The following is a 288,358-nucleotide window of genomic DNA, read 5'->3' as shown; positions in this document are numbered from 1 at the left end:
CACAGAAGACTTGGATTTGTTTATTGTCTGGAAGGCAATGGCCAGAGGAGAGGAAAACACAATCTTTAGAGACACGTCAGGGATGACTGGTGTGCAGGGGTTAAGGTCACGTGTAAGTTAGATCTGGAAAAGAAGACTTTACATTTTGAATATAGGAGGAGGGAAGTAACTGGAGAAGGGAAGAGAAGTTTTAAAGTGTGAAGGGACGTTTCCAAGAGAGTTCTCATCAGTAGATCTTCCTGGTAAATAGGAGGTGATATTATTTCTTAAGTCTGAGGGTTAGGGATTCCTGCTTTGAGGAAAGTGGAAAATATTTGAAATAGGTACTATGGAGAATGTTATAGATGTTGAGAAGAAGTGAAAATAGGGAGAGAAAAAAGATAATAAACAGAAGACAGGGCAATATTAAGTTGTTTATCATGAACAGATTTAAAACTTGACCAACAATGAAAGTGATGTTAAAATGATTGATGATGAGATTTAAGATTTAAGGAGGCAAATAAGGTCAAGAATAAGTAAAAAATGCTAATAACAGAGAGTTTGAAGGGCATGAGATTTCTAAGAAGGCAAATAGTAGGTTCATTAAGGCTGGGAAAGTGGTAGAGCAAAGAGAATTTTTAAATTCTTAATCTTATTTGCATTTCCAACAAAATTGGAAATACTCTGTTTTGAAATATTCTCCTCCCTTGGCTTCCATAACATGAACTCTCTGTGTTGTTTCCTACTTCTCTGGAGTCCTGGTTTTGTTCAACAACTCTTATTCCTCTCTTCTTCCTCAGGGTTTTCTCTTCTTATCCTCTAAGGGTGATTTCATCCACTCCCATGGATTTAATTACTTTCTAAAGGCTGCCAACTTCCAAAAGTTACATTTCTGGTTCAGATTTTCTCATTAGTTTCAGCCTGTGCCCAGCTGCCTACATGTCCCACGGGCACTTAGCTGGACATTTCAAAAATAGAAAACATCATTTTTCCCTATCTCCTTGCCCTCCCTTTTCTCTAGTATTCCCTATTTTGGGGAATGGTACCAACACTCATTTGCTCCACTAGGAAACTCGACGTCATCCCTGACACTACTGTTTTCTTCAACCTATAGCCATCTGCACCACTTTACCACTCCCCCTTTCTATGTTGCCACTCTTCCGCTCCAGCTACCCTCATATTTTATCAGCTTACTCCATCAGGCTCCTACACTGCCTCACTACTTCTTTTTTTTTTTTTAAGATATTATTTATTTATTTGACAGAGAAAGACACAGTAAGAGAGAGAACACAAGCGGGAGGAAAGATTTTGTTCATTTATTTGAGAGAGAGAGAGATCACAAGTAGGCAGAGTCAGGCAGAGAGAAGGGGAAGCAGGCTCCCAGCCGAGCAGAGAGCCCCTGTGGGGCTCGATCCCAGGACCCTGAGATCATGACCTGAGCCTTAACCCCCTCAGGCTTAACCCACTGAGCCACCCAGGCGCCCCTGCCTCACTACTTCTAATGTTAATCCTCTACAATCTGTTTTCCTCCTTGTAGTCAACAGAGCTTGCAAAACGCAACTACTATGTCAATATATCCCACCCTGACACATAAACACTACTTAAAATCCTTCATTGAAAAAAAAGTCTTTCATTGACTTCCTTTTGCCCCAAAATAAATAATACAGGATAAAATTTACTGAGAACTTATTATATACTAGGCACTAGGATTCACACTATACATGTGAAAGAACAAATCCTTAGCATGATCTTTCAGGACTTTTATTATCTGGTCCTTGTGCAACTCTCCAGTCACATTTCTGTCTATACTTCCCTCTTCACCTGGGTCATTCCAACTCATCCTTCAGATAACAGCTTAGAGGTTACTACCTCCCGGAAGCTCTCTTTTCCTGGGTTCAACTTGTCTTATGGAATATGAACCTAGTACATTCCACAGTATTAACCTTCTCATTTGTCTATCTCCAACACTATCCTGTCTTATTAGTTACTGTACCTGCAATGTTTTTCACAGTACCTGTGACATAGTGGTTTTTCAATAAATATTTGTTGAATGAATGAATGAATCTAAGAGTTAAAACAATTCCAAGCATTAATAGATTTCAAAGGAGTGTCTTTATCTATGTGTGGCTCCACACCTTCCCTTATCTTTTTTCCATGTTAATGACCATTTCACTTAAAAAATAGATACCTAGGGGCGCCTGGGTGGCTCAGTGGGTTAAGCCGCTGCCTTCGGCTCAGGTCATGATCTCAGGGTCCTGAGATCGAGTCCCGCATCGGGCTCTCTGCTCAGCAGGGAGCCTGCTTCCTCCTCTCTCTGCCTGCCCCTCTGCCTACTTGTGATCTCTCTCTGTCAAATAAATAAATAAAATCTTAAAAAAAAATAGATACCTAATATTCAATTTTAAGTTTATGTTAGGAAGTTGTGGAATCTCCTACTATTATCTACAACTCTTCAGCGGAGTCCACGATACAAAAGAGCTTTGAATAAAAAATGTTTGAGAGGAAATATGGGTTCAACAGCTGTATTTCCTTTTTTTTAAAATTAAATTAAATTTATTTATTTATATTATTAGGTTCAGTTAGCCAGCATATAGTACGTCATTAGTTTTTGATGTAGTGTTCAACGACTCAGTAGTTGTGTATTAACACTCAGTGCTCATCACCACACATGCCCTCCTTAATACCCATCGTGAGGTTACCTCATCTCCCCACATCCCTCCCTTATGTAACCCTCATTTTGTTTCCTGAGTCCAGAATCTCTCATGATTTGACTCCCTCTCTGATTTCTTTCCAGTTTTCCCTCCCTTCCTCTGTGGTCCTTGGCACTATTCCTTATGTTCCACGTATGAATGAAACCATATAATAATTATGTTTCCCATTTGGGCGATTAAACAGTGCAGCTAAAGGGTCAAATTCAAGAATTAAGGCGTGAGTGAGATCTAGAATTGAGTTGAAGAGAAAATGGTAGCTAGAGGTGACTAAGCAAAAACATAACCCCGTGAAATCCATGGGGACATTGGGAGGCTCAGCGTATTTCCCAGACTCTATGAACAAGAGATTTGAGCCAATTTCATTTTAATCTCAAAACACAAAGTGTGCCCAGGTGACACTGAGTTGTGAAAGTCAAATGTGTGTCTAAGGTTATCTTTATCATTAATGTTATGACTGCAAACCATTCAGCATTGTCTTTACATGGAACAATAGAAGGGATGGGAAGGAAGGATTATCAGTAAATTTGGGTAAAGACAGTGTGTTTTTGAGAAGATTCAAAGAGAACTTTTTAGGGCATGTGATATGGTGAGTATTGGATATAATATTTAACTAATGAATCATTGAACATTATGTAAAATACTAATGATGTAGTATACCTTGGCTAATTTAATTTAAATTTTAAAAGAATATTTTAAAAAAAAAGAACTTTTGTGAATTAGATAGTTTTAAGTCCTTGTAGAGGTACTCTAAAGAAGGCATGCCCTATCCTTGAGAGAGTATAAATTTTGGTATTGTAGAATGTGTGGGATATCTGTTTTTTGCTTTCATTCCAACTAAATGTATATCTTTCCTCACTTCCCTTTTTTCATAACTTCATCTCTTTGTTTTTTTAGGTGTAGCATGCCTGGGCATTGTTGCAGTCATCATCTGGCATCCCATCCCATTAGACAGGAATGGTAGGAAGAGTTTATGAGAAGGCATGCAGACCTACATGATCCTGCCTGGAGACTAACACAGGAGATGAGTGAGGTTAAGTGGTTCTCATAATGTGGTCCCTAGTCAAGGAGAATTAACATCATTTGGGATATTTGCTAGAAATGTGAATTCTTGGGCCCCAATTAAGATCTACTAAATCAGAATCTCAGGGGTAGGGGAAGCCATCTGTGCTTTCATAAGCTCTTCAGGTGATCCTGCTACATGTGAAACTTTGAGAACCAGACTGGGCTGGGTTTTTGCCTTGAGTCATTTAGTAACCACAAGTGATAGGTGCTTAAGATTAATTTTCTGCTCTCCTCAAAGTACTTACTACTGAGATGTCTTTAGGAGTTAGATTCTTTAAGTAATGATGATGAAAAACATATTTGCAGAACACTGACTAGTAGCCTGAGAAAAGAGAATGGTTACTAATTAGGCTCTTTATGTGGAACACAGTTTAGTTCGTGAAACTCCAGAGAAACTTGAAGCAAAGCCTACCTCTCTGACTTTCACTTTGACTATCCCATGTCTTGAGTTCTGTCATTTTTCTAGTACAAGCTAGGAAAATCTTCCCACTTTCTTTTTACATTCATCACAATCACTTGCAACATAAATGAACATCAGTTTGCTATGAAGTGTCTGTTTCCTCTAAGCTGCAGAGCAGCTTTTCTCCTGGCATTCTTGTCTTCACATGACTAGAGAGGAAGAAATGTCTATGTGCATGCTCCTGGGCTTCCATTAAGCTTCCCTGTTGAGATATTGGGTACGAAGGACGGATGGATAACAAATGGTGATGGTTACTTTCAATCTGAGGGAAACCAAAAGGCATAAATTCAACAAATAGTAATCATTATCATTTTATGTGCTATGTAATGAGAAACGAAGAGGTGTATATAAATAGCTGAAAGTCAGTATGATAGGTGATATAATAAGGATGTGTATAAAATACAGAAAACTAGATGAAGAGCAATTAATGAGTGTCTGGTCCTTGGCATGCATGATGTTTTACATGCTATTAAGCTCTTCTAGTAAAATCCTACAATACACAATTTTACATTATTTTGCGTGTGTTTTTATTTATATCACATGAATGCTACATTGAAACATCCATATTTTAAGTAGATAAAATATAGGTTAATTGCATGTATGAAAAATTGTAATAAAGTGTAAGTATATATCTTCTTGCCTGTTACCTAAAACTGGAGTTAAGACTGAAGTCCTAAACAACCAGGACATAGTAATACTATTTTAGGAGAAAGAAATAAATTGTAACCAATATCCAAAGCATTATCTAATTCAGTATAGAAGTTTGGTTTCCCAGGAAAAAATATACAGTGGAAAAAAGACAGTCTCTTCAATAAATGGTGCTGGGAAAACTGGACAGCTATATGTAGAAGAATGAAACTCGACCATTCTCTTACACCATACACAAAGATAAATTCAAAATAGATAAAAGACTCAACGTGAGACAGGAATCCATCAGAATCCTAGAGGAGAACATAGACATAACCTCTTTGATATCAGCCATAGCAACTTCTTTAAAGATATGTCTCCAAAGGCAAAGGAAACAAAAGCGAAGATGAACTTTTGGGACTTCATCAAGAGCAAAAACTTCTGCACAGCAAAGGAAAGAGTCAACAAAACAAAGAGGCAACCCACGGAATGGGAGAAGATATTTGCAAATGACAGTACAGACAAAAGGTTGATATCCAGGATCTATAAAGAACTCCTCAAACTCAACACACACAAAACAATCATATTAAAAAATGGGCAGAAGATATGAACAGACACTTCTCCAAAGAAGACATACAAATGGCTATCAGACACATGAAAAAATGTTCATCATCACTAGCCATCAGGGAGATTCAAATTAAAACCACATTGAGATACCACCTTACACCAGTCCGTATGGCCAAAATTAGCAAGACAGGAAATGACATGTGTTGGAGAGGATGTGGAGAAAGGGGAACCCTCTTACACTGTTGGTGGGAATGCAAGCTGGTGCAGCCACTTTGGAAAACAGTGTGGAGATTCCTCAAGAAATTAAAAATAGAGCTTCCCTATGACCCTGCAATTGCACTCCTGGGTATTTACCCCAAAGATACAGATGTAGTGAAAAGAAGGGCCATCTGTACCCCAATGTTTATAGCAGCAATGGCCACGGTCGCCAAACTGTGAAAAGAACCAAGATGCCCTTCAACAGACGAATGGATAAGGAAGATGTGGTCCATATACACTATGGAGAATTATGCCTCCATCAGAAAGGATGAATACCCAACTTTTGTAGCAACATGGACAGGACTGGAAGAGATGATGCTGAGTAAAATAAGTCAAGCAGAGAGGGTCAATTATCATATGGTTTTACTTATTTGTGGAGCATAACAAATAGCATGGAGGACAAGGGGAGATGGAGAGGAGAAGGGAGTTGAGGGAAATTGGAAGGGGAGGTGAACCATGAGAGACTACGGACTCTGAAAAACAATCTGAGGGTTTTGAAGGGGCGGAGGTGGGAGGTTGGGGGAGCCAGGTGGTGGGTATTATGGAGGGCACGTATTGCATGGAGCACTGGGTGTGGTGCAAAAACAATGAATACTGTTACGCTAAAAAGAAAAGAAAACAAAACAAAAAGTATATACTAAATATTTACTAGCTTCCAATATATATGACTCATACACTTTAAAAATAAATAAAAAGGCATATAAATTGATGTTTTAAAAAAAAAAAGAAGTTTGGTTTCCCAGTACCTATATGTGTATACACATTGAGATTGTAGCCATCTTCAGAGAGGCCTTCCCAGACTTTCCTAAATAAAGTGGTCCCCTGCATCCCTTTGTTTCTGCAGAGCCCCTTGACACATCCTGCTCTTATTTTATTTATTACTTGTTCATGATCTCACTCTCCCACTGGAATATAACTTCCATGAGGATACATGCTGTCTCCTTCCTGTTCACCATGGTATACCAGCACTCAGACCAGTGTCTGGCTCCTAGAAGGAGCACAATAATTGAAGGAATGAATATACACATGACAAGACCAAAGTGGGACATGAAAAAATAAAGGTAGTTGTGTGATAAGGGATATTTTTTGATATAGAATTTCTTTCAATACTGGCTTAGTATTTCAATATTAAAAATATTTTTTGAAGTGAATCGTAATTTCAGGGAATATTCCAAAGGAAAGACCTGAGAGGTTGATTTCTATCTATATTATTCAGCTTGCAAACTCTAGTTCTCACCCCAGATTCCATCTTTTAGAGAGGAAGTTTGAGAAATCAAAGATCTTCCTTCATAGACTTCTATTTTCTTACATAGCCAGACAAGTCTCAGCATCATATCTTCTAGGAGTAGTTGAAGCTTGTCATGTACTTCAGTTAATACCCAATTTCTTGCTTTTCATGTTCCCTCTTTTATCTTCTTGTCTTCTACCATCACATTATCCTTGATTCATGCTGGTAGATGAGGGCTATTTTCGGAGTCCCATCTTACTTCAGAATTTAGTCGAAGTCCCTAAACAGACCCAACAGCACTCAACTTAAACTGCATTTTAATAAATGACACTAGTTACCACCTATTTTCTGTGCTTTAATATGACCAAATATTTCATACAGCAATGCTATGAAGTCAGTCTCCATGTTCATGATGAAATATTAAGCAATTATCCCAAACATCAGAGTGTGGATGGGAGATAAAGTTCCATGACTCCTGTGCGAGAGGGTACAGCTAGCCTCATGTAGGTGCTGCCTATGACATGAGGCACTCAGCATAATGCTCTCATCCGTGCATCTACCTTTCTAAAACACACTTAGCTCAAAAACCAAAAGTGACATTTATTTGACTCCCTTGCAGCTAGGGTTCTGGAAGTGAACATATTTTCACAATGAGATATACTTGTGGAAGGTGGAAGAGGAGCAGAGGTCATTCTGTACTATTGAGGCCTGAAGTTTTTAGCTGGATGCAGCATTTCAGTGTGTGGTACTCAGCTCAGTAAGAATGGGAAGCGATTGTTTTAGCAGTAGAGGCGACAACAGTATGAGCCTTCTGATACTATCTGATTTTCACCTGTGGTGGTGTGTCTTTGAAATCAGAAGTCTGATGGTGGTTTACAACTACTAGCACTAGCCTATGATTTTGTAGGTGCTTGATATCCTGTACAAAGTCTCATTGTGCTTGAAAACCCTGACTGCTACTATTCCTTTAGTGAAAAGCCTACTAGGGAGTCAATCAAATTCACTCTATATGGCCACTTGGGGCTCTTTTTCTTTTTTTTTTAAAGAGGAAATTAATTATAATCAGTGCTCAATAAATATTTATTGAATGCAATACTTGCCCAATACAAAGAAGTTTTATTGAAAAATGAAATTAGGTGTTCTACATTAAGCAACTTAGAGTATTTTAACGTCTCTAAATATTTCAGTATCTCAATATATAAGACAAGTATGAGAGATACAATAATGATCAAAACTTATTTCTTACCTCAAATAAAAGTGAAATAAGAGGTACTGTGCTTCATGCTCTCGTAAAGATACAAGTAAAGTACCATGAGATCAGATTTGCAATTATGTACTTCTCCTTTCCCTGGAAGATGATTAGACATCTTCATTCCCATGACTTTGGACTTGGCCATGGGATATTCTTTGGCCAATGGAATGTAAGAGAACCAGAGGTGTGCTGCCTCCAAGCAAAAGATGCAAGAGTCATTGTGAGTTTCTCTCAGCTCACTTGTTCTTTCTGTCAGCCAAAAGAGTAACCCATATTGGGTTGATCCTTTAGGCTGGGTCCCAGAATGAAGGGATACACAATATATATGCAATGAGGGTATGAAACTTTAAGCCCCTGAGATTTGGGGGTTGTTTGCTCTTGCATAGAAATAGGTTGATACCCATGGAAGACAGAAATTTCATTTTGTGGCAGATCTTGTGTAAGTATTCTGGGAGGGAGAGGTGCAATATAAGATTTACTCTGAGTTATAAGTAAGATTTAATGGACAGAGAAGGCAGAAGAAAAAAATATATATATTTGCATATATATATATATACTTTGCATATAAATATACATATATATGTATTAAGGTACAAATGTGGGAAAATTCAGGCAGTCTGGAGCATAGGGTAGAGAGTAACAAATAAGCTGATAGATCTATAAAATGTGATATGAAGAGCAGTAGAAGATAAAGTTGGGAAAATTTTTTCAACCATATTTAGAGGGACTTGAACCTCAGGGGTTTGGGAGTTCAACATTTCTTGAAGTAGACACTGAAGAGAGTCTCTGGAAGAGAGAGCAGTCAAGAGGATGTCTCTGGGTTTCAAGCACTGGGTGTGGTGCATAAATGAATGCTGGAACACTGAAAAGAAATACAACAAAATAAATTGGGGAAAAAAATTTAGAGGCTGAGGGGAAAGGGCAGCTTCAGAAGTAATATTTGAAGATAGAAGAGAGAGGAAATTTGGGATCAAAGGAGGGGCCTTGGAAAATTTTTTCTGAAATCAGGAAAGAAAAACAATAACAAATGTAAGTGAAGATAATGAAAAATTCAGAAGCACAGTGACTTCACACTAGATGCTCTAATCTCAGTGAAGGGAGGGAACAGTCTTGAACATGGTGGTGGAAGTGGGGTAAAACAACCTTGGGAGTGAGAACCATTGTCTCAGATGAGGAAACAGACCCAGGGTTCATATAACTTGCCATGAGGGTGGTGCAAAGCACATGGGCCAACAAGTAAAGTATCTAGAAAAATTCCTGGCACATGACTAATCGGTGCTCAGTAAATGTTTGACCCCTCTTTTATTTTTCATTATGTAACTTAACAGATTCCTGAATATGGACTCTTTTCAGTCCAGGGCCCACAGGGCAGCGACTGCTCTGCCAAAGTATTCCTTTTCCCTGACCCTCAGTTTTCATTGCATGGTCTTGCAGGCACTGTCCCATCCCAGAAAATCCCACCGTCCACTTCCGTGGTTCACAGGCTGGCATGCCCCCCATAAATCCCAATCTCAGAGTCTGTGATGTCACTTTTTGAGTCAATTTCATGTTTATTTCAATCTCAGCCCTTTTACATGCTTGTTGACTCACATGGTTTCTTAAATCCTATTTATAGAATTAGACATTTGAGAAGTGGCAAAATTGGTTTGCATGTAGACACTGAATCAAAGATTTACCTCAAACCCAACAAAATAAATGAAGCCAGAATGAGGCTCCTGCTTGGCATTTAGCAGGGATGGCACAGATTTCCCCAGCATAGCACATGGAGGAGCAAATGAACAGCATTCCCTGAAGTATTACCAGGAGCTCTAAGCTACGGAGTCGAGCCAAATCAGGCTGCTAACCCAGTGGAAAAACTTGGCGTGAATATACATATATATGTTACATGTCTACGTGAGCATATAATATCGTATCTATATATAGTCAGCTAAAGCTGGCAATGAAAACAAAAACTCTGTACTTTCTTGGCTTACTTAAACTGAGTAAAAATAGAGAACAATATGCAAGCCACTGCTAGTTAAAGGGTGTGTGCATTTCCCATGAAAGAATCTGTTAAGAATCTTGCAGTCTGACTGCCCCTTGGTTTGGAACTCAGAGGCCAGCTTCTCATCCTGTTCTGTATTAATTTAACAAGGTTGGCTTCCAGGAAGGCTTTTATACTTAGGCATGATTTAGGGCCAGGAGGAAAGAAGAATTTTCTCTAAGCTAGTCCAAATTAGATGATCACTTTAAGTGAAAAGCCCAATAAATGTAGGTGCTGGTGAGGTAGGGGCAGGGAGTCTGGGGTGAATGAATGCACACAAAGGGGTATGTACATTCATATGCATCAAATGTCTATACAGATATACAAGCACTGCTGTCCATTATGTCCATTTTTTGAGAATTCATAGAGCTTGGGGCACTGAACAAAAACTTCTGGTGATTATAAACTAAAATTATATATTAATTTACCATAATTTAACATTTGACATCTGTACTCTTTAAGAAATAATTTTCTCAACAAACATATATTGAACATCTGTTAGGTGCCAGTCACCATATTCCGTGCTAACATACAAATAAAGCAGGATTCCCATCTTTGTGGAGTTCACAATCCAGTGAGTAGGACAAATAAAAATCACTATTCTGCAGTGTTACTGAGTGCTATAATGGTGATACATACAAAGTCTTTTGCAGTCAGAGACAAAATGTTCTAGTTACTCTGCCATGGAATAAATTAGCCCAGGACTTAGTGGCTTGAAGCAACCTTTTTCATTTCTCACAGATTTGGTGGGTTAGGAATTTGGAAAGGGCACAGAAGAGATCGCATACTAATGGCTTGTGTGTGTTGCATAATGTTTGGGACCCCAACTGGGAAGGCGTGATGACTATGACTACTGACCAGAGAGCTCACATACACAGCCAGTTTTCCTCATGTGCGGCAGCCTCAGGCTCCAAGTGCAGGTGTCCCAGCAAACCAGGTGGAAGCCTTATCACTTCTCATGACCTGGCTTCATAAGACACGAATTTCACTTCTTCCACATACCCTCTCTGATGAAGCAGCTGCAAGTCCACCTAGTAGCAGGGGGAAGGAACATGGATCCTAACTCTGAATGAGAAGAATGTCAAGAAATTTGTAGCCATTTAAAAACTGCTGTGAAAAGACAGTGACTTACGAACTTGGGGAGTCAGGGAAGGCTTCACAGGAGAGCTGGTATTGAAAGAAGAATGGAAATTTGTTGGGAGACGTGGCGTGGGTGAGAAGTGATTCTTCAGAGGAAACAACATCTCTCAGGCTTACATATAGAGGGAACAAAGAAACAGAAGAGGACACAAGAAGGGTGACTATGAAGCGGATCAGGCATCAAAAGAAAATCAGTCTCATTGCTTTCAGACATCTTGAACACAACAACATGTCTGAGCCTCTAATGCAACTCAACAATTGTCCATCGATTCTGAATGCATGTACATTCATTTGGGAAAGCAGTGCACAGCAGAGGGGTTTAAAGTGTGGGTTGTGAAGAGACTCCTTTTTCTTTAGCAAACACAGAGTACTTACTTTTTACAGGTACAATACTAAGGACATGGCCATTTCAACACATTTAATCGTCACCACAACCCAACAAGGCAGCTATGCTTATTACCTCTCATTTCTAAATTAGGAAATTGAGTGCCAGAGAAGTTAAATAGTTTGCCCAAGAACATATAACTCACCAGTGGCCGACTGAGGATTCACAGCAGAGTGGACACCTTACCACTAAACAAGATCACCTCTCAGAGAGTTGGAGCAGAACAGTGGCTGAAATTGAAAGCCACACTGGGAGCTTGGATTTGGTCTGTATAGTAACTGGCAGCCACCTAAAGCAACTACAGTGACAATAAATGTGGTCTAAACTGTGTTCACATAGCTAGTTATTGGCTGAGCCAGATAAGAAAACAAGTATTTTGCTTCTTAGTTCAGCATTCTTTGCTCTTCCCCAAAGCTCTTGTGCCTGGAGAGATTATTTCATGGTTCAGCACCACTTCTCAATCTTTTCAATCATGATTTAAGAGCTTGGGCTCTTGAAGAAGCAGCAAGCAATGAGGGTAATTCATGCCTTGCCACTCAGGATTTATTTGCAAGGTTCTCTCCAGGTTAAGTCAAATCAGTTGATTTACCTACGAGGGTCATTTTAAGGCTAATCTAGAGTAATGCAAAGCATAGTTCATAGTTTGACTCTCAAAGATAAAATGCAATTTATAATTAGAAGCAGTTTAATTTCTCTATTAATTCAGCACTGTTTTTTACTGCCATGAGCTATGGCTTACCTAATATTTTGCTGCGTGGAGTGGTGCAATTTAAATATACATGCTGACATCAGGACAGACAGCATTAATGCAGGCAATATGTCTGAATGAAAATGCCATTATATTATTACAATGAAAAATGGCTATATCAGCAGAGTATTAGGGATGGAGCCCAAGTAAAAGAACATTAACCTTGCACTCAATTTCGGTCTCACATCTCTGACTCCCTCATATAGTTATTATAGAACCCAAGATGCATAATAGTTTAAAAAGTCAGGGGAGGCACACTATAATGGATACCTTAGAAAAATGGTAGGAGCAGTTGGCAGCTTAATTTCAGCCTTTGTGACAATGATTTAAAACGGACATTGTGCTAATCATTTTCTATAAAAAATTTAAACATTTTACTTTTGGGTGACTTTACATTTTCACTGAGATATATTAAAAGGTGCTGGGAATAATAAAAACAATGAAAACCATAGTGTCAAACCCCTGTCTCAAAAATGTCCACCAAGGGGGTGCCTGGTTGGCTCAGTGGGTTAAGCCTCTGCCTTAGTCTCGGGTTGGGATCTCAGGGTCCTGGGATTGAGCCCCCCATCGGGCTCTCTGCTCATCAGGGAGCCTGCTTTCCCCTCTCTCTCTCTGCCTCATCTCTGCCTACTTGTGATCTCTCTCTCTGTGTCAAATAAATTTAAAAAAATTTTTAAATCTTAAAAAAAAAAAATCCACCAAGGAAACTCAAGAAAAAGGACTGGATGAGTATAAGTTAATTTTGAAATTGAAGATGGTTGAAAAGAACAGACCAGTGTTCTGGAATTTGTGTCTGGAGTGTAGAAAGACACATCATGGAGAAAAGTCAGGCTTGTTTGGGCAGGAGGTATGCACTCACTGGACTGGAACTAATTGGGACCAAAGTTATGGGTCCTGATCTTACAAATCATCTCTCATGGGCTTAAGTGGACACACACACTACATATTTTTGGTGAGTTTTCTGAGTGGTTAGCCATCAAATAACCCTAAAAACTGTGGTTCCCTGAATGTATGTGTGTATGCATGTATTTCACTAAACATCTTTTTCGCCAATGAAATGATCCATAGAGTTTCCTTCCTTGACTCTATTCCCACCTCCAGCTGGCTGCAGAAATGGAGAAATCAAAGTATCCAGTACTGGTCTGTCAATCAGACCAGTAGCCTGCACAGGGGTTTCCTTTTTTTCCTTTTTTTTTTTTTTTCCTTTACTTTTTTCTTTAAATGCAGAGTGAGAAAGAGCTGAGAATACACATTTGTATGCCACAGGCCTTCTCTAGACTGTTATTTTAAAAGGGCATTCACACACACTGTACTCATCTTTTGAAAAAGCTAATGAGAATGTTTACTGACTCTTAAGCTGTAATTTCAAAGACACGGTGGTGGGAAAATTGATCTACAAGTATTAAAGTATTCTTAGTCTTGTGGCATGAAGGTGACAAGGAAAGATCACATATTCCCCTTGACTCAAATCTATTAAGTACTCAGTCTGGCCTATTACAGAGATTTGAATTTCTCTTTCAAAAGTCTTTCTTGCTGACAAAGCTAGGTGCCACTAACAATGGCATTTCAAAACTTCCACTTAGATGGGCTTAGAACAAATTTAAAAGAGAAGTTGAGTATTCCTTTTTATTTTTGGTTATCTTGGTAACCAAGAGTTGAAGAAGGGTCTATCACATGGCCAGGGCATCAAAATCACTGCTGCTCCCCGGTACTTACTCCCCAAGTTTTCATACATATTAAAACTTGGCTACTAACATGGTTATTCCCTGCTGAGGCCAAATTCAGGATGTTTGTAAAGAGATTATTATTCAATAGGCTGAGTTTTGGGAAGGAGTTTGTTTTACCTTGCGGACTGAATTGCTTATAAGAAAATGAGGCTATTTTTGGATCTCTTTTCATTCTATTAATATCAGCTCTGTTGAAGCTCTTTGATTCTTCCACTCTGTTGCTTAGAAACATTTTATTAAATATTGTCAGTGCTTCAGTCTGATCTGATTTAAAATGTTGCTTTTATCTGTCAATGTAGAATGAACTTTTGCTTTGCCATTTTTTCCAGCAATTGTATTCTGTTATTTATAGTTACTGTTTTATTGGCAGAAGAATGATAGACCAGGGTTAGCCAATATCTCTGGCATATCTATTTTAAGGGCATTGGTTGGGGGTTGGTCTGGAAAAAGTTTGTGATAGGCAAAAACAGTAATGATGGGGTATTCTTAATATTCTTCATCTCTGACCTTTAGAACCTAAGGGGAGACAGATGAGGTATTCAAAATTCCCATTTCAAAGTCCTTCCAACCACTCCTACTGGATTCAATTACCATCCTGGCCTGTCACCATCTACCTGAAATTGTACTGTTAGTGATTTTTTTTTATCTTGTTTAAAAAGTTATCAGGTTCAAACTTACTTGGAGGTTTGTTGAATAGCTGGATGGGCAGAAGACCTAGGAAAGGGTGCCTGCGTGGCCCAGTGGGTTAAAGCCTCTGCCTTCAGCTCAGGTCATGATCCCAGGGTCCGGGGATGGAGCCCCGCATCGGGCTCTCTGCTCTGAGGAGAGCCTGCTTCCTCCTCTCTCGGCCGCCTCCCTGTCTACTTGTGATCTCTGTCTGTCAAATAAATAAATAAAATCTTAAAAAACAAATAAGACCTAGGAGAAGCGGTGTATAAGATAGGAAGCTGGTGAAAGCAGGAGCATCAAGAATGAGGAGGAAAAACTGAAAGGTAAGGTGGAGAACTGACAAAACCAAGATTACATGTTTTGCCTCCCCTACCCCACATTTAATTTGGCCTGATTCCCTCAAACTGCTGCTTCATAAAAGGGTTAATTGAGCCAGTAACTCATGTTAAATCTGAACTGCTAGTCTAGGAAAACTCCAAATGCTGTCTTTAAAAGTAACACCCAGCTTATACCCTCTCAAAAATGAAACACTGTTTGTTATTTACAGATATATTTCAAATTAATATACTTATATTGTCTACCATTAGAAAGGATTTTAGGGGGCGCCTGGGTGGCTCAGTGGGTTAAGCATCTGCCTTGGGCTCAGGTCATAATCTTGGGGTCCTGGGATTGAGCCCTGCGTCTGGCTCCCTGCTCAGCAGCTCCCTGCTTCTTCTCCCTCTGCATTTCTCCCCATCTTGTACTCCCTCTCTCTCTCAAATAAATAAATAAAATCTTTTTTTTTTTTTTAAAGGATTTTAGGTGGTTTAGAATTGTTACCTTAACACTTGACACTTATTTAAAACCAAATGAAATAAAACTTCCCAAATAATTCCAACTAATATACACACATTTCATATTTATATAGTGATCCCTGTATTTCACACTCCCCATTAGGGAAAGGGCATTGTTACATAATACCATGGACTGACTGTTCTGATTCTAATACTGTGTGTAATATTTAATTCTTACTATGTCAGAATCTCTTAGTCTGTTGGCTGATTGTTTTCAACTTTAGAGCACTATGTGTATATATATATATATATATATATATATATATATATATATATATATATATTTAGAGCCCTCAATAATAGTTAGTAGCCAAGTCTAAAACTAATGTTTTATACTTAAAAAGTTCATTATTATAACATACACAGTAGGTCAGACTTCCTAAAAGGATCAAGTGGTATGGGTAAACTGATAATGCTTAAGGAAGAATACTTTGTCCATTCATGAAAAGATTTCTGAGAGCTGCTAAGGGGGCACAGACTGGAAAAAAAATTCAAATTAATTGTAATCTGACTATGTCAATATCACTTCTAAAAACAAATAGATCTCAAGCCATGATTCAGGCAACAAAAGCTAATAATAACTTATGTGGAACTACTATTTTTGCCCATATACATCTGGGTGGTTGAAGCAATCTGATTGTATGATTAGGCACAAGGCCAAGCTGTAAAAATACTATGCTCCAAAATAGTTATGTGGTAAACCATTAGAAATGTGTCTTAGCCTCTGAGAGAGGTGAATCAGTACTTTTTTTCCCCAGCCTGGTGAATCAGTACTTTTTTCCCCCTGATACTTGATGTTCACACTTCATTGACAAACAAACACACAAACAAACAAAAAAGCACGTTTTCTAGCCATAATACTAATAGCCATAATCATGATGGATAATATTACAGAACTCTAATATTCTGGGGAGCTCATGATGTTTGACGGTTGTATTTGCCCCCCTGATCTTTAAGAGAGCTGGGAAACACAAAGGTAATGTCAAGATATTTCTAGACAAAACGTGGGCCGTCTAAGTAGAAAGCTATTCATAAATAACAAATTTGTAGATACTTGGGACTTAAAAACCTGAGTGTCCCTGTTAAATGTTTCTCTTTGTATATGATAAGCCTCAACTTTAAAATTTCATAGTCAAAATGTATAGCATGTACTCTTAGTTTCTTTTCTTCTTCTTTATCTCTTCCCCCTCCCCCTCCACTTCCTTCTATTCTTCCTTCTTCTTCTTCTTCTGTTGTTGTTGTTTCAACTGATTGCCCTAAGATCTAGGAGTCTGAAAAGAATTGTTCTTTGATAACTTTAGTGAGGTACTGCTTATGTAGCCCAACATACTAAAGATAGATGGAGATTTCAAATTCCTTTGGGGCTTCTGGAAATTTCTTCCTCTCTAACTGCAACTGGGGCCATCAGAATGCTGGATCAGAAAAAAGAAAAAAATGTGTATGAATGTAATTTTCATAGACCCAAGATTCTATGGTTACAAAAACCATGAACTGATTTCAGGGATGAAAACACTAATAGGAATGCTATAGGTTTAGAGAATTCAAGTCTTTTCCATGCATATATAGTCAATTGATTTATGACAAAAAGGCCAAGAATATAAAACGGTGAAAAGGATAACCTATTTACTAAATGGTGCTAGGAAAACTGGACAGCCATATGCAAAAGAATGAAAGTGGATCTCTAGCTTATATCATATACAAAAATGAATTCAAAATGAATTAATGACTTGAACATAAGACCGAAAACCAGAAAACTCATAGACAAAAACATAAGGAGTAAACCCCTTGTTATCAGTTTTGGTAGTGATTTTTTTAAATTTGACACCAAAAGTAAAGGAAACAAAAGAAAGAATAAAGAATTGGGACTACATCAAATTAAAAAGCTTCTGTACTGCAAAGGAAACATCAGCAAAATGAAGACAACCAATGGAATGGAAGAAAGTATTTATAAATCATATCTCTGATAAGAGGTTAATATCCAAAACATGTAAAGAACTCATACAACTGAATTTTTAAAATCCACAAATAAGGGGCGCCTGGGTGGCTCAGTGGGTTAAAGCCTCTGCCTTTGGCTCAGGTCATGATCTCAGGGTCCTGGGATCCAGCCCCGCATCGGGCTCTCTGCTCCACAGGGATCCTGCTTCCCCACTCTCTCTCTCTCTCTGCCTGCCTCTCTGCCTACTTGTGATCTCTGTCTGTCAAATAAAATAAATAAAATCTTAAAAAAAAATCCACATATAATCCAGTTTAAAAATGGGCAGAGGGCCTGAATAGACATTTTTCCACAGGAGACATACAAGTGGCCAACAGGTACATGAAAAAATGCTCAACATCACTAATAGGGAAATGCAAATCAAAACTACATTGAGATATCAGCTCAATCAAGAGGTAACAAGTGTTGCCAAGAATGTGGAGAAAGGGAAACCATGTGCACTATTGGTGGGAATGTGAATTGGTGCCGCCACTATGGAAAACATCATGGAGGTTCCTCAAAAATTTAAAAATTGAACTACCATATGATTCAGCAATTCCACTACTGGGTATTTATCCACAGGAAACAAAATCACTATCTCAAAGAGATATATACACCCTCAAGTTCATTGCACTATTATTTGTAATAGCTAGGATATGGAAACAACTTCAGTGTTTACCAACATATAAGTGGATAAAGAAATGTGAGAAGTAGGTGGAGGGGAGAATGGCAGCAGAGTAGGAGGACCCTAGGCTTGTGTCATCTCATGAATAGACCATATAACTATCAAATCATCCTAAATACCCCAGAAACAGATCTGAAAACTGGCAGAACAAACTCCACAACTAACGGTAGAAAAGAAACCACATCAAAGAAGGTAGGAAATGCTGAGCCACCATTTGGGAGAGAAGTGGATTATGGCTGTTGTGGTGGTGAGGAAGCCGCAGTTACAGAGAAGGAAGAGAGACAGACTGATACACAGGGGAGAACCAGGGGAAAACAACTCCCCACAGCAATTGGCCTGGAAAGCGAGAGGGCCTCAGTTCTGTGAATTCTTAAAACTAGTGGGACTCAAAGCCTAAAGTTTTAAAGGTCAGCATCCTTGTCTCTAGGGGAGCTTGGAAGACATTGGGGCTGCTCTTGGAGAGAAGGAAGGGCAAATAACCCATGGACATACAGTGTGGAAACAGCAATCCAGAGAGTGCCTGGGGCACACAGTGTGGAGGTTATTTATTCATCTTGGAATGTGTTCCAGAAAAGCAGCATGCATGGAGAGACCCCCTCTGGGAACAAAGAAACTGGTAGGCAACAGTTCCCTGTCCTGCACCCCAGAATAAACAAAGGGCCACCTGTGGAAACCACTGCAGTGCTGACACTCATTACCTGACTTACTTACATTAAACCCTGCCCCTCTGTGCTCAGTTGGAACAGCCTTTCCCAGTCAGACTTACCTCAGTCCCAGTGTAGAGGGTCCCCTCCCCAGAAGACTGACCCAAACCCTCACCAACAAAACATCTCCTGACCTGGGAGTTTTGTGAGGCCACAGTTCTTGTGGCAACAGCAACAGGTTTCATTCCACAAGCAGACCAGAGAACACCTAGTTAAAACAAGCCATATTTAGGCCAGGGACCAAACACTGCCCACAACAGATGAAGAAAGCATCTAGTCTTTTGGCCTAAGGGATAAAACAGCCAGGGCACAGCACCAGAATATAGGCAGCCCTTGGAGACACTTCAGGGTGGCTTGGGAGTTCTGGAGAACAGAAAATACTTAACTGCAGGGCACTACAGGACCTCTTCTTAAAGCCATTCCTTCCAGAACAGGAGACATAGCTGACTTTCCTAACAGAGAAACAGGCAGAGACTAAGCCAAAATGAGAAGACAGAAGAATTTGTCCTGACTAAAAGAACAAGACAAGGCCATGGCCAGAAATCTAAGTGAAACAGATAGAAGAAACATGCCTGATGGAGAACTTAAAGCAATGATCATAAGGATACTCTCTGGACTTGAGAAGAGAGGAGAGAACATCAACGAGAGCCTTAATACAGAGATAAGGAATAACACAGCAGAGATAAGGGCCTCAATAAATGAAATGAGAAACACACTCGATGGAAGGAACAGCAGGCTGGAGGAAGCAGAGGGATGAATTAATGACCTACAAGAGGGAGTAATGCAAAATAATCATGCCGCACAAAAGACAGGAAAAAAGAATTTCACAAAATGAGAATAGACTTAGGGAACTCAGTGACCCCATCTAACATAATAACATATATATTATAAGAGTCCCAGAAGAAGAGCAAGAAAAGGGGCAGAGAATGTATTTGAAGAAATAATAGCTGAAAATTTCCCAAATCTGGGGAAGGACTCATACATAGATTAGGAGGCACAGAAAACCCTCAAGAAAATCAACAAAAGCACATCCACACTGAGCCATCTCATGCTTAAAAAAATGACAAAATATAGTGATAAGGGGAAAATATTGAAAGCACCCAAAGAAAAGAAGACAGTTATGTACAAAGGAAACCCTTTAAGTCTACCAGTGTATTTTTCAGCAGGAACTTTCCAACCCAGAAATGAGTGGCATGATAGATTCAAAGTATGACAGGGAAAAATATGTAGCCAAGAATACTCTATCCAGCAAAATTAACATTCAAAATAGAAGGAGAGATAAAGAGCTTCCCTGACAAACAAAAACTAAAGGAGTCTGTGACCACTAAGCCCTGCAAGAAATATTAAAGAAGACACTTTGAGTGGAAAGGAATGACAAAAAGTCACAGTATAAAACTAGAAAACACAAAAGCAGTAAAAATGAATATTTCTGTAAAAAAAATCCATCAAAGAACTCACAAAATAAAAGGATGTAAAATATGACACCGTGTACCCAAATTGTGGGGAGGAGAGGCATAAAGAATGGGTTCAAACTTAAAAGACCATCAACTTAATATAGATTGCAATATGCAGAAGATACTATATACAAACCAAATGATAATGACAAAACAAAAACCACTAATAAATGTACAAAGAATATAAAGAAAGAAATCCAAATATATCACTAAAGAAAGCCAACAAACCATGAAAGAGAGAAAGACAAGAAAGGATAAGAGAAATCTTCAGAAACAATCACAAACCCAGTAATCAAATGGCAATAAATGCTTATCTATCAATAATTACTTTGAATATAAATGGACTAAATATTCTAATCAAAAGCTATAGAGTGACAGAATAGATAAAACAAACAAACAAGAAGCCCCCCAAAACCAACCAAGATCCATTTATATGCTGCCTACAAAAGATTCATTTTAGACCCAAAAAAACTGAAGATTGAAAGTGGGGAGATGAGATACACAAAAGTAAATTCAGAATGGATTAAAGACCAAATGTGGGACCTGAAACCATAAAAATCCTAGAAGAGAGCACAGGCCATAACTTCTTCAACAGTGGCTATAGCAGCTTCTTTCTAGATGTCTCCTGAGGCTAGGGAAACAAAAGCAAAAATAGCTATTGGTATTACAGCAGAATAAAAAGCTTCTTAAAAAAAAAAAAACCCTCTACACAGTGAAGGAAACAATCAATAAAACTAAAAGACAACCTACAGAATGGGAGAAGACATTTGCAAATGACATATTCAATAAAGGGTTAGTATCCAAAATATATAAAGGACTTATAAAAACCAAACACCCCAAAAATGAATAATCCAATTAAAAATAGGCAGAAGACATGAATAGACATTTCTCCAAAGAAGGCATACAGATGGCTAACAGGCACATGAAAAGATGCTCATCATCACTTACCATAAGGGAAATACAAATGACAACTACAATGAGATATCACCTCATACCTGTCAGAATGTCTAAAATCAATGGCCCCCAAACCAACAGGTGTTGGTGAGAATGTGGAGGAAGGGGAACACTCTTGCATTGTTGGTAGGAATGTGCAATCTGGTACAGCCACTCTTGAAAGCAATATGGAGGTTCCTCAAAAAGTTAAAAAAAAATAGGGGCACCTGGCTGGCTCAGTTGGTTAAGCATCTGACTCTTGATTTCAGCTCAGGTCATGATTTCAAGGTTGTAAGATTGAGACGCATACCCGGCTCTGTGCGGGGTGTGGAGCCTGCTTAATTTTCTCTCTCTTCCTCTTCCTCTGCCTGCCACTACCTTAAAAAAAAAGTTCAAAATGGAACTACTCTATGACCCAGCCATTGCTCTACTAAGTATTTACCCAAAGAATACAAAACACTAATTCAAAGGGATACATGCACCCTTCTGCTTACAGCAGCATTATTTACAATAGCCAAGATATAGAAACAGCCCAAGGGTCCACTGACAGATGAATGGATAAAGATTTGGTGTATATATATATACAATGGAATATTTACTCAGCCATAAAAAAGAATGAAATCTTGCCATTGACAGCGACATGGATGGAGCTAGAAAGCTTTATGCTAATTGAAATAAGTCAGAAAAAGAGAAGTATCATATGACTTCACTCATACATGGAATTTTAGGAACAAAACAAACAAGTGAAGGGAGGCAGTGAGAGAGAGGAAGTCAAACTAAGAAACAGGCTCTTAACTATAGAGTTACCATCAGTAACCAAACTGATGGTTACCAGAGGATGGGTGAAATAGGTGATGGGGATTAAGGAGTGCACTTGTTGTGATGAGCACCAGGTGACTAAAATAAAAACTTTAAAAAAGAGCAAGAGAGATTTGACACAGAAGGCATTGAGGCAGAAATTGGAGATGCACCAGAAGCCAAGGAATGCCAGTAACCACCAGAAGCTGAAAGGTATAAGGAACATATTCTCCCCCAGAAGTTCCAGAGGAGCCTGGCCCCTGCTGACCCCTTGATTTTGATCCAGTGAAACTGATTCCACTTTTGGCTTTCAGAACTGTGAAAGAACAGACACTGGTTTGTATGCATTTTTAAACATTTTGTGTACAAATTGTTACGTGGATATTTGTTTTATTTCTACTGAGTTTATATTTGGATTGGAATTACTGGCCATGTGGTAAGTGTAGAAACTGCTGGACTGTTTTGCAGTTGATTTCAGACTTCTGGTCTCTAGAGCTTTGAAATAAAATAATAAAGTTCTGTTGTTTTAAACCACCAGAAAATAGAATGCTTCCCCCGCAAAAAGGGGAAAAAATGTGAGAAGTAGAATATTATTCAGTCATAATAAGAAAGAAGGAAACCCTGCCATTTGTGACACCATGGATAAACCTTGAGGGCATTATGCTAAACAAAATAAATGAGACAGAGATATATATAGAGAGAGAATCTATTTTTAAAACTGTAGAAATAAAGAACAGATTGGTGGTTGCCAGAGTTGGGGGATCTAAGCGCGAAAGAAGAGGAAAGGTACAAACCTCCAGTTACAAGAGAAGTAAGTCCTGGAGGAGTAATTTACAGTGTAGTGTCTGTAGGTAGCAATACTTTATTAGGTATTTTGAAAGTGTGCCTATAGAGTGTTTTTTTGTGCAGCAATCGATAAGCAGAACAAGGCACTACCCCAGACTGGGAATAGACATTGCATCTCGTACCACCACGATCACATGGACTAGCATAAGCGGTATGACCAAACCTCTGCCATTGCTGGCCCTGGAGGAAGCAAGGCTGGCGAGTCCATGACCCCTGCTTCCACAGGCCACCGTCTTCCTAATGGACCTCTAAATATGCTATGTCTTCTTTGCGAAGCCATGTTCTCTCTGCAAGGGAAACTGGTAGAGTATTGGGCTTTTTAAGCTTCTAGAGTGAGAGCTGCCTCTATCTCGAGGGTAAGGATTCCTCAAACACAAGAAGGGGGTTTAGGTAGTGGCGGAAGACCCCACAGCATGCGCTGTCAACCAGAGTGGAGATGGGCAGATTGAGCTGGACTCTGCCAAGAGCACAGACTCTGTGCCGCTGAAGAGTGGTGAGAGGAAAAGAGGTGCTGTGCTCTACTGAAAGCCTGCCTTTAGGGTTGTTACACCACACAATTTCATCTGAATCCTGGGACTTTTAGTATTGAATTTCCTCGTTTTGCTGATTTCCTAAATCCCATCATTACTGTGACCAAAGTCCTCCAGGGGTATCCCATCTCAAATTAGAATCACAGATCTTTAAGTTGCCATCCAGGGCCTGGGAGATTTGCCTCTTCCTCCCTGTCTTACGTCCTGGGGCTCCCTGTCACTAGCCCACACTGGATCCTTGCTGCTCCTGGGACACACCGAGCGCTCTTCTCTCTCGGCATTTTGTACTCATTCCTCCCCCCTACCTAGAATTTCCTTGTTCAGGTACCCACTTTGGCTTGCTCTCTCTAAATTTCCTCAGGGTTTTTCTTCAATATTACCCTATAATTGAGGCCTTCACATAAAGACCGCTACATACAGACTAGGGCCCTGTCCTCACCGACCACACTTCGTTTTCTCTTTACCCTGCATTGTTGTTTTTGCCTTAGCAAAAATAAATAAATGTCATACAATATTTTTGCCTTGTCCACTGCTGCACTTCTAACACCTAGAATAGTTCCTAGCATATACATTAGCAGGCATTTAATAACACTTGTCAGGTGAATAATTATTGTTCTTCTGATCATCACCATTATTCTGTGGTATCGTATTTGATTTAGGTATATTGATATCTATTCTTTATATTGATTTAAAAGAATGTGAATAGAGGAGAATGGAGAACAGTAGAGCCCACAAACAGGCCAGGGTGTCCTTGATCACCTGGCTGTGGTAGTGTTTGTGTATGACCCAGTGAGTTGATAACTTGGGTGGTAAGTTATAGGTGTCTTGCATCTGTTAACTTGCTGGTAAAGATAGGTGTCCAGTTAGTTGCTTTAGACACATGAGCATGAATTTTTCAAGGTTTTCCTATTGCCGTGAGATGGCAAATGCACAGATTTATTAAATTGACAGGCTAAAAGTACCATGTGCATTGACATGAAGATCCAAAGAACTCAGCTGTGTTGGCAGTATTTACCTTCCCCAAACCTCAGACATCAGCCATCCCTAATCGAGTAAGAAAATTCCCAGAGGCACGACAAATGGAAATGAAAATTGCATTCGTGGGTAAATACTTTCATGAATCTGCGATGGTCTGGTTTAAACAAACTCTAGACAGTCTAATTTATTGGGATGCTTTTATCAAGCGAGTGTAAAGGGAACATCACAGCAGATAGGGCCAGTAGTTCTTTGGGCTGTAGAACTTGTATTTCTATTCGAAACCACACCATAATGATTAGTCATTCATGATAGAAATCAATGATTCTACTTTTCTGACAGGATTTGTTCACTGTTCCCAGGAACTGCCTTCTCTCTTCTCTCAAGAGGGCATTTAGGACTTGAAGCTCTTTCTCTTGGCTTGTTTATTGTGTACTGCTCATTGCAGAGTGGCTGCAGTATCCTGTGCCAGTTTGGCATCGTGAGGAGGGTTCGTGCTCACATTCTCCCAAGAATCAGTGCTAGCTCTCTGGTGACTTTGAATTCCCTTCCAAACGTTGGTTGTGGCTGAAGAGGCCAAGAACTTTATTCTAATCAGTCAGAGCTAGTTTCTATGGCTACAAAAGGCCCCTGAAAGAGTGACAGAAAATAAGGGCAGATTGTTCTCAATTTCTGAATTCATTGATATAAAGTGTTAAGAAAATCCACCCTCTTAATCCATTTTCAAGTTGATTATTCTCTCTCTCTCTCTCTCTCTCTCTCCCTCCCAACTCCCTTTCACTCTCTCTCTCTCCTGCCCTTGAGATCATGGCAGATACCACTGGTTGTCACCCAACTTTATCTGTATTGTCTTCCTTTTTACTAGAGCCCTGATTTTGCTCACCCCTCTTAATAGTTGTGGATTTCAGTGGGAGGTTGGCCCTATCAACAGGGTATGTGTTTTGGTTGCTATAAGCCGGTGACGGATTTAAGGATGGGCATTTCACTCCATGCCAGAAATGAGATGTGTGTGACAGAAAGTCTGCTGGGTGCACGGATGAGATAGATTTTCCTTCCTTAAAACAAAGCGAACTAACAGGAATAAGAAGAAGTAAGGCTTTTTAATTTTCTGTTTCCAAATGGCAAGTACGAACAGACCATACCTGCAGTTGCTTTTGCTACTTGGATAATCATGAGGGAACCCAGTTGAAGGACTAAGGAGAAAATGGGACTGTTGAAGCCTGGAGAAATCTTAGTACTCAATTATGCTGATGATTTAGTCAATCTGGGAAACTCTCCAGCGTTCTTGTTATGTGAGATTTAAAAAAAAAAAAAAAAAAAAATCCTAACGTTGTTTAAATCATTTGGAGTTGGGTTTTCTCCTAGAGCAGCCAAAAGCATCCTAACGGAGCCATTTCACTTCTGGTTGTTTGCTCAACATGTCTTTAGAATTATCCTCTCTTCGTTGGTTTGGGGCCTTTTGAATAACAATAACACTTCCCAGGAATTAATTAGTTAAGATACTAAATGTGATGGGTTTCTATTTTCAACAGAAGACAAAGTATTGATTCTATTTTTTAAAAAATATTTTTAAATGTATTTATCAGATAGGGATCACAAGTAGGCAGAGAGGGAAGGGGAAGCAGGCTCCCCGCTGAGCAGATGCAGGGCTCCATCCCAGGACCCTGGGATCATGAACTGAGCCAAAGGCAGAGACTTTAACTCACTGAGCCACCCAGGCACCCCTTGATTCTATTTTTAAGTGTTAGAAAAATCAGTGTTATTTGTATTTTATTTTCAATACACAAAAATGCCTCGCATATTCTCATATCATAGCAGGTTCTTAAAGTTCTGCTGTGTGAGGGAGTCTTTCTTACTGGTGGGAGAGATTGCATTATGTGAATGGAGATTGGTTCTTGAATGCCCCACAAAAGATTTATGCTCAAATAAAGCAGCCAGAAGGAAGGTAGCAAGCACAAAGCAGTTTATTAAGGACAGTACACTCTCAGGAGTAGAAGCAGGCAGGCCCAGGGGCGGCAACTGCCCTGAGGTTACAGGGGTCTTTTCTTTTTATGTGAGCCAAATCTTGGGTCATGGACAGGGGTGGTCTCTAATGGAGGCTGCGTCTAATCATTTGGAAGACTCTTCCCAAAGGACGGACCCTGCAAGTTTTGTACTGGAACTGTCATGGCAGCCTTTCCCCAGGGGAGTGGGAGCTCAAATCACAATACAAAAGCATTATAATGAGTCTAGGGGTTACCTTGGGGGCAGAGGCAGAGGAGGCAGAAGAGGAGAGGATATGCTCTGTACCTGTGCCTCTTGGTCTTTTAGCCCCCCTGGGTCTTGGAAGTCACAAAATCAGGATATTGTGCCTCAGGGCTTCTAATATGTCTCTTGTTTATCATTGCTTTTGCCCAAGCTCATGTCTAACTAACTGCCTACTCAGTCCAAGGACAAGAAGATATTTAATAATTCCAAATGTACTGAGAGAAAACATTTCTGTCACATTGCATGTCTATATACTCATCTATGTGAATTTTGAGGTACTAAAAGGACTTTAAAAAATCACATTAATAATTACAATTGTTTCAAATGTTCCATTTTCTTTATGTTCTCCCCGCTATTTCTGCTAATGGCACTATAATTCTCTTAGTCATCCAGGCTTAAAATCTCCAATTTATTTTTGGCTCCCCCTACTCTCTTACTCCAGAAACAGTCTGTTGTCAAGCCCTCAATCATGTCATTTTAGAAATACTCTTACATCCCTTCCATTTGCTCTACTCTCACTGCCACTAACTTAGTTCATCAAAAGTCTTCTGAACTGCTTTGCAGAGAGTTTCCATGTTCTCTGCAGTCTTCTTTCTTTTTTCTTAAATTTTATTTATTTATTTAGAGAGAAAGTGGGCGAACAGGGGGAAGGGTAGAGAAAGAGGGAGAGAGAGAATCTCCAGCAGACTCCACACTCAATGCAGAGACGGATGTGGGGCTCGATCCTACCACCCTGAGATCATGACCTGAGCCAAAATCCAAAGCCAGAGGCTCACCCGATTGGGCCACCCAGGTGTCCCTCCATTTTTCTTTCGAAAACAGAGATCTGTCATGCTTACTTTCTCCTTAGTGTGTCCACATTGATCAAGGATAAAGCCTGATCTCTACATGCTGACATACAAGGCCCAAATAGCAGCTCCATCCGACTGACCTCTCAGCCTTCCTTGTCACCATTGTCCTCTTCACATTCTATGTTCTAGTCCAAGACAAGGTCCTTTATTGTCCTTTGTTGACTTGACCCCTCATCTCACATTGAGTTTCTTATCTTCATCTGTTCAAATCCTAACTACCAGTCACAGGTTATCTGAAATTACCATTTTCTTTACAAAGATCTCTTGATTTCTCCCAGTCAAAACTATTGTGCTCTTCATCCCTTTGATTTCACTGGGATTTTATCTATTAATGAAGGCATTTATTACTTTTCAACCATCTATTATAATTATTTACTATATATCGTCCTTTTAAAAAAGGACATAAGAGGGGCGCCTGGGTGGCTCAGTGGGTTAAAGCCTCTGCCGTCGGCTCGGGTCATGATCCCAGGGTCCTGGGATCGAGCCCCGCATCGGGCTCTCTGCTCTGTGGGGGGTCTGCTTCCTCCTCTCTCTCTGCCTGCCTCTCTGCCTACTTGTGATCTCTGCCTGTCAAATAAATAATAAAATCTTTAAAAAAAAAAAAAAAAGGACATAAGATATATAGTAAATAAGTTCTTGAGGACAGGAATCAGATCTTGAGGACAGGAACCAAAAAAGTTCTTGAGGACAGGAACCAGATCTTGTTCATTTTTGTGTTCATCTTGGAGACTGGTATTTCCTTGATTGTAACAAACACCCAATAAATAGAGTTGAGTTACTAAAGAGTGACCAGCTTTTTGTTCAATCCTTTTCTTATCACCATCTGATCAATGAAAATGTAATAAAATTTTGGAAAAAAGGGAAATTATTTGGTTCAGACGGTCAGTAATGGACCTCATGAGGGAAAATTCTTTAAGAGCAATGAATTCAGAATTATATCAACTACAAAGAGGATAGATAACTTAGTTTTTCACTTCAGAAATACTCTTAATCTGGAAGAGAGTTTGAATAACAATATGCTTCAGCATTATTCTCCAAATTTGTAATAGTTTTTGATCTTCCATCTGAAGATTATTATTTGCATTTTACAAAAAGATGGTTGTTTTGTTTTACTGGAAAACACCACTTTTCAATGAGTCAAGAGTCATATGCAACAATATCAAGATGAAGGATACTTTTATTAAAAAAAAAAAAAAATGCCTAGTTCTTCCCAAGGCAGACGTTCCTGCTTATCAAGTTTAGTGTACTGCATTTCACTTGTAAGTATCGTGATGAGATGCATAATTACCTCGTTAAAAATTAACACAAGGGAGATTCTGTTGAACTTCTGGAATCTCTAATCTGCTGGCCTGAAGAAAAACAATGCAATACATACCCATGCATAGGGGAATTCTGAGAAATATTTAGGATTACTCTCCACATTTTCTCACCCTTAATTTTTTCTTGCTGTTTAGCTTAAATTTAATACACAGTGTAAAACAGAAGTAGACCTAGATGTTATTAGATCAGAGAAACTGTAGGGTAAATGCGCCCCATTCATTTCCAATATTGCTTATTGGCTAAGAAGATAATGTAACCCAACTCCACAGTAGGATTTGTTCTGACTCAGTTAGTTTAAGGACAGATTACAAAGTAAGCACTTGATAATTGGTAAAATTGAATTCCTTAGTACTTAGCAAGAACAATTAAGATTTTATTTGTACAATAGTCTCATAAAAGTAAAAAACACCTGGGCCCACCTTCAATCCATAGCTGGATCTGACAGTTCCTTCACCAAGTGGTGATAAAGAGGTCAAATGGAGCTCAGAGAAACACAGCAAATAAGGAGAGAGACGTGACTTACAAAGAGGGTTCAAAAGGATTTTTACTCTGCCGTTAAATAGTACCTAGGGTCCAGCCTCTCATGACTCTGCAAATGCCAGAAAAGAGGATTTACAGTGAGGTTGGGCAGAGCAAGGTTACATAAGAAGGCAGCAGCTGAGCCACCCTGCCAGATGCCAGGTCAGTGGAGCACTCCGGGATCCCAGAACGTTCTCACATTCATGCAACAGCGATTATGGAAGTAGGCCGTTCAGGGGAGCATGAAGAGCGGCCTCAGATGGACTCGAGCAGAGACAAGTTTGGAATCTGGCTCTGAATTCCGCCTTCGCCACTGCCTCTAGAATGTTATTGAACTTCAGGATGGAGGGTGGTATTAGAAGCAGGACAAAGAACTGGCTTATTTTGTTATGAGTGTGTTTCTGTCTGGATGGGCATCAGAGAGGATCTGAGAGGGGATAGGTAGATTTTCATGGTTGCAGCTATCAGTCCTTCTGTTGCAAGATCACATGTGTACTGAACTGTGACGTGGTTCTGCCATTCTAAGACCTATCCTTTTCATGATCTGTATTTACTGTTTCTGAGAATGGCCAGAATGGCTCACATCATTGTTGACACTTCTTTTTCTTCCTTGCTTGCCTCTGGTGGCCAATAGGATGCTGGTGCTGGGTTGTACGTACACCTGTGTAGGCACGTGAACACATGCGCAGGGGTGATGGGGGAAGTGGGGCACATTGGTACATAAGCAGTTTATCACTTAAGGAAGCAGTTCAGGCTTAATCGCCCAAGGCCTCTAAGACAAGTTTGCTCAGTGTCCCAGAGAACAAAGATGAATAATGATGATAATATTCTGAAGGCGGTAACTTGTTCAGGGTGTGGGTCAGTGGAAGGTAGGCTTAGGAAGGGGAGAATGAGAATGAGTTTGAGAGGTCTGGGGGTCAGAACAGTAAGGCAGAGTCAGGAGAGCGGACATAAATTGAGCCTAATCAGTTATGAAGTTTGGAAAGAGGTGGAATTAAGGAAATATGCAGCTTATCTTTCAAAGGCCTTTGTAAAATATGGAGGAAAAGTTAACCCCCTGAAGGTAATTCACGTTTGGACATTTTTGTGTCTCAGCGAAGACATTTGGTGACCAAGAATGGGTGGAGGAGCCAGAGATAATTAAGGTGGAGATATGAGTAAATGCCAGTATGTCTTGGAGTGTATTCAGAAGTTGCCGGTGTAAATTTGAGCACCAGGTTACTGAGAAGCAACTGACTAATTTCAAGACAGGAGGAAAACGAAAGTGTTCATTACCCACAGGGGCTGAGGCCAGGCTGGGTAACTGGTCCAACCTGGCAGATAAAAAGACCAAGATGCAGGGGCAAAGAAAGATAAGGGGAAACTGGGTTTCTTTGGGAAAAGAGGAGGAAGGAGGGAAACAGTGGTGAGTCCTCGAGAAAATGAAGCAGCAGCAAGCTGCAGAAGGCCTCTGTCTCCCAACGAGTGGTCAACAGTGGCTCTTCACGTAGACACTGGCTTTCGTGTAAGCGAAATGCATGCGGGCAACACCAGGATGTTCAGGCTTACGATTTCGGAGTCAATATATGTATCAGTTGGTATATTATGCCGTTTGTGTTTCTCTCTGCTGTCTTCTTTATCTTGAAATAATCCCCTCACCTAATGCACCTGATTTTTTTTGCTCCTACAATGAGGTCCATGCGCAGCGCTGCCCTGTTTGTGCCTTGAGAGCAAATTGGGGAAGACAAACACCTTACCATTTAGGAAAGGAAAATTTAAACTTGTCAGCTGTTTGGGGATTATTTTTCTGTCAGAGCTAGTCTGCCTGGGTAAAGATTTTTTTTTTTTAAGATTTTTATTTATTTGTCAGAGAGAGAGAGTACACACAAGCAGGGAGAGAGGCAGGCAGAGAGAAAGGAGGAAGCAGGCTCCCAGCTAAGCAAGGAGCCCGATGCAGGACTCGATCCCAGGACCCCAGGATCATGACCTGAGCGGAAGGTAGCAGCTTAACCAACTGAGCCACTCAGGCATCCCATGTCTGGGTAAAGACTTAAGGAGGAGGTAGCACGAGCTCCAGGAACTGGATTCTCTAGAATTTTCTTTTGTTTCATTTTTTGGTTTTTGTTTTTGTTTTTGTTTTTTAGGGAAAAGAAACCTAGAACAAAACGAGGGCAATCTGTACAAGCAATGTATTAACCTTTTGGGATGCATGGACCATCCTGGCCAATCTCTGCACCGCAGAAAGGACAGGATTTGCTTCTGCTCCATCTTCCAGTGACTATAAAGTTCTTGCAGAGAACATGACATGTGATAACATAGAAGTAATTTCAATGTCACAATTCATTTCTCTTGGATTTGCTGCAGATTTTTAATTGGAGAAAATTGTCTTACCATGACACCACTGGAGAGGACTTTTAAGCAGCCCTTTTAAATAGTAGGTTAAAGTGTGAAAGAAGAGAACACGGGAAGAAATTTACAGCTTTAAGCTATATGCTGTTCACAAAAAAAGAAATCTACCCAGAAAAACCATCCTGAGATCACGGGAATCTGTACAGGTATGGTTTTAGGCTCAAAGAGATTCTTCAAAATGTACTTTTTACCCTTTATTGGCCCCTGTAAATGAGGACATTTAATCCAATCCTAATAAATCTTAATTAGCTAGAAGACATAGGAGTTTTTATTTAACACTTACTAAAGGCCAGTAATCCTTAAGGTTCTGCAGGAAGAACTGTGACAATATGGCAATTTGGGTGTGATTCCTGTTTGGAGAGAGTTCACAGGCTGAAGACTCTAGTATGGTCTTGGAAAAATTACTTTTTTGTTTTTTTAGAATGCAGGATCATCTATTAAGCTAATTTGCCTGTAAGATTGAGGAAGGTTATTACGGAGGGAGGACCAAAGAAAAATCCTAAGGGTTTTTACCCTGCTTTATCTAACTACTCTGACCAAAAAAAAAAGACAGGAAATGTTACATCCCACTGTTGATAAATGACTAGAAACAACTCTGTAAGACTGTGAAATCCAGCATGTGCTGAGAAAACAGAGCAAAACTTAGGTAGAACAGTATAAAATTGAGCATTATAGTTAGAGTGTGGTGTGCAAATTTTGTGTTTAATCTTGGGGTTTGAGTGGAAAATACAGAATAGTAGTGTTACTGATCTGGCAATTGTAAAGAACATTTTTTAACGTGATTGAAATAAAACATCCTAATTAATATATCACATTCAAAACAAACAAGTATTTCAAAGATGCTTCAGTGTTGCTACTCAGCTGAAAGTCTGCCACTTTCACTGGTAATTTCTTAGAAATGACTTAACTCGATTTTTTATAACAGGACACTGCTGATCAGCTTAGAACAAAATGCTTTAAGCACTGAGGTTCGTGTCATTGAGGAGGGAAGAAGGATTAAAACTGAAGAGATTTTGGCCATTCCCACTGGTGTAGGGTGGTATCTCAGTGTGGTTTTGATCTGAATCTCCCTGATGGCTAGGGATGATGAACATTTTTTCATGTGTCTGATAGCCATTTGTATGTCTTCTTTGAAGAAGTGTCTGTTCATGTCTTCTGCCCATTTTTTGACATGATTATCAGTTAGAATGGCCAAAATTAACAAGACAGTAAACAACATGTGTTGGAGAGGATGTGGAGGAAGGGGAGCCATCTTACTCTGTTGGTGGGAATGCAAGTATGTGCAACCGCTTTGGAAAACAGTGTGGAGATTCCTTAAGAAATTAAATAGAGAGCTACCCTATGACCCTGCAATTGCATTACTGGGTATTTACCCCAAAGATACAGATGTGAAAAGAAGGACCATCTATACCCCAGTGTTCATAGCAGCAAATGGCCACAGTTGCCAAACTGTGGAAAAAACCAAGATGCCCTTCAGTGGACGAATGGTTAAAGAAGATATGGTCCATATATACAATGGAGTATTATGCCTCCATCAGAAATGATGAATACCCAATTTTTGTATCAACATGGACAGGACTGGAAGAGATTATGCTGAGTGAAGTAAGTCAAGCAGAGAGAGTAAATTATATGGTTTTGCTTATTTGTGGAATGTAAGGAATAACACGGAGGACATGAGGAGATGAAAGGAGAAGTGAGTTGGGGGAAACTGGAGGGGGAGATGAACCATGAGAGACTGTGGACTCTGAGAAACAAACTGAGGGTTTTATAGGGGAGGGGTATGGGAGATTAGGTGAGCTGGTGGTGGGTATTAAGGAGGGCACGTATTGCATGGAGCACTGGGTGTGGTGCATAAACAATGAATTCTGGAACACTGAAAAGAAGTTTAAAAAAAAATAAAATTTTTTGGGCGCCTGGGTGGCTCAGTGGGTTAAGCCGCTGCCTTCGGCTCAGGTCATGATCTCAGGGTCCTGGGATCGAGTCCCGCATCGGGCTCTCTGCTCAGCAGGGAGCCTGCTTCCTTCTCTCTCTCTCTCTCTCTCTCTCTCTCTCTTTCTCTCTGCCTACTTGTGATCTCTCTCTGTCAAATAAATTTAAAAAAAAATCTTTAAAAAAAAAATAAATAAAATAAAATTTTTTAAAACTGAAGATTTTTTTTTGGACTAGATATTACATGAGTATGATTTTCCACGATTTTAATGACTGATTTGTATTAAGCTAGTGCATATACTGTTTGCCAGATTTTAAAAATTCACTGATCATCTGGGCATGGCTTGTCCTAGGGAATAGTATGAAATTTTTATATTTCTCATACTTATTTTATTTTTAGTTTTCTTGTACTTCCCTTAGGCAACTCCTCTCATATTTCTGTGAGGTCAGCATTCAGCTTTTTGGCTGCTCTGGACCTCTGTCTAGGTCTGTCCTTCTGAAAGTCTCCTTGGACTCAACATTCTTCTCCTATATCCTTTAAACACGTCTCACCCCCAGGTGCTCAGATCTCAGCTGGTTGTTAGGTAGAGTCATAGGATTAAACCAGTTCCTTCTCTGTATTCATGATGCCTGACAGAGGCTAAAAGTGATTACAAGCCTAGGGTATTTGTGTAGTAAGAGAAAACGTTACTCTGAAGGAATGAGTTTTTCATGGTGCCATTTCAGTGGCTTTGAATGAGGATCTTTTAAAGACTCAAGTGACCCTGCTTAGGAATCTGTCTCCTGCACATTCCCTCAGGCTGGGTAGGTAGAGGATCTTTTTCCTCGACAGTGTGGCCAATTGTCTTGATTTCAATACTTGAATGGTGACTGTCATTACTAGGGTTTTACTAAGGCCCTTGATGCTTATGGTAACATCAGAATCGATATCTCATTATGGCCTAGGTTCTGGGCTTTGAAATTCTACGTCCTCTCTTACCTAAGAGAGACGAATACAAGGCTATCAAGACCACCAGTATCACAGAGGTGGTTTGAATCTTCACTCATGATTTTCTACCACCCTTAGTTTTAGAATTTCTGGAGTACTAGACACTTTAGATACTGGAGTGACTACTTTTTCTTCCCTTGAGACTTGCAAAGACATGTAAAAATCATGCCTTTGTTCTATGTTTGCTATCTTTTGGCTACAGGAACAGCTTAGGGTATGAATGGGATGTCCGAGAGTTCCCCCACCAACACACTGTGACCTGTTGCTACTCAGACCCCTGCTTCTCAAGAGTTTTCTAGAATTTCAATATATGTGGCTGTCCTTCCTTTGTGTTTCAGAAACCAACTCTCTGTCTTCACCGTGTGAATCCTTCAAAAGGGACAGGAAACCAGATATCAAGAAACTGATAAATTTAAACATATTTCTATGGAAAAACACACTTAATACAGTTGGTTCCCCAGGCACAGTTTAGTTATCTGAGTTTACTGATTTACAGTAAATGTATTCTGGGGTGGGATGGGGGTAGATGTAGTTGTAAGAGAGCCACACAGGGGATCCCTGTGGTGATGGAATGGTTCCATATCTTGATTATGGTGGTAGATACACAAAATACACACATGCAGATGTGTGCATGTAAACCTGGGAAAATCTGATTAAGACTGGTAATTGTGTCAGTTGATATCCTGATCGTGATAGTGTACTATAATTTTGTGAAATGTTACCATTGTAGGGCCCTGGTAAAGGGTACATGCGATCTCTCCGTATTCATTCTTACAACTGCAAATGAACCCACAATGATCTCAAAACAAAGTCTAATTAAAATGTGTTTGCTATTCTAGCGTCAGAGTATTTAGGAAGATAAAATTCATATGTGCAACACAGAAGCAAACACACATGTTCACAAACAGTAGCAAGGTTCATCCTACCATTGTAGGTACATACACAGTTTTGCTACCAGTTGGAGACAATTTTGTGTTTAGGTAAAGGATTGAATCTAAATTTGGTGTCATAAGGCATAGCTATCTTCTTTAGATTTCATACAAAGAAGACAATCATGACTATCTTATAATTTTCCTATCCTGGTGAATGTACATGTTTAATAAAGAAGAAAAATAATTGAAAGTTCATAATTCTATATTTGTATTGATTTTTATATTGAAGTGTCAAAAAAATTATAAGGATAATGTTTAAAAAGGCAATCCAAATCCATATGTAAGGACTTGGAGGAAATCAGCTGCATGCTTTATGCTTTCCTACATTGCATTGTTTTACACTGTTCATGCTGTCCTGGTCCATTCAGGCTACTAAACAAAAATACCTTAGACTGGGTGGCATAAACAACAAGGGATTTTGTTTTGTTTTGTTTTTTTATGTCCTGGAAGCTGGAAGTCCAAGATCAAGGCAGTGGAAGATTCAGTGTCTGGTGGGAGCCTGCTTCCTGGTTCATAGACACTGACCTCTTGCTGTGTCCTCATATGGCAGAAGAGGTGAGGGAGTTGTGTGGGGTCTTTTTTAATAAGGGCACTAATCCCATTGATGAGGGCTTCATCTTTCATGACCTAATCCCCTACCAAAGGCCCCACCTCCAAATAACATCACATTGGGGATTAGGATTTCAACATAGAATTTTAGGTGGACATGAACGTGTGGTCTGTATGTAAGCAGAGCATAATAATGTCTTATTCTTGTGCTACAGCAGAAAGCCTTCCATTTTTAGCTTCAGATAAAGCATTTATAGATCATCTAGCTGTTCTGCTTTTTTAATCATACGTAAAGGTCTCTTGACTCAAAATAATTGGGAATAAGATATTTGATTACTGAGAATTAGTGAGCTTGTTTGAAACACAGCAATTTCCAATTTCAAAGGACTCACAGAATGTACAATATATTTAACCCAATCACATAAAACCCATTGTGGAATGAAAGGTAACAAAATAGTTAACATGATACAATAGTACATATATATTTAGAATTGGTGGATTAAATTTTTTCCACTATCTGGCAGGGTTTCAGAAATTTATTAATTACAGTAATTACTGTGATGACCAAAAAATAAGGAATGTTACATTCTGCACACTAAAAAATTTAATGATCACAAATGGTCTACATTGCTGGTCATTCCCCCCCTATAAATAGGATGTATCTAAATCATCTGCAATTTCTAAGGTCTTAACACTTTCAAATTTCTTTAGTTGAAGACATTTCTACAAAGATGCCAACTCATAATTTTTGTAATGTTTGTTTTAAAATAATTTCAAACATAACCAGCATTAAAATTTATTTCTTTTAGGGGCGCCTGGGTGGCTCAGTGGGTTGAAGCCTTTGCCTTCAGCTCAGGTCATGATCCCGGGGTCCAGGGAGCGAGTCCCAAATCGGGCTTTCTGCTCAGCCGGGGGCCTGCTTCCTCCTCTCTCTCTGCCTGCCTCTCTGCCTACAGCTGAGGTATTGCTAGAGGGGATGAGAGTGGGAAACATCACCGACAGTAGGGGCGTTCAGTACAGCCAGGACAGAGAGTTGTACCTCTTTCTTCAAACACACTTGTCATTTCTTTCCTTGATGGTTTGAATTAGGAAGCTTCTTACAGCTTTGGGACAATTTTATTCACCCCACCATTGGCCTAGTTGGAAGAGCATGCAGCCCCAGCAGACATGAGAGGCAATCAGACTTCAAACCAGAGGCACCGACCACCTCAGGGGTCTCCAGTACACATCAGCTTCCTATGAATCATGAAAAATTTCAGAAAATAGGTGTTGTACAGCATTTTCACTGCACAAAATGTCCCCTAATGCTGTTAGAGTTCTAGGTGCAGGTGATTTTTCTGCATAATTCACTGGGACACCTAATCCATAATGAACTTTAAAACATGAGTAATTGTAAGGAAACCCACTCCACTGGTAGTGAGAAATTTTTTTGAAAAATTCATATGGTTTTATCAATCTTTGTATTTTTACCTTACTCATTAGTTATTTAATATCTTAGCAAAATTGTTTTTTTACCCTGGGTATCTTCATTTTACCTAATAGTGTAAATGCAATTGGGGACAGCTCTAATCCAATTGGTTTTAAAATACCTCAATATGCCACCTAACACATAAATATACTTCTCTCAGTAGTCAGTTCTAATAGCCTTTCAAAAGTATACTAATAGACTGAGGCAATTAATCTGCTGCTTGGTACACTTCTTCCTTCTGGCTGCTAACCATCCTTTATTTAGTGAGCTGTCACCTTAGGACATCTCGGGCTGGGAGGGGGGAGCGCCTGATTCACCGGACTTCGGCCTCTACTACCCACTGGCAGAAGCCATTCACTCAGAAGGGTGTTAGCCACATGGCACATTAATGTAGTAGCTTTAGGGCGCCCCACATTTTTGTAATCCTTTTACATGAATACATTTACAATTTTAGTTTTGTGTTGACAGTAAAAAGGCAATTTTATTGTAGCAAGACTAACTCACACTTTCAGCTCCAGGTAGCTCAAGGACCAGTGTGGTACCACTTTAATTTGACTCATCACTTAAAACCCAGCCACAGTGGAATATGCTACTGCAGGAGAAAATGAGCTCCCCATTTATCAGAGACTTTCAAACCATGCTGAATGACTACCTGTAGGCACACTGTAAAAAAGATAAGCGAATCAGGTAACTTCACATTTATTTTCCCACTCAGTGACTATATGCTTATTTGAAAACCACTCCAATTCACATTAATCTTTATCTAGCTCCCTTGATTAAGGTCCATAGCACTCCAAAACCTGCAAAAAATTGAGCAACTCTTTGCTCCAGGTCTGAAAATATGCACCAAAGTTACCTGGTTAGCACAAAACTTTCCTATTTTCTCTTTCGTAATGACACAATCATTGTTAATTCTTCCCTTAATGCCAGCATAATTCTCTTAGACTGTTTTTTTGCTTGGGAGAACCTCGGAATGGTTAGTTATATGCATAGTTTATTGGATAACTCAGTTATTTTGTTTGCCTCTTCAGTCTGCTGTAAATTACTTTCTGCCCTTTTTGTCTTGCTTTCCCGTTTGGTAGTGCCCTTTTTCTTGTTTTCTTTATATGTTATATCTTCTCTTATCTGAGAGGAACTCCACTTTTGAAGCTTAGGGATTGTCACAAGGAACCTACTTAGCATGTTCTTGGATTTGACCTGGATTTGGTTGTTGTCTAGGTGGTGTCTAGGCAGATCTATTACTCATACCTTCTGTGGAATGTTGAGTATATGAGTTTACTGGCCTTTCTGATTCTCTACAGAATGCTTGATGTTACATGTTAAAAATGATTTCTTGATAAAGATAAAAAGGCACCGCTACAAAGTTTGTTAAGATGGAGTTGAAGTCTCTGAATTTGGATAAATTTTGCAGTTTTACATATAAATTATTCCATTTTTCCTTTTTTTTTTCCTCTCCAGATATGTCATGGATGCAAAAGGTAGAGAAAAGAACTGGTGACAGATGTCCTACCACTGGAAAGAGTAAATCAGGCCACAATCAAATGTCCTTCAGGTGGGACATGACACATAATCCACACACCTGCGCAAATCCTTTATTAAAGCAACAATCAAAATACAGGATGGAACACATGGTTTTTGTTTTGCTACTATAACATCAACTTAAAAGTCATTTGTTTATATCTTTAAATTATTTTTAAAAAGTGAACATTCATAGTTCACGAAATCAACAGTTTGACATTTTGCTCAGATAAAGTTTTTCATCTTATTTTCCAATTTTAAAAAAGGACATCCAGAACTAGAGCTATAGCAAGCCAAAACCTAAGTGCAAGCAAGCATCTTCTTCGACCCTAACTCACTGTAAGCAGCTCTATGGTGTCTGACAGATACATCTGAAGGTTTTCATTACTGGTTAAATAAAATCAATTTATGCCAGAATATTCTTAGAGCTATTTGTTTTCTATTTTTACATTCCCTAACAGCTTCGGTTTTGATTGTGGTATTCTAAGTATCAGCCCCCTTAAAATTGGTATCTCTAAAATCTCATTATCCCCCTCAGATGATTCTTTCTGTGTAACAGACACACACTCAGTCCTTTGGAAAACATACTAAGCAAGTTTCTTTTGATTTTTTTCCCCCCACCATTGATTTGTTGAATCCAAACCTGGCTAATCACTGTAGAAACCCTAAAAAAAAAGTCATTAGGAAAATGAACTTTGTTATCTACTGAGGGATTTTTAACTGAATAGGTGAATGTCACAATGTCTAGTTTCTTGAAGGTATCAGGTGCTCAAAATATGTGTGTGAATATACAATGAAATTTGGTAGGCTGAAAGAGTACCAGTAAATTAATTTAAAAAGAAAGACTAGAAACAGGGATTATAATCTTAAGGGAATGCCAAAAGGATCTGTGAAGATAGGTGCAGAATAGTCACTGAGTGACTGTGCTGATTATAAAATAGAGTATCTGAAAGATAAGTTAAATCTCCCATTTTCTTCCCAAATGAAACACTGAGAGGAAATCCCCTGTTAACAGAACCATAGGGGCCGCCATTAAGAGTTTTATAGCACAGATACAACACTGTATTTCAATCTGCGAATAAAAGTTGTCGATTTGCCTTTCTAAAACCGTGTCTCCAGTGGCTGGGATGGGTGTTTCTATAGTTAGGCTGATTTGTGTTTGCTGCACTACACTGAGAGGGTGCCTGTTCACAACATGCAAATACTCTTTGTGCCTTACATTTTCTTCATGTGCTGAAGAGCTGAGCAGATCCTAGATCACCGACAAATAACAATCCAAGCATTAGACTTCAAACATGTCATCAGTCCATTAAATAATTTACACAGCCATAGTTCAATTCAGTTTTTTTTGTCAAATTGTTTTCTTATCTCACCTTTGCCCTTCAAAGGGAAACGTAAACAACACAGACTTCTACAGTTAAAAATGAAACAAACAATACAAAAGGTAAGGGGAGGATGGAGATTCCAGAATCCCTTGTGGGATGTCAGGCCTTTTAACCTCACTTTTGAAAAAAAAGGAATGTTCAAAAGCATCTGAGACAAATCCTTCCAGATGTAATGGCACAATAATGGTTGGGATGAGTGAGAACATTCAGATATTTTTAGAGCAATTTCTATACGTTATATGTCACATTTGGTTCCTAGAGATTTTAGTCAAGTATTAATATTTCTTTTTGCCGAGTATGATATACAAAAAGATGAGAACAGTAGATGTGCCCTAAATATATGAAAATATAATATATAAAACAAAACCATTATAAATTACATAGATTTTTCAGTATAAAATTTTTTTTTTCCATTTAGAATAAATACCGTCCAAGTTTACAGGTCATCTAAGTGAATTAAATATGCACATGTATCTGAATCATTTTCAGAATTTCAAGAAAAAAAGTTGTTAGAGTTATGACTCAGAAACCAGAAACTGTGTGATATTGAGAATGACTACATAAGACCCAAAGGACATGGCTTGGGATTTAGTGTTAAGGTTTTAAAACTGCCCAAATGAGCCTGATGCGCATGCGTGCACACAAGCACACACACCTACAGCCATACTTCTATGCATTTCTATGAAGCTGAACAGTTTATCTTTGAAAAATCAGCTGAAAGTCACGAGGTCTTTCTGCATTTTATATTCTAGAAGGAGAGCCTTTCTCTCATAAAGAAGCTGTAAGATGGATAGGAAGAGCGCAGAATTTCAGGAAGGAGCAATCTCCATTGTAAACCAACCTCCTTTTAGGTTGGCCATTATTGTGTCAAGAGCTTCTTGATGCCTCAGAAGGGAAAAGTTTGGAAAATCTGTATTATCATCTTCCCAGTCTTAAGAAGCTAAAACCAATCTGGAACATTCTTTGGTCACACATTTCTGCTCCTGCTTCATAAAAATATCTGCTGATTTTACATTTTTAATTCCTAATCAATGTCTAGATCGTACTGATGCCTTCCCCTGTAATTTCCATGTGGAAATCTGCACATGGGTTTAAATGGAATGAGAACTGAACAGAATGGGGAAAAGTTCACATAATATCACAAAGTGAGCTTAAATCTCTGTTCTTGTTTTGGACACCTAGATCCATACTAACAATCTGCTGACCTCCATGACAAGTGGATAATGTTTGTATTCTGAGAGGTGGAGATAAAGCTGGTTTGCAACACGAATACATAAAACCCTAGCCAGAGAGCCCATCAGGAGTCATGGTTTCTCCTGACTGCTGAACTACTAGTTGCTTTCCATGATCACCCAAGACACTTCTAACTGGATGCCAGCGGTTCTTTCCTGGCCAAGTGATGTCTGACCAAACTCCAGGTCTTGTCAGATTGCCTTCCACATGAGTTATCTATGAATGAAGAAGCCACCCCTAAAGCCAAACCCACCGTCCTCTGGCTCCAGAGCCAGACACATTTCTTGTAAAATCAGGACCACAAAAGCAACCAATCTCCTGTCTCTGTGTTTGCTCCCAATGTTGTTTGTCTCTTGAGTACAGGCCATTCCATCTTGGCATATTACAAACTTTCTAGAAAGCAGTAAATGTCGGAGCTAGAAGGGATCTTGTGAATCATCAAGCACAACACCCCTATTCTGCAGAAGAGAAAGACTAAACCCTGGAGAGGGGAAGGGAGTTGTCCAAGGTCACTCATCCAGATAGCGACAGAGTGAGGACTAAACATCTGGGTCTGCTCTCAGTACCAGCGAGGCCTGTGTAACCTCCAGTGTCATGACCCCATCACTTGATGTGGCCATGACCTTTAAAACTTTAAGGTTCTAAGTGAAAATGAAATACCACTCATTCTCACCATGATTAAATTTCAACTATGAAAGTGATCCTAATGATGGTTTGGGAGAGAACAGCCATAACTTGCTTAAAATGCTATGATTATTTGAAATTGATCCTCTTTGAGTAAGTCCTGCAGCATAAACAATGTGAGCTGAACCCCAGAGTAGAAAGTAAAAATCTGTTAAGTACCTGGAAAGAGAAAAGCATGATGATATTTATTTGGTTCTGTGAGAGTGAGACCATTTAGATGGTGCTCAGAGTACATCTAGTCTCTCTCCTCTGACAAAAGGAAACTGAGACCCACACCTGCCCAAAGTCAGGCAGTTGGTTATTGGCACGGTCAGGTAAGGTGTTGGCCTTTACATAGACCGACTTTTTCTTCTTTCCGTCATCATTCAGTCTCACGTACAACTGCTTTCTTGTAAGACTAAAAAATAATTCCACAATCTCGCATGAAATTGGATGACACAGCTACACCATTTTTCTAACCTTTCACGCTCCCCTTCAAGACTAATGAGTTAGCTCTGTGGTTCACAAAAGTGTGGTCCACAAAAGGACCTGGTTACACGGCCTCACAGATCTTTCTTTTGCTGCCCCAGATCCAGTGTTTGAGTTACCCAAAGGCATATGTCCCTGCAAGCCCTCCGGGGAAGCCAAAACTCTACAACCTGCAGGGATTCATCAAATGCCTCTGTCCTTGGAAGCAATACATTTTCCAAACAAAGAATCTGTTTTTCTTTGTAGGATGATGTTATGTAACCATAAAAAGAGCAGTTTTCATGGGTAATATGGGTATATTCAACCTTTTACCATCTCCCTCCATACTTCAGTTGAGCTCACCAAAAGGCTCTCAGAACTGGACAGGTAAACACATTTTTATTTGGCCATTAAAGTGCTATTCCTGGACAAAGGTTTTCTCAGTTTCACAATAGCAGCTTCACTGGAAACCAAAAAAAAAAAAAAAGTGATGTGTGAAAGTGGGCTTGGGAAGTGACAAAAATAATGAGCCTAGTAACTATGGAACATTACAACTTGACTTATAGATATCAGCCCTGCTACTAGAGTGACTGATACCAAAGTCTGTGAGGTACATGTTCAAGGGGAAAATAAGGACAAAGTGGCCAAGAGGACTAAACCGGAAAGAGCAATTAGTATTTCTATATCGACTACTCCATTATAAAGGAATAATGATAGGAATAAAAACTGAGAAGAAAGTGCAACAAACCCATGTACGTGCATTTGCTATTGTAGCAGACCTATATTTTTTTTTTTTTAAAGGAAAAGCAATGCAGTGTGCATTGGACAGGGCTCTTGAGCTCAGAATATCTTATAGTAATATTCTCTTTGCCAAAAGGGCATCACCCATTAAGGTATTTGGCAGAGAAGAGCCTCTAAAATTCGTATCAGGTGGACAGACGCCTTCTGTCCAGTATTATCGATTCTGCACCCTGATGTTTCTCGCATCCTTTTCTACTGGGGAAATTCCAGTCACATCATACCTGCACTCAGGAGTTTCCCCTTTGAAAATGGCATCACTCCTACCTAAGGGATGAGAGTCTCCTGGTAAGGCTTAGCGGCAAGTGCGTACTACATCTGCACTACAAGGAGCAGCCCCTGATTTTCTTGATATGCATAGCTTTTCGTAGTTGATATTAGACATGGCTTTCATAAATAATGCAGGTGTTTTTGTCATGTGCCACCACTGGCTCTGCAGTTTCCAGGTGGGCTGGTGGCAGGACTCGATCTAATACCTCAACAGGCGTTGGTTCTTCAGATGTTAGCTCCGTGGAGGTTATATCCGTAGAAGGCTCTGCAGTTTCTGGGGAATGTTCAGCAGACGGTTCTGTCTCCTCTTCATCTTTGACTTCAAACTGTACACCATCTGGGTCACCCACGGGATCTTTTTTGGACTGCGGGTGCACAGACACCTTGATGGCAATTTGCTGGGGCTGCTCATGCAGCGACGAGGCGTCCGAGTCCGCGGTGGGCGAGTCACTTCTCTTCAGGGAGTTGGGGATCGTGTAAACCTCATCCCTGTCAGAGGCCTCCTGGCCTTCTGGAGTATGCCGCACAAAATTCTGCCCCTGCTCCTCCAGCCCAACCACTTCCATGATTTCCTCCATGATAGTCCTACAGTTCATAATGAGGGGAGGCAGAGGCACACTCCTGGCAAGCTCTTCAATGTAGCGGGCAAACTCCATGGTTTTGAACTGGGTGACTTTGGCAAGCTCTAGAGTTTTGGCTGAGGTGATGATGGGGATCCGCTTGGCAATCTCAAATGCCTTTTGCAACTTCTCGGCGCCTTCTGTCCTAAAGAACTCGTTGATAGCTTTCTCGGTCTTCTTCAGGTGGCTGCTCATCATGCAGAGGCGGGTGATGTTCAGGATCATGACGACAGTGAAGGCCACGAGGCAGACAACCATGTAGTAGACGCCCATGTCTCCAGAGGTAAAGATGACTCTCAGGGTCACCGTGTTGTTCACAGTGCCATGGACGTTAGAAGCAACACACGTGTATTTACCTCGGTCCGAAAAAGACACCTTGGTGATGTTCAGGAGGCCGCTGTCGTGCATCTGCCATTTTCCTGCTGGAAGGGAAGAGTGGAGAATTCAACCAAGGACATACAGGTCCCACCAAAGTGTCTATGAACTCTCACGTTACTAAAAACAACTCTTGCTATGACCACTGCTGCTGCTTCTACTACTACAAATGATAATGACAATGGACCTTTACCATGCACCAGACAGTGACGTATACTAACTCATTTCATCTTTACAACAACTCCAATGAGGCAGGTATGAATCCTGGCTCCCCTTCTCAGAATGAAAAAACGAAGGCGGTGTTAGGTTAAACCACCTTCCCCAGGTCACCAAGTTTGGAAGGAGCAGAGCTAGCTGAAGAACTCAAGTTCAAAAGGCTATATCCTTAATCCCGAAACTATACTATGTAATGCCACGGCTTTGTGAAAAATAGGAAAAATAAACCATCTGGAAAATCTTGTGCTGTTAAAGAATGCTGTAAATGTAGCATCTGGTTTTCTAACCTGCCTGTGAGCATGGCTCTGCTGGATATAAGTTCACTGGGGAGTTTACTGCATCTCAGAATATAAGGTATTTTAGGATCAACATAAAATCTGCAGTAAGTTAATTAAATTGTAATTGTTTACCTGGGCTTCTCATATTTGAGGTTGGAGTTATCCTTGTATGACCTCAGTTAACTAAAATTTAACATATCCTTAATTTTGAGAATTTACAAGGACTTGTTTATAGTACTTAAAAGCTACAAGCTAACAATGTGAACACTCAGAGGCTGGGCATGAATTACTATCAATTTGTTTTAGCCTTGCAAATTATAGACCCATCAAGTTGAAAAGAAGCCTCACATAATGGGGAATGCTTGTTGGTAAGTGCAATTCTTATTTCCTTCTATGGCCTGGAAAGGATCTAGTGTTGCCCTGGCAATGAAGCTCTCTGAATCAGGAGAAACTCTTTAGTTGGGACTGACTCTTAGTTTGCCTGTGCACCCACATGTCAGAAGACCCCCGGGAAACATGACACAACGTTTGGCTGCCAGGTCTTGGGTCTGATGCTTTCTGAAATCCTACGAGCTCCCTATACTGTCCTACAGAGAAAGGAAGGTCCAGATCAAGTCCCTGGGAGTTCTGAGGAGCAGGCAGGCAGGTAGTTCTCCATAAAAGCACTCCAGTTCCCTAAGCCAACTGGAGGAACCTCTCCTGAGAGATGAGGTAAGTTAACATCAGTTTCCCTTTTAAGCATCTATTCTTGACCTGCATTGTTTTCTTGTTTCTTCCCCTTCTGGTGGTGACTTTTCATTTTTTTTAGAAGTCTGGTATTTCCCCAAAGCAACAAGCAACATGTTCATGTTCCCTTCCCCACCCTACTTTAAATTTGTGAGCACCTAAGTGACTATGGAAAGAGGCAACAGAGGGCCTTCTTTTTTCCAGCATCTTCTGGTCCAAGGAACATTCTTCAGAAAGCTAGGCAGAGCAGCAAGGTGCCTTCTGAGGGCCTGCAGTTCCTCCTCCTTGCTAGCCATGCTGGATCTGGCAGGGCGCCTCTCGTTTTATGCTGTCCCATTACTTCGCTTTCTGAAAGAACATCTGTGCAGAGTGGTTCCTGGTGTCCCTGAGTAACCCTTTTCTAACAATTCAGCCAGTGTATTTTCCCCAAGAATAGAAAACACTGGTTTGGAAAATCTAGTGAATTTTCAGTTTCTTGTGACTGTGTCTTAACAGACAAACCTAAGCACCCAGTCTACGAAACCTCTCATTTAGATGGGGCTGGGGCAAGCCTTCTACCCTCTTTGTTCCCTGAACTTGGATTTTGATAGTTCAGCTGCAGATCTATTCAAATATGGAAATGATCTGAGGCAAGGGAAATTATCCACTGACTTTCTTAAAATTTACATGTTTCACGGAAGTGGACGACAGCAGGCATAGGAAAAAAGCTCTAGATGACTGAAAGCTTATTGGGGATATGTAAGGTATTTGGTTCTAGAGATTTACAGACTATACTCAATAGTAGTTTCTCAAATTTACCTTCCTTCTTTTGTTGGAAAATGTAACAGAGAAAGCACGGAAGAGGGCAAGGTGAGGTGATTTGTATGGGGAATGGTGAGGGCCAAATTGTTACCTCCTAACCACCCATGGCCACTCCTTTTATGGAGGAATTACCTCCAAAATAATTGGAACCTGGGCTGTAGGAGAAGAAATGCAAACAAGAACACTAAACTGAGAAGGCAGGCATCCGATGGCACTACAAACAGCTTTATTTTCATACCTACATAATAACTAGTTCAGTGATAACTGTATTCTAATTATTATGGGTCACAAAGCAGGTCTTTGGTAGCCCCCCCCCACACACACACACACTTCCAAAGACTACAGTGTCAGAAAAGCTAAGATACCAACCTCAAAGGTGATATATATCTGTATCTTTTTTTTTTTTTTTAAAGGCTGATCCTAAGACTACAGATTTCCTCTCAGTCTAAGCCTGACCTTTGATTAGTACAAAATAAAGCTTTCTGCATGTTCTACTACCATTTGGAGCCCTGAAAAATAGGAAGATGGCATAAACTGCACACTGAGGGTATCTCACACACAAAGAATCTCCATATGGAACACAGCAGCTGGGATCATCTTGAGAGCATTTTCTCTGCCGCACACTGCCATTCACCTCTGTCTATAAATACCCTGCCCTGAGACTCGTTCTGGAAGGGTCCTGACTTTGGCTTTAACTTTAAAGAAACAAAAATAACCCACAATGACTGTCTCAGGAAACCATCAGGGCTATACATGGAGTGGAGATACAGTGCCGTTCTCATGTATTTAAGATGGTAATTGAGTGGGAATGTCAAACTTATGTGTTGGAATTTTCATTAAGCTGCATCACTTCACAAATAAAACCCTAAAATGTCAGCAGCCGATGCCAAGTCCGTTCTACATGCAATGACTTTAGAGGAAAGAAAGAGGCGGTTGTTTAACCACGACTTTCTGAATATATTACCAAAGATGATGTGCAAAATGTTTCTCTAACGCCCTTGACAGTGGTTCACTTATTCACGTCCTGAACCTCGCTCAGATGGTGGCTCATCTTTCAGAAAGCTCTTCCCCCACCTCCTCTCCACCAGCTGTGGTCCTGTAAGGGGACCCTCACCTGAAGGCTTCATGATAAAATACTGCCACACACAGTAGGAGGGGGATGCCGGAGTCTCCTCTACTGGAGACCAGAGTTTGCCCAGGAATCTGTCACAGTCTCCCCAAGAAACTCCAGACACCAAAACCACACGTGAAAATCTCCCACGTGCGAACAGAAGTAGTGTGTGGACAATCCCTCCTTTGCAAAGAGAAAAGCTAACAGATATTTCTTAGCTGTCAATGCAGTGTGTATTACATGGCACAAAAAAAAAAAAGAAAAAAGAAAAAAGAAAAGAAAAAAGAAAAGGCTGACATTTTTAGAAGGGCAGTGATCTTTTTAAAATCTTGTTCATGCCTTTAGTCAACAAATATTACTGAGTAAATTGCATTTGCACTGGGTTCTATGCTAGACTGTGCAAATACGAAGATGAGTAAGATCCCTGACGAGAAAATCATCCAGCCCAAGAAGGGACACAGACAGCTACAAACAACTGTGGATCACTTGGCAGAGACACTGGCCCAGGGGAGTGGGGCTGAGCACCAGCTTCTTAGAAAGGTATGGGGTGAGGGCAGGCTGGGGGATGCAGACAGGAAGGGGATGCCACGAGTGTATGAGCAAAAGAGGGAAGCCAGACACTGCTCCTCCAGCTGACGGACAAACACCAAGAGAAGGGGTAGGGTGGAGACAGGGATAAGAGGAATGCAGAGTCAATTATCCCAGTGCTTAAGAGCTTCCTATTTATCCTGTGGGAGAACAGGAACCCCTTGCCCTGCAGGACATCCCCCTGACAAGCCAGCCTTATTTCATTTCTTCGAGCTGCCACAGGACCTTCCCACATGCTTTTCTCTCTGCCTGGAAAGCTCTCTTCCCTCCTCACTCCAAGCCCTTACCTCACACATTCTTAGCCCAGTTTAGATAGCACCTCACCTCTCATTGCACTCCCTGAGAAAGCCTTCTCTGACCTCTGATTAAACCAGTCAAGAAAATCAGAAAAGTCCAGAAGCAGATGCTGATAAGCATGGGAATTTTAAAAAATAAGGAAGATATTTTAAATCAGCAGGGAAAAAAATTTCAGGATAATTGACTATTCATTTAAAAGAAAATAAAGTTATACTCCTATTTTGTGTGATACATAAAAATAAAGTTCTAAGTATTCTGAAGATCTAAATGTAAATTGAAAGTATAAAATTAATAGAGCATTTAAGAACATTTTTACAAACTGGGGATAGGAGGGCCTTTTAAAGCATCACGAGAATCCCAGAAATACTAAAGGAAAACACTGATGGACTGGATTTCTCTGCAATTAAAAGTTTTTACACTACAGGGGCGCCTGGGTGGCTCAGTGGGTTGGGCCGCTGCCTTCGGCTCGGGTCATGATTTCAGGGTCCTGGGATCGAGTCCCGCATCGGGCTCTCTGCTCAGCAGGGAGCCTGCTTCCCTCTTTCTCTCTCCGCCTGCCTCTCCATCTATTTGTGATCTCTGTCAGATAAATAATAATAATAAAAAAAAAGTTTTTACACTACGGAATATGTCATACTAAATAAAATTAAATGCAAATGACAGGGAGAAAATGCTAATATTTGACAATGCTTAATATTTGACAATGCTTCATCAGTATAGAACATAAAGAACTCCTATAAATCAAGATAAATAACCCAAAAGAAAAAAATGGGGAAAACATATGGATAGGTCACAGAAAAAATATAGTGTCTAAATATAAAAATCACTAATGATTACATTACAGAGAAAACTGAAAGAGATCAAAGTAATTTTTTAAAAGGTAACATTTTAAGCTTTCAGAATGCCAGGAAAAGTGGGGAGGCACTGATTAGACATGATGTTGAGAGAATGGGGAAAAGGGACGCTCACACACACTGCAGGCAGGAGTTGGCAAAACTTTTGGAAGGTTGATATGGAGGCATCTGGAGAAATTCAGAATGAATATAATCTGTGACCCACTTTTAGATTTCCTGAAATTCTTCAAATCAGACAAGCCTTAACTTGACTGGAAAAATATTAATGAATATAAGAAAACTGAGGTAACGAAAAAAAAAAATCTCCTTTTCAAGATAGTTTTTCTCCCAGGGACATAGCTCCAGAACTTTCTTCCCCTGCCAACATCCCCTGGGATAAACCATAATAACCTTGGTCCCAAGCCAGGAGGGTGGCTGACCCGGTACCACTATGCTCACTGTGGGGCATACACACATGCAGGGGGGAGGCCGCTCCACAAAGTACAATGTCATGTCACTAGGACAGCGTCAGGCAGACTGTCCAGTAATGAGAAGCAAGGCAATATGGCGTCATATGGCTGCAGTCAAATATGGCATCATATGTCAAACCTGTCACAGTGACTGTGCCTCGGTGTCCAGCCACTGTATGGCCCCAGATCAGAGCTATGGTTCATGCAACTTCTGACCTAATTCATGCTGTAGAGAAATGAGCAGCGTCCTTATACCTTCTAGAACTAAAGAACTACAAAGAAAGTGAGAGCACAACCTACAAAGATACTGTAATTATAGCTTCCTTCAAACACCATGTCCACTGCAATCCAACACTTCCCCAGCTTTTCCTGAGGACCATGGAGCATCAGACATCAACAATTATGCCCAAATACTAAGCTCTTAGAATCTCCTGCAGATTACTCATTAGATAAGGATTTCTTCTTCTTTGGTGATAGCTTTCTGGGAATGTGGAAACAAGCTTATGTATAGTTTATCTGTTAAGTGGTTTGAAAAGATTAAAGCTCTATTCACAATCCCATTTGGACGAAGGCTCTGGAGCCTTACATGCCCATGCTTTTTAGAGGGGGTTCAATTGGCCAAAATAAGTAGGTTACTTTCTTGAAACCAGCTGGGCGCCTGGGTGGCTCAGTGGGTTAAGCCACTGCCTTCGGCTCAGGTCATGATCTTAGGGTCCTGGGATCGAGCCCCACATTGGGCTCTCTGGTCAGCAGGGAGCCTGCTTCCTCCTCTCTCTCTGCCTGCCTCTGCTTACTTGTGATCTCTGTCTGTCAAATAAATAAATAAAATCTTTAAAAAAAAAATCTGTAAAACATTTTTATGTGGTAAGATTTCCAAGAAATGTCTATGCTGACATAAATGGAGTACAAGGTTCACTCGAATGAGAAACATGTTGAATTGACACTCTTCAAATAAAACTAAAATGCACATGTGGGTAGTGCCTATAAACGTGGCACTTCTTGTCCAATATGTGAAATACAGACCGCTGATGACAAAGGACTCACATCTTTTTACAAAACATAATTGAGGGTGGTTGAGGTATGGACATTGCGGGGGGTATGTGCTGTGGTGAGTGCTGTGAAATGTGTAAGCCTGATGATTCACAGGCCTGTACCCCTGGGGCTAATAATACATTATATGTTAATAAAAATAATTTTTTAAAAGCCTAATTGAAAACAAATTTAGCACTGCATGGTTGCACCTGTTATAAGGCTTCTGCAGGAGATGACTGCTCCTTGAAGCCACTGCCAAGACTCTGGTTATAAACACTGCAGGCTGCGAGAGCTCTTGTACCTCTCCCTGCCCCCGCTCCCACTCCCCAATCCTCCCAAGAGACCTCTTCAGAGTGTACTAGGGCAGTTCTAACAAGCTATTTCCTATTTCACGTGGAGCAAAGGTGGCCTGGAATAATACCGGCTTCGCTCAGTTTTCAGCGCCGAAGGTGTTGGGGGAGAGGCCACGCTGTTCAGAGCCCGCAGTTATGCTCTGCTTAAAGGTATAAATAATATCTGACGAGGACCTACTGTCTTTGCATTTCCTGGCTAAGGAAACAACTGACCCTCTAGCTAATTTGATCCGGTGATCTTAATTTTTTTAAAAAAGTGCCAAGCATGTAATTCCATGGAGACGAACAACAGTCTTTTCTGAGAAGAGCTACAGGTGGTTTTCCAAGACAAGAGCACCCTACACTGGGTTCACATAAATAACTTCCATTTGGGGACTCTCAGCTGTCATCCTTATCTGAGATGGGTCTGGAAGGGTCTTTTCACAGCTGAGAGTAGAGCACTCTGAATTCATATTCTAAAGAGAGCACACCTCATTAAAGAATAACTATCGATGGTGGTTATCAGGTTGGCCCTTGAAATGGCTCAGTGAACCAAAATAACTTTAAATTAAACCACTTTTGTGGGAAAATACTTAATGGGTTCAAACAACTGACCTGAAGATCTACTTTGGAACGATTCTTTAGTTAGCTGAGAACTGCTTGCTTCTTTGGGTTAGATCAGGGTTTCTCAGCTTTGACGCCATGACGTTTTGTGCCCAGTAATTCTATCCTTTGCATTATAGGATGCTTAGCAGCGTTGCTCCCTTCTGCCCACCAGATGCCAGCAGTATCATCTCCCCCTTCCTCCTTCTCCTCCCCCAAGTTACCACAACCGAAGAGTATCTCCAGACTTTGCCAAATGGCTGCTGGGTGGAAAACAGGCCCCTACTGAGAACCACTGGTTTTGGCAAATGTGAAGTTTATCTTGTGCATGATATGCTTAGTAATCTGCACATATATGGCCTTCTCAGAGATAGAAGCATTACTGGTTATCAATGGGCCCTTTGTACCCAAGAGTGATGTTGGGGCAAGGGGAAGCCTCTGAGGGAGAAGAGGGTTCCAGACCTGCTAACCTCGCAGTCACAACCTTGTTTTGAAATTTCCAATAACTTTAAAGGGACATAAAATTTTTTGTATCAATTAAACGCTTTTAAGGTTGAGAAACTGAGCTAGAGAATAAGAAATCACCCAGAAAATTATTTCCTGTCTTTTCAAAAACACACTGGACTATGAAACATAGATTTAAGCCCTTGGAATCTATTACTGTGACAACACAGGACAGTATTACCAATAACAGTGAGAGCAGCTGCCATGGACAGCTTGGTGTGCTCCAGGTAACTATCCAAAACATTTCATATACAATAGTTTATTCAAGACTCTCAGCCCCACCTGCTAATAAAAAAGGATTGCCTCTATTTTACAGATACAAAAACTGATGCTCAGGGAAGTTGAGGCACTTGCTCAAAGACTCTTGTGTGATTCTTCTGAATTCCCCACAATATATTCATAATTACATCAATCTTGTTTTAAGCCTTTGATAAGTTGATTTTTTCATCTTAAATACTGAATCTACTAAAAGAAGAATTCAGCATATTTTCAGGATTTAATGAGCTAGCTACTTCATGCCAATCTTGGAGGCAAAGAATAATTTACCTTCCAGGTGGAAATGGACCTCCTTCTACATATAGTAAGCAGGGAGGTCGAAGCTATGGTCTGCAAACTGGCCTGGCACAGCTTACTGTCCCTTGCAGAAATAGCTAATAAGCGTTTCATAGTCTATTCAAAATACCTGAAAAGTGGAGATAAAAAACAATGGAGTGACAAGAAATGCAAAACTTGTAACCATGAATTCCAGTTGTGACACCTGTGAACTCTAAGCAGTTCAGCTCAGTTTACTCTGTGCATGTTTACTTTCAAAGATTGTTCTATTGTTCTTCAATATTTTTGGTGAAAGAACGCAGCAAGGCTATGGAGACAAACCCACAGCAAGTCTCAAACCTACCTTGAATTTCAAACGTAATCACTAACAAGCCAGACGTGTTTACCAAGGCCTATACCAGCTGACTTTCTTGAAGTGCTTGCTATTTATCATCTGATAAAGATGCTAATGTGCATTTACATGGCTTAAAATCAGAGCAAGAAAGCACGGAAAAATACACTGGCTAATTCCTACCTGAAATAACTGGGTCTTTTCTCATAATACTTTCTGACAACTATCTATTTCTACTCACCTCCAGCAGAAGGAAATTTGAAAACAGTGCAGTCTGTGGCCATTTGTGGTTATGCATGTTACTCGAATTCTGAGTTATTTCTGTAATGTGGTTGGTGGACCACCCCCAACATGTCCTTCGGTGAACTACCAAAGGAAGAAGAAAATAAAGTCCTCCTCCAGAAATAGATTACACGTTAGCCTCTCCTGATCCTGCAGACTTTAAGTCACAAGCACCAGTGAACCAAGGCAAAGCAGCTGCCGCTCCTACAGGAAATAGCCCCATTCTTTCTAGGACTGGCAGTGCTGGCATGAATAACAGCGATCTCACTTCTCCAGCATAACCAAGAAATGACATTCCTCCTTTCCATGCTAATGGTGGTGTGTTCCTGGATTCTGACGATGGGTGTGTGCACGCACAGGTCGTGTGTACACGAGGTAGCATGCATCCTAACCCATCTGTGATTGTGATGGGGGTGATCACCGTGCACTTTCCATCCAGGAAGACTTCTCGCACTCACCCCATCTGGGCTCAATGCTCTTCAATGGTTTTCGCCTACCAAGACCTAAAGGGTGAGCAGATACTGGCTGGGCAGAGGAGAATACACACACACTTGGCCACACACTGGTTGTGTAATATCCTGTTTACCTGGTTCCTCATCTCTATGCATAAAGATTAGTAACATCTACCCATCACATGTGTTGTAAGGATTAGAAATAGTATCTGAAACTTGGTATGGGGGCTTATTCAATGGTAGGGATTATTAATGAAAATTGCATTAATTTTGTTAGTTTGGTTTAACAGTAGTCCATTGTATCTAGGTAATGTTCTGGAATATTAGCATCATTTTTCATACTACATTCAATTACCTATTTGTTGAGTTATAAGGGAAACACTGCTCTATTTAAACTTCTAGACTAAGCCTGAAAACTGAAATTTTTGTCCATAGTCATAATATGGGCATTTTCCCCATCAGAAATTGAATTAAAGACTTATGGGTCCTCTAATAGGCCATTTGAGCACTAAAATTCGAATACTTCATGATGAGGACTCATTTCTGCTTTCTTGTATCTTGCTTGGTTAGGTGTAGTCATTTCTGTATTACCCTGTGTTACTGATGTTCCAACTATCACTATGCATCGTAACACAAAAGCTGAGTTGGAACATCAAGTACTAGTATAATGAGTTCTTTTTAAAAATCAGCAGCGCATCTTCCTTACGAGATTCAAAAACAGCTAACTGGCTTATCAGCAATACTGCCGGCTGCACAGTGACGCAAGCACTGGCTTCTGACGGAGCAGGTGTCTGCGCCAAAGGCTTTTGGTGGCTACCCCTGCTTCCAGGGTCTGGGACAGGCTGTTACCATAGGGTCGCCTGAGCACCCACAAAACAAAGGGCAATTAAGCCATGTGGGGCTTCCCTCTAGGCCAGCTTCCCAGGACACAGGTAGAGAAGGCAAGGTGCACCATGTGCTTGCCGGACTGAGTCAACAGCTATAAGGACCTTTTCAATGGAGGCAACAGGAGATCTCTTTGAAGGAGAAAGGTACTACTTCAGGAATGCCCTCAAAATACTGCGCCTGAAATTCAGGCCCAGCGCTCAAAAGTTCCCACAGTTGTCTTCCCCTCTAAGACTCAGGGGCTCGGGGCCCCAGCCCCAGCTCCTGGGTACCCGGCATAACCTGTGCTTCCACGTCCATGTGAAAGGCAGATGCAGGTCTGGAGTCCTTGCTCCCTCACTTCAGTTACCTTGTTATTCCTCACAGTGGCCCAGCTTGCGGAGAGATCTGATGAGGTACAGGGACTGGAGAGTGTGTATGTTACCACGGTTACTGCCCCCTCACAAGTGTGATATCACTTCCTTTTGACTTGGGAGTCTAGGAGGAAGGAACGGGAGGAATGGAAACCACCTGTGGGCTAAGGGGTGGTGGTGTCTCATCTTCTCATCATCAGTAGTGAAGGTTCTAGTCAAAGCCACTTAGTAACAGTAGGACCTTGGGAAATGTGGGTAAAAGAGGGATTTGGATTACACTGTCTCCAAGTGTAATCCAAATTTTTAACCCATAATTTTACTTGGTGGGCAAAGAGTTCTGCTCTCCTAGGTTAAACCAATAGATACACACGTGATATATAACATTAAGAGAAGAAGCTTTGTCATACTATACATCCTTGGATGGCTAACCAAAAGCAATGTAATGAGAGCACTATAAGGAAACCCCACGTCCCAGGGAGCTGGACTGCTAGTGGCCTCAGCCACATGTAATTGTAAGAAAACGCCATGCACTCAGCTCCCAAGAAGACATAAGACATTAGCTTCTACTATTTTTCAGAGTACAGAAGATGAAATGAGGGACAGAGATTAAGAGTGTAGGTTTTCTTGCAGCAGAAACTCTCTGGGGATTACTCATTGGTCAAAGGGTGTGGAATGGGAAGTACAATATGAATGAAAGGTGACAGAAACTAGTAAGCTGCTACTTCAGGAACAAGGGTCGTTTTACTCCCCCACCCTCAGCCCCCTACTGCACACAGGAAATGCTTGAGAAAGCACATTAACTCCTTCAGATCAATTAAAGCAGGCTTGGGTTTTCAGACAAGTACCTCTCCCATCTCAGTCAAGAAATGTACAAATTCACAATGTCCCAACCAATCCTCTCTCTGGCTGGAGACTTTCCTGAAGCAAGCTTGGTGCTTAGGTAGGTGATTCACATTTCTTGGCCAGAAAGGCACTCATTAAAAACCAAACACTCCCCTATTGCCACATGTTATTTCTTGCTCTTGAATCCTCCCTCTGTCTTGGCCTCAGCTGCAAGAGACAATCTAGAAACTTCAGCCAGGTCTTGGGGAGCACAGAGCCATCTCCAGTCAGCGGCTGACAACTCTGCACAGAGACTTCTTTTAAGAAGTGTGGTCCTTAAATCCACAGTCAATGAATTAAACTGACGCTTAACCATAAACTGCTATACTGAATACCAGAGCCAGCCCCATGAAACGAAATAAAACTCCCTTATAAGTGGAACGTATACTAATGGGAAATCCACTTTACATTCGCCCCTGTAACATTCTGTATGCATTATACTATAAAATTCCAAGAAGCCTTTTAAGAGACTTTTATGTTTGCCCTTTGTCTTCTGAGTGGCAGAGTGAAGACTATGAATTAATTACTGCTTTGAATCCTTAAGGATATATATTTCTCTCTCTTGCCTTAGCAAAGAAGACAGAACGAGGTCTTTAAAGGACTTGAGTAAGAGCAACTAACATTCTCCGTGTGGCTTCCAGCGCCTGTTTCTATTCGACGACATCTGACACAACGTGAAAGCCTACCTCCTCCTTGCTCCTTCCCCTCGTCGTCCTGCAGCAGCTTGCCAACGGAATTATACCACTTGAATTGTGGATCAGGGATGCCATAAACACTACAGTTAATCAAGGCACTGTTCCCCTCCTTGACTATGATATGGTCAGTTCTGGCAATGATGACAGGCACAGAGCCCGAGACCACGTCAGTGCCATTTAAAGTGCTATTAGTCACACTCTTAGCAGTCGCGAGAGTGGATACTAGGATTAAAAAGGGCACAGTAGGTAGAAAGCACACAGGCAGATGGTTCTTCAATCGATCCATCTTCTTTGCTTGCTCTATAAGGCAACAGAGATGGTTTGCCGATGGGAATCTTCTATGGGACAGCACGCTGTTCAGAGCAGGCCGTGGCACAAACCTGTCCTGGATCCATAGAGCTGGTTCCTGATTAAGAACCTGTTTAAAAAACAAACAAACAAACAAAAACCCACACACATAAATACTAGCATTCAAACGTTAATACTTTATTTATAAAATGTTAGAAACCCAGGTAAAATATACACTTCTATCATTTTCAAACACACAAACGAGAAGATGTTCCGAATGTTAAGGTATTTTTTTTCCACAGAAATCGTCAGAGTGTAATTTTGTTATGTTTGCTATTGAAACATATGGCTCTTAGTAGGAACAAATATAGGCTTTGTATGTTAAATTTGTATCACATGACTTCTGAGAGTTCCCAAACCAACTCAGGCTTCCTTCATTTAGCACGCTAAGGTCTCCTTCCGCCCTGTCACCTGCTGCTACTGCGGATGACCTGACTGTTCACCTGGGGTCCTTCTTCCCCTCTTCTCTTTCCTTCTAGCTGATTTCAGTGGCCCCAGCTTGGGTGCTGCCAGCATTTGCGAGGGCTCTCCTCACTCCCCATTACGGCTTCTACATATGGCTTCCCCCTTTCCAGGCAACTGCTCATGCTCCTTTGAGCTTCAGCCCATCTAGCTCCCTCTGTTCCATGTTAACTGCCATCTATCTACCAACCCGTGATCACTCACTGAATTCCCTGGTTTCGGTCTTCATCTGTCTCCCGGAGGCAGGGGAAAATCAGTAGAAGTGGGGTGACGTTGTGGTGGCTACACTTCTTACGTCCAAAGGTCTAACCTTCACTTACATCTCTATCTTCCATTTCATCCACGAATCATGTAGCCACACCCTGGACCTTTCATCTCTCCACACTCTAAGTTCCAAAGTGCCAAGTAGTTCTGAAGTTCTACCATCTTTAGCTGCACCCGCCCATTCTTCCAGATCTCTGCCTCCCCTCACTGAACTTGCCAGCCCTTCCATTTTCCTCAGTCTCGATCTCCACTCCCCATCCCAACCTGCATGCTCCACTTCTGTCTCAGCCTAGACCCAATCACATGGACCACAGTCCCCAATATCCTCACCCCATCCTTCCGCCACAACTACTGTGCCAGGATACAACTGTGATCAAGCTGATCACTTGTCATCCCGGCGCCTGTACCCAGGAGGCTGGAGCACCTCCTGGAAAGAATCACACTACCACCTCATTACTACCAAACTAAAAGAACCACTTCAACCCCCGCCAGGCCCTCAGTGATATCTGGTAATCTCTGTATCAGTGCTGAGTCCATTCGGTATCCTTTTCCCAAGATGCCCATAGACTCCTTAAGCTTTTGAATCAAGCACCTTAGCCCAGTGGTATCCTTCCCTTTCTCAAAAGACGGCTTTCTCCTATTAGGTTGTGCAGGCACGAATTCCTACTGTGCCACCTTTTGGAAAGGTGGCATCTTATCCTCACTCCCTCCTCCCCCTCCCCTGCCACTCACTCCTCAAAGAACTACATTCCGCATTTTGCCTGCTCTTTACTTCAAACAGCTCTTGCTCAAGTCACCAGTCACTGCACGTTGCCAAGCTTTCAGTCTTTCTCTTGCCGGAGCTCTGTGGCAATTGCCACTCTTACGAACAAAGTTCCTTCCCTGGCTTCCACACTCCATTCCTCTTAACCCCTCTCATTATTCTTCACTGGTTCCTCTTCCTCTTTCCAGTCCTTACAAGGCAGTTAACACCCAGAGTTTCATCACTGGCCCTCTTCTCTTTTTACCCTCAGCTATTACCCAAGTTCCATTTTCATGCCTTTATTTAATAAGTCTCAAATCCCTGTCCTCAGTCCTGACTCCTTCCTGAATTTCTGACAGGTGTTACCAGCTGTAACACGGAGCACGGAGCAGCTTTAGGAGGATGTTTTGCAGGTAACTCAAAATTAACACTCCCAAGCCAAACTCATCTGCTAACTATGCTACATTTCCCACATCCCTTCTATCAGTTCAGGGCACCATCATTAGCTCAGGTATGCATGGACAGAATCCTCAATTCCACTGTGACCCTGGGTCTCTCAGAATGTAGCTACAGGTTGCTGATCCCATCTCTTAAGTGTTGCTTGGCTTGTTCCATCTCTTGTGTCCTCTTTCTGAGACTCAGGTTAGCCCCCCTCTCTTCTCCTTACCAGAAATGGTGTGGCTGCCTTCTAGATAATCTGCCTGCCTTTGGTCTTACCCCGGTTCCCAATCCGATCCCTATAACCATTCTGCGACACAAATTCTATGGTGTCATTTTTTAACTTAGCAACCTTCAGTATTTCTGCATTGTCTACGTTATAGAATCTGAATGCCTTACCCTTTTTATTACTGTATTATATTATTTTTTTTAATAGTTACTGCACATGAACTCTTAGGCAGGCGTTATTACAGGTCCTGGAGATAGAAGAGTAGATAAGACATATCTCTCCTGTTCTGTGGATATTATATTCTCATGGGGAAAAACAGACAATAAATAAATATCAGGTAAACAAGAATTTCGGCTAATGATGCACACTTCGGAAAACACACCACAGGGTACTCAAATGCTAAGTCAGGCAATCAGGGAGAACTTCCCTGAGGAGGTGGCCCCTGGGCTACAGCTGCTTCAGGAATCAGCCATACCTAGATCTGGGAGAAGAGCATTCCAGGAATTACAAAAGCAAATGGAACACTATAGGATGGTCAGAGGAGTAGAAAGGTCCAGATCACCTAGGACTTTGTAGGACAGAGTAAGGAGTTTGGATTTACCTAACATTCACTGGAAAATTTTAAGCAAAGGAGTGACGGGATATGATTTCTTTTTTAAAATCAACTTTACGGGTGCCTGGGTGGCTCAGTAGGTTAAAGCCTCTGCCTTCTGCTCAGGTCATGGTCTCAGGGTCCTGGGATTGAGTCCTGCATCGGGTTCTCTCCTGGGCAGAGTCTGCTTCCCCCCGCCTCTCTGCCTGCCTCTCTGCCTACTTGTGATCTCTGTCTGTCAAATAAACAAATAAAATCTTAAAAAAATAAAAATAAAAATAAAATAAAATCAACTTTACTATGGTATAATTGACAAACAATGAAATCTGCCCATTTTAGGTAAACATTGTAGTGGATATTGACAAATGTATATAACTATGTAACTACCACAATAAACAAAATATGGAATGTTTCCACCATCTCCAGAAGTTCCCTTGTGCCTCATGTTTACACTGATCCATTCCGGTATTTGCTGTGTGTATCTGTATGGCATGAGGTAAGGACTGAGGTTCCGTTTTCCCCCATATGGGTATCCGGTTAGTTCAGCACCATTTCTAAAAAAGACTATCATTTTTTCAATGGATTATCTTGTCTTCTTCTCATAAACAGTGAGTCCACTTCTAAACTCTATTCTGTTCCACTAATGTTTACGTCTCTCCTTGGGTGTGTACCACACGAACCGCTCTGTCTGCCTCATTCATCTTGGTATGTGCCATGTCTCAAGTCCTCCCGGACAACAAGTTACTGAATAAATGACTCTCTCTCCAAAGGCAGAAATAATTATGCCGATTCTGTAGACAATGAAACTGAGGAGATAAATAAATCAGGGGTGATAAATTAGCTTCAGACCATACATTTCTTCAGTGGGAAAGACAAAGAGTTTTCTTCGTTCTGCAGACTTCCACACTCCCCCATGCACTCAAGTGCCTTCCTGCCCCAGGAAAGCCAACGCATTTCTCCACCAGCAGGAATCGTGGTTTATGGGAGATAGCACAGGCTGCTGCAGCATGACACATACCCTGTTATGACTTTGTAAATGCTTTCTCTACTTGGCTAACTCGTGGTTTCCTTTGAACAGGGAAGTTGTAAAGCTGACCGATTCAGTACAGGATGGTAGTTAAGAGCATGGCCTCAGGTTGTAGATAGACTGGGCCAGGATCCTGGATCTAACCACCCTCACTGGCTGTGTGTTTTTGGCCAAGAACTCACCGAGTACAGGACAATTCTAAGGATTCATGTACATACCGTACTTACATAACCCTTAGCTTGATAGACAAGAATTGTCAGCATAATGTATAAAGCATGCTTTGCTGAAATTACGCTTCTCAAGTTGATTTTTATTATAACATTTAGAAGACCTACCTTGTTTTTGGTTTTAAGACCTTACTGACTGCCCTCCCACCACCTGGAAATAATTACAAGGGATTTTCTGCACTGGGTCCTTTTGCAGGGCCTCCAGTCTGAAAATACACTAGCTGCCCCTCTGGACAGACACTGCAGTGAGCATCCTGGGGACAGTATCTGGGGTCACTGCTGACTCCCTGATGCCTATACCAGACCCAATGCCTAACTAAAGAGCTTGGAGGAGAATGAGAGACTAGACAAAGTACGAGGTAGGTTCCAGTAAGTGTGTGTAATAAATATACTATACCATTTCTTTTTTCACAATGAGGGAGAATGCAACCAACGGAAGATCAAACTGGGTTTTAAAATGCAGAACTCTAAAACTGTTTTCAAGCAAAGGCTGGCCACTTTGGTTTTCTAATTCAAACACCTTGTGCTAGCAAGAATAAAGAGAATGGGACACTGCTGTTCTATTATATTTTAATAATGCCAGTAGGAACTTTGGGCTAGAAACACAGCAACTATTCCAAAACTATAACTAGCTCCCTTAGAGACCTTCACAGGTACAGAGGCAGAGACTGTGATCTTAATGCAGGGATTTCAGTTAGCACACTCTTTCCTCCCTCCGCCATCTCACTCCCATCCTTTCCTATTTCGAAAAGTTATCAAAGTACAGAAATCACAATGGGTAATTTGTAAGTTGTTTGTGTCAATGCATTTTTGCTCAAAAACTCTGTGAACATTTATTTTCTAAAATAAAGCATTTAACTGGTTAACACTAATGAATTAAAGCGACGGATTTCATACCATGCCCTTTTAGGTTTGTTTGTCTGTTTGTTTGTTTGAAGTATGGTTTGTGTGCTGGCCACACTGCTAGGGTCTGGGGCAGGCAGTTGGGTGTGGGAGTGCTACAAAGCTCACTAAGCCACAGGCTAGTCCACTTATAATCTATCAGGGAGAGAGATACAGCTAATTCCAGTACATTCTCCAGGTGCAATGAGCTTAGCAGTGAGTATGCAGAAGGAGCACTGGCTGGTCTGGGTGATGCTTGGAGATGTTTGTTGACTGCCTACCCAGCACCCAATCCCGGTGTCACCCTTCCCTTCCCACGGCCCCATTGTTCACAACCATCCCAGTCCTTCTAATCTTCCAATGAGCCTGCAGCTTGTACCGAACTTGTGACACTCCTCCCTGGCACATGATCTTGCATTTTTCTTAGCTTTGTGTTGAAGAAACTTCTTTTCACAATTACAAGCAGAGCCCCTTGATGGCAGAAACGCTGCGCAAAAAGCTCTGTAGAAATTTCTGAGTACTGGGCACCGAAGTAATGTTTACACACTTGCTATATGAAGCCACGCTTATGTGGGATCCAATGGCAACTGGAATAAATTCACAATGTATTGCCAGAAAAGCATATAGACATCATGTCACTTTGGGCACTGGGGAAATATTCTACAAATGTACTTTGTGCAGCCCGTCAGATGTTACAGACAGCATCCTGAAAAGTTCGGTTAATAACACTGTAACATTGTGGAAGACTTTTTAGCTACCAATGACTAAACCATGAGCACTATAATCCAGCAGTTTTAAAATGCAGTCCTTCAAAATACAAGAACAAAGGCCACAGATTCCAAAACCAGGGTTTAACAAAAGCTACAATGGACAAATTGTTAAGCTTCATGTGTTTGCTCATGGCCTTTGGGAAAACTTTCATAGAGTATTTTCTATAAATAAAACAAGAGAGAAAATATTTAGCAGACATCAAATGTCCTTTCTTTACTCAGCCGCTTCCCTATTTCCCAATGATTGTATTTTATCTTAAAAACACGTAATAAAATGCTTTGCTGGATCTTATTTTTGTTCCTTCACCTATAATAAAACATGACTGCTGGCCATGTATTTCTGGAGTTGGGAGGAAAGGGCCCCTTGTTTAAGGGTGTTTGGACTAAATGAATATACATTGTTGTTTTTTTCTTGGCACAGTTCATGCTGCCATTTCCCCATCAACTATGATGAGTAATTTTCTAGTTACATAACTAGATTTTGTCACAACATCTTCTGAGAGTGACCACTATTTTCATTTGTGCATAAATGATGCCACAGACACAAAGGCTGCCTTTTAGTTTAGAACACATTCTTGATAGGTTTCTCCTCATGCAGCAAGGAGAAGACATCTCAAGTTCATGGGCAATGAAGACAGACACTGAAATACTCTAATCATAAACACTAACTTTTTTTTTTAAGATTTTATTTAGTTATTTGACAGAATAGAGAGCACAAGTAAGCAGAGCAGCAGGCAGAGGGAGAGAGAGAAGCAGGCTCTCCGCTGAACAGGAAGCCCGATGTGGGGCTCGATCCCAGGACCCTGGAACCATGGCCTGAGCCGAAGGCAGGCGCCCAAACAACCGAGCCACGTAGGCGCCCCTAAACACTAACTTTTTAAAACTGGCAGGCAACTGAGGCCATTTTTGTTATGGCCCTAATGTGGACTCCCCTAATTTCTTTTAAGATCAACATATACAGAGTTTTTAGGTAGCTAACGTGGTGTCTGAATATGAACAATGGGAATCCAAAGTCCAAAAACCTTGCAGAACAAGAATATTCCTGTAGCAATTACTACAGTCCAGAATCAAATTATGTAAGTGCTAAGTATAGTAAGTTTTATCTGAATGGGTCCAGTTACGTTGCAGAAAGATTCCTACTGTCTTTGTTTCTTTCCTACAGATGTTCTAGAATCTGTATGTGTAGAGTTCTTAATGCCTCTAATAACACAAAGGTAACTGCTCACTTAGATGGCAATTGGGATCATTACATGAAAGAATGGAAAAACATTGTTTTTAGGTTATTTTTCGAAGTACCCAGATAGGTCAGTTCAATCCGAATCACGACACATTAACGGAGGAATTTTTCCGTGCCTGGCATACTGCCAGGGATGAGGAGTATAAAGGTAAGACACAGTCCTTACCCTCATTCATCTGCAAATCTAGTAGGTGGAGAAAGAAAAGTAAGGCAACAACTAAAAACAATGTGAAAACTGTTCCATCAGAAAGAGGTCAAAGATCCGCTGAGGGTACAGGAGAGGAGACCCAAGCGGTCTGGAAGGACCAGGGAGAACATTCTATAAGAAGTGGCCCTTTAGTTTAGTTATAAAGGAGTTCACCAAATAGACCAAGGGAGTGAAGCTGACCCCAAAGGAGGAAGAGCATATTGAAGAAAATGCTGATTAGAGGGAACCTTGCACATTTAGGGAGCTGCACAGAATTAGGCACCACTTTGCGGTAAGAAGAGAGGAGGAGGAGGAGGAAGGCTGTGGTAGGCCGGTCCACGTAACGGAGGGACTGGTGTGTAATACCAAGGATGGGGAGCACTCACAGGTTCTGGAAGGGGGAGGTGACATGGCCAGCTTCGTGTTTAGAAAGATCACCTTGCTCAGAGTGTGGCTGACACAGAGGAAGGAAGGAAGGAAACAAAGAACGGGGGCACGGACTAACAGCAGTGGGGAAGCCAAGACGTGGGCAGATCCAAAAGAGGTAGAGGAATTAGACTGTGCAGGCCTTAATGAGTGCCTGACTATACAGCAGGTGACATGAACTCCGGACTTCTGGAGCAGCAGTGCCCATGCTCATACCAACAGCCGTCTGAGAAAAGGAGTGTTTCATTCTCTAAGAACCAATGCCTGGCACGGTGGGCGGAATACACATGAACACATGAGTTAGGAATTTCCACTGACAATTCCCTGGGGCTGCACTGCCCAGTTGCGGCTACACTTGGATGAAGGCCCGAATGCCGGCCGTGTGGCTGAGCAGAGCCCATGGTGGCTCCTGCCGTCCCACCGACCTCTCCCCCTGGCTTCACACTCTCCTTGCTCTACAAGTCCCGGCCGATGAAGGTTTGTGAGGACAAGCGGCCTCCGCGACACTTACATTTATGAACTGGGAGCTATATGGCAGCATCTCATGGGAAGAAGCAGGACTGTCTTAAGAAAGTAGGCAGACCCTGTGAGGCCTCGTGGCATTCTGGACAGCCCCTCTGTCTGTTAACTGCATGGTATTGGCATAATTCATAGCTACTTAATGGGTAAAACAAAATATATACCCTGATTGGCAGGACTGCTGTTGATGGCCACCAGACGAGCTCCTCTAAGCTCATCCAACAATTTAGGAGCTACAACAAAAGGTCTCAATTCTACTTTACCAACTGCACTAATGTTCAGGCCTCTACAGAAGTCTAGGTTTTTTTGTTTTTGTTTTTTTTCAATACATGAAAGGCACAGACTCTTCAAAAACGGATGTTTTTAAATCACTGTTTTTCAAACCTGAAAAGGAACTCTAAGCCCAGAGATACCATCTTTGTAATACTTTATTTTTGGTGGTGCATCATATTAAGAAATCATCCTTGGATCTTCACCACAATTTTCCCACACAGTATGTTTTTCTGATTAAAAGTAAGGCTGATATAAAATAAAGCTCCCAGAAGTGTAATCTTCTAAAAAGGAGGAAGATAAAAAGGATTATAGTAAAGGTTTTCCTCTGCAGGTACAATTATCATTAGGCAAGATAAAAACAGGTCTATCATACATTATCTGTTCACCTAACTAGAATATTCGATCTGGAAAAACTCACATGTGTTTTCATAAAGGTTTTCCTTTATGCAAGATGAGAACGGGAGGCCCACAGAAGATGAGCAGTTTCCCAGCATCACACAGTTTAGTGGCTTGGAAGTAGGATAAAAAGCTCAAACCTAGACTGGGCCTGAATTGCATTACAATCTCTTGGTTTCACAAAGGCCATTTCTGAGTTGTCCCAGCAGCTGAAACATGCGTTGACAGCTGTTCTAATCTTGGGTCTATCCGTGGAAGAGTTTACTGATGTTTCCGTGTGTATTCAGCGTCTTCGAATTCTCATTCTAAATAAAGAGGCTAAAATAGTTCCGGGCCCCATTAATGCAAATCCTTAACAGATCCGAGGGATGCTTCCTCCGGAATCTGATGGTCAAGGGAATAAACCAAACCTGGGAAATGAATACAAATGGGATAGATGCACTAGTGGATGGTCCCAGCTCAACACCCAAAACACATTACAGTGTAGATAAAGGGGTTACGATGCTGTGGCAGTGTTCTTCTTGAATCTCTGACACCACTGTGTATCAGATTCTCTACACCTATAAAACCTAAAGCCTGTCCAGAAGCACCTCTGTTTGTCTTTCTCTTCCTGTCCCTCTTATAAGATATTTTTTCTGGTGTCTCCTCCCTTTAAAAAATAATTGTTTCCTTTCAAAATATTTTCCCTACTCACTCGGAGTGGGTGCCTAGTACCATTATTTATGTCACCTGCTAATCTATCACACTACTTCTGCCAACTTTCAGTTCTTTTTTTCATTTCAGCTCAAGCCCGTTCATTTCCTCAGAAGTTCTGGATGTGCTCTGTATAAAAGCCCCTGTATCCAGAGTGAAGCCAGGCAGGGCTGATGGGCATCTGGAAGGCTGAACACATCAATGAGCAAGAACTCTTCTCCAGCCTAGAAAAATGGCCAGAAGATCCCCTGGTATCAGGGAGATGTTTTATTGAGGTGCTGACCCCTAGCTGCCTGCCAGCAGATCCAGGCTGGCCAGCTCTCTGCCCAGACAGAGGAGGAAGAGCATGTCCGCCGTGCAGCACAGGAGACTGCTCTATAAATCAGAAGCCGTATTCTTAACTTGCTTTCCTAAATAGAATATATAGCCTGAGGCAATTGCCAACAATTACATTTTCTTATGGATCTGGTATACTTTGTAAACTCCTCAGGTCTTCATAGTAAAAGTGCCTTTCTCAGTTTCCCCATCTGACTGGATACAGACGGCTTCCCAACCCGCCAGATGTAATGCACTTGTGGACGGTTTTCCATCGATGTGATATTATGAGGGGGGTTGACTGTTTAGTGCTAGGACAGCCCGTGATAAATTTTTTTTTTTTAAGATTTTATTTATTTATTTGACAGAGATGACAAGCAGGCAGAGAGGCAGGCCTGGGGCAGGGGGGTGGGGGTGGGGGGCGGGAAGCAGGCTCCCTGCTGAGCAGAGAGCCCGATATGGGGCTTGATCCCAGGACCCTGGGATCATGACCTAAGCCAAAGACAGAGGCTTTAACCCACTGAGCCACACAGGCACCCCAGGACAGCCCGTGATAAAGGTATTTCATTGATCATGAGTATGAAGGACAGTAGTAATAGAACCCAAACAAGACACAGAGTACTGTCTAAGAGGACTACATCCAGTGTTCCAAGGGATAGCCAGTGTGAAAAGGAACTTGGTACAGGACTCCCTATAGCCAGAGAACTGAGATCATAATATAGCAAAACGTTGGAATTAGGTTCCTAGGATAAAAAATGGGATGGGCCCTGAGGTTAAAGTCAAGGACAGAAATTTTGGGGTGAGTTGGAAAAAGGGTACCAGTTTAGCATTTCAGGATTAAAACCTAAAAACTCCTTTCCTCAGTTTTGCCATTTACTAGTTAGTAGATGACCTCTGGGAATCAGCTGATCCCTCTGAGCTATAGACCGATCTCTTGGGCCCCTTCTTATCTACCATTCTGTGACCACCAGGAGTGTGGTCAAGGGATGGAATGGTGAGTGCTAAATAAGAAGAGGGAAAGAGGAGGGAGTTCTTTATGTACAATGAAGATCCTATTGCCAGAAATTCAATTAGGGCCAAGAACTGTGGTTGCCAAGCCATTTGTGACTTGGTGATGACCCAGGAACCAGCTTGTGCATCACACAGCACACAGTAACTCGTTCTCCATAGGGAAGGAAACCTCTTGAGTATTATTCACATCCTAAGCATTATAATGAAAAAGAAAACCTGCTCAAGCTCCCAAGGCCTTTGGACCCTCCATCCACACCCTCCAGACACTCTCACCACACTGCCGAGGTTAATGAGCTCAGATTCCTGCAAGGCTGTACCACTGAGGGGCTGGTCGAGGCCAACCACAGTCCCCCACTGGGGGCTTAAGATCGTCATTTCACTACAGAGAGGTCTTGGGTCTGCTCTGGCCATTTGGGGGTATAATTTTTATCACGAAATTCCACTGACAAAATATGGTTGGTGTTGAAATATTTACTGACTGTCCTAGGAACCAAGCATTCGTTACTTTTTTTTTTTTCCCTTTTTTAATGACTAGTAACAATCTATGCATGGGGAAGCTTCAAAGAAAATGAAAATAAAACACAAACACTTTAAATTATTACAAGGTACATTTCCAGGGGTTCTTCTTTCAAGGGTAAAGGCCAGAGAAGGCCTGCCCACGGCCCTACGATATTTGGCCCCCAGCAGCCTCGCAATCTTCATTTCTGACCTCTCTACCCTTCCCTCACTCCCTGCCAACCACACGGGGCCCTGCTAATCCTGGAATGTGCCAGATACACTGGAACGCTCGCACTTAACTATTCCTTCCGTCTGAAGTCAGTCCCCAAGATGCCTGCAGGCTCACTTCCTACATTTCCTTTCTCATAGGTCACCTCATCAGCAAGGCCCTCCCTGGTCATCTTACAAAAAATTGTGTGTTCCAACCCCCAACAGTCCTTGTCCCCTTTACCCTGCCTTTTCCTTCATACTGTGAACTACCCTGTCCCTACTAAGATGTGAGCTCCTGGATGGACGGACTTCTGCTGCGGACATTGTTCGCTGTCGTATCCTCGTGTGTAGAAACTCGCTGTGCTTATTGCAAGGGCTTGGATATCTGCTGAGTGAATTTATACTGGTTCTATCTCCTCTCAGTTTACTAACTCACAAGGCATTGACATTTGCCCTACATTTTCTGCAAAGTCTACCCATTTCTTAGAAATTCTAGGTAACTGGCTCTAGTCCTTACCATGAAACTAACCTTAAAATATAAACCAAGATTTCTTTAAAGGTCAGTCTTCAGAAACACATCTTTCCTTACAGAGAGCCCTGAGAGGCTGAGGGCTCCCAACGGGGCCCGGGAGCAGAGGCTGAGGGAGTAGGTCTGTCAGAGGACTTGGGGCAGCTGTCTGCCAAGAGAATGTATCTGGGGACTATTTTCTATGCCTGAAATATACATTCCTTTCATTGTTGAAAAGAAAAGCAACCGCCTACTTAATTTATACATCAAATGTTGAAACCATCCCTTAAACTCCTTATCTTTCTGCTTGTTTGATTAAGGCCATTCAAATTCACGGTAGGAAGTGGATTACCCAGGGTTTCTTCTTTCAGCAGAGTCAAGTTTCATCTATTTGTAAAAATATGCTCGATAACTGAAGAGGGTAGTTAGAAAAGCCTTTCCTCCTTCTTTCTTTACCAGCTTATTATCACAAAGTGGAATTACATAATGAATATTTATCTGAATCCCATATGCCGAGTGTTTTTCATAGACACTAGGACCTGGATCTTAGTGGAAAGCAGATCAGAAGAGATCCTGTAACTCAAACCCTATCTGACTTGTTATTAAGAGCTCAATAACAATGGCCCTTATGCTTACCTAGCACTTATGGTTTATAAAACACTCCCATGGATGGTACCCCGTTGGAGTCTCACACTACCCTAGGACACAGGCAGGCCCTTGTGGTTCTTTCTGTCCACACTGACAGTGAAAGCAGCAGAGGCCCAGCCGCCAGCCCAAGAGGAGAAGCACCTCACAGAATCTCATCTACACTCACCCCGGGGCTAAGTCATGCACAGTGATCACCAAGTGAATACCAGAGCTTGGCCAAACTCTCTGAGCGTCATGAGCACCTAAAGCTGTCAGAATCGTTACATAAAATTGCTTATTTTGGGGACGCCTGGGTGGCTCAGTTGGTTAAGCGGCTGCCTTCGGCTCAGGTCATGATCCCAGCGTCCTGGCATCGAGTCCCACATCGGGCTCCTTGCTTGGCAGGGAGCCTGTTTCTCCCTCTGCCTCTGCTGCCACTCTGCCTGCCTGTGCTCGCTTGCTCTCTCTCTCTGGCAAATAAATAAATAAAATCTTTTAAAAAATTGCTTTTGAAATATTGTTATTATTTTTAAAAATTATTTTAAAATTTTGGACATAAAATCAATTATCTTTCAAAATTTGGTTGAAAGCAAATCTTAATCATAATCTTCTAGCTTGACTTTAGCGCATACCCTAAGATCAACCTTTCCCCCAAATTAAGCGTTTTTTCCATGCGACAATATGGGAAATTACCTTAACTAAACAAAAAACCAGAAGAAAGTTGAAAACATGGATTCAGTGATTGCCACCCGTAATTTTAAAGGAAGCTTTGCTATCCTCTCAGCGTTGATGGAACAGGCCCTACGTACACTTGCCAGATGTTCTTAATGATGTCTCACCTGCGCAGTCAAATTCAGCTAAGTGATAAAAATCCAGGAGCCAGTTATATCCGTTAAGCTGAACTCAAAGTACTTATGAGGCCACTATTATGTTTAGTACCAACTGTTGTGAGCTGAAAAAAAGAAATTGTGAGATCAGTTCTTTACTCTAATGGTGTCTGGAATCTTGGTGATAACCAGATACCAAGCAGTATATAAGTAAGCACTAAACTGGGCAAATACCACAGAAATTCAGAGGAGGGCCAGATGGAAAGGTCACAGAATGTTCCCTGGGGTTGGTCAAATCCTGAAGGATGAATAAAGGAGACAGGATAATTTTCTCAGCAGGAATAATGGCTTACTTTAGACAAACAGAATAGAAATAAACACGGCATGCCACTTAAAAATAAAAATCTAGGGGCACCTGGGTGGCTCGGTGGATTAAAGCCTCTGCCTTCAGCTCAGGTCATGATCCCGGGGTCCTGGGATAGAGCCCCGCGTCGGGCTCTCTGCTGAGCAGGGAGCCTGCTTCCCCCCTCTCTCTGCCTGTCTCTCTCACTACTTGTGATCTCTGTCAAATAAATAAATAAAATCTTTTTAAAAAAATCTTTAAAAAAATTAATAAAAAAAAAAATCTAATCTAAAAATCTAACCTAATGTTAGAATAGGTTTTTGCGAGGCTCGTGCAATGGGTCTGATGTGCATCCTCATCTCAAGAACTCTGGGATACCAGAGTATTCCTCCAGCAATTCTAATTAATAAGGGGGCTTAAGGGTTACTTAGGAGAACTGATAAAGAGGATTCTGGGATGATGATCCATCACTTAGAATGTAAAACTAACACACCAGTTAAAGAAGGGGAGACAGCCATAGCACAGAGGTAGAGATGAGACGCCCTAGGAAGGCAGGAGGGAAGCAAAAGTCCACTGTATGTCCTGGGTCCAGGTGCACAGGAATAAATGCTCTGCCCTCGGTGAAGCAAAGTACTAGTGATATGCAACTATTTTCTAGAAATTATTTCAAGTTCCTCAAAAGTGTCTTAAGAAGGAAAAAACCAAGTTACCTTTGGGAAGTCTAATGAGCAAGACTCACTCAGACGCCAGATAATCCTGCGTTGTTGAAACCCTGAAGGAATAAAACCTTCCCTCCAGCCTGGGACTGACAACAAGAATGGCACAAAGGTGGGTGGGGAGAAAGCAAGAGCAGAAGCCCAGGTGTGATTACTAAGGGCAACGCAGCCCAGCACCTGTCTTTGGTAACAAAGCAGAAATTTACAAAGTGAAGTTCGCACTAGCAGCTGAGGAGCAAGGTATCTCAGGGGTTACTAGATGTTCAAACCATCCCGTGGCTATCCTGGGGTGTAAAGGCCCAGAACAAAGTCCTGGATGAAGCTTGGAGCCAAATACTAATGCAGTCTTTACTCAAATACCTCCCCCCGCTGAAGACCAAGGAAAGTGGGTTTTGTATCTTTGAGAAAACATAGTGCGTACACGTACATCCACTTATTTCCTTACAGGAGAGCGTGGCCACTGGGAAGAAAGGAATTAACTGGCCAACTTGGAATAGTTCCCACTTTCACAAATACAGAGTTCTTGCTATTTCCAAAAGAGTACAGAAAGATACAGACCCTGGAACAGATGCATCCCCTCTTGTCTAGGAGAGGTACCGCTTTAATAAACCGATGAAAATGAAGTGAAATTAGTCCCAGCCAGGGCTCTCCAGGGCTAAACTGGGTGGGACCTGTCAATGAGTAATTCTGGAGCACTTTATTCCAACCCATTTATTTCCTTAAGGAGTAGAGCCTTCCTGGCACCATGAGCCAACTCAAATCCTCAATGGAAGGAAAGATTTTGAATTATATTTAAATATCTGCTCAGCAAACTTCCTCTTTTCCACGGATTACAAAGAGTCAACTTCAGCCCAGCCTCTAAGACAGTTATCTTCCAATGCAGAATTAGGGAAGTCTACCCCGTATCACTATCATTTCAGCCTCACTAGCATCCCCAAATACTTCTGCCCAGAAGCTGAAGAACCATCAGAGATCAATTCCTTTTTTCTCTCTTCCATGTTTCCCTTACAAAGTATGTGCCCGGCAAGGAAATTCTGATTTCCTCCTCCACACACAGCTGTGAGTTTGGGCTTCCTGCTCCTCTGCTGCTTCAGGTCCCTCTGGTTAAGCTTCTGCAGCAGAAGTCAGTGTCTCTGGTCCTGCAAAGTGTTGTGCTCTGCAGAACCCTAGAGAGAGGGCACCTTCCACATTCTGCAGGACCTGACACACAAAATCCGATTACATGCGAGTCACTTCCAATGTCTCCTCCTTTCCTTCCCTGCCCACACGGCCACACGGCCACACGTCTCTTGTTGGGCCCAGCTTTATGTGCTCATCATCTCTGATGGGCACCCCTCTACTAGACTCCTTCCTCACTGCCCAGCCCCTAGTCTTGCCTGTCTCCAATCCACAGACCAGGCTGTGGCCAAAGTCAGCAGACTCCGAAAGATCTGACTCAGCACATATTCCACATCTTTGTCAGTAGTATAAAGCTAAAGTCCTTGGCAGGACATACCTGATCCTTCATGCTCTGACTCCTATTGATCTCTGTATTCTCATCTCTGGAACATCCCTGGCCTCTCTTCTTTCCTGACTTCCTCGCATGTGTCCGGCTGGCCATGCTGCCCTTCATTTCCTTACACATCCGGCAAACCCCTACTTGCCTTTTAAGTCTCGGTTCAAAAGCCCTCCAGGATTCCCCCAGGTAGCCCTGGACTCTCCTCCTCTCGCTGTTTTTTTTTTTTTTTTTTAAGATTTTATTTATTTATTTGACAGAGAGAGATCACAAGTAGGCAGAGAGGCAGGCAGAGAGAGAGGAAGGGAAGCAGGCCCGCTGCTGAGCAGAGAGCCCGATGCGGGACTCGATCCCAGGACCCTGAGATCATGACCTGAGCCGAAAACAGCGGCTTAACCCACTGAGCCACCCAGGCGCCCCTCTCGCTGTCCTTTATCCATACCTTCATTTTTCCTCCTGCCATTATTTTTGTGCATATCTGCCCCACCATGACGCTCTGAGATCATCAGTATTTGTTGAATGGATCAACGAGTTAATTAATGAACGGATGAGAGAAACTTACCTGAAGATACAGCTTTGGAGACACTGGTGTACGGGCTAGTAATACAGTCATGAGGAAAAAGAAATTGCCCAGAAAGAACACAGTAGACCACAGGATGAGAAGACCAAGGTTAGAACTCAGAGAAAACAGAGAGAAACCTTCTCTCTGAGAAAGAGCAATAAAAAAAGAAAAGAAAAGAAGCATGGAGAGAACTAGGGGGCACATACCCCAGTAGACCAAGGCAGAGGAGATTCAAGAAAAAGAAATGGTGTGCACTGAGCTAGTCCTTTAGTGGTGAACAATAATGATTACATCCTTTTATAAGGACATTTAGGTAAAAATCTTATAAAGTTTACAGATGGGAGCTAGACAATATAGATACACAGTTTTGTTTTTATTAAGATGATTCTCAGTCAAGTCTGTTTCCAGTTTCAGATTTTGCCAACCCAAGTCATCCTTTACCATGCTGTCAAAAAAGTGTTTTTCTCTTACCAATTTTTTCTAACATATAGTTTAGCTTCAGTTCAGAGCCACTCTTGTAACACTAAGGTAGATTTCTTCAGGTGAGGTTTTCCAGACACAGAGATGGCAACTCGACCAACTACAAGTTTTTCTAGGACAGAAATTAAGCCCTTATATTGAAGAGTCAACAAATATGTTTGGAAAGAATGACTGAATTTCTTACAGAAGTTAGGTCATCTAGAATCATAGCTTTCATCCATACCCTGGCAAATACGGAGCCTATAGTGAAGATTGCTAATTGATTTTGGCCATTTCCCAGCTGAGCCTGTACAAGCCCACAAACACCCCACAAGCTACAGCAACCGGTCAGAGCTGGCCCAGGTGACATTACCTCATCTCAAGTGAACTGCACTAGAGAAAGCTCACTAGATTTGAGCTCTCATGGCTCCCTGGTTATGTCTGCGCGGTATACAGTCAGCAGAGCAGCTGTGTGCTAAGAGGACAATGGGCAGAAACAAAGGAATCAAAATGTGACTTGGCCCTTCTGCTTTATTTTCTATGACCTTCTTCTACAAATTGTGAAAAAGAGTCTCTTAAGCTATTAATTTCACAGATGTATATAAATGCCATTTCAGATCAATTCGGAGAACTGAATTATATATCATGCGGGTTCTAGATTTCTGTCACTGACCACTTCTGGCTGGACACCCTTTGTCAAAAAGCTGTATGAAACTTGGAGTTTAGCCATATATTGCTTTTTTAGGAAGATAAGTCTGGCAGCAGTCTGTTCCTCCCATGTTCCTGTTTAAAAATGCTTAGCTGGTTTCCCACTGCTTCTCTACATGTGACAAGATAAAATCCAAACTCCTTTGCATGGCACCATCACAATGAAAGGATCATTGCATTCCTCTTCTCCTGCCTCTGCTCAATATTCCATCACACCAAGTCTTTCTTTGCATAATGGTTGTATTAGCTTTCTATTGCTCCTTTCTATGACACTAAGTCGTAAACTTAGTGACTTCAACATACAAATGTATCATCTTTCAGTTATGTGGGTTAAAAGTTCAAAGGGGATCTCACCAGGCTAATCGAGAACTGGCAGTGCCGTGTTCCTTCCGGATGCTCCAGAACAGCATCTGTCTCCCTGCCTTTGCCAGCTTCTAGAGGCTGCCTACATTCTTGAGTCGTGGCCCCCTCCCATCTTCAAAGTCAGCAACGGCCAGTCAAAATCTATTTCACATGGCCTCACTCTGACACTGACTTCGGCTTTCCTGCTTCACCTATCCAGACTCTCATGATTACATTCGGCCCATGGAATGATCCAGATAATCTCTCCATTTCCAAATCTTCAACTTAATCACATCTGCAAGGTCGCAGAGTGGACATCTTTGCGGGGGGCATTATTCTACCTACCATAGTAGTGTTCCTTCTGCCTGGACAGTTAGAAGGCTTCTACCCAAATTCCTAAGGCAATCCTTAAGATCCTATGGAAATACCACCGTTTTCACAGGGCCACCCTCTTCCTCCAACCCAAGGGGCTCATTTCTCGTCTCCTTAGTCCCATGTACAAATACCTCTCCTGGAGCACATACCTTGCACTATAGTTTACTTGTCCTCAAGTATGTCTGTCTGACTAGATTCTGAGTCACTAAGTCTTATTCATTTCTGCAGCCCCTGGGGCCTAACTATTAAACACTGTGGGGAAGAAAAATGAAGGTGATTATTTTAATAAGTGAAGACCTCAGGTAGAGGCAGAGGCAACATAGTAAATTCACAGGGCTTCTGTTTTGAGTATAGCTTAGAAACTAGTTCCGACAGCTCTTAACTGGGTCTTAACACATTATCAGTCAAACTCCTGAATTCCTTAACCATTCCAGGGACGTATTATAGCAAACTTAAACCATTCACATCTAAGGATATTTTCTTTTTCTTTTCTTTAAGACATTTCTAACTTTGGGACGCCTGGGTGGCTCAGTTGGTTAAGCAGCTGCCTTCAGCTCAGGTCATGATCCCAGGGTCCTGGGGTCGAGTCCCACATCGGGCTCCTTGCTCGGCCGGGAGCCTGCTTCTCCCTCTGCCTCTGCTGCCACTCTGCCTGCCTGTGCTCGCTTGCGCGTGCTCTCTCTCCCCCTCTCTTTCTGGCAAATAAATAATCTTTAAAAGGAAAAAAAAAAAAAAGACGTTTCTAACTTTAATGTAAGTCACCATGGATCAAAACATTTCAGTTTTAAGTGTCCTCCTGGGCATGGCTGGAAAAGGGCAAGCGGCACCCCAAGTGCTCGTTTAGGTGAGCGAAGTGATACTCTCTGAATGATTTCTGAATTCCCAAAGATGATGCCCATCTAACACATCTGACTGTACTACGTTGGAGGTTAAAAGCCACTTTGCCACAATATTTATTTGGTATTTCAGTATCTATAAGTTTTTCATTTAAAAAAATAGAACAAAAAGTACAAAATTAAACAAAATTTAAATAGCCTTATCTACTCAACTATTCAAATGACAAGTCAAATGAGAGGTTGAATAAATTATGGCCATGTGAATGCTGAAAGATCTATTTTTAAAGGCCAATAGTTTGCTATGAATATCTCATGTCACTGATACCACCATACAGTACAGAAATCTGAAGATACAGAAATAAGACGAAAAATTATTTGCCTAGCAGCTGAGCTGAAAGAACCCAAGAGGCACCAAAAAAGAAGAAATGATCACCTATTTCCTAATTTGAATACAAAGTCTACTTTGCTATTTTTTCTTCATCAGCAAGAGTAAAAGCCCTCTTCGATCTAAATCCTGTCAGTTTGGGTCATTTTAGTTTAGGAAACCCCATTCTTTTGCGGAATTCCTGAAGCAATAAACGACGTTTAAACATGCCTTTTGTTCAATTTCACTGCTTTTCCTAATCTTGAAAAAAATGAGATTTTTTAGATCCAAAAAGGGGCCTACTGATCCGTATTAAAGCTCACATTGACAAAGAGGGACGCTGAAGCTTTGCTGCTTCCTCTAGGTCAGGAAGAAGCCAAGGCTAAGGGGGAGACATCACTGCCTGCTCCTTGGGAACACAGCCTGAGAACACAAGACTTGCTCTACGGATCAGCTATTCATGGATGCCATGCTTCAAGGCCAACTTTCAACTTGGCGCATTTTTACAGAGAAGGGATGTGCAATTTCTCAGTGCTGGTGTTAGGTGTTTTTTCCTAACTTCTAAACTGTTCTGTGACTGTATTTAGAAGTACATTTAGGGGCCATGAACACCACCAACCAACCAACTGGGCTAACATGGAGGACTTCAGGCCTAAGTTGTAGAAATACTAATCAGGTTGTTGCTATTGCTGTTGTCCGGACATTTCAAACCTTCCCTGTTCTTAAATCTTGGTGATGTATAGGGTAAGCATAAAGCTCACTGGGGAAATCACACAGAGGATCTGGAATTAGAGCGGGAGCCATCTCAGACCAGAACAAACATTAAAGGCTATTCACAAACCAACAAAAAGTCAACGCACCTCCAAAGTCTATTAAGGTCTGTCAAGAATGCAAACAAGTTTTGTAATAAGCTTAATAAATAAAACAACTGAACCTACTAAGTGGTACTTACGGGAACAGACTTAAGGATATAGCCTGAGAGGTAGAACAGGTTCCCACTAGAACAAGGATTGTTTACCTTGCTGGGATTAAATCCAATAATCCTAAAAGTGGTAATGGTACTAAATGTTTCAGGAAGAACCAACAGTAGAAACCCCAGTGGGATCTACAAACTTCATTTTTCTGTAAAAGTGAAACGCCAGTAAAACCACATCGTTCCAACATTCTCCCTTCTCAATATAAATCTTCTTCCATCTTACATTTCATCCTGAACAATTTTACTATGTTCACCATAGTAGCAACTGAAAAAAAAATGTGTTTCATCTAGAAGCAAAAGTGAGAAACCTTTACAAAAAACACTGAGCTTCTCCAAAGCTAGATTTCCAAGTTCTTAATATAAGCTAACACAAAATAAAGACTGCTACAGTAACCAAACTTTTCTGCTAACAAGTATCCTTAAAAACAATGACAATTCAACCATAATAGATTATTTTCTACAGTGAGCAGATAATGAACCTACATACTTTTTCTTCTTCTTCTTTTTGTTTTTTGCTAGCTTGGTTCATAAATCTTGCAACTTGCAAGCTCAAGGGTTTTTTTGGAGGCAAAGACAAGTTAATAGTCGAGCTTAAAATAAATCGGCTTTGCAATTACTTTTTTTTTTAAGCTGATGAAGCACGTTTCCCCATTCCACGCCATGAAGCAATGCGATGTTAACTTGCTATGGAGTCAAATGCGACAAACTCCGAGAGCTCCAGTCGCGAGGCGGCGGCTTGCTGCACCCACAGCTTCCCGCACTCCTGCAGCATCAGGACGCAGCACTCTCCAGGCTGGGCGCAAAACCCGAACTCGGGGCCTCCGGGCCACGGGACAGTATACCCTACCCTCGTCCCGGGGAAACTGAGGCACGGTGACCCGAGCGATCTGGAGTCCGGCGAAAGCCACCGCCGCTGCTTGGCTTCCCTTGCCCCCCGGAGGTTTGGGAGGCTCCTCGGCAGCACACGGTAGACACCGCGCTCTTCGCCGTAGAAAGATTATGGCACTAGCCTGAGAGGTGGCTGTCTCCAGCCCACCGCCCCCCGGGTCCCACCCCGCACGGATCTCGAAGCATCCTACGACCCGCAGGAGCTCGCGACTGGGACCTCGCGGCGCCTCCTGCACGATGCCTCCCCCCTGGGCTCCGCCAGCCCAAGCGCCCGAAAGTTCCTCGGCCCCAGCGGCCGCAGCGACCTGGCCACCCACCCCGAGCCGGGCTCCCTGCCACCCTCACCCCCCCGCCCCTGCTGTCCGGGCGCCCCTGCTAACCTGACGCCGCCGCGCCACTCAGGTGGCCGCCTTGCGCCCCTCGCCATGGCCAGTCTGCGAGCTGTCGCCGCTCCACGCCCCGCGCCCGATGCCCGGGAGCGCCTACTGCGGGCAAGCTGAGTCCGCCCGCGCCGGGCAGCGATGCGGGCTGCGCCGCGGGTGGCGGGGAGTGCGGAGCTCCCCACCTACAGCAGCCGGAGCCGGCCGGTGCCGAGCATGCCCAGTGCGACTCTCAGGGCGGCGCGGAGGCGCGTGGCCGCGCGGGGTGTCGCCGCCGGGTTTTCGCAGCAACCACCGGCGCGGGGCGGAGCGGGCGGCGCCGGGCGGACCTGGGAGAGCCGCGGGGTCCGCCCGCGGGGGTGGGGGGCGGGCTGAGCGTGCCCGGGAGTCCCTCCTTCGCCGGCGCTGGCTCGGCGGCTGGCCTGGGTCTCCCGGGATCTGCTCCAGCGCGCCCAGGGTGTCCCTGGGGCCGAGGGCTCGTTTCCGACGCTGCGGTGCTTGGGCAGCGTGACTGATAATTGTCGGGGAGCAGGGCGCTCCCCAGGCTTCCAGCGCTACTCTCCTGAGCGTCGCGTCGCAGTGTCGTTCCTGGGTTACCCTCCTGGGACACGGGAGAAGACGAGCGTCCAGCCTCCGGACGTGCCTACTCCACGGCCACCTGGGAGGCCACCTGGCCATCAAAAGCTTCGCAGGCCTTTCCGGGTGACTGTGCTGTCACTTCCAAAGACCACACAGAAGCGGCTGCGAGAAAGTACAGCAGGATGTTCCCCGGTGGCTTCTGAGTAGTGGGGTTCCACGGGATTTTTAATTTTCTTCTTTTTTTGATTATTTACTGTTTCTAAGTATTCTGTAACGGACAGTCCCGTGCTTTTGAAGTAAGACGTGTTATTCTAAAATTATTTTTTAAAAACGCCCGCAGAACTTCGGCAGCACCATTCCGCGCTGTAAGCACACCACCACCACCCTCCCCCCCCCCTTTTTTTTTTAGACTTGGGGAAGACAATTTCTGGGGCTGGGACCAGACTCCTCCTCCCCGGCTCTTTTCGGGCCGCCCCTTGGCCACGCCCCCAATCTGACCCTTACGCTCCAGTACCGCCCCCTTCTCTTGGTTGCTGAGAAAACGCGGAAGGGTGGACTTTCCACACGGACGTTCCCGGTGGCTCCTGTGCCAGACTGGGCATGTTCCGCCGCCGGGTCAGGGACCGCTGACAAGGAGAGAGAGGCATCTTTAAGCAACTCCCCGTCTCTCTCCTCCTTCTCTCCGTCCTTGGCAAACTGAACTAAGTAGCACCTCCGACCCCCTGCCCGGAGCTCGGACCTGCAAAGTGGGTCAGGATTCGACTGAGCATGCTCCGGACAGTGCCAGAATGCCGCACGCGGCGTTCTGCCCAAGGTTGATGGGGCTGCGCTCGCTCGTCACGACATCGAAGGTCAGGAGGCCGGTGGAAGCAGGGCCCTGGAGGTGCGCTATAGCTTCGACACGTGGACAGGTCACCCCTAGCCAGGCCCGCGTTGAGGGGCTGGGTGCGTGGGATCTGGCTTACAGGCGATTCAAAGCCTGATTTTTCCCGCAGAGATTAAAATTAGGAATACTGGTTTAGCATTGGCTTTATGGCATCTTCAATAATTACGAACTTTTCAGCCCCTCTTTCTTTAAAGAAACCGACATCCTTTTTAAAGTATTCTTTACATTCGCACTAGAACCCTGAATTTTCACTTCTTCACATTTGCACTAGAACCCTAAATTTTCTCTTGTTTTATCAAAGATTAAATGTCGTCACTTTCAAATAATACCACAGCGTCATACTACTTTTTTTTTCCTTCCAACAATTCTGTGTTCACTGCGACTCCTGTCCACCTTTTTTCAAATTTTCAGAGAATGAGCAGAATGCTCTCCTGCTGGCTTAAATAGGCTTGAGGAGGGTGTGGGAAACTTGCTTTTAATGCTCTGTCACAGAAGAGAAGACTGAAGTGGAGAAGGATTACAGGGAAGAGATTTTACAGGTTTGAGGTGAATAAACTCAAAAGCCCAGAAAGAGCCTTGCAGTGAGCCCAGGCAGGTTAGTGGGATAGGTGTCTGTTTTCTGTCTGAGGAGGAAAATGGTCAGATGGGTCAGCTGCTCAGTGAGGTTTGGTGTGATAGTGGGAGACACCCTCAGTAAGGGTTGGCTTCATTTCAACCTCTCCCTCTCATCCCTCCCTGTTTCAACTTCAGCATGATTGGAGACACCGTTGTTAGTGGACGGTCACTCCTGGGAAGAGCTTAAGTTTTTCCCCCTAGACTCTAATTTGTGCTGGATCACCCTCATCCCTCAGCTTTGAGACCCCCCCAGTGCTGAGCAATGCTCTTGTTCTGTGTAGACATCTACACCACAAAGAGTCTGGCTGGGGAAGAGGTGGGTAAGGCGTCTCTCTAATAGTTCATACTGCCATTCCTTCCCCACTGAAGCTTCCTGGTCCCCAGTCTTCTGTAACCTAAACCTTTCTTAGTTTTCCTATCTTTCTGATGGTTCCTCCAGGTTCTTTTCCTTTTCACCACCCCATCTTAAGTGTTCTGTCCTGTGGCCTCTTCCCTTCTGCTTTCCCTTCTACTCTTCTAATTCGATGACTGACAGTACCAAGGTGGTGTTCAGTTGGTGTGTACACATAAATAAGGTCATGCAAGCTGTTAATTGCCACAGTTCTTTCTGGTCAATCAGGTACCTATTCTCTTTGGTCAGTATCTATGCCTGACCATTGGTCTGTACTGGCTATTAATATTTTGAGTATCTTTGCCCCAAAGATACATTTGAGTATCTTTGCCCCAAATGTTATATTCTGTCCAAATCTCCCTGGGTTTGGACTCTTATATGTGGTCTACCAATATCTTAATGGCTGTGACCCTCAGGAAACTTGAGCTCCGTATGTCCCACACAACTCAAGAGCAACTCAAGAGTCACTCTCCTGCTTATGTGTCCTAACTTGTTCCTGGTACCCGCATCTTCTCAACTCTGCACACCACAAGTAAAGATATTATCCTCGATTCTACATCTGTCTTTCCTCTGTCATCCAGCTAGCCACTGGGAACTGCCCACCCTACATTTAGGCATCTCCGCATATGGACCATCCACCTGCACTACCCTCTCAGGCCCATTATCCCTTCCAAATGAGTCCTCTCTCTCCCCATGTTTCCTCCAATCCAGTCTCCATGCCTCCTCAGACTTCTCTTTCTGAGCAAATTATATTTTAGTATATTTGCTAAGCCCTTAGTGCATGGATTCATAGTGCCTTCAGGATAAAGTCCAAGTTTGAAGCATGAACTGGCCCCTGTCTCCCTCTCCAGATTAATCTTCAGCCAGTGTCTCCTAATGGCCCATATTCTAGCCAACCCGAACTACTTGCTCTGCAAATTCATGCCTTTAGTTCCTTTAGTTCTTTTGTTTCTTCTTTGCCCTTGTTCACCCCTTGGCAACTGTTAAGCCTTCAATGTCCAGGTCAGGCTTGGTGCCCTGCGACCTCCTCAAGATGACTTCCTTGGGAATACTTCACCTATATACCATATACTTTGTCTTCATTTTGACACCTAACCTTGTTTTTTTTTTCAACTCCTCCATTACATTGTAGGCCATATGACAACAAGGGCTTGCCCCAGTCATCTTTGTGTCTTTGCTTTTCAGTTTTCAGTAACATTTTACTTAATAAATGAATGATCGACCTTTGTACCCATACAATATTTCAAGTTCATTCATTTTTTAAATTCCTCTTGAGTATTATAAATAGAATGCAAAGAAAAAGTACCAGAACAAAAGTCATATCACATACAACCTGCTGAATAGTTGTGCTTTTTTTTTTTAAGATTTTATTTATTCATTTGACAGAGAGAGAGAGAGAGATCACAAGTGGGTAGAGGGAGGAGGAAGCAGGCTCCCCGCTGAGCAGAGAGCCCGATGTAGGGCTCCATCCCAGGACCCCAGGATCATGACCCAAGCGGAAGGCAGAGGCTTCAACCAACTGAGCCACCCAGGTGCCCCAGCTTTTTTGAATAATATAAGCAAGATCTCGGACTTGATCTTAAACGCAGTAAATTTTCTTCAGTTTCAGAAATCCGGGAAGTGTGTTGTGAGCCAGTCTTTTGTCCTTGTATTATCTGTCTGTAATTGCACAAAGTTCAACATTGTATTGGTAATTAATCCAAAAATTCCATTATTCTTTATCACTGTGGTTTTTTTCCCCCATGGGGTTGTTATTATCCTCTAATTATATAGTTAGTCCTTAGAATAGATTTTATTTTTTGTGTGTTAAAGGTATGGCACCTCTGGAAAGCAGATTAACCCTTTAGGAATGAACATACTCTTTAGAGTTCTTCCAGCTCCCCTTGTCTGCTCAGAGCACCTAGAGTTAACTGTGGAGGGAACTTAATTAACTACCTGCTTTGGAAGCTACACCTCCCCACCCGCAGGGTGGGGAATGTCTTCCAGACCTCCTGGATAGAATGGTCTCGGGGGCAGCAATTTTAACAAGCTCTCAAGGGGATTTCACACACTGTATTTGAGAAACATAGCTCTACCTCATACAGATAAAAGGGAAAATAGTAACTGTTAGTCTAGAACTTCAAGTAGCCCCAGTAATTCTTTTTCGTTGTCAGAGAGATATATGTGAGTGGAAAGGGTATCATTGGTCCCTTTCAGAAAAGTATCATTCATGTTTGTGCTTATTAAATAGCCTTGACTTATTTTATAATCTGGAGAATATGGAAGAGCCCATAGTAAGGGAGCTTCTTTCTCTGTGTTGAAACACAGGGATTTTTATTCAGTAACCATGTAGACCCCATGTTATTCACCAGCACCTTTCTTCAATTGAGCCTCCTTTGACAAAGGGTGGGTGGGGCAGTGGAAGTTCTGACCTTACCCCTTTGCTGCAAGAGGACAGTAAGAGGTCTATGACTCTACATTTGTCTTTTTCGTTGTTCCTGGGAGTCTGAAAAGACACAATTAGGACAGGGCCCGGGGGAGGAATGAAAGAAAACAAATACTTCTCTCCACAATCTTGTGATTTGCTGGCCAAGGAGAGTGAAGCATCTTGAGAAGTATGAATCACTATTAGAAAAATACTCCCTTCCTCATTATAGGTTTAGACTGAACATTTGTGTTGGTCCTTTGGAGGTGTGTGTGCACGTGTGTGTGGTCTAACCAGTTAGCCAGTAGCAACAATCAGGAGAGCAGATGGTGTGCCTGCAACTCACAAGGGGCAGAAGCTCCAGCTCAAAGGGTCACGCCCTTCCTGGCCCTCCCTGGGGGACGGCACCAAAGCCCTACCGTCCTGGACACTTTGCCAGCCTGGAACATTAATGGTCATTGCAGCCAAGCCTCCCAACGTCAGGACTTCCGTGCACACAATGAGTCACATAGGGATGAATCCAGGAATCTTTTCCCGTGTGTAGGGGCTTTCTGAATGGCGAACGGTATTTGTACAGAAAGGTTAGAAGAGGGGATCCCTTAAGCAAGGTGTGAAAAGGGCCCTGGAAAGACTGGCTGGGGAGATTGGGTGAGTTCTGCAGGGAACCCTCTGTAAAAACTTGACTTCACAGGTGCTTCTCTCTTGGATTCTGGAAAAGTTATATTTTGCACATAGCTGGAAGTTTTTAGTTTATAATTTCCTTGGGAAGGAGAGAAGGCCAGACATCCACTTTCCCACCATAGAGTGGCAGAGGACACTGTAGAGGGACCCAAGTAATCAAATCACTGTTCAACTAGTGGGAAAGCGAACATCCGAAGGAAGCCAACATATTCTCCAGGAGTCTCCCAAGGGCATTCCTTTGTTCCCAGCACTTGACAAGGAGGTCACGGTTCCAAGGTCAGAATGCTACTCAGGCCCGAGGCGCTCTCCAGCCCAGGTGAGCATCTGCCTCATCGCTGTGACCTTAGGCGGAATAGCCTGGTACATCCGCACAACGAGAAACCCAAAATAAACTCGGAAAGGTGAATTGCCCATTTCGGTGCCGTTGATTTTCATGCCTCTCTTTAGTAAGTATACTAGAATTGGAAGGGAGGGAAGGAAAGTCTACGTTCTTTTTAGCTTATAGTTAAATGTAACACCAGAAAATGCCAAGGACCAGCCTTGACTGAAGGGAGAAACTGGAGGTGGGGGTGGGGATGAGAAAGAAACACAAAGAAAGGGACGGGGAGGGTCACAGCCAAAGCTAAGATGTTTATTTGTTTACAGCAGTTTTATGATTCAATACACTCACGTGCATTATGATACAATACACTCACGTGGGAGTTCCTTTGATCATTGCATAGATGATTCAGTGGAACAATCTACCGGTAGGTAAGTAACAGTTTTCTCATTCAGTGCTATTACACTACGTGGCCTCAGATCAACTAGCTTCAGGGCTAACATGCTGTGTGGTTTACGGGCTTCTGCAAGTTGTGTTATGGCAGCGCTTTAGGGCTGAACAGTGGTGGGTAAGGCTGCTCTTTCCACTGGCCCTAACACTGCAAGGACCCTGTCAGCTTGCTGCCTGGTCTCCACGCCCCCCGCCCCCCACACCTTCTTTATTTTTTATATGAAGCTCATGGAGGCCAGATTGGAGCTGCCAGAGGGATGGGAACCCCACTGGAATGCAGACTGGCAAAGGACACGCAAACAGGACAAAAGTTAGGGTGACAGCAATCGAATAAAGGAAGTAAGGCCATTTGAGTGCAATGAATTTTGTATATTATCAAATGCTTGTTTGCCAAGTTCGGATGGCTTGAGCAATGGCCCAGTAAGTTGTATCGGCATAGGCAGTGGATACCTGGCAAGGCAACAAGTGCTATCATGGCTAGATAAAGCGTTTTGGGTCCACTCTTAACTTTCTGACCCTCCAGCAATTCCCACGCCTGCACTGTGAGGGTCTTCCGTTGCCCCCAAGTTGGGATCACTGCTTGGCAGGTTGCTCTCACATGAAGTGGCTTTTGTGGAGGAACAGGCTTTAGGGCCGTAATCCTCAGCCTCCAGAATGGTGGGATGAGGTGTATGGGATGAATCCAGAAGTTCCTCTGGAGTGTGAGCAATTGCAGGTGTGTACCAGGCGCTCAGGGAGTCACATGGGTCCGTCAGCGTTCCTAGGAAAAATACACAGAAATTAAAACAGGACCAGGACCAGACCACTGATATTTTTTAAAGGGTCCTTCCACTGCACTTTGGCATAATATTTTCTGGGCGCAGACCACAGTCAGCTGCAGGGGAACCATCAGCACAGAGATTTAAACAGTTTAAAGTATATAAAGCTTGATTAAGACAAGAATGTGAGGAGGTTTCAAAGAACTTTCATATGCTAAATTAAACCTACAAGATACTAGAGAACTTGAGGCCTTGCCATTGTCAGGTTAAGGTTGTTTTTCCCCTCTAGCAAGGTGTTAACAAAGATGGGTGATTCCTGCAGGAATGTCACACAGGTCCCACCCAGGAGTGGGCGGTGCCGGGAGGTTGCTGCTCGTCAGCTTCCCCCGCTGTCCTCAGTTTGTCTTCTATTTCCTCATCATATCCCCCAAAACAGTTTTTTTTTTATAAAGATTTTATTTATTTATTTGACAGACAGAGACCACAAGCAGGCAGAGAGGCAGGAAGAGAGAGGAAGAAGCAGGCTCCCTGCTGAGCAGAGAGCCTGATGCGGGGCTCAATCCCAGGACCCTGGGATCATGACCTGAACCGAAGGCAGAGGCTTTAACCCACTGAGCCACCCAGGCGCCCCCCGCAAAACAGTTTTGACCCTTAAATCTTTAAGGTTGTTGAAGGTGGAAGGTCTCATCTTTTGTAACTTATTACTGCTGAATGGGGGCTCAAGAGTTGTCCCTACCTACCGAGGTCAACATTGATCAGCTGGGGAATGTGTAGGGGGGTTAGGAAAGGTGGAGGCAGCTGAATCTAACGCTGTAAACACATGAACTTCTCCCTGAGCAGAAAGGATCATCTGTTAGCTGGAAGTTTTGGCAGTGACCGTGTTATGCCCGAGTTTTCGCATCCGAGAGACCACCAAGGAGCCAAGCACCGATGCAATCGCACAAGGGTTAATTTGACAAGCTTAAGCTTGGGCCCAAGTATACCGACACAGCGGAGTAGGGACTTGGACCGCGAGCCAGGTTACAGTCAGAGGTTTTAAAGGCAGAGTAGGGGTGGACTCGGCCCTGGGTGAGGACAAAGGAAGGGGATTATGGATGATATAAGTCTCTAAGGAATTTTGGAAGCAAGGTCTCCAGGACCTTGAGGGGCCAGCTGTTGTCTGAGGAAAAGGTTATTCATTACCAATAATGAAAATCTTCTTGTGAGACCCTTTAGATGTATATACTTGGGAATGATTCTTGACACTATCTTGGAGGTTTAGAGATAAAGTTTCCTAAAGTAATTGTTAAAGTAGACTTAACAGGATTCTGGTCGGACCTGTCGGGGTAGGGGGTTGGTCAAGCTAGGATTGTCCTTAGCAAAATCTCAAGGTGAGGGCAGTTAAGTCCCCAGGGGAGAGCCACTCTGTTTCAAGGGCTTGTCAATAGGTGAGGAATTTTAATGATTTTCTTCTCCCTCTGTTTCCCACATCAGCTAAACTTGAGATGGGATGGCCTTAATTTTCTTGGCCTCCACATTTCCCCCTTAACAATTTTGACCCTTAAATCTTTAAGGTTGTTGAAGGTGGAAGGTCTCATCTTCTGTAACTTCTTTCTGCTGAGTAGGGGCGTGAAGTTTTCCCTACCTACTTGGGTCAACATTGATCAGTTAAGGAATATGTAGGGGAGTTATGAAAGATGGAGGCAGCTGAATCCAGGGGTTAAAATCAATCATTAATGGAGAGAGAGAGACTGTTTAAAGTGCTAACCTGAGTAGGTCAGAACCCAAGAAATATTTTGTGATAATCTGGAACATCAAGATGGCTGCACTTATGTCAGGGCTAGACTCAGGGTGGGTACAGCCTTGTTTTTCTTAGCCTCCACATTTCCCCCTCGCAGGGGAACCTAAGGAAGGACCCAATCATGCGTCCAAGCTGGCCTCCGTAACAAAGTCCAGTGGTTGGTATTGCTGTCTGAGTACCATGAGTTGAACTGTACTGACTCTGTCTAATGCAGGGCCAAAAGGTAAAGAGAAGAAGGGGGATAATGAGGGTTACTTTCCATTCCCCATACTGGTGTAAGAAGAGGGCATAGTATAAGTAACATTAGTGGGGTACGTGAGAATGGTGGAGTCTTAGCTTTAGGGGATTGTCTTTGTCGTACTAACTTTTCCATTCTGGACCAAAGTCCTTGAGAATAACATGCAGGTCAGCTGGCCAGATGTAGGTGTAGTGGACCCAGGGAGTCGACCTTGAGAGCAGTGGGAGTGGTCAGGATCACGATGTAGGGTCCCTTCCAGTGAAGCTCCAAGTTTTCCACTTGGTAGCAGCGCATCCAAACCAAGTCCCCGGGTTGGTAAGGATGTGGTTCCAGCTCAGTCTCCATCTCAGTGTGGGCAGTTAGGATCCCTGTGTGGGCTAGACAGACTGTAATGCCTGCAGTGACTGGAGTACAAACTGATCAGTCATTTCTGTTATAGCAACCTCTTGTAATCAAGGGTGGGGGGATCTCCCAAACATTATTTCAAATGGGGTCCCCTTATTTAAGTAGGGTGTACATCGCGCCCTGAAGAGGGCAAAGGGAAGGAGATCTACCCACCCACCTCCAGTCTCCAGAATTAACTTTGTCAAGGTCTCTTCAAGAGTCCGATTCATTCTTTCTATTTGCCCCGAGCTCCAAGGCCGGTAGGCACAATGTAGTTTCCAATTAGTGCCTATGGCTTTGGCCAATACCTGTGAGACTGAACTCACAAACGCAGGGCCATTGTCTGACCCCATCGCAAGAGGTAACCCAAACCTCTAGTAGCTTTTTGGTTACCATTCCTCCCATCTCATGTTCGGCAGAAAAAGCCTTTACCCAGCCTGAAAAGGTATCTACAAAAACTAACATATACTTGTGCCCGTATTTTCCCAGTTTCATCTCTGTAAAATCTATTTCCCAATAAATTCCTGGTTCCTTTCTCTTTTCCCTCTTTCCATTCTGGTTTCTCCCGCATTTACCACCTCACATTGAGTACATCTGTCAACCACATCCTGAGCCGTACGCCCTAATTTAGAAACCTGGAACTGTTTGACCATAAGCTCTTTAAGTTTGTATGTCCCCAAATGAGTATCTGATGTATCTGGCTTACTAATTTCTTCCTAGTCTTCAAGGGGGAATTATTTCCTGTTCTAGTCTTAGCCCAATCCCCTTCATAGGGGATCCTAATTTAGTCCATTTCTGTAAATATATCTGCATCTTTGACCAGGAGGCCATGGCAGCAATTATGTGGAGGCTAGGGGGAACCCAGCCACTACTAGATCTAGTTTCTTGCTAAGATAGGCTACTGGCCTTTGCCAAGGCCCCAGAGTCTGAGTCAAAACTCCTTTAGCCACCCCTGCCTTTACATCCACATACAAGTGGAAGGGCTTGGTAATGTCTGGGATGGCCAGTGCTAGGGCACTCAATAAGGCTGTTTGTCTAGGGCTGACTGACTGACAAAGGCAAGATCGTTTACACGAGTTATCGAGTAACTTCTCTGAAGTTTACCTCAAGTTATCTAGCTTAGGTAAACAAACATTTAAGGACAACCAAATCTAGAATTTAACACCCATAAAGGCGTGTTATTAAAACTAATTTTTCTCTCTAAAATAACCGTCATTTCCAGAGATAGCCAAATCAGGACTAATTTATTTGAAAAACAAGTTCAGTTTTAACAAACTTGGTCTAATTATTTACATAAGCTCAGCAAGAACAGTGCATTATCATACAGATCTTTCTTAATCTGCTTTGATGGAAATTTATGAGGAATCTCTAGGTTGAACTTTCAGTATCCTCTGCAGGCCAGAAGCCACGTCCAGTGGTTGCCATCAGACATGCCTGAGATACCTGCAGACTTGGGTAAACTCCTCCTCCTGAGGTCCCCAACGTATCCTGAGGCTCTTGCACCTGCCAGTAAGTGGCATCCTTTACTCACCTGGTGAGGCTGCTGGGGAATCTGTAAGTAAGGTATCAGGCCAACGGTTCCATAAATGATTCCAGGTTTCATAAAGTCAACCTTAGTTCCTTTACGCTGTCTGGTCATATCTGAGTCTAAGCATGTTTCTCAAATATGACATTCCAGTCAAAACCTTGGTAAAATAACCAATGTTTCCTATGGTGTCCTGTTACAAGGAGAACAGATTCTTATTGGACTTATGCAAATGACTGGGATTTCCATGGAAGAAGGAATACTTACTGAGACATTTTGTGTTTCAGAGGGTTCAGGTAAAGAAGTTGAATGCTTTGATTTGTTTACAAATGAATATTTTTACATTTCTGTAAGTCACAGATTAAGAAAAAGTTTCCTTACTATGAAAGAGCAGAGAACCAGCAATATTTCAAACAAGGGTCATAACACTATAAGTCATCTTTTTAATTTATTTAGTCCCATGCTACTAGTTCTTGTTCAGTTTGAATGCAGCTTTAGTTAGTTTTGGAAATTCTTACCCATTTCAGTTTTGATCTTAAAGATATTGAATACCGGTGTTGTCCTGAAAGTCCCTTATATGAATCTCCCTGAAGATAAAACTCGTTTTACAAGAGAATTAGAACAATTATAAATGATGAAAACTCAGGATGGACATAGCTCCAGATCTGATGAGAGTTTACAACAGAGCTGGCAAGGAAATCAGGTTATTCCTGTGACACATAACACTTCAACAGCCAGAAGATCCAGTAATGATGACCTTGTATTAACACACTAAAACTTTAGGAATCGGATACTATCTTTACAATAGTTACAGCATTTATCCAAATGTAATCTAAGGCTTATCATTTGTTAAACAGTACTTCAGGAATAACTTAGCATACCAAAGAAAAAGGCCTAATGAATTAAAGAGAATTCATTTATAATTTAAATCTTGGGGAGTTTGTTAAAACCTTAGGAAGTTATGACACATGCCTGCATAGCATTACAGATGATTACAAAAATTTATTTTTTTTAACCAAGGTGACAAAAATTTGAAAGGCAAATACATAGGATTCTATAGTTGTTAGCAAAATGTAACTCCCTTAATATTGAGAAGGTTTAACCAAGTAATGAAGACAGGATAAAAGACAAAACATAGAAACTGGTTTTCTGAGCAGACAAAAGAAGAAAAAAAAAAAAAAGATAAACTTTGTTCACCATTTTCTTAACCAGAGCAGATTAACAATTCAAGAAAACTTGTCTTTTGAAAAGAGAATTTTCAAAAGTGTACTTTTATAGTGTATACAGCATATATGTACAGCATATACACACACACACACACACACACATATACATATATGGTACATATGTACATGTGTACATATATATGTGTATATATAATTTATATATCTATATATATACATACACACACATATATACATATCTATCTATCTATATATATATATACACATACACATATATGTACCTTTATATAGTGTACCTATAAAGCGTACCTTTATAATCCATTCATTTCTATCTTAGTCCGTCCTGACCACACCTAAAATTCCTTTCCAAAGATTTCCCATCAAAAACCTTCTACAAGTTTCCTGGGCATTCTGATTTTGTCCCAAGCCATTTCTTTACTGACAACCCTCTCATTTAGGACAAATTATCTTCTTATAACTTCAACAAAAATATATTCCCATTTCTCATATCTTTCTTACATATCTCCTACTTTTCCACATACAGAGTTGTTTCCCTTATTTCCATCGGTCTTAGTTACAGTTAGCAGAAATTTGCAAATTTCTTAGAAACTCCTTAGTCTCCAGTGACGACTAAGTATTAACCAATTATGAACTGTTATACCAGAATTCTTCAGTTGGCAAACTTGTGAATCAGTTAAGCACAAAACATGTTTACCAACAGATTTAAATATCCATAGTTTCTTTGCAGTAAGAAGTAAAAACACAAATTTATGTTTAGTTAACAGTGATTTAGCACTTTATCCCATTGGGAAAGACCTAGATGTCCAGCAAATTTAATTCCATTTATCATGCAAGCAAAACTTTAAAGTTTCAGATTACCAAAGACTTTGAAAGCTATTTTAACAATTAGCCATCAAAATTTCAGAGACAGTTAACTGTCAGTTTAGTCATCTTTTTGCTAACAAATTACAACAGAGATAATATGAGCTTATTTGACCTTCAGCAAACCTCGATAGAGTAAGTTTTACATTTAGTGCTGATTAATTTTAAAGACATGTCTATCTTAATTAAACCAACAATTCAAATACTTAATTCAAATACTGATTTGTTCTGAGGTGGAAAGCCCAAAATGGCCACCTTACTGAGATGAGGAGCCACCAAGGATGACTTGGCACTTCTCACCAAGTCACTTCCACATGGCTTTAAGAACTACCACGAGACCCCTGAGCCAATCAGCTGTGAGAAATGGAGAAAAATCCCTAGTTTGCCTATAAATACCTGTCCCAGCAAAAGTCGGTTGCTCAGACTTTGGGAAGGATCCCGCTGAGCCCGCTGGCGTTAATAAAGCTGCGTTCTCCCAGCTCTCCACATGCCGCTTGAGTTTCTCGGTCACCTCAGAACTTCTACAACTTTTGGTTCCCTGACCAGGAAACCCAACCACACTGGCCCATTGTGCCACCAGTGTGGATCTGGAGATGGGCCACGGAGGGCAACGGAGTACCTACCCTACGGTTTAGGCGTGCCCTGCTGATTTCAGTGGACCCAAGGCTGGGTTCTCCTGGACAGCCACGGCTTGCCTCCGTCCTGCTGGACCAACAATAGGAGACTGGCGAGAACTGACTGGAACCACCCCTCGAACCAGGTAAGCCCCAGGGCCACTGTCCGAGTCAGACCCATCTATCAGAATGGAAGGGGAGAGTGATCACCTCCCATTAGCCAGGGATAACCAGAGGAGGGTGTCCAACCTGTTTAAATCTGAGGAACGCTTGAATGTATGAGTGTGTCTGTATGGCTCCACTGCTTCAGCTATGGAGTCTGAGTGGGCTGCACCCTGAGTCTTGCAGAGTGTCATATGGCATAGTGGTCATCTACTCTACGGAGTAGCCTGGTCCAGGGCTTATACGGATAGACCTTAGCTAAGACTCCTAAGTTCCCACAAGGAACACGAGCAGGACAGCACCTGAGTGCTGTACCCGACCCTTTGTTTGCGACACCTTTCACAATGGGTGGGAAACCCAGCAAACCCACTGTCTTAGCTTGTATGCTTAAAAACTTCAGGAAAAAGGTGTCTGGGTAGCTCAGTGGGTTAAAGCCTCTGCCTTCAGCTCAGGTCATGGTCCCAGGGTCCTGGGATCGAGCCCCACATTGGGTGCTCTGCTTGGTGGGGAGCCTGCTTCCTCCTCTCTCTCTGCCTGCCTCTCTGCCTACTTGTGATCTTTGTCTGTCCAAATAAATAAGTAAAATATTTAAAGAAAAAACAAAGAAAAGAAAAAACTTCAGGAAAGGCTTTAGTGCTGACTACAGGGTACATATGACCCCAGGAAAACTGAGAACCCTATGTGAGCTGGAGTGGCCCACTTTTGATGATGGCTGGCCTTCAGAAGAAAACTTAGACCTCCCCACTGTCCAACAAATTTATTGTGTAGTCACGGGAGACCCAGGACATCCAGACAAGTTCCCATATATCAGTTCCTGGTTAGAGATACCCAGGACCCTCCCCTCATGGGTACAGTTCTGTGTCAATGGCAAGAGACAGTGCGGGATTCTCATCGCACAACCGACCAAAGGCATCTGAAATAAGGCTATACATCAAGGGGACCCAGATGACAAACTCCCACCATCCTATGGGCCTCCGGTCCTCTCAACTGCCTCAGCCCTCCCAACTGCACTCAAAGTGGGACCCAACACACCACCACCTTCCATTTCACCACCAGACATACCTTCTCTGCCTTCACCCACTCCTACACCATCAGTCGTCCCACTGATGCCTCTGGTTTCACCAACAGCAACAATTTACCCACCATCTCTGACTCCCCAAGATGCCAGTAACCCCTCAACCAGCACCAGCCTCCCTGCCAGCTGTTCCTAATGGGGACCTCTCCCCAGACTCCTTACTGACTGTCCCTGACAGGGACCCCTCCCCAGAACACGAGCCATGGAACATCACTCATCACCTCCTCATGTGAGAAATCCTTGCTTACCAGATGCCCCTCCCAGAAACCCGAGATCCTGACATAATTGGAGTAGATGACACCCAACCAGGCAGGCCCATTATCTACTACCAGCCCTTCACAACCACCGACCTCCTGAACTGGAAGTATCACACTCCCACCTATTTGGAAAAATCATGGGCAATGATCAACCTTATGGAATCCACCTTCCAGACCACCGACCAGCCTGGGAAGACTGCCAACAGCTCCTTTGCACCTTGTTCAACACAGAGGAAAGAGGAAGAATTCTCCAGGAGATGCATAAATGTCTCAAAGATATGGCACAAGTCGGCACCTTAAACCCAGAGGGAGGGGCCCAAGAGTCTGCCCTGGAAAACCGACCTGGCTGGGGCTTCAACATAGAGGAAGGCCGGAATGCCATCAAGCACTACCAAGACGCTATCCTGTGGGGCCTCTGTCAAGGAGCCAAAAGGCCTACTAACATCAAAAATGGCTGATGTGACTCAGGACTCAGGACAGAGAAGAGAAACCCGGTATTTATTATGAGTGGCTCTGAGAGGCTTTCTGCATATATACTCCACTTGATCCAGAGGCACCAGAGAACCAACAAATGGTAAATGCAGCGTTCATGGCTCAGTCAGTCCCTGACATCCAACTCAAACTCCAAAAACTTGACGGTTTTGCCGGGATGAACATCACTCAACTACTAGAAATAGCAAACAAGGTGTACTGCAACCTAGACACCATAGCCAAATGAAAGGGTGAAAAGAAAATGAAACAGAAAGTCACTCTGCTAGCTGCAGCCCTCCAACAAGGCTCCAACTACATGGAACAACAGGACAATCAGAGGCATGACCTCAGCAGCACAGAGCCCTCAAAAAGGGTCAATGTGCATATTGCAAGGAAATGGGACACTGGAAAAATGAATGCCTGAATCGGAAGCCCAGGTCATTCAAGCCCTCCACTCAACCTGAGACTCAGGCAAACCAAGATCCTGACTTCATTGGGCTAACAAATATAGATTCAGACTGACAGAGACCAGGCTCAATGATGTTAGGTCCCCGGGAGCCCATGTTGATATGAGCATTGGGGGCCAAAAGATCACTTTCATGGTCGACACTGGAACAGAGCACTCAGTAGTGACTACTGGAAGTGGCAGCCCTAAAAGGACGAACCATAACCATCATGGGGGCCATGGGGGATTGGGCCACAGGTTAACCCTTCTGTCAATCTTGGACCTGTAAACTGGGAGGACATGTAGTCTCCCATGAATTCCTATATGTCCCAGACAGCCCACTACCGCTATTGGGAAGAGACTTACTTTCAAAATTAGAGGCATAGTTTTCTTTCAACCCATCAGGACAGGCCACCATGAATCTAAGCCCCACCGAGCCTGGGATAATCATGTCCTTAAACACACCCCAAGATGAGGAATGGAGACTATTTGAACAAGACAATCCTGAAGTCAACCTTGAAGCTTTCCGGACTGCAGTCCCCAATGTGTGGGCAGAAGATAACCCACCCGGGCTCACCATCTGGCAAGCCCCAGTTATTACAGAACTAAAAATTGGAACTCAACCTCACTGGCAGAGATAATATCCAATCTCTGTAGGAAGCTCAGTTGGGCATACAGACTCATCTGGAGCGACTGAAAGAGGCAGACATCCTAATTGAGTGCCAATCCCCCTGGAACACCCCACTGCTCCCAGTCAAAAAACCTAATGGTGACTACCAACCCATCCAGGACTTGTGTGCTCTGAATCAAGTTACTCAAACCCTACACCCAGTAGTGCCCAGCCCCTACCCCCTTTTAAGCCAGATCCCACTGGACGCTGCCTGGTTCACCTGCCTCGACTTAAAGGACACCTTTTTCTGCATCTACTTGACCCAGTAAGTCAGCCCCTTTTTGCTTTTGAATGGACAGACACTGACACAGGGCACCAAACGGAACTCATTTGGACCTGGCTCCCACAAGGATTTAAAAACTCACCAACAATATTCAGTGAAGCCCTAGCCTCTGACCTAGCTGACATTCCCTAGGACCAGACTGGAGGCATGGTCCTCCAGTACGTCAATAACCTCCTCATTGCCAGCTCAACTGCAGAGACCTGCCACTAAGCAACACTCGACCTCCTACAACACTTGTCAAAAAGAGGATATCGAGTTTCTTGGAAGAAAGCTCAACTATGCAGAAAAGAAGTCATGTATTTGGGGTTCATAATAACTCAAGGAAAGTGAGCCCTCAGCATAGAATGGAAGGCTAGCCTTCCACAGTCCACTACTAGATGGGCCCTACACAAGTTCCTAGGAGCTGCAGGATTCTGCTGGATCTGGGTACCAGGGTTCTCAGTCATAGCCAGGCCCCTATACAATCTATACAAGCGGGACCCGAGACACAACCTTTACAGTGTAAAGACATACAAGAAAAAGTCTTTAGGGAACTTAAGGACCTACTTGTAAAGGCTCCAGCCCTGGGCCTCTCGACACTGGAAAACCTTTCTGCCTGTATGTCCATGAAAAGGATAAAACAGCCTTAAGGCTTCTAACTCAGCCCTTAGGCCCCTGGGGAAAGCCCATCGCATAACTGTCCAAGAAATTAGATCCCAGCACTTCTGGATGGCCCCCTTGCCTGCGAGCCCTGGCAGCCACCATACTCCTTATCAAAGAAGCTGACAAGCTCACTCTTGGACAGCAACTAACCATAAAGGTTCCCCACTCAGTAGTAATTCTAATGAATAGCCAAGGTCAAAAATGGATATCAAATGCAAGCCTCGCTCAGTATCAAGGACTACTCCTGGAAAATTCCCGCATTACCTTGAAGACTGACAGGCTCTCAACCCAGCCACATACCTTCCAATGGCAGAAGGAGAACCAGAACATAACTGCCTGGAAATCATTACTGAAGTGTATGCCACCCGTCCGGACCTCAAGGACTCCCCTTTAACAAATGTTGACCTCACCCTATACACTGATGGCAACACTTTCGTGAGTAATGGTTCAAGGAAAGCAGGTTATGCCGTCACCAAGACCCCAGGGGTCCTGGAAGCTAAAGCCCTTCCTACAGGATGGTCTGCTCCAAGGGCTGAACTCTGGGCCTTAATACAGGTGCTAAAGTTATCGAGGGACAAATAGGTCAACATATACACCAACTCAAGATATGCCTTCACCGCCTTACACGTACATGGGGCAATTTACGAAGAAAGGGGTTTCCTGACATCAGAAGGGAAGACCACCAAAAGTAAAAAGGAAATCCTTCAGTTATTAGAGGTGGTAAGGGTGCCCTGGAGTCTAGCTTCATTCATTGTCGGGGACACCAGAAAGGGGATAAAGAACCTGCGACCAGGAACCACCTAGCTGATCAGGCAGCCGGAGAAGCTGCACAGAATGGGCAACCTGCCATCATAGCCCCCGTCACTCCCTCCCTACAAAATCCCAAGTACACAGCTGCTGAGGATAGCTGGGCCAAGACCGAAGGAACAATCCGACATCCGCAGGGATGGTGGATCCTCCCCAACGAGCGACTGTTTCTTCCCGCAGCCCTCGCCCCTCATGCAGTCGCAGAACAACATTCAACCTCACACCTGGGAAAAACAGGACTTGAAAAACTTCTGGCAAAACACTTCTACATCGCCAGACTCGCACCTCTGTGTAAGTTGGTCACAGATTGTTGTGTCACTTGTGCTAAACATAACCCAAAAACAACCCGCCCTACCAACCCCCGCCCCCAGGGTACAATACATAGGGGCAACACCCTTTGAAGATTTAGAGATAGATTTTACCGAGATGACCCCTCACCAAGGTATCAAATACCTTTTGGTCTTAGTCTGCACCTTCTCAGGATAGGCTGAAGCATTTTCCACCTGAACTGAGTGAGCCAAAGAGGTCACCAGGGTACTACTCCAGGAAATTGTTCCCCGATATGGGATCCTGCTCAACATTCACAGTGACAACGGCCCTGCTTTCATTTCTGAAGTTTTACGAGGACTAACTTCGGCCCTTAACATCTCCTGGAAACTCCATATGGCCTATCAACTCAGACAGAGTTCAGGGAAAGTAGAGTGCATGAACCGTACCCTAAAGGAAACCCTATCCAAATTACATGCTGAAACCTCTCTGGGGTGGACAGAGTTACTCCCCTTAGCACTCCTCCGCTCCTGCTGTACTCCACAAAAACATGGGTTTTCTTCATTTGAAGTGCTTTATGGCAGACCACCTCCCCTATTAATTCCCACCCCAGGCAATCTCAGTGTCCTAGGAGATGTACACCTCCAGAGTCAACTAAAATCCCTAGGACAAGTCTTCACAAAGCTACATGCCCACCTATTAGAGCCCCCATATCTCTAGGAACTCCTGTCCATTCCTTCTGCCCTGGGGATGAGGTCTGGATAAAAGATTGGAAACATGAACCTCTGCGTCTAACCTGGGCTGGTCCACAAACAGTAACCCCTGCACCCAACCTGGACCGGTCCACAAACAGTAATCCTTATAACCCCTACCGCTCTCAAGGTCTCTGACATCACACCATGGATCCAACACTCGAGACTGAAAAAGACAAACCTGGGCCAAGCTACCTGCACCCCACATCCATCACCATCAAACCCTCTGAAGTTCACTTTAAAGAAGGGCCCCTAAACTCTAAAATACATCTTCTTCTTCCTTGACCCAGCTGGGGCCTCCTACTAGGGCTATTAAGTTTCTCCTGCCTTTTCCTGCTGAGGACCTCCACCAAATGTAACTGCATGAAAGGCTCTGGAAGGTCTCGATACTTTCAATCCTTTACCTAATGCCTCTGGCCTGTTACCAGGGGAAAACTCTGACTACTTGCAACTCCTCCCATGTTCCCGGCCAGACTTTCTGGATGGCAACCTTGACACAGACCTCTCGGTTCCCCTGTACAAATATCCAAAATCGGGTCCAGTATGTTGGACCTATCTAGCCCAGGCTGGTTCTTCGGATGGAGGCTGCGTTCAAGCTCTTGCTCTCCGAGAGCAGGGTATGACTCAACTAAAGGATCTAGCCAGCCAAACTTCAGTACCCCAGCCTCATTACCGAGGAATCAACCTAACCTCACTTCAACAACTCACTCGACTTCCAGACACCCAGGGACTCACGAGACAACTCATCAGCATCAGCTATCAAATATGGTTAAATTTTTCTCAGGATCCCAGCAATAAAACCTGTTGGGTCTGTCTCCCCCTCACCCAGTTGGCTGTATTCAGGATTCCAGTTCTGCCCAGCTGGCCACTACCAAATGTCACCAACTCTTCCGTAACCATCGGACCTCTAAGTAATCTTATTCCCCTGGCTCTGGCACCCAATCTTACTTGCTTCCGCCCCTAGGCCTTGCTCAACCCCCAGAAGACCATTGCCTTAACTTTACAGCCCCCCTTCCCTACTGTGTTCCCCCCAACATCTTTCTCTCCTGCGAGGACAACCTTCTCTTTAGGTGCTGTGACAAAGATGACACCAGCTGTGGATGCATACTTATATTTTTGTCACCCTCAGCCTAGCTGTACTCTGACCCCCAACTCCAGTTCCGGGTCTCTTCCTACCACCAGAGCCAACGAGCAGTTGCCTTACCTATCCTCCAGGGCATTGGTATCTTTGCTGGGGTAGCCACTGGCGCCTCAGGTCTTGGAACTTTTATTAACTTTTATTATAAGCTTTCACAGGAACTCAACGATGACATGGAAGGAATCGCGGACTCCTTGACATCCTTACAGATGCAACTCACCACCTTACCCGCGGTTGCCCTACAGAACCGACAAGCTCTAGATCTCCTCACTGCCGAGAAAGGGGGGACATGCCTTTTCCTGCAAGAAAAATGCTGCTACTATGTCAACAAGTCTGGGATTTTTGCGTCCAAGTTTCAAGAGCTTTGTGACCGCATTCAATGGCACAGAGAAGAACCCACCACCTGGGGATTTAACCCTCAGGCGTGGACGTCGTGGTTACTTCCCCTCACGGTCCCCTTCCTAACCCTATTCCTCTCAATAAACCTAGGCCCCTGCATCCTCACTGGCCTTGTTCGCTTTATCAGGGAAACTCTCCCAATACACGAACGCCTGCAACCTCGCCCTCTGAGGATATCGCCCCCAGATATAAATGATGATCTTTAGGGAATCCCTATCGATCATCAAGAGGGGGGACATGAGGCAGAAAGCCCCAAATGGGCACCTCACTGAGATGAGAAGCCACCAAGGATGACTTGGCACTTCTCCACCAAGTCACTTCCATATAGCTTTAAGAGCTACCGCAAGACCCCTGAGCCAATCAGCTGTGAGAAATGGCGAAAAATCCCTAGTTTGCCTATAAATACCTGTCCCAGCAAAGGCCATGCGCTCAGACTTTGGGAAGGACCCTGCTGAGCCTGCAGGTGGTAATAAAGCTGCATTCTCCCAGCTCTCCGCAAGCCGCTTGAATTTCTCAGTTGCCTCAGAATTTCTGCAACAGTTCCACCTGGGCCCACCCCATTTTCAATTTTTACCTGAGACACAGGTGGAGAAATCTGGAGTGGGTGGTGCTAAGTCCAGGGGGTGCTCTTCTTGCTCCTTGACAGTGAAGAGGGGAAGAGCCCTGGTGCAGGAGGAACCAAGGATGGTCTAGAGGCCAGTTGTGCAGGCTGCACCCTAGTTGGTGCATAAACAGAAGGGGGGAACAGAAGAGAATGTGCTGCCAGAAGGCAGAGAAAGGTTTCCTGGTTTCAGAGCTCATCAGCTCCGACAGAGGAGTACGCACCATGTTTTCCCCCCAACACGGGGGAGGGGTTAGGCAGTCTGCGTGGGGCCAGAGAAGACAGGGAATTTCCCTGAAACAAAGGGAGTTTTGGCAGCTGCTTGGGAATATTCCTTAAAGTCTCAATCCTGAGGAAGACGAACAACAGTCGGCTTCAGTTATAGCCATCTGAATCACAGGAGTGCGCTGACTGGATGATAAGATGGGCTTGGAAGGTTCCTGGGTGGCTCAGTGGGTTAAGCCACTGCCTTCGGCTCAAGTCATGATCTTAGGGTCCTGGGATCGAGTCCCGCATCGGGCTCTCTACTCAGCAGGGAGCCTGCTTCCCTCTCTCTCTCCCTCTCTGTCTACTTGTGATCTCTCTCTGTCAAATAAATAAATAAAATCTTTAAAAAAAAAAAAAAAAGATGGGCTCGGAAAGGCACTTCTTTAAAATATTTTTAGTAGAAGACTTTTTCCTTAACCCAGTTCCAGAAAGGGGTTATAAAAAGCCCAAGACCTTTTCCAATTCATGGACCAGATCAAGGCAATCACATACACAGTTCTACAAAGAAAAAGTATCAACAAGAGCCTTGGTAAGACCATGTACCGAGTCATCATCTTTAAGCTGTTCTCCTATCTTTTCCCAGGTAGGAAGATTAACTGTGTCCTCCTCAGGAAACCAGGGGCAAACTTCTTGGACAAATTTAAGAAATCTTTCTGTTTGAGCATCACTAACTTTTGTCCCATGGGCCTTTAAAATAGATTTAAGCACTTGTACAGAAAGTACCCAATTCTTAGAATTTAACTGTCCCATAATTTCTTACTTCCAAGGCACAAGTGCTTCTTCATGTACCAATTCCAAATGCCAATACCTCCTTACCCCAAAGGAGTTCCTCACCTGCTGTGGCATAGGCGAACCCCGAGTGCTCAGGTCCCTGTTCCGGCACCACCTGCCAAGGACCAGTCTTGACTGAATGGAGAAATAAGAGTTCAGGGGTGAGAATGAAAAAGAAAGAAACACAAAAAATGGGACCAGGAGGGTCACAGCTAATGCTAAGACGTTTATTTGTCTACAGCAGTTTTATATGATTCAAGTACAATACTCTCACGTGGGAGTTCCTTTGATCATTGCATAGATAATTCAATGGAACAATCTACCGATAGGTAAGTAACAGTTTTCTCATTCAGTGCTATTACACTACGTGGCCTCAGATTAACTAGCTTCAGGGATAACCTGCTGTGTGGTTTACATGCTTTTGCAAGCTGTGGTTATGGCAGCACTTCAGGGCTGAACCGTGGTGGGTAGGGCTGCTCTCTCCACTGGTCCTAAGACTGCAAGGACCCTGTCAGCTTGCTGTCTGGTCACCAGAAGGAAACTGTGTGGGCTCGGGCTTCTGTGAGTGCAGAGGCTGGGAAGGAGCCCCACTGTGAGGCTGGGGCAGGGAAGGCAGAGGATGGGGGTGCTGACGGGGGAGCACAAGCTCTTTGGGGGGCTTAGGGGGTTTACAGAAGCAAGAATGGGGAGAATGAGATGCTGGCCCAATAGTAGGTAGAAATCACTGGTTTTCATCTGGTAGGATTTGAAGGACACTGGAAGGCTGAGAAGCCCCTCATTATATGCAGATCTGGTTTTCTTTCTTGCGGCCTTCCCCTCTGCTAGGTCAGGTTTCCATAAAGCTGGGGTCCAAAGCCCAGGCTCTCCCCTAAGAGGCCTCCTAGTGGGGAGCATGAGCACTCTGGACATCTACAAGTGAACTGTCACCACGGGTGAGGGCTGAAACTGAAATTTACTTTTGATGATGTTACAGTGGTGGTTGGAGCCAAACCTAGGAATGAAGTCTTCTAACAGATTGAAACTCTTTGCATAAGACAGTTCTGTAGGCTATCCTTCAGTGTGATCCCTGCCCTCCCTCTCCCAAACGATAAATGCAGTTTCTACATGTAATTATGGGAGCCGTGGTGTTTGGTTCATTCTCCACCAGAGATGAGTGTACTTACAGATCATTGTTTTCACTTAGGGATGGTGTGGGGGTTATGATGTGACTGTGATTATCTGGCTAAGGGAATAGGATCTCCCCATGTGTACTACACCTGCTTTTCAGGCATGTACAAGCTTCACAGCTTCTCTTCAGTAGTCTTTTCAACCTACTCTACTATAGTTGCTGGCATATAAGAGATGCCAATAAATTTTGTTCAATTACATGCTGGATATTGGTGTTAGAACTACACATTGGGGTATCTTGGAGGCGGGCATTTTAAAATACAAACACTGTCCGTCGCTTAGCTGGCTTGAAATGCCATTCAGACGTTGGCCTTAGTCTGTGTGACATTGATTCTGCTTTTCTTTCTGATGAAGTGTTCCAGATCTGTTACCTGCATGTTTCTCCCTGGATTAGCCGGCACAAAGGCAAAGCTGCTAAATTGTGGATCAGTGTAAGGCTGAAAGCATGACACATTTTAAAGAAGGTTCCTAAGAAATAGTGCCTATTTTTTCCAGCATCATAGTTTATGGGTTCTCTCTTGTGATTTCAGCTATTATTGTATGTAATAGCATTTCTGCTATTAGTTTCAACAAGTCTTCCTTTTTGCTTTTGTTGGAATTTTTAAAGGTGGCTTAATTTTGAAAAGAACCATCCCTAAAACTTGAGGAATTCTGTGATTATATTTATGAACTAAATGGGCTTTTCCTTAAACTGAGCAGAAATTACGATTCGGTGCTCACAAGTATAGAATAAAGGGTGAGATGGCCCAGAAGTACAGCTAAGAATCATTAATAAGCGGGGCACCTGGGTGGCTCAGTGGGTTAAGCCGCTGCCTTCAGCTCAGGTCATGATCCCAGGGTCCTGGGATCGAGTCCCGCATCGGGCTCTCTGCTGAGCGGAGAGCCTGCTTTCCTCTCTCTCTCTCTCTCTCTGCCTGCCTCTCTGCCTACTTGTGATCTCTGTCTGTCAAATAAATAAATAAAATCTTAAAAAAAAAAAAGAATCATTAATAAGCATAATGGCATTGGCTTGCAGTGATCGGGAGAAACAGTGGAGTATAAAAGGATTCTGCATGTCTGTCTTGATGTGATTGATTTCAGTGATTTATAATTCTGTATGTGTGCTTTGGCCTGTACGACTAATTATTGAAAATAGACTAAGCTGGAAAGGAGAGTACCCAGCCCGTCTCCAGGAATCTTCTACTGTTCCATGAATATTACATTTAATTATGTTAAAAGTCCACTATTGCTTATTGCTCATAAGAGACACAGTAGGTAATGAGTTCACTCAGAGCAGAACGACCTGTCATCCCTTAGCCCTTTATAGCCTATAATTCATCTGGCACTAGGTCCCCATTGCTTAAGGGTACCTGAAGAGCAGGAGAACCAAAGAGATTTCTGAAAGATGGTAGCATTACAAAAGAGCCCCCAAAATAGGCATCCATAGGAAAATCATACTCCTTCCCCCTGCCTTGTGCTTTTTATAGCTTGAAGTTCAGCATTTTGAAGTCACTGTGTACTTTTTTTGGAATGAGGATGCTTTTCTTATAAAGGTCTTAATCTGGGGTGCCTGGGTGGCTCAGTCGTTAGGTGTCTGCCTTCAGCTCAGGTCATGATTCCTGAGTCTTGGGATCGAGCCCTGTATCAGGCTCCCTGCTCAGAGGGGAGCCTGCTTCCCCCTCTCCCACCCTCCCACCCCTGCTTGTTTTCTCTCTCTCACTGTCTCTCTGTCAAATAAATAAATAAAATCTTTAAAAATAAATAAATAAAAGGTCTTAATCTGGATTTCTGTCTCTTTTCTCTTTGCTCGTATTTACCCTTACACTATTTTTCTTGAGAGTGTTATTTGCCACCTTTCGTAATATTATGGGAAGACTCATGAGAAAACTAATGGGGAAATAAGGAACCGCAGCCATTATGGGAAGAATCTGAGAGACTCCTCGGATGCCAGCCAGGCTGCAGCCCTCCAGATCCCATTCCCGGCGCCTGATGTCCAGGACACTTCCCAAAGAACACGTGCTTAAATGATTAGATCGATTGATTTCTTATAAGATTTGGGCTCAGGCATAGGTTTCCTTTAAATAGTAGTTGTTGTCTAAACTAAAATATTAAAAATGTGATATGACAGGCAAATCAGGAGCACAGAAGTTACACAATTCAAGGATCACTGGCTTTTTGATGCCAGCATTTAGTACAAAAACGCACCTTTTTCAGTTTGTGAGATCTGCTTACCAATGCATTTAAATTGTTAGGAAACCACACTGAGAGAGTAGTATTGGCAGCATCAGGGAGGCTGCTGTGTTACCAGATCCCTTCTTGGGGTTCCTTTGCTTAACCCTCCCAGCTTCCCCCAAAGCCCCACCTGCCCCTGTCTCCACCAGGGTCTCACTTGCTGTAGGAGAAGGTCACCGTCTCAGTGGCCCTCTCGTCAGGCGATGCTTAGGGGCTGAAGTCCAAACACAGCGTTCTGGGGCTCTCCTGGGAACTTGGGGTACCCTGGATCAGGAGTGTTGTGCTCCAGCAAAGGAAACAGTCAAGAAAACAAAGAGGCAACCCACGGAATGGGAGAAGATATTTGCAAATGACAGTACAGACAAAAGGTTGATATCCAGGATCTATAATGAACTCCTCAAACTCAACACACACAAAACAGACAATCATATCAAAAAATGGGCAGAAGATATGGACAGACACTTCTCCAATCAAGACATACAAATGGCTATCAGACACATGAAAAAATCACTAGCCATCAGGAAGATTCAAATTAAAACTATATTGAGATATCACCTTACACCAGTTAGAATGGCCAAAATTAGCAAGACAGGAAACAATATGTGTTGGAGAGGATGTGGAGAAAGGGGAACCCTCTTATACTGTAGGTGGGAATGCAAGTTGGTGCAGCCTCTTTGGAGAACAGTGTGGAGATTCCTCAAGAAATTAAAAATAGAGCTTCTCTATGACCCTGCCATTGCACTCCTGGGTATTTACCCCAAAGATACAGATGTTGTGAAAAGAAGGGCCATCTGTACCCCAATATTTATAGCAGCAATGGCCACGGTCACCAAACTGTGGAAAGAACCAAGATGCCCTTCAACAGAGGAATGGATAAGGAAGATGTGGTCCATATACACTATGGAGTATTATGCCTCCATCAGAAAGGACGAATACCCAACTTTTGTATCAACATGGATGGGACTGGAAGAGATTATGCTGAGTGAAACAAGTCAAGCAGAGAGAGTCAAGTATCATATGGTTTCACTTATTTGTGGAGCATAACAAATAGCATGGAGGACAAGGGGTGTTAGAGAGGAGAAGGGAGTTGGGGGAAATTGGAAGGGGAGGTGAACCATGAGAGACTATGGACTCTGAAAAACAATCTGAGGGTTTTGAAGAGTAGGGGGGGGTGGGAGGTTGGGGTACCAGGTGGTGGGTATTATAGAGGGCACGGATTGCATGGAGCGCTGGGTGTGGTGAAAAAATAATGAATACTGTTATGCTGAAAATAAATAAAAGAAAAAAAAATACGCTTTAAAAAAAAAAAAAGAAAGAAAGGAGTGTTGTGCTCTGCTTCACGCTCCAGCTCTTCCTTGGCCCCTGTCTTTTGTCATTGGGGTCGAGGATGATGAAAGAATGTAGTTCGGAATCTTTTGCCGCTGCCGTTCACGACCCCGCCCCCATCTCCCAGTGCCTTGTGGTGGCACCAGCTGGAAGCCGGGCGTTGGGGCTGAAATGACTCTCCTGGTGCTCTTATCATCGCTGCTTCACCAGCCGTATAGGCAGACGACTTGCGAGTTTTTAGTGCTGAGGCAGTGTTACGCCTGACCCAGTCCCAGTGAAGGTATCTGGCAACCCTGCGGATCACCCCGCGGATTTGCTCAGAGCTCCTCAAATGCCACTAGGACTCTCAGAGCCACAGCTCCATCTGGAGTTGTGGTTGGAGCTGTGAGTTCATTAGGTCTAGAGGTGGGGCTCTGGAGTGAGAGGAAACGGGAATTGAAGTAGGGGGTATGTACATCTTCACTTCATACTCTTTGTCATTGGAATGCAACTTTTTTAATGCAATGGTTATCTTTAATATCTGTAAATTCATATTGGTAGTTTCAGAGTGAGAGATTGTTTTTGGTTTGTTGCATTAACTGTCAAGTTGGATCATCCTAAACATTAAGGGGACGTGGCCCACCAGCACACCTGTGAGGGTGTGGTAAATTGAGTAATGTTTTATGAGTTTTAGTATGATTGGCTTTTAATGTAATCACAATAAATTAGCCATATAATTCATGAGTTTTAGAATGAACTAGATGTAATATTTTGGATCAGTGAAACTAATATTGCAATAAGAGGGAAAATCAGATCTAATGCATACATTTCAATTTATAAGAAAATAAATATGCCAGATTTGTCTGCAATTCAGGAACATTGCATAATTTATAGTGACAGTTCATTTACAAAAGAGCTAGAGTGCCTTTTTTTGTGTCAGCTATAAAACAAATTGGAGAGTGACTCTTATCCCATGAGTTATTTATAGCAGAAGATTAATAAAACCATTAAGCATGATGAATGAATTTTCAGTGACAGGCCTACAGCAAGAAAAAGTATCAGCAACAATAAAAAATATAATGAATTTTACATTTTTAATCAGTCTACAGAGTTTTCTTAAACATCAAATGAAGTGATTTTATTTTTATCTGGTACAACATTAAAACTGTTTTATTCGGCAGGCGTTGCTTGCCCGCCCAAACCATGGCCTGAGGATAGAGGCCATGGTTCATGTTCTTGCACACTCTGCATCCAGGCTATTATCCTACACATAGTAGGTGTTTGCTCAATGTCTGTTGAATAAAATATAACCTAAATGGTGATTTATGCTGTTGTCAAGTAAACTAGTCTATATTGGGAAAGGAGGAATATGGAAAATCGGCAGTGACTTAACTTTGAATAGTTGCTTGCCTTAAAAAAAGAAAAGAATGATTATTTGGTTAGAAGCAAGTTGGTATTTGGGGAGGTGGGTTCTCATGTCGAGCTGGGTTCTAAAATTAGTATATAGTAAAACTTAATCTAGAAAATCCCTTCCAGCGTGTGATGTGATGAGCCCTGGGTATTATATGCAACTAATAAATTATTGAACACTATATCTGAAACTAATGATGTACTCTATGTTAGCTAATTGAATTTAAATAAGAAAAAATCCCTTCCGTTAATAAAATTTAACACACCTGTTTGAGTATATAACTATTTCCAAAGCAAGAGATGAAAGGAAATTCTCTATGTAAATATCTGGGCATCAGATCCATCTGTTTTGAAGATACCTATCAAATTCCCAGGTGAATGGAGCCTACGAGTGGACGTGGCTTGCCCACAGAGTTGGCTACATTCTAGCTTAATATTAAATCTCTATAACTGTAATGCCTAAGAAATGCATGATACTGTGATGATTAAATGTAACAAGTAGTCATATATTCTGTATCTGGTAGGGATCGGATACAGAAGTCAGAGTCTCCACTGCCTTTTGTTCTATAAATAGGGGTTTTGTGATGTGGAGGGACACTAGGCGTCTGTGGCAGTTCTTTGATTCAGTCAAATTACGTGAGAGTTGCTGTGACTCCATGCTGTGGCCACGTTGGGGAGGGGTTGGGATCCTGTCTGAACCAGGAGAGGTTTGGATCCAGTCTGGACTGTTCAATGAAGGCTTGTTTGGTTGATTACTGGTCTCTCAGATCACAATATGCTACAGCATGCCAGGAAAACCAAGACATCATTTATGTTTGGAATTTGATTTCACCTTGTTCTGGTTTTTGGAGGAGTCTGTCCAGTGTTTTCAGATGGTCCCAAGAGCACTGATAACTAGCCATATTGTTGATCAAAACGGAATGATGGAGAGCCTGGGGTTCATGAGCTCCATAAATCTTTGTGCTCTTCTCATTTAATTACACTTAGTATTTCCAGCCCAGAGTGGAATGTAATGGAGCCCTTTCCAACAGGCTTGGTATTCGATGGGGGCAAAGTAGCTGGACCTCCACAGACTGAGCGACTCGGGGGTCAGGGTCTTCTATGTGCTGCCTCTCCTGCCAGCATCCTCTGGCCAGCCTGCCATGAAAGCTACTTTCCTCCCTGCCGTGTAGCCTACCTTGCGAGTTCTGCTTCATTTACAAACTATGTGTACGGATCCTTCCTTCGAGTGCTTTGCGATCTGGTGTGTGATTCTGCTGACTGTATATGGTACTTGCCTGTTGCTGAGCGGCTCTGTACACAGCATCACGTCATTACTGAGGTGGCAGGAGCCCTACTGTCTTAGCCCGAAGCACAAGCTCAAAACCCACTGGAGTGCGTGCTGCTGGGATTGCCATGGGCAGATGAGTCATTTACGTGAGGGAGGACCTTAAAAGGGGAGCAAAATTGGATAGATCCTGTGTGTGGGCTAAGGACTGAGTTCTGTCCTCCCCAGATTCGTATGTTGAAACCCTAATCCCCAACGTGATGGCATTAGAAGTGGGTTAGAAAGAAGTTAGGTCTTAAGGGGAGGGTCCTGCTGGGATTAGTGCCTTTTTCACAAGAGACACAAGATCGTTCTCCCGGCCATGGGAGGACACAACCAGAAGTCAGCCTTCTGCAGCCAGGAAGAAACTCTTACCAGATCCTGACCGTGCTGGCACTCTGATCTTAGATTTCTAGCTGTCAGACTGTGAGCAATAAATATCTGTTGTTTAAATCGCCTAGCCTATCGTATTTTGTTATAGTAGCCAGAGCTAAGACTGTGTGTTTCCAGAAAACATTTGTCTAGAACATACTGTTATCCTTCAGGGTAATAGTCTTTCGCTGACACATGTCTCCTTATATGGAAGAATCAGCTTTCAGCAGGACAAATGAGTAACAGTTTCAGAGGCGGCCGACATTAGTGTCCCGTTAGTTAATGCAGTGTGATGCTAGCGTGAGGGCCTGAGAAGTTTTCTTTTTTGTATGGAGGCAGTTAAATGCCTCTTTGGGAGAGAGTTGGTGTGTTGCCATGCAGTCTGAACATGGTATGCATGGGACTGGGTTTGGAATGCAATTTGTACTGTATGTACCTTTTTTGAAGAAATGGTTCTGGTTTTTTTGTTTATTTTGAGACTCTTAAAGATAAATCAAAGCATCTCTTTCAGGAAAGGTCTATGGCCATTTGCTTTCAGTGAAATTCTTAGATTCTGTTTTTTTCTTTTAAATTTTCTAAAAAAATCAGTTTGTTACCAGTTTTAAAAGTTGTCAGTCACTTTTCATCCCTGCCTCTTTTCTGGAAGTGAAGTTCTCTGTGTAAAAAAATTTACAAGGAGTTGTAGTGCTTGAATGCTTATTTTGCTAGGAAAAAAAATAACGATTCACTCAATTCATTTTTAGTTCTCCTATTTTTTTGTATTCCTTGTTCTTCTATTACATATTTGGCTCTTATGGTTTTTTCTGTCTCCTTTAGAAGTTCTATCACCTTTAGAGTATATACAAGCACAGGTTAGTAACACACACAAAACATTTTCCACAAAGTGAGTTTTCCTGCATGAGGAGTTTATTGTGTTACCGAGCCTGTTAGAGGGAAATGTAATCAGCAGATAATAAGAATGAGAAATGGGGACATTCCCTCCCCTTCTCTCTGCCATTTCCACTGATCAATTTACCTTTGTTTATCTCCTACGTGTAAGAGGTAACATGATAGCTAATAAAACTTACTTTGGAGTTTGAAAGCACACGTCATTCTCGTAGCACAGATGGGCATATGTTTCCATTGGGTGTCTAGGAAGACCTGACAATTTCATAAAAATAGACTTTATGGAATAGGTAGCTACCCTGACTATTTCAGATCATAGAGTTTATAATGTACCTGTTGGCCAGACCTTTTTAATTTTTTTAAGATTTTATTTATTTAACTGACAGAGAGAGAGAGAGAGAAATGACAAGTAGGCAGAGAGAGAGGGGGAAGCAGGCTCCCCACTGAGCAGAGAGCCCGATGCGGGACTCGATTCCAGGACCCTGAGATCATGACCTCAGCCGAAGACAGAGGCTCAACCCACTGAGCCACCCAGATGCCCCCAGATGTTCTTGTTTTAAATCACCTCAAGTCCTTTTCAGAAATGGGGATGTCAATTAATGGAATAAGTCACCGAATAAGCAGAGAGATATGAACAGTTTTTTGTCTTGTTTTGTTCTGTTTTTCAGAATCGGCACAGTACTGCCACCAAAGCCGGAGAGTCATAGATGTGTGGATCAGGGTCAGGAGCATTCTGGATCATTTTTCAGGTTGGCCCTCAGAGCTGAAAGCCCAGTTCTGCTATGCAAGGCAGTCTGTCTGCCAACAGATATGGCATTAGAGCAAGAACAAGAAGAGTAACTCGAGGAGCACAGTGCGAGCACCTTGCGTGGGGCCGATGTTGCAAACGAGCGGATGGTTGCTAGAGCAGGGGCACCGCCCGCCCTCCCCATGACGGGACCCCAGAGAGGAGTCTCATTTGGCCTCTTGCTGTTTCACGGGCCTCCACCAACAGCCACACTTCAAGTTGGCAAAAGAAGATTTACCCAGAGTCTTTGGATGTATACAGCCTCTGCAAAAACAGTTTGCCCTCGATCTGCAATTCCCATAGACTGCTACATCTGGACACTCCTACTGGATTTCGCTGTATCTATTTGTACGTGTACAAAACTGAGTCAAGGTCATGAATTCTGGTTGGTGTGTGTGGTTAGTTTGCTCTAGGGTTGCTGTAACGAAGGACCACACATCTAGTGCTTAAACAGAAACTAGGGTCATAGTTCTGGAGGCGAGCAGTCCGAGATCAAGGTGTTGGCAAGCCATGCTCCCTCTGAAGGCCTTAGGGAGGGGTCCGTTCCAGCGCCCTCTCCTGGCTTCTGGGAGCTCACTGGCTTGTGGCAGCCTCACCTCAGTCTTCACATGGTGTTCTCCCTGGGTGTGTGTCTGTGTCCAAATGTCTCTTTTTTATAAGGACACTGGTCATATTGTGGCCATGCTACTCCCTTGTGACCTTGTCTTAAGTAATTACATCTGCAACCACCCAGTTTCCAAATAAGGTCACATTCTGAGGTCGCTGAAGTTAGGACTTCAACATATGAATTTGGGGGTGGGGGGACACAGTTTGGCCCATAACAGTGCAGCTGGCATGAAGAAAATCAGCTTATGGAGGGTTAGCACCGGTAGGATCCTAGAAGATTAACTAGTAGCTAGAACCCTCTTAGGAGATTAGTGGCCAGTAAAGAGCACATGATTTTGAAAAGTTAAGTTAGATGAAGTGTCTTCCCAATGTTGTATAATAATAAAAGCTCTTTTATATTTTCTCATATTTCTCTCCCAACCCAAAAGGCCCTCCTTTTTCTGAATCTCTGCCATCATCCCAGCACCAGCTCGCCCTATCGCTGTCGGGAAGTCGTCCTTAGCTGTGCCCGCTGGCACACTGCCAGCTCTGCCTTGTCACCTGCACCCCCAGCCTTCCCTGACTTGGTCCTGTCTGTCGCCTGACTTTTCTTAGCTGACCTTTTTTATTTTTATTTTTTTTAAGATTTTATTTATTTATTTGACAGAGAGAGACACAGGGAGAGAGGGAACACAAGCAGGGGGAGTGGGAGAGGAAGAAGCAGGCTTCCCACCAAGCAGGGAGCCCGATGCGAGGTTCCATCCCAGGACCCTGGGGTCATGACCCAAGCTGAAGTCAGATGCTCAATGACTGAGACACCCAGGCGCCCCTCTTAGCTGGCACTTGAAATGGATATACTGTCTTGTGTTTTTATCATTCCATGCGTTTTGGGTGCCTGGCATTTGTAGATTGAACATTGTCTGGTTCTATAAGTAGAAGGAACTCAGATACCTAGGCCCATGGCGCTTTTCAGAGAAACGAATTGTAATCACCTGAATTTTGAAGTGCAGCGTTGTGAATGTGTGCGAGCCTGGCTGTGGTGTGAGGTGGTAATCAGTAACTGAGTTAGGGAGCGCCCCGTGGACCATCCCTTACTCAGAAGCCACGGTAGCTGCCCTGTTGCACTTTAATAATGATGACCTTTTGAATGGAACGTACGTGCAGTCATACACTCGGGAATTTCAGAAGGTTCCCAGAAGTATAAGATTCTATTGGTCTTGTCTCTGTAATATGGTTATAAGCTCCTTGAAGAACCTTCTCTTTTCCATCTTAGTACCCAACAAACTTTCTGGCTGAAGGCATGCTTATTAACTTATTACATTATTTAGTGAAGCCAGAAGTTGCCGTAATGTAAATAAGGTAAAGAAAGAATCATTCTTTTCAATAAAGCAGAATGTGTTATCTTACTTTGCTAGACTCAATATATATTTTAAGAGTAAACGTATATTTACCATGATTATCTGATGGGATTTGCCATAGTAATTTTGAATATATGTGAAATATACTTTAAATGTAGAATGAATGAAAACCTTAAACATTTTTTAAAAAATTAAGTGAAACAGGAGTATGCAATATAAAATTATACAGATTCACATAGGAAGACAGAATATATTAAATATCTTAATGGGAAATCAATGCTTAAGTATATCATTTCTCCTCACTATAATTTAGAATGGTGTAGACATTGTGCTTTGTGTCTAGTGTGCGGAAATGTCTTGAAGATGAATTCACTTAATACCTATATGTATTATCTTGTGTTCTTGAAGTTAATTGAATGAACAAATTTAATCAACCTTAGCCATGAAGTTACAGGACATAGTATGATTAAGTATTTGTATTCCTAAGTCCTGCTACATATGAGGTACATTTGAATTTTTGTAATGATACTCCTTAGATTCAAAAGTTTACTGTAATCCTTGGGCAAGGTTTTTAAGAAATCATCATGAGGTAAGCCTGCCACCTACTGGTCAAGATTTATCACTTCATTTTACATTTCAATAAATTTGGCTTTTTCATTACAGCATTGGAATGTAATACAATATGAAGCAATTCTACACACTGACTTGAGATTTCGTAGGTTGTCAAGTTATTGAAGCCTGTATATCCTGACAGTTGTCACCCCCACAAAGCTCTCATGTTGATTCTTCCCTCTTGATGACTACTGATAAAGCTACAGCGGTGTATTTCTGAGTCTCTGATATAGCCCAAGTTCGATTCTGGCTTCTTTCTCTTGAGCCATAGTGTGTCAAGGATCTAGCTGTAGGTGAGAGGTCCCTAAATGTTGATAGACCTCCTGCAGAATTGCACTCTTCTGCCCCTTCTTTTTCTGATCACTTTTGCACAAATATACTGGTAACATTTCTGTGTCGCCTTGTGGGACCCCAGCCTGCAGCTGGCCCCATTCATCTGGCTGGCCCTGAGGCCAGATGAAACTCAGTTTTATCCAGAAACTCAGTTTCCTCGTTTGTAAGATAGGGCAAATAATTCTGTTTCCTGTCGTTTTGAGCATTCAATTGGATAATGCATGAAGAGTATTTAGCTTCATTACTATTATTCATTAACCTGATAAGATTTTACTGTATGTCTATTATCAGTAGTTAGGAGACTCACCAAGATTTAACACTATGACTTTTCACCTCAGCTATATTGTCATATCCATGCTTTTATCCTTGTTTTCTTCCCTTTTGTACTTTGAAGACCCCCTTCATTGGCAGATGGACTTTGCAACCTCAGGGACCAGAAATTGAGCGCATCACTGTTACCACGACAGAAATCATCCGGAGGCTGGAGAGAAATGCCCCTGTGGGTCCTCCAAACATTTCAAGATTCTCTAGCTTTACTTGTATGTTAATTAGTCTCCACTCATTAACCCTAACTCTGTGTTTGCTGGAAGGAGGGAATAAATCATTATGACTACTTCAGTAAAAAAGAGCAAGTGAGGTAATTAGTTCAATAAATGTTAATTAAGTACTAACCATAGGCACTACTAGGAGAGGTACAGGGTACAGAAGATCAGGAAGAGCCTCCATTCGGAAGCAGTTTACAAAAATTTCTTGGCCTTTTAATCCCAGTCCACATTTGGATTTCCCAAGGATTTCTTTTTTTTTTTAACCTTTTTAGGTCTTGTAGTCTTCAGGTGCCTGAAGTTTCTCAATAGAGTTGACATTTGTATCTTCTAGATGGGTCTTTGGCTGTCCTGCATAAACAGTGCTCACAGTGTAAACTAAGCGCTTGGCAATCACATTGATCTTTTTTAAAAAATTAACATATAATGTATTATTTGCTCCAGAGGTACAGGTCTGTGAATCATCAGGCTTATACTTTTCACAGGACTCACCATAGCACATACCCTCCCCAGTGTCCATAACCCAGCCTCCCTATCCTTACCCTTCCCACCCCCCAGCAACCTTTAGTTTGTTTCCTGAGATTATGAGTCTCTTATGGTTTTTCTCCCTCCTAATCCCATCTTGTTTCATTTTTTCCCTCCCTACTTCCCATGACCCCCTGCCTGTTTCTCAAATTCTTCATATCAGAAAGATCATATGATAATTAGCTTTCACTGATTGACTTACTTTGCTTAGCATAATATCCTCTAATTCCAACCACATCATTGCAAATGGCAAGATTTCAATTTTTTGATGGCTGCATAGTATTCTATTGTATATATATACACACCACATCTTCTTTATCCATTCATCTGTTGATGGACATCCAGGTTCTTTCCATAGTTTGGCTATTGTGGACATTGCTGCTGTAAACATTTGGGTGCACATGCCCCTTCAGATCACTACATTTGTATCTTTAGGGTAAATACTCAGTAATGCAATTGTTGGGTATCTCTATTGCATCTCTAATTGCAATTGCATCTCTAATGCAATCGTAGGGTAGCTCTATTTTCAACTTTTTGAGGAACCTCCATACTGTTTTCCAGGGTGTCTTCACCAGCTCGCATTCCCACCAACAGTGTAGGAGGGTTCCCCTTTCTCCACACCCTTGTCAACATCTGTGATTTCCTGACTTGTTAATTTTAGCCATTCTGACTGGTATGAGGTGGTATCTCACTGTGGTTTTGATGTGTATTTTCCTGATGCTGAGTGATGTGGAGCAATTTTCATGTGTCTGTTGTCCATCTGGATGTCTTCTTTGCAGAAATGTATGCTCATGTCTCCTGCCCAATTCTTGATTAGATTATTTGTTCTTTGGGTGTTGAGTTTGGTAAGTTCTCTATAGATTTTGGATACTCGCCCTTTATCTGATATGTCATTTGCAAATTTTGTCTGCCATTCTTTTGGTTGACTTCTGGTTGTGTTGAGTGTTTCCTTTGCTGTGCAAAAGCTTTTGATCTTGATGAAATCCCAATAGTTCATTTTTGCCCTTGCTTCCCTTTCCTTTGGCAATGTTTCTAGGAAGAAGTTGCTGTGGCTAAGGTCAAAGAGGCTGCCGCCTGTGTTCTCCTCAAGGATTTGGATGGATTCCTGTCTCACATTGAGGTCTTTCATCCATTTTGAGTCTCTTTTTGTGTGTGGTATAAGGATATGGTCCAGTTTCATTCTTCTGCATGCGGCTGTCCAATTTCCCCAACATTGTTTGTTGAAGAGACTGTCTTTTTTCCATTGGACATTCTTTCCTGCTTTGTGGAAAATTAGTTGACCATAGAGTGGAGGATCCATTTCTGGGTACTCTATTCTGTTCCATTGATCTATGTGTCTGTTTTTGTGCTGTCTTGATGATGACAGCTTTGTAATAGAGCTTGAAGTCTGAAATTGTGATGCTACCAACTTTGGCTTTCTTTTTCAACATTCCTCTAGCTATTCAGGGTCTTCTCCTGTTTCATATAAATTTCAGGATTATTTTTTCCATTTGTTTGAAAAAAGATGTATGGTATTTTAATAGGGATTGCATTAAATGTGTAGATTGCTTTGGGTAGCATAGACATTTTCTCAATATTTATTCTTCCAGTCCATGAGCATGGAACATTTTTCCATTTCTTTGTGTCTTCCTCAGTTTCTTTCATGAATACTTTATAGGTTTCTGAGTACAGATTCTTTGCTTCTTTGGTTAGGTGTATTCTTAGGTATCTTATGGTTTTGGATGCAATTGTAAATGGGATCAACTCCTAATTTCTCTCTCTTCTGTCTTGCTGTTGGTGTATACAGATGCAACTGATTTCTGTGCATTGATTTTACATGCTAATACATTACTGAACTGGTGTATGAGTTCTAGGAGTTTTGGAGTGGAAGCTTTTGGGTTTTCCACATAAAGTATCATATATCTGCAAAGAGTAAGACTTTGACTTCTTCTGTGCCGATTTGGATGTCTTTTATTTCTTTCTCTCTGATTGCTGAGGCTAGGACTTCTAGTACTATGTTAAATAGCAGTGTGATAGTGGACATCCCTGACATGTTCCTCACCTTAGGGGAAAAACTCTCAGTTTTTCCCCATTGAGAATGATATTCGCTGTGGGTTTTTCATAGATGGCTTTGATGATACCGAGGTATGTAGCCTCTGTCCCTACACTGTGAAGAGTTTTCATCAAGAATGGATGCTGTACTTTGTCAAATGCTTTTTCAGAATCTATTGAGAGTATCATATGATTCTTGTTCTTTCTTTTATTAATGTACTGTATCACATTGATTGATTTGTGGATGTTGAACCAAACTTGCAGCCCAGGAATAAATCCCACTTGGTCATGGTGAATAATCCTTTTAACGTACTGTTGGATCCTATTGGCTAGTTATTTTGGTGAGGATTTTTGCATCTGTGTTCATCAAGGATATTGGTCTGTAATTCTCCTTTTTGATGGGGTCTTTGTCTGGTTTTGGGATCAAGGTGATGCTGGCCTCATAAAATGAGTTTGGAAGTCTTCCTTCCATTTCTATTTTTTGGAACAGTTTCAGGAGAATAGGTATTAATTCTTCTTTAAATATTTGGTAGAATTCCCCTGTCTGGAAGCTGTCTTGCCCTGGGCTCTTGTTTCTTGGGAGATTTTTTTTTTTTAAGATTTTTATCTATTCATTTGACAGACAGATCACAAGTAGGCAGAGAGGCAGGCAGAGAGAGAGAGAGGAGGAAGCAGGCTCCCCACTGAGTAGAGAGCCCAATGCAGGGCTTTATCCCAGGACCCTGGGATCATGACCTGAGCTGAAGACAGAGGCTTTAACCCACTGAGCCACCCAGGTGCCCCTCTTGGGAGATTTTTGATGACTGCTTCAATCTCCTTACTGGTGGGTCATATCAGGTTATCTGTTTCTTCCTGGTTTAGTTGTAGTAGTTTATATGTTTCTAGGAATGCATCCATTTCTTCCAGATTGTCAAATTTGCTGCTGTATAGTTGCTCATAATATGTTCTTATAATTGTTTGTATTTCTTTGGTGCTGGTTGTGATCTCTCCTCTTTCATTCATGATTTTATTAATTTGGGTCCTTTCTCTTTTCCTTTTGATAAGTCTAGCCAGAGGTTTATCAATCTTATTAATTCTTCAAAGAACCAACTCCTAGTTTTGTTGATGTGTTCTACTGTTCTTTTGGTTTCTATTTCATTGTTTTATGCTCTGATCTTCATTATTTCTCTTCTCTTGCTGGGTTTAGACTTTCTTTGCTGTTCTTTCTCCAGCTCCTTTAGGTGTAGGGTTAGGTTGTGTACTTGAGACCTTTCTGGTTTCTTGAGAAAGGCTTGTATCACTATATACTTTCCTCTCAGGACCACCTTTGCTGTGCCCCAAAGATTTTGAACAGTTGTGTTTTCATTCTCATTTGTTTCCTGAATTTTTAAAATTCTTCTTTAATTTCCTGGTTGACCCATTTATTCTTTAGTAGGGTGTTTTTTAGCCTCCATGTATTTGAGTTCTTTCCAACTTTCCTGTTGTGGTTGAGTTCTAGTTTCAAAGCACTGTGGTCTGAAAATATGCAGGGAATAGTTCCAATCTTTAGATTCCAGTTGAGACCTGATTTGTGACCCAGAATGTGATCTATTCTCGAGGATGTTCCATGTGCACTAAGAGAAGAACGTGTATTCTGTTGCTTTGGGATAGAATGTTCTAATATATCTGTTATGTCCATCTGGTCCAGTGTGTCATTTAAAGCCTTTATTTCCTTGTTGATCTTTTGCTTAGATGATCTGTCCATTTCAGTGAGGAGGAGTTGTAAAGTCCCCTGCTATTATTGTATTATCATCAATGTGTTTCTTTGATTTTGTTATTAATTGGTTTATATAGTTGGCTGCTCCCATGTTAGGGGCATAGATATTTAAAATTGTTAGATCTTCTTGTTGGACAAACCCTTTAAGTATGATATAGTGTCCTTCCTCATCTCTTATTATAGTCTTTGGCTTAAAATCTAATTTATCTGATAAAAGGATTGCCACCCCAGCTTTCTTTTGATGTCCATTAGCATGGTAAATTGTTTTCCACCCCCTCACTTTAAATCTGGAGGTGTCTTTGGGCCTAAATTGAGTTTCTTTCAGACAGCATACTGATGGGTCTTGTTTTTCTTTTCTTTTCTTTTCTTTTCTTTTCTTTTCTTTTTTTAAGATTTTATTTATTTATTTGAGAGAGAGACAGTGAGAGAGAACATGAGCGAGGAGAACGTCAGAGGGAGAAGCAGACTCCCCATGGAGCTGGGAGCCTGATGTGGGACTCGATCCTGGGACTCCAGGATCATGACCTGAGCTGAAGGCAGTCGTCCAACCAACTGAGCCACCCAGGCGCCCTGGGTCTTGTTTTTCTTAATCCATTCTGATACCCTGTGTGTTTTGATTGGGGCATATAGCCCATTTACATTCAGGGTAAGTATTGAAAGATATTGGGCGCCTGGGTGGCTCAGTGGGTTAAGCCGCTGCCTTTGGCTCAGGTCATGATCTCAGGGTCCTGGGATCTAGTCCCGCGTCGGGCTCTCTGCTCAGCAGGGAGCCTGCTTCCCTCTCTCTCTCTCTGCCTGCCTCTCCATCTACTTGTGATTTCTCTCTGTCAAATAAATAAATAAAATCTTTAAAAAAAAAAAAAAAGTATTGAAAGATATTAATTTAGTGCCATTGTATTGCCTGTAAGGTGACTGTTACTGTATATTGTCTCTGTTCCTTTCTGGTCTACTACTTTTAGGCTCTCTCTTTGCTTAGAGGACCCCTTTCAATATTTCCTGTAAGGCTGGTTTGATGCTTGCAAATTCTTTTAGTTTTTGTTTGTCCTGAAAGCTTCTTATCTCTCCTTCTATCTTCAATGACAGCCTAGTTGGATATAGTATTCTTGGCTGTATATTTGTCTCGTTTGTGTGCTCTGAATATATAATGCCAGTCCTTTCTGGCCTGCCATGTCTCTATAGATAAATCTGCTGTCAATCTATTATTTCTACCATTGTATGTTATAGACCTCTTGTCCTGAGCTGCTTTCAGGATTTTCTCTTTGTCACTAAGACTTGTAAGTCTTACTATTAAATGACAGGGTGTGGACCTATTTTTATCGATTTTGAGGGGAATTCTCTGTGCCTCCTGGATTTTGATGCTTGTTTTCTTTGCCAAATTAGGGAAATTCTCTGTTATAATTTGCTCCAATATACCTTCTGCCTCTCTCTTTCTTCTTATTCTGGACCCAATTACTCTACTATTGTTTCATCTTACAGTATCACTTATCTCTCAAATTCTTCCCTCATGGTCCAGTAGTTGTTTGTTTATCTTTTGCTCAGCTTCTTTATTCTCCACCATTTGGTCTTCTATATCACTAATTCTCTCTTCTCCCTCATTTATCCTAGCAGTAAGAGCCTCCATTTTTTATTGCAACTCATTAATAGCTTTTTTTATTTCAACTTGGATAGATTTCAGTTCTTTTATTTCTCCAGAAAGAGATTTTATTTCTCCCGAAAGGAATTCTCTAATATCTTCCATGCCTTTTTTGAGCCCAGCTAGCACCTTGATAATCATCATTCTGAACTCTAGTTCTGACATATATTACCAATATCTGTATTGATTAGATCCCTAGTCGTTGGTACTGCCTCCTATTCTTTTTTTTTTTTTTTTTTTGTGGTCAGTTTTTCCGCTTTGTCATTTTATTGAGATAAGAATATATGAATGAGAGAGTAAAATACTAAAAGGGCGGCGAAGACCCCAGAAAAATATATGCTAACCAAATCAGAGGAGACCTGAAAGTGGTGGAAGAGGAAAGGGGGGAAAAATAGAAAATTAAAAACTAAAAAATAAAAAATAAAAATATATATTAGAATGGTGAATAGAACAGAGTCACCCACTTGATTTTGGGTGTATTCTGTTCTCTTAGAAGAAACTACCTCCCAAAAATTTAAAGAAAGAAAAACTTATATATCTACAACAATAAGGGTAAACATGATGAAGGGATGGAATATGACTGTAAAGATGAAAATTTAAAAAGATTCTAAAAAGGGGGGGTGCTTGGGTGGCTCAGTGAGTTAAAGCCTCTGCCTTTGGCTCAGGTCATGATCTCAGGGTCCTGGGAGCAAGCCCTGCATGGGGATCTCTGCTCAGCAGGGATCCTGCTTCCCCTCACCACCTCTGCCTGCCTCTCTGTCTACTTGTGATCTCTGTCTGTCAAAAAAATAAATAAAATCTTAAAAAAAAAAATTCTAAAAAAGGAACTGATATGTTGGTTGGAAAAAGAAAAAAAGAGGAGAGAATGTGATCAGGCTGGATCTAGACTTAGGGTCTATTTTGATCTATTAGAAAAAATTATATCCCAAAATTTTAAAGAAAAAAAACTATATGTATTCAAAAAATAAGGTTAAATACAATGAAGGGATAAAATATGACTATAACAATGAAAATTTTAAAAGATGTATTGATAAGACAAAACAGTTTAAAAAAATTAAAGGAGGAAAGAGGAAAAGAATAATAAAAGAATAAAATTAAAAATATTTAACTTTGCAAGACTAAATGATCATGGGGAAAAGGCCACGAATTCTATGTGGTGCTTTTCCCTAGCTCTGGAGTTCTGCAGTTCTCATTGATTGATGAACTTGGTCTTGGCTGGATGTTTTGCTGATTTTGGGGGGGGGGGTCCCTGTTGCAGTGATTCTCAAAAGTATTTGCCCGAGGCTGAATTGCAGCTCCTTTGCCAGGGGCCAGAGTAAATAATCTGCTTGGGTTTGCTCTTGGTAACTTTTGTTCCCTGAATGCTTTCCAAAGAGCTCTGGTGGATGAGAATGAAAACGGCAGCCTACCAATGTTTGGCCAGGAGTAGCTGAGAGCTTGGGGCCCCACTCCTCAGTGTGCCCTCAGAGAAAAGCAGTCAATCCCTCACATCTCCCTGGTCTCTGGCCACATTCCAAGCTCACCCAGCCTGTGACCAAGCATTTCTATCTCTGGCGCATGGCCCCATTTGGATTCTCCAAACCCAGCTGATTGCTGCCATGTGCTCCTGTGCTGCTCCTCCTGGAGGAGGAAGGAGGGGGTCTTTCCAGATCTGCCATTTGTGGGGCCCCTGCTTGAAGAGCAGTGATCCAACCTTGCCTCAGATCGCAGTTTAATGTAACCCTGAGCTGAGAGCCCCTATCTTGGCTCGGTCTCTCTAGCCAGCTTCTCTGATCCAATACCTGGCAGCTCTGCCACACTCAGACATCCCTGGTCTTTCTGTGACCCCATGGGTCCTGAGACCACACTGTTCCCGTGAGGGCTCCACCTCGGCTTAGCCTCTGGGGCGACGTCCCTCAGAGGAGCAGACTTGTTTTGTTTTTGTGCTCTGCTGCTCCACCGTTTGCTGTGAGCCAGCCCTTCCACCCATGGTCTCTCTCCCCATCGCTTTGGATTCACTTCTCCGCACATCTTACTTTCCCAAAAGTGGTTGATTTTCTGTTCCAAGAATTGCTGCTCTTCTCTACTTGTATCTTCTGTTGAGTTTGTAGGTGTTCAGAATGGTTTGATAACTATCTAGCTGAACTCCTGGGACCTAATGCTAATTCAGTTTCCTACTCTTCTGCCATCTTGTTTCTTCTCCCATAATTTATGCTTTTAAAAACATATTTATTTATTTTAGAGAGAGGAAGCATGCAGGGAGGAGGAGCAGAGGGAGAGAGAGAGAGAGAGAAAATCTCCAGCAGACCCCCTGCTGAGCACAGAGCTTGAGACCCACACCAGAGTTGATCTCATGACCCTGAAATCATGACCTGAGCCGAAATCAAGAGTTGGATGCTTAACCGACTAAGACACCCAGGCACCCCTTAATTAATGTGTTAATGGTAACATCTTTTTATTTATTTATTTGTTTGTTTGTTTTAAAAAATATTTTATTTATTTGACAGAGATTGCACAAGTAGGCAGAGAGGCAGGCAGAGAGAGAGAGAGAGAGAGGGAGGGAGGAGGAAGCAGGCTCCCTGCCTAGCAGAAAGCCCGATGCGGGACTCAATCCCAGGACCCTGAGATCATGACCTGAGCCGAAGACAGAGGCTTAATCCACTGAGCCACCCAGGTAGCCCCATGGTAACATCTTTTTAAAAAAGCTTAATTGAGATGTAATTCACATGCCATAAAATTTATCCATTTTAAGTGGATCCAGTGCCAACACATATTTATTGAGCATGCTATCTGCCCCACAGTGATACACTCTTAGGATACAGCCATGGAGAAAATGGGCATAACTTCTGTCCTCACAGAGATTATGGTGTGGGAAGAGAAGAGGACAGGCAAACATCAACTAAGCACTGCACAAATATTACTTACTATTTTGATGAGTGCTACAAAGGCAATGAGGTAGGGTGCTCTATGAGTCACTAGCAGAATGCCCTAATCTTATCTTGGGAGTCAGGGCAGTGTTCTCTCAGAAAATATAATTTAAGCTGAGCCTATAGGAGGAATAGGAATTAGGCAAGTGACGGAAGTAGGGCCAAGTGGGGCACTAGAGGGAAGGTTGTTATGACCAGACTGCTAGGCTGTTTCATTCTTTCATGAACAGATGCGGTGATGAGGATCTTTAAAATACTTCCTTATGGTAAATTCTTAGAACTAAAATTGCTAGGTCAGAGTGTATGCAGTTTTGCCCTGTCTTCTTCCCATCTCTCCTTCTTTCTTTCTCTCTTAAAGTTTTCCATATATTATTTTGCTGGAAGGGTGGAAGTTTAGGTGTCTAGGGAATTCCAGGACCCGTGTTATTTTGGTGCTACCTTCCAAGATGGTGTTCCAATGGGGCTCACGGAGTCTTGGAAAACATGACCCTGTGGCAGGTCTGTGAACTGAGGGTAGCAGATGGTTGAAATGTCACAAGCCTGGAGAGTCTCAAATGATCTGAACTTTCAAAGTAGTTTCCAATATGTCTGAGGTGTAGCAAGAAAGGTTTTTATTTTCTCTTTATGTAGTTTCTTCCTTACACATAAAATTATTAAAAGCTTCATTAAGTTCTAATTTTGATTGCCTTTTCAATGATTACAACTTTGTTGTAGTATCTGGATAATGTAGCTATTTCAATAGTAAGTGTTACTGAAATTAAGACCATATTTCAAGTTAGTAATTAAATTTTCAATTTCAGTTATGCATTCCAAATAAAAGAAGACACAAAACAGTTTGCAAAATTAGTGAAATAAAATGGGAATAAAAAAAATCTGAAAGCACGAATAGGAAAGAAAAGCAAATTAGACAAGTCAGGCTAATAAGATTAATAAATGAGCTACATATTCAAATCATGTGAGGTTAGCAATCCTCTAATACTTATTTCACCTTAAATTCATTAAGTAGCCTCCAGGGAGCCTGGGTGGCTCAGTGGGTTAAAGCCTCTGCCTTCGACTCAGGTCATGATCCCAGGGTCCTGGGGTCAAACCCTGCTTCAGGGTCTCTGCTCAATGGGGAGTCTGCTTCCTCCTCTTTCTCTCTGCCTGCCTCTCTGTCTACTTGTGATCTCTGTCTGTCATATAAATAAATAAATATTTAAAAAATTCATTAAGTATCCTTTTTGCATTCAATTTCTATTGTGAAATTATTTTGCTTCTCTCTTTCCTTAGGTATCTCCATGAATTTCCCCTTACTTTATTCATGTACTCCACTTCAGTGCTGTATTGTTGGGGAGTTCTTTCTTGAATGTCTTAATCAAAAGAGAATGTCTTGTGTCCAGACTACTAAGTAAACTCCAAGCTTCTACCATTGCTCCATTCCCATTCATTTTCCATGCTGGGTTCAGAGTGACCTTTTGAAAACCAAGGACAGCTGTTCTTCTGATTAAACCCCCCAGTGGCTTCTCATTTCCATCAGAATTATTGAAACTCAAGACTCTACCTAGTCTGCTCCCCTCACCCTCCCATCTCTCTGACTTTTTTAGAGCTTTATTTATTTGAGAGAGAGAGAGAGAGAGAATGAGTGGGGGCTGGTGGGGGCAAAGGGGAAAGGAGAGAGAATCCCAAGAAGACTCCCCGCTGAGCATGGAGTCTGATGGAGGGCTCAATCCCAGGACCCTGAGATCATGCCCTGAGCCAAAACCAAGAGTTGGCCACCCAACCAAATGAGCCACCCAGGGATCCCCTCTCTGACTTTTTATCTTCTACCACTTACCTGTTATTATGGGCTGGATTGTGTTCTGCTAAAATTCATGTATTGATGTCCCAATCCCGCGTACCTCAGAATAAGACTGTATTTGGAGTTAGAGGGAATCACGTTAAAATGAGGTCATAAGATAGACTCTGATCCAATATGACTGGTGTGACAGATGTCCTTATACGAAGAAGAAATTAGGACACAGCCACATACAGATTCCCATTCAGTTTTCCCTCCCTTCCCCTATGATCGTCTGTGCTATTTCTTTGGTTTCACATAGGAGTGAAACCCTATGACAATTTTCTTTCTGATAGACTCATTTTGCTCAGCATAATATCCAGTTCCATCCAGGTTGATGTAATGGTAAGTATACATGCTTTCAGATGGCTGAGTAATATTCCATTGTATTTATGCATGCATCTGTCCATGCACACCTGGGCTCTTTCCATAGTTTGGTTATAGTGGATATTGCTGCAGTGAACACTGGGGTGCAGGTACCTCTACTTTTCACTCAATCTGTATCTTTGGGGTAAATACCCAGTAGTGCAGTTGCTAGGTTGTAGGATACCTCTATTTTTACCTTCTTGAAGAAACTTGATACCATTTTTTTTTTAAAGATTTTATTTATTTATTTGACATCTCGAGAGATCACAAGTCGGCGGAGAGTCAGGCAGAGAGAGAGAGAGAGAAGCAGGCTCCCACTGAGCAAAGAGCCCGATGCGGGGCTCGATCCCAGGACACTGAGATCATGACCTGAGCCGAAGGCAGCGGCTTAATCCACTGAGCCACACAGGCGCCCCTTGATACCATTTTACAGACTGGTTGTATGAGCTTGCATTCTTACCAGCAGTGGAAGAGGGTTCCCCTTCCTATGCATCCTCAAAAACATTTGTTATTCCATGAGTTGTTAATTTTAGCCATTCTAACTGGTATCAAGTGGTATCTCTTGGTTTTGATTTGTATTTCCCTGATGGCTAATGATGTTGAGCACTCCTTCATGTGTCTGTTAGTCACTTCTATATGGTCTACAGGGAATACTTGCCCAGGTTTTCACCCATGTCTTGAGCTAGGGTTAGGCTTAAGGCCCAGGAGCATAGAAGGTGTGATCTGCTGATGTGAGGAGAATGTCACAGATGACAGATTTGAGGGCTACAGATAGGGAGAGTATTAGGCTCAGAGTTTGTGTTCAGTATGATAACAAACATATACCTAAAAAGGGATTTGCAGATTATTTCAATCAGAATTCTACTCTGAATCCTTTCTGGAGCTCCAAATGTCACAGTTTAGTCCTGGGTGGCAGGCTAAGTCCTCCAGTATGTCTCAGGTGTTCCTAATCTGGAGACTGTGGGTGCCAGGCCTGTGGGAACAGAAGCCTGAAAATCCAAAGTAGGCTAAGGGTTAGGGTATAGGGAGACATGGCAGGATGAATCTATCGGCACTGAGGCAAACTTCCCGGGGATGGGGGGTGGTGCTGAGTTGAGGGTGTGTGTAGGCTGTTTCAGGCTCTGGGTTTGTGTCCAGGAGGCTGCTGAATGTGATGGTGGCCTCAGGTGGGCATGCAGATTTCTCCTGCTCTGACACCTTTGCAGAGTTCCAAAAACCATAGCTTCCTTCTGGGTGGCAGATGCAGTCCTGCAGTATGGCTCAGGTTCCCAATGTGGAGGCCTCGGGTGCCAGCCGGACGGAAGCCAGAAAACCCACACTAGGTGAGTGTTAGGGCATAGGGGCATGGCAGGTTCAATCTGCCTCCACTGATGAGAGTTCCCTGGTGTGTGTGTGGGGGGGGTGCTGAGTTGAGGGCATGGGTCAGGCTGAGTGTCAGGGTCAAGGTTTGTGTCCACTGGGGCTGTCTCTTGTGGTGGCGGCCTCATGTGAGCATGGCAGATTTCTCCTGCACTGAGTGTTTTGTGAAACTCCAAATGGCACAGTTTTTTTCTGGGTGGCAGGTGAGGGTCCTCTGGTGTGGGTCGGGTTTCTCTGGTAGGACCTGCGAGCCAGGCCTCTAGAGACAGAAGCCTGAAAACCTAACCTAGGGTTAGGGTTAGGGCTTAGGGGCAAGACAGACCCAATCTGCTGGCACTGAGGCGAGCCCTCCAGGTGGCTGAGTTGAGGTCATCAGTCAGGGTCTGGGTTTGTGTCCAAAGGTGGCGCCTCAGGTGGTGGTGGCCTCAGGGGGGCATGGCAGATTTCTCATGCTCTGATAGTTTTGTGGAGCTCCAAATGGCACAATTTCCTTCTGGGTGGCATGTGGACTCCTCTGATATGGCTCCGGTGTCCCAACCGCTAGGCTTGTGGACCGAAATCCAACCTAAGGGGAGCATTAGGGCCTAGGGATATGGCAGGTCTGACCGACCAGTGCTGAGATGAGCGCCCGGGGGGGGGGGCTGATTTGATGGCATGGGTCAGGCTGACTGTCAGGTTCCAGGTTTGTGTCCAGGGGGCTGCTTCAGTTGTGCTTGTTCTCAGGTGGGCATGGCAGATTTCTGCTGATCTGAATGTTTTACGGAGATCCAAATGGCATGGTTTCCTTCTGTGTAGCAAGTGGAGTCCTCTGGTATGGCTTTGGTGTCCATTAGGGCCTAGGGGACAGGCCTCTGGGAACAGAAGCCTGAAAACAAAACCTTTGATTAGAGTCAGGGTTAGGGGCATGGCAGGCCCAATCTGCCAATGCTGAGAGGAGCACCCCAGGGAGCTGAGTTGAGGGCATGGGTTAAGCTGAGTGTAAGCCTCCGTGTTTGTGGGGGCAGAGGGCGCGGGGGGGGGGGGCAGGGCGCGCCATTGTGGGTGTGGCCTCAGGTGGGCATGGCAGATGTCTCCTGCTCTGAGTGTTTTGTCAGAGCTCCAAAGGGCACAGGTTCCTTCTAGGTGGCAGGCGGAGTCCTTTGGTATGGCTCAGATGTCTCCCAAAGCTAGGGCCTAGGTGTATGCTGGGCGATACTGCCAGTGCTGAGGGGAGAGCCCTGGGGGACTGAGTTGAGGGTGTGAGTCAGCATGACTATCAGGCTTGGCGTGTATGTCCGTGGCGGCAACCTCTGGTGGGGGTGGCCTCAGGTTGGCATGGCAGATTTCTCCTGCACTGAGTGTTTTGCAAAGCTGAGAATAGCACGGTATCCTTCTGCATGGCAATTGGACTCCTCTGATATGTCTCTGGTATCCCCAACCACCAGGGCCTGGGGCCAGGCCTCTGGGGACAGAACATGAAAACCCAACCTAGGGTTAGAGTTAGGGCCCAGGGACATGGAAGGCCTGATCTGCCGTCTCTCAGATCAGCACTGTGGGGGGCTGAGTTGATGGCATGGGTCAGGCTGTGTCATTTCTGCGTTTGTGTCCATGGCAGCTGTCTCAGGTGGGGTTGGATGCAGGTGGGCGTGGAAGATTTCTCCTTCTCTGTTTTGTATAGCTCCAAAAGGCATGCCTTCCTTGAGGGTTGCAGATGAAGTCCTCTGGTATAGCTCTGGTGTCCATGAGCTGTAAGTTCTGGGGACCTGGCCTCTGGGGACAGAAGCCTGAAAACCCAACCTAGGGGTAGGGTTAGGGCCTAGGGATATGGCAGGTGCAATCTACTGGTGCTGAGCCAGCAACCGGGAAGCTGAGTTGAGGGCGTTGGTCAGGCTGTCAGGTCCTCGGTTTGCGCAAAGTTGAGGGTGGGGATCAGGCGGCATGTCAAACTCTGCATTTTTGGCCAGGGCAGCCGCCGATACTCAGCATGGCCTCAGGGTGGCATGCAGGTTTCTCCCATTCTGAGGGTTCTACGCAGTTCCAAACTGCACAGTTTCCTCTGGGTGGCAGGTGGGGACATGCCGTGTGTCTCATGGGTCCCCAATCTGGACAGCCTTGGGGCCAGGACTCTGGGGATAGAAGCCTGATAACCCAACTTAGGGTAAAGATTAGGGCCTAAGGGCATGTCAGGCCCGATCTGCCGGCACTTCGGTGGATCCTTTGGGGGCTGAGTTGAGGTTGGGTTCAGGCGGCTTGGCAAACTCTGTGTTTTAGGCCAGGAGGGCCACAGAATTGGGTGATAGCATCAGGGGGCATGCAGTTTTCTCCTGCTCTGATGGTTCTGTGCAATTCCAAACGTCATGGTTTCCTCAAGGATGGCAGGCAGGGTTCTGGTTTATGACTTAAGGTTCCCCAATCTAGGAGACTTGGGGACCAGGCCTCTGGGTCAGATGCCTGATAACCCAACTGAGTGTTAGGGTTAGGGCCTAGGGCCATGGCAGGCCCAATCTGAGAGTGGGGATCAGGTGGTACATGAGACTACAGGTTTGTGGCAAGGGTGGCCACTGAAACTGGGGGTGGCCTCAGGGGGCATTCAGATTTCACCCGATCTGAGGGTTCTGCACACCTCTAAATGGCAAGGTCTCCTCCTGGGTGGCAGGTGGAGTCCTGGAGTGTGTTTTAGGCATCCCCTATCTAAATGGCCTTGGGGCCAGGCCTCTAAGGATGGAAGCCTGAATACCAAACCTAGGGTTAGGGTTAGGGTTAGGACCTAGAATCATGGCAGGCCCAATCTCATGGCACAAAGGCAGGATCCACCAGTTTTTCAGTGGAAAATCCACGGTTTTGCACAGCTCCAAATGCATGGTTTCTTTCTGGGTGGTAGGTTGACTTCTGAGGTTTGTCTTAGGCATCCCCAATCTGGAGGGCTTGGGGGCCAGGTCTCTGGTGACAGAAGCCTGATAACCCAAACTAGGGTTAGGGAGTAGGGGCATGGGAGGTCTGATCTATGTGCACTGATACTCAGAGCAAGAGAAAACTATATGCCCTGCTGAGGCCACACTCAACTTCAGAGGTCTCTGTGGCCATAATCCCAGAGTCAGATGTGGCCTCAGACCCATGCCATCAACTTAGCCCCCAGTGGAACCTGGCTTTGCACTGGCATATCAGGCCTGCCATGCCCATGAGATCTAACCCAAACTCTAGGTTAGGTTTCCAGGCTTCCATCCCCAGAGTCTTGGCCCTCAAGCCTTCTAGACTGGGGATACCTAAGACACACCCCAGGAGTTGCCCTACCACCTAGGACAAAATCATGCCATTTGGAGCTATGGAAACCCTTCAGAGTGGGAGAAATCTGCATGTCGCCCTGAGACCACCCCCAAACTCAGCAGCCTCCCTGTCCAAAACCTGGAGTGTGACAGGCCCTTAGACCCACACCCTCAGCTCAGCCCCTTGTGGAGCCTGGCTTTGTGCCAGCAGATCAGGCCTGCCATGCCTGTGGGACCTAACCCAAATCCTAGGTTGAGTTTTCAGGCTTCCATCCTCAGAGTCCTGTCCCCAAGGCCGTCCAGATAGGGGACCCCTGAGACACACTCCAGGAGTCCGCCTGTCACCCAAGAGGAAACCGTGCAGTTTGGTGCTGACAACACCCTCAGAGCGAAAGAAACCTGCATGTTGCCCTGAGAACACACCCAAATTCAGCAGTCCCCCTGGCCCAAATCCCAGAGTCTGAAACGCCAACAGAACAGCACCCTCAACTCAGCCCCTCAGAGAGCCCGCCTCAGCATGCATGCATCGGGCCTCCCATGCCCCTAGGCCCTAACCCTAACCCTAGGTTGGGTTATCAGGTTTCTGTTGCCAGAGGCCTGGCCCCCAAGCCCTCCAGATTGGGGACACCTAAGACATATCCCAGGAGTTGGCCTGCCACCCAGGAAGAAACCATGCTATTTGGAGTTGTGCAAAACCTGCAGAGCGGGAGAAACCTGCATGTCGCCCTGAGACTATCCCCAAATTCAGCTGACCCCCATCTAACAACCCAGAGTCTGATAGGCCCCCTGACCCATGCTGTCAAATCAGCCCCCTAGGAACCCACCTGAGCAGGCACATATGTTGCCATCCATGCCCCTAGGCCCTAACCCTAATCCTAACCCTAGATTTGGTTATCAAGCTCCTGACCCCAGAAGCCTGTCCACCAAGTCCTCCAGTTTTGGGTCCCCAGAGATGCACATCAGGAGTTTGCCTGCCACATATGAGGAAACCATGCAGTTTGGGGCTGCACAGAACTATCAGAACGGGAGAAACATGCATGCCCCCCATAGCCCACCCTTATGTTTGACACACCCCTGGCCACAAACCTGGAGTCTGATGCACTGCCTGACCCCCCACCCTCAATTCAACTCCGCAGGGAGCCTGCCTCAGTGCCTGCTGATCGGGCCTGCCACGCCCCTGGGCCCTAACTCAAACCCTAGGTTGGGTTTCAAGGCTTCCGTTCCCATAAGCTTAGCCCCCAAGCCTTCCAGATTGAGGTCCCCGGAGATACACCCCAGGACTCTGCCTGCCTTGTGCAGCTCCAAACGGGTGACAACCATGCAGTTTGGAGCTGCACAGAACCCTGAGAGGGGGAGAAACCTGCATTCCTGCCTGATGCCATCCCTACATTCCGCGGCCCACATGGCCAAAATCCCTGACCTGACGCACTGCCTGACACCTTTCCTCAACTCAGTCCCCTAGGAGACCATCTCAGGGCTGGCAGATTGGGTCTGCCATGCCTCCACTCCCAACCCTAAACTTAGGCCGGGATTCCAGACTTCCATCTCCATAGGCCTGGCCCTCAAGCCCTCCAGAATGAGGAACCCTGAGGCACCCCTCAGGACTCCACCTGCCATGCCGGTAGAAACTATGCAGTTTGGGGCTGCAGGGAACCCTCAGAGCAGGAGATAACTTTATGGGCCCCTGAGGCCACCACTGCCCTCAGTAACCCCTGTGGCCACAAACCCGGGGTCTGATGGGTCCCCAACACCCGTCCTCAACACAGCACCCCAAGGAGCACGCCTCATCACCAGCAGATCGAGCCTACAATGGCCCTAGGCCCTAACACTAACCCTAAGCTGGGTTTTCAGTCTTCTGATCCAGAGGCCTTGAACCCAGGCTCAGCAGTTTGGGGACCCCTGAGACATACCCCAGGACTCTGCCTGCCTCCCAGGAGGAAACTGTGCTGTTTGGAGCTGGGCAGAACCCTCAGTGTGTGAGAAAATTTCAGGCCCTCCTGAGTCCACCCCCACCTTTGGCAGCCCCCCTGGCTACAAACCCAGAGTGTGATGGGCCCCCTAAACCATGCTGTCAACTCATGCTCCAGGGGTTCCCGCCTCTGTGCCGTCAGATCGGGCCTGACATGTCTCTTGGTCCTAACCCTAACCCTAGGTTGGTTATTTAGGCTTCCATCCTCAGAGGCCTGGCACAAAAGCTCTCTAGATTGGGGACCCCTGACACACACACCAGGACTCCATCTGCCACACAGGAGGAAACCGTGCTGTTTGGAGCCGCACAGAACCCTCAGAAAAATCGGCATGCCTCCTGAGGCCACCCCCAGGTTCGGTGGCCCCCCTGGCCACAAACCCAGAGTCTGACATGCTGCCTGAAGCCCAGCCTCAACTCAGACCCATGAGGGGTCCACTTCAGCGCTGGCGGATCGGGCCTGCCACACCCCTAGGCCCATGAACATGGCAGGCCTGATCTGCCAGTGCAAAGCCAGGTTCCACTGGGGGCTGAGTTGAGGGCACAGGTCTGGGGGCCTGTCAGACTCTGGGTTTGTGAACACGGGGTCCTCCAAACGTGGAGGTGTCCTCTGGGAGGCATGTAGTTTTCTCCTGCTCTGAGGGTCTGTGCAGCTCCAAACGGCATGGCAGGCGGAGTCCTGTAGTGTGTCTCAGGTTTCCACAATCTGGAGGACTTGGGGCCAGGCCTTGGGGATGTAAGCCTTGAAACCTAACCCTAGGGTTAGGTCCTAGGAGTATAGCAGGCCCAATCTTCCAGCGCTGAGTCTTGCTCCCTGGGGGGCTGAGTTGAGGACATGGATCAGGCAGCTTGTCAGACTCTGGGTTTGTGGCCACGGGGGTCAACAAAGGGAGGGATTGCCTCAGGAGGGCATGCAATTTTCTCCCTCTCTGAGGGTTCTGTGCAGCTCCAAACGGAATGGTTTTCACCTGCGTGGCAGGCAGAGTGCTGGGGTGTGTCTCAGGGGTCCCCAATATGGCAGGATTGGTGGCCAGGCCTATGTGGATGGAAGTCTGGAAACCCACCTTATGTTAGGGTTAGAGCCTACGTGCGTGACAGGCCCGATCTGCAGACCCTGAGGCGGCCTCCCTGGGGACTGAGTTGAGGGTGGAGTAAGGTGACAAATCAGAACCCAGGTTTTTGGCCAGGGGAATACAGAGTTTGGGGGTAACATCAGGTGGACACTCAGGTTTCTCCTGTTCTCAGGGTTTTGTGCAGCTCCAAACTGCACGGTTTCCATTTGAGTGGCCGCCGGAGTCCTGGGGTATGTCTCAGGGGTCCCCAATCTAGAAGGCTTAGGGGCCAGGTCTATGGGGATGGAAGCCTGGGAACACAACCTAGGGTTAGGGTTAGGAACTAGGGACATGACAGGCCCAATCTTCTGGTGCTGAGGTGGGCTCCCCGTGGGGCTAGGTTGAGGGCTGGTGTCAGGCGGCTTGATCTTCCAGCATTGATGCGGGATCCCTGGGGGGTTGAGTTGTGTGTGGGGGTCAGGTGGCACATCATAATCTGGCTTTGTGGCCAGGGGGCCGCTGAAAGTGGAGGTGGCCTCAGGAAGGCACGCAGGTCTCTCCTATTCTGAGGGTTTTGTGCAGCAAGAAATGACATGGTTTCCTCCTGGGTGGCAAACAGACTCCTGGGGTGTGTCTCTGGTGTCCCCAGTCTGGAGGGCTTGGAGGAGAAACTCCTGTGGATGGAAGCCTGAAAACCCAGCCTAGGGTTATGGTTAGGTCCTAGGGTCATGGCCTGCCTGATTTGCCAGTACTGACGTGGGCACCCCATGGGGCTGTGTAGAGGGAGGGAACTGGTCACACGTGCACTTGATGTTCAGTTTGCTTTCTTGCAGGGTTTGGGCCTCGACCTCTCAAGACCTCGGGCCAGGCCAGGCAACACCCCTGAAGGCCCGTGCTGCTGGAAGCAAGTTCTCCAGGGGTTTCCAGCCAATTCTCACAAGAAATTGATATAGATTTGGGCAGAAAGCTCATGAGAATTCGCTGAAATTAATTAATTAATTAATTAATTAATTAAAAATAAAAATGAATTGGCTGGTGTTTTGCAGGGTTTGGGGCCATGTGCCCACCCAGGGTTTGGAGTGCTATCTCGCTAGGTTCCTATTGTGACTGTCTGGGATCATGGGCCGGGCCTACATGGCTCCCCTGATGGCCCCTCCATGAGGTGAACTCCTGGGGGTAGAGTTGAGGGTGGGGGTCAGGCTGAGTGTCAGGCTCTGGGTTTGTGTCCGGGGAGGGGGGAGGGGGGCACCGCCCGTAGGGGTGCCTCAGGGTGTCACACAGGTTTCTCCTGCTCTGATGGTTTTCTGCAGCTCCAAAATGCATGGTTTCCTCCTGGGTGGCAGGCGGAGTTTTAGGTTGTGGCTCAGTGGTCCCCAATCTGGAGGGCTTGAGGGCAAGGTCTCTGGGGACAGAATTCTGAAACTCCAACCTAGGGTTAGAGTTAGGGCCTATTGGCCTGGCAGGCCCGATCTGCAGCGCTGGGGTGGGCTCCCCAGGGGGCTGAGTAGAGGGAAGCAGTGGCTGTCATTCTGAGGTGATTCAGGCTACACATGTGCCTTCGGTTCAGAGCGCTTTCTCACAGGATTCAGGCTGTGACCACTCGTGACAACGGGCCATGCCTGGGTGGCTCTCCTGAGACACCCTGTTGCCAGAAATGCTTTTGCTAGGGATTTCCTCTTTTGCCTGGCCCACGGTTCTGGGCAGTCGCAACATGATCCTACTTAGAAAGCACTCCAAACCCCAAATATGCTCTCGGCCTGAAGTCGCAGAAGGCCATGGTGTTTGGAGCTGTGCAGAACCCTCACAGTGGGAGAAACCTGCATTTCCCTCTGAGGCCACCCCCTTCTTCGGTGGCCCCCTGAACACAAATCAGCAACGTGACACTCAGCTTGACCCCTGCCATCAACTCAGCCCCCCAAGGAGCTTGCCTCAGCACTAGCACTTTGGGCCTTCCATGCCCTTAGGCCCTAAAACTAACCCCAGCTTGTGTGTTCATGCTTCCATCCCTAGAGGTCTGGCACCCCAAAGCTCTGGAGTAGGGACCCCTGAGACACAGCACAGGCTTTTGCTAGCCACCTAGGAGGAAACCGTGGCATTTGGAACTCCACAAGGGATTCAGACCCGGAGTAATGTGCATGCCTCCTGAGGCAACCCCCACTTCCTGAGGCCTCCTGGACATAATCCCAGAGCCTGAAATTCTGCCTGACCCAAGCCCTTAACTCAGCCCCCTTTGTGCTCCCATCAGCACCTGCAAAATGGGCATGCCATGCCTGCAATCCTTAACTCTAATTGTATGTTTGTTTTTCTGGGTTCAGTCCCCTGAGCGGTGACCCCCAAGCCCTTCAGATTGAGGACACATGAGCCATCTCCCAGGAGATATGCCTTCCACCGAGATGGAAACCATCACATTTGGAACTCTACAAAGGATTAAGAGCAGGAGACATCTGAATGCCCACCTATGGCCACCCCCACACTCAGTGACCCCCTGGACACAAACCTGGACCTTCAGCCTGACCCATACCGTCAACTCTGCCCCCTCGGAAGCTCACCTCAGTGGCAGCAGATCAGTCCCAATGTCCCTAGGGCCTACCCTGTAACCCTAGTTTGGGTTTCCTGGCTTCTGTGCCTGAGGCCTGGCACCCAAGCCCTCTTCTGAAATGATTCCAAAAAGTAGAACTGGAAGGAAAACTTCCAAACCCTTTGGATGAGGCCAACATAACCTTGATCCCAAAACCAAAGACCCCACCCAAAAAGGAGAATTACAGACCATTATCCCTCATGAATATGGATGAAAAAATTCTCACCGACCTACAGCCAATAGGACCCAACAGTCCACTAAAAGGATGATTCACTGCAACCAAATCAAATTTATTCCTGGGCTGCAAGGTGGCTCAACAACCACAAATCAATCCATAGAATACACTACCTTAATAGAAGAAAGAACAGGAACCATAAGATCATCTCAATGAATGCAGAAAAAGCATTTGACAAATGAAGACATCCTTTCTTGGTCAAAATTCTTCACTGTGGAGGGATAGAGGGTACCTCCACATCATAAAGGCCATCTGTGGGAAACCCACAGAGAATATCATTCCCAATGGAGAAAAACTGAGAACTTTTCCCTTCAGGTCAAGAACACGACAGGGATGCCCATTCTCATCACTATTGTTCAACATAGTACTAGAATTCCTAGCCTTGACCATTAGACAACAAAAAGAAATTAAAGGCATCTGAATTGGCAAAGAAGAAGTCAAACTCTCACCCTTTGCAGACAGTAGAATACTTTCTGTGGAAAATCCAAAAGACTCCACCCCAAAACTTCTAGAACTCATCCAAGAATTCCATAAAGTGGCAGGATATAAAATAGACACAGAGAGATCAGTTGCATTTGTCTACAGCAACAATGTGACAGAAGAAAGAGAAATTAAGGAGTCCATCCCATGTATAATTGCACCCAAAACCATAAGTTACTTAGGATCTCATCTAACCAAAGAAGCAAAGGATCTGTCCTCAGAAAACTATAGAGTAGCCATGAAAGAAATAGAGGAAGACACAAGGAAATGGGAAAATGTTCCATGCTCATGGATTGGAAGAACAAATATTGTGGAAATGTCTATGTTACCTAGAACAATCCACAGATTCAATGCAATCCCTATCAAAGTACCATCCACATTTTTCACAGAACTGGAAAAAATAATCCCCAAATTTGTATGGGAACAGAAAAGACCCCAAATAGCCAAAGAGAAGTTGAAAAAAAAACCCCAAACCCGAAGCTAGTAACCACCCAATTGCAGACTTCACGCTCTATTACAAAGCTGTAATCATCAAGACAGTATGGTACTTTCACAAAAGCAGACACATAGATCAATGGAACAGAATAGAAAAACCAGAAATGGACCCTAACTCTAGGGTCAACTAATTCTTCCTCAAAGAATATCCAATGGGGGAAAAAAGTTCTCTTTGACAAATGGTGCTGGAAACACAGGATGACCACATGCAGAAGAATAAAACTGGACCATTTCCTTATACCATAAACAAAAAATAGACTACATGGATGAAAGACCTCAATGGGATAGAGGAATTTATCCAAATCCTTGAGAACAGAGGCAGCAACCTCTTGACCTCAGCCAGAACAACTTCTTGCTAGACATGTCTCCAAAGGTGAGGGAAATAAAAGCAAAAATGAACTGCTGAAATTTTATCAAGATAGAAAGCTTTTACACAGCAAAGGAGACAGTCAACAAAGCTGAAAGACAATGAAAAGAATGAGAGAAGATATTTTCAAGTGACATATCAGATAAAGGGCTAGTATCCAAAATCTAGAAAGAACTCAACACCCATAGAACAAATAATGCAAGAGATAGGCCAAACCACGAACAGACATTTCTCCAAAGAAGGCATCCAAATGGCCAACAGACACATAAAAAATGCTCAATATCCCTCAACATTAGGGAAATACAAATCAAAACCATAATGAGATAGCACCTTATACCAGTCAGAATGGCTAAAATGAACACGTCAGGAAATAACAGGTACTGGCAAGGATGTGGAGAAAGGGAAACCCTTTTAAACTGTCGGTGGGAATGCAAGCTGGTGCAGCCATCCTGGAAAACAGGAGGTTCCTCAAGAAGTTGAAAATAGAGCTACCCTACAACCCTGCCATTGTACTACTAGGTATTTACCCCAAGGATACAAATGGAGTGATCTGAAGGGACACTTGCAACCCAATGTCTATAGTAGCAATGCCCACAAGAGCCAAAGTATGCAAAGAGCCCAGAAGTCCATCGACAGATGAATAGATAGGACAATGAACTGAATATGACACAGCCATCAAAAAATGAAATTCTGACATTTGCAATGACATGGATGGAATGAGAAGGTATGATGCTAAGCGAAATACGTCAATCAGAGAAGGACATGTCGGAGAAGGATAATTACCATTGTCCTTCTCTGTTGGCTTATTTAATGGATGATATATAGAATTTAAGAAACAAGACAGAAGATCATAGGGGAAGAGAGGAAAAAAGGGAACAAGATGAAGCCAGAGAGGGAGACAAAACATGAGACACTTAAACCCAGGAAACACACTGAGGATTTCTGAAGGGGAGTGGGGTTAGGGAACGGGGTGGTTGGGTGATGGGCATGGGGAGGGTATGTACTGTGGTGAGCACTGTATGTTGTGTAAAACAGAAGGATCACAAATGTACCACTGGAACAAATAACACATTATGTGATCATAATAAAAAAGAAGTGGAGGTAAAACATTTGGAAAGCAAATGTAAACTAAGTAACATAAATAAATAAATAATTTCAGCGATAAGACAGTAAGCAAGCAAGCAAACAAGCAACTAAGAGACCTGGAGTCACCACACTCCAATTTCAAGCTAGATTACAAAGCTGCTGTCATCAAAACAGCATGGTACTTCCATAAAAACAGACACACAGGTCAATGGAATACAACGGAAAGCTCAGAAACTGATAATCATAGTACTCTTGGCAAAGCTTATTCATTCATCTATTAAAGGTATATTTAAACTTAGCTCTGATAGAATTATTAGCTCTGAATGGGAATTAATAATATTGATGTCCTGTTCTAACAGCTGCTTTCAATAAATGCATTTCCTTAAACATGCTGTTTTAGATAAATACATATTATAAAAGAAGGATGATTTAGAATCCACACCTTTAAGAAAAAGTAAATGCACTTTAATAAACCTACCACGGTAAAGGAAACATAGATATCCATCATCACAACTGAGAACATTACAAAAGAAGACCATCAGCCATATTCTGGTGTCTGATGGAAGAATAGAATGGTACTTACGTAGTTCTGCCCAAATGTTCAACCTGTTGAAAGCTATCGATCCAGCTACTCCTTTACAAAAACACAAATGACAGAGAAAAGTCCTAACAAAGAGTATGAAGACGTCATCAATAAAGTCCACACTGCATATATTCTGACAGGAAAAATATTTTCCTGTCAGAATAAACAGTAAGACAAAGCAAGCAAGCAAGCAAGCAAGCAAGAAAGAAAGAAAGAAAGAGAAAGAAATGAAGGAAGGAAGGAAAGGAAGGAACCTCAGAAACTACTCCACACATGTATGGTCTTAACTTCGACACAGCAGCAGAAAATATACAATGGGGAAAGACTATCTCTTCAGTGAACAGCACTGGGAACACTGGACACTAAATGCAGAAGACTGTGACTGGATCACTTTCTTACACCGCACATACAAATTATGAATGGATGAATGATTTGAACATAAGAATTGAATCCATAAACCTCCAAGAAGAAAATACAGGTAGTGAGTTTCTCGATAGCGGTTTTGGTGAGGGGTATTTTACATCAGACACCAAAAGCAAAGGCAACAGAAACAAAAATAAACAAATGGAAAGCCACTGAACTGAAATTTCTGCATGACAAAAGAAACCATCAAACGCTTAAAAAGCCGACCTCCCCAATGAGAAAAAATATCTGCACATCATATGTGTGAGAGGAAGTTAATATTCAAAATACACAAAACACTTCTTCAAATCCAAACAAAAACTGAATAAAAACTCAGGAGAATATATGAATATATCCTTTCCAAAGATGGCATACAGGTGGCCAACAGACACAGAAAGAGTTGTTCAACATCACTAACTGTTGCAGGGAAACAGAAGTCAAAACCGCCATCAGCTATCACCTCACAATGGTTGGAACGCTATTTGTCTCAGATACAGACACCAGGTGTGGTCAAGGGTGTGTAGCCAAGGGGACCCTAAGCACTGTTGGCAGGAATGGAAATTGGTGCAGCCACTGTGACAAACACTATGCAGGTTCCAGAAAATATGAATACAACTACCACATGACCCAGTCACTATTCTACTGAGTATTTCTTTGGAGCACACAAAAACACTGCCTACAAAAGAGAGATGCACTCCCACGTTCATGGCAGCATTATTCACAATAACCAGATGTGGAATCATCAACCTTGGGAGACTTATGCTAAGCCACTCAGACACAGAAAGACAAACACCAGACGTTCTCATGGACTTTCCATATGGAATCTACAAAGTACTGAATGCATACATACTGAGAACAGATTGGTTGGTTGCCAGATTCAGGGAAGGGGGGGAAAGATGTGAAGGTGGTCCAAGGTGCCATGTTTGAGTGATAAAATCCACAAGTCATGGAATGCTCTGCGCAGCATGGAGGTGAAAGCAAACCCTGCAGGATGGGTACAGTCTCGTCTGCTATTTGAAAGTACAGTGCTCCTAGGAAACCTTTCACAGCAGAAATGGTGTAAACTGAAAAGGAAATGACCATTCATTTCCACAGAAATATGAGTGAGCATAGTCACACCAAAAGTTCCTTCTCTTTGGCCCTTCTTAGGCCTCAGGACACACATTCTAATGGATGCCCAGAATACATGGAGATAAAGCACAGCAGATGCTCACAGACACAATTCAAAGCGCTGGTGGCTGGATGTGAAGAGCAGGGCCCAGGAAGGAGCTGACTGGGGTGCACGCCGCCTCTGTAGTGGTTCCCCACAAAACAGATGTTGACTGCGATGTCCACTTTTTGACTTTTTCCCAAGAGGGAAATCCTCTTCAGGTCCCTTCCTGCTACTGGAGCTGGGTTATAATGTAGATTTTTCAAAAAAGCCAAGTGTCTTACCATGAACCTTGAGAAAAGTGGGGGAGACATGTACTTGAAAGCTGCTGAGGGGGTAGAAGTTCAAAGATCTCCCAGACACAAACATCAGCAGGGTCACAGTGAAAAGCACCTTCCTCAGCAGGTAGAACTCGGAACACCTCCTACCCCAGAAACCTCCTCCTTCACCTCGCTCAGGACAACCCACAAGAATTGGGAGTTACCTCAATTCTCCTTTCTCCCATTCCCAATATCGAACCCATTGGCAAATCCTGTGAGCTCCATCTTCACTAGGTACCCAGAATAGCACTAAACCCTCCTTCCAAGGCCACCTGTCTGGTCTACCCCAGAGCCCATCTCTTGCCTGAGTTTCTGGAAAAGCTTCATCATTGACCTCCCTTGCCCACCCTCAATGCTGTGTCATCTGTTTTCAGGACTGTGGCCAGGATGGCCGAGTGAAACAGGGTCCCATGGAGTCGTGGCCCTGCAATGGCTTTCTGTCACCCTACTGTCACCTCCCTGAGGTCATGTCCTAAGCAGTCTCCCGTGGCTGCAAGGCCTTCTTGCTGCTCCTGGACATATCTGGTATGCTCCTGCCCCAGAGCCTTTGCATATGTTTTCCCTTCTGTTTAGAAGGCCTTGGTGAGACATCACGCACCTTCTTTAGAACTTGACTCAAGCATCACCTTCCTAGTGAAGTCCCACCTGGCCCCTAGGTGAAGAGCAAACACCACTGCCACCTCCCCTTCAGCACCCCAGCCCTGTCTCCTACTTTCTATTTCCAGAGCAGTTATCCCAGTCACCAGGCAATCTCGACAAGGGCAAAACGGAGAACTACTCAGATGGTTTCACCACAGACTCCCTCCGGTTTCCCAGACAAGAGCCCTGGGGGAAGAGGTGACCAGAACACTTGCACAGCCAGGATGCCTGGGACAATGGGTCCAACCACGACACCCTGAAGACCATCAGGAAAACGACCCCTAAGAGAAGTCCACTCGATATGAAACCTGAAACCAGACACCTTCCTCGATTCCAGGTGAGCACACACACGTCCTCCCCTTGCCTGATGTGCTCATCAGAGAAAGCTGAGCAGAGAAGCATCCCAGGGTCCAAATCTCCCTGTGGCCAACAGAGCGATGCCTGGGAAACAGACACCTCTCCTCCCTGCACCAGCCACCTGGGACTGGCGTCTGGCAGCCTCCTGGGATGTGTTAGAACGGAGCACCTGTTCCTCTTTCCTGGGACATTCTCACAAACGAGGCATGCTTTTCAGGAAGGAACCTGCAGCAGCAGCAGCAGCTGCAGGCCGCCCAGGTTCTGTCTCAGTCTCGCTCGTCAGGCCCATGTGGAACGAGAGCTTCAGGGAGACTGCTGTGCTGTGTGCTCTTGGCACCTAACGGCAGGAGCTGAGATTTCAGTTCCAAATGAAAACTGGCCTCTTTCCCCCAGCACAGGAAAGGGAGGATTTCTCAGGGGTGTGGCTCTGGAAGAAGAGCTTCTGCTAGCTGAATTCACAGGCACCAGGCAGAGGACACCTGCGGTGCCTCATCTGAGGAAGCACGGGGCACACTGGGCAAGAATCCATAATGTTGCCTGTGGGCTGCTTCCCACCAAGCCCCCTGCTGGGACGAGGCCTAGAGAACCCAACAGGAAGCAAGTTTCATATCACGTCTGCAGCAGGAGGGCTGGCTGGGGAGCAGAGCCCTGTCCCTGGAGCAAGCTGGCCTGCCCATCAAGAGCCATGGCCCCCGCCGCAGCCTCACAATCTCGCAGCTCTCTGACCTGACTCCCCTGCCAGGCTCACAACTGCAGACATGCTGACTCGTAAGACCCAGAGACTGCTTTCCACCCCAGCTCAATGCTGCTCACAGAGATGCAAACTCCAACCTCAGAAACATGTTCATCATTAGCTCCGGAATTCCCTGGGTTGTCTACACTGGCTCACCCAGGTGTCCCTTCCAGATCATTCCTCCAGTGCCCTAGGGTTTTAAGCCACTCTCAAGCTGCCCTTCAAAAGGCAGGAATGAGTCCGTTTAGGCAGACCAGCCAAAGGACTCTGTGTGCGGGAAACCCAGACAATATCCTCCCCGAACACCAACACTTCCAAGTCCAACTTCAAACCTTCAGTCACTGGGCACGGAGCACCACATCAGCATGAACACTGCTCTTTCAAATCTCTTGTCTCCCACTCCTTCAAATCAGAAACCAAGCTCCAGTCACCGCTCTATTTTCCCCTCAGAGAAGTAAGGAAAAGGATAGAATAAAACAGTACATGTGCACAGCACACTTCTATCCAAATAGAATTCCTTGTTCTTTCTCATATGGCCAGCGCGACATCGCCCATACTAATCAAAAGCACCACAAGTTCAGTCGTCATACATATCCTTGACCTTATGTTTTTCCTTTTGGTATTTGGGTCTCGAAGTCAATGTCTCAACTGGTTTCGTAAAATAACAAGAATAATAATGACATGGTCACATAAAGGTCCTTGATCTCCATAACGAGACAACATGGCTCTGGTCCTGAAAAGCATGAAGACACAACCTCTTCCCATGACCCAAACCCAGCACCCTCAGGGATCCTGACACACTTCACGGGTGATGAGTTCCTGCGCTCCATGGAGTTGTCCAAGTGCAAGGATACAGGCATCCTCCAGGGTTCGTTCTGTTTTCTTCATAAATCCCCCAGTCCAAGTCGTAAGTGATTCACCAGTCAGGTTTCAGAGCCCAGGATGGGCCAACAGGTGAGCCTCACCCCCACGCCCAATAACTCACCTTTCCACTATTGGAGGCAGTGCTGAGCTCTAGTGCAACAGATGCTGAAAGAGGGGCAGTGTAGCTTGCCGCCAAAGGCAGCAGTGCTGAGCTGCAGTGGGTGAGACACTTTAAGACGTCCCACTGGTGCTTCCTGACAACGGATGCAGTGGAGAGATACAGTGCAAGGCGTGGGAAGGAGAGGCAGTGCAGATTTCCACCACTGGAGGCAGTGTTGAGTTGCAGTCTGAAAGACAGCGGAAGACCAGTGTGACTTAAACCAGTGGTGGCTGTTGCAAGCTGTCTTGCAAGAGACTAGAAGACCTGGCAGTTCAGGTTTGCGCCACTGGAGGGAGTGGTGAGCTGCAGAGGGAGAATCTCTGGAAGACATGGCAATGCTGCTTGCCACCACTGGAGGCAGTGGCGAGCTACAGTGTGAAAGACGCTAGAAGATGAGTCTGTGCAGCCTGTCGGCACTGAGGGCAGCGGTGAGTTGCTGGGTGCGAGGTACTGAAAGGCGACCCGCGGCAGGTTGTTTCTCCAGGAGGCAGTGGTGAGCTTAATAGCCTCTGTTGCGCCAGGCTAAGGAGCGATGGTAACAACCCCTAGAGCCATCCACCAACTAAGCATTGTGCTCCGTGTTCCCAGGTTTGGTGGTAATGTGCTGTCAGGTTGGGGTAGGAGGGCCTCCAGGTGAGGGTCTGGAGTCAGGGGGAAACCAGACTTGACTCGTGTTGCACTTGGAACTGATAAGCTGTATTTTTTGGAAGAGTATTTTCGCTTCTCCAGAAAGGACAATGGCATTGGTCAACTTTAGAATGAAGGTAATTACTACTTAAGAAACAAGTATGTGTCTCCCCTTCTCCCAGGAACTGGAGCAGGTGTGCAGGCTTTAGGTCGGAGATGTCTGCTTATCCCCACCTGACAACACTTCTCCACTCTGGCTCCATGAGACCTGAAGCTTTGAACATCAGTGTCTGAGTCAGCCATGCATCTTGTCACAGGACATCAGCATTCAGAGACATCAGCGGGTATATTGGAGGCAATGTCACGTCCATGTCAGGATGGGAGGTAAAACTTCTCTTTCACCCCAAACCTCCTGGGCTTTTCTCTTGTCTCCAGTGGAGCCACAAAGTCACACTGGAGCAGCTGTCAGTAGTCTAGAGTGGGTGCCAGAGTTCCTGAGTTTCCCTGCAAGGAGCACCTGGCAGGGGATCCTATTTTCTCTGTTCCTTTCTGCCTTACAAAGTTATATGGAACATCTCTTTCCTAGGCAATCATTTGGATTTGAAAGGGAAGGTGAGATTGACTTGGTGTGTGTGGGGTTTTTTTTTTGTTTTGTTTTGTTTTGTTTTTGACACAGAGAGAGATCACAAGTAGGCAGAGAGACAGGGAGAGAGGAGGAAGCAGGCTCCCTGCTGAGCAGAGAGCCCGAAGAGGGGCTCGATCCCAGGACCCCGAGATCATGACCTGAGCCCAAGGCAGAGGCTTAACCCACTGAGCCCCAGGCGCCCCTCAGTGTGTGTTTTTAACATAGAATGCGTTCCTTCATCTAACCGTGTTTATTCCCCTGGGCCTAGGTTGTGGTGGAGTGGCCAGCATCTAGAGTTAATGTGACTGTTGTGGTCAGATAGAGAATTGGATGATGACTCGTCATTTGTCAAAGGTGATGTTTCCTAATTGATTAATCTTTTCATCCAAAGAATTACAATGAGGGCAGAGGGAAAATGCAAAATGATTCCAAGGAGCCTTTGATGATTTAAAAGTGAAGCTTGCCTTTCTCGTTTCACTAAATGGATCATCTAGATAGTGGGACATTGCCACATTTTCTCTGTAGTTTCATTGGTGGTAAAGTCAGAAGGAGAGTCTTTGGGATTCTCCTGGATAGAAACATGCTGGTGGCTTCAAGGGGCTTGGCATCAGGAACACTGCGTGGATTTCTGTACCTTCTTGCCTGACGCTGGACGAGTCCCAGGTTTTCCATTTCCTTCTTAGGAAATTGCTGACAGGCAATGTTGTGCTTAAAGCGGAACCCTCCTGCACTGTGGGTGGCATGCGGGCTGTTGCAGCCACTCTGGAACAGAGTGTGGTGGTTCCTCCAAAAGCTAAGAATTGAACAACATTAGGATCCAGCAGTTGCCCTCCTAGGTATTTACCCAAAGGACACATAAATGCACATTCAATGGGGGTACAAACACTGTGATGTTTGTAGCAGCATTATCAACAATAGCGAAACTGTGGAGAGATTCCCAGTGTCTGTTCACTGATGAATGGATAAATAAGATGTGGGAGGTATATATACACTGGAATAGGACCCAGTTTCGCAAAGAATGAATTCTTACCATCTGCAAGGATGCAGATGCATCCAAAGTGGATTAAGCTAAGCAAAATCTGTAAGGAAAGACAAATACCCACGGACTTCACTCCTCTGGCATTTCAGAAAAAACATGGTTGAACACAGTGTGGGGAGGAAGCTAGGCAAATGAGGAAACAGACTCTACCTCAGAGCCCAAACCGAGGGGTGCTGGAGGGCAGGTACATTGGGGGGAAGGGGTAAATGGGTGGTGGCTATTAGGGAGGGCACTTGTTGTGATGAGCACCTGCTGTTGTGTGCAGGTGAGAATCACGAAATCCTATCCCCAAAGCAAAGGAATTAACACTGCATGGAAACTAACTGGAATTTAAGTCAATGAAGAAAAGAAAAAGATGTTCTGCTTCATGAAGAGTGAGGTAAAAATGGAGTGATTTTCACTCTCTTATTCTGTAGATGATAGCTTTCAAACACGCTGTGGTAGGATACGCTGGTTTCTGATTGCGTAAGGAGTCCTAGGAAAGCTGCAATGAAAGATTCAGATCTCAGAGCATGTTCAAGTTCCATGGCTATGTTACTTACAGTTTGCCCAGGTAGAAAGCTAAGTGGAGAGAAATACGACAGAAGAGGAAAGTAGGTGTTAACCACTCATGAGGTAGTCCTCTCTCTTTCTCATGAAAGCCTTGGGCCAGTGTAATTTTGGAAGAAGGAGTGGGGGAGGATCCTGGAGCTTTGCAGCAGACAGGGGAGTTCCAAGTCTGGGTAGAGCTGACAGGGGTCCCAGAGGAGAGTGGAGTGCATTCTGCAAGAAGTTGTGGGCAGGTCTGGCTCCAAGGCTGGCTGGGTGTCCCTGTGTGACAGTTGTGACAGGTCAGGATGGTGAACAGGTTCCTGGCTAAGGACAGGTGAGCACAGATGGAAAGCTGGCGAAGCACCTTTTTCTGTGGCACCAGCCTTACCCAACACACACAGCCTCATCGTCTGTCCCTCCAATTCAGACTTCATGTTGCCAAGCCGAGACATTGGTTTGTGCATCATTCTTTGCGTATGGGTAAAGTTTTGAAAGTTAGATGGTGGAAATTACAGGTCATCAGAACATCTGTTCCTCTTTTATTTCCTGCTCTTCTTCCGGTCAGTGAAATGGATCAGACCTGCTAGTGGAAGGGATAACCTGTATGTTTTTCATTCCTGTTCTCATTAAACATTGGGGAAACTGTCTTCTGAAATAGTCAAAGAATCCTTTGTGGGGGTTCATGTTTTTCTCTTCCATGAACCACTTTCTGATATTTGAAATTATTTTTGAGGTGTGGCTGGGTGGCTTAGTCATTCAACATCTGCTTTCAGCTCAGGTCATGATCCCAGGGTCCTTGGATTAAGTCATGCATTGGGGGTCCCAGCTCAGCGGGAACCCTGCTTCTCCCTCTCCCACTTCCCCTGCTTGTATACCCTCACTTGCCGTGTCTCTCTCTGTCAAATATAAACAAAATCTTTTTTAAAAAAGAAATTATTTTTAAAGTAAATAACAGGGTGTCATGCCCTTTGTGAGGGGGAGAATTGAGGAGGAGTGTAGGAGCCTGGGGAATGGCTCACTGTGCTCCCAATGGAACATAAGCCCCTGTTAGCTTTCCTTGGGAGCAAGGGTCGAGGGAGGGGGGTTGCTGCTCACCTGGTGGCCCATCCTGGGCTCTGAAACCTGACTGTTGAATCACTTGGACTGGGGAATTTATGAAGAAAACAGAACGAACCCTGGAGGGTGCCTGTATACTTTGCACTTGGACAACTCCATGGAGCACAGGAACTCATCACCCATGAAGTATGTCAGGATCCCTGAGGGTGTGGGCTTTGCTTCCTGAGAAGAGGTTGTGTCTTCATCCTTATCTGAACCAGAGCCATGTTGTCTCGTTATGGAGACCCAGACCTTTACATGACCACGTCATTATTATTCTTGTTATTTTAAGAAACCAGTTGAGTCATTGACTTCGAGACCCAAATACCAAAAGGAAAAACATAAGGTCAAGTGTATATACGAGGACTGAACTTGTGGTTCCTTTCATTAGTATGGGCGATGTCGGGCTGGCCATATGAGAAGGAACAAGGAATTCTATTTGGATAGAAGTGTGCTGTGCACATGTACTGTTTTATTCTATCCTTTTCCTTACTTCTCTGAGGGGAAAATAGAGCGGTGACTGGAGCTTGGTTTCTGATTTGAAGGAGTGGGAGACAAGAGATTTGAAAGAGCAGTGTTCATGCTGATGTGGTGCTCCGTGCCCAGTGACTGAAGGTTTGAAGTTGGACTTGGAAGTGTTGGTGTTCGGGGAGGATATTGTCTGGGTTTCCCGCACACAGAGTCCTTTGGCTGGTCTGCCTAAACGGACTCGTTCCTGCCTTTTGAAGGGCAGCTTGAGAGTGGCTTAAAACCCTAGGGCACTGGAGGAATGATCTGGAAGGGACACCTGGGTGAGCCAGTGTAGACAACCCAGGGAATTCCGGAGCTAATGATGAACATGTTTCTGAGGTTGGAGTTTGCATCTCTGTGAGCAGCATTGAGCTGGGGTGGAAAGCAGTCTCTGGGTCTTACGAGTCAGCATGTCTGCAGTTGTGAGCCTGGCAGGGGAGTCAGGTCAGAGAGCTGCGAGATTGTGAGGCTGCGGCGGGGGCCATGGCTCTTGATGGGCAGGCCAGCTTGCTCCAGGGACAGGGCTCTGCTCCCCAGCCAGCCCTCCTGCTGCAGACGTGATATGAAACTTGCTTCCTGTTGGGTTCTCTAGGCCTCGTCCCAGCAGGGGGCTTGGTGGGAAGCAGCCCACAGGCAACATTATGGATTCTTGCCCAGTGTGCCCCGTGCTTCCTCAGATGAGGCACCGCAGGTGTCCTCTGCCTGGTGCCTGTGAATTCAGCTAGCAGAAGCTCTTCTTCCAGAGCCACACCCCTGAGAAATCCTCCCTTTCCTGTGCTGGGGGAAAGAGGCCAGTTTTCATTTGGAACTGAAATCTCAGCTCCTGCCGTTAGGTGCCAAGAGCACACAGCACAGCAGTCTCCCTGAAGCTCTCGTTCCACATGGGCCTGACGAGCGAGACTGAGACGGAACCTGGGCGGCCTGCAGCTGCTGCTGCTGCTGCAGGTTCCTTCCTGAAAAGCATGCCTCGTTTGTGAGAATGTCCCAGGAAAGAGGAACAGGTGCTCCGTTCTAACACATCCCAGGAGGCTGCCAGACGCCAGTCCCAGGTGGCTGGTGCAGGGAGGAGAGGTGTCTGTTTCCCAGGCATCGCTCTGTTGGCCACAGGGAGATTTGGACCCTGGGATGCTTCTCTGCTCAGCTTTCTCTGATGAGCACATCAGGCAAGGGGAGGACGTGTGTGTGCTCACCTGGAATCGAGGAAGGTGTCTGGTTTCAGGTTTCATATCGAGTGGACTTCTCTTAGGGGTCGTTTTCCTGATGGTCTTCAGGGTGTCGTGGTTGGACCCATTGTCCCAGGCATCCTGGCTGTGCAAGTGTTCTGGTCACCTCTTCCCCCAGGGCTCTTGTCTGGGAAACCGGAGGGAGTCTGTGGTGAAACCATCTGAGTAGTTCTCCGTTTTGCCCTTGTCGAGATTGCCCTGTGACTGGGATAACTGCTCTGGAAATAGAAAGTAGGAGACAGGGCTGGGGTGCTGAAGGGGAGGTGGCAGTGGTGTTTGCTCTTCACCTAGGGGCCAGGTGGGACTTCACTAGGAAGGTGATGCTTGAGTCAAGTTCTAAAGAAGGTGCGTGATGTCTCACCAAGGCCTTCTAAACAGAAGGGAAAACATATGCAAAGGCTCTGGGGCAGGAGCATACCAGATATGTCCAGGAGCAGCAAGAAGGCCTTGCAGCCACGGGAGACTGCTTAGGACATGACCTCAGGGAGGTGACAGTAGGGTGACAGAAAGCCATTGCAGGGCCATGACTCCATGGGACCCTGTTTCACTCGGCCATCCTGGCCACAGTCCTGAAAACAGATGACACAGCCTTGAGGGTGGGCAAGGGAGGTCAATGATGAAGCTTTTCCAGAAACTCAGGCAAGAGATGGGCTCTGGGGTAGACCAGACAGGTGGCCTTGGAAGGAGGGTTTAGTGCTATTCTGGGTACCTAGTGAAGATGGAGCTCACAGGATTTGCCAGTGGGTTCGATATTGGGAATGGGAGAAAGGAGAATTGAGGTAACTCCCAATTCTTGTGGGTTGTCCTGAGCGAGGTGAAGGAGGAGGTTTCTGGGGTAGGAGGTGTTCCGAGTTCTACCTGCTGAGGAAGGTGCTTTTCACTGTGACCCTGCTGATGTTTGTGTCGGGGAGATCTTTGAACTTCTACCCCCTCAGCAGCTTTCAAGTACATGTCTCCCCCACTTATCTCAAGGTTCATGGTAAGACACTTGACTTTTTGGAAAGATCTACATTATAACCCAGCTCCAGTAGCAGGAAGAGACCTGAAGAGGATTCCCCTCTTGGGAAAAAGTCAAAAAATGGACATCGCAGTCAACATCTGTTTTGTGGGGAACCACTACAGAGGCGGCATGCACCCCAGTCAGCTCCTTCCTGGGCCCTGCTCTTCACATCCAGCCACCAGCGCTTTGAATTGTGTCTGTGAGCATCTGCTGTGCTTTATCTCCATGCATTCTGGGCATCCATTAGAATGTGTGTCCTGAGGCCTAAGAAAGACCAAAGAGAAGGAACTTTTGGTGTCTGAGTATGCTCACTCATTTTTCTGTGGAAATGAACGGTCATTCCCTTGTCAGTTTATACCATTTCTGCTGTGAAAGGTTTCCTAGGAGCACTGTACTTTCAAATAGCAGGCGAGACTGTACCCATCCTGCAGGGTTTGCTTTCACCTCCATGCTGCACATGACTTGTGGATTTTATCACTCAAACATGGCACCTTGGACCACATTCACATCTTTCCCCCCTTCCCTGAATCTGACAACCACCAATCTATTCTCAGTATGTATGCATTCAGTACTTTGTAGATTCCATATAGAAAGTCCATGAGAACGTCTGGTGTTTGTCTTTCTGTGTCTGAGTGACTTAGCATAAGTCTCCCAAGGTCAATGTTTCCACGTCTGGTTATTGTGAATAATGCCGCCATGAATATGGGAGTGCATCTCTCTTTTGTAGGCAGTGTTTTTGTGTGCTCCAGAGAAATACTCAGTAGAACAGTGACTGGGTCATGTGGTAGTTGTATTCATATTTTCTGGAACCTGCATAGTGTTTGTCACAGTGGCTGCACCAAATTCCATTCCCGCCAACAGTGCTTAGGGTCCCTTGGCTACACACCCTTGACCACACCTGGTGTCTGTATCTGAGAAAATTAGCGTTTCAACCATTGTGAGGTGATAGCTGATGGCAGTTTTTACTTCCGTTTCCCTGACGACAGTTAGTGATGTTGAACAATTTTTTCTGTGTTGTTGGCCACCTGTTTGCCATCTGCGGAAAGTATCTACTCACATATTCTCTCCAGTTTTTGTTCCATCCAGTTTTGTTCAGGTTCCTCATGCACATCCTGACAGCCCATTACCACCAAACCTGGGGACATGGGGCACAGTGCTCACCACTGTCCTCAGTGCCAACAGGCCTCACTGATTCATCTTCCAACACCTTCGCACCACAGGTCTCATGCTCAGTGCCACATTATGATTCATAGGTCAATGGTGGTCTTTTATTTTCAGGTTAAGTGGGGGAAAAAAAATGGAAGGAAGGAATAACTCTGGTTCTTTTGGCAACCTCCCTTCCTCGTGTTTCCCTCAGCTCCCAGTTTGCTGTAAACACAGTTTATAGCTACAGCCAGCTGTCTCGTAAATTCTTGGGGGCTTCTGTCTCCTGTGGGTTGCTGGGCAGCATAGGAGGTGAACTCCCTGGCCACCAGCAGGCCTGCCTCTCCATGCATCCAATGCGCTCTGACAACCTAACAGAGGAGCTTTCAGAGAGATGATTCCATCTGCCTGGTCCACAGGAAAAACTGAGTGGAAAAATATCTGCCAGCTTATTCTAGATGTGGAAAAACGTTTTCCCCATATCACATAATTAGCACCCTCCACACTCCAAGTGATCAGCTTCCAGGAAAGAGAGTTCTTTTTTTTTTTTTTTTAAAGATTTTATTTATTTATTTGTCAGAGAGAGAGCGAGCAAGAGCGAGCACAGGCAGACAGAGTGGAAGGCAGAGTCAGAGGGAGAGGCAGGCTCCCTGCGGAGCAAGGAGCCCAATGCGGGACTCGATCCCAGGACGCTGGGATCATGACCTGAGCCGAAGGCAGCTGCTTAACCAACTGAGCCACCCAGGCGTCCCCAGGAAAGATAGTTCTGATTCATGAAACTTCCCTGGAGTTATAACTAGAGTTCTCTCCATCTCTTTTAAAAGGGTATCTGTCCTGTACATTACGCTTAACTATTCGTAAAGCAGTTTCACAAACATGATCTCACCTGGCTTTTCCTAAAGGATTCTACAGCGAGACTTGCTCACCAGACTTCCCTAACGTACCGCAGCACTTCTAGGAGGGAGGTGCGGGGTGTACTGGTCAAATCCTGAGGTTTGGGTAGTGATGGAGTCAGGCCTGGCCAGCCCTCCTCCCACCTGGCTGGGTTAACCACTCACTCTGTGCTTCATGAGCTACTCTTCAGGCGATAGAGGGTATCAGAGGTGGACGAAGGGCCGGGTGGGTGGGGGAGGGGGCTAGACACCAGGATATTGGTCCTGAACCCATCACCTCTTCACAGCACTGCTTTTCTGCATGAGAGAGAGGCCAGCTTCAAGGTGAAGACTGAAAGTTCCCCCCCCACACTTACCAGTGATGTATGTACTTTGGGACCTCGTGTTTCACACATGTGCATGGATTCATTTGTCAAAATTTTATCAAGTGGACAGAGGAGGAGGAGGAAGAAAAAAAAAAGAGGAAAATCAGTGTTGTTACTGCTATTTCACAGGTAAGGAACGTGGGACACAGAAAGGTTTGGTGATGTTTCCCTGGGCAGCACCCACAGCTAGGGAATATCTCCATCTGAATTCAGATTAAGCCCATCTGATTCCCAAAGTCCACAGCCTTGAATACATAATGAGTTTATTTTTTCCTTCTTTTCCTTTAAAATATAAGAATCCACTGTCACAAGCACATTTGATCTTTTAAAGCAAGAACTGGGAAGAAAGCTGGCAGAAACATTGTCCACCTGCAGGATATGTGGTTTAAAAAAAAAAAAAAGATTTATTCGTAGAAATTGCATGACACTGACCATGGGTTCACATGATTTAGGGGTCTGTACGTAGAAAGCAAATGGGCTCAGATTCCCGACACTGATACCCTTATTCTCAGTTTTGTAAACCAGGATGGAGATTTCTAATGTCTGCTCATAACTAATTTCAGGGTAATGCTAGCTGCTGTAACACACTGTGTCAGGGCCCTTTGGCACCTTTGGCACCCAGTGATCCCTTTGGCAGTTTATGTCCCATTCATGCAGAGTCCTGTCCAGGGGTCTGGAGCCACAGGGGGTGTTCCTTGATGATGCTGTGATTCAGTGGCCCAAGTCCTTCCGTCTGTTACTCCTCCAAGCTCTCCGATTTAGTCTACACCAACCCAATCCAATCCAAGGCACATCTGGTTCTGACTAGGGCGACTGACACCTTTGCAGGTTGGGGATCCTGCTGATCAGAGCTGAAATGATGGGGGGGACAACTGACTGATGATCAGTAGATGACTTCATTTCTTACAATCACTTCTTTTATACCTTGCACAAGATCTGATTACAAACAGGATATAGATTTATATGCAGGGCGTGGGCCACGTGTGAGATGTGATTTACCTGCAGGCAATCAAGTGCGACAAGTGAAACACAACGATTATCTCTTAGCTTTAAATGACAATATTTTTTAGCTTTAAATGACAAGAACAAGTTAAGAATTCTCCACACTTATCAGATCCACCCAAAGGAGGACCTGAAAACACTCCAGGGATCCTCCCATGTTTAATCCGGGCGTCGGCCCAGGAAGACTCTAACCCTCCATCTCCTGGCATTTTCTCACAGGATTCGACAGGACCCCAGTCACATTGGCTAGGATCTGGGTTGTGTTCCAACAGTCGACCATATAACGTACCTTCCAAACTGAGGCACTTTTGAGTGAAAGGGGGCCTTATTAAGAATTAGGGTAAGTGGATTTGCAATGATGTTGATGGAACTAGAGGGTATTAGGCTAAGCAAAATAAGTCAATTATTAGAGAAAGTCAATTATCATAGGATCTCTCTGATATGAGGAATTTGAGAGGGGGGTTGTGGGGGGGGAAGGGGGGAAAATAAATCAAGATGGGATTGGGAGGGAGACAAACTATAAGAGATTCTTAATCTCATGAAACAAAATGAGGGTTGCTGGGGCATTGGGGGTTGGGATAGGGTGTCAGGGTTATGGACATTGGGGAGGGTATGTGCTATGGTGAGTGCTGTGAAGTGTGTAAGCCTGATGATTCACAGACCTGTACCCCTGGGGCAAATAATACATTATATGTTAATTAAAAAATAAAAAGCACAAAGTTCACACACACACACAAAAGAATTAGGGAAAGCAGGGTGCCTGAGTGGCTCAGTTGTTTAAGCATCTGTCTTTGACTCAGGTCATGATCCCAGGGTGATGAGGGAGCAGGAGGCTGGCTGAAGACAAAGCAAAAGCTGGCACCTTGCACCCCCCCTCCATCCGCTCCCCCTCAGTAATATGTGTAGCATTCCTCAGGCACCCCAAACCTTATCAATAGCACAAATTTCCAGAGGCAAATAACTGAGTTCCTCAAACCCTAATGTCACCTTCCCCACCATAAACAAAACTGAAGGAGGCTGAGGTAGACGGGAATGTAAATATAGTTAAATCTCTTCTGAACCTGAATCTCACTAACAAAGACGATTGATTGTGACATCCCACCAAAAATCTCCCAACTATCTTGATGTTAATAGCTGGCCTAAAGACAACATTGATCAAGCCGCAAGGGCAAGGCCTCCAGTAGGCTTCTGATATCTTGGCACCTTGTAGGTCCTCTTTAGCATATAAAAGCTCCGTTGAAACCTCCCTTTCGGTCACCTTCTTCCAACTGCAAGGTACATAACCTGCCATCCTTCACAACCTGGGGCAGCAGCTCTTCCTGCCCACAGGTCCTGTCCCCGTGCTTTAATAAACCACCATTTTGCACCAAAGATGTCTCAAGAATTCTTTCTTGGTCATTGGCTCTGGACCTCAGCCCACCGAACTTCACCTAGGTTCTAGAACTTCGTCATGGGGATCTAATCCTACATCAGGCGTCCTGCTCAACGGAGAGTCTGCTTCTCCCTTTTCCCCTGCTCCTGCTCAATCTCTCTAATACATAAAATCTTAAAAATATATCTTAGGGCAAGGGACCGTCAGGGGAATCATGCAGACTTGGCCCATAATCCCATGAGGTCTTGGCCTGAACCTCATAAAATCTCTTTCCAAACGCCGAGATAGCAGCACCCGATTCGAGGGACAACACGGGCTAATTCTCACGAGCTTTTCTACCCAAATCGATATCGTTTGGGTATAAAGTCTTGTGAGAATTGACCAGAAACCTCTGGTGAACTCACTTCTGACAGCAGGGGCCCTCAGGGGAATCGTGCTGGCCAGGCCGGCAATCCTGTGAGGTCTCAATGGGGTGGCCTCAGGGGGGCATTGGTGTCTCTCCTGCTCTGAGGGTTTTTCTGCAGCTGTAAATGGCTTAGTTTCTTCTGGGGAGCAGGCGGAGTCTTGTTCTGTGGCTCAGGGATACCCAATTTGGAGGGCTTGGAGGCCAGGCCTCGGGGGATGGAAGCCTGAAAACCCGACCTAGGGTTAGGGTTAGGGCCATGGGGCATGGCAGGCCCGATCTACTGGCCCAGAGGAGAGCTCTCTGGGGCAGGGCGGGGTTCGGGTGGGGTGGGTTAAGGGTGTGGGTCAGGCTGAGTGACAGGCTGTGGGTTTGTGCCCAGGGGGCCGCTGAATATGGGGGTGGCCTCTGGGGGGCATGCAAGTTTCTCCCGCTCTGAGGTTTTTGTGCAGCTCCAAATTGCAGTTTCTTCTGGGGAGCAGGCAGTGTCCTGTGGTGTGTCTTGGGTGTCCCCAATCTGGATGGCACAGGGGCCAAGCCTCTGGGAATGGAAACATGAAAATCCAACCTAGGATTACAGTTAAGGCCTAGGGGCAAGATAGGCCTGATCTGCTGGTATTACAAGATAGCGCCTGGCTCACTGCCAGCAAAATACGCTGCAAGTAAACAATGAATGTTCTGGTGAAGCCCGCCTAAAGGAGGACATAGTTATTGGCTGTTATAAATTTAATCAGCATAGTAACAGGACTCTCATTGGCTCTCCCCATTGCTTGGCCCCTTATTGGCCACCCTGCCGCATATAAGCTAAGGAAGTTGACGAAATAAACGGATGAAGCATTAACACCATACCAGGCTTCTTGTCATCCTTGCGGGTCGAGGGCGACAGGGCACGGGACAAGTTGAGTATCAGGCTGTGGGTTTGTTTCCAGGGGGCCACCAAACATTGGGATGAAATGTCGGGATGGCCTCAGAGGGTATGCAGATTTCTCCCACTCTACGGGTTTTGTACAGCTCCAAATGGCGTGGATTCCTTCTGGGGGGCCATCAGAGTTCTGTGGTGTGGCTCAGGGTGTGGAGGCTGAGAAAAATTAAGGCCATCCCACCTCAGGTTTAGCCTTAGCATAAGTACAGCCATCTCAGCTCCGGCAGCCATCTCAGACCCCTGTGCCCAAGGGCTGAACTTCCCCTACTTTACTTTAGTTCTAAAGAACCCCCACCCTGCTTTAGTAACAGAAACCCATAAATACCCCTGCCTTAACTAAGCTCGGGGTCCAAGTCCCTACTCCACTGTGTCCGGTTATACTTAGGCCCAGGCTTAAGTTTGTTAAATAAACCCTTGTGTGATTGCATCGGTGTTGGCTCCTTGGTGGTCTCTCCGAGACGAAAACTCAGATACAAGGGAATCCAGTGAGTTCTTGGCCTCAGTCTCACAAGATCTCCTTCCAAACCCCAACTGCATGTGGCCTGAATCACCAGACAATGTAGGCCAATTCTCACCAGCTTTCTACCCAAATCAACGTCTATTTGGGTAGAAAGCTGGTGAGAATTGGCTGGAATCCTCCGGTGAACTCACTTTAGATGGGGGTGGGCGGCGGGGAGCCTTCAAGGGAATCGCACAGGCTTGGTCCATAATTCCACCAGGTCTTGGCCCAAACCTTGAGAGAACTCATTCCAAACGCTGAGCACACAAGGCCCAAATTGCCAGACAATGTGAACCAGTTCTCACTGAACCAATTCTCACCAACTTTCTACCCAAATTGACACAAGGCTCCTGAGAATTGGCTGGAATCCTCCGACCAACTCTCTTCCAATGGCGGGGTCACTCAGGGGAATCCTGCAGGCTCCGGCCATAATCACGCCATGTCTCAGCCCAAACCTCAAGGGAACTCGTTCCAAACTCCACAAGGCCTGAACTGCCAGAAAACAAGGGCCAATTCTCAGAAGCTTTCTATCCAAATCGATATTTGGGCAGAAAGTTGTGAGAACTGGCGGTCGCCCTATAGTAATTTGGGCCACAGGTTTGGGGCGCTTTGTTGCGAGGTTCAGGCCACGTCCACAAGGGACCACTGGTGGGGCCCAGGCGGCTCCCCTGGGGGTCCCCACCATTGGAAAAGAGTTTGCCAGGGTGTCCGGCCTATTCTCATGAGCCTTAAGCCCAAAAAGATACCATGAGAATTGGCCAGCGTTCTGAGGCGATTCCGACTGCGCACGCGCACTACTACTAAAGCCAGTAGTAGGATGCAGTCCCTTTCTAGTTTGCGGGCGCACCAATTCTCACGAGATTTCTGCCTATTGTTTTGTACAGAACACTCGTGAGAATTGGCTGGAAACCGCAGGTGAACTTGCTTCCCACGGCCCTGGCTCTCAGGGTAGCCACCTGGGCCCAGGCTCTGGTCCTGCGCAGTCTCCGCCACACCTTGCGAGAACGTGCTCCATGTGACTGCCATGATTTTCCGAAGGTCCCGCTTGTGATTTTTAAGCATAGTGATTTTGGTCTATTTGACCTTCTCAACATGTGCTAGGCATACCTGTCATGGTCTTCCAAATTCCTAAGATATATCCTAAATGGTAACCAAATTATTGGTATCATAAACGACAAAAATTTTACAAATTTAACAGTTTAGTTGAGGTACTGATACCTGCCCACATATTCTAGAACATTTCTTCATTCTCCGTTACTACAAAAGCAAACAATATGTAGAATAAATAAACATTCACCCTGGAAATGGAGAAAACAAGCTTTATTATAATGATTTGAGATTTTGTGCATGGTGAAGATATACACACGAATCTTGTTTCTCCTAGGTTTTAAGACAGAATTAATTTAAAGTTTTATTGTAGACTAAAGCATCCAAAATACTGTGGTACGTATGCAGCTACGAACATACAAACACTTTGATGCACAGCGTTCATTCTTTTCTTTAAATAGGCAGTCAGCATTTCGATTCATAAAAGAACAAATGAGATATCAGTATCAATGCCAGAGAGTGCAAGACTTAGTGTTCTATACACAAAACGTATGCAACAGACCTAGAAAGATGGAATGTACAAAATTAAAAAAAAAAAAAACCGAAGCAAAAACCCTTAATACTCATACATAGGACTGAAAGGCAATAGAATTGAGAATGATATAAAGAATTCTATTACAAGAATACACTCTGTTGATGACAGAACATTCCTATGTCATAAAGCAAAAGCATTGAGTTTAAGGCTGTGTTGCTTTCGAAAGTTAATGGACGTGCTGTACATTCATTGGGACAACATAGCTGATTTATTAATCTATTTTAGAATATGAATAGCTCTCATACATTCTCCACAAACAGACCGCACAATCACTGCCACACAGTTCATCTTCAGAACGTTTTAAGATTAACATCATGATTTGTAGCTTACTGTCATTTAAAACAAAACAAAACAAAAATCATTTATTTATATCAAACAAATCTTTAATGGGCACTTAGTTTTCTTTATGGCAATACTAGATTCCTAGTTATCAAAAATATTAAAATAATTGTAAAGTTTAAAACCCTGCAACATTGACAGAATGCAACAGTATTACGACGTTCAACTTTAAGCAAATTAGATGATGTTTGCAGCAAAGAGCTTCAATTTTATCCTACCTGGAAAGGTCCTCTTTTTAGATTATTAAACTAAAAATACTCCTCCCTCTTCAGAAGCTGGTGAATGGGGGGGGGGGGTACTTAATGTACAAAAAGGTATTTCCCGTTTGAAGTAATCTGCACAGTACCTAATGTTTGTTTACTATTTCCTCCAATTCCTCAGTAGGTATTACCAAAGCATTTACGTGAATCCTTCCCTGGGAAGGATCCAGAGACACTTGCTTCTGTACTACTATTCCAGTTAACTCCAAGTAAGGACATACCCTGTATATTTGGTTGTAGAAGCAAGTGTCTTCTAGTTGCATGACCTGTAGTATTCCTTTGTCTCGAATCTAGTCAAAGAATAAATGAAAATAAGGAAACTCAGGGACTTGTTTTGTTACTGGAGACAAAAGTTTGATCGAAATACTAAGTACCATTAAATCAATGGGGAACAGTCAAAAAGGCTTTTTATTCACGTGTTTTCTGGATGGTCAAGTGACTACATCTCCAGAGCCCCCGCAGGGGAGGTCTGTATCGGGCAGGAATGCAGTCACTGACCTTTACATTCTCGAACTGGCAATCTTTTGCCGTTAAGTGCCCAGGGGACATCTGAATGGGTAGTTTTTCAGTGCTACTTATCATGAATGTATGACAGGTTCTGCACACTTGACAAAGAGAAAACAAACAATAATGATAGCTCAGGGAAAAAAGTCACTTGTTTTAAAATCCTTCTCAGTTTACCAGAAACCCTTTTCCATAGAATGTTGACAAAATTTCATTTAAATCTTGTCTATTTGTATCTTATCAGCAGCACTTCCCTCCACCCAGTATGCTTACTAAGGAATACAGTAAATGCTCCTATGTATCCAAATGTGAAATGTTATCTATACTTTAACATACACAATTACATATTTTTGGGGGGGAAAAAGTCAGTGTTTCTTGCAGTGCCCATCACAAATGTTTTAGCAACAGATGATGGAAAAGGTCTGAATCAAAGTATCTAGTCTTGCATTCCAGTTTGTGTCAATATCGACAGATTAAAAAAAACAATTAGTCTTGTTTCAATCTATTATTGAGATAGCCAACCTGTTCTGGTATGATGGCTAGTTAATTTCTAAATTCACAAATACAATTTCAATGCTGTGAAAACAAACAAACAAACAAACAAACAAACATCTTTTTTAAAGTAAACTAGTCTTAAGACCAACAACCTGTGACAGAATCTAAATAAGAAGCCATTTTTACTTGTGAAAATAAACCAAAATTAATTGAACCAATATAAAAAGTTTTAAACAGTCTAGGAGCTATCAAGAGTCTAGCTTATCTTGAATGCAGAATGTTAATAAGTGGCAAAAGGAAATTCCTCCCTAGAGTGGAAGCTCCAAATGGGCAGGGATTTCTGTTGGTTTCATCCATCTCTGTTTCCCCAGTGCCCAGAAGGGTGCCCAGCACCTAGGAAGCACTCAGTAAATACAAAATGCTTTGTTTCAATTCAAAGACTTAGTTTGCTGATGTTAGGAAACAGTATCTTAGTTTAATAGTCTAAAAATGTTATTGAATTTTGTAATTTTGTCATAGTCTCAAATATTTTGAAAGCTCTAACTAAAAAAAAAAAAAAAAAAAAAAAGTAAACCTAAATGTAAATCTTCCTGAAAAATTTTCTTTCAGAGGTTGATTTGGGCATAATAAATTTGATAGACAACTGGAAGTAGCTAGTTTTCCCTTCTAACTTTAAAAAAGTCCTATATAAGAGAAAGACTGAATTATAAATTAATAAGCAATAAACATCACATCATTATACATATGGGAAATGTTTTTCTTATAGTACAGTTCTAAGGTGCTTTCAGTGAAAAAGATCCCAAAGTCATTTCGAAAATGCCAAACATGACATCCTATTTGGTAGAACTGAGTAGAAAATTAAACAGAGGAAACAGACCACATCTTATGTTACAGTATCAGTGACAGATTAACAACTGACTAAATTCTTCACATCTCTCCAAACGCATGTATACTTAAATGTAACTCAATTCATCGTTTCTTTTTCTTTAGACCTGTTTTTGTTTTGTTTTTGAAAGCACAGAAGGCTGTTTTCTGGCTATAAAAGTTAGCCGGTATCATCATTACTGGAAAATGGTGAAAATTAAACCTGTTTTCAGGCTTACTCTAGGAGGACGGCTTTCAATTGCACAGTAAAGGAATGTGCTGGACAATGCTTCTGTCTTTCAGAGTGCTGCCTATTTCAATACACCAAAGATTCAGCCATATATATATATATACATATATATATATATATATATGTGTGTGTGTGTGTCTGTGTGTGTATGTATTTATGTGTGTGTGTATATATATATATATGTGTGTGTGTATATATATATATATATATATATGATACATTCTACCTTACCCTAATCATGTATACATAGTCCTTTAATGCCTCTACTATTCATTAGACAATGATAAATAACCATAACATGCCCTTACCTGTAATGCTCTTGGGATAACACAACTTTGGTAACACTTGCTTTCTAAGGGGAAACCATTAATCATTCACATGCCTTTGGTCGACACCAACAGTCCTCCAAAGGGCTACTTATGGCTCTCTGTCCTAGGATACTGGTGTCCTACTACATGTGCTGACATTTTGCAGGAGGTAAAGCTTTCGCTTTCAGGAAGTGGAAGAGGAGAGACACGTGAGAACATTGGCACATAAAACGTGGCTAATTTTTTCTTGATTACATTCTAGTGCATTAGTCTGGAGTTGAGGGAGCTGTTTGCTTACTAAAAGGTAGCATTTGCTATTGTAATATGCTTTTCAAAGCATTGGGAATTTCAGGTTTCCCTGAAAATGGACTTTGTTTTTTAATACAAGGTGAGTGGGAGAAAAAGGTGAAAATAACACACAAAAAGGATCTTGGATCTAACCCAAAAAGGATGGGAAATTTGCAGTGGTTTTTAAGTGCTAAACTCAAGAGGACTGCCTAGTCACAGCTGGGAGGATTCTGCAAGACAGTCTTGTTTTTTTCCTAATGTATGTGTAATTATCGATAACCCCAAAAATGTCACAGGAGTAATACCTACTGTAAAAGGGAAGTTAGAAGATCCCCCGGGTCTTGTAACCGAAGTTAAATAAAGTATATAACTACAACAGATTTTGTTTTGTTTTTGGAAACTCTGCACAAAAGCTACCATTCACAGGATTAATGAATACCTTTAAATAGTCCAGGGTTTTTTTGTTTTATGTTTTAGTGTCTGTTCAATTCGCAAAATCAGTTCAACTACATAAATCCCTGTCCAATAAGCCATAGTTCACAGGAGTAAAACTTTGCCGTTTCCATAGATTCAGTAGAAGGGATTTCTTTTCTTTAAACCCTAAAAGGTGAATACAGAAATCAGATATGCAGTTTTTAAAGAAATAGTTACATTCAGAAATAACCTTAAAAAGTTCACCAATGATTCCTTCTAGCAAGGCAAGTCTAGTGTAATCTGGTCCCGCGTCGAGAAATCCATTCCAGTTTATAGTGCAAGACCTTTGTAAGGGGCTGTCCGGCTGCCCGTCATTACTGTAAGTACCGGTACACCTTGAAACAGTGGTTTCCAGAGTCTGCAACCACGACATGGCCATCTGAAGTCAGAGCCAGGCCTTGGGGGCCGTAGAGTGGGTCAGCAGATGTGTTAATATAGGACAAAAATGATCCGCTTCCATCAAAAACCTATAAAAAAATAAAAAGCCAGAGTGCTATAGAAGTTATAGTAATATGATGAAATAGAGGAGTTAGAAAACCCTTGATGCTAATCTTTTCAGTATAAAAGCATGTGTGTAAGGGGCATGTCAGTTAGGCATCCAAATCTTGGGTTTCGGCTCAGGTGGTGATCTCAGGGTCGTGAGATCCAGCCCCGCGTGGAGCTCCGCACAGAGCACAGCTGCTTAAGACTCTGTCTCCCTCTGCCCCTCCCTACCTCTCCAAAATAAATAAAAATAAATCTTTAGAAAAACTGTGCATGTAAGTCCACAGGTTTGTTTAGGTCACTATCACACACCCACTCTTTCCCTCTACTTAACCTTGCTTTTTCCCTCTAACTCTCTATGCCCCAGAGTCACTGACAAGGAGGATGCCACTGGCCAACAGATTTCACTTACATTCTTACAGTGATCAGGCTGAGGGGAAAAGCCTTCGATGGTACCTGAAAATGAATGACCCTTGTTTCTTTTTCTCAGCTTTCACTTTCCCTCCTTCCAGCCTCACATCCCTTTTTTATTCCCAATCGTAACAGAAAAACCAGCAACAGAGGTATGGTTGTCATAGTGTACTATGAGAAGATCATTTTTTTTCCTTTTCAGAAAAGAGGAGTTTTCAGAAGTCAATGGTGTACAATGTACATTTGTGGAGTGGTGGTTTTTTTTTAAGATTTCATTTTTAAGTAATCTCTACACCCAACACAGAGCTCAAACTCACAAGCCCGAAATCAAGAGTCACATGCTCTAACAACAGCCAGCGGGACATCCCACAACATGTACATTTGTTTTGCTTTGTTTAGTTTTAGGGGGAGAGAGGCAGGAGGAGAGGCAGAGAGAGAATCTTAAGCAGGCTTCTTGCCCAGTGCAGAGGTCCATATGGAGCTCGACTTCACAACCCTGAGATAATGAGTGGAGCCGAAATCAAGAGTCAGAAGCTTAACCGACTGAGCCACCCAGGCGCCCCATGTCTATCTGGATATGAAGTCGTCTTCTTTGGGTCTGTAAGCTTCTGCCATGATGAAATCAAAGGAACCCTTCTCTTTCGTAAGGCCCAGGCTTGTTTCTTTTGACCATTCTGTTAGGCCCACAGGTGTTTTAAAAGGCAGTGTGATGAGGCAGGTGCTTATGAGGGCCACAACCCGAACAGCTTACCATCTGTGGTCTTATACTGAACTGCTTTGTGAACGTGGTTCCCTGTCTGGCTTCGGGCTTTCCAGCACACAGAGAATGCCTCTTTCAAATGTAGATGTCAGCTGGCATAATTAACCAAGATAAATATAATAGAGAAATAAAAACATTTAGAGTTTCATTTATAGCCTCAGTCTTTCTTCTTCCTTCTTTAAGATTTTTTTTTTTTTTTTTTTAAAGTAAACTCTACACCTAATGCGGGGCTTGAACTCACAACCCCGAGATCAAGAGTTGCATGCTCTAGTGGCTGAGTCAGCCAGGTGCCCCTCGATCCTTTTTCTGGGAGGTAAATACCTATATCAGATTCAAACTGCTGACTACTGCTGTCTTCGCAAAGACATCTGGATGCTCCTAGATTTAACCAGTGCATTCTGAGGTCCTAGGAGCTCTGCACAGGGCCACATTAGCAAGGATAAATAGGCCCGTCCACAGACTATGTTTGGATTCATGGAGGTGTTTACACAGAGAAATGGGGGATTAGTCTGAGGATTCAAAATCTTCATTCTTAATTTTTTTAAAAAATCATACATTTTTTTGTCTAACAAAGAAAGACTACAGACCCTGTCTGAAAACAGTGTTTTAATATTTTTTTTCTAGAATGTAACCACTTTTATTATTCTTTTATACCCAACAAAAATGCCAAGTGCCATTTACGACACCATTATTGCTCAACCATGACAACGTATTTAAATTCATTATTATTTTTAAAGTTTATTTTTGTTAACTTTTATTTTATTTTTTAAACATTTCTTTGAGAGAAAGAGAGAGAGAGAGAGAGAAGGGAATAAGAGGGGGGAGGGCAGCAGCAAGGGAGGAGACTCCTCACTGAAAAGGGAGCCTGGCTTGGGACTTGATCCTCCAGGATTATGACAAGAGCCACACAGGTGCCCCGTTTTTGTTAACTTTTAATTTTGAAAAAATTATAGATTCACAAGACATAGGAATCTGCACTGATAGTACAGAGAAATCCTGTGTACCTTTCATCTGGTTTAGTAGCACACTCTAGTAAAACTATCTGAGTCTGGACATTTCTTCTTGGGGAGTTTTAAAATTATGAAATAAATTTCCTTACTAGTTTTTGGGGTATTCAAAGTATTTTATATTGGGTGAGTTGTGGGATTTGTACTTTTTGAGGAATTTAAATTGTCAAATTTATGCCTGTAGAGTTGTTCACAGAATTTTTGTATGGCTGCAGGGTCTGTAATGGTATTAGTGTTCTGTGTCTTTTCCTTTATCAATCTTGCCAGAGGTTTTCAATCTTATTGATCTTTTCAGTGAACCAACTTTCTGCTTCATTATTTTCCATATTGTTTGCCTTGCATTTCATTGATTTCTATTCCTATCTTCACCATTTCCTTCCCTCGCCTTGCTTTTAGCTTGTTTTGCTCCTTGCTTCCAGCTTCTTGACGTAGGAGCTCAGAATATTGATTTCTGACTTTCTAATGTAAGCATTTAGTGCTACTAATTTCCCTCACATGCAGAATGGTGGTTACCAGAGCTGAGGAGAGAGGGAAAAGGGGAGAAATTGATCAAAGGGTATAAACTTCCAGTTAGAAGATGATTAAGTTCTGGGGATCTAATGCACAATGGGGGAAGGGGAATTATAATTAATAAAACTGTCTTAGGTACTTGAAAGTTGCTAAGAGAGGAGATCTTTATGTTGTCCCCACAAGAAAGAAATGCTAACAATGGGATGGTGATGGAGGTGTTAACTAAAGCGATAGTGATAATCGTTTTGCGATATATATCAAATCAACATGTTGTACACCTTTAATTTACACAGTGTTGTATGTCAATTGTATCTCAATAAAGCTGGGGGAAAAAAATCTCCCTCTCAGGATTGTCCTAGCTGCACTCCAAAAACTTTGATATGCTGTTATCTGTGTTTTCCTTCAGTTCGATGTATTTTTAAGTTTTCCTTGAGACTTTCCCTTTGATTCAGGTTATTCAGCAGAATAATGTTTTTGAATGATTAAAACAAAATACATGGGGTTATAAAGGAAAACCATTATATTAAAATATAGTTATCAAAATTTTACAAAATGGCAATATAGTAATATGTGTATTTTCTTAACACAATAAGGTAACAAGAAATAGTGATGGGTCTAATATTGACTATTTTCAAAGAGTGATGAGCACAAATGGTAATTTGAGATCTTGCAACTGTAATATGGAAATTTCTGTGATTCCTCATGGTGACAAAGTTATAGGTATTACTAAAACTCCTGTGACTGTTGCCTATATTCATTGTTGAAGAAAATGATAGTTTTTAGTTAGAAGCTAGTAGAAATAGTAATATAATATTTTGGTTCAATGGACCTCTTGAGTTCTATCCACTACACACTTTAGGTTTCACTCTGGTAACCTGTTGATGTTTTTTCTACTCTACCTTCCTTAGTTCAGCACTTCTGGTGAGATCAAGTGGTCTATGGAGAACCTAACCCATGAAGAATGGAACACATTCCAGCTGGGAGACAGGCAATTCTTCACTTTCAACAAATAACGATCCCTCTCCACAGATACATTAGCATTTCCAGTTACCTGGATCCGGCTGTTTCCCCAGTCCGCCACAATGATGTTTCCATTTGAATCCACTGCTACACCTGTTGGAGCATTAAACTGCCCATTTCCTTCTCCATTTGAGCCGAACTTCAACATGAATTCTCCCTCCTGATTAAACACCTGTATGAGATATTTGTAAATGGTTTTATTTTAAATTGAGAACAGCTGAGCCAACATTATGAGTTATAAAAAAGTATGTATTGAGCAGGTTTTTTTTATAACAAGCCCTATGATTTAAGACATTCTTAAAAACAATCTACGAAGTAGACCCCACATAATTTATGCTTCCCCAATTTGCTATACAAATTTATTATTTGTTAAATCACTTATTTCTAACTTAACATCTGGTTTTTGAATACTTATATGAAAAATGCTTTTGTTATAAATTATAAAATATAATAAGTATAGGGTAGGATGAGAAAGTGGAGCTGTAATTTTCAACCATATAATTCTTTCTGCCTTTAAGTAAATAGCTAGTCTCAAAGACAGGCATCGTGTTTCTAAAGGATGGGTGATCAACAGTGGATCAGGACCTAGGAGTTTTCGTTAGGCCAGATGCTCAGATTTTATTACCATTTTGCAAAGTCGATGTGAGAAAAGTAGGCCGGACTTCACACCTACACCAGGGGAAATGTCAGGTGTGCACATGCGCATGTGTGTCTGTGCTTAATGGCAAAGGTGAGGAATCAAAAGAAAGGCTTTTAATATATTTTTTCAAAATATATACTTAGCTAAAATAAAGAGTTTATATGCCCATAAGGCTTTGCTGGATGGAGTATACCGAGGGGAGGCAGGTTGACAGAAGTGGGCAAAAAACAGAATTCTCTGGCAAATTCTCTAATATCCGATATGGAAAAGCAATGGGTTGTTGTGGTTAATTAAATATTCTTATTAATGGAGTGTTACTGTATATGTAGCAAATACAGATTATTGATTTGGCGAGAACTAAATTTTTAGTATGTGTTTAAATATAAGATAGAGCAAGCACAATTTTTATCTTGATGATTCAAACGATAGTTAATGGTTGTGAAGTATCTCTAGGACATTATTTTAAGCTTCCATTGTCATCTAGCCTACGTGCGTAAAAATACTCATTAACAAATGAAAAAGTATTACATGCAAAGCACCATGGAGAGTAACGGTTTCTAATATGTGGAACTGAGGGATTTCACTACACCTGAGTGCAGATCTAATTGGAAAATGATCTCTGGGTCTTTTACAGATTCTCCTGTTGCCACCTCTGTGATCATGAAAGATGAAAATGATTCTTCCTTTTCGTTATATGTACTGGGAAAGTGAAGTGAGACACTTCCATCTCTAAAGGCTTAAAACTTTATTTAAGATGAAAAAGAAGCACGATTGCTTCTTGAATTACCTAACTTGCCAAGTAAGCAAGCCACCTCTTTGGTTCTTTGCAAAGAATAAAACAAGAACCAGCTTTTACTAAGATGTTACAGCTTAAAAATCTTTCCTGACTACTTTTATCTCATTTCACACAAAACATTCTTGTTTTAAAGACCAGTGAGAGTGTTTGCTGGCGAGGACACAATCTGTTATTCTCTCATCTTTACAATAATCTTCTACCAATAATCTTTTTGTCTGTTTGCCCTGATCTCTCTAAGTATGTCTTCCTTGGCATGATCCAAATGGCTCAAACACTTCTGCTCTATTTTGAAATGACGGAGAATGCCAAATTTAGTCTTACTTGTTTTGTAATGAAAAGAGAATGCATGCTGAAGGTAGCTAAAGAACTAGACCATTTGTCAGCCCTGACCTATAGGCACAGTTTTCACACTGACCACCAGAGAAGTGCCTGGAATCCAGAACCACTTCTAACTGCCATGTGTTACATGGGAAACTAAAGCCCAACTATTCCATAAAAGCTACATGGCAACAGCTATCAAAGAGAAGAGAAAAAACAAAATAGACTGGTCTTCTTAAATACGAGGAAAACTGAATTTCAGGAAATTCCAGTTTCAGGAAAACTGAAATAGTCTACCTCTACTGTACTGAAAACCTGAGGTATTATCAGAATCTTAGGAATTGGGACGCCTGGGTGGCTCAGTTGGTTAAGCAGCTGCCTTCAGCTCAGGTCATGATCTCAGCGTCCTGGGATCGAGTCCCACATCGGGCTCCTTGCTCCCCAGGGAGCCTGCTTCTCCCTCTGGCTCTGCCTTCCCCTCTGTCTGCCTGTGCTCGCTCTCGCTCGCTCTCTCTCTGACAAATAAATAAATAAAATCTTTAAAAAAAAAAAAAAAAGAATCTTAGGAATTACAAATTTCTCATAGTTTATTTTTCCCGCCTAAGACATCACTTAATTGCTTATAAATTATTCAGATGAAAACACATTAAGAGGCAGATGTGTGAGCTGAAATAGTTTTCACAGCGGTGATATAATGGCCAAGTTTTTTGATAACTTTCATAATCCTCTCCTGATTTCAAAATCCCACTCTCCTTAAATACCACCTCCACCTGGAAGTCCTCCCTGATAAGGCTTAGTTACAGAAATCTGCTCTTTGTTTTCTTCTGGATACTTAGAGACCTTTATATGTACCTCTTTTAAAGAAATCGCTTATTGCTACCTGCCTTGCATGTTGATTACTTACATCTGTTTTATTTCCTTCTACATTGTCAGCCAGGGCTGGTAAATAGGAGTCCTCCCACATACCAATGCCAGTTGGTTCATAGAGGCTGCCTGGAGCACTGGGACGGAAAGGCTCTGAGGCCACAGTTGCGCTTAGCAGAAAAGAGCAACTTGATTAATAGGACTGTCTTCGGGGGTGGGTGGGCAGCATCTATGCCAGGAGTTTGCTGGCCTTTGCTCATCTACACCGGTTATCTTCTGCTTAAATGCCCTCTAGTTGATTCCTCTACAAAGAGAGGGAAGGCTGGAAGTATGCTACCAGACTGTGGCTCCTCTCGTTACTCTTCTCACACAGGACTGTTAGAGCCCTCTGGGAGGCCAGCCGAGAAGCCCAGTCCCTAGGGCCCCTTTGAGGTCTCCCTCCTCCCCACCACTACGTTTCTCACGGTCCTCTTCCTTTCACCGAGACAGGTCCTGTAGAGAGAGACTGAGGGCGGTGGAGGGAGTGTGCACAGAGGTCTACCACTGTGGCAGCAACTCGGGAGAAGGCAGAAGGCAGCCTGAGAAGTAAGCAACGGTGGGGGTCCTTTCTCCTCCTCCAGCCCTATCACCACAGCCCACCCTGCTCTAGTCTTTACACAGGGACTTGGTACCCACCCCAAAAAGCTCAAAACCTTTCCATCTTACTCAGGTTAAAGATGCCTTCAGGGCAAACTGGGGAAATGGAGCAGTGAAGGACCCAGGAGATGGGCGTTGAAATCTCATCCCTGCGTTATTATCCCTACGCTATTCCAGTTATCAACAAGAACAAACTATTTTTCGCTTTGGTTGCCCAATGGTCTCTAAATGCAAACTTCAGTCACTGGCCTGTATCACCGCTGCTGTTTCCTTATTATCCTTCCTTTAAAAATGCCTCACTTTAGGGGCGCCTGGGTAGCTAGGTGGCTTAAGCGTTTGCCTTCAGCTCTGGTCATGATCCTAGGGTTCTGGGATTGAGTCCCGCAATGGGCTCCTTGCTCCACGGGGAGCCTGCTTCTCCCTTGATCTGTTGCTCCCCCTGCTTATGCTCGCGTGCACGCTATCTCTCCCCCAGACAAATAAATAAATAAGAGCTTAAAAAAAAAAAAAAAAAGCGCCTCACTTAAAAAAAACGTAAATGAATTTACTTACATGGAAAACTTTCTATAATTTCTGTAAGAGTAAAGCAGTACCACTTGATGTAAATAGAAGGTAACCCTAAAAATAAACATATAGCTCTCCAAATAAAAATGTCTGCCAGTGCTTGGTCCGTGCCCACTGGCGTCCCTTCGGGGGAACATGTACCACACCTCGAGAAGCGTGGTCTAGAATGTGACAAAACATTTCCTCATTTCAGTAAAATGACATATCTGTTCTGATTCATTTTTATACGTCCTGATTGGATCATAACAAACATCAAAATTTTTCCTCCCCGCTCCATACCTGGTAAGGAACCTAGTAAGGAACTGTACACCAACTGTTCCAGGGAGCTGAATGGGCACTGTATTCTGGGAACACCCACACTGTGTGAGGGCATTCCAAGTATGAAATAGCTGTAGGAATGTATACAAGGGCTATTTCCCTCCCCAACTCTGGTTGTAGCAGAATTCTAATATCTAATTTTGTTTGAAAGGCATTACGGTGCAGATAATTAAAAAAATGATCTAGTTTTAATTTATCGAAAAGCCACAAAATATGAAGCTTCAGAAAGTTCTGCCTAAGTTCAAGCGACTACTTTTTCAAATTTCAAATTTCATTCTGTAGTCATCACCATTTACGCCCGTTTCAAATTAAGAAACTCACCAACCACCCTATTCTGTTCAATTTTCTGACTCTCCAAAGTCTGTATGTCCAAATTAAAACCTGCACCTCCGGAAGAAGCAAAATCTACTCTTTTGAGGTTAACTCCTTTAGTTCCTGTACATATATATCATTATTATATTATTTTCTCTGACTGATTTCCCAATAAAAGCAGTTAAAAGATAACAATAATTGATGTGCTGATAGTACCTTGACAGAATGATTATGGAAATCCGTAACAATAATCTCATTATTGCTATTTACAGCTGCAAAATGGGGACCTGCAATAAAGGTGAAAAAAGTAAGTGATGACTGTAACGATAAAAATGATCATAGCAACACAGCAGTGACACAATTTAACCTATTTGATACTTAAGAAAGAACAAAGAATCACAGTCTCCGTTCTCGAAAGATCATTCAGCCAGAACTCTGGCTCGAGATCCCCTGGATGCTCTACCCTTCTACACTTGGGACTGTCCACTCTGGCTTCTTTTAGAGCAAGCTGAGAGCAGCAGCCCTAATGAAGTGGAATGAGCAGGAAGCATGAGAATTCATCCTCCAAGCCACCATCTGAAAGTCACATCTGCCAGCTTCCCTGAGGACACTTGAATCCTTTCAGGGCCCTCAGGTCCCCCTGAGGAAAGATGTGGTGATTCTCGGTCCTGGGAAAAAGACTCCAATATTTAATATTTTTTAAAAAGTAGAGCAGAAATCCATACTCGGTAATTTGGGGTGACATTCAGAACCTGGCAGCACTGGAGACAAAGCACACCAAAAAAAAAAAAAAAAAAAAAAGATGATGCAAATTGTTGTCAAATGCCAAAAGCGTCCTCTCAAAAAGAAAACATAATAAACTGCTTTCAGCCTCTTCTTGCAGATGTGAAAAACTAAGCAGCTTGTGCTTGCAAAAGGGCTATGCCAAAAAAAGAGGTAACAGAACTGCCCTTCCTGAACATTCTAAAGTCCTGCTCTCCTATCACCTAGGAAGGTGAAAACAATTCTCATCCAGAAGCTCTTTTAGACAAAGCTACAGCTAGAGAGAATTAGGAGGCACACTACTATTTGTCAAACATCTTTATTTTTAAAAATATTTATCTTAAAATTTATTTTTATTTTACTTTATTTTTACTATTTATTTACTTAATACTATTATTCAAAGATCAGGCTTCTGAGTTGCACGCGGCTGCCAACAGAAATCACACATGGCCTGCAGCCCAACTTACTGCGGGTAGAGTCACTGAGAAGCATCCCACCATGCTTTCCCTTAAGATTTCATCCCCAGTGTCTTTCCCAAAGCCAGCAAACACTGGGGATTGAGGCATCTTCCACATGCTCCAACATCATGCAAATGTGAGCAGAAGAAGCATAAAAAAGGGGGTTTACATATTACCATCGAGTGTACCTGCAAACTGCCTGTCCCCATTTCCTCGGCTACCAAACCTGGTGACTATCTTCCCATTTGGCTGGAAGATAAACACGCAGCACGCCTTGTTGTCCACCACGATGATGTGCCCATTGCGGTCCACAGAGACTCCCTTGGGCCCCATCAACTTTCCGGATCCAATTTTTGTCTGTTAGAAACAAGTACAGAGAAGGAGGTTTAAAACACTACGGAACAGGAAGGCAGACATCTGTTTTAGTGCAAATGTACCTGAATATTCAAACGGGGGGGGGGGGGGGGACAACTACTCATAGGTCACGGGCTTCTGTTTTTCATTAACTCCTACTAAGATTTATGCGAAATCCTTACTTTTTAAGGGGATCACCACCAAAAATGTTCTTGAATCCCCCTAGCTGAGGTCACAGTTCCCTTGTAGAGATGCAGTATGGTCTAGCAAAAGATCACAGGATAAGGAGGAGGGAGACATTCTACACCTGTTGCTTGCTTTAGACACACCTAGAATAGCACAAGTACATTTGATTTCCTCAAGCTCTGGATTCCTTATACATCAAAAAGTGTATTTAAAAAAAAAAAGACTTCAGTAACTACCAGTGGCATTTTTGGAATACATACAAGTAAAACAATGTCAAAAGGTATTTAGTGTATAATATAGTCTGTATTAGGCAGTCTTTAAAGGGAAGCTATCGTTGTCATTATTGGGATCATAATTAATATCAAAATCACCAAGCCTCTGGCATTGGACTTCACCAGTAGTAAGTTCCATGAAGGCAGGAATCATGTCCGTTTTATCCACTACCATGTACTTAGAGCCTAGTGTACTTCCTGGTGCCCAACAGGGACTCAACAAATATTTGCTGAATATATGGACTTCAAGAGCCTAGTATTATTTAGGATAACCATGATGATTGAATAGTTTCGGTTTTCAGTATTTTAAGATGGGAGGAAAGCATCTGATTTCTTTCAAACACATACCATATTCATTTTAAATCTTATTCATTTTTCTGAGTAGACTATATAAATGCCTGTTTATATACTTTTATAGCAACATTATAAAGAAATATTTTACTCATGCACCCATATAGCATAAGTAAATGGAGCACCAACTCTGTGGCTAAGGGTTGCAGGCACTGAGTAGGCAACGCCAAGACCAGCCCCTAACCTGGAGATGTCTCCGTCTCATTACAGAGAAAAATACGGTCACTGGGTCCTTTTTAAAGTGCCTGGTATTGACTGTTTGATTTGGGAGACTGGGAGATTTGGGAGAATTCAAACAGGCGATGTCAGAAGCCTGTTGAACAAAACTTATGATCCTATTAAAAACTTAATAGGATGGGTCACTACAGACAAGGAGCACCCAAGGGGAGGGAGCCGCCGCTCTCCTAGGCACCGAAGCCTAGGGGGTAGAGCAGATCTCTGTGTGTTTTTATAAATGCTTCCTCAAACGTATTATTAAACAAACCAAGGTCCTGAACAATGGGTATAGTCTGAGCCCACCTGATTTAAATGGGTTTATGTCTGTATATGTATTCCTGGAAGAGAAAGTAAGAAGCTAGCGGTATTACTGCTGGCAGAAGAAACTCTTAACTTTTCATCTGATGCTCATCGGTAGGGTTATTTTAAAAACCTATCTACATGTATTACTTTTTAAATTAAAATTTTTAATCCCAAATTTACATTTCCATAGGTTCTGTTTTAGTCCTCTTATTTTCTCTCTCTGCCTGGTAGAAATATAACATAAGCCATATCTGTAATTAAGATTTTTCTAGTAACCAACATCAGAAAAACTAAGAGAAAAAAGGGAAAAGTATGTAAATCATATATTGTATTTGACCTAACATATGATAAACAGTTATCATTTCAGAAGGTAATATTAAAATTACTGATGATATATTTTACATTTTTTTTTACTAAGTCTTTAAAATCCAGTGTGTATTTCACATGCATAGCACAGCTCAGTTCAGACCAGTCCTATTTCAAGAACTTGGCATCCACTGTGGCTAGTGGCTACCAAACTGGACAGCGTAATTCTCTACACTTCTTCTAAGACCTCCAAGCAATGGCATCAACTTTCACCTCTGTGTGTAAGTCTCAAAACCATATCTTTAGCCCTGACCTATTTTGCAAGTTATTACCCTAAACTCAACCAGTATTAAGCCAAATTTATCACATTTCCAGCACTTAAAAAAAAAAAAAATTAGCACCTCCTGATTTCCTAGTTTCTTTTATGATACCACAGTTCATTCAAACTCAGGATCAAAATAACAGAGCCAAATTTACTCTTTTACCAGTTGGTACCTCAGTTTTCTCATCTGTAAAATGGTAGCTATTGCATTACCTCCTGGGTCATGCAGATTCTGAAGGACAGTGCGCCAAGCACAGCAGATGGCACAAAATCTCCTTCTCTCCACCCATTCCATTGCTGTCATACCTGCCACTCAAGTGTTAACAGAGACATGCAGGTTTGTGCAGAAAGAGGGTATGGAGAGAGGGATAGGGACTTTTTCAGAGTGGGAGTTCAGACAGTGTGGGATTTTTCATTCTTATAAGCTTATAGATGAGATTCAAATTTGTTCTCTTGAGTACGAAGAGACACATTTACTTAGGAAGGAAACAACGGGATTCTTCCAAGGGAATCTGTTATATAAATTTGATTCTGACTTTGTAAATTAGCTCAGAGATCAAAGAGGCTGTACCATAACGATCTGTAAAGATACTGTATTCTTTCATGTTTTAATGGAAGATATGTTAGTAGAGATCAAAAGGAAGTGAGGACCCTCTGATTATTACAGCAAGAATATTATTACCAGCAAACACTATGAACATTAGCTGTACTTTAGAATGACTCAGTCATAGAATACCAATAGATGGCAATTACATAGAACAAAGACAGAAAATAAAGGACTGATGCCATTCCATCATGCAGTAAGAGCCAGAGCAGGTCTTTTAAAAAAAAAAAAAAAAGGGCAGAAAACCTGAGATGTTGAGTGCAAACCTCTTTTTCTCCTACTTTCATCACTCCCAGTGTAGCTGCACCAGATTTTACCATGTTAGTGTGAGTGTGAAAGTAATATTCACATGTTAATGTAAAACTAAGAGTTACTGCACTTCGCCTGACAACGTGTCCCCTGTCTTAAACCCAACAGTGAGCCGAGGTATTTTAGACTCTGACTTTGAAACAGGTAAATAGAAGTATTTAACTCAACAAGTAGATCCTTGAATTGAAGAAGGAAGAGAGGAGATATTTTAGGATATGCTGGGGCCCCTGGGTCTGTTCTAGGGTTACAAAAGCCTCCTGAGATGGGCTGAAAGATGTAAATTGACAGAAAAGATGGCAAGGAAAAAATCAGAAGCAGAGAAGAATGAAAATTAGGGCTAAGAATTTGGGGAGTAGAAGAAAGAAAAGGGGATAAGTGGTTATGTCTCTAGAACTAACTAGGAACAAACACAAAGAATTCACCTTCGTGTGGAGGGTTTGTCTTTCTGAGCACGTGTTTAATTTTACCAACACCATGAAAAGAAAATGCGTATCTTTCAGTAAATGGTAAGTTGGATGAGCTCCTATTACAGTATTAAGGCATTTTTTTAAAAAGATCTTATTTATGTATTTGACAGACAGAGATCACAAGTAGGCAGAGAGGCAGCAGAGAGAGAGAGGAGAAAGCAGGCTCCCCGCTGAGCAGAGAGCCCGATGCGGGGCTCGATCCCAGGACCCTGAGATCATGACCTGAGCCGAAGACAGAGGCTCAACCCACTGAGCCACGCAGGTGCCCCAGTATTAAAGCATTTTTATTTGCTATCCTTTCACTCCCAATCAACGCCTACTGAAAATAAAAAGGTATGCTGAAACTCTACCTTATCCATCCTCTAGAGGGCACAAGTGTTCTTGTTTATTCCAATTACTACAACAGTATTCCAGCTGTGAGGATCTAGATCTCCCAGGTCAGTGTCTATTACATATAACTATCGAAAAATTGAATGAAAAAGGCCTTCTCTCCTAAGTACAAAACTCCAGTTTCAAAATGTCTTAATATAGTAGATATAAAATATTTCAGTATATTAGACATAAAACTGTTGCCTTTATACTTGTTTTAGCATTCGTTTATGAAGTTAGAGACAGGTCATGATTTTGCTAGAGTATGCAACGCAAGGCAATGGGCTGTCTCCAAATTAGATGGATGTCGCTGAAAAGTTTTCCTTCTGTTCATGTTAAAGCTGCTGTATTTGAGTATGTCTTACCACAAATACAATTACAAAAACACAAAAAGAAGGGGAAGAAGTTAGAGATCTAGAAAGGCAAGAGGCCTTTCTGTGTACGTGGCCATCATATGGAGTCATCAAATTTGTAGTGGAACAAGGAAAAAAAAAAACCTCAAGGGCAGCAGAAGAATTGTGTGGCATTTGAACTGAAGAATGTGGCGGAATTAGAAACTACAGCTTTTGAGTCTCCTAGATCGAAAAGATGCTGCCCCACATAAAACAGAGGCTCCCATCTGAGGGTTAGTAATAATGGAAGTAACTTGTTTTAATAAAAATGAGGGCGTGACTGTAGTGATCCAACAACTTTAAAAAGGGAAATATAAATTCCTCCAAAAAGAAACTACCGAGTGAACTTCGTGTAATCTTCAGGATCCCAAAATAGATTATGAAGAGCATCAATCTCTGAACAGAGATTGGTTTTCAATCTCTGTTCACCATCTGTGAAAAGAAAGTTCTGACCAAGTGCTGGCAAGTCCTGGAGTCCAAATCACAGCTGATAAACAGACTTCATTTTTTGGACGGGGTTACTGGACGCAGATGCCTTTTTCATACAAGGCAATATAAAATCCAAAAATAAATCTGTAATCCTTACCCAAATCCCATAAAATATATATATTTTTTAATCCAACTTTGACATAGAAGACTACCAAGGCTCAGGGAACTTATATCAGTAGTTCATAAGGTGCAGACCTGGGATTCCAAAAGGTTGATTTGTCTGAGTGAAAGTACATGAGAAGCCTCTAGCAGGCTGAACAGGGCAATACAGGAGGCACAATGTTTACAGACTTTGAAAACATGTTTGACAAAGTGTCTCATAATCTTCCTGAGAACAACAGAAAACAGGCTGCATGATAATATTCTTTGAGGACACCTTATAAGAGAGATTCCTGGTACCCCTAGCGGGCTCTCTATTCTTCAATGACTTGCTAAAGAAAGAGATGATCCTGGGGACAACAGCAAATATGTCAAGTGATGGGACCCCCCCCCCGGCAAAGTACAACCAAACTCCCCTTTTCTCTGTGCTGCCAGCCGCCATTTTCTTGTCCTCCCAATTCCTATTTACACATTTCACCAGTAGGTTTTCAGATTGCACCAAACAATGTATGACTGATTCGAGGCTGACACAAATGGTTTTGTGTCATTCTGGTGTCATTTTTCCTCAAGAGGCTTGTAGGTTTTTCAACGATACAAACCAGGTCTTACAATTCTGGTTCTCCCATATCATCCTCTATCACAGGCCTGAGACAGTAGAAGGCAACTTCATACATGCCAATCTGTGGGTTAAGTGGGGAGATATCAATGGCCCCTTCGATACTATTTTCTAATAGCTATTCTTCATTGCATTTAGGTAAATATGATCATACGTAAAAACAAAGTGACTGAGCAACCTAACGGCTTGACAATATGAAGCCGCTATTTCCTATATATAAGATTTATGACAATATCACTGTTCCTCTCTATAAAAGTTAGATGGAACAATGTGAACAGGTCTTTGTATATGAGAACTTGTCGAAGTTCATCTTTATAGTTCCTATTTCTCTCTACCGGTTAGCAGCCACCTGGCAGCTTAATCTTACCTTAAACTTGCCATCAGAAGAGAAAATGCTAACCCACTTATTATCATAGTCTGCGATGATTATGTCCCCGCTGGGATGCACAGCCACTCCTGTGGGCCGCTGCAGCTGCCCAGGAGAGCGCCCTCGTATGCCAAACCGACTTTTGAACTGGCCGTCATTGGAAAATATCTGCAAAACAGAGGACATTCCTTGGAACGTGAACTTGCACAGAGATGAGTGAGGAAGAAACAGTCAAGAACACGCCCGTCAAATGTACTACAGGCCAGGACAAGCAAATCCCATTTGAAGAAAAGCCTATACCCGATTGTAGGCTTCTCTTTCTTTCTTTGTACTGTAGATCTGAAGTCTTAAGTAGGAAAAAATGCACAGGTATATGCATATGCATATGAAAGGTATATGAGGGGCCATACCTGTACACACTGGTTGTTGCTATCTGCAATTAGTATCTTTCCACTTGTAGATGCAGCTACCCCTTGGAGATTTGTAAATTCTCCTTTATTTCTTCCTTTGGTACCTAGAAACAAATTATAAAACCACAGAGATTAAGCAACAGAGAATTAGATCTTCCCGTTTCTTCAAGAGAATTAGCCAGGCTTCCATAGGGAACCTGAGAATGTATTTTTTAAAATTATACTTAAAAAAAAAGCACCTCTCCCACCATGACCTGATGTATAGGCTCCTAAACATCTCTTCCAGACCAATAAAGTTTTTGTAAAAATCACTTTTTTTAGGCAAATGCAATCTTGTCTTAAGCTGTAGCTACATATTATTTTAATATTATATTAATAATCATATTAAAATGTATGTAAGATTTCACAAACAATAAAAAACCTAATACTACAATCAATGAGAAGCAACAGCAGAGGGCCTTATTTTAGAGTTTTGCTGAAACCCCACCCTCTCACTCAGCAGCTTCTGGAAGAAACCTGACTTGAAGAAGCTTCTAAGAAGAAGCTTTCAGTACATTTAACAAACCACAGGGCCTCAGATGTTATAAAACTAGCAGGCTGATGGTCATGTAATGATTAACTTATGCATTATTTTCAAAGACTCGGTATCTCATAGCGCCTTCTGGATTAAATAAATACAAAAGGAAAGTTAATTAATCCAATAATACTCTCAACCATACTAGGCTTTTCAATGAGAGATGAGGCAGGAGGAAGAAAAAAGCCAGTGCATCTATGGGTTAACAGATGTCTCTTTTTGTTTCAAACAAATATTTGTAACTTATTTCAATAGGACCGTGTAAATGTGTAAATATTAAGGGACAGAAACAGATTGAACTTTGCTCAGAAAGGACCAGGGAGGAGGTTTCGATTTTCACAATTAGAAAAAGCTACATCTCAGCTTTTCGGGAGGCACTTTTTATCATTTCATTTCACCCTATCATTTCATTTTTTATCCTACTCCAAAGAGCAATGTGATCTTTTGGCTCTAGGCATGAACGTGGTGCCGCAGGCACACCGATGGTGGCTGGCGTCAGACGCGGGCTTACGCACTGCTCAGACGTGGTTAGACTCTTCTGAAACAGACCTGTGGGCTTATGAAGTGACACTGGCAATGGAATTCAGCTCGGAATACACTTGACAGCAGAACTGCTGGGCAGAAACATCTTACTTGGATCACTTGGTACTCACCATGTAACCGAACCCAAGTTCATTTGCCTGATGTACAGCAAAGACGGACACTCTGAGACATGGGGTAAGCCGCAAGAAAAGGGCTACTCTAGAGGCAGCCATTGGAGGGGATGGCGAGGACAAGCCTCCTATCTGCCTCCCTGAAGGAGGAGAGGCAAGGAAATTTAAAGGCAAACAAAGGAGGTCTGGGGAAAAAGTTGCAGCTATACTTCTTAGTCTGCAGCTTGGATCAGTCCAGTGAATGCTTTGGTTATTGGCTTCAACCCGATCCACAGCGCAGTTTGCTGTTTTACCGAAATCCAGGACCCTCCCAAGTTTACTCACCACCTCTATGTCTCATCTAATCTTACTAACACAAAAGAAAAGTTTGAGATCTAGATTCTCAACAGAACATCTTCCACGTTGTAGAAGAACGAGTTCTATTTGATTTCAAACATATCAGAAGAGATGATCTTTTATACTTGATCTTCGGAGAATCCCTACAGTTAAGCACGTTTATGATAACAGCTAACACTCTCTTAAAATGACACGTTGCTGTCTGTTGGTGGCAGGGGAGGGGGTGTTTAACTCTTAAGGAAGGCATGTGCCAACATGGTATTTATTAGCTCCTGGGCATTCCTGCTGATGTCTGAATTCAGTTTATATATATTTAAAGATTTTATTTATTTTTCAGAGAAAGAGAGAGAGAGAGAGAGAGCGTGCACAAGCAGGGGGAGTGGCAGGCAGTAGAAGCAGGTTCCTTGTCATGGGACTCGATCCCATGACCCTGGGATCATGACCTGAACGCCGGAAGACAAGACATCTAACGACTAAGCCACCCAGGTGCCCCATATACATACTTTTTTAAAGGTACTGGGGGCAAGGTCAAGAGTTGCTCAAGAATGAGACTTAATTTGTCAGGAATATTTGATAAAAAACAAATGTGTTTATAAGCAAGAGGTTATGAGCAAGAGGAAGAACTAGGGACCAAGTAAAGAAACACAATAAAAAAGCAAGGTTCTACAGCTCAGATTGGAACATAAACAAAAGTGCCTCCATGAAGAAACCCCAGGCTGTTCTAGGTCCTTCCTTATGTAAATTGGGGAGGGCACCCATGGCCTGGAGGACACACTGGGAGGGGAAAGAAATACTGAAAATGGGGAGGGGCATAAGAAACACCTGAACAGGGTAGATGGACTCTGGTGCTGTCCTTCTGGCCCAGGCAGGGACAGACACCTGCCTGTTGCCCTCTTTTATCTAACCGTTTGACTGACCTGCTCAGGACAAAGCCTATTCTACTCAGAGAAGGTTCTGCAGGCAGCAGGTTGATGTTTGAAAGGAAGGGAAAAACCATGGGGAGAATAGAGCTTTAGCAGAAGCTAAGGGGTGCCTCAGACAAAAAGATTTCATTTTCCTTCTGCAAACGTTGACGGAGACAATGTACATGAGCAAAAAATACTAACACTTTCATCTCTGCAGAAATGAACATACATTTCTGAGCGTAGGCGAAACTTGGGAAGACATTTCTTTGGGCTCCACGTCAATGCCGTCTGGAACAAGGAGAAGGAAGGCTCTGCCCAGTGTGAAATGAACGGAGATGCTCAGTGCCTACCAATACCAGGTCATGAGAGCAATGGAAACTTGATGCCAAAGACCACGCTGTTAGACTCTATAGCCTCTACTAGGCTACAGTGCTCCGAGCTGGCCCAGCTCTCATTCTCGGTCTCAAGTTAACTCGAGCTTGAGTCTGCTGCCCCACAAATAGATAAAATCACAGGGTTGGAAGAACATCCATTAGTCCAGGGGTGTGTGTGTGTATTTTTAAAGATTTTATCTAATTATTTGAGGGGTGGGGGGAGATAGCACAAGCAGAGAGGAGGGGGAGAGGGAGAGGGAGAAGCAGGGAGCCCAACTTGGGGCTCCATCCCAGGACCCTGAGATCATGACCTGAGCCAATGGCAGAGGCTTACCCAACTGAGCCACCCAGACACCCCTTGACTATATGTTTTTGAAAAAGCTAGATAGAGCAGACACTGCCATTTCAATTTTACATTTATTTTAAAAAATCTTTTTAAGCCACGTGGCTTAGTATTCAAACAGCTGGGGTCGGCATGACTAGTAATACCTTCTGATTCTTAAGGGTATCTTTCATCTTGCCAGAAAGTACTGATCATTTTTCTAAAAAATCTATTTGAGTTTTTAAGCATAGCAGGATCACAGTGTTATTCCTGAAGATCAAACAAAACTGCCAGCATATTCTTGAGGGATAGCTAATGCTATCTTCACTAGCAGTTAAGCTTCAAAAATATCGAGGGTGTGTAATGACGTGGAACTACAGCATATTATCATGCTGAAATGCCCACAATCCAGCCGTTTATCAAGTATGTTGGGACCAAAATAAAATAAATTCCACAAGTTAGAAATAATTTGGGATCATGCTTTACTCTTCAAGATTTTTAGTATATTCTGTTCGGACTACAGAAAATCCCCCCTCCAAAGTATTCTACATAACTAAAACTAGTTCTTTTGTAATGAATATAAATGTAACATAAACACACATAGTACTTATAAAATCTTTTCCTGACTATGTTGATGTACAAGATTTCATTCGGTGGTTATGTTTTGGCTAGTAAAATGAGTAACACCAGTCTTAAAAGTAATTATAAACAATTTGGCAACAATTCCATAAGATAATTAAACTGGTTTTTCCCAGATGTTAAACTAGCCCATGAAGCATGAAATGAATATTTAAACCAACGGCTTCTCATCCGTGCTCTGCCCGGCCACCTCCACCCATGCCCCCGGGAAGATCACTCAAGGAAAGCCCCTGGACTGAAACAGGGATAAAGAACTGCGAATTTCCTCCCACCCCCGACTCCAACCTAATAGGAGAATTAACACTAAACAAATCTTGATACTCTGAATGGGATAATGCAAGAGGATGAACTCAAGCAAAAAACAGTGTCTAACACAGACTCTTCAAACAAGTAGGTGCTTAGCAAATATTTGTCGAATGCGTGAGTGCACGGATGAATTATTAGCAACGGAGTAAATTACACCCCACGTTACATCATGGAAAAACAAAATGTTCAGTAATATTTACAGCATTTTCATAGTATATTCTCTAATGCACTCCCTGGAACAATCCCAAGAGTTAGCAGGACAAATATAACTGTTCCATTTTATAGATGAGAAAATGAAGCTAGACACATCACAAAGGTAGTAAAGACAGAGAAAAGAATAAAACTCAGGTCTCCCGCTCTTATAAACAGCCTTCCCTTTTTTTTTTTTTTTTTTTAATTTTAAGTGACCTCTACACCCAACATGGGGCTTGAACTCATGACCCCAAGATCAAGATCAAGACTTGTATGTTTTACTGACTGGGCCAGTCAGGACTCTCCCCCGTTTGCCTTTTTAAAGATTTATTATTTTAGAGAGAGTGATAGAGAGACAGAAGAGCTAGGTGGGGGGAAGGGGCAGAGGGAAAGGGACAAACAAACTTAAGGAGACTCCCTGCTGAGTGAGAACTCCCACGCAGGGCTTGATCTGGACCCTGAGATCACAATCTGAGCCAAAGCCAAGCATCAGCCGCTCAACGGACTGAGCACCAGGCCAGGTGCCCTAGCACCCCTGCTTTTTTCCAATTAGACTTTAGCACACCAGGTTCTAATTAGACTTTAGAATACCAGGTTCCTGATTACCTCTGGGCTCATATGGCTCGTGCTTTCTCTCTAAAACCCTTAGGAACTCCATCCTCTAGCACATGGCATTTTAACTGTTTAACTGTCCCTCTCTAAACGTTAGTTCTGCAAGGGCAGGGGCAACATCTGTCCTGTTTGCTGTGCACCCCATACCCCAGCACAGCGCCTAGCACTCAGGACATCCCTCTTACATTATAAGAAAGCCCACTAGAATACGAAGAGTACAAAGGAGTGTTCCATTCCATTCTTCTCACTGACGTATTAAGGTATGGTGTATGCATTACATAATTTGAAACAATTCAGCTGTGATTCTTTCACTCCCTCCCACGTCTTCTGGCTTCCCTTTCATTTAATGATTTTCTTTAGTAGCTGACAAAACCAGCTCACCGCTTCTAGTCAGCAAACTCTAACAGTGCAGGGGAAAATAATCCCGGTGTTTCATCAACAGATGCTCTAAGCTACCTCCCTAAACTCATTCAGGATTGTTTTCCAGCACAGTATCAGAGTTAGCACAGTAACTCATTCACAGTGGGCATATAATTCAGTTTTCAGACGTGGGAGGTATCAAATCTCTCAACTTTGGAAAACCATGGTGGTTAAAAGACATTTAAGATGAAGAGGAATCGTCATACAATTAAAAAGGCAGGGGCTGGGACACCTGGGTGGCTCAGTGGGTTAAGCCTCTGCCTTCGGCTCGGGTCATGATCTCAGGGTCCTGGGATTGAGCCCCTCATCGGGCTCCCTCCTGAGCAGGAAGCCTGCTTCCCCCACTCTCTCTGCCTGCCTCTCTGCCTACTTGTGATCTCTCTCTCTGTGTCAAATAAATAAATAACATTTTATAAATAAATAAATAAATAAAGGCAGGGGCATCAGAGGCCCAGGTGTCTTGGGTCCTGCCCTAAAGCTTTTGGAGCCCCCATTTCTTCAGGAGGAGGGATAGTTATATGTAGCGGTAATTTGGCTCTTGAGGGGTAGGAACCATGGGAAGAGCTCGGACTTGTAGCTCTCACCCACTTCTGTAGTGTAAATGCTCCCCTCAAGGCTGATGTCCCGCTTGGTAACATGAAATCACAGAGCCCAGAGTTAGGAGGTGGTGTGCACGCCAGCATGTGCCTCCTGTGTTGTGGTAGATATTCTCTGCTGTGGGGGCATAAGGAGCTGGAAGGGTGTCGTCCCTACCAAAGATTTTAAGTAAGATTTTTAGTAAGACACCACATAGAAATGGACTGCACAAAGCCTGGCTCAGAGAACGCTTAGTCCTTCCTTCTCTTCCGCTCCCCATCCTTCCCTCCTGAACCACACTGAAGCTGATGATTTAAAGTAACTTCCTTATACGTCTCACTCCCAAATGGATCTCTAGCCCTGGTTTCTTTGCTGAGCTCCAAACCTACACTCTAAAGGGCCTAGGGTACACTTCAGCCTGGTTGATCAAAACTGAAATCCGCCCCCTTTCCTGACTATCCTTACCTGGGTTGATGAGAATAATAGTAACAACAACAGACAACATTTATTGAGTCCTTACTATACACCTGAACTCTGTGAATACATTTTACATATGTTATTTTAATCCTTTCCAGATCAAGTACACCTTAATACCATCCCTATTTTATAGATAAAGGAACTGAGGCACAGAAGGTTACATAATTTCCCCTAAATCATATAGCTAATAAATAGCAGGCTGGGGTTTAAATGAGGGAGTCTTTTCAGTTCTTGACTGTTCTTCAAGACTTACGTTAACTCTTACTTCTATACGACAGCTACGAATAAAATGTCAATTAGGGGGCGCCTGAGTGGCTCAGTGGGTTAAAGCTTCTGCCTTCAGCTAAGGTCATAATCCCAGGGTCCTGGGATCGAGCCCCGCATCGGGCTCTCTGCTCAGCAGGGAGCCTGCTTCCCCCTCTCTCATCTGCCTCTCTGCCTACTTGTGATTTCTGTCTGTCAAATAAATAAATAAAATGTTTAAAAAAAAAATGTCAATTCGTATTACCTCCCTTTGCCTCTCTAAAGTGGACGGCGCATCATTCAGTACCAGTCGTTATTCGAAGCCCCTAGGAGGCGGGTGGTTCTTCTACCATGGAGGACTCTGAGGCACTGAGAGAAGAAACTTAGCCAGGACCGCACAGATGAGGAAGTGGCAGTGCTGGGGGCTGGGACCCAGGGCAGCCGGCTTCAGAATGCACAGCCTTAACTGCCACTCGCTCTACCCGCTCACGTCCCTACAGCACGCAAGTCACACACCGAGAATTCAGTCTGGTCCCGGAGCCTTGCCCTCTCCGTCCGGAGCATGCATGTATTTATTTGTTTGCTTATTTATTTATTTATTTTTAAGATTTTATTTACTTGAGAGAGAGAGAATGAGAGAGAGCACAGTGGGTGGGTGAAGAGGTCAGAGGGAGAACCAGACTCCCAGGGAGTCTGCTGCTGGACTCCATCCTGGCACTCCAGGATCATGACCCGGGATCATGACAGAGCTGAAGGCAGTCGCTTAAGGAAGGATCTGAGCCTCCAGGCGCCCCTTCCTAAGCCTTTATAAATTGGCCATTTCCTCTTCACTGCACTGAAACACTCTGAACCCTAGCACTTGAATTAGCTCAAGTGGACTACTGCTTCCTGGGGGACACTTTTACATGACCTAGAATGCCTCCAGGCTCTCTGGAAATAAACAACTTAGTAAGCCACCACACTACACCACCCAGTTCAGAGCCTCCCCAGAGACCCGGCTATGGGTCTCAAACTCCAGTGAGCATAAGCATCACTGAGGCTTACAGAAACCATCTCCCTGGCCCTCCCCAGAGACTGAGACCAAAGTTCAAGCTCCTTATCAAGGAAAACACGACCTTCTCTCTGCTTCTATTTCATCTGAGGCTCCAAGAGGATGGCATCATTTACGGTCTTGAACCGCTCAGTTTCTCACCTTCCTGCCTTTGCACCTGCTCTCCCTTCATCCGAAGCACCCTTTCTTCCCTTACATCTGACAGAGCCTTTCAGAGCCAGCTTAGGCTCAGAGGCTATCTCTGGGAACCTTCCGGGACTCCTTGCCACTCCAGTGTTCTGTGTCTTGATGGAAGCTGAAGGTACATTTTTGTACACCTCTGTCTCTTTTGGATGGTCGCCTCCTCTAAGTCACAGTCAGAATCTCATCCCTCTTTGTACCGCGACCCAGCCAAGTATCTGGCACACAGTAAGTGCTCAACAGCAGAATTCCATCGAACTTGGGGGCTGGATAATTGGTGAGGAGGGTGAAAATGGGAGTCAGATTTAGCCCTGAAAAATCCCTTCCATCACCCAGAAAGTGGGGATTCACTCTCATGAGCACACAGAATCAGCACATTATTTATGGTTGTTGAATGAACCTCATACATGTGTTATGAAAACTATACATCCTGGGGTGCCTGGGTGGCTCAGTGGGTTAAAGCCTCTGCCTTTGGTTCAGGTCATGATCCCAAGGTCCTGGGATTGAGCCCTGCATCGGGCTCTCTGCTCAGCAGGGAGCCTGCTTCCCTTCCTCTCTCTCTCTGCCTGCCTCTCTGCCTACTTGTGATCTGTCTGTCAAATAAATAAATAAAATCTTTAAAAAAATAAAAAAACAAAAAAATTTAAAAAGAAAAACAACAAAACAAAACTATACATTCTGAAGCACAAATTGAGGGCCTTGAGTACGTGTGAGACCCGTTGAGGGAACAGTAGAACCGTGGTTATCCTGCCAGGTGTATAGCTGAATTTTAGTGAATTTTGGGTTACATGTGGCAGGCTTCAACACAGCACAGAGGGACTGGACAAACTGTGAGTTTTTTGTTTTTGTTTTTGTTTTTTAAATAACATTTTAAAGGTGTATTTTATCTTTTTTTTTTTTTTGAAGATTTATTTCTTTGAGAAAGAGAGAGACCGTGACTGGGGGGGAAGAGCAGAGGGAGAGAGGCAGACTCCCAGCTTAGTGTGGAACCCAAAGCAGGACTCCATCCCTTGACCCACAGATCTTGACCTAGCCAAAGAGTCCTAGGCTGTATGCTTAACTGACCGAGCCAACCCAGGCGCCCCCCAAACTGTGCATGTTCTATTGTTATGCACCTAAAAGCTGACTTGTACAGAGAAACTTAAACTTCGAAAACAAAATTATAGGGATGCCTGGGAGGCTCAGTCAGTTAAGTGTCTGCCTTTGGCTCAGGTCATGATCCTTGCTCAATGAGGACTCTGTCTCTGCCAGCCACTCCCCTTGCTTGTGCATACTCTCTCTCTGGCATAGAAATGAATAAAATCTTTAAAAAAAAAATAATAAAGTTAAAATTGTAAAAAAAAAAAAAAGTTGAAAGTCTTCTAATTACTAATATAAACTCCACCTGCTGTAGCCTACAGTACAGACGTCAAGAAGACAAGTTCTTAGAAGGCCAGCACTGTTTGTCTGACATTGCGTAGCACAGTTCCAGATATGGGGATACATGTGAATGACTAGCCTTGGGCTTAGCGCCGGGTTGTCTGGTCTGTGTGTTCTTGGACAACACTGAGGCCTGACAGTGGTGAGAGGGAAGTTAAATCACGTGGAAGGTCACAACTGGATCCTATTCAAACAAATAAAGTACTTATGCCAAGCATTCTTTGGGGTATTGCTGGACATCATCTTTGACCTCAAGCCATTTGTAATCTTACTGGGAAATGAGGCCCATGCACGAAGAGTAATCATCACAGCAGACTCCAAAGGAGAAGGTGAAATTTGGGGAAAAATTGGGGAAAATTGAGGAAAGAATTCAGAGATCAGGTGCCTGGTATGGAAGCCCAGAGGGTGTTCAGGGAGCAGTGGGCGCTGACAGTGACTTGTCCAGCCTTATCTCCAGCCAGTGCCTTCCCACATCCCATGGCGCCAACCTTTGCTCCCCTGCATCTTCTCACAGGATGTGTTGCTCAGAAACCTCGCTCAAGTTCACTCCTCTTCGCCAAGCCTTTCCTCCTTGCATTGGTCCTTCGACTTGGAGTGCTACTTCCACCTGTCAACCTGGATAACTCCTCTTCTTTACTTTCTTTCTCCTTTTCCTAGCTTTCCATCCCCTAACCCATGGTATTAAGGGTAGAGGCAGCTTTTAGGCAACAGGCTTGAGTGGTGAGAGGCAGAAAGGGCCCCAGTGAGCACCTGCTGAATACAGACACGCGCCTCAGATGACCCACTTCAAAAAAGCCTCAAAACACCTGGAGGCCCTAACTGACCAATGGGCTATTTACAACTCAGCCTGGCTCCCCAAAAAAGGAAGAGTTCATACATCCCTGTACCTCCTCAGCTTTCCTCTTTAAAAACGAATCCCACCCACTGCCTCAGTCCCAGTCCCGCCCACTACTCCAGAAACTTCCATCTCCCTTGTTCTGCCTCAGGTGAATTCTCTCACCTCCTGCTCTTCTGATGGAGAGACTGGTGCGACACCACATTTAGTCACGCAGTCATGCATCTATGACCCAGACTGTAAGCTCCTTGAGGGAGATCTCGTTTCTTCCACCTCTAGATTCTCATCACCTGGCATAGTGCACAGAGGGCACCAGGTGCTCTAGAAACTTTTTTTTTTTTTAATTTATTTATTTGACAGAGAGAAATCACAAGAATCACAAGTAGACAGAGAGCCAGGCAGAGAGAGAGAGAGGGAAGCAGGCTCCCTGCTGAGCAGAGAGCCGGATGTGGGACTCGATCCCAGGACCCTGAGATCATGACCTGAGCGAAGGCAGCAGCTTAACCCACGGAGTCACCCAGGTGCCCCCTAGAAACACTTTTTGAGCCAAATTATTGCACCGTGAGTGGTTTCTTTTGGCTAGCTCTGGAGTAAAACATAAAGTTAGGGAGAAACAGGCCTGAAAGATCTGCTTTCCTTTCTGCCCTTATGTCTGGGCTGAACCCTCAAAATTCATGTTCCAATCTCCAGTACCTCAGAATGTAAATGCATTTGGAGAGAAGGTCTTAAAAGAAGTGATTAAGTTAAAATAAGGCCATTAGGGTGAGGCCCTAATCTCTCACCAGAAGACAGAAAAACACCAGGGGTTCTGCATATACAGAGGAACAACCCTGTAAGGACAAAGCAGCAAGACCACCACCTAGAAGACCAGGAGAAAGGCCTCATAGGAAACCAAATCTGGCACCACCTTGATCTTGGACTTCCAGTCTCCATAATTGTGAGAAAATAAATTTCCTTTGTTTAAGCCACCTAGTCTATGGAATTTTGTTACGACAGCCCTGGCAAATTAAGACAGCATCTTTACTTCATGTGAAAGACCCCTGCCCTAGAAAGTCCCCTCCCTTAAGAGATAGATAGGAGAACTAACTGCTCTTTTGCCTTTCTGTAACCGCTTGGCTTTTAGGGTGTGACACTTGTCGCCTGTTCAAACAAGATATCTTCTGCTAAGAGGCATAGTCATGTAGGCAGGGGGCCACATAGTCAAGGAGGCAAGATATTTTCCTGCTGAGTAATGAGGCCCAACCCCCCTCCTTGCTCCCCCTTCGCGCGCACAAGCTTTTTCAAATGTACTCCCCCTTCGCGCGCGCGGACCCCCGAAACCAATCCACTAACACCGAGGGTGCCTCTTTCAAAAGTTCAAATTGTCAGCCAATCAGCTCTACCCCACCCAAAACCTGTTTGTGCCAATCTATAAAAACCCCACTTTCCCCTCGGTTGGGGTGTGCTCGGTTAGCTGGAGCTGCCGACCACCCGCCGGTACCTGCGTCCCAATAAACCTCTTGCTGTTTGCATCCAGTGGCAGTGTTGGATTCTTGGGTAAGGGGATCCGCGGGTCTTTCATTTGGAGGTCCCACCGAGATCATCGGACTCCTGCCCCAGGGATCCAACGGACTCCCACCGGGAGGTAAGCTAGCTGGCCAGCCCTAGACTGTCCCTTCGTTTCCTCGTCTTCTGCTTCTGTTCTGTCTCGTGTTCTCTTTCCGCCGTTGTCTAGAATTGTACCTCTACGCGTAGGAGGGCTTGTATTTGTAGGCAGCTTGAGAAGGAGCTGACGAGCTCGGACTTCTCCCCTGCCAACCCTGGAGGACGCTCCAGGGTGCCGAGGGGCCCAATTTTTTAGGGCTCCTCATTTGTCCGAGGGTTAAAACCGTTTGTCCGTTCCAGAGGAACCCCTCGGCCCTGGACGGAATTTGTCCACTGAGAGGAGGTCTCGAGACTCCTTTTGTAGGCCAGTGGAATTTGTACGGTGCACCGCAAGGTTTTTGTCTTTGCCGGCTCGTTAATTGTTTTATGTGTCTTTCACATTGCGCCTTGATTAAGGTTACATTCTGTTTATGGGAGGGTGTCTAACCCGTGTGAATCTGAGGAGTGCCTGATTGTATGAATGTGTTCGTGCGGCTCCACGGCTTCGGCTACGGAGTCTGAGTGGGCTGCACCCTGATTCTCGCGGAACGTCATACGGCATAACGGTCATCTACTCCTTGGAGTAGCCTGGTCCGGGGTTTATACGGATAGACCTTAGCCAAGACGCTCCTAAGCTCCCGCGAGGGACGCGAGCAGGACAGCACCTGAAAGATCCCCCTCCCCTTGTCTGCGACACCGTACATTGGGAGGGAAAAATAAATACTAAGGTCAATAGCTCCACCTCGCGGCCATCTGAAACCTGAAACTCCTCCCCTGTCACCCTGGGGGACGGTCCAAGGCTCTTTGGGGCCCGGTTCTTTGGGGCCCCACAACTGTCCGAGGGATACATTCATCTGTGGGCCACAAAGGAAGCTCATAGTCCCACACAGCTTTCTGATCCATCTGAAATCATCCTGTCGGTATTACGCCGAAATCGCGCAGTGTCCTTTTTGTTATTTGTTCTGTGTGTCCTACTTATTGTCTTTGGTGTTATTTTAGACTCTGAGATGGGGCAAACACTTACCACTCCTCTAAGCCTCACTCTAGGTCACTGGAAAGATGTTCAGAACCGAGCCAACAACTTATCGGTGGAAGTCAAAAGAAGAAAGTGGCAGACTCTCTGCACCTCTGAATGGCCCACCTTCAAGGCTGAATGGCCCGCAGAGGGGACCTTTAACATTAATGTTATTTTGCAGGTCAAAGAGCGAGTCCTCGATCAGGGACCCCAGACTAAGGGGCTTTTGCGGAATGTGTTTGCCCAAATGAGTCAGCTAGTAAACTTTCTCCTGACATATTCGATGATAATTACATAAATAAGCCTTCTTCTAGTAAACCCAGGTTGCTAGGCCATCCCTAACAAAGGGGATTCTGGCTTTATTTCTCTCTGTTACTCCTAATAGATGTGGGGGCTTCTCCCTCACTCACTTCCCGGGTTAATGGCTATAACTGGAGCCAACTGGGGTTGGTCTAACTCGAGACAGAGACTATAAGGAATATTCCCAAGCAGCTGCCGAAACTCTTTGTTTCGGGGAAGTTTCCCTGTGTTCTCTGGCCTGATTTGGACTGCCTAACCCCTTCCCCCTGGCTGATGGGAAAGCATGGCGTCTGCTCCTCTGTTGGGGCTTATGAGCTCTGAAACCGGGAATCCCTTCTCTGCCTCCTGGCAGCACTTTGTTTCCTGTTTTCCCCTTCTGTTTCTACACCAAGGTGCGTGCAGCCTGCATGACTAGCCTCTAGATCACGCACCACAGCTCCTTCTCTTTCCACTGTCAAGGAGCAAGAAGAGCAGCCTCTGGACCTAACACTCCCCACTCCAGATCTTCCCACGCATGTCTCAGGTAAACATTCAAAGTGGAGTGGGTCCAGGTGAAACGTAAATCAGTGTTGAAACTAAGTTAAGTTTGTTGGTTTAATTAAGATAAGATCTGTCTTTGAAGTTAACAGCAGTAAATGGGAAGCTTTTATTCTATCAAAGTTTACTGAAGGTCAGATAAGCTTGTGTTACTTGTTAAAATTTGTTAGCAAAGAAATAACTAAACTGATGGTTAATTGTCTGTCTCAAAGTTTTAATGGGTAATTGCTGAAGTAGCTTTCAAAGTCTTTGGTAACTTGATAGTTTTAAAGTTTTGCTTGGATGACAAATGGAATTGAATTGTGGACATCTAGGTCTTAACCAAGCAGGATAAAATGCTAGGTCGTTAATTACTGGATGTAGGTTTGTGCTTTTGACTTCTTACTGCAAAGAAACTAAGAGAATCTAAATCTGTTGGTAAACTTGTTTTCCACTTAACTGATTCATAAATTGCCACCTGAAGAATTCTGTTGTAACAGTTCACAATTGGTTAATAACTAAAGGTGTTTCTAAGAATACAAAGTTTTGCTTAGTATAACTAAGACTGATGGAAATAAAGGAAAACTGTATGTAAAAAAGTAGGAGATAATGTAAGAAAGATTTAAAGAAGGGAAATCTTCAGAAAAGGAATTTTAGCTATGGTCAAGAATGAACTAAGATTGAAATGAATGGGTTTTAAAGGTACATTGGTACAAGACTGAAATTGTCTCTGTTCAAAAGGACAATGTTTTCTTAGATCAATTGATCTGCTGTTAAGAAAATGTAAATGGTTTTCTCTTTGCCTTCCCAGAAAAACCAGTTTTTATGTTCAGTTTTATCAGGTGTTTAACATCCTTAATTATATTTAGGCATGTGCTTTAAAACTTTCTAAGATTTTAGCAAATGTTGACAAGATTTAAATTGTAAATCTCTTTAATTCAGGCTTTTCCTTGGTATGTGAAGTTGCTCATAAAATACTACTGAACCAATGATAAACCTTGGATTACATTTGGGAAAATACTATAACTATTCTAGAGATTCTACGCACTTCCTAAAGTTTTAATGTTTTGAGAGATCACCGCTTGATACTGTAATTATGGAAATGTTATGTATCTCAGAAATAACCTGATTTCCTTGCAACTAAATTGTAAACTCCCGTGTCTCTTTAGCTCTAACCATATCCATTCTGAGTTTTTGTCATTTATAATTGTTTTAATTCTCTTGTAAAATGAGTTTTATCTTCAAGGATATTCCTATAAAGGACTTTCAGTACAAATACAGATATTTGATATACTTGAAAATCCTAAAACTGAAATGGGTAAAAATTTCCAAAACTGACTAAAGCCGCATTCACCAGAATTAGTAACATGGGACTAAATGAACTAAAAGATTATAGTGTTGTGTCTCTTAATGTTTTGTCTTACTCTAAACATTGCTGGTTCTCTCTAATGTTTGCTCTTCCAGACTAGGGATACTTTTTCTTAAGTTATCTGTAACTTACAGAGATGTAAAAGTGCTCAAAGCATTCACCTTTTCTCTCTATCTGAACCCTCTGAAACCAAAAGGTCCTAGTAAGTATTCATTCTTCCATGGCAATCAGTCATTTGCATAAGTTCAATAAGAATCTGTTCTCCTTGTAACAGGAAAGAATTGGAAACACGGGTTATTTTACCAAGGCTTTGACTGGGATGTCATATTTGAAAAGACTCAGATATGACCAGACAGCTTTAAGGAACTAAGGTTGGCTTTATAAAACCTGGAGCCATAAAGCCCCTTGGGACTGTTGGCCTGATACCTTGCTTACAGAGTTCCCAGCAGCCTCACCAGGTGTGTAAAGAATGTCACTCCTTGGTAGGTGCAGTCTCGGGAAGAGGAATTCGCCCAAAGGTATTGCAGGCATGCCTGATGGCAAGTACAGGGCTTGGCTTCTGGCCCGGAGAGGCTACTAAAAGTTCAACCTAGAGATTCCTTATACAAAGTTCCAGCAAAGCAGATTCTAAAAGATCTATTGATCACACTCACTGTTCTTGCTGAGCTTATGTAAATAATGAGCCAAGTTTGTTAAAACTGGACTTGTTTCACAAGTGAATTAGTCCTGATTTGGCTATCTCTGGAAATTAGGGTTATTTTAGAGAGAAAAATTATGTTTTAGTAACACACCTTTATGGATGTTAAATTCTAGATTTGATTGTCTTTAAATGTTTACCTAAGCTAAACAATTTGAGGTAAACTTCAGAGAAGTTACACAATAGCTCATTTAGATGATCTTCGTGCTTTTTTATTTTGTGGGGATATTAGTAAAACCCCCTCACACATGATTAAACAACTGGAAAATGGGATTGATTCCCCTACAGTTGTATAACTTAACCAACACCTTATGCGTGGCTGGGATAATGAAATTGCCTAAAAGCCAGCCTATTGCACTCCATAGGATTAACTATGGACTTGTGGAGACAATGGATGACCCCACTTTCTTTATGAGTGGATTGTATGATGCACGGGGGACTCCCCTTATCTCTTGACAAGTTTTCTCCCACTTGACAATGATCCTCTGTAATCAGGATATTGTTAAGGCTGGACCACTCAAAGGTCGTCTTATTGGTTTCATCCCTTAGTCATATTTAACCTAGAGGCCACCTCTGTTGAGGTGCAATTGCAAACAGATGCTTTAGCTAAGCATAGAGCAGCCCTCCTCATAAAAAGAGCCTCAAAGCTCACTATGGGACAGTCCCTGACTGTAATGATGTCACATCGGGTCCAGATTTGTCTTAGAAGCCAAAGGCCACCAATGGATGATGGAGGCCGACTTATTAAATACTGGGCTACACTAACAGATATGCCAGAAATAATACTTAAAACTTGTCAAACTTTAAACCTAGTTACCTGTATGCCTGAACCTGACCTGTACTTCTTTCTCTATAGAGCAAAAGAGGTTATTGATCTTGCTTACTCTATTTGTCCAGATTTAAGAAAAATACGACTGACTCACTGAACAGCATCTCCCTACTTAATACCGAAGTCTCACAAATACTCAAGGCAGTCCTACAAAATAGGATGGCCTTAGATGTCCTGACAGCAGCCCAGGGTGGCACATGTGCAATTATCAAGACAGAATGTTGTGTGTACATTCCAGACTATCACAAAAATGTCACAGGCCTGATAAAAGATATGAATACCCAAATTAAGGCCCTACAAGATCCTTCTCTCTCTCTCAGTGAATGGTTAAGTTCCTGGCTTGGAGGAGGGCTATGCCCAAATCTCCTTTTCGGGCTTCTCATTCTTATCGCCTTATTAACTTTAATATGTTGCTTTATTCCATGTTTCTCTACTTGGTGCCGAGACTCCCATTGCTACAATGACTTCACCACGACAGACGATCCTTGTTGCGCGCGAGGACGCCTCTTCACTGTCAGCGCTGGATTCAGCTGCCTCTACCTTTCGTAACTCCCCTATACGTTCCTACCCTGATCAATATTGACCCGAGCAGGTAGGGACAGCTCTACGCCCCTATTCAGCACGAAGAAGTTACAGAAGATGAGACCTTCCACCTTCAACCACCTTAAAGATTTAAAGGGTCAAAATTGTTCAGGGGGAATGATAAGGGAGCAGGAGGCTGGCTGAGGACAAAGCAAAAGCTGGCGCCGTGCACCCCCTCTTCACCCGCTCCCCTCCATATGTGTAGCATTCCTCAGGCACCCCTGATCGCCATAAAACGATAAATAGTTAACTTGCAGGGATCGCAATCCTGCAGAACAGGAATCTCCCTTGCTCTACAAGATGTCCTAGAGACCTAAACAGGGAGGTTACCTTATCAATAGCACAAATTTCCAGAGGCAAATAATTCTTGGTTCCTGAAGCCCTAATGTCCCCCTCCCACCATAAACTGGAGGAGACTGGAGTGGTAACAGAAACTCTAGACAAATTAAAAGAAAGGCTGAATAAGCGTAAAAGGGAATTTGAATCCCAACAATCTTGGTATGAAGGAATTTGGAACCGCTCACCTTGGTTAACCTCTCTGATAACCACCTTAATAGGACCCATAATAATCTTAATATTAATTCTAACTTTTGGGCCATGTATTATTAACAGGTTAACCCAATTTGTAAAAGACAGAATATCACTTATCCAAGCCATGGTACTAACTCAACAATATCAATCAGTTAAGCTAACTGACCCATTAGATCAATATACCTAATGGATATAGGATTCTATCCATGTTAAAGAAAAAGGGGGGAATGAAAGACCCCTGCCCTAGAAAGTCCCCTCCCTTAAGAGATAGATAGGAGAACTAACTGCTCTTTTGCCTTTCTGTAACCGCTTGGCTTTTAGGGTGTGACACTTGTCGCCTGTTCAAACAAGATATCTTCTGCTAAGAGGCATAGTCATGTAGGCAGGGGGCCACATAGTCAAGGAGGCAAGATATTTTCCTGCTGAGTAATGAGGCCCAACCCCCCTCCTTGCTCCCCCTTCGCGCGCACAAGCTTTTTCAAATGTACTCCCCCTTCGCGCGCGCGGACCCCCGAAACCAATCCACTAACACCGAGGGTGCCTCTTTCAAAAGTTCAAATTGTCAGCCAATCAGCTCTACCCCACCCAAAACCTGTTTGTGCCAATCTATAAAAACCCCACTTTCCCCTCGGTTGGGGTGTGCTCGGTTAGCTGGAGCTGCCGACCACCCGCCGGTACCTGCGTCCCAATAAACCTCTTGCTGTTTGCATCCAGTGGCAGTGTTGGATTCTTGGGTAAGGGGATCCGCGGGTCTTTCACATGAATAAGCTCAGACGCAGTGCCGTATGCCAGGCACTCTTCTAAGTTCTTGACGGATGTTTAAACATTTAAACACCTTCCCACCTGTGCCAGTGAATCACCAGTGAATCCGCAATGGGCAGGAGGGAAAAGCGTACACCCCCTTCTCTGGTGGGAGCTGGGGATTCAAAATCAATATGGTGGAGGGAAACACCCGAAGAGGTACGTCAGGTGAGAATCACAGGTGGTGATGATGGAGATTAAAATTAATAGCAATAGGAAAATAACAGCTACCAGAAACTGAGCACTGGGTTCAGAAAAGGTAAGCTACTTGCCCAGCTGTTAAGGAGAATCAGAATTCAGACCCAGATCTTTGTCCTTTTCCACTTGGTATACTGCCTGGAGAAATAGGCTGGGATCACTTGGCTGGGGGGAGAAGGTTGGTGGAAAGGGTTACGCAGGAGACCCACTGAGCTTGTTCTCAATGCAGGGGATCAGTGGGGGGCAGGAAGGTTAAAAAAAAATTAGAAGAAAAGGAAGTAGGGAAAATCTAAGGACCTTCATTGCCTGTGCAAACCAATAGCTCTCATTTATTTAACTCCGACAGCATACCAGGAGGCATTAAGCTTTAAACTCACAATGGCTCTGAGGGAACAGAAGGCTGGCTGAGGACAAAGCAAAAGGCTGACACCCTGCAACCTTCTCCCACCCCCACTCCTGGGTAGGACATGTGACATTCTTTAGGAATCTCCCAACTATCTTAATAGCTTGCTAAAAAGGGCAAAACGACCTTGGCAATGGCAAGGGCTCTGGTATCTGGTATCTTGTAGGTCCTCTTTAGCATATGAAAGTTCTACTGAAACCTCCCTTTTCCTTCCCCCACCCCCATGGTACATAACCTGCCACCCCTCACAACCCAGGGGCAGCAGCTCTTCCTGCCCACGGGTCCTGCCCCCATGCTTTAATAAACCACCATTTTGCACCAAAGATGTCTCAAGAATTCTTTCTTGGTCATTGGCTCCAGACCTCACCCCACCGAACCTCACCTATATTCTAGAACTTCATCAGCTCCGCGAGACAGGTATTTCTTCTATTCTCATTTTATGGACATGGAAACTGGAGCTCAGAGAAGCTGAGAGACCTGCCTAAAGTTCAAGTTAAGTCGCAGAACCAGAACCGGAGCAGCAGACCTGGGAGGCTCCCACTCCTGCACCTGCCCAGGTCCTCGCCCAGTTCCTCCATCCCTCTTCAGCAGGCAGATCTACAACTTCTGCACACATGCGGCACATACGGCCAGTGAAGGGAGGAGGGCCTCTGGGCTGTGAGTGGACAACTTACATGTCCCATCGTGGCCTTTACAAGATACAGTATTAACACAAGATCAGCAGCTGACCAAGGAGGTTCCAAGGAGCCTTTGTTTCCCAGGATGTGCCATGGAAAAAGTTCTCTGCTTAGGAAAGCTTTGTGGAAGTGCTGCCTGTTATCCCTTCTCTTGCCTTGGAGACTTAACAGGGCACACTGGCAGATTCTAAAGGTTCCGGGGTTAAAACACCACCACCAACAACAAAAACTTTCCTTAACTGAAGCTAAGGTCTCCCAATCTATTTGAACCCCAGGCTTCATACAGTGCCCTTTCGGAGATTCTGCAACACAGGACTTAAGAGGCAGAAAGATAAGCAGGATATGAAGAATGACAAAGTCCATTCTTTTTTACCTTTAGTTTGCTTTCTACTGAGAGAATAAACAGTTAAAATCGGAGGCAATAAAGCAGACAAGGGAATTTGAGATTTGCATTCTCCAATCTATTGGCTCATCGCCTGGTTTCCGCCCCAGCCCCATTCCATTCTCCATATTTTCCACCCACCCTCCGCTCTTTGGGGCTGCTCTCCAGCTACACACACCTGGAAGTGACCCTGACTTGCACTGCTCCGTGTCCCCCATCCCCAGCCCTATGGTACAGAAGCGGTGACAGGGAAGCATTAGGCCCCTCGCCCACAGTGCAGCCGGAGCGGGGATTCAGAGAAACAAAGGAGTGATCTCAAGCAACAATCGCTCTGCCTTTAGCTACTGCTTCAAGACATTCCTTTGGCGGGAGTGGGGGGTCAGGGGGCGGTGAGTTGGGTCAACACGTCCCTCAAAATTTCGGGTTGAGTGCTGTGATTTTTTTGCTATTTTCTCTTTTTGCTTGTTTTCCGTTTCTAATTTTCTACAACGAATATGCAGCAGTAGCGTTACAAAGGAGGAGGTGGGGAAGGAGCAGCGAGGAAAGGGGGACAGAGGAGAGCGCATGGAGAAGCGGGGGAAGGGAAGGCGGAGCAGAGGGAGGGAGGGGTGGGGACCAGCGAGGGGGAAACTGAGAGATGGGCGCGGAGGGTGGAGAGGGCTTGCGGGGAAGGAGGACAGAGGGGAGAGAGGCTGACGGGCGAAGAGGAAGGGAGGCAGGAAGAGGAGGAGGGAGAGAGGAAGGAAAGATGAAGAGAAGGAAAGAGAAGGAAGATGAGGAGGAGGAGGGAGGAAAGGGGGGGAAATAAATCCTAAAATCCCCGGATTAGACTGCCTAAACTCACCTCATCAAATACCCCAGTGTCCCGCAGCGCCTACAGGTCCCAGTCCCGACCCGCAAGGTTCCCATTAGCCACAACCCTTTCCCCGGCGCCCCTGAACCCGAGCAGCGCTCAGACGACGGGGCGCGGCGGCGCCTTCTCCTTACCCACTCGGAAGATCAGATCGTCTTCGATGGGATTCTCTTTTCGCTTCCCAGTGCTGTACATGCTGGCGGGTCTCTTCACCGCCTTCTGCTTTACATGGCCGCTCCCCGGGGATTTCACGCGCCTCTTCACGCCCTCGGTGGTGGGAGACACGTCGGCCGACCGGATCACTTTCAGCTTGAACGGGCTGCCTCGGATGTGCTGGTCATAGAGCCGCAGCGACAGGGTGAAGTCCCCTTCCTTCTGGACGGTGTACAAAAACTCGTAGGTGCCGTTCTTGTTGTCGAGGATCTCCCCGTCCGCCACGCTGCCGTCGGGCGTGCTCAGCTCGGCGGTGATGTAGGCGTTGCCCGTCTTGCACAGCTCGCCGTCTTTGTCCTTGGTCGTTATGGTGACGGACATGGGCTGCCCGATGATGGTCTGCCGCAGCCCCTCGCCCGTGGCCACCGTCTCGGAGGCGACGGCGTTGGTGGTTAAAATCGTCCCGAGGTTGTGGATGGACTTCTTGAGCCCCTCGGTCTCCACGATAAAATCCAGCTGATCGTTTTCACGCGGGTGCAGCGGGAAGTCCTGGTCGGCCAGTTCGTTCAGCTTCTCGCTCATCTGCTTCTTCACGAGCAGCACCTCCGTCTCCGTGCCATGGTTGAGGGCCTGCGCCGTGAAGTTGCTGCAGCTCTTTATACTCTCCTGCCCCTCGAGCAGAGTGTCCAGCTGCGACTGAAGGACCTGCGGGGGTGGGGGTGGGGGGTGGGGGGGAAGCGAGGTCGGGTGAGCGCTCGCCGCGGCGCCCGAGCTCTGCCCAGCGAACGCTGCGAGCCGGCGCGCGGGGGCACTGCCCTCCGCCGGCCGCCACGGGGCCCCCCACCTGCCCACGCCGCTGGCTCTCCCAGGGGGAGGGGGAGGTACTTAATCCCGCCCAGCGAACCCGCTTCTAAAGCCTGATTCTGAATTGCGTTCCCGGTACCTCCTCTCTCCCTTCCTCCTCGCCCTGACTTTCCCACACACATATTTCTTGGGTCATGTGTTTTTGATGGGGCGAGCAGAAACGTCACCACTAGGAGCCGGGAAAACAAATTGCTATGCCCGGCATCCGAAATATTCATTATTCAGTATCTCTCCGTAAAGTCCCCAAATCCCCTGTTGCCACCTAAAGGAACAGAAACCAGACTAATGAAAACCCTCCACACCCTAATAGCAGAAGCTTTTGATCCCTGGTTTTGTGATTGGACATGTTAAAGGCCGCAGTCAGGGTTCTCTTGGAAGTTGACTAACAGGTTGGTGTGGATGAGAGAGCAATTAAGAGACTATTAGACATTATAATCAAGGAAGGAAAATAATCCAGCTTAAACCTAAATCCTGAAAACATGACTTTATATTCAATCTTGTCTTGGGTCAAATTATAAATTGGACCTTATGGTTACAGAATCATAGAACTTGGCTGAAAAGAGGAAGGAAAAAATAGCTGGATGTGCCCTTAAATGAAAACTACTGTTGGGGCAGGAGGGTGGCTCAGTTGTTTTTAAGTATCTGCCTTCAGCTGGGGTCATGATCCTGGGATCCCAGGATCAAGCTGGCATCAGGCTCCCTGCTCAACACAGAGCCTGCTTCTCCTTCTCTCCTCCTCTCTCTGTCCCTCCCCCGGCTCTACTCATTCTCTCTCTCTCTAAAATAAGTAAGTAGATTGCTTAAAAAAGAAAACTACTGTTTACTATGCAACAGTGACATTAAGGACCCATCTGAGTCCCCTTTGCTATTATTAGAACACAGTAAGCTAGTGCAGAGAGGTGCCCAGGATACCATGTCTCTTACTGTGTATCTATGAGAATGGCTGGAATCTTACTTTATGTTTGAGGCCATAGTTGACTTCCAGTTCCATAAGCAGCACACTTTTGCGCACGTTCAGAGTCTTCTGGAGCTCATCAAAGGTAGAATGGATGTCATCCACAATGCTGGTCTTTTGGTTGGTTAACTGATGAATGATTTCTGAGATGAACTGAAGGGCAGAATCTATTTCTGGGAGCCTGGAGGACAGTCATTAAAGATCATTATTTAACATCAACCCAGAAACAGAGAAACATCTATCTAAACACTATGTTTTGTCAAAAAACATTTTCTTTGCCTTTCATCATCTTCAAAAAAAGTAATAGCGGAAGAACAGAATAAATAAGACATGACATAATTAACTGCTTTTGAGAGAAGAGACTTTGAGGGTCCACGTCTACTTCATCTAATCAATCATCTAATTTTAATTATTGATGGTACAAAGTCTTGAGGCTCTCTAAACACCATGGCTTCTCCTCATTCTGAAGCAAACCTTCTCAAACTTGACACTGTAACATTATAGGTCACATGCTTCTTTGTTGCAGGGGACTATCCTGGGTGTTATAAGATGTTTAACAGCATCCTGTCTTCTGCCAGATGCCAACAGCACCCCCACACGCAACTGTGACACCAAACTGTCTCCAGGTCATTGCCAAATGCCTCCAAGGGTATGACTACCCACAATCGAGAACCATTGTTCTAAATATATAGCTGTATCTTTTCACCTAATCATATGAAAAACTTATCCAGACTCTGAGTTTCCTGGGAACATTTGCAAGCTTCCAAGTTCCTTTAATTATTATAGAATAACCATACTTTTCTCACTACAACTGTTGGTGATGACAGATTTTCAGCTGGTTGTTTACTTCCTTTCTCTTGTCTTTCTCATGTATCGCACAACTACCCTGTCCCCTCTTTTTCACGCCAAAGAGTAAGGCTGGAAGCAGGGAAACATAAGGAAAATTGAACAATCACTGGTTGGTACTATTTTGCTGGGCTCAAACAGAGACAAGCTAGTGACAGTCAACACAATGGTCCAGTATACCAGTATATGTCAGAAAGAGCAACTAAGAAAAATTCAGCCTGGTTTCAGGCATGGATTTCAGGGATCTCCCGGGAGCATTTTCCCTGAAAGTATTTTATTCATTTAGTCATTCAAAGGTACTAAAACAAAAATGCCACCACTCATAACATAAGGAGGTTGGAATTTTACCAAGGGGCAGGGGATGACCCTTATCACTCACTAGTTTATGACTACAGATCCACCATCAAAGGAGAATTTATTTAGGTAGCGTGAACCTATTATTCCACTGAGGCCGGAGATCCAGAGGCCAAGCCTCATGCTCAGCCAGTCGGGAGACTGGGGGACGCGTGTGCACCTTTTGTTGACGGCGTCCAGCTGGACCTGAAGTGAGGCCTTGTGCTGCTCCACCACATCCTTGAGGGGGACTGTGGGGTGTTCTGCATGCTCCCCCTCAGTGCACTCCCGACACATGGCGGTCTCGCAGGACTGGCAGTAAAAGTCCATCACCTGTGGGTAGCACAAAAACAAGGTCTGGTTTAATACCACTAATCAGTGCTAACTATGCGCTAGGCCTTTAGTCGGCCTTCTCATGGAACACTCATGGCTTCCCTGGGATGTAGGCAGTATGTCCGATGTCACAGAAGTAAAGGAAGGGTAAACTGTCTGTGCAGGTCTCAAACAGAGGTGGGCCAGACTCCAAAGCTGCTGCTGTCCTCACAAAACCAGCTCTTCCGTGGCTATTACCTGAGAGCTGAATAGCATGGGACTGTGATGCTCAAACTCTGTGATCTTAGGACACTTTCCCACTCTCTATAAATGCCTGAGGACTCCAAAGTGCTTTTATGTATGTGAATTGTATCTATAGATATTTATCTGAAAAACTGAAAAATTATAAATATTAATTTATCAAAAGCAATAATAAGCCCACTAAATGTTAACGTAAACAATATGAAAGATAACTCTATTTGGCAAAACAAAAAAATGTTGTGAGGAGAGTGGTATTGTTTCCCACTTGTTAAATTTCCTTCAGTGTCTGGCTTAATAGAAGACAACTGGATTCTCATATCTGCTTCTGCGTTCAATCTGTTGTGACAGCACAGATCATATTGTCTCTGGAAAATTGCACTGTACACTCCTGAGAGAATGAGAGTGAAAAAGGCGTATAATGCCTTAGTATTATTATAAATATAGTTTTGATCTGTGGACTGCCCTCCCCACAAAGGGTCTTGGGTCCCAAAGGGTTCCTGAACCATACTGTGAGAACTGATACTCTTTCTATAAGAGATAAGCTGTAGGGAGCAATTTGTACTCTGGCTCTACCACTTAGGTAACTTCACTGTGTCTCAAGTTTTCCTCTGTCAAATAAAGACAATAATAGTAACCTACTTCCTAGGCTTTGAGAATTCAGTAGGTTAATATGCACGAAGAAGTAGATGATGCTTGGTACTGGCACGATGAAGCAGCAGCAATGACAATATGATGATGATGATGATGATGATGATGATGAAGAAGAAGAAGAAGAAGATGATGGTATCATCCGCTTCCATGAAAATAAAGCCACTTATCCTGATTATGACGAACTCTCAGTAACAATATAACATAAAGCCTTTCAAAAGTCAGTTTCCGGGTGAAGGCATTCCCCTATTCTCTCAGCTGAAAATAACTTCTTCCAATTTTGAATTCCCGAAGTGCTTCTTGGAGGGAACTTTTTCTTAAAGTATAAGACACATATAGAAAAGGGCAAAAGTCTTCCTAAAGATTGGTGGATTTTCACAAAGTGAATGTTCCCACCAAAGCACCTTTATTTATACCCCATTTTATGAACTGTTTATAAGATATTAAGTTCCTGAACACAGGAAGTCTCTTACCCAGAGCCTAAGTAATTACTTGCACAAAGTAAGTATTCAAAAATTGCTCTTTGAATGAATTGTATGCTGTCTATAAGAGTCTCATTTTAGAGTCAAAGACACAAATAGATTGAAATTAAAAGGGTGAAAAAATATTCCATGCAAAGAGTAATCAGAGGAGAGCAGGAGTGGGGTGCCTGGGTGGTTCAGTTAAACACGGGATGCTTGATTTCAGCTCGGGTCATGAACTCAGGATTGTGAGATGGAGTCCTGGGTTGGCGAGCTCCACCCTAGGTGTGGAGGCTGCTGAGGATTCACTCTCTCTTCCTCTCCTTCTGCCTCTCCCTGCTTCCCCCTCCCAGAAAAAGAAACAGAGAGAAAGAGAGACAACTGGAGTGGCTATTCTAATATCAGACAAAATAAACTTTAAGACAAAAGTTGTTACAACAGATAAAGAAGGACATTATATTATGATTAGATGATAAATTTATCAAGAAGATATGACAATTACAAGCAAATGTGTACCCAACAACAGAGCCCCAAAATATATGAGGTAAAAACAGACAGAATTGAAGGGAGAAATGAACAGTCCAACAATAGCTGGAGATTTCAATACCCCACTTTCATTAATGATCTAACACTTAGAAGATCAATAAAGCAACTAGGCCTAACAGCCATCTATAGAACATTCTATTCAATAATAGAATACACATTTTTGTCAAGTACACATGGAAAGTTCTCCAGAATAGACCATATATTAGGTCACAAAAGTCTCAAATTTAAAAAGGTTAAAATCACACAAGTATCTTCTCTGGCCACAATGGAATTAAATTAGAAATCTATAACAGAAGGAAACCTGGAAAATTAAATAACCTACTCTTGAACAATGAGTCAGAGAATAAATCACAAGGGAAATTAGAATATACTTTGAGATGAGTAAAAATAAAAACCCAATATACCGAAACTTATGAGACAGCATTCAGAGCAAAATGTTAGTTATAAATGCCTACTTTAAAAAGAAGAAAGATCTCAAATCAATAATCTAAATTTCAACCTTAAAGAACTAGAAAAGAAGAACAAATTAAAACCAAAGCAAGAAGAAGAAATAAAATAATAAAGATGAAAGTGGAGATAAACAAAACAGAAAATGGAAATATAATAGAGAGAATCAATGAAACCAAAAGTTGGTTCTTTGTGAAGATCAACAACATTGACAAACAGGATACTAGGGACAGTTGTATGCCAACGAATTGAATAATATCGATAAAATGGATAAATTCTTAGAAACACACAAACTACCAAAGCTGACCCAAAGAAGAAATAGAAAACCCGAACAGACCTATAATTGGATATTCAATCAGTATTCAAAAAACTTCCAACAGGGGCACCTGGGTGGCTCAATGGGTTAAAGCCTCTGCCTTCGGCTCAGGTCATGATCCCAGGGTCCTGGGATCAAGCCCCACATCGGGTTCCCTGCTCTCTCTCTCTCTCTCTGCCTACTTGTGGTATCTGTCAAGTAAATAAATAAATCTTAAAAAAAAAAAAAAAAAAAAAAAACTTCCAACAAAGAAAAGTCCAGGACCAGATGGCTTCACTGATGAATTCTACCAAACATTTAAAGAAGAATTAACACCAACCCTTCCAAGCTCTTCAAAAAATAGAAGATGAGAGAACATACCCTAACTTATTCTATTACGCCAACAACCCCCAACACCAAAGCAAAAGACATCACAAGAAAAGTTCACATCCCTTGTGAACATAGAGGCAAAAATCCTTAACAAAATACCAGTAAACTGAATCAAGCTGTATATTAAAAGGATTATACAGTATGAACAAGTGGAGTTTAACCCAGGACTGCAAAAGTGGTTCACATACAAAAATTAGTATATGTAATACACCACACTAATAGAATAAAGTTGGTGGAACCCACATGGTCATCTCAACTGATGCAGAAAAAAAAAAAATTGACAGACTCTAATACCATTTCATGATAAAAACATTTATCAAACTAGAAATAGAATACTTCCTCAACTTGATAAGAGGTTTCTACAAAAATCCTACAACTAACATCATACCTTATGGTGATCCCCTAAGATAAGGAACAAGACAAGGATGACCACTCTTGCCATTTCTACTCAGCAATGTACTGAAAGTTCGAGCCACGGCATTTAGGCAAGAAAAAGCAATAAAATGCATAAACTCTGGAAAGAAAGAAGTAAGAATTTCTCTATTCTAAGATGATAAGATCTTATATACAGAAAGCCCTAAAGAATACATCCTCCACCCAGGCCTCCCTCCCCCACAAAGCTATTAGGACTAACACATGAATTCAGCAAAGCTGTAGGATACAAGATCAACAAACAAAAATCAGTTGTATTTCTAAATACTTTGCAATGAATAATCCAAAAATGAAATCAAGAAAATAATGCCATTTATACTAGCATCAAAGGACTAGAAAATACTTAAGAATAAATTTAACCAAGAAGGTTTAAGACTTGTACACTGAAAACTACAAAACATTGTTGAAAGAATGAAAGAATACCTAACTAATGGAAATTAATGGAAAAATAATTCATGCTCGTGAACTCGAAGTCTTAAAACTGTTAAGAGGGCAACATGCCCAAAATTGATCCATTGATTTAGTGAAATTATCTATCAAAATTCAAGCATCCCTTTTCACAGAAGTGAACAAGCTGTTCCTAAAATTCAGATGGAATTACACGGGACCCTGAACAGCCAAAACAATCATGGGAGGAAAAAAAATTCTAAGATTCAGACTTCCCAATTTCAAAACTTAGTACCAACATAGAATAATCAAAATACTATGTTACTGACATGAGGCTAGACATATTGAACAATGGAGTAGAACTGTGAATCCAGAAATAAAACCATATGTTTATGGTCAACTGATTCTTGACAAGGGTGCCAAGACCACACGATGGAGAAAAAAAGTAGCCTTTTCCGCAAATGATGCCAAGACCACTGGATATCCACATGTAAAAGAATGAAGTGGAACCTTTACTTTGCTCTATTTACAAAAATTATCTCAAAATAGATGAATGGCCTAAACATATAAGCTAAAACTATAAAACTCCTAGAAAAAAAATAGGAGTAAATCTTTACAACTTATGATTTCGCAGTGGTTTCCTAGATATGACACCAACAGCACAAGTTACAATAACAAAAAGCTGATAAATTGTACCTTATCAAAAAATCTTGTGCATCACATTGGGGAGGAATGTGCTACGGTGAGGGCTGTGTAATGTGTAAGCCTGATGATTCACAGACCTGTACCCCTGGGGCTAGTAATACATTATATGTTAATAAAAAATCTGGTGCGTCAAGGGCACTATCAAGATACAACCAAGAAAATAAAAAGAGGGGCACCTGGCTGGCTCAGTCAAGAGAGGATGTGACTCTCCATCTCGGGCTTGTGAGTTTGAGCGCCACATTGGGTACAGAGATTGCTTAAAAATAGAAGCTTTAAAAGAAGAGAGAGAGTGAAAAGAATAGGAAAAAATATTTGCTTGCCATAAATCTGATAGGATGAAGTATCCAGAACACATAAAGAATCCCTACAACTCAAGAACCCAATTCAAAAATTGGCAAAGGACTTGGAGAGACATTTCTCCAAAGAAAATATACAAATGGCCAATTTGCGTAAAAGAAATATGCTCAACATTATTAATCACTATGGAAATCCAAATCAAAACCATGAAGAGATACTCCATACCGACAAGGATGGCTAGACTCAAAAAGTCAGATAATAACAAGTGTTGGTGAAAATGTGGGAAAATCAGAACTCTCCTACTTTGCTGGCAGGAATGTAAAATGGAGAAGTCACTATGAAAACAATTTGGTGCCTCCTCAAAAGCTAAGTACAGAATGATTATGTGACCCAGGACTTCCACTCCTAGGTATATACCCAAGAAAACTGAAAACTTACATCCACATGAAAACTTGTACACGAATGTTCAAAGCATTATTCACAACAGCCCCAAAGTGGGAACAACCCTAATCTCCAACAGTTGATGAAGGGACAAGTGAATTGTGGTATATCCAGATGATGGAATATTATTTATCCATAAAAAAGGCACAAAGTTCTATATACTACAATGTAGATGAACTTTGGAAACATTATGCTAAGTGACAGAATCCAGATTCAAAACAGCCCCTAATTTATGACTGATTTATATCAAATGTCTATAATGGACACATCTATAGAGATAGAATGCACACTGGTGCTTGCCAGGGGTTAGGAGAAAGATAGAATGGGGAGTGACATGATGAAAAAGTTCTGGAATTAGTGGTGATACTTGCACAACCTGTTGAATATACTAAAAACCACTGAACTGTGTATTTTAACTTTTTAAAATTATTATATTTTTATGAAGGGAGAGTAAGTGGGTGGGAGGGGGGTGGGGAGAAGAGGGAGAGAGAGAGAGAGGGAGAGAGAGAATCTTAAGCAGGCTCCATGCCCACTGAAGATCCTGATGTGGGTGGGGCTCGATCTCAGGACCCTGAGATCATGACCTGAGCCAAAATCAAGAGCCGGCCTGAGTTGTATAACTTAAAATGGTTGTTTAATTTTATGTTGTATGAATTTTCCCTTAATTAAAAAAGAAACGCATCTTTGAAGAGATAGCAGTGTACCTGGGTAATTGTCCCCGGTTTGGTCTCCTAAGTGTTTCTTGGAAACAAAGGCCCTAGAATCATTCTGAAATGTGAACGAACGACCAGTCATTCTCAAATGCTTGTGCTCAGGTTCTGACCTCTCTGACTGAGAGGTCACTGTTCGAAGTGTGAGACTCAGCGGAGCTCATCCATTGTGAGTGACATGATGCTGGTGTTCCTAGGGTGGATGGGCCAGAGGCTAGGACTAGCTTATTTTTGTTGACAGGTAGTTACCATTTGTGAAAGTGACAAGGCAAGAAGAATGCATTACTAACATAGTGGGAAGGGTGGTCAGGGCCTTGTGGCCATGCTGGAGCTTGTGCAAGTGGGGACTTGTTAGTAGTAGGCCATTCTTTTTTTTAAATTTAATTTAATTTATTTGACAGAGAGAGATCACAAGCAGGCAGAGAGGCAGGCAGAGAGAGAGGAAGAAGCAGGCTCCCCGCTGAGCGGAGAGCCCAACTCCGGGCTCGATTCCAGGACCCTGAGATCATGACCCGAGCCAAAGGCAGAGGCTTAACCCACTGAGCCACTCAGGCGCCCCAGTGGTAGGGCATTCTTAATAAGGCTCTCTCCTTTGCACCTCTTAACATCCTCGTTAGTAAGGTGCCTAAGCAAGCCATAACAGGGTTTAATCATCATTTGTGTTCCAGGGACCACGAGCATGAGCGCAAATGTCTGCTTTACGTGCAAAGAACCTCTTAAACCCCTGACCACTATTCCCATTCTTCTTTGTATTGGATAATACAGCCATGACAGTTTAATTAGAAGACAGATAGTGTCACAGCACTTAAAGCAAATGACAGGCTTTCATCCACGTGTGCTAATCAGCACCAGGCAGTTATGAGGACAACATCCTGCTTTATTGTTAATTACCTGATTTTATTAACCTTCAGATGTTTGAATTGTTTTTAAAGATTTACCCATGGCAATTAACTGCAGCAATTTATCTGCAATACTCATGTATTTGACTTGACTATGCAATGAGGACCCCTGTTTCAAAGCAGCAGCAGTGAACTACAATCTTTGATGAAACAATAGAATGATTCAAGACACATGCTGTTAATTTCCAAGGCCTCTTGCTAGTTTATAAATTATATGATTACAGCACAGAGAAAGCACCCAAACAATGCTTTATTTATTGTTTAAACTTTTTAAAAAAGATTTTATTTATTTATTTGAGAGAGAGAGAATGAGAGAGAGCATGAGGGGGGAGAGGGTCAGAGGGAGAAGCAGACTCCCTGGGGAGTTGGGAGTCTGATGGGACTTGATCTTGGGACCCTGGGATCTTGACCTGAGCCAAAAGCTAAAGGCAGACGCTTAACCAGCTGAGCCATCCAGGCGCTGCCAAAACATGCTATTTAAATAGCATCATCTACCTCAAGGAGGTTCAAACTCTAGATAGATTTAATTTTTAGTGGATTTGATGTGATGCGTTTTTTGTAGAGGGACAAGACAAAGTTTTAACCTAAAGGATTCTTTAACTTTGCTGGAATCACCATCTCTAAGAGTGATTCTGCTTAGCAGTTTGTGGGATCCAAGGGTCTCATTTGCTGAGCTGTGCTCAGGAAATACATTTTTTTTAGAAATTCTGTTTGTACCTCAGGTGGCACAGAATATCCTTCTCCCTTCTATACTGCATATACAGGGTGCTCTTACTCATTAAAAACAAAGGTCTATATAAACACATAATCATACTCACATATTGGAAAAATGTCACTTGTTACCATAACATCAATTTCAGTGGCTACCCAATAATCAGTTATAGGGACTTAACCATAAGGTAACCATTTCCCTAATATTGCACGTTCAGATTATTTCCAATTTTGCTATCACATAAATTTTTCAATTAACTTTCTTCTATCTTCATTCTCTTCTCCAGCAGTTTCCTCAGAAATATTTCTATTCATGGAATTACTGAATGAAAGGATAGGAAGTTGCATAAAACACTCATTGCAGTTCGACAAACTGACACAAACGTTCTGTAGAGCAATTCACGCTCCCGCCCACGGCATAGGAAAATGTCTCCCCTATCCTCATCAGCACTACCTATTATCTTTAAAAACCTGTACCTAATTTGAAAAGATGTGATTATTTGTGAAGTTTGACATTTTTTCTCATATTATAATTAGTCATTTTATATCCTTTGTGAATTTTCTGAGTTCTTTGCCCATTTTCTCTCATGATATGCATAATTTTCTTTAATTATTAATGCTTACATAATACGAATTTGCTGGGGCATTTTAATTAAGAATTTTACAGTTACTGTTGGGGTGCCTGGGAGGCTCAGGTCATGATCTCAGGGTGCTGGGTCCAGCCCCAGGTCTGGCTTCCCACTTAGCAGGGAGTCTGCTTGTCCCTCTGCCTCTGCCCTTCCTTCTTCTCATGTACTAGCTCTCTCTCTCAAATAAATAAATAACTCTTAAAAAAAAATCCTTTTAGCTGTACTGATATCTCTTTATTAGTCCCCATTTGATACAGTCACATTTCCCTTTTGTTGGTTTATCAGGTGTCAAATTATTTCATTAATTAAAAAAAACAGCTCATAGATTTATTAACTCAATTGTTTTATTATCTTCAAACTAAGTTTATCTTTATTATTTTCTTGCTCTTGGGTTCCATATACTTACTTTGTTTTCCCTAACTCTTTGAATTGAACTTTTTATTTTATTTTATTTTTTTTTAAAGATTTTATTTATTTATTTGACAGACAGAGATGACAAATAGGCAGAGAGGCAGGCAGAGAGAGAGAGGAGGAAGCAGGCTCCCTGATGAGCAGAGAGCCTGATGCGGGGCTCGATCCCAGGACCCTGAGATCATGACCTGAGCCGAAGGTAGCGGCTTAACCCACTGAGCCACCCAGGCGCCCCCGAATTGAACTTTTTAAATAAAGGAAAATAAACCTATAAAACTTCCTCAGTACAGATTGGACTTTACCCTATTCATTTAATAGATAAGGTTTTCACTTTCACTATGTTGTAAATCGTCTAATTTTGCAGGGTTTTTTGATTAAATAATTATGAGCTTTTAATAAAGGTCTGGGGTTTTTCTATAATGTATGTTACTAATGCAACTTCAACGCATTGTGGTATATGAACTTGGTCTACACAAGGGAAAAAATACTGATGGATTTTAGTGACCTAGTTTATGACCAATTTTAATGGCTCAAATTCTCATAGTCTTAACAGCTTAGTTGAACGGATTTTAGCATATGACGTTTTATTTGTGGGAGGCAGATTCTCACGTGAAAGCGTACTCTCTTCCCTGAAATTCATCCTCTCTTCTCCAGGCCCATTGGTGTCATTCTCCCACCCCTTAGCATCTCTTATCTGGATCACTCAATAAACTCAAAATTGATGTTGCAGCCTTGCATCTCTGCTACTCCGTAAGTCCAGGAAAATATTCATCTCCTACTCAAAAGGTTTTCATGTTTCCCTATTGCATACAAAATTTAGGTCAAACATTTTCCCCATGATATTCATAGCTTTCACAATCTCTCCCCAGTTGTCTTTCTAGGCTCCTCCCAGTATCCTTCAACTCACCTGTGCTCCCACCGCCAGTGCCCATCTCCATGCTCTCACAGCAAGGAGCTACAGGCTGTTGCCTGGATTCATGACACTCTTACTTTCACTTATTTTTATTATTATTTTTATTTATTTGACAAAGAGAGAGAAAGATCGCAAGTAGGCAGAGAGGCAGGCAGAGGGGGAGGGGGAAGCAAGCTCCCTGCTGAGCAGAGCCCAATTCGGGGCTCGACCCAGGATCCTGAGATCATGACCTGAGCCGAAGGCAGAGACTTAACCCACTGAGCCACCCAGGCACCCCTACCTTCACTTATTGATGTATTCTTTACAGTTGTCAATATTTCTCATTCTATACAATTGCTCTCTACATCCCAAATCTAGACCAGTGTCTAGAGTAGATCTCCTAATATTCCTAAAACTTCACTCCTCTATCAAAGCAGATTTCCAGAGAGCTCCATGCCTGGACTAACTTCAAGACAACTCTTGTACCTGGTAGAAATGCCCTCACAGTCTAGTATTTAGAATGTGAGCTCTAGGAGGAGACGGCTTCAGCAGGAGCCATTGTGAGAGACAGTCATAAGAAGACTGAGCTGGGTGGCTCAGTCATTAAGCGTCTGCCTTTAACTCAGGTCATGATCCTGGACTCCTGGGATTAAGCCCTGCATTGGGCTCCCTGCTCCAAGGGAAGCCTGCTTCTCCCTCTCCCACTCCCCCTGCTTGTGTTCCTTCTCTCTCTCTCTCTGTCAAATAAATAAATAAATAAATCTTTTAAAAAAAATACTCAAACTAATTGAAAACATCTTTTAAAGTTCCTTTTACAAAACCTACATAGTAATTCTCCCTTGGAGAACATTGCATAGAAAACCACGGTTACTGACAGCCTGATGTGCTTTCAATTAAATAATGAAAGATATGGAATCCTCAATGTCTCTCTTATTTTGGCTACCTAAAAGCTCAGGATTTTATTGCTTCCTGGTCTAGATTTTACGATGTGTCAATCAGCTTTGGGACTTAAAACTGTCCAAACTTCAGTTTCTTGGTCTATAAAATGGAGGTAACTAAAAAGAAATAAACAGACAAGACAACCAGATAAATAAATAAATAAAATGAAGGTATCTAATACCTACTTTGCAGAGTGGTGTGCACAAAGTCAAGCATGGTATCTGGCGCATTCATTCAACAAATATGTACCAACTGACTTCTAAGAGACTGAATTCACAAATGGACAAAGGCCAGATCATATATAAAAATAGAACCCTAACCCACGTGCTGTCCAGGAAAGCAACCCCTTTACCTTCAATAAACAAGCCGGGAAGCCAGCCTGCTACTTCCTACAGAATACTATCTCTACTAACAATCCAAAAAGCTAAGCAATAACATCTGTGACAGTTGGCCCCAAATGGCTAGGAATGGATTATGGAGAGCTTCTGTAAATTTGTCCCCACTTCCACTTAATATCAACCAGAGAAAACCAAATATATACCCCTAGCCAGTCACATGCAATGCCCTACTTCTAGTTAGCCTGCCTCCAGCTTCCCCATGCCAACAGAGTCCAGTCAGAGCAACCCTAAAGCCTTCCCTTTTGTCTCCTGTAGAGCTTTCCCATTCCTCTGCCTGCCTTTGAGTCTCTGCCAAAACATAAGCGGTGGTGGCTGACTCTTTGCTATAGCAAGTTCAGAATACATGGCCTCTGTTTATTTCTATATTTCCATGTATAAGACACTGTGCTTAGTGCTAGGAATATAATGGTGAACATGGTCCCTGCCCTTCTCGAGTTCACTTTCTTTTTTTTCTTTTTTCAAGATTTTAATTATTTATTTGACACACAGAGAGAGAGAGAGAGTGAGTGACAGTGCAGGCAGAGAGAGAGGGAGAAGCAGGCTCCCCACTGAGCAGGGAGCCCAATGCAGGACTCAATCCCAGGACCCTGACATCATGACCCGAGCAGAAAGCAGGCACCTAACCGACTGAGCCACCCAGGCGCCCCTGGAGTTCACTTTCTAAAAGTAACACCAGTGGATCAACTGGCCAGCAAACACACAGATGTAGGCAAGCAGAGCCCAGTGAATGGCATGAAGGAAATCAAGAAAGTGATGTAAGGCCCAGGAACTGGGTGTCAGAGGTGGTCTGCCTCAGACAGGCAGTTAGAGAGGACTGCTCTGTGTGGAAGAAATTGGAGCTGAATTATGAAGGATGAGAGTGAGCTAGCCACATAGAAAGGGAACATGGAGCACTGTAGGCAGAAGGCTTAGAGGACAGTCAAGCCCCAGGGTGAGAAACTACTTGGCAAGTTCTAGGCTGGTGAGGCTGGGGTGTAGTGGGCAGACAGAGTGGTATGAAACGAAGTAAATAAGTAATAGTTATGGCTAATAATTATTGCTCTGCTCTAACAATAATAATTGATAGCTTGCTTGATAGTGATTTTATTATCTCTAGGCCTTCTATTATAAGCAGTTTCTAATACTTTTGCAGTGGCCATGATAAAGAAAAAAAGGAATAAAGTCATTGATAAGAAATAATTTCAATAGCTAACATTTATCAAGAGCTTACTACGACGCTTTCTGTGCCTTAAACATCTAATTCTCCAAGTAATCCCACACAGTAAATACTATTACTGCTTCTTTTTTGCAGATGAGGATGTGAGTCACAGAATTTAATAAACCTGGCAGAGCTGACACCGGGAAGAAGTCGAAGAGCAGAATTTGAACCAGGCAATCAGAATCCAAAGCCAGTGCTTAGGCAATGCAGTCTCTTCAAGGGGCTGAGCTATTGTGAATCAGTGATTTGATGGTACACATGGGTCCTCCTAGGTTTCTAATAGTTATCCTTGCTACTAGCAGGAAATATGTTTGAAATTCATCTATAACCTATTATCAAGGATTCACACGTCTTCAGATTCTATGTATTATGAAGGATTAGGGCTTCATGGAGCATGGGAAACATTTCCCTCATAAGAAAAACAAAGAACTCTAATTAATTAACATTTTAATCATCATTCTCAATTTGGAGAATTTATCTATTATTGAGTCTTTATCCATAATTTACTCTACAGATGTTTATGTGGGTCTAAGAATACCCACTTTGCAAATATAGGTCTGTCTCCTGGGTGCTATTAGACCCAACAAAGACTGATTTTATTATTTACATGCATTTGATCAGAGCACATTAGCAGGCAAAACAGTCTGAGCTTTGCGAAGAATACCTTTTAACTGCCCATTTCCGGGATGGAGTTCTGAGCGCCTAACCTCTGACTGCCTGAAGATAACCCAGCTGGAAGCCAGGCCATGCCCCCATGCACTCACTTACATTCCCATCGTGGTTTGGGCAAGAGAGAGGCTTTCCCGCAGCCACCGCGGTGACCGTCTCCAGGATGGAGGACTCCTCAGCGTCGTTGCCCGGCGTTCGCTGCAGCACGTCCATCAGGTTCGTGATGAAGAAATTGTTCTGGAGCGCGGCCACCCCCTTCTCGGGCAGGATGGAGGTCTGGCGGCACACGGGGCAGGAGAGGGTGAGGCTGTGGGCGGGAATGTAGTTCTGCAGGCACCTGTCATGGGGGCAGAAGCAGGGGGACTGTCAGCACAAGGGGCTCATGGGTTAGAACGGGACCACCTCCTTTCACGGGTAGCACACATGTCCTCTGCACCTGTATGGGCTCCTTTGTAGAAATTCCCACTTGAGTCTCCTTTTCTAGGAAAATAGGATTTCCGGAACCAAGTCCCATGGGCGCTGTCAGCTGATGGGATTAGTGATGAAGCTCAAGGAGAAGGATAATATCATTGACTCTGGTGGTGTTCCATGGAGCCTCGCCATGCTCAAGCAGCACTGGCCTCTCCAGGGAGTTTGGAGGGAAGTGCAGAATCTCAGGTCCTACTCCGGGTCTGCTTGAATCAGCTCCCCGGGGGGCTTTATGCACAATGAAAGGTTGGGAAGCACTGTTGAAGAATATCCAGTGTCGTGTTCACAGACTTGTGGACTTTTACAATGGGGAGAAACGGGTCAAAGTTTTCCATTGGTGTTGAAATGTTTTTTATGTACAAATGCATAAGCAGATCTCAGATGTTAAAAACATATCCTGAGGGGTGCCTGGGTGGCTCGGTTGGTTAAGTGACTGCCTTCTGCTCAGGTCATGATCTTGGAGTCCCAGGATCGCGTCCTGCATCAGGCTCCCTGCTCAGCGGGGAGTCTGCTTCTCCTCTGACCTCTCCCCTCTCATGCTCTCTCTCACTCTCTCAAATAAATAAATAAATAATCTAAAAAAAAAAAAAAAAAAAGAAAGAAAGAAAGAAAGAAAAGAAAACCATATCCCGGGGAAAATACTGTGTTTGAAGCAGGGATAGGACACCCAGAGACACATCAACATGATCTTTTCTCGCCTCTACTCAACAGGCAATTGATTAACTCAATCATATAATTAGCAAGATGCATTGTTAATAATGACTTACATATGTGTTGCTCACTAGATTCAAAGTACTTGCAATAACCCCATGGAGTAGGTACTTTAGACACATGAAGGAACACAGGCAGAGGGAAGAGAAGTCGCTCTCAGAACTCCAGTGGAAAAGGGCACTGGGCAAACCCAGTGCAAATCCAGACAACCGGGCATTAGAACCTACGGTCTCCATAACTACTATGCACAGTGTTTCCCTGTTGCTCCACCAAGTGGAATTTGAAAACCTCTGATCTAGTCTCATTCCTCTTACTATGTACATAAGGAAACTGACATCAAGGAGGTTAATTGACTTTCCTGTGTCCCAGAAGTAGCTATCTCTGAATCAATACCAGAAACAAAACAGCTTTTGCTAAGGTCACTGAAAGCATCTACATCCAGACAATAGACATTTTTTACTCCTTTCTCAGTAGCACTCATCAGACTTGACCCACTGCCTCCCAGCTGTTCTCTTTTGAAACTTTATCTTCCCTTGTTTGTGACAATTCACGTACTTGGTTCTCCGATGTGCTCTGTCTTTTCTGCTGAGCCAGTCTGTGTGTGTCTCCCAGGGACATCATATCCACATGCATGGCCATACGTACAACACTCCCATATTTCTATTTCTTCCACAGATGTCTCCTCTGAGCCCCTGATCTCTACACCAACAGCTTTCTTGGAATTTCCCCTTAGACGTCTCACAGGTCCTAAAACTTGGTATGTCCAAACCCAAAGCTATGTTCTACCCCCAAATCAGGTCCTCTTCTCTCTCAATGAGCAGTATCTCCATCCATTCATCTAGGCAAAGCAAGCACTGGGAGCCGTGCTGAAAACAGTCATTTCCTTAATGTCCATTTTCCACATCCAACCCACCACTGAAGGCTGGAAATGCCTAAATACCTTCCAGTGTTTCCAGTTCTTGTTATCTGATTTACACATCCTTTCCTGGGTTTTCGGAATAGCTCTGTACACTATCATGCACCCTCAAATCTTCTAACCTTTCTCCATATTGCAACCATAGTGACCTTCTCAAAACTCATTCCGCATATTACATAGGGACTTGTGATAGGATCTTGAAAATCTCCACCACCAGCCATCAGATGGAGGAACCAAAGTGGATGGGGCTAGACCCAACCAAGAGGGCTGGGGGTAGACCCAGGATAGCCCAGAAGTGTTGCTTCTTCTTCTTCTTCCTCTTTTTTTTTTTTTTTTTAAAGATTTTATTTATTTATTTGTCAGAGAGAGAGAGAGCATGAGCACACACAAGCAGGCAGAGGCCGAGAGAGAAGCAGGCTCCCTGCTCCGATGTGGGACTCAATCCCAGGACCCTGGGGTCATAGCCTGAGCCGAAGGCAGCGGCTTAACCGACTGAGCCACCCAGGCGTTCCAGAAGTGTTGCTTCTTACCTCTCAGAGCAAGTAAATGGGAGTCAAACAACTGCCTGGCTGGGCACTGAGCAAGGGCAGCTCATTCAAGCTCAGACTGAGTGGCCCTCAGTGCTGTATAGAAAGAGGCCAACTGCTGCACATCAAAAAATGATCGTACCAACATAAGCCCAGGGGCAGAGGGACATTTAGCTGGTGTTCATGTTTTAGATACACCCATTAAGTGGGGAAAAATCACTCTCCATTTAGTCATTTTGGAATATGAATTACAACGTACATACATCAAAGTATAAAATGAATAAAGTAAAAGGTGCTAGCGCCCTAAATAACACCACTAAAACAAACAAAACTCTACACACACACATACACACCCCAAAATAACCCTCTAAAAAGCAAACAGACAAAACCCCACAATGACCAGTAACAAATCCACCTTCTCCCTCTATCCATGGCCTGGAAGGTATGGTTATTCTGTTGCAACTGACATCTTCCAAAGTAAACCACCTTTAACAAATGTATATGAAATTGATGGCAAATGTAATTAGCAGTGATTTAAAGCCATTGGAAATGCCAATGCCAATTCTATAATAAGAATTAAACATTTTAATTATGTCTGTTTAATAATAATAGAAAATGTATTTAACAAGATGCTATAAACCTAATTACCATATTTGTTTTTAAGGAAAAAAATACAACCTTATTACCTACAAACTTTATATGCTTAATTGCTTAAATGCTAAGTTAAATAAGAAGGTAAAGATGTATTTTGATAACTGATTAACTCAATGGAAAAAACTATTCAAGAAGGATAAAGAAATGTGTTTTCATACACAGCAAATTGCATATTCAGCAGTCTTTTCTTCATCTGAAACATCCTATGTTCCTTAGTATACATCTTCTGAAGTATTTTGAGAGGAAGCACTCCCTTTTAACTAACTCCTCAATACCTAGGTATCTTACTGATGTGTTCTTTGGAAGGAAATAACAGATTTTTAACTGGCCCTCACCAAAGATCCTCTGTGAGGGAACTGTGGTCAGCAAAAATTGTTTGACAAAGAACAAAAGAAAAATCTTCAATTTTTAAATTTTAAAATATTTAATGCTCCAAGTCCTGGGGAGATGAATCTATAGCTACTGGATTGCTTTCTCTCACTTATAATGATTTAAAATAGAATAAATTATTGGCAATTCATGATTATGTTTCTAGATGTCTATCATAAGCACAAAAGACTTACTGTGCCCCCAGGTAAAAGGAGACTTCTGGAAAGAACCCTTTAGTGGGTTTTAAGAGATTGATCTGTGAACCTCTCTTCTCTGGGGACAAAGGAGGCTTACCTCTCGCAGAAAGTGTGCAGACAGGGGAGAACCTTGGGATTCTTGTACCGTTCCAGGCATATACTGCAGATCAGAAACTGCTTGTCAATCTGGCGCACCACAGGACTTGGGATGTTGGTGGCTTCACTGGCCATCCTAGACCACTGACATGGGAGGCCGGCTGTCTTTGACCCTGCACGCTGCTGCTGTCAGACAGGAAAGATACATAATAACTTGTAAGTACGCATTAATCACTGGTCCATTCCCTACAGGCGTTGTGCTATGAATACAGGAGAAGTCCATGCCGGTGACCTCAAAATGACCATAACCAACCCTCAATGCCTGTTGATTTTGTAAATCAGTAAAATGGCCACATGCTCACCATGCAAACGAAACAAATTAGAAGAAGTGTGTTGTCTAAAGAGGCATGTTTGCCGGGTTTCAAAGCAGACACAGTTGAGGGGATAAATACTTATATAGCTCTGCCGGTTCATGTCTTCATTCATGACTATATTTGACTATATGCCTACAGTCTTATTAAAATATAGTCTGTGAGGCGCCTGGGTGGCTCAGTTGATTAAGCGGCTGCCTTCGGCTCAGGTCATGATCCCGGGCTCCTGGGATGGAGCCCAACGTCGTTCTCCTTGCTCAGTGGGGAGCCTGGTTCTCCCCTGCCCGCCACCCTCCCTGCTTGTGCTTGCTCTCTCCTTCTCTGTGTGTGTGTGTGTGTGTGTGTGTCAAATAAATAAATAAAACCTTATATATATATTCTGTATTAGGGAAACCTGGGTGGCTTAGTCCTGTAAGCATTTACCTTTGGCTCAGATCATATCTTGGGATCCAGCCCCACTTGGATTCCCACATCAGGCTACCTGCTAAGCAGGGAACCTGCTTCTCCCTCTCCCTCTGCCTGCCCTTCCCCTTGCTTGTGCTTGCTCGCTCTCCCACTCTCCCTGATAAATAAATAAATAAAATGTTAAAAAATATATGGTCTATATTAAATAGTATTAGTCTCATTAAGATAAAATGTTTTCCCGACTATTGTGCTTGGAGAGGATCAAAATGTCACTCCGGAATACGCCATCGTGACATAAGGATTATTTTGAGCTGAGAGCGATTGGAAATCAGGAGACATGGTGGGAACATGATGGGGCGGCCGGAGGGGTTGGCGGGAGAGGGAAAGGGGGTGTGGGTACTCTGCCTCTCCCATCTTCCCAAAAACAGAGCATAGACTCCCCATTTGTAAAGGAAGCCCCACTCTTGCAAACGAAAAAGAGGAGACTTAATCATCCCAAGAGATAGCACGGGAGGGGAGTCTGTGTAACAAACCTTACTAAACACCCTTATGTACCATACATTTCCTGGTCGCTATCCCACAATGTACTGCTCCTAAACCCCCCTTCCCTTTGTCTGGCCACTTCTCCACAATTTGTCATCCTTTGTTAAAATAGTACATAAGCTCCCAGGTCGATCTGCCTCTTTGGGTTTTCACTTCCTTTCTGTGAAGCCCGCATGCATGTAACACTTTAAAATATTAAATTAATAAACATCCATAGAATACAGTATGTATACTATTTTGGAAAAACAAACTACCAATAAAATGTGTACACCTTTTTCTCCTGATAGTCTTTTTGTCAGTTTAATTCACAGGCTTCAGTGATAGAATTTAAGTGTGGTCTGGGCCCTATGTTTAAAGCTGGGCAATCCATCAAATCACATTTACAGAATCAACAATTCTACATTTTTTAATGGAAACTTTTCAAACGCGAATGATAGTTCCTTCTCCCCACCAAATCACCAAATTTTTTAAAAGCATGTCAACTTTTATTAAGAAAATTCTACTATTTATATGTATTTGAGTATAATTACATATGCAACACATCCATTTTTCAACTCTGTGTTTCTAGATAAGCTCATTAAAGAGCATGATTAATAAACAGATAGAACCTTGTGAAAGCACCTGCTATACAAGAGTGTCACGTTCAAGTAGAACTCTCTGCATTTGTTAAAACACTGTGTGACATATCTAATTAGCCCGCATTATCAGCTAGCTCTTTCATAAACTGTCTCCCCAAAGAACTAGCATAAAGAATGATATTCATTGATTGGATTAAATGTGGCTTATCTCTTAGGAGCTCAAAATGTTGACACATCATCTGCTTTTCTTTAACCACATCCCTGTGACATCAGAATAGGGAAGGGAGGGCGCCTGGGTGACTCGGACATTAAACGTCTGCCTTTTGCTCAGGTCATGATCCTGGGATCCTGAGATAGAGCCCCACATCAGGCTCCCTGATCAGAGGGAAGCCTACCCCACCCTTTCCCATTTCTCCTTCTTGTGTTCTCTCTCTCTCTCTCTCTCTCTGTGTCTCTGTCAAATAAGTAAATAAAAATCTTAAAAAAAAAAATAGGAAAGGGAAGGAATGGATTTGTCTGTTTTTAAGATAAGGAAACCCAAGCTGAGGGTTTAAATGACTTGCCCAAGGTCATCCAGTAAAATCAGTGAATCCAGAAGCTCAGATTTCAAGTCTTATGCCTTATCTGATACCTAATCTTAAACAAGTTTAACACTTTCCAGTACGGTGTGTGTGTGTGTGAGAGAGAGAGAGAGATAAAAATTATGGGGTGCTCACTGCAGTAGCACTAAAATTGGAATGATACAGAAGATTGGCTTGATTGGACTGAGCAAGGATTGGCCTGAGCAAGGATGATGCCCAAATTTGTGAAATATTTCACATTTAAAAAAAAAAAAAAAAAGCATATGAACTTTTCAGTTAAAATCAATTAAAAATAATTTTAATTTTAATAGCTTTTGAAAAGTTTCATATAGCCCTTTGAGTTTCATATTGCCCTTTGAAATAATCAGTCATGCTGAGTATTGAAAAAAGAGAGAACACATCATATCGGTTTTAGTCTTTTTTTAATCTTAGAATTTTAGAGTTTCGGCAAGGAAAAAAAAAAAAAACATTTGTTTTAATCAGATGATATATGTCGGCTAAATGAAATTTCCTGAGGTGACATTTCTATCCTCAACACTGAAATAAAAACATTTCATTCTAATTTTTATCCTAATTTTATGATCATTATTGTAGTGGGTGAGAGTAAGTGCTTGTTAGTATTGCTAATTTATATGGTAAATTAAGTTTAGTCCTGAACACTGATTTAAAATCATGACAATATTACTGATCTGTCACAAGTGACCTGTTGAAGACATATGGATTTGCAGGACTCTCAGAATCAACACCAAAGCTTTCCAACCCCCAAAGAGTCCCCAAACTGAGACTTTGCCAGGGTAATGATCATTCCCTGAGTATAACTGGATACCCATAACAGAAAGCCACTTTGACTGCTCCTAAAGGAATAATGTGCTGAGGAAAATGGAGGCACAGAATGTGCCAATAAGCACTGTGGGAAGCTCTCCATCAGTCTGAATACACCACAAGGAATACACATACAATGTATGACAGCCTTTAATCACAGAGTTGGGGCCCTACCAGTTTCTGGTTGTTTTGATTAGAAAAGCAATAAATAGTTGTCTAGATTCTCGGCTCTTCTCCTTTCCCCCATGTTGGTCTCTGAAGTGTCAGAGATCCTTCTTACTCACAAGGCCAGCAGAAATAAGCACGTGATAGAGAGATCAGAACACTAAATGACTCTTTTCTTGGAGGCTCGCAAAATCGGTTTCTGGAGGGGCGCACCCCAAATTTACCACGGATGGACTTCTGTCTCTCAAGGAACCTGAGTCCTTTTGGATGTAGGAACTAGCACCTCACATACTGACAAAAGGCCAATAGAAAAGAGGTAGCAGAGGAGGGGAGGCAAGCAGAGCCATTTTTAAACTATATAAACAGCCCACATAGTGTGCTGTTGACATTAACCAGCCATGAGAGCTCTCCCTGAGTGGGGAGACTGGCTGAGTTTCCTTGTCAGGGGAAAACCAACAGCAATACTGCTTACAGCCCCTCCCCCCCATCCCCTGGAACTTGCTACCTCCTGTCCTTGCTCTGTGTCTCTCTGTAACTCTGGTCACTTTCCGCTATAGTACGTAATATGCTTATCTGGCGCAGTGGCTCCTCCCCGTCTCCAGGATGTAAGATTCACGAAGGCAGGGATTTTTGTCTGACTGCTCACTGCAGAAGTCCCAGCACCTAGAACTGTTCCTGGAACGTGACAGACACTCCTTTCTTTGAAGGAACTGAACAAGTCAAGTGTCCCATGGGAATGGACTCAGTCCCAGTAGCAGAAAAGAGTGGCATGAGCTGACTTACACGACAAAGAGCGTGGTTGTCACCAGTCACGTGAATGTTTTCATTTGACATCAGACATTACCTGCCTTCCCGGGTGATCATCTAATCTCTAGCAAGATAAGCCATCAGCCGGAGGGTAAATAGTCAGGGACATACCTTAACACACTCACAAATGCAGAAAAGAAATTGAGAACCACTGAGACACCTCCGCATGGAAATACAAAATCTAAGGTTGACACATAAATTCCTCATTAGTGGGGTGTGCCAACCCAACAGCTTTTGAGGGCAACGGCAATGCAATGAGCGTGTAACAGAATCCTGGGGCATAGAAAAACCCCATCCCCGCATTTCTTGCCTCATGTCATCTCTGGTTTTTTTCCTGGCACACGTTCTCAAATCTCCTAGAACTTGATGGAAACTACAACCAAGTGGAAAAGCAGAACTTGAGAGGAGGGGAGGAAACAAAAGCAAAATGCCTGTGTCCATAATTCTAGGGTTGAGACCACAATTCCCACCCCAGATTATACCATTTAGATCAGAAAATGATCCCAATGTTTTATTGCTGACACCAAAGTGAGGAAGAGCAGGAAGGGAGGGTGGAAGACCAAGGACCATCTGAAAGCCCTCGTCTTGAGAGGGGAGAGAGTTGGTGACAACTTGTTGGCTGGGCTCGGAAACATGGTTGGAAAACAGGTCAAGATTCCTTTAGAAAATAAACGTTGAACATGTGATTTGCGGGTAGGAGGCAGCATATTTGATTATATGCCATCGTAAAGGCATTGGATTCCATTTCTATTTAATTTTATGCCATTTGTGGGTGACTGCTTCTCTTTGTCGCCACTTAGCCGGCTTTACCTATTAGCAATGTTACATTTTTGCTATTCTTGGACCAATGACGATGGTGCAGACACACTAAAATCAGCTTCCCAGGAAGTTAAAAATCTGACGGTGGATTTATAGAAAGAAAATCTCAAACTATTAGGATTATCTGTAACTCACAATGTTCTATCTTTTACCTGCCAGGACAGGCAGTACCTAGAACTCAAAGCACAGGTGAAAACATGATTAGAGAAACAAGTATTCTTAGATTTCAAAATTTATGAACATATTATTATTCACCTGCAACTGAATTTGCATTGTTACAGAGGACTTGACTAGAAGAAAGAAAGGAGGACAATCTTCAGTGAAATTAAAACAGGGTGACCTATTTCTAGTAAATCAAGTATCTATCCCAAATGGGCCACTTTGTAAATTAGAAGGCCAGATGCAATATCTTTTCTGATAGTATGTGCATAACATGTGTGTCTGGGGATAAGTGGGTGTATATTCAGGAGGCCTTCTGCTTTAACTTCCGTCTCCACGCAAGGCGGTGCCCGAGCTTTCCGAGGGTTCCTCTTGTTTCCAGGATCAGATGTATGACAGCTTCCTCAGGTTGCTGGGTCTTACCATAGGGAAGCTGAATTTTGCCAAGTCCCCAACTTGTCTTTAGGAGATTTATACCTATTTCCTCCACCTCTTAGTATAGGTAACTGTTTCCCATTGCCTCCTTCATAGAAGTCCTCACCTTTTGCAACACCATGAAGTCAGTTCTTAAGATCTGCTTTGGGTTTTCTAAGTTGCAGAAGGAGGGATCTGTGTGATGGAGTGTTAAGTGGTCGAGCTAATTGACATTCATTTTACAGGGCCCTGGGACAGTCAAGACATTGGGATCTCCTCTCTCCTTGCCACGCCTCCTCCCTTGCTCGCCTTTGGGACTACAAGGAGGCTGCATATTCTGGGACCACAAAAGAGGCAGAGGACGGCCAAGGCTCTAAACTCTGGGAATTGGGTGAGGTTAGCAAGAAGGGGAAGAGAAATGTATTCCACATCAGAACCTCACAAGGCATAGTCCCACACAACAGCAAACCCCCTTTTGCCCCTGGTGGATAGGAAGTACATTATTTAATTCTATTGCTGATTAGAATAAATGTTTACCTTAATACGTTTTCAAGAAGAATAAAAAGCACTTAATGGAGAAATGGAGGCGACTGCAAACATGAAGGCAGGCGAGGGTAAAGTAAAAGAGAGTAGAAAGACTAGCATGCAGATAGCAGTAATAAAGCTATCCTCCATGGTGCACTTTGAATAATTACACTGGGCTCATTTTTACCTCAGTCTCCGGTTTAATCCAAGCCTCCACATTCGAGGAAGAAACCTGATCTGATCATTTCAGATAATCCTCACAATAATAATATTCAGAGAACTCCAATAGCCAACCCCATTAGAGAACAAATTCTGTTCTGACACTAAAACCCTTACATAAGTAATAAAGGGCACAGATGGCATCAGACATTTAAAAAAAAAAAGCGATCACAGGTGTGTGCAAATTATAATTATGCCACAATTAGAAGTAATTCAGTCACATTTTTTAAACAAAAGAAGGAACTATGAGAGTAAATAATTTGGCAGCAAATTTTTTAAAGTTTGAAAGTATTTCTCTTCAATAATACATACAAATATTTTGTTAAAATCTTAGTTTTAATCAAGAGATAAGGAAGACAAGCACAAGGGAGTCTTAAAGATTAAACCTAGGTTAAATTTTTTTAAATTGCTACATAGTTATAATTTCTTTGACTTAAAGATAGATTCTTCTATCTCCTTAAAGATAGAAGAATCTATCTTTAAGTCAAAGAAATTATAACTATGTAGCAATTAATCATAAGTAGCAATTAATTCATAAGTCTGGAGAAATTAATGTCTCCAATATCCAAATGAAGTACATTTTCAATTCTTAGTAAGACAAAGAATGAATATTTTTATGTATTTCATAAGCAACAAAATCCACGAAGCTTTTATCATATAAGTTAAAAAAATAAGTCCTCTCAGGATTATAATATTAACTATGGTGAAAAATATGTTTGATTTTACTCTCCATTTTTAAAATATGTGGAACATATATCATGCATTCACACTTCTTGAAATAGGCACATTCTATCAGAGAACGTTTGTAGATTCAGTCCTATTTTAACCTTTCCAATGCAAATCACTTGGGTCTTTCTAGGAGAAAACTGGAAAGAAATACTTAGAGGTTTAGGAAAGGCCACTACTCATGTCTCTGTAACAAAAAGCTGCTTTCACAGCACACATGAAACTTCTCATTGTGTGCTGGCTCGGGAGGGGCGTGCATTATTTAACATTACAGAGGGTTAGGACCTATGCTGCTAAAGCATGTGCCCGAAAATAATGAAAGGCACCAAAAAATAGGTTCACACTAAGCAGAACTGAATCCTAGTACTTAAGAAATCATTTTAAGAATCTGGACAAACAATGCCTCTCCTTACGTATTCTAATCTAAAAAAATAATAATAATAATCAAAACCATTAACAATTTATTCACAAGGAATAAAACCACAGTAATCCGATTGAAGCCAAAGAAACAAACTAATAATTTTTAAAATGCTTCATTCTGAATCTAGGTCTGCTCCTTAAAGCAGTGACATTGAATCTACCTTAAGACAGAAATATCATTTTACCTTTTAGTGCAGAAATCTGCTTATTAACATTCAGTATTTAGCTTAAAATAAATAACCTTTCTACTTGCTTTCCTACCCTCCCAAAATAAGGAATAATGACAGGGTGGGGCACACTGGTAGAGAAAGCTGTCAGAAAAATCATATCCAGTGTTTCAGGAAGCAAACCTACGGTTCAGACAGAGGATTTCTTTTTTTCTCCTGTGTAAAGCAACCATTGAACTCCACCCAGATTTGAGTCTACTTCAGCAGCAGGAAAAAATGTCAAAAACACACACACACACAAAACCAAAACAAAAACAAATCATCTTCTGCATATTTGCTGAACATCAATGGCATTCAGAATTCAGAGGGTCAGAGTCATGCATTATGAATGAATGGGTTTCCAATGGTAACTGGGAACCGAAGCCCTCAACCCCAGGGTTCTCCCACAGAGGACCGGGTGGGGGAAGGGTCGAATCTCACATTTTCCTCCACCCTGGAGTATGGAGGAAGGAATCCTGTAACTAAAAAATTTCATCCCCATCTTCCCACCCAACAGAGAAATGCTAGGGGTTGGGGGGGATCTTCTATTTAAAATAAGCTGAATACACATTAAAATGGAAGACAAGTAATAAAAATCTAATCAGATCACACTAGGAACTTGAGAAGAAAATCTTGCACGACTTTCTCCCTGTTCTCAATCTGGTGCCTTTGTTTAAGCAGAGTGGTCTCCCTCTGTCTGATAGTTACAGAGCATGCAGCATCGCCGAGACAGAAGGGCGGGGAAAAAAAAGAAAGAAAAAAAGAAAGAAGGGAAAGAAAGAAAAAGAAAAGGAGGGGGAGGGGGAAAAAAAAAACAGGATAGAGAGAGCAGGAGAAATCAGTTATCCACCTGGCAATATACTCAGCCATCGGAACATTTAGGACCTACCCATTTCTGCAGACAGACTAATCAACGAGGCAAAGAATTAAATCCTCCCAAAGCCTGTCGCGGCAGCTCCGTGGCCATCCACAAGAACAATGCACCTTCTGCTAACCTCCCAAGTTTGGAAGCACCATGCAAAGAGACTGGTTAAAATTCCCTACCATGCAGTGCAGCCATCATCAGAAGCCCGGCATATCTTCTGCTCTATGGAGTGATGTGCCAGCTGATGAATAGAACAGAGGAGAAGAAAAATGGAGGAAAAGAGAGAAGGCTCAGGGAAGTCGGCAGGAATGTTTCTGGGTCATTAACAAGTGGGAGACCCCTTTCGGTCTTGAAACCAATCAATCTTTCTCTTACAGGACATCTTTTTCTCACTCAGCGTCTGTTGAAAAGACTGCAGCAAACCAAGCAAGGGATTGTGGGATAGGGATGCAGCAGCGAGCTGCAGTGAGATTCGCGGGTGGCTGGCTTTCCCCTCTGAGTCAGCAGTCAGCTGTTTCCACGCTCTCGCGCTGGGCGGCCGAGGTCCATCGCCCAGCATGGGGCTGCACGACAAACCCCGGGAGAGGCACCCCCGCACGTTTGCCGGCGCCACGCAGCAAGGACAGGCACCCGAGTTGCCAAAGAGGGGGTGCCGATGAGCAAAAAGGGGGATGCAGCGAGAACGCATTCTAGAAGGAAAACCAGGTAAATGAGACCTCAGTTCCAATTTAGAGGTGTGTTTTGGGAGTGTGTGCGAACACATGCTTACTTCCCTGAGTTAGGAGAAACACATCATCTGTTTCCTCCGGCTTTAAGTAGCTTGAAACACAAATGGAAATGGATAGAAATGCAATACAGCCCCGTTCAACAAGCATCTACTATCTTTTCCCCTCTTGGTATGTACCCAGAAACGGGTCTATAAAATACAGTTCCCCCACATGGAATAATGCAAATGGCATTCTTCTGCTTTTTGTGGTTCTAATCATTTGACAAAAATCATGCGGTACATTCATTTGCTTCAGGGGGTAAACAGAACCAGTTGTTTTGCTGTTGATGGGAAGGTTTTTCAGTTAAGCGTTGAGAAACTTGACAAACCTTACATACATAAATAACTTGCTTTCCTAGCAGGTGACTGAACTTATTTTTTAGAAGGTTTTACTAAAATAAAAACGATAAAGTAGCCATATAAAAACAATTAGATCCTCATATAACAAGTAATACTTTAGAATTTAAAAAGCTTACGTATCGGAATGGAACTTAACAATAGTTCCCTTTTCTAGAGGAATGGAAGCAGGGAACCATATTGTATTCTATACGTTGCTTAGTTACTAGCTTAAAAGTGGACACTCAACATTTTATCTAATAATAAAATCACTGGGGCGCCTGGGTGGCTCAGTTTATTAAGCGTCTGCCTTTGGCTCAGGAAATAATCCCAGGGTTCTAGGATTGCGCCTGGTGTAGGCTCCCTGCTCAGCGAGAGAGTCTGCTTCTTCCTCTCCCTCTGGCCCTCCCCATTTGTGCTCTCTCTCTCAAGTAAATAAAATCTTTAAAAAAATAATAATAAAATTGTTAATTCTCATATTTGATTACATTAATATTCATCACATTCTTGCCATGTAGTCAGGCACTGCATTGAGCCCTGTGATGGGGCAGTCAGCTCTGCAGAGCAGTTACAGTTTCCCTCCGGGGAGCAGGTCATAGAGAATCCAGTGAAATCGACAGACCCAGGACATGCCAATTTTGCCATGCTATTTCAGATGGTACCCAGTTCTCAAAAGCCCGGGTTAACACCCTGTTTTAGAAGTTATGTTCTGTGGGACGCCTGGGTGGCTCAATCAGTTAAGAGTCTGACTTTTGATTTCCGCTCAGGTCATGATCTCAGGGTTGTGGGTTCGAGCCCCATGTCAGGGCTCCCTGCTGAGTGGGGAGTCTGCTTGAGATTCTTTCCCTCTGCCCTTCCCTCACTGATGTGTGAGCTCTCTCTCAAATAAATAAATCTTTAAAAAAGGAAGTTTTGTTTTGTTTTTTAATAACTTTACTGGGATATAATTCACATACATACAACTAACCATTTAAATTGTACAAGTCAATATCTTTTAGTATATTCACAGATGCAGGCAACCATCACCACAGCCAGTTTTAGAACATTTTTAACATCTCAAAGGAACTCTATGCCCTTTAGCTATCACCTCTACCTTCCCACAGCCCTACAGTCTTAAGCAACCATGAATCTTCTGTCTCTCAGTCCCCTCTATAGATTCTGGACATGAATTTGGAATCCTATAGTGGTCTTGGGTGTCTGGCCTTTTTCACTTAGCATAATGTTTTCAATGTTCATCCATATTGTACTATCAGGATTTCATTCCTTTTTATGGTTGAAAAATATTCCATTGCACGGGTTTAGCCTGTTTTGTTTATCCATCAGATGATGGTCACTTGGGTTGTTTCCGCTTTTTGGTTATTGTGCATAAAGCTGCTATAAACATTCCTGTACAGGTGTCAGGTGGACATATGTTCTGTTGTAAAAGTTTACAATTTAAGTAGCACTGACTCCTAAAACTACAAGCAGGCTACCCCTGCTCCATTTGACCATCCTTGTCTTAAGACGGTCCAGCACAAAGGAGCCTAACCTGCATGATGGGAATGTCCCTCTTCTTTCCACTTGTGCTGCTGCTGGCCCTTTCTGAAGCCAAACTCATTGAATGCTGACCTCTCCCCCAGAACATCCTCTTGGACTCTCTCCTCCTCTCTCTCCACTCAACCCAAACTCTGGGGCACACACCTGGAGAGCGTCTCTCTTCTCAGAAGATGGCAGGAAAGCAGAAGAGATCCTTGGTCTTTTGGATGGGCTTGTATTCACAAAAGGTTCACTTACTCATGTGGTCATTCATTCCAATGAATATTTATTAAATGTCCAGTGTGTGCCAGGCCCTGAGCAGGCATTGAGCATCTCAGCCCTCAAGAAGGTTGGTATCTGGTGCGGAAGGCTGATGGGCAAGCAGGCAACTGCTACACGGAGTGGTGAGCGCTTTGACAGGAAGAAGTGGAGGCTCTGGGAGCCCACAGGAGGGACACGCTGGGGCAGGGAGGTGTGGGGTACATTTCAGGCATAGAGCACAGACGGGCAAACACTTGACGGCAAGAGATAGCTTGCATGACTTGACAGCAGTAGTTCAGTGTGGCTAGAGCCTTAGTTGAAGGTAGAATAAATGGTGGTCAAATGTGTTTCTGATCTTTTACCCGGAACTGGGAATATCTCTTTCTCAGAAACAGCGTTATATAGGACAGTTGGGTTCCAAATACCTTCAGCACTATGGCTTCACTACTGTATGGGTAAATGGGTTTGGAGGGCTCAGTCTGCAACCTAACAAATACAACATTGTTTACTATAGGAAGATGCAGCCTCGTTTTTAGTGCATGTCTTGGCAAAGGACTGTAACTATTTATAAACTGGGCCTTGGGTTACCACGGGCTGTGTCAGCAGACCACAGCATCTTCTCCTTGGCACTCCCTGGCAACAGGTGGATGTTGGCGGTCGTGGCTGTTGGGATACCACGGCTCTCAGGTTCTTTCTGAGATGGAGCTTGCTTAACTGAGGCCTCACACAGCTAGACTGGAAGGCTGCAAGGGCGGAAAAGCGTCAGATACTTGGGATGGAAGCTGCCACACACCTTCCTCACTTCTTGGAGCTGTCTCGCCCTTCCCCACTGTTTCCCTCCCATTGAACAGATATTAGTGAGTTAAGTGTCATCAGCCACTTTGACCGTGATGTACACTCAGGAAGTACACAGAGAGTGAATATGAAAAGAACAGAACATGTGTCAACTAAATTGGGCTTGGCAAGATTCTGGGAGACAGAGATCCAAAATGTACTGACCATGTATTATGGGCCAGGTTCCACCCAAAGCCCTTTATATACAGCCTACCTACCCCTGATCAAGGAACTTTTTTCTAGAAAGTAAACTCCTTAGGATGGCATACAAGGTCATTTAGGATCTGGACTCTGCCCTCCCCAGTCATACTCCAGCTCCAAGACATGCATGCCACCACGCTTTCTTTAGTAGTGGCTCTCAACCAGAAAATGATACCTCCCCTTCATGAGGTGGTAGGGTACGCATTTGGAAATGTGAAGGGGCATTTTGCATTGTCATATCGATTGTGGGCTCAGGGAGTGAGCTGGTACTACCAACATTTAGTAACTGGGGCAGGGATGCCAAACATCTTCCAATACATGGAAGAGCCTCATACAAGTACATTTGTGCCCTCCAATTACCAATAGCCCCTTTAAGAAACACTAATCTCTCAGGGCGCCTAGGTGGCTCAGTCTCTCTCTGTCAAATAAATAAATAAAACCTTAAAAAAGAAACGCTAGTACTGGGAATGCACTTATCCTTTCGTGACTCCTTTCCCTGTTTAACCCCACTGAGTTCTTCAGAACTCAGCAAAGACACCATTCACTTTAAGAAAAAATTCCCTGACTCCTTCTCCAATTCCAAATCCTCCCACCCCCAGTCTAGATTGGGATGACAATGGCCAGCAATTCACAGTCTTACGTGCTCCATAGCATTCTCTGCTAAAAACTACTGATGGCTTCATATTTTACCTCTAACTCCCCAGCCCCTAGTGTAGTGCCCGTCACACAGTACGTGCCCAGTAAATAGATACAGAACGATAAAAGTCCTAGAAACAAATGAGTAACATAATATGTTACAAAGGTAAAATTCATCTCCGAATTGGAAAATAGTTGGAGCATTAGGGAGAAGCAGCTCTTCATATTTGACTGGTGGTTTATAATTTATTTTTTAAAAAAATTATTTATTTATTTTAGAGAGAGACAAAGAGTGCGAGCAGGGGAAGGGGCAGAGGGAGAGGAAGACAGAGAGAATCCCTAAGCAGATACCTGCTAGGCGTGGAGCCTGATGCAGGATCTGATCCCAGGACCAGGAGATCATGACCTGAGCTGAAATCAAAAGTCCGGTGCTCAACTGACTGAGCCACCCAGGAGTCCCTGATTGATAGTTTATAATTCAGAAATCGCCTTCATAATACCTTTTCTCTTGATCTGCAAAGCTATTCTAGAAAGAGAGGAGGCATCATCCTTATTATAGTGGAAACTGAGATTCAGAAAGCTTACATGGGACATCCGGTTGACTCCATTGGTTAAGCGACCTACTCTTGATTTTGGCTCAGGTCATGGTCTCAGGGTGGTAAGATGGGGCTCCGTGCTGGTTGTGGAGGCTGCTTAAGATTCTCTCTCTCCCTGTGCCCCTCCCAGCTGACACAGTGCTGACCCACTTTCAGAGAAAAGGAAAAAAGAAATGAAAAGAAAGAAAGGTTACATGACCAGGCATGGTGGAGTAGCAGTTGTGTGTAAATGTGAACTGGAGTTCAGCAGGGTCAAGCTCCCTCCAAAGACTTTAGCGGGGGATCCTTCCTTGTCTCTTCCAGCTTCTGGTAGTCCCAGGCACTCCTTGGCTTATAGGGGCATCACTCCAGGCTCTACCACCGTTGTTACATGTCTGCCTTCTCCATGTGTGTCTCTGTATCTTCACATGGTGCTTCCCTGCCTTCTCTCTTTTTCCTTCTTAAAGGACCCATGTCTTACGGGATTAGGACCCACTCACATGAAGTATGACCTCATCGTAACTTGGTTGCATCTGCAAAGACCTTATTTCCAAGTAAGGTCACATTTACAGGGACAGTGTTCGGGACTTCAGCCTACCTTTCTAAGGGACGTAATTCAACTCACAACACCAACCATAGTGAAAGGTTAACATGAGGCCTGGGCTGATGCAGTCCTGCCAGAAAATAATCTGGTTTTCCCACAGCAGTGTTCCTTTGAGAGCAGTAGAGTTAAGATAAATGAGGAAAGTTATGTGTGCTTCCTTTGTGGCGTGTGCCAGTAAGACTGTGAAGTGGCTACATAACTCGAATGATATAAAAGACTGGTGGGAAAAGGGGTATGACCCCCATATACCTTGACTCTCATCCCTGGTACGTACCCTAAGTGGGTAAGGGAGCAAAGGAAGCTGCTTTGTCTCCAGTGGGTTAAAGGTGCCATGTGTCCTGGTCTGTATTTTATGCCAATGTTTCCTAACCATAAAATTATGTTAAAACTGTGCCTTGTGAGTCTGATTGGCAGCTGGAACCCACAACCACAGCTGCCTGCTGGTCAACCCAGTCTGAGTTCCTTCCCATTGATCTTCCCAAGCCCCTTCTCAGCCTGAAGATGTCCCTTACAGAGAAGCCTGACAAAAAACGCAAGGCTCTGCCATCCATGGATATATCAGACTACCCAGCGCCACACTCCCCCTTCTTATTCTTTGTCTTGCTCTGACAATCGCAAAAATAAAAAGCAAAAGCAAGCAAAGCACTCTTTTTCCGCCATTGTCTGGCCTGGATAATTCAAAGTTGACTCTATCTGTCCTGAGTTCGTCCGGAAGATAACCTCCCAGTCTCCACTAGACATTACATTAATGTCCACACTGATGGGCATTATCAGTACCAAGTGCTGTTTTTCCCTTCAGCGGACTTTCATGATCACACTTTTCATTCTGACAATTAAATTCAAGGCGGTGACAAGTTCCTGCGTGCTTGGGTGGTTTACCATGTTTAATTAATCAGTGCAGGGGCTCAGACTAGCAGGTGGGGATTGAGCTAAAGTCGGGGATTCTAGACCGCAGACGTCCCTCGCTGGCTGAGGCCAGGCCCAGACCTGAGCAGGACCGCGCGCAGGAAGCCCGCTGGTGGACGTGGGCGCGCCGCTACGCATGCCTCGCTAGGCACTGCCTCCCCTTTCCCCACATTGTTTCTTCTCTACCCCCATAGAACGGACTATATGCAAACCCCCAGGTAGTGCAGAGGGAATCTGGGAAAGGTTCATATCTGTCGATTGGATGGTGCCATGGGTAGTACCCTATTCCAAGGTAATAGTCACAGGCACCGGACAGTCTCACCCCGCCAGCTGGGCTTCCCAGGCTCCGCAGAGCCGCGAGAGCATTCAACGCAGGGCGGGGCGCCGCCTGCGGTGGTTTCCAGGGTAACAGGCTCCTCCCCCAGGGCGCCGAACCCCGCCCCCGCCGAAGAACAGCGTCTGGCCTTCCCCACTCTGGCGTCCAAAGCTGTGCTTGCATTATGAATCTCTCTTTTCCCCCTTTCTCTGTAGGTTTCCTTTCCCTTTTTTTTTTTAATTAAAGATTTTATTTATTTATTTATTTATTTATTTATTTATTTATTTATTTGACACAGAGAGGGATAGCGAGAGAGGGAACACAAGCCCGGGAAGCGGGAGAGGGAGAGGCAGGCTTCCTGTCCAGCGGGGAGCCCGATAAGGGCTCCATCCCCAGGACCCTGGGATCATGATCTGAGCCAAAGGCAGACACCCAAGGACTGAGCCACACAGGCGCCCTGCAGGTTTTCTTTTGTAACCTTATTTCTCACCGGGGAAGAGGACCACTCTGTAACTGGTTCAAGTGCTGGCAATAGGAAACCCCTGGGAGAGAAGGGAGTCAACCCCGGGGGGGTGACTAAATAAAAGCTGTGAGCTGGGGGATCGCCCTGGCCTGGCCACCCCCTGCATGTGGGTGTCCCAACTGTGGCCCTTTCCCATTTCCTGGGACGGCGGCTCTCCTGCCTCCAGCCCTCCTGCGCTAACATGACCTTGGTGGACAGAGTTCACATGGGACTTTCTCCCGTCAACACGCCTGCATGCCAGCATTTAAGAGGACTTCTAGAGCTCAGTGCTTTAACCCGGATACTAAAGTAGGAGTCTGGGCACCTCAGCGAAGAAAGGTAATATGACGATATAGGAACTTGACATCACCGGTCAAAGGCTGCCTTCCCCATACATGGTGGAATCAGGCGAGAGTAGGATTAGAATCAAACTACCGTCATACCGTAATTCAGGCACAGACTCTGGAGACACATCTGTATCTGCTCTATCTGTAGGTTGCTCATTGCCTCTGTAAGCTCCTTTTTAAAATATTATCTCAGGAGGTTGTCCTGATGGTTAAATAGTATAGCATCCAAGGGTCTTAGCACTGTGCTTAACACACAGCAGTCTCAGGTGCTGTAATCTGAAGCTGTGTGGTGTGGTGTTGACTATGGGCCCCAGTGGCCAGCTGGGTTTGAATCCTGGCTCTGCCACTTATGACTTTGAATAAGTAAATTAACCTCACTGGGCCTCAATTTCCTCATCCATATAGTGGGAACAATAACCTACTTCGCAGTGTCATTGTAAGAAATAAACGGTTTCATCTATGGAGAGGACCTACCATAGTGCCTGATAAATAGTAAGCAGTCAATACACATCTTACTATAGTAGCAGTCCTAGGAGTATTGCCACTAGGAGATTTCTGAGTTCTTTTAGAAATGCCTAATGATTTACTTTTGTATTTCTAGAACCTGGCTCATGTAGGGGTTCAATGAGCATTAATTAATTAATTAATTTTTAGATGAATGAATAGGCTAGTTAATACACTACTCTCCATTAATTCTTTTCTTCTGCCCAATAAAATAAATCAATCAATGAGAGTGGGCAGAGTCATGCAAAACCAGAAAAAATATATCTATACACTATGTTATCACCCTCGACTGGACACAGCCTCCCTTGGCCTTCTTACCCACTTCGTGCTGGCTTGACACAGTTGAGTGAGAGGCTGGAGCGCTACTTTGTTGCTCTTGGTGAGTCCTTACCCTAACTCCGAATCCCAGGCCAGCCCCAGGACCTGCCTCTTGTTCTTTTTTTTTTTCCCCAAAGATTTCATTTATTTATTTGACAGAGAGATAGAAAGAGAGCACAAGTAAGCAGAGTGGCAGGCAGAGTAGAGAAAGAAGCAGGCTCTCTGCTGAGCAGAGAGCCCGAGGCAGGGCTCGATCCCAAGACCCCAGAATTGTGACCTGAGTCAAAGGCAACTACCCAACCAACTGAGCCACCCAGGCGCCTCTGCCGCTTGTTCTTATGAGAAACAAGCTCTGTTACTTTGTGCTATTCATGGGCCCTTGGAAGTGAGTCCTCCCTCACCAGCCAGCTTCTTGCCTGTACAGTGGGCAGCCTCCTTGGAAATATATGACAAGAATCGATTCCTTATGGTACCTTTCCGGAGTCCAAGTTTTCCCCTCTGATGACAGTCATCATCTCTGGACATGAGAATGGGAGGCCTTGCTTTCTTGTCCTCCTCTGAATGGACATGTTCTAATACAAATACTAACTTGCCTAGCTCTGTATCCGGAGGCTTGGCAGTGTGTCTAGGCCAGATGCCAGGAAGCTATGGGACCGCTGGAGGCAAGGGGAGCAGGAGCAGAATAGTAGAGGTAGGCCAGGGCAGAGGGCAGGGGAGGTATGCACATGGGTCAAGTTGGGCCTACCAGGCCCAGGGTATTCTACTGACACCTGTGGGCCCTGGTATGTGGTGAGCCAAGTGTAGCCATCCATGGACAAGGGTCCAATGATGGAGGCACCCCAACTCTTCCTTGATAATATTTTCCCCCTTTCTCTCTCTTCTTCTCCATTTCTCCTGCCCTCTCTCTACTCCCTGCCCACTTACTCTGCTCTGCAAGCTTTTAATTTAGCGTCTACTATGAGCTGGGCACTGCACTGGCATTAGGTCACTATCATTAATGAACGTATGCACACTCGTGAGAGAGACATAAACATAAATCTCAAATAATAAATTGACCAAAAAAAAGTTTGATCTCAAATAAACAATTTTCATCTGCGGCCACCACCTCAGACCTGCCTCATGGGTGTTGCTCCCCAGTGGGATGGTTTTCTGTGGTGGAAGTATCTGGACTCTGGAATCAGACAAATTTGGGTTAAAAAAAAAAAATCCCAGCTCTGACACTGACCAGCAGTGTGATTTGGGGAAAACGACACAACCTCTTGACTCTGCTTGTCCTCATCTGTAAAATGACAGTGAGAGTACACATCCTAAGGTCACTCTGAGGATTACATAGGACAATGCCTGGAAGCTTCTTAGCACAGTGCCTTGCTCGAAAGAGTCAACTACTGTTGTTCTAATTACTCAAACCCAGTGGCCAGGAAACTTTCTCTGTATATGGCCCCCATTTCCGTTTCAGGTTTTGTGGGCCAAACAGCCGTTTGTGAAGGCTGTTCAACAATGCCGTTGTGTGAAGGCAGCCGTAAACAGTATAGAAAGGAATGTAGCTGTTATTCCAATAAAACTGCGTTCACAGAAACATATAATTTTTTTATAAATTTCACATGTAATAGAATATCATTTCCCTTTCAGTTTTTCACCAAACATTTAAAAATGTAGAAACTGGGGCACCTGGGTGGCTCAATCGGTTAAGCATCTGACTCCTGATTTCAGCTCAGGTCTTGATCTCAGGTTCATGTGTTCTAGCCCCGTATTGGGCTCCACCCATGCTGGACCTGCAGCCTACTTAAAAATAGATAGATGATTGATAGATAGATAGATAGATAGATAGATAGATAGGTAAGTAAATAAAATTCAGACGTAGAAAGTGTTCTTAACTAACAGGCTATAGAAAAAAAAGACAGGGGGCGCCTGGGTGGCTCAGTGGGTTAAAGCCTCTAACTTTGACACAGGTCATGATCCCAGGGTCCTGGGATGGAGGCCTGCATCAGGCTCTCTGCTCGGCAGGGAGCCTGCTTCCCTTCCTCTCTCTCTGCCTGCCTCTCTGCCTACTTGTGACCTCTGTCAAATAAAACAAAACAAAACAAAACAAAACAAAAACTTTAAAAAATTTTTTTTTAAATTTTTTTTAAAAAAGAAAAAAAAGCAGTCAGTGGGGCATATTTGAGACACAAGTCATAGTCTGACCACCCTGATCAAACCTAATGAAGTGGCTGGCACTGCCTTTTATGATTTTGCTTCAAGGGACTGGGTCCATAATACCCTAATCCAGAGTCTGAATATTAAGACACAGCCTGACAAACTTCGACAAGCTTACAAACTAACCCAAGGACAGCAAAAATCTCATAAAAGAAAAATAATAACTGTAATTTATTTGTGCATAAACAAAGACAATTAGGTAATCAATACCAAAATATCTGATTTATTTGTGCACAGGAAATGGAAAAGATGATCATTTCCTCAGATGCCCCACCCCCTTATGTTCCGTGGATAGAGGCGAGCTCTTCCCCACAGGTGTAAGGACTGTCTACCTCACTTCTCAGTGCTGTGCACCGAGAAATTCAGGTGTAAAGAACATCACGGAAGATCCCCTAAGTTTTATACTTGGAGGATCAGAGAAGACACCGGTATAGTGGGCAAAGACTGGCAGAAAGAAACTACCAGAAAAGAGGCCAAGTCCCACTGCTGTGGAAATCAGAAATCAAGTGACTGGGTTGGAAGACAGTCACTTCCATGGCAAATAAAGCCATATAATTCCTAATTCCTTCTCTCCTCGTCTCTACTCCTACATTCTAACTATCTATGAACGGAAATAGGGACATTTTGCTTTACTTCCCATGGCAAATCAGGAAGATTTTTACTCTCTAGTTCATATCAAATTCCTCACAGGCTAGGAATCCTTTCTCTAATGCTATAAAAAGACCATATTCCAGACACATTGCAATTAATAATTAAACTTACTTCCCTTGACTTAAAGGAAGTGCAACGGCTATCTTATAAAACTACTCCAAGAATCAATTCTACTCTTGTACATCTTTAAAAAAAACTATCCATGTCTTGCTTTCATTGCCAGATAACAAACCTGCTAATCCAACCTCACTGGAATGTTGAGCAGTCCACAAAATCAGATGTCCTTATAATGCCCTCTAACTTGGTGGGAATTCTCCTTCTGGAAGGAACACAGCCCAGGCACAGGTGTATATACAGCTCGAGTCATAGAGATCATCTGCTGGCTCCCTACAGAATCGCCTCTTTGTTTTAAGTGCTATCTGATGTGGAAAGAAAGCAGGACTTTTTGAGAAAGGAAAAAGTGAGGAGCTGTGATCTGTCAAAGGACCTTGGCCAGGATATACGCAACAGCACCCAATGTTCCTTCCCTACCCATCAAAAAACACAAGCCTAAATTCGAAGTACCTGGTACTGTCTTTCATCTTGACCCAACCACGTGGCATGACATTTGTACTCTCCGAAGGAATATGAGCCACCAGCTGTCATATTGGCTCTTTAGTCTCAGACCAACAACCGGATTCAAGAGCACAAACTCCATCATTTTCTAATCCCATGGGAGACTCAGTTCACTACCCCAGCTTCCCTGACTGGCTCCCAAGTCACCTCCCTTCTTGCTCAGGCAGAGCCTCTCGAGCAGCAACTGGAAGCAGCAAGGCACAGGACTGTCATCCTTTCATACAACCTGAGGTATTTAAAGTTGCAAAGAACAAAAGAGATGATACAGTCTCATTCCAAGAATTCCAAAGAATTGGGCCTGGGCCCGGGGGCCCTACCAACACGCTCACCTCTCACTTTGCCGTCTTCCCCACCTCCACCCCGCACCGTGCATCTCTTCAGAAGACCTGGACCTCTGTGGTCCTATCCTGTCTGATCACCATCTTGGAGACAAAGAAACAAGTCTGGGGAGGTGACGTGACTCCCCCCAGCACCATAAAACTAGCAGGTGGCAAAGGCTGACACAGACTCGGGCCTGACTCTGAGCGCGTGTCTCTCCTCACAGGCAGGCCTGGGGACCTGGTGATCTTTGCAGGCTGTGTGAGGTTCACCATGACTACATTAGTTCTTTTTCTTTTCTTTTTTTTTTTTTTTAAGATTTTATTTATTTATTTGATAGACAGAGATCACAAGTAGGCAGAGAGGCAGGCAGAGAGACAGGAAGGGAAGGAGGCTCCCTACTGAGCAGAGAACTCGATGCGGGGCTCAATCCCAGGACCCTGGGATCATGGCCTAAGCTGGAGGCAGAGGCTTTAACCCACTGAGCCAACCAGGCACCCCCACTACATTAGTTTGTAGGATGGTTCAACAGAAACAATTAGAAACACAAGCACAGGTCTCACTAGATGAAAATAGAAAACTGAATTGAATAACAAAGAGCCCTCACAGCCCAGCTGGTCTGCTTTAAGAGTTAATGGTTTCAAGGGGATGGACACGCAAGCGTCACAGTCAAATGGCAGGAGTTCCCAAGATAGCAGAGAAACAGGAACCCATCACAAAGCCTGAGAGGACTCAAAGGTTAAGACTCTGGCCGTCCACGTGGCAAAGGGCAGGGAAAAAATAAACCACTACATCCTGTTAGAGGGGGGAGTCACAGAGAAGGCAGACTCCAGGGAATAAAAAGAAAAGGGAAAAAAAAAGGTATAAGACATAATAGACCAAGACTATTTACCAACTTTGCCTAGTTGAGAAACTGCAGATCTTCAGAATGACCTTGACAATACAAATCCAACCCCAAAATAGACACAGAGGACCAGAAGTCATTAACCAGTTGTACAGACTGTGTGTGAAACCCCTCAGTCTAGTCCAGTTTGAGAGTCGGGTACAGTAAGGAAAGCACAAGGAGTTACTCAAAGACCCGCCTTGTTGGCATCAGATGGCCAGTGCCTTTGGGCCTTTCTCTTTCCTGTTCCCTGCTGGGCCTCGGAAGAATTTCCATTCTATTTTTAAAAAGATATTAACACATGTTTGTTTGTCCCCAGAAATGGAAGTGGAAGAACCCAGCCTTAATTTAGACTTGCCCAGAAACTTATTTGTGATAAAAACAAGGTTTTATTTCTGGTCTTCTATTTGTTCTGATGGGCTTTCCTAACAGCATTCTGGGACCTTTATCCAGACTTCCTGTGGCCTCTGGATCCTGCTCTTCCCCCCAGCATTCTCTCTCCACTATTTCTGGCTTTTCAAGAATCGGTAGACCCATTACCTTAAGTGCAAAATCCTGAGATCTTACACCCAGAAAGGGAGGCTGCCTCCTGTTGGTAAACGGCAAAATCGCTGAGTCTTCATGAGAAAGGGCACCAGCTTTCAGGGGTGCCTTGTGCTGCACCCCACCTCCTCCCCCAACCCCAGCCTGGAGGTCCTGCTGCGAGGCTGCCCCTGTGCCCTCAGCTCGCTGCCCAAAGGCTGCCTCCTCTCTGAGGCCTTCCCTGCCCTTCCCATCCTAAGTGCCCCCCTTTATTACTTAGCACTCCACCGTATTTGAATACTTCATGACAATTGTACAGCTTGTAATGACGGATCTATTGGCTTGCTCGATTAGAGCTGCTTCCCACCAACCTGCAAACTCCACGGAACAGGGTCACAGCCCAGGGCTGGTGCAGTTCCTGTGCATGTGCCTTCCGAGAATGCATGCTGAAGAATGACTGAGTGTCAAACCTGCCCGGACACGACCCCGGGCGTTGCGATCAATGCTCCTCTGGAGAACACACTCTCGCTGGCCAGGTCCTTGGGCGACACACCTTCCACACTAGTTGTTATGACTGAACCTCAGTGAAAGGTTACCTGTGAGTTATACGTGTAGAGGGACTCTACTAGGAAAATGGTGTTAGAGAAGATTTCAACCTAAAATGGAACCAGAGGGGGCACCTGGGTGGCTCAGTGGATTAAAGCCTCTGCCTTCGGCTCAGGTCATGATCTCGGGGCCCTGGGATCGAGCCCTTCATTGGGCTCTCTGCTCAACAGGGAGTCTGTTTCCCCCTCTCTCTCTGCCTACCTCTCTGACTGCTTGTGCTCTCTCTCTGTCAAATAAATACATAAAATCTTTAAAAATTAAAATAAAATGGAACTGGAGCGTATGAGATGGAGAATCTCACCCACATGCCCTCAGAAGAACAAAACTGAAGAACTGAGGAACTGATTTCTGGTTAAGGCCTGCCTTGCTGAGGACCAAGTCTCATCTCCTGACCAACACGCATCCGCTAAGAGTCTCTCCCCATCCTCATGCCAATGAACCTACTGCTTGGGCTCTGGCTGGACTTCCCCGCCTTTGGTGCCTTGCCCAGAAACACAGCCCACCCCAGACCCTCAACAGATGGCCTGTAGCTCGCTATAGCCTGTGTTTCCCGAATTGCAATTCTTTGGCTATTCCCAAATTAACTCAATTTCTGGCCGTTTGAGCTTGCCTTGGTTTACCTCTTTATCTAGGCCGCCAGGTAAGCAAGATTATCGGGATCACATACCCTGCCTGAGAGTTTGATATTCTACAGTGAAAGATTTTCAACATTTGATATATATATATATTTTTTTTTTTTAACGTAAAAGAAACAGACTTACTGCTTATACAAATGTACAGTTTTGAAGGAGTAGTTCAAACTACAATGTAAAACCTCTTCCTTCAAATGGGGAGTCTAAAAACATACTGGAAAGAAAACACTATCAAGTAAGATGTGGGATCCCGCTGTTTTTATTGTTTGGCCTGAAGTATTTGCAGCAGGATTAAAGGAAAACATTTTCCAAAGTAGTCTAGCAATCCTAATGTGCAGTTGGGCGGTAATAATCTTTTGCACAGAAGCCAAATAAGGAATTAGGGCCATGATATTCAGCTTTTAGTGATTCTCCCTACCACTGTGGGAAGTTCAGATGCTGCTGTGCAGAGACATTTTATGTTGCTCTAAAATTTTGCTTCCTGTTAAGCCCAAGATGGACAAGGGAGATATTCCCTGATAAGAGGCATGTTTTTTGAAGAGAAGAGAGGAAGGTAAAGAGAAAAGATGGGGTGCAGGCCACTTTTTTATGACATCCCTTCCTTCCACTTTCATGTAACAATAATGGGAATGCGCAGTTGGCCCAAAGTGGTTTTGCACTCAAGGGAATTCAAAGAGGTTTTACAGCAATTGCATTCTTTGATAATTATAAATAAGCAGATAACTTTTCCCTTCATCAGAAAGGAACAGAAAGAGAATGACAGAAAAGCAAAAAGAAAAAGAGAGCTATCTTTATGATAAAATCTCCAAAACCATTCTATCAAAGCCAAAGTTATTGTCTAACTAGAGCCTGAGCACTACCCATCAGAAGACCCCACCCTTCATGGCTTCATCAAACCCTAATTTTCTCCCCCAAAGCCTCATCCCTGAATATCATCACACTGGGCTTAGGGTTTCAACATAGGAATTCGGGAGGGGAATCAAACATTCAGTCCGCTACAAGGAGCCTTTAAGGTTTTGTGCAAGAGGGTCTGGCCCTTTTCTGCCTCTGTGAGCCCATCTTCTAGGCCTCATGCTAAGACGAGAGCATCCAAACCACTTTTGGTCCCTGGATACACTGAGACTCCACGACCAAACCATGGGACATGGGATGTCCCATGGGACACGGGACACTTAAGCCCAGCAGCTCCAGCATATGCAGATGCAGCTGGAACTGCTACACTTGCTGGACCCAGGCTTGTCCCCAACAAGTCTTCCTTAAAGAACTTGAAATGCACTCATTCTAGGCCTCCAGAGAGTCCTCAGTTACTCTCCTTCCCCTTGTGCCTTTATGCATGTTATCCCTCTGCCTGGAAGCCAAACCTTTCTCCTCTTGCTAGAGATTCAACTGATACCTCACCACTATTTTGAAAACTCTCCTGATAATCCTTTAACTTGGGCAAGGTATTCACCCCTCCTTTGAGTTCTCGTCAAAGGAGACTTTGACGACTTCTATTGTACTTACCACTCTCCACAGTAATTACTAGTTTAAATGTCTGCCTCTCCTATGAGAGAATGAGCTCTTGGCCTATACCTTGCCTGACTTTTTATCTCTGGAAATAGCGGGGCCTACATACAAGTAAGTGCTCAGTAAATATCACCCATTTAGTCTATGAATATTACTTTTTCCCTATACACATTCTGGTTCAAGGTATATGAAGAGGAAAGGAACTCACACTTATTCAGTACCTACTATAAAGCAGGTTCTACGTTCAATAGCCCATTTTGTTTTCAAGACAATTTTGCAAGATAGGAGATACTGGTTTGAATAAAACAGAGATTGAAGAACAGCCTTATTAGAAACAAGAGAAGAGTATTTATTCAAAAATCTATTTTGGGTTGATAACCGTTTCTGGAGCTTAGTTGCCTTTTATTTATTTATTTATTTTAAATATTTTGTTTATTTATTTGACAGAGAGAGACAGCGGGAGAGGGAACACAAGCAGGGGGAGTGGGAGAGGGAGAAGCAGGTTTCCCGCTGAGCAGGGAGCTCAATGCAGGGCTCAATCCCAGGGCCCTGGAACCATGACCTGAGCTGAAGGCAGATGCTTAACAACTGAACCACCCCGGTGTCCTGGAGCTTAGTTGTCTTAACTCTAAAACAGGCACAGCTGGGGGTGCCTGGGTAGCTTAGTCAGTTAGGCGTTTGCCTTCAGCTCAGGTCACGATCTCAGAGTCCTGGGATCCTGCTCAGCTGGGAGCCTGCTTCTCCCTTTCCTCCCTGCTTGTGCTCTCTCTTACTATCTCTCTCTCTCTCTCTCAAATAAATAAATAAAATCTTTTTAAAAAGACAAACAAACCAGTACAGTGATTGAAAATTGTGCTTTAGCAAGTGACATGTTCTATGTGTAATAGAAACTCAATGTCTTAGCATAGCTTAGACCTACCAAAATGTGTAAGTGACCAAGAACAACCCAACTCAGCATTAACAGTGAGCCTCCCATGACGTTGGTGGTGCAGTTGTCTGAGATCCGGTTTACCGTATTATCCAATGGATCCTGCCGTTGCTTTCAGTCACTTGCAGCTGTAGACTGCAGCGTTACCACTCATACTGTTTCTTAGAGTAAATGCTCTGCCATTATTACCCTTGCATGATTTTTAAAATTTGGATGAAAAATCCTTCAAAAACAATTCCACTATTTGGATGCTTCTGGTGTGTGTATATATATATATATATATATATATATATATATATATACATTTTTTTTTTTTTTTTAAAGATTTATTTATTTGAGGGGAGAGGGGCAGAGAGAGGAGACGCCATGTCAGGCTCCCTGCTCGGTGGGGAGTCTGCTTCTCCCTCTCCCCCTTCCCTTCCTGTGTCTCTCTCTGTCAAATAAATTAATAAAATCTTTTTTTTTTTTTAAGTCAAAAAGCAAGAGTTAAACCCAAATTCCTCCTACCTTAGTCCCTGAAAGTTAAATCGGCGAGCAAAAAGGAGAACCAAATTTAACTGATTTCCAGGTCTGCTCATTTCCTCACTTATGAAAAGCAGTAAGTAACGTAGTATTTTAGAGGTCTTTAGGCTTACAAAGATACTTAAGACACAATCCTCAGAGTCAAAGAACTTGCCGTCAAAAACAAGTATGTAAATAAGTTGGTAGATAAAGGGCGATCTTTCTTTAGGATAGAATTCCATGGCAGATTGTATAGGGTGCAAAGGAGGATTGAGGAAACGTACTTTTGTTTCAAAAATGGATCAAGGGCTGACTGGCTCGGTTGGTGGAACACGCGACTCTCGATCTTGGGGCTATAAATTTGAGCCCCATGTTGGGTGTGGAGATTACTTAAAAATTAAATCTTTCAAAAAGAGAGAAAAAGGATCAAAAAAGGTTCTGGAATTGTTGTATGGTAGCATTTGAGGGGGCTTCCAAGGTTGTGGGACTGTGACAGGTGAAGATGAGCAGGTGAACAGTAGGCCATTAAGACATCAGTGTTTCCACAAAGAACGAGCCAACACGGATAGGCACAAAGGGAGTGAAAACCACCGAGTTTTGTATAAGATACAAGATATGAGGAAAATAAAAGAAAAGGCTGGAACACTAGATAGAAGCCATCTTGTAGAGGGCCCTAACTGCCAATGTTGGTAGAGTTCACTGACAGAGCAAAATTTGAGAAGTACAGGTGAGTGACAGAACTCTAACTTAAGAGAACAAATTTGGTCACAAGGAACAGGATGAGTTTCTTCAAAGAGAGAAAGCAGGGGCACCAGTAAGGAAGTAATACAAGAGTTTGCTCATTCATTCATCAAAGAAAAATTTACTTATCAAGTACTATAGGGCAGGCACATGTGTGCACTGGGGAAGCGGGGAACCAGGCATGGAGCCCTCAGGAGGCTTGGAATCTGGGGGGAAAGAGTATATCACCGTTCAGGCAGCTAAGAACCCTGAAGGAGGTAAGACAACCCTGAGAGCCCAGGGGGTTGCGAAGAATCCCCAAGGAGGTAAGCCTTGGGTTAAATCTTGAGAGACAGGCAAGGGTTGGTCAAGGGAAGAAGAGAGGGAAGGAGAGTCAATCGGGAAAGACAACTCAGCTCTTGAACAACCTGACACATTCAGGTCTATCAGAAGCTCTGGGCCAGAAGGAAGTGAGCCGAGACTTTTTTTTTTTAATTAAAAATAATTACTATAAAGAAAATAACAGTCAACCATTTATTTATTAAGTACTTATTAAGCATGTGCCCAACACTGGTCTCTACACATGATCGTTCATTTAAGTCTCACAACTCTCTGAGCCAGGCATTGTGATTCGCATTTTACAGAACTACCCACTGACTTCAGCTGCTTCAGAAATTCACTTCTCAGAATCACATGGCTATTAGCTATTGATTGGGGGGCTTCAGACCTAAGTGTCTCTGACTTGAACATCAGTCTTGAGCCGTGAAGGCCAAGTAAGAGTTAGCCATACAAGGAAAGGTGGAACAAGCGTTCCAGGCAGAGGAAGTCTGAAGGTATGTGTGTCAGCAGGGGGAAGACTGACCACAGGCTCTTGGGGATCACGAGCGTGTGCAGTACAAGGCTGGGGGCAGGAGATGAGGGTGGAGGGGCCGGCAGAGGCCAGGCCACGAAGGGCCTTGCTTTGTAGGCTGAAAGTATGAACTTTGACCTGAAAGCGATGAGAGCCCTGGAAGACTTAGAAACATGACAGATTAGAAGGGACGGACACACTCCAGTTGAGGTGTGGTGAACGGGGCAAGACTGGGGGCAGAATTTCAGAAGTCTAGTGAGCGATGATGGTGACCCAGGCTTAGAATGCTCTGATGAGAAGCATTAGGAAGATGATGCTCAGGCAGCCTAGGTCGGGGATGTATGGCGACCCCCCACCCCGCCACACACACACAGAAAAGTGAATTCAGGAGGAGCATCAGAGGAGTCTGCCTGCTTGGAGACAGGACAGGGAAGGGGGTGGTGAGGACAGGAGAGGGAAGGTGGAGTTAAGTTCAAGTTTGGATATAGAGATGGAAATGACTGGGACCACCACATGGAGATGTCAAACAGGCTGCTAGGTTCACTGTTCCAGGCTCAGAAGAAAGGTCTAGGTAGGAAACAAAGATTTGAATTGGAAATGTGGGCAGGAAAATAATTAGCACTGACCACTAACCACGTGCAGTTCATAAAGCTTTTTTAAAAAATATTTCATTTGGGCGCCTGGCTCAGTGGATTAAAGCCGCTGCCTTCGGCTCAGGTCATGATCTCAGGGTCCTGGGATCGAGTCCCACATCGGGCTCTCTGCTCAGCAGAGGGCCTGCTTCCCGTCCTTTCTCTCTGCCTGCTTCTCTGCCTACTTGTAATCTGCCTGTCAAATAAATAAATAAAATCTTTAAAAAAATACTTTATTTATTTATTTGAGAGAAAGTGACAAGAGAATGAGAAACAGCATGAGCAGGGGGCAGGTACAGAAGGAGAGGAACAAGTAGACTCCTCACTGAGCAGGGAGCCCAATGGGGAGCTCGATCTCAGGACCCTGGGATCATGACCTGAGCCAAAGGCAGATGCTTAACCAACTGAGCCACCCAGAAGCCCCTCATAATGCTTTTCCTGAATTTTCTCTTTAATCCTTTCAGCAACCATATTAGATACAGTTGTTATCCCCATTTTACAGACTATGGACCTAACTAAGCCACAAGGACGTTCAGTAACCTGCCTAGAGCCACACTATTCTTGGAGGATCCATATACTTCTACACCTTTACTTGCCAAATGTTTGTGCCTGTGATCCACGTAGAGACATCTCTTACGTTGCCATTCAGTACAAATATATATTCTTCCCTGAAACCTAAGGTGCATGTAATCACACTGAGTCTTCTGCTGTTTCTTATTCTGTTTCACTTTTGAAGTAGGCTGGTTACAGCCCATGGTTTGATTCCCCAGCACTCTTGAAACCCACAGTTGGGAGACTCCCACCCCTGGCTCCGTGATGGCAGTGGGACAACCGAGATGACATCACAGATGTTGAGTGGGAAACTGACTTCAGGTTGATTTTTAAGTTAAAAGCAGAACAAGATGAGAAGCAAATCTCTTCCACCAAATCACGGCCGGAGGACACGTCTGTGGAAGCTCACTCTTTAGCACTGAGTCATTTACGGCTGTCACACGCATTTTTGGGGACTAAAGCCATTTCTGCTGCCAGGGTTTTTCACGGTGAGGAACAGGAAAAGATGCAGATGCCCTTACCTCTGGGGAATGTTGAAATGCTGGTCCTACAATCGCTCCAGTACTACACGGCGGCAGGATTTGGGCACACAGCCCAGAGAAAAGCAGCCGTGGGTCTGCCCTCCGCTTTGATGTAATTCCCGTGGACAGTAATTGCAATAGGAAATAATACCGCCACGGCGGAAGTTATGGAATATGACATATACCATCTCGCTCGACAGGAAACAGCTTTGTTGGCAGGACTCAAGGAATTCACCCCCCCCCCCAAATGTATCACAGATCCTGAATGTACACATGTGCCTTTCCTTCCACTTCAGAGGAAGGGGGGAAATGTTCCTTTTCACTAGAATTAATGCCTTCTGAGGGACCCATCTACCTCCTCGCCACCTCCGGGGCCTCACTCCCCTGGTTAAGCCTTTCTTCCCTCTTTAGCACCATCACTTTCTCCTTCGGCAGGGCTCCCCTCTCCTCTGGCTTCAAACACACATGAGTACCCTCTAGAAAAGCCCCTCGGCACGAAGTCATGATGGAGGTGACGTACTGTTCTCTGTCTTGAGAGCGGCGCTGGTTCCCCAGCCACAGGCAGTGTCGAAGCTCCCAGAATTAAGCCCCAGGAGGGGGGATGTTACTCTCTGCAAACTTTATCTCAGAAACACGACTGCAAAATGAAAGCCTCCTGACCCTTTTCCTTGATCCTGCCACCCCGTGAAGGCCGTCCCCTCCCTCCCTTCCTCTCCCTGACTCTTTCTCCTTCCAATGCCCAACGTAGATAAACCCCCAAGTCTTCCCCACAGCTGGTTCCTGTTCTCTTCCCACCTTCCTGTGGCTCCCGGCACTGAAACTTCCGCACGAAACCGTCTTTCTCTTCAGCTTTGGAGGTAGAGAACTTGCCAGTTTCTCCTCTGCCTCTTTATTATTATTTTTTTAAGATTTTATTTATTTATTTGTGAGTACAGGCAGGCAGAGTGGCAGGCAGAGGCAGAAGGAGAAGCAGGCTCCCCACGGAGCAAGGAGCCAGATGTGGGACTCGATCCCAGGATGCTGGGATCATGACCTGAGCTGAAGGCAGCTGCTTAATTAACTGAGCCACCCAGGCATGCCCCCTCTGCCTCTTTAAATGCTGCTTTGACTCACTAGTAATCCTTTAACTCTGGGAATGTGCCCAAATACCAAGCCCACCGCTTTCTCTAAATTGTATCCTGCAGAGATCGCCCCACTCCCAAGGCCTAGAGACCACTTGAACACACCTGACTCCCCAGATCAACAACTCTGAGAAGAGACACATAGTTCAGATCACCAGTGACTGCTGTGGACATCTGCACTCAGCTCTGTCTCCACCTCACATGCCCCCTTTGCCAGCAGCCCTTAACGATGCTAATGACCTCCCCTAGGGTCCTTCCCCCAGACCTGAAACCCCAGAGACTCCACTCAGCCTTTTGTATCATCAAGACCAAAGGAGGTAGAGTGCTCTGTAAACTGTCCTGTTCTCGACTTATAATGTATTAGCATTGCAACTACTTAAATCTTTTAAACTCTTCTTTTAAAATGTCTGCCGATTTTACCCACTTTTTCTCCAACCACTCCCAGCCCATGGCTCCCTTCCTTCCCCACAGCGTGTTCCACATTCCGTCAATAGTGCATCTTTATGAAACAACCTTTTTTCTCTTACTCTGCAACTTAGTACTCTTTAAAGGCTCCTGTTACGGGCTGAATTTGTCCCCCTGAAAAAGATATGTTGAAGCCCCCAGTATCTGAGAATGTGGTCTTATTTGGAAATAGGTCTTCACAAAGGTAATCAAGTTAAAATGAGGTCACTTGGGTAAGTCCTAATGAGGTATGACTGATGTCCTTATAAAAGAGGGGCACTGGACACAGAGACATCCAAGGAAGACAGTGTGAAGACACAAGAACACCCCCTCCAAGCCGAGGAATGCCTAAGGCCACCAGAAGTCAGGAGAGAGGCACAATAGATTTTCCCTCACAGCCCTCAGAAGGAACCAACCATGCCCACAGACTACAGCACCCAAGTACTAGTTCACATTTCTCTGTCTGGCACAACAGATCCTCTTTGGTGTGGCCCCGTCCTCTTTCTTCAACCTTAGTTCTCCAAGACTTCCCTACCTAGACCTACTGGTCAGTCCTCCTCCAGTCAAAGGTGTCTCCCTGCTACTCTCCACCTGGGCTATAGCTCTCTACCCTTGCTTGGGATGTTCCCAACCTATCATGCCCTACCCACCTCTCTCTTCCATCTAAATCTTGACATTCTTTAAGCTCAAACTTTCACCCCTCTTCCTCAATTAGACTGTCACAGCTTGGCCTATGTTTTTTCCTCTCTCTTCTCTGAGTCACCACTGGACTTCTCATCTGTATCATATAAGTTGACTCTTGATTATGTCTTGTTTACATAGCTCCCTCCTGGCTTTTTTGTGTGGTATTCTCAGATCTGGGATTAAATTTTAAGTGACTATTCTCTACTGGAAACCATTTTTCCAGATACCTTCCTAGATTTGTTTCCTTGAGAAAACATCCTTTCATCTAGAGATTCTCACAATTTTTGTATTATTTTATCATATGTCATCCAATCAAGTTCTACTGCGCATTTTGGTCCAGTGAGATCGACACTGTAGGTGTGAGTCCCAACTCTTCCTTTCTTGGAAAAGTCACTGGACTTCTTAGAGTCTTGGTTTCCTCCAGAGCCATTGTAAAGGTAGGATGGAATAATTTATGTGAAAGTGATTGTTAAAAGGTAAAGATGTGCTCAAACATGAGATTAAATCATTATCATCATCTCAGTGCCAATTTAGCTCAGCTAGTTAGCTGCCATGCTGATGAAATCATGCACATGAGCCAAGAGAGCTGGTTCATAGGGACCAATAATTTTCATTACTAATACAGAGTGAGCAGAGAGATGGAGAAAGCTGCAAAGTACATCCTGGTTCATCAGCAGGGTTATCTTCTTAAATAAAAGATAGATAGCGTACAGTGCCCTCAATCTACTTAAGGCATGCAGGATCCCAGGATTTTGGCAGAAATAACAGACAGGCCCTGTCATCATCAACTCTGGTGCATTAAATCCACAAGATAATATATTATGCTTAATTCAAGAGTTTAATGGGTTTGTTTTGCTTTGTTTTGTTTTTTACCTTGGTAATTGTATTCTACTGGTTTTAAGACTGAAAGATAACCAACAATTGCTATATCTGCCTGCAATACAAAAAGCAAGTCAATCTCTCTCAATTTAGGATTATTCCAATATGGCTCATCCCATGGGCATATTGAAACAGGGAAGAGCCAAACCGTTATTCCAATTCCCAGTGAGGATGAGATTTAGTAGTATACAGACTCCAAATGTTTGGTTAGTATTCGCATCCTAAACCCCCCAAACCTTCCCTTCAAAACCAGCCATATGAATTTAGACTTCTTCTTCTTGTTGTTTTTAAATTTAAATGTTTTTATTTTTAAGGGATTCCAGTAACTTTCTCTTTTCCTTCATCTTTCGTATTTGTCCCACGAACTTTAATACACTGGCCGATGATCCAGGTGAATCAAGTGGTCATTCTTAAGTTGCAGACACCAAATACAGCATGTGTGGTAAAAACATTTAAGTATTACAGCAGAGATTATTTGTAAAATCTAGAAAGCTGAGCCCTGGGTCTCTGGGGGAGGGGGGCACCTGGGAGACTCGGTTGGTTGGGTATCTGCCTTTGGCTCAGGTCATGATCCCAGGGTCCTGGGATCAAGTCCCGCGTCTATATCCCTGCTCAGCGGGGAGTCTACTTCACCTTCTGCCCTCTGCCTCTCCCTCTGCTCATGTAATCACTCTCTCTCAAATAAATAAATAAAATATTTTTTTAAAAAGGAAAGAAAATAGATCTATGGGGTGCCCGGGTGGTTCAGCCGGTTAAGCGTCTGCCCTTGGCTCAGGTCATGATCCCAGGGTCCTGGGTCCGAACGCCACATTGGGCTTCCTACTCAGCGGGAAGCCTGCTTCTTCCTTTCCCACTCCCCCTGCCTGTGTTCCCTCTCTCACTGTGTGTCTCTCTCTCAAATAAATAAATAAGAAAGGAAGAAAGGAAGAAAGAAAATAGATCTAGGACAAGAGCTGGAGGTCTGAGTGTCTCCACCTGGAATGACTCCTTCCCTCTTGATCTGCTGGTGAACTCCTGGGCACCCCCCAGACTAGCCATCAACAGATTCTAGCAGAATGGCTGAATAATGAAGACTGAAGACCAGCCTAGTTATAGACAGATCTGGCAATACTTTGGTGAGTGGATTTATCCAAGGGACTTGGTGAAGGGAAAATGGCTTAGGGGGAAAAAAAAATCTAGGAAAAGAAATTTAGTTCTATCTAGATTTAGTCCTAGTGGGGAGCATCCTCTACAAAATAAGTCCCAAATATGCCAAGAATATTTTGTACTGCATTACAAATGAAAACCAGCTCCCATGCAGATGGAATGAAGAATTTCATAACCCAATAAATCCGCCTGCCTCCCAGGACGGAAACTGCTTTAACTACTCCAAACAAATTCTTACAGATTTCCCACTCTTGATGTGTAAAGGCGTTTTAGAAAGTCGGCTGAATTTGGTCTGTGATAGATGCTTATTAAAAATTCAGAATCTTTGTTTAAGCCAAAACAATGTATGTGGACCCCAAGTAAAATCCTTGTCGAGGAAATCCCTGAGAAATCTGGGTTTTTTTTCTCTCAATGAAGTTATGTTAAAAATGAAGAACATACGTTCTTCTGCGGGATCTGTAGTTGAGGTGGAGATACTGGAGTAAATGTCAGAACCCCCACACCCTTCACTCCCACCTTTTCCCTTCCCAGGCTTCTCAATTTTTTCATGTTGTTTTGGTGGGTGGTTCGGCAGCTTTTGTGGGCTTTAGACTTCAAGCTCCCATTACTTTGTACTTTAGGTTTCTGGATTGAGAGGTTTGTGGAGGAAAGGGATGAAGGACACTCCAAGGGGAATTTCTCCTTAATAGCCCCAAATAGGGAAAAATAGCAACAGGGGCGCCATTAGCCTCCGCTCATCCTTCCTCTAAACAAATGGCACCCATCACAGATCCTTATCAAGCAACGTGATTGTGTGACTTCTGTGTGACCTCGGGCAAAACACTGAATTTCCTATTTAAGGCTCATTTGTGGTAGAGCGTATGGCCCATCAGACCCAGGAAGCACACGTTGCTTCTCTAAAATGCAAAGAGCTTTGTAAAGATTTTAATGGTACTGGAAATCTGGAGACCACGTTCTGGAACTACTAAATTTGGTTTTCATCAGCAGCTTCATTGTTGGCTGAGATTTAGAAGCAAAAGGCCCCTATTTTTTGCCATCTGTTTTCTGCAGCAATCAAGGCACAAACATCCAGCCCATTCGAGTACCCTTTTATCCACTTTCCTTAAGGGGACCTCTGATTGACCACGCTAAATACGGGGGTATCCAAGAAACACTAACATTTCATGAGAGGTTCATTTTTTTCATCTCCTTCTTTGACTACAGTGGCCATTATTTTGCCTTTCCTAACAGAATCCAATGCACGAGTAAGCAAAGGAAACCCCGAACACAGGCTGAAGGATAAAGGGGGGCCAAGTGGTCCAATGCTGCACCGAGACGATTCACTCGCCAACACCACTGTGGAGACTGCTGTGCACTGAGGTGGCCTGTGCTGTTGCTAAGGCCAACTGTGCCACTGATTTTGAATTACAAAAGCACTTCCAGTTCTAAAATAATTAAGTCATGGAGATGAAAAGTACAGCGAAGAAAAAAAGGGGGTGGTATTAGACTGACCCCCAAGTTCCCGTTCTTTTGCATCTCCTAAAAGTTCCTATCTCTTTCCTCCCCTGCCACCCCACTCTCATGCTTCTAGTTCACTATTTTAATTCCCAGCAGAATCATTAAGTACAACAGGCTGCCCAGCTACAAAGCTGGACGTGCGCACTCCCATTGTGTCCCGTAGTCGAGGACACGCAGGCAAGCTAACGAGATGCAAATCCCATTCAATGTGACCAATGTCTTGTTCTATCCCTATGCAAAGGCCCAGAACACTCATTCTTTTAGGCAGTTTTATAATCTGGCTCTGACACCACTGCTGAACGTGTAACACTAATTTAAATAAACCACAGGTGGTTAGCAAAAGAGACAGTTCTGTCTTTGTTTAGTCTGAGAGGTTATTTTCACGATGAAAGAGACCTAGTTGCATGTTCTTAGGCGAGGTTCAAGGATCTCTATCATTCACCCTCCAGGAATGTCCGCATTGTGAGTCATCTGGGTGCTAGTCGGGTCCCTGCTGAACTGCTTGGTGACTAGGGAAGAAACATTCTAGGAACAGAGGCACGCATCGAATAGGGGTCTTGGAATTATGAAGCAAGTGTCACTTCACCCAGGTTGTGTTGAAAGAGGCAAGAACACAACTTACTCTGCCAACGGAAGCAAATCTCATGTGAATCACCATGGTGATTCCCTCAGGATGTGGAGGATGTGGTTGTATGTAGCTGAACTACAGACGGGGTTCTTCCCACAGCCTTGGACTTGCTTTCCTAGGCGAGGAACTCAGTGCACAGGTGGGACAATGCACACTAATGCTTAAAGTTACCACTGAGGCTTGAAACTGCTTCCATGGCAGATGCTCACCTTTTACTTGATTGTACATTACAGATCATAAAGCAGGGGGCTTGAAACACAGTACATGTTAAACAATACCTGCTCGCTGACAAACTAGGCTTAAAAACACCTTTCCTTTCTTCTACCTGATTGGACAGAATAGTCGGAAACATAAATGGGTCTAGTCTTTCACATTTTTGGTCTCATGTCGGATCTCTCTTTTCAGGAGTCTTAATCAGAAAGATTTTTCCAGTTGGTTTACTTCCTGGTCTTCAAAATAATCATCCCTGAAGTTCTGTATTGAGAGTCTAAAGTGCTAGTCCTTTTCCTAACTGGAGATAAGCCAGTCAGCAAGACTTTAATGCCTTTCTGGATATTTTGGTAGGAATCAGTGACTATATTTAAACTAAACAAGACGTCCCTCAAACAGCAGACATTCTGAAACTTGGAAATCATTTACAATAAGGAGACAGCGATTTAAAAGGCTATTCTCCTTCCAGAATTACAGCTGCCTCCAGCATAATTCTACAAACTGCTCTGGTTCCTGAAGTCTGCACTTCTTAGGTTCCTTCATTTTCCCGCAGTTAAAGCTGAAGGAAACTTGTATCCACAGCTTCTATTTGAACGCTTCTAAACTGTCCTAAGTTAATAAAGATGCTGACAGACCTAGTGTTTTTGTTTGCCTCAAGGACACATCCTAATCTTCCTGGCCAGCCCTTCTGCCTCCATAAATTGCATCCAGACATCCAATATGTTCAGAAAAAAAAGAATGTAGTGAAAATTCTAGGACGGGGATATTTCTGTTCAGGGATTAAGATGAGATTCACAGGCAGGATATGCAAAAATGAGAGTTTTACACAGGAAAAAACCAGCATTTGTATGACAAAATATTTGCCCATGAAAGCTCAGTTTCTGAGGTTCAATTTCCACTAAATTCTCAAAAAAAAAATAAAAAAAATAAAATAAACCACATAAAAGCTGAGTGGCTAGTATCCATGGTTCCATATCACTAGATTTCCTCTCCTTCATTCCCCCTCCACTTGCTTATCTCAGAGGTCGCACTTGTCAATTCTTCTAAAGCCAAGACCAAATTCTATCCACATCAAAGACCTACTAATCTCTTCCAGAGAAAATAATGAACTAAACTCAACAGACTTGCAGGAGCTTTTTCCGACTTTCCAACTAGCAGGTCCGTCTCACGGTCTAATATATAAGGGCACAAAAAAATAATGTTGATAAGGGAGTATGATTATACATCAGCCTTGACTCAAGGCTTTTTGTTTTTAAGATTTTATTTATTGATTCCGAGAGAGAGTATAAGTGAAGGCAGAGGGAGAGAGAGAATTTCATGCAGACTCCACGTACTCAATCTTAGGACCCTGAGATCTAGGCCTGACTTGAAATCAAGAATCCGACTGAGCACCCCTCCCCACCCCGCCTCCTACCTCAAGGCTTTTAAGATAACAGTCTCAGGCTTCTCAAACAGACGTCTAGGAATATACATCTTCTCATGAAACCCAAAAGAAAACAGTCATTGTTCCTACCCACATCATCAGCAGAAGCATCAAAAGAGTCTTGCCTGTACCTGCCAGCATAAACTTTTAGGGCCTGAATAAATCAAGCTAAAGATTGTCTTTAGGGAATTTGTAACCCAAGATAGATTTGGGGTGAAGCGAACAGTGGAGTGATGAGAGGAGAAAGTTCTGATAATGTTACCTCCCCAGAATTTCAGGATAGCATTTTCTTTCTTCCTTCTTTCCTTCCTTCCTTCCTTTCTTTCTTTCTGATTTTATTTATTTATTTGACAGAGAGAGACACAGCGAGAAGGAACACAAGCAGGGGGAGTGGGAGAGGGAGAAGCAGGCTTTCCGTGGAGCAGGGAGCCCAATGCGGGGCTTGATCCCAGGACCCCGGGACCACTACCTGAGCGACTGAGGCACCACTCAGGATAGCATTTTCAAAGGTTCCTTGGGCATTACTGTATTATCCAATTGGTTTATTTCCACTCAACAGGCAAATTCTCACCAAACAGCTCTAGGAGAGTAGTGAATTACAGCTACTCTGAAAAGGTCAAATAAACAGATCACTCCTGAGCCCCGAGGTAAATATGCAGCTCTTTCTAGTGTAGTCATTGGACAGAAATTCAAAGGACAGAATTCAGTCCAAGGGCAGACCAAAGAAAAGGTCAGAGTCTATGCTGTTAATTCTCAGGAAGACTCCCTACCCCATTTATATTCCGTGTCCTATGAGAAGTTCCTTCCACTTGTGTTCTAATACGAAGCAGAAATAACAAGCTGACCAGGCAATTAGGACATCAGGGAAGACAATATCAAAATGATAATGCAAGAAAAACAATTCAAGATACAGACGCCAGCATCGCTTTTGAAAGATACAGTGGAATTTCCAATGCAGGATTTAACAGACATAGAATTTTCCAGGAAAATAAAGATAAGATTTGGGGAAACCTGAGATGAATGCTGTCATCTAAACAAACCTTGACGCTGAAAAGTAATGATATCCTAGAGTCCATGATCCAAAATAGAGTCATGTATGTACTAAAAGGAATAGTGTAGAAAAGGGTAGAAAGAAAAGCAAGCGCACAGGGAAAAAAAAATGTGCACATATGAGGGTGAGTGAGGGGGTGGGTGTGGTATTAACCCTCTATCTAGTCCAGAATAAGACTGAGTGATCTCACAGTGAAGACTTTTCATTAATGTATGTGGCCTCACCCAACTCAGCCAAATTCCTACTTACCTTAAGGGAGGAGGAAGGCAGAGGGTTTTTTTTTGTTGTTGTTATTTTAAATTGATCCTTGATTGCTAACTGTACCTAAATTTGCAGAGGAGGGAAACATAACGTGCGTCATAAAGAATTCAATCAAATTCTTTGCCTCTTTGGTGGAGGTTGTGATAGTCAAAGTGTTCTGAATCATTCCTGCTCTTTTGTCTCAGCTGAAGGACAGGTACTACAACTGCCAAGGATGAAATCAAGTGGAAATCTGAAACTAGAGGTCAAGCAGGGCCAGGAAGTAGTGACCTGGGGCACAGTCCGTCCTCCAATCCCCTGGTAAAGGAACCGGGAAATACAAGTTATCGCGTGTCAATCCCATAACCGCATGCTAAAAATCTGATGAAAAAATTAATCTCCATTTTAACACACCAAAAATTGTCTAGTGAAAAAAGCACTGGGGTGCGTAGGGCACAAGAACCATGCCTCTTTCCCTAGGGGCTAACCTCATCTTTGGATGTCTGGAACTCTAAGGACTTTAAAATTAACTAGGTAAAAAAAGCACCGAATCTAAAGCTGCCTCTGTTTCATAATTTAAGGCTGGCGATTTCCTGAGGGAATGGAGGAGTAAAAATGCTACCAGTTGCTCTATGGGGTTGGATTACGGTGGGAACAAATTTGGGGTTTCCAAGAAAGCTTTGGATCTGACAGGCGATTCATACGACAATCGTTTCTCCTCACCCCGATTTGTCAGCAACATACGGTTTTCAACACGGGGCATGCGTGTTCGAAATAAACCATATCCACCAAAAAGAGCCCTGCAAACCCTCAGAAATCAACATGTCCCTCTTCTGATAAGCTAGAACTGTAACATGCCCTCGAGTTGCATGAAAGCTAATAGGAAGGAAACCTATTTGAGTGGTTTTGCAAAACGACCAAAATTTAAGAGAAACAAGGAAAGGAAACCCCGTCGTTAAAAAAAAAAAAAATCATTAAAGCAAGCCCTTTTAAGATCGCAGAATATCCATTTTCCCCCCACCTCGGTGCACAATGACGTGAACAGTTTTACTTCCGAAGCTGTGCACAGATACTGCAGGCAGGACAGAGGGGCCCGGTTCCCCCCCGGGGGACCTCGGCCGGCCCGGGCCTGAGTGGACGCCGAGTCAAGGCTCAGCACCCTCCGCGGCCCGACAGCGCCGGCCGCCGCGCGTCCCCACCGGCGCCCGCTCCAGCCTGGCATCGCCGCACCGCCGGCAGGATCCGGAAGCGGACCGGCGGCCGCTGCCCTCGCCGCAGTCCGCGGGGACCCGGGCCGGAGCTGAAGGCTCCGGGAGGACCCGGCCGCGCCGCCCCAGCCCCGGCGCTGACTTACTGCCCGTGGGCGCCTCGCTCGGCGGAGAACCGGCGCGCTGGCGGGAGGCGGCGGGCGGCGGCTCCGCCTCGGGTCGGGCGGCGGCCCCCTCCAGGGCCGGGGTTTGCTCGCGCGCGGCCCCTGCGGCGGCGGCCGGCGACCTCGGCTGGCGCGCTCCTCCCGGAGCCGTATCTGAAGTGGAGCCGCTTCAGCGCCTCGTGGGGTCCGAGAGCGGGGCTGAAGGGGCACAGACAGGCGAGCGGGAGCAAAGCTGCCTCCCAGCTGGCTTCTGGAGGCCCTGGACTCGGTGTCCCCGGTTCCAAAAGGCTCTCTGGTTGGTCATTTCCATTCGGTGCCGAGGCGCGGAGCGGCGAGACATCTGTTTTCCATAAGCCGCGAGGCAGGGGCAAATCCTGGATTACGGGTTGCCCGGCCCCCGCAGCATTCCCAGACCCCGCAGGGCAGCTAATCCCCGCACAAAGAGCAGGAAAACAACACGCAAGTTGGTGCCCAGTTCCAGAAAGATTTCCCAGTGCGATGACTAAAGGCTCTTGCGCCCAGCCTCCGGGGAAGGGCCAATCGCAGCCCAGGGCGGGCAGAGGAGGGGGGGTTGGCTGGGTTCGCAGGTCTAGTCCGGCAAGCGCGTCCTCCCTGCCAGTCCTGTAAACACAAATGCAAACTCTGGCCCTCCGGGGAAACGACTTGAGTTGGACGAGGCTGAGACAACCCAAAAGGGCCAGCGTCCATTCTGGGACCGTTTACGCCACTGAAAGCAATCATGACTCCTGAATGGGAGACAGGAAAAAAAAAAAAATCTCTGCGTTTACGTTAGTAAATTCTGATAATGAGTCACTGCGACACCATCATCTCTGAAAATGATAAGAAATGACTGCCTCTTGGGGACTTATTGTTTATTCTGTAAAATAGGTTTGGGTAGGAAGTCTCCCCCAACTCATCATCCCCGAATTCCTTGCTTCCTTGTAGAAATTTTTTTTTTTAAGATTTTGTTTATTTACTTGACACACACAGAACGAGAGAGAGAGAGAGAGAGAGAGAGAGAGAGAAGGAGATCACAAGTAGGCAGAGAGGCTGGGAGAAAAAGGGGGAAGCAGGTGTGGGGCTCAATCCCAGGATCCTGAGATCATGAACTGAGCTGAAGGCAGAGGCTTAACCCATTAAGCCACCCAGGTGTCCCTCTTCTAGAAACATTTATGAGTGCCTCCCATGTGCCAGGCACTAGGCTGAGAACAGAAAGCTGCAAAAAGCCTTCAGTCTCTACTCTAAAGCGCCTTACTATTGAGAGGCTGAGGGGAGGTGGGGGCTGAGAGGAGGCGGCCAACAATTTCAGCCCATGGAGAAATTCCTATGATAGAGTGTATGGCCAGAGGGTTAAGGGAACATAGAAGCTGGCTTTCGATCATGCTAGAAATTAAGGAAGGCTTCCCACAGGAGGATGCATTTGTGTTTTGAAGACTAAGTAAGCATTAGGCAGGAGAGAGAGAGAGGCAGGGGAAGATCTGAATTTCTGTATGGCTGCAGAAAACAGGTGAGAGGAACAGAGGTGAGAGACGTGGTTATGGAGTCAGATGATGACAGTCTCATCTGCTAAGCTCTGGGGTTGGACCTTTGGAAGCTGTGGGGACCCTTGTGCTTCACACAGATTACTGAGGAAGGCATATGGAAGGAAGATAGCCCAGGACCGGGTGTAGGTGGGTGGGGATGGATGGGAAAGGCTCCAAAGATGTGAGAGACAACACCTTTAGGACATGGCGGGGAACAAGGAGGGGAGTGAAGCTGGAGGCCATCACCCTGACATGCATGTGCACCAGGGTGGATGGAGAGTACCATCTGCCAAGACAGAGAAATGAAGGGGGAGCTAGTGGGACCAGAGAAAGGATGAGCTGAAGTTTAGACAAGTTGAGTTTATGGCTTTTGTAGGATATCCAAATGCAAATACCCCAGCAGGCAAGCCAGTCCCATGGATCTGTAAGGTAGTTTGGACCTTGTGGACTAGCAATGCAAATTAGAGAGTTATCCATCTTTATGTAGAAGGAAAATACAGGAGTAGAGAAAATTCACTTCCTTTGCTAGGCTGCCATAACAAAGTACCACAAACAGAGGCTTCAACAACAGAAACGTATGGTCTCACACTTCTGGAGGCCAGATAGACAAGACCTGTGCCAGGAGGACCATGCTCGCTCCGACAGTGCCAGGCAAGGATCTGTTTCAGGACTCTCTCCTCACTTCTAATAGTTCCTTGGCTTGTGGTATCATAAGTACAGTCTTCGCGTGGTACTCTCCCTGCATGAGGGTGTCCACATTTCCCCTTCTGTCAGGACACCAGTCATATTGGATTAGGCAGCCCCCCCACTCCAGTGTGATCTCATTTTTAACTACCTATGACGGTCCTTATCTTTATTTCTTATCTGGAGATTACCTAATTTCCATATAAGGTAACGCTCTGAAGTAGTGCCAGTTAGGACGTCAACCTATGAATTTCAGGGGGACACAATTGAACCCATGACATCCACACAATTTGGATTGAGTTACTCGGAGCAGGACTGAACATGTCAGTGAGGAGAAACATCAGCTTTAAGGGGCAAAGAGAGCAGCTCCAGACAGAAACTGAGAAAAAACTGATTAGAAAGGTACAGGAAGGCTGACCCACACACAGGGAAGAGAAATGTTTTTAAAAAGAGTGATTAGGGGCGCCCGGGTGGTTCGGTGGGTTGAGCCTCTGCCTTCAGCTCAGGTCATGATCTCAGGGTCCTGGGAACAAGCCCCGCATCGAGATCTCTGCTCAGTGGGAAACCTGCTTCCTCCTCACTGCTTGCCTCTCTGTCTACTTGTGATCTCCCTTCAAACGAATAAATAAAGTAAAGAGTGGTTAATAATGAATCATGGAACACTACATCAAAAACTAATGATGCACTGTATGTTGGCTAACTGAACATAAGAAAAATAAATAAAATGAAATTAAAAGAAAAAAGAGTGATTAACGTTGCCAAATGCTTAACAAACAAGGAAAGATAAAGCTAGAAATTGCCCATTGTCTTTAGATTGTTGCAGTCGTAGGACCAAATGGCCAGCCTAGTAGCTGAACTTCAAAGGGCCCACTTAACTCCAACATTTTATGACTTTAAAACCACTGCCCAGCCAAACCCATTGAGAGAAGTGTGGGATAGTGAACATTTGTTTGAGTCTCACCTCCCAAACCTCCGCCCACTTTCTCAGCCTCCCTTGCAGGTGGGGCTTGAGACTGTGATGTGGGATAAACATTAGACTTCTGTTGGGATGAAGGCAATAGGAGAAGATGGACCCCAGAGAAGCCATTTTCTGTCCTGTGGCAGAACTTGGCAGAGATATGGAACCTAAAGGGCCAAAGGTCCAACAGAGCGTCTGTGGTGGCTGTGTTCAGAGGAACAGAATTAGGGCTCATTCTGGAACCATCTGTGGTATAATTTAGGTATTACTCTCAGCTGAGTAGCCTCTGAGCCTGATTCTCTAGATTTCTTAGAGATTCTCTGAGCCACTTAATATTCTTCTTTTTCATTTCTTTTTTTTTAAAGATTTGTTTTTATTTATTTGTGAGAGAAAGAGAGATAAGAGATAGCATGAGCAAAGGGAGAGGGAGAAGCAGGCTCCCTGCTGAGGGGGGAGACTGATGTGGGGCTCTATCCGAGGGCCCTGGGATCATGACCTGAGCCAAAGGCAGATGATTGACTAAGTAAGCCACCCAGGTACCCCAATATTCTTCTTATTGAATAGTTTTATTTAAATAAAATTCATATACTATGAAATCCATCTATTTAAGTGTACAGTTCAGTGGTTTTTAGTATATTCACAAAGCTGTGAACTATCATCACTATCTAATTCCAGAACATTTTCATCACCCCAGAAAGAAATCTCATACACACTAGTGGTCACTTCCCATTCCCCCGTTCTCTCAGCCCCTAGTGATCACTAATCCACAGTCTATCTCTAAGGATTTGCTTATTCTGGACATTTTATATACATGGAATCATATAATTTGTGGCCTTTCATGCTTCCCTTCTTTTGCTTAGCCAATTTTTTCCAAGGACTATCCTTACTGCAACACGTTCCAGTATTTCATTCTTTTTTATTGGCAAATAATATTCCATTGCATGAATAAACCACATTTTCTTTATCCGTTTATCAGTTGATAGGCATGTGCATTGCTTCCGCTCTTTGGCTAGTATGAACAAAGCTGCTATGAACATGTGAATACAATTTTTGTTTGGACATGTATTTTCATTTCTCTTGGGTCTATCTAAGAGTAGTGTTGCTGGGTCATAGGATAATCCTGTGTTTATAATTTTGAGGAACTGCCAGACTATTTTCCAAATCAGTTACATCATTTTACATTACTGCTCACAATATATGAGGGTTCCGATTTCCTAGTGGGGGTGAAGTGGTATTCATTATGGTTTGGATTTGTATTTCCCTAATGATGTTGAGTATCTAATACTAATACAATAATATTGAGTATCTTTTCATGTGCTCATTGGCCATTTGTGTATCTTCTTTGTGAAGAAATGTCTTTTGAAATCTTTTGCACGTTCTATTTTATTTTAAAGATTTATTTATTTTAGAGAGGGCACATGAACCTGGGAGCATGTGCATGAGAGGGGAGGGGCAGAGGTGGATGGAGAGAGAGCAGAAGAGAGAGAAGCAGACTCCTTATTGAGCATGGAGTCTGACACCAGAGTTCCATCCCAGGACCCTGACACTGGAGCTCCAGTCCAGAACCCCGAGATCATGAACTGAGTTGAAATCAGAAGTCAGATGGTCAACTGACTGAATCCCCTAGGCACCCCAGAAATCTTTTGCACATTTTGCAAAAATAATTTTTTAAAATCATAGTTAAATATACATAGCCTAGAATTTACCACTTTAACCGGTTTTATGTGTGCAGTTCAGTGACATGAAGTACATTCACAATGTTGTGCAACCATCATTCTTTCCCTTAAAAAAAAAATTTATTTATTTATTTATTTATTTATTTGACACAGAAAGAGAGAGAGAGCACAAGTAGACAGAGCGGCAGGCAGAGGGAGAGGGAGAAGCAGACTTCCCATTCAGCAAGGAGCCCAATGTGGGGTTCAAACCCAGGATGCTGGGATCATGACCTGAGCACAAGGCAGACAATTAACTGACTGAGCCACCAAGGTGCCCCTCTTCCCCCATTTTTAGTTGTCTTTTACAATTTATCTTTTACTATTGAGTTTTTATATTCTGGATACAAGTCCCTTATCACCTATATGATCTGAAAATATTTTCCCTTATTCTGTAAGTTGTCCTTTCACTTTCTTGGTGGTGTCCTTGTATTTTTTAAATAAATTCATTTTATGGTCAAACTAACTAGAGTAGTTTCTGTTGTCAGCAGTTAAAAACATTGACAGATGCACTGAGTTCTACTAAAGACAATCCTTTTACTATTTTGTTTTCTATGATAACCTGTCTCATTTCACATCTTCTATCTAATATTGTCTTAGAATTTTGGGTTTTTTCCCCCCTAGAGCTTTCCTCGTTCTATTTTTTTTTAAAAGATGTATTTAGTTATTTGGGGGAGGGGCAGAGGGGCAGGGGGAGAGGGAGAAAGACTCTCACACAGACTTCACACTAAGAGCTGAGCATGTTGTGGTGCTTGATCTCTTGACCTTGAGTGACCTTGAGTGACCTTGAGATCACCACCTGAGCTGAAACCAAGAATTGGATGCTCAAACGACCATACCACTCAGGCATCCCAGATCTTTTTTTTTTTTTTTAAGCTTTTAAAATTCTATCTGAATCGCACTCACCCACATCTTACATTTCCGGGGCAATAGACCCAAAGAATCCATGACCACCCCCAACACAGTTATAGCTACCAGCAGCCCTCCCAACTACTCCCACCTCTATCCAGCCCTGACCCGGAACCTTGGAAGTCCTGTGTGGTGTTCTTCTTCTCCCCAGACCCCTCCTCCTCCCCTCCCTTCCCTGGGTTACACTGTCGCCAGCAGGTGGGATGTTATGAATGAGCTCAGTGTCACACCATCCACAGTGCCCAGGACAAGGCTCTGCAAAAACCTGGAACACAACGTGTCAGGTTAAACTGAATCTTGCGACCTATTTCCTCATTTTTATATTCTAAAACATTTGTAAAATCTGATTTTAAATTCTTCTTTTAATGGCCACATTTGCAGGACTAGGGCCTAACGTGGGGTGCAGAACAGATCTACGGTGCTCAATTTATGACTGGAAGAATGGAATTCTTTGGGGAATTAACCTCTAGGAGTTTGTGAAATGGTGAAAAAAGGTAAAGCTTCTAGAAAAAGTTCTCAGGACCCAGAGAGGAGCAAAGACTATTATCTGGGGCACCATGAGTCAAGGTGAATGCATTTCCTGGCAGATTTTTCTGGTGGATTAGGCTGCACAGTGCTTTGAGTCTGCTTAGTTTTTGCAAACTCTCTTCTCCCACCCCCTGTTCCCACGCCTGTAGAGCAGCCTTAAACATTTCAGATTCAAGGCTAACTGAAGGGCACCTGTTTGAAATAGCTGGAAGGGGCCCCAGTTCATTCAGTCATAAATCCAGCTGATGTTTACGGAGAACACACTTTAATGCAAGGCACCTCTCTGGGCACAAAAGGGAACAAGGTTCGTTTCCGTAATAAGGAGTCGGATGATGAATAGGCGGGCAAGACAAATACAATTAACCATAACCCAAAGCTGAATTAAAGAGGCATAGAAACCTGTTTTGAACACTCATGGAAAGAACTCACCCACTTTTTCAAGTAGCAGGAGAGGCTTTATGGAAAAGGTGGGGAAGGAGAGCTAGGCTTTGCTTATAAACTTAGGACCTCTGAGCCTAGTCCCTGTTCTCCAGGAGCTCCCATACTAGTTGGGAAGAAAATCACATATACAAGCAGCTGCAATTCAAGTCCATATGTGATAAAAGGGATTTGTAAGTCAGCGAAAAGCGAGAGATCATTTCCTACTACAGTAACCAGAACTTTATGGCAGGGTGGACTTGGGCCCTAAGAGATGAAATGAATTTATTAAAATGCATATTTCAGGGGCGCCTGGGTGGCTCAGTGGTTTAAGGCCTCTGCCTTCAGCCCAGGTCATGATCCCAGGGTCCTGGAATCGAGCCCCGTATCGGGCTCTCTGCTCGGCAGGGAGCCTGCTTCCTCCTCTCTCTCTCTCTGCCTGCCTCTCTGCCTACTTGTGATCTCTGTCTGTCAAATAAATAAAAATAAAATATCTTAAAAAATGCATATTTCAGATAAAAACCAATTAGATGCTCTAGATAATTTGGAAAACCCAGAAAAATATAAATAATAAAACAGAGGTCCTTTGGTGGCTCAGTTGGTTAAGCGTCTACCTTCAGCTTAGGTCATGATCTCATGGTCCTGGGTTCGAACCCCCTGATAGGCTCCCTGCTCAGGGGAGAGTCTGCTTCTCCCTCTCATTCTGCCCCTTCCCGCTGCTCATGCTCTCTCTCACGCGCTGTCTCTCTCAAATAAATAAATAAAATCTTTAAAAAAAAAAGAATAAGGCAGAAATCTATCTATAAACCTACTACCTACAGATAAATAAATTGCAAGACATATGCTTAGTACATATTTGAATATGAATAGAGCTAGTAAATGACATTACCATTTACTGTCTTTTTTTCTTATGCATATTTTTATTATATAATTTGGAAACTTTTTAAAAAAGATTTCATTTATTTATTTGACAGAGAGAGAGAAAGCACAAGTAGGGGGAGCGGCAGACAGAGGGAAAGGGAGAAGCAGACTCCCCACAGAGCAAGAAGCCTATGTGGGGTTTGATCCCAGGACCCCAGGATCCCTACCTGAGCCAAAGGCAGATGCCCAACCCACTGAGCCACCGAGGAGCCCTGGGAGCCTGTTTTTATTTTTATGTATTTATTTTTTAAAAGATCTTATTTATTTATTTGACAGACAGAGATTACAAGTAGGCAGAGAGGCAGGCAGAGAGAGAGGAAGGGACGTAGGCTCCCTGCCGAGCAGAGCCCCATAAGGGCTCCATCCCAGGACCCCGGGATCATGACCTGGGCTGAAGACAGAGGCTTTAACCCACAGAGCCACCCAGGCACCCATGGAACCTGTTTTTAAAAAACATATCCTGTAAGGGGACCCGGCTGGCTCAGTCACTAGAGCATGTGACTCTTAACTTTGGGATTGTAGGTTTGAGCCCCATGTTGGGTGTGGAGAGTACTTAAAAATAAAATCTTAAAACATTTTTTTAAAATCCTATAAAAATTCACTTTATATTAGTAAAATTATTAGAAAATACTTTTTTAAATAACTAAGAAAATACTGTTTAAATAAATATCAATAATTAATTGATATGTCATTTCTAGAACCAGTTTCCAGAGTGTTCACATTTAGATTTTTTCTAAACTTCCAATCATTATAAATAAAACTTCAGTGAAACTGCTAAACACAAATCTTTGTTGACATCTCTATATTTTCAAGGTAGTGGAATTATCAAGTCTGGGTGTCTTAACATTTACAGGGCTCTCAAGAGAGTAAGACATTGCACAATTATTTTCTTGAAAGGTTATACCAATTTACATTCCCACTAGCAAAGTATGAGATTGAGATATGCACCTTCATCAACAGTGTTCTTTAAAATATTTGCTAATCCGATGAGACAGTAGTAAATCTACTACTCTACTGTTTTTGTGTTTTTTTAAAATTTTGTATTTATTTGTTAGTATAGTATTGTCATCTATACTTCAATTAAAAATGAACTTTTTAAAAATTTGTATTGATTCAATCACTAGTGATGTGGGACATTTTAAATATGATCACTTCCATCAATATTTCCTTTAAGTTTCCAGTTCATGTTCTTCGTCTCTTTGTGGGGAGGCAGTTGGAGAGAATCTGCAATTCTCAGTCAGTCTGGGCTCTTCCATGGTTATCATTTTGTGAGCATTTGTCACGGTGTGATCTCATTCGTTCATGTTCCTCTCTCTCTCTCTCCCTCTCCCCCACCTCTCCTTCCTCCCCAGCCACCTCCCAAGACAGCCCTTAAACATAGCCAACTACTTCGCCCAGTGCTCAAAGAAACCATGCTCTGTTGCAACACGGGAGGAGAAACTGGTGCTTTGGGGACAATATGTTCAGATTGTCAAGGGCCATTGAGTCATTGAGCCTCTCTTTTTAAACACTGATCTTAGAACCTAACCTCCCCCATGACATCAAATTAAACTCCACAGCATTCCTCTCTTGATTTCCCAAGTTTCAACTGAACCTTATCCTCCTGCCTTCATCATGTCTGTTCCTGCTGAGCCTGGTGTGGACCTTCCTACAGTCTCCTTAGACCGAATCCTGCCTGTTGCTGATTATGAAGCTCTAAGAGTGGCCACTGGCTGAGGGTAATCTCTTCCTCTGAATCCCGTAGCACATCGTAGTTCACGGACAGTGTTTTCTAGCATCCCAAATGTTCTGATTATTTGTGCATGCCATTCTTCTACTTCATTACTTTATCAACCCCTAAGAGTCTGCTTGTGTAGGGTCTACGTCTTCTTTAGGTCTGGATTCTCATGATGCAGTTAGCAGAAATCAAAAAATGTTTCATGCATTAAAAGATTAAATGTCATTTAACAGAAACACTAGGGGAAAGAGAGCTACTTTGAAAGGGAAACCAAACCTTAATTTTAATTGTATTGGCTGTGGTAATATTACAGACTGAATCATGTACCCTTACCCCACCCTGGCGGGGGCGGGGAGCAGCTAGCCAAATTCATAATTGAATCCCTAAGTCCCATGTTAGGATATTTAGAGATAAGGCCCTTGGGGAAATAATAAAAGTTAAATGAAGTCGGAAGGATGGAACCCTAACCCAGTAGGATTAGTATCTTTATAAGAAGAGGAAGGGACACAGCTCTCTTTCTCTCTCTTCATTTGTGTGCGCAGTAAAAAGGCCATGTGAAGACACAACTGCTATCTTCAAATCTGAATTGGATTCCTTATCAGAACCTGATCATGCAGGTGGCTGGTTCTGAGACTTCCAGCCTTCAGAACTCTAAGAAAATAAGTTTCTGTTGTTTAAACCACCAGGCTGTGGCATTTTATTACGTCAGCCTGAGCTAATATAGAGGTCATGGTAAGACGTTAGGTAGAAATGGGAGAAAGTCGGTCTAAAAAAGGAGTATTAGTAACCTAATCAAAGAACTCACAGGATCTCACAATGAGACCAGTTGGCGGTGGTAAATAAAGGAAGAGTTGGGAAACATGCTTCCTTTTGTCTTGTCATAAGGGCACAAGATACTCTCTCTCTTTTTTTTTTAAATTATTTTATTTATTTATTTGACAGACAGAGATCGCAAGTAGGCAGAGAGGCAGGCAGAGAGAGAGGAAGGGAAGCAGACTCCCTTCTGAGCAGAGCGCCTGATGTGGGGCTCGATCCCATGACCCTGGGATCATGACCTGAGCCGAAGGCAGAGGCTTTAACCCACTGAGCCACCCAGGTGCCCCCACAAGATACTCTCTTATTCTGCATCCTTTTAAATCCCCTATTGCAAAGCAATAAAAACTGATAGAAATTACAACTGGATTCCAGGGACTGAGAAACTGAATGGGGCTAAGCGATTAATTTTAGATCAAATACAAAGTCAGGAGAGGGATATAAGCACTCAAATAATGTTTCAAAACAACTGGAAATCTGACAAGGAAATTGCCACTGGCTTCCATGAGAGCAAGAGTCTACTCTCTTATAATGTTTTCTTGATGATATATTGATTTTCTTGAGCTGATGCATTAGCCACGGAAAGATGTTCTGAGTCTCCAGGGACATTACTCGATCTGGGCATCAGGCCAGATCACAGAACCACACATGACTTCAAAACCAAGTATTAAGGAAGAACACATTAGAAAGCCAAGAGAAAAAGAGAACAATTCTCTCTGGGGTCTTAATATTTGTTCTCAGGTCCCTGCAAAAACTCACTCACCATAAACTGCATATGTTAAATACGTGTCATGCTTTTGAAGTTTCAAACAAAAAAAATCTTACTCGTATGAAACAAAAACAATAAAGACAGGCAAAGAGCTTTTTGAGGACCCTACTTCTTGGAACTCTTATAATTCAATGTCTTTTCAGTTCTTGCATTAGCAATTAAAAACAAAAGAAACCATGAAAATGTTTCTTTCAAAATTTCCTTTTATCCAACATGAGGAGAAAATATGGGGACGATTGAGTCATTTTCTTATCCTTTATGATAGATTTCAATGTATTCTGTGCCTAACCTCCAAAATATCTATATCCGATACATAGATTCTTTTTTTAAATTTTTTTTAAAGATTTTATTTATTCGTCAGAGAGAGAGAGAAAGCATAAGCAGGGAAAGCAGCAGGCAGAGGGAGAAGCGGGCTTCCCATTGAACAAGGAGCCCGATGTAGGGCTCGATCCCAGGCCCCTGGGGTCACGACGTGAGCCAAAGGCAGAGGTTTAACTGACTGAGCCACCCAGTTGTCCCCAAATAAACTTCTAGGGGCATGTGGGTGACTCAGTCAGTTAAGCATCTGCCTTTAGCTCAGGTCATGATCACAGGGTTCCTGGATCGAGCCCCACGTTGAGCTCCCCGCTCAGCAAGGAGTCTGCTGCTGCCTCTCCCCCTGACTCTTGCTCTATCCCTCTCGATCTCTCTCGGTCAAATAAATAAATAAAATCTTAAAATAAAATAAAATAAACTTTTAATAAGTATAAATTACAAACAAGAAAGTGCCCAAGTTCTAAAGCGACAATTCAATGAATTATCAAAAAGGAACCACAACAGGGTAAGCGCCAGCCAGATCAAGAAACAAGAAACCTTACCAGCAATGCAGACGTTCCTTTTCAAGTATAGTTTTAGGCTAGACATATTTTTTCATAAAAATATTATTAATAGATAGTAAGTGCCTAGATCAGTCCACAAAAGCTAAAAATGTTTATGAATACACTGCCCAGGGGCTAGAGGGACATCTCCACTTACCAGGGCCTATTCTAACTTAGATTCCTTCGTCAACTGCACGGCTCCTGGGAACATAAATTAGCATAACCACCCAGTGTTAACTGGAAAGTAGTTTACGGATATATATCCAGATCCTTAAAAATATGCGTATGTTATGCCCTAGTGATTCCAGCTAAAAAATTTTTCTCCAAGCAGTATCACAGGTGTGCTGATGGATACTTGTCCAAAAAGCATCATAAGAACAGTAGCCCTGGGACAGCTCTGTCACTTCCTAACTGTGCGATCTGGGACAAAATATCTCACCAACTGCTCTGTGCCTCAGTTTCCTCATCTGTTAAATGGTAATAAGAGTAGGTTGTTTCAAAGAGTTGCATAAAGAACTTAAAAGAGTGCCTGTCACAGTGGTTTAACATTTGTTAAGAACTTAGTTATTATTACAAAACCATTCATCACGACATTATTCATAAGAAAAAGAATTTTTGAAAGTTATTAAATAGGGCAATGAATGCATATACTTTTGTGCATCCATACAAAATGTCTCCCTTGGGGGATGGCACAGGGTTTAAAAATGCAGACTCTGGAACCCAAAAGCCAGCCTGGCCCTGACCAGCTGTATGACCTTGGACAACTTTCTTAACTCTCTGAGCATCAGTTTCCTCATTTGAAAATAGAGACTAAAGGGGTGCCTGGGTGGCTCAGTCATTTACACATCTGACTCTTGGTTTTGGCTCAGGTCATGATCTTAGGGTCGTGAGGTCAAGCTCCGTGGCTGGCTCTGTGCTCAGCTCAGTCTGCTTGAGTTTCTTTTGCTCTGCCCCTCCCCCTGCTTGCTCTCTCTCTCAAATAAATAAATAAATATTAAAAAAGAAAAAAAGAGGGGTGCCTGGGTGGCTCAATGGGTTAAAGCCTCTGCCTTTGGCTCAGGTCATGGTCACAGGGTCCTGGGATCGAGTCCCACATCGGGCTCTCTGCTCAGCGGGGAGCCCGCTTCCTCCTCTATCTCTGCCTGCCTCTCTGCTTACTTGTGATCTCTGTCTGTCAAGTAAAAAAATAAAATCTTAAAAAAGAAAAAAAGAAAGAAAGAAAATAGAGATCAAGAGACTTATCTTGGAGTGTTCACTAGTTCATAAACATAAAGCACTTAAAACAGTCCCTGATATATAGTTAGCGCTTAAGCAGTGTTGGTGCTCTCCATCGTTAAATTGATGGCCTGGTGATCCACCAAATGCACAATGCCTTCTGGTCGGTGGCTGAGAAACTACGCGCTCTGCGAGGAGAAGACAAACAGAACAAAACCTAAATCCTTTTCAGAATTAATAGAGGGAATTACAGACACAGGCCTGGGCCTGGATGCTACGTGCACGATTTCCGTGTGAAGGAACTGGGAAGAGTTGTTCTGCTGGCAGCACCAGAATGCACTGCTTTGGCTAAAAGGGGAAAAAAAAAAATCCCCCAAACAAAAACTCCCACCACGCCACGGCAACAAACAAGTCTTGGGCAGAGAAAAAAGCTGGGCTGGTTTCCCTAATCTCCAGCACCCCTCACCCCCTCTTTTCTTCTCCCTGACCCCCTCTCCTGTCCCCTTGTTGCTTTGGGCTTCCCAGGGACTGCAAGACTGGGAGTGGAGATTTCCATCCACTTGGGGGAGGAGGCCTGCATACAACAGCTCCCACAGAAACATCTGGGGGGGGGGTGCTGCGCTGATGTGACCCCTGTCCCACTTTTAAAGCCTTCGGTGTGAGTGTGGACACAAGCCAGACATGCTTTTGTTCTAAAGGAGCAGGTTTCTAGGCAGCCTTGGAAAATCACAAGGTATGGCGACATTGCTCTGACCCAGTAACCCCAATTTCTGAATAGGACAAAGGCCAGCAGTCCCCAAGCCCTACTCCCTTCACTATCAGCAGCTCCCATCCCCCAAGAACCTTGCTCCTCTAAAGGGACACCAGAAACTGTGACACCACCAGCTGTGTGTGCAGAGGGTAGCCGTGGTGCCCTGGGCACCATGGCCTGTGAGATAAAGGAAGCTTTGCGCTGGAGGCCCTTATTCCCTGAATACCCCTGGACAGCAATGGGGCAGGCTGGGCGGCTGCCAGGGCCCCCTCCCAGCCCTCCAGTGACAGTTTGGACAATGGCACCGCTTGGTTCGCTGCGGGCACTGAGTGTGGGAAGAGAGCGGCTTTGTTCAGGCCTTGTCACTATCTTTCCTTGCCACCGTTCCAACCAGGCTTCTGGGGCTTGCAGGGTCACTGCTACCTTATAGGGTCTTTTCCATTCTACTTTCTTAATGGACTGGCATTAATTAATATTTAGTCTTGTGTCCCCAGTGTGCCCAGACCACAGATAGCATCCAGAAGACCCAATAGCTATCCTCGAGGAGGAGATGGTTAGAAGGGCCATGTTTCTAAGAAATCACTGATCATTGCTATGTTTTTGTTGTGGTGGTGGTGGTTGTTGTTAAAAATGCCCTTAAGGAGGGGCACATGGGTGGCACAGTTGGCTGAGCAACTGACTCTTGGTTATGGCTCAGGTCCTGATGTCAGGGCTGTGAGATCAAACCCTGGGTTGGGCTCTGTGCTCAGTGCAGGAGTCTACTTCAGAAACTCTCTCTCTCTCTCTGCCCTGCCCTCTCATTCTCTCTTTCTCAAATAAATAAAATAAATCTTTTTTTTTTTTTTAAAGATTTTATTTATTTATTTGACAGAGAGAAATCACAAGTAGATGGAGAGGCAGGCAGAGAGAGAGAGGGAAGCAGGCTCCCTGCTGAGCAGAGTGCCCGATGCGGGGCTCGATCCCAGGACCCTGAGATCATGACCTGAGCCGAAGGCAGCGGCTTAACCCACTGAGCCACCCAGGCGCCCCAATAAAATAAATCTTTAAAAAAAAATGCTCTGGAGGAAACAGAATGACCCAGTGAGGAATGCAGATCAAGAATTGTGTTCTGAGAACCCTAGTTCTTGTTGCTCGGGTCCCAGTGGAAGAACCTATATGTCAAATAGATTGGGCTCTCCTGGGTGTTCCTAAAAATGCAATTATTGCCATTTGCTGGGGAGGCACTTGCCGGCCCCAGAAGGAGCCAGCCTTGCAGATTTCACAGGACTTGAATAAAAGACAGAAGCTCCTCAGCAACATTTTGCTTCAAGCTCTTGTATTTAAAATTAAGTCATCCAGGGGTGCCTGGATTTTCCACATGGAAAGATTAATTCTCATCTGAGAATTAATAGATGGGCCTGAAATAGTCTCCTGGAATCTGCTCATTTGAGAGTATCCACAAAAAATGTGTTTCTTACTTTCTCAGGAGATCACACATTCAAGTCGGTTACTTTATATAACAGGAAGGCACCCATTTTTTAAAAAATTTTATTTATTTGACAGACAGAGATCACAAGTAGGCAGAGAGGCAGGCAGAGAGAGAGGGGGAATCAGGCTCTCCACTGAGCAGAGAGCCCGACGCGGGGCTCGATCCCAGGACCCTGGGATCATGACCTGAGCCGAAGGCAGTGGCTTAACCCACTGAGCCACCCAGGTGCCCCAAGGCACCCATTTTTTAGATGACCCTTCAGATGTTTGAAGATCGTTGGGAAATTAGTTAAACAGACATGGTTTTCTGGAGGCAAAAATTGGGGCAGGTAGAATAAAACCTCAAAGTAGGGGAGGATCCTATGTGTGTTCGCAGGTGCTAGTCTGGTATTTTCTTGCTGCTTCTCTTTGCCCACCTTCTGGCTGGTGTAAAACTCATGTGTACAATGGCAACAGATCTTGTTATGCCAAACGCTCCCAGAAAAAGTGTGAGGGGCTCCTCATATTCAGAGACCTGCAGGGTTAGGAACTCAGGTGGTGTCACGTCCATTCCTTTCTCTCCTGTTACTCTCTTCCTCTTCCTCTCTTCCTCACTCAAGTGTTTACTGATCACTAGTCAGTATGTGCTAGTCTCTGGGAATATAGAGCTCAAAACCATGGTGTTGGCCCTAGAAGAATCCACATTCTATTGAAGAATTCCATGGGGCGGTGTTATGACAGACGTATGTACAAGATGCTGTGGGAGGGAGCACCCTTAGCCAGACTTGGGACATCGGTGAAGGCTTTGTGGAGGAACAGATGATGCTAGAAGTGAGGGAGTATGGAAGATTGAGGAGGAGTGTGTCAAATGGTGACGGAGAGGAGGGTGATTAGTGCTTGAAGTTTCTGATTCGGTTGGTCAGTGGTGGTCTTGTGGACAACAGTGTATCGGGGTAGAAGCCACTGAGTCAAGGGGATCAGCCAGTGCAAAGGTCCAGAGGCAAGAGACAATATTCAGAGAACAACCAGTTGTTTGGTCAGGCTGACACCCAGCATGTAAGTGAGTGAGCGATCCTGGATGAGATGGAACTGACAGGAAATGGAGCCAAAGAAAACTGTCTTACAAGGATGAAGCAAATGTGGCCAAGGTCTTGAGTGCTGACTGTTTTGGGATCCATTGTACCATTAGGTCTATTTCTGTGTTTATTACAAATACTCATAGTAAGTTTTATGGAAAAGTAGAATATCCCCAAAATGCACCAAGACCAGAACATCGCTCAAACAGATCTGAACTTGAATCACAGGTCTGCTGGTTTCTAGTGACTACTGAGGACTCTGGGAAGTTACTTAACCTCTCCAGTTCTCATTTCCCTCACATGATCATGGGATAATAATCATGCCTACCTTCTTGGGCTTTTATGAGGACTGAAAAAATAGAACACGGGGAAGGCCCTCCACAGTATTTGGCATGAGTTATCCCTTTTCTATCACAGAGGGATCATCTCATTCATTCTGATTGAGATTTTTGGGTGATGTTGTGCGGGGTGCTAAGCAGAGAATATTTAAATATTCCATAAATTTCAGAAGTATAGCCTGCAAGGCAAGGTCTGGAGCTGGAAGCAGACCTGGGGCAGTGGTGTGGAGTGAAGAACATAGCCACACCGCAGACTCACGTGTGTAAGTTCAGAGCCCCTGCAGATGATGGCTGAGGAACAGAGAGTCTGCTGAGCTCCCTAAGTGTAGCGATGGAACACTGATTGCATTCATAATCCTTTGCATTCCCCATTTTCTGTTCACATAAATTCTCAAACGAGACACACCGACACCATCACACATACTTAGTAGATAGGCTATTTTGCTATCCAGGATGTTACGGACCCATCAAAAAAGATGGAAGGCAAATCTGGGACTGTATGCTCTGGGGAACCCCTGGGAGCCCTTGAGACATAGCTCAACCCCGATCACACCTGTATCACACCTGCAGTCCTGATCAGCTCTTCAGGGAGAACGGCTCCTGGTAGGTCTTTAACGACCAGGTGTGTTTGCCCACTCTCAGCCTGCGCTTTCTGGTACCGTACCTGACAAGCTGACAGGCACACTTCACATTTTGCAGCTGAGAACTGCAAATAGAACTTAAGCAAAATTACTCAAACAGTTGGGCCAAAGGGCCCACCTCTGACTTGACAAACAGCAGATATGCTCCTGGACACCAAGCTCTGGAACTCTCTTGGAAAATGCTATGTATCTCTAAAGGGGTGTGTAGGAGGAAAACATTTAGATCTGTGAGCTCAGGGTAAATAAACTCAAGGCTGGCAGTTTCTGTGTGTTCTTTGAAGTGTTAAAGAGCTAAATACATATATCCTGAGATCCGACTGAGGATCCTCCAAAGATGGAGTGCTCACAGCATGGAAACTTTCCTTCCAACAACCTCTCTGCTCTTCCCAGAAGGGTAAAACACAGTGTTAAAATTGAACTTTGAAGCTGTAACCTGACTTCAGAACTATTTACCCTAAAGAGTGCCATGTTCTTTTCCAAGATAGCTTCAGATCATATAGCTCCCCAAGGCATTCCCAGTTGCAACATTGGAAGTCTTAATTTTTTTTTTTTAAAGATTTTATTTTTAAGTCATCTCTATATCCAACATGAAGCTCAAACTTAAAACCCTGAGATCAAGAGTCACATGCTCTATGGACCAAGCCAGCCAGGTGCCCCAAACACCTCCCCACAACTGGCCCTTCCTGGTCTTAAGATCAGTGGGGCAAGACTACTAGGCTTCAGCGCTTTAAAGGAAGTTGTTTAAAGGAAGTTGTTCTTGGCTTTCCTTCCCGATTGCTAATTAGCTTCTACAGGAGGCCACATTTTGGTACCAGTCACTAGATGAATTCTTGAAAAGCTATGAATATAAATGCCAGCTCTATTCCACAGGAACTCCTCAGTTCATAACACAAGGCTATGTCCTGGACACCTTCGTGGTGACTCACACTTCAGGTGGCTTACTGGCTGTGTGACTTTGTCCAAGTTACTTAACCCCTCTGCTTCAGATCCCTTTTCTATAAAGCAAGGACAGGAACCGTTCTGACTTTAAGGAGTTGGTGAGGACCCAGTGAGATAAAGTCCTGGCACATAGTAAGCGCTCAATAAATCATCATTGTTATTACCGTTGATACGTGCCATTGTCACAGTATTTCATTCACACATGCTTTCATGTTTGATTTTGTGGACCCATGAGAGCAGCCCTTGGTATGTAAGAGCTGTAGAATATTGTTATTGTAAATCTCTTATGTGAGCATTAACTTATGTAAATTCTGCCTCTGAAATGCCAAGAAACTGGCATGTCCACCATTCTGATAAAAGATGCTGGATAACAGCTGTCTTTGTGCCTTGTGGGGTCTCCTGGTACTCTCCCCATCTTCTCTCTCACTGGTCCTCCTCTTTATCCTTCCTCATTCTGCTGTCTTGCCCTCTGGAGGTGCTTGCCCAGTGGGAATGGAGAGTGCACTGGTCTGTCTGAAGGAGGAATGAGTCTCTGCCTTGCCTGCCTGTCCCTTTCCAATACCACCCATGGGGCAACTCATCCTCCTCCTCCTGGGCTCTGAGAGCACTTCAGGAAACCCTGGCTTCACTCAGAGACCTCCTGGTATTTTCATACACTGAGCTGAAATGTTCAGGTTGCTTTGGGTCAAATTCACTTAAAAACCACCTCTGCGGGATGCCTGGGTGGCTCAGTTGGTTGGACGACTGCCTTCGGCTCAGGTCATGATCCCGGAGTCCCGGGATCGAGTCCCACATCAGGCTCCCAGCTCCATGGGGAGTCTGCTTCGCTCTCTGACCTTCTCCTCGCTCATGCTCTCTCTCACTGTCTCTCTCTCAAATAAAAATAAATAAAATCTTTAAAAAAAAAAAAAAATAAATAAATAAATTAAAAAAAAAAAAAAAAACCACCTCTGCATCTGAATTAATTCCTCCAGGAGCACCCAAATATGTTGGCTTTAAAGGTGGTGTATCCAGATAACAAATACAAAGTCTGGGGCTTGGGAGAAGTGGGAAGATTTAGAAAGCACCAGATGTATTCAAGTCCCATGAGTCACCTTTAGTTTCGCTAAAAGTTAAACTTCACCTTTTCAGGTTTTCTGGCTCGTGTCCATATCAAACACTGACTGTGAGTTCACGGACCCCACACCCTGAGGCTCCTCAGAAAGGACAGAACAAAATTCTCTGATCAAAGCTGCCATAGGTGATTTTCCGTTTAGCAGGAGGCAATTATTCCCAAAGCAATTCCCAGGGCTCTAGCTGTGCCCTCCCCCTTGCGATCTGAGACACAGCACACCCCCCTCCCTTGACCCCGTGCCCCTCTGCACCATGAAGGGCGTCTTAGTACCAAATGGAATAGCCAGGACGATGACATCAGTCAGTAAAGGCTGTAGCCGAGCAGTTTCCCTCCCTCACTCATTTATTTACCAGCACGAAACCAGAAAGAACGCTCAGGTGGGCTGGCTATGCCCATTGCGTGTCACCCCCTCTCACATGGTGTCCTCAGGCTCCACCGCCTTTTCTCTTGGGTAGTCAAGGACAAATGCTCTAATCGCCTGGGGCTGTTCCTCCATTCCTGAGCCCCACTGCAGCAGGCAGAGTACCCTCTGAGCACTTTTACGGGCAATAAAACTTTATAGCATGCCAACTTCAAACCGTTCCCACATTTCTGAATAGAACTATTAATGACATACAAGAAGACTACGGTTTGCCCTTTGAAAATACCAGCAGATAGGAGACCCCTTCACAACAGGGTCGGCTGAGTTCTACCCGCTAACAGCAGGCTTACAGAAACCCCACCATGGCAGAGCCCAGCTCCTGACCGTGAACACTTAAGTTAGGAAACGAAACAGCCTCTGAGCCTCACAACATTACCCACACAGCCGTGAGCTTTGCCTCTCCCCTGTTGCTTTGCTGTCAAACCCACCTGTGTCTCTCCTCTCGTTTTTTTCCTTCCCTGTGCATTTCTTGCCTGGGTTGACCAGAATCATTATGAGCCTTGTCAGCAAACCCCAGAGAAATGACTTTCTCCTTCCGTGGTTAGCAGGCAACAAATGAAAACCAAGAAAAAGCTAGCAATTCAATAGCAACTTGCTTCTCTTAAACGGTGCCCAGGATTAACCAGCGAGCCCATAAAAAGCATCATCACACACTCGGAACTGTCCTTACCCGTGTTCCATAACGGCCGCTCCTGGACATCAGAGACTGGCCCCAGCCTCCTCCGATGTGGGGACTCAGCTCTCTGCAGCCCACAGACAATTGGGCCCATTATAGTCATCAGGCTGCTGAGTTAAAGGGTGGCCCTTACAAAAATATAAACAGCTCGTCAGCACAAGCCAAAGGGGCAGGGCTGCGGTATCAGGGGACAATGGGAGCCAATGACCAGCCTCTTCGGGCTCTGTTAGCTTAAGATATTAGGTTTCATTCTGAAGTCGGGGAGACCAGAGAGCTGGAGAGGGAGCCAAAGAAGAACAGCCAAGTCCTCGTCTTTATAGCCAGCAGCATGAAAGGAGTCCAAGTTGAAAAGTTTAATCACTGCCTGCAGACCAATTTCAAGGAAAAGTTCGTATGTCTCCAACATAATAATATACATTTTAAAAGTCACAAACATTGGTGTTGCATTAGCCATCTTCATTCTTCTGGGGGGTCAATGAATGGTCTATTTATTGCGGCCTGTAGGAGCTTTCCAATCAAAGAACAAAATCCAAGGAGGATGCCTTTATGACATACTTATTCTGTGGAATAAAGTGTCTGATGAGAAGCCTTCACTACCCCCACAGAGAAAATGTTTGATTTTATAGGTATGTCTTCAGAACCCAGAGAAATAGGCTTATTTTTGTCCCCAAATAGAAATGGCTCACATTCTTTTTTTTTTTTTTTAATTTACTTTTTGACAGAGAGAGAGACAGCAAGAGAGGGAACACAAGTAGGGCGAGTCGGAGAGAGAGAGAGAAGCAGACTCCCCACGGAACAGGGAGCCCCATGGTGGGGGTGGGGGAGCTCGATCCTAGGACCCTAGGATCATGATCTGAGCCACCCAGGAGCTCCCACATTCATTTCTTAAATACCTACTTTATCCAATCATACATATGCAAACAAAGCAGAAGTTAGCTCAGTACATTTGGAAGAAGACAGGATAGCCATGACTTTTGTTTTCTTCTTTTGATCTTAACTAAATTTTGCTTTTAAAGCTACTATGCCAACTTAACCTTTCAATACCCTATGATAATAACCAAGAACAAGAAAATAAACTGTGCCTTTTTTTTCTGTGTATGATTTCTAAATAATATACTGAGGTAAAAATAAAGTTAAGAGCTATTTGGCTGATTTGTGGCATTGCATAAATTATAGCCATACAAAGTTTCAGAAAAGTACAGTCATTACAATTTGGAACCGTCTCATTATTTACATAGGGAAGCATAGCCACTGTCAAATTAACTAGCAAAGAAACAGAAAAATGTTGAAATATACTCATTTTCCACAAATTCTGTATGAAGCCCTTCTGACTTTGATATAAAAATAATAATCAAAAGGCACTGTCCTTTATAATCTCTGTCAGTTTAAAAATATTTATGATTCTGCCACTGATATTTAATTCGTATTAAAGTAAGATTCCTCTGGTGGCCCTTGCAAATAGGGTATGAAGCTGCCTTGGATTCTTCTCTTCTCCTAATGATTCCAAAGGAGCTGTTGTATTTGGATGCTCATAGCTCTTGACTTTAAAGAACAGGTTAACTTTTGGAAAAGGTCTAGTTTTCCTCTAAAGCCTTATGATCCTGCCATTAAAAAAAAAAAAAAGCTTCAGGACACCAAAAGGAAAAATATATAAATTGGACTTCATCAAAATTAAGACATTTTATACATTCAAGGACATTATCAAGAAAATAAAAAGGTAACCTATAGAGTAGGAGTAAATGTTTGCAAATCGTATATCTGATAGGGGGCCAATATCCAGAAGATATAAATAATTCTTAGGACTCCACAATAAAAAGAGAAACAACAACCCAGTTAAAATATGGACAGAAGTCTGGAATAGACATTTCTCTAAAAATGATCTACAAAAGGGGCGCCTGGGTGGCTCAGTCGGTTGAGTGTCTATCTTTGGCTCAGGTCATGATCCCAGGGTCCTTGTATCAAGCCCCACATCAAGCTCTCTGCTCAGTGGGGAGCCTGCTTCTCCCTCTCCCTCTGCCTGACTCTCTGCCTACTCGTGCTCTCTCTCTCTCTCTGTCAAATAATAAATAAAATCTTAAAAAAAAAAATTTACAGAAGGCCCAAAGCCCATGAAAAGTCAGATACTCAGTATCATTATTCATCAGGGAAATGCAAATCAAAACACAATAAGGTACCACTTTACAACCATTAAGGATAGCTATTAAAAAAAAAAAGGAAAGAAGGAAAGAAAAAGTGTTAAAAAGGATGAGGCAAGGGTGCCTGGGTGGCTCAGTCATTAGGTGTCTGCCTTTGGCTCAGGTCATGATCCTAGGGTCCTGGGTTCGAGTCCCACGTCCACATTGGGCTTCCTGCTCAGTGGCAAGCTTGCTTCTCTCTCTCCCACTTCCCCTGCTTATGTTTCCTTTCTCGCTGACTCGCTCTCTGTCAAATAAATAAATATAATTTTTTTAAAAAGGATGAGGCAAAACTGCAACTCTGCTAGTGGGGATGTAAAATGCGGCAGCTGATGTGATAAACACCACAATTCTTCAAAAGGTCAAACAGAGAGAACTACCATATGACCCGGCAAGTCCACTCCTCTGTATATACCAAAAGGATTGAAAATGGGATTGAAAAAAAGGACTGCAAAGGACTGAAAATACTCAAGCCATTACCTGTACACTCACATTTATAGCAGCATTATCCAAGATAAAAAGGTGGAAACAACCTAAATGTCCATCCACAGATCAATGGATAAACAAATTGTGATATATACATGCATGGAATAGTATTCAGCCATAGAAAGGAACACACTGATTCATACCACAGCATAGACGAACCTCAAGAACTTTGGGCTAAGTGACAAAGCCAGATGTAAAAGGTCACACATTATATGATCCCATTTGTATGAAATATCCAGAATAGGTAATCCATAGGGACAAAAGCAGATTGGTGGTTGCCAGGGATTGGGGGTGGGGGTGGGAATAGGGAGAAACTGCTCAGTGGGTGCAGGCTTTATTTTGGAACTAAAGAGAGGGAGTGTTTCTATAATATTGTGAATATACCATGTATAGCGGCATTGTTCACTTTACTTTTTTAAAAGATTTTATTTCTTTGTTTGACAGAGAGAGACACAGCAAGAGAGAAAACACAAGCAGGGGGAGTGGGAGAGGGAGAAGCAGGCCTCCCCCTGAGCAGGGAGCCCGATGTGGGGCTTGATCCAGGACCCTGGGATCACGACCTGAGCCGAAGGCAGATGCCCAATGGCTGAGCCACCTAGGTGCCCCTGAATTGTTCACTTTAAAACGGTTAACTTTATGTTTTTTGTTTTGTTTTGTTTTTTTAAGCCTCAGTATCTTCTGGGTTCAACAGGATCCTTCTTTGTGAGGGCATTCCACAAGTTTACTGAAGGTATTTTTTTAAGATTCATCCATCCATTCATTCATTTATTTAGTATTTATGCATTATTCAGCATCTATTAAGCGCCAGATACTGTAGGGCAGCTGGGGGCCAGGAGACACCCTTGCACCCTCTCTACCAAAAGTGAGAAAGAGTAGGAGCATCTGATGGGGAAGGACAGTGGCAAGCAGGGTGGCAAGAGCAAATCCATGGCTGGTAAATGGCTGCTGCATGTGAGCTCATCTCATGTTTGATTCCACTGACTGGTCCAACCAGTTGGAGGAGTGGTGGTAGGAATTGTTATTCCTATTTTATTGTTACAGAAACTGAGAATCAGAGAGTTTAATTAACTTCCCAAAGTCACCCAGCCTGTAGGCAATGAAGCCAAGTCCTTTCTCTTCCACCATGCCGCTCCCTGAGCAGAGGTGCGTGAGGAACTGAATCTGTGGGGAAAATGATGGTTCCCAATGTGACTGAATGAAAACAACTTGTTAAGAAGCATTTTAGGTATCAAAAAGAGCAGTGTGACTCTCTTCCTAGTGGGATAAACACACAAACCAGGGTAAAAAACAAAACAAAACAACAACAACCAATTTGTCAAATTTTTCCTCAGAAAGTTTCATTTTCAGAAAACAACCATGGAACTTCAGAGATTTTCTAAGTAATCTGACTAGACACCCTCATTTTTCAGATGGAAAATCTGATGCCCTACACAATTAAAAGACATGCCCAGAATTACATGGCAAGATCGTTACAGAACCAGAGCCAGGACTCTGGTGTCTTAGATCCTGGTTCAGGATTCTTTCTACTATGCCATACACAAAAATTTAGAAATTGATCCCAGATTAATCTTCTACTGAGCAGATCTCTAATTCTCTACCTCTCCATAGAATCAGTAGACAAAATTCCTATTCTCCATAAACTCTTGAACGTAATGACCTGCAGAATATGTTTGACATTCTCAGTGAGTTTACTATTTCTTTTATCACATCTTTTGCTAAAAACGAATAAGGAAGAAAGAGATTCACAAATTGTGACTTGGACAGGACAACATTTATCAGTTCATTTAGACAAAGGTAAATCTTTTGGAAAGTTAGAATAGGAAATGAACTGAGAACAAGGAGGACAGAAGGATTTGAAAAACGTAAAAGACTTGGTCAGGAATTCATCAGGAAAATGCAACTACATAGGACTGAAACTCTGGCAAAGCTGTTGCACACATCCCTGACCATCATCTATCCCTTGGTGTTGGTCTACTGCTGTTATTAAAAATAATAAACAAAATAATTACAAAGGGAGATGCATGTCCTCTTAAAACTTGGGGAGATGACATCATTACTTTCTACATTTTAAACTACTAGATTATGCAATTCAGAAAATTGCTATATGCCCTTTGAGAATGCCCATCATCCAATTAAAATGTTGCCCTTGATCTGCAACAGTCACCTCTTAGTCACCCACCACTTGGCAACCTGAAGCTTCAATTACCTATAAGGTAATCTTCACCTAACCCAATGATCTTCACCCAACCCTTTGAAAGAGCTGAAGCCCCAATTAACTGACTTAGTTCAACATCCCACAGTGCATTCATTATCAAGCCCCTGATTTGCCAGCAAACAAAACACTGTGCTGAAGGGAAAATATCTAATTGTCTGCTGATATTTTTTAAGAAGTGATACACACATAATACTAGATTCTTATCTTAAGAGATCATGTAATATACAGTTAATAGAACAAGGTGAAATCACATCAGAAGCAGTTTGGATAATGTATGGATGAATGGCCAGACCCCTGAGGCTTCTTGGATGATTCTAGAAATTACTAACTCCAAGACCTAAATTATATATTTTTAAAATCTTTTACTTTCTTTTTTAAGGAAATGAAAGGGATGCCTAGCAATGTGGCTTAATAAAGAGGAGAAGCTGCAGACTTAACCATCAATGACATTGAAGGACTTTGCAGATAGAAGGAATGAAAGCTACAGTCTTTCTTCACTTTGGCAAGGGTTTTGATTTTGTTCCGCTTAGCTATTGCTAGATGCATTGTAAACTATGGATAAAAATCACTTACTCTTAGGTCAGCCCACAACCTGAAATGAAATGAAAAGTTCTAAACACATTCCATTAAACTTTCGTTATCTTCAAATGCATTTATTCTTTTAAGATGAGGAAATTAATAATTAATTATGTGGATGTTCCATTTTTCTTATTTTATATGATTTCTTTGTACCTCTCTGAAAAAGTTAAGGCTTAAAGTCAGATGTATGAATTTAAGCTATGAAGTGGACTCTGCTAACCACCCACCAGCATAAACATACTTTTATTTTTCTGACCATGCCAATGAATTTTTACAAGTCTCTTATAGTCTTTTGCTCTATCCCTACATGATCCATAGCCCACATTTGCAAAATAATGCTTAAAGTCAGGCTGTACATGGAAAAGAGCAATAAACTTACTTATACACTGGACCAAGCAATGGCCTTGGGCTCATTTGCTCATCACCCAGTCCATTGAGCTAAATCATGACAGGCTTCAATACCACAAATTAGTTGGTGATGACCAACTTCAATTAGTTGGTGAAGACCATGAAGGAATTTGCTGAACACCTAGTTCAGAATTGATCGCATGAACCCATAAAAGGGTCCTTCTAGACCCAAGATTAATGCAATAATCTCAATAATCTAAATGACAGAAGAAAATGTGCCATTAATTTTGAAGAACATACAAGCTGAGCCACCCCACTCAGAACTGGGGGAAGAACTTAATAGTAATGGTAATAATATATATCCAGCATCTGCTTCATGCCAGGCACTGTGTGTGTACACGTATTAGCCCATTTAATCCTCCCAACCAATCCTAGGTGCTAATAGGCATATTTACTTTACAAATGAGAAATGTGAAGTTTAGAGCAGTTAGTGAACATCTATAAAGGAGAAGTGGCCAGATACCAAGAGGGGAATATTCTAACAGGATTAGTTTGGAGAAGGAAGAACAAACAGCAAAAATAAGATATGGAGGTAGAATTAATTGAGGATAGTAAGGAGTAAAAATACCTAGGGATGCTGCATTCATTTGCTAGGGTTACCATAACCTATTACTACAAGCAGAAAACAGAAATTTTTCTCACAGTTCTGGAGGTGGGAAGTCCAAAGTCAAGGTGTTGGTAGGGTTGGTTCGCTCTGGAGGTTTCTGTTCTACACCCCTCCCACCTTCTAGTGGTGGCTAATAATTCTTGGCATTCATTGCCAATTCATCTATTGGCTTACAGCCGCATCAGCCCAATCTCTGTCTTCACAAGGTGTTCCTGTGTCTGTGTTTTCTCCTTTTATGTGTCTTATAAGGACACTTGTCATTGGATTTAGGGTGGGTCCTAATCCAGGATGTTCTCATTTTATGATCCTTACCTTAATTACATCTGCAAAGACCCTTATTCCAAATAAGGTCATATTTTGAGGTTTTAGGTAGATATATCTTTGGGGGGGGCACAATTGAACCTACTGCAAGCCCCAAGAAACCTCTGGGGCCAGGAAGGTTTCCTCATGTAGAAAAGGGAGGCAGAAGCAAGTAGAGTCAACCCTGTACAGGGAAGATATGCTGAGCAAAGAAAGGTGTTTTCAACTATTACTCTTCACCCCCAACTTAGGAAAAAAAAAAAAAAAAGGAAAAGAAAAACAAAATATTTATTAATCTTAGGAGAAGATGAGAGTTCTCAACTTAAAAGCCTTGGGAAAATCTTTCCAAAGAACAGAATTATAGATCCAATCACTCCCATTTTTTTGTATACTTTTTCATGAATTTTGACCTAAGTGTATTCCTTTGAAACCATTACCACAATCAAGACAGGAATACACC

General features: G+C 43.5%; 2 protein-coding genes across 18 annotated transcripts; both read right to left on the bottom strand.

Annotated features, from left to right (window-relative positions):
• Positions 1-39,299: 39,299 nt before the first annotated feature.
• Positions 39,300-79,663, bottom strand: MFAP3L (microfibril associated protein 3 like). Of its 11 annotated transcripts, XM_032332556.1 has the most exons (4): positions 55,730-55,902; positions 54,003-54,127; positions 53,425-53,560; positions 39,300-45,134 (listed from the first exon to the last, which is right to left on the bottom strand). In XM_032332556.1, exon 4 carries the CDS (start codon positions 45,118-45,120, stop codon positions 44,200-44,202), a length of 921 nt encoding a protein of 306 aa, XP_032188447.1. In that variant the 5' UTR covers positions 45,121-45,134; positions 53,425-53,560; positions 54,003-54,127; positions 55,730-55,902; the 3' UTR covers positions 39,300-44,199. The 11 variants fall into 11 exon arrangements, with proteins under 11 accessions (XP_032188447.1, XP_032188440.1, XP_032188442.1 ...); XM_032332549.1 differs by lacking the exons at positions 53,425-53,560; positions 54,003-54,127; positions 55,730-55,902 and adding exons at positions 57,302-57,728; positions 79,463-79,555; XM_032332551.1 differs by lacking the exons at positions 53,425-53,560; positions 54,003-54,127; positions 55,730-55,902 and adding exons at positions 57,302-57,728; positions 79,463-79,555 and having other exon boundaries at positions 39,300-45,131.
• An 81,931-nt stretch (positions 79,664-161,594) lies between these two features.
• Positions 161,595-281,281, bottom strand: TRIM2 (tripartite motif containing 2). 7 transcript variants are annotated; one of them, XM_032332542.1, is made up of 12 exons: positions 281,124-281,281; positions 220,132-220,316; positions 216,292-216,529; positions 203,296-203,447; positions 201,936-202,116; positions 200,098-200,821; positions 179,074-179,177; positions 178,664-178,831; positions 172,830-172,998; positions 171,638-171,708; positions 167,005-167,145; positions 161,595-163,249 (listed from the first exon to the last, which is right to left on the bottom strand). In XM_032332542.1, exons 1-12 carry the CDS (start codon positions 281,151-281,153, stop codon positions 163,097-163,099), a joined length of 2,316 nt encoding a protein of 771 aa, XP_032188433.1. In that variant the 5' UTR covers positions 281,154-281,281; the 3' UTR covers positions 161,595-163,096. The 7 variants fall into 7 exon arrangements, with proteins under 7 accessions (XP_032188433.1, XP_032188435.1, XP_032188438.1 ...); XM_032332544.1 differs by having other exon boundaries at positions 220,132-220,313; XM_032332547.1 differs by lacking the exon at positions 281,124-281,281 and adding an exon at positions 260,687-260,785.
• Positions 281,282-288,358: the final 7,077 nt, after the last annotated feature.

Source organism: Mustela erminea, chromosome 2, assembly GCF_009829155.1.
Source record: "Mustela erminea isolate mMusErm1 chromosome 2, mMusErm1.Pri, whole genome shotgun sequence".
Taxonomy (NCBI): Eukaryota; Metazoa; Chordata; class Mammalia; order Carnivora; family Mustelidae; genus Mustela; species Mustela erminea.
Note: the sequence above shows the minus strand (reverse complement) of the source record. Positions and strands in the feature narration are given on the sequence as shown.

What these genes read in the sequence shown, in the direction of transcription:
- MFAP3L (XM_032332549.1), bottom strand. Translation starts at nt 57,596, where the DNA reads ATGGATCGATTGAAGAACCATCTGCCTGTGTGCTTTCTACCTACTGTG. An exon ending in GGGGAAGGAGCAAGGAGGAG is followed by an intron (nt 45,135 to 57,301) that starts GTAGGCTTTCAC and finishes CTTCCCTTCCAG; the next exon opens with CAGGAAAATGGCAGATGCAC.
- TRIM2 (XM_032332542.1), bottom strand. Translation starts at nt 281,153, where the DNA reads ATGTCCAGGAGCGGCCGTTATGGAACACGG. An exon ending in GCGGCCGTTATGGAACACGG is followed by an intron (nt 220,317 to 281,123) that starts GTAAGGACAGTT and finishes CCTGTCTGACAG; the next exon opens with CAGCAGCGTGCAGGGTCAAA. An exon ending in GCCCAAACCACGATGGGAAT is followed by an intron (nt 203,448 to 216,291) that starts GTAAGTGAGTGC and finishes TGCTACCCACAG; the next exon opens with GTGATGGACTTTTACTGCCA.